Source organism: Budorcas taxicolor, chromosome 12 (assembly GCF_023091745.1).
Source record: "Budorcas taxicolor isolate Tak-1 chromosome 12, Takin1.1, whole genome shotgun sequence".
NCBI lineage: Eukaryota > Metazoa > Chordata > Mammalia > Artiodactyla > Bovidae > Budorcas > Budorcas taxicolor.
The window spans coordinates 20,638,690-20,915,649 of NC_068921.1; the positions used below are offsets into that span (position 1 = coordinate 20,638,690).

The following is a 276,960-nucleotide window of genomic DNA, read 5'->3' on the forward strand; positions in this document are numbered from 1 at the left end:
GGCCCCCCATGGCCCCAGAGCAGGGCCTAGAACCTGAACTTAACTTTGAGGATGCCCCTGGGATCCTGCTAGGAGACCGCCTCCTGGATGAGATTGCCTATTGAGAGGTTTTTTCAGTTCTTCTTTAATTAAACCTCCTTGGATGTGGTCCAGGAAAGGCCAGCCTTGACCTGAACTTGACTCTATAATGTCATAATTTGAAACTCCCTGGTGCCTTAAAGCTTTACTCCTCCACCCCCAACCCCCACCGTCACTGCTCCATTTCAGGCTTCCGCAGCCTATTTGCTAGAAGGTTTTGACATCCTGAGTGTTGTGACCAGAGTTGAGAAACCTGGGCACTAACCGTATCGGTAAAAGTTGCCCTGCAGCAAGACATGCCAAGCTTTGATGTAAAAGCAAGAGTAAAAATAAATTATTATAATAGAAGCAAAGGCTTAAGTAAGCTCTCCGGGCTGCAAGGCTCTGTGGAGAGACAGGACAGTCACAGGGACTCGGGGTCAAGCCAGCATCTTATGAACCTAGTGAAGCCAGAGACGACAGGCATCCCCCTGAAATGAATCCCCAGGCACCTGACACGCCCTCTTGATGGTACAAAACAGCTTTATCTTTGTATCCCCAACATGACAGTAAGCTTCCTAACAACGTTGGAAGATGTCTTCCTTCTCACTGGGTACCACATCCCCGCCCCCTATCAGATTCTCTCCCCTCCTCCTCCCCCGCCCTCCTGCATCTCCCTCTGGGAACCCCCCTTGCTGCCCCATCCTTTCAGCCTTCTGGGCTCCTTGTCTGCTTCCTCTTGTCCTGCTTGTGTTGCTCTCTCCCCAGAGAGACCTAATGCTCAGAGAGGCTGGTGCTTGTTGAAGCTCCCTCTTCTTCCTTTCTGAAACAGAGACTTTCCTTATTCTTGAAAGCTGGCCTCCCCATGGGCTGTTCCTGTGTAGAAGGAACATGTGGTCAGGAGGAGGGGGGGGGGGGGAAACGCTCTGGAATAGGTGATTTCCATAATTATGCTTCCCAAGCCTTTGCCACCACCATTCAGCTGACAGTCTTCTTTCTTCCCTGCCAAGTGGGCTTGCTCTGGCTTGTTCTTATGCAACCCCCCCCAACCAAACCCGGCCCCCAGCCCTGCTTTCTTAAACACACCAGCACTCTCACATTTCACAATAAGTAAATGGTTAAAAAAAAAATCTCCATTTTCTTTCTCATGCAGCAGATGGCAGGTCTCAGGAACTCGGTGGAAATGAGGCTTTCTGATTTTCTAATAAATTTCAGCATCTCACACAAAAGGCACAAGCTCATTCTGATTCTGATGTGAAGTACCATATGGCATATCTTTCTCGAGCTGTGGCAGCTTCATCCTCAGGGTAACAAGGAAGCGGGGAGAGTCTTTCCTAGAACAACAAGATGGAGCTGGTAGGGACCAATTGGCTGTCTCGGTGAATACCATTTGATAATAATATTGTATATGACAATGGAGCAATTATCTCTCTTTTATGGTATGTGTTCATTTTCGCCGCCAGTTTTCCTAATTACAACTGTCATCCGGAGGACTACTTGCTGTAAATACTCTGTAAACATTTGAAAAGACATAGGCCACAGGAGCACCAAGACAAACGTCCTTGGATTTTGAAACTGTCTGGAAAATTGGCTGACATTTTACATATTTTTCCACTGCGTAGACAGCCTGGTGAGAACTTGGATTACGTGGAAATTCCCTGTCTCTTCCATGACATAAGGGCCCTCCTACACCTACAGGGACTGTGGTTCTCGGGCCATTTCTCACTGCTTCCTTCTTGACGTTCAGTGGGCAGTTCCATGAACATTGACAAATATCTACATCCATGTAACTCACACCCTAATAAAAACATAGAATGTCTCCATCGTGACATAAAGGTCCCTCCAACCATTTCTCAGCCCACCCCATCACCCCCAGCCACCCCTGTCCTAATGGATTTCTCTATAGATTAGTTTTGCTTGCTCTTGAATTTTGTATGAATTGAACCATAGAATATGTCTGGATTCTTCACTTTTAACCCATGTTCGGTGCACTGAAGGGTTCAAACCTCATTCCCCACCTTAAACATAAGTCTGTAAACATACAGCCTCATTTGATGCATAATCAATGACACGTGGTGAGAGCTTACAAGATACCGTCTTGTCTTCCGTGGTCTGTGTCCAATGTCAGTGAGAAACGCAAACCTTTCCTTGTGAGGGGGGAGGGTGAGCTGTTAGAGGGATGTTCCTGGGGTGAATCTCTAGAGATAGAGGAAAGAAATGAGAAGGAGAGTGCATGGAAAGAGGATCTGGGGGGAAAAAAAATCTTTCTCTGATAAAATATAACCAGTCTCTAGTTTTATTTGCTTTTGAATTCCTAGAACTGTAGATCTGTGTTCTTGGTGGGGACCCCCAGTCCACCTCCAGCTCCCTATTAGGGCCTAATGCAGCAGGACCACCAAGTGGGATGTAGGCAGACTCCTGGGTTCCCAGAGGCTCTTATGACCAAAATTATCCCCATCCCATGGGCCTGCCCCAGGTATCTGAAATTCTCATTGCTTTTGGCTACAGCTTTGAAAACTCTGCCAAAATGAAAACAGTCTCTATTCCTTAGGCTAGTAAGATCAGCTAGCATTCGCCAGACTTGCTAAAAGGGGATGAGATACAATGTAGGTGTATCAGAGAGAAAAGTCTCAATACCAGCGCCAGGTGCAGAGTGCTCGCTTGGAGAGGCAAGGGAGGCTCTGCAGGAGACAGCAAAGGGGGGCCCTGAACCCCAGAGGTGAGAATTCACCTTTACTCAGAGAACAAGTGGTACCGTGTCAGCCTTGATCTTCATCCTTGCTGGAACCAACCTTGCTGAAGGCAGGCTTTAGCGACAAATGGCTTGACTGATAGCATAGTTGTGATATGTAGATGTCTGTCAGGAATATTTTCCTGTTTGGAACTTGAGTCCATGGAAACAGCAGAGTGTCCTACTAGTAAGAATGTTCAGGAAAAAATTTCCAGAAGACAAAGCAACTCTTCTAAATGTTCATAGTGAGGGCTTGTTGTCCTCTTGTCGTGCTGGCCGTGATAATAACAACTCACTTCTGCCAAGTCTCGCTGTGACTTGGCACAAGACCCTGTAGGATGAACCACACGCAACTGCTGCCCTTGTGGGTCAAAGACTGTTGGACGTCAGCAATTTCACTTGGCTCCACTCAATATTAATTCATCCTTACCACAGTCCTATAAAATAGGACAGAGGCCTTCCCTCGGTTATTGAACCCAGCTCACCTCTGCTCCCCAACAGCCCGTTGCTCTCTGGCAATGGTATCTGTGTTGTTCTGAGAAAGGACACACTGCCTCCCCTTTCTATTTGAATTTCAAATCATCCGTGATAGAGAGAAGCCGCAGAATTGTTAGGCGTGAAGCGCCATCGTGTGGCCAAATGGTCACATACCATCGGCTGCTGGGTAATTGATTCCTCCATCAGAGGTGAGCCCACTGTACGGGGCTTTGAATGACCTCAAACAGCTCCGAGGACTGGACTCGGGTTCGAGTCCACGCTCTGGGATCCAAGATCTGGATTAATCATGAAAAATTCATTCAGTCTTCCCCAACTGGCCGATTTGGGGGCGGGGGGAGGGGACGGGCAGGCTATTCCAGAACTGCAAAGAGAATACACATTTGCCTTTGCACCTTACCTACAGAAACCAGGCACGACTGGAGATGAGGAGTCTAACAATGGCTTGGCACTCCTCTTAAGGTTTGCTTGAGATCAAATTCAGCAACCTTCAAATCTAACCTAATCTATGCATGCGTGCTAAGTCACTTGTCATGTCCGACTCTGTGCGACCTCATGGACTAGAGCCTGCCAGGCTCCTCTGTCCATATTCCAGGAAAGAATACTGGAGTGGGTTGCCATTTCCTCCTCCAGGGGATCTTCCGGACCCAGGGGTCTAACCCATGACTCCCGCATCTTCTGCCTGGGCATTCAGTTTCTTTACTGCTGAGCCACCGGCGAAGGTTGGACAGTTATAATCAAGCTTAAAAGAAAGTTGGGCCAGATTAATAAGAACCAGAATATCTTGTGATGCTATGTTTTTAGGCTGAATAATAGCCTCCCAAACATGTCTCCATCCTAATCTTTGGGCCCTGTGCGTGCTAAGTCGCTTTAGTTGTGTCCGACTCTTTGCGACCCTGTGCACCAGAGCCCACTAGGCTCCTCTGTCCATGGGATTCTCCAGGCAAGAATACATGGGCCTTGTGAACATTTCCTTATTAGGCAAAAGAGAATATGCATATTTAGTTAGATTAAGGGGCCGGCGATAGGGGGATGAGCATGGATCATCCTTATAAGGTGATCCTTATAAGAGGGATCACCTTATAAGAGCCCTATATCCTTATAAGAGGATAAGGAGGTCCTTATAAGAAGGTCCTTCTAAGGGGGAAGCAGAAAATCCTAGTATTAGAGACATGAAGAAATAGGGTGAGGGCAATACGAGGAAGAAGTTACAAGCCAAGGAATGCAGGCAGCCTCTGGGGAGCAAAAGGCAGGAGTATGGATTCTCCTCTCACAACCCCCAGGAGGAACCACCCCTGCCCACACCTTGATTTATCCCAGGGAGACTGATTTTGGTTCTAACTGCCAGACACCAAGAGAATAAACTTGTGGGAAGTCCCTAACTGTGTGGTAGTGTGCAACGGGAAACTAACCCATCACGTAAGGGCCACCTGTGATGAGGGGACCGCAGTGTCCTGTTGGAATCTAGGCTCTAAGTAAGAGTGAGCACCAGGAAGCTCTGTCCTGGCAGCCATGTTCTCAGTTGCCTAGCAACCAACCAAAGAGTTGGATGTATATGATTGGAACTAAAGGCTCCCATGTCTCTTTCTCCCTGAAGGCAAAGACATTGGGGGGTGGGAGCTAGAATCCAGGGCTAAAGAACAAGCCAGATGTCCTGGACTCTCATCCTCTATTTGAACATTCTGTCTGGAGATAGGTAGATTTTCATGCATCAAAATGGACAGTCCTGGGAAAGCTGGCGCTGCTAACATTGTACCCCAGTGACGAACCAACTGAGTAACTAGTCAGCTCCAGGCAGGGAAAGAATCACATGAGTCGATTTTACTGAGTTGACTTTTATTGTCTCAAATGTTACTAATTACAAAATCCCAGCGGACACCATCTCAGGATTCCCCAGGCAGAGCCCAGATCCTGGGGTTCATCACCAATTTCAAAGACCTAAAACCACCCCCAAGACAAGCCAGCCTTATGTTTCTGAAGCATGGAGTTTCTCAGGCAGTCTGTGTATAGTCTCATCAAAGACAAAAAATATACAAAACGTGAGGCAAAAGAGAAAAGCACAGTTTCGTGTCCCATAAGCAATAAATGCTAAAAAATAAAAAATCAAGACTCCAATGATCCCTACCTGCCCTGCTCATTTTTTCTTACCTATACAAGCAAAATACATAAAGTGTGTTCACCATTTGATGTCAGGGTCGATCTATGATCAACCGGAGTTTGATAAGGGCAGATCCTAGAGACCCTCATGCTGAGTCTATCCCGAACAGTGAACTCTCCTTTGTGGGGCTTCAAAATAAGGCCACATTTGGAGAAAATAAAGATACACAGTGATCTGACTTGGCGTGCATTAATGCAGTTCATAAAACAAATGTCCCAAACATTTATTCTTCAGACAAGCCTCTGGCTCTAGTGGGCTTAGGATGAGCAAAAACAAAACAAAACGAAAACTTCCAAACATTGACATTGGCACTCAAAGAATAAGAAAGGCAAGTATTAAAACATTTGCTATACATTTTCATTCTGAAAATGTGTTGATATAAAATTTCTTGCCCACACCCCACGCCAGGTTTTCATCAGGTTTAACATTCAAACCTCTAAGTCATCAATTCTCAAAATATGGACCCCAGAACAGCAGAATCAGCATCAACTGAGAACTTTTTAAACATTTTTATTTAAACTAGAAAAAACATTTAAGAATGTCAGATAATTATTAGTTTTTTTTTTCTTTCTCACAGAAGTTACGAATACTTAAGATTCAGAGTCAAAATAACATAAATAAAAGCTTCTTTCTAATAAAACCTGAACAATAAGAATATCATCCCATGGGCCTGGGAGAAGGAAAGCTTTATTCACTTCACAGAAGGACCCTTAGCCTAAACCAACCTTGGCTTAATTTCAATTATTAATTTTCCCTAGTCCGTTTTCCTCCATTATCACCACTAACACCCCTGCACCTCTCCCCTGCCCTGGGTGTCTTTTTGTTTTTTTCTTATAAGAAAATGCCAGAAGAAATAGGTGAGGCTGGACAAAGCTCAGTATAGTCTCCAATCCAGCGGTTCTCAGACTTGAGGGGGTCAAACCATATGCAAAACGTGCAAAAGAGTAATTCCTTTTTAAAACTATTTCTTAAGAGAACTATTTTCTTTGTCTTTGTTTTTACTTACTGGCCACACCACGCGGCACATGGGATCCTAGTTCCCCAACCAGGGATGGACCCCAGCCCCCTGCAGTGGAAGCATGGAGTCTGAGCCACTGGCCACCAGGAGGGGACTCTCTGTAATCTGGACAGTTAGGGAAATCGAAATCCTTTCTACTCCAGAAGGTTCTGATTGCCCTCGCAACTGGGGGAAGCAAGGGCCCAAGCTTTCATCCACAGGCTGGGTGAGTATCTGTTAGGATTAAGGGACCGAGAATTAGAAACGAAGTATAATTTCATCTTCCTTCTTGCCTAGGCAACTGTCTGTGAGAAGCGGAGCTGAGCTTTGGGGCTGGGGGAGACAGCGTGGTCCCCAGGCAGGGCCCTCACACACCGCGTCCCCCCTCCTGCTGCTAGGACACTGGCCTCATCTTCAGCCTAATCCAGCAGAAATTTCCAGAACACTGTGAAAAGAGGGTGGGGGTGGGGGGCGGAAAGCTGCTTCCCAAATGGCATTCTGCAGAGAAGCAATTTCAGTAGGTGATCAGAGAATTTCTGAGCCCCGTGGACAGAGGAGTCGCATCTCTGAAAACTTTGGCCCAGAGATGAGTGGATGGGTGCGTTTCTTGGTTTCCAGTACCAAGCGGGATGTTCCCCCGTACCAGGGGAGGCCAGGAGTGAGCCTGGACCTTCCGTTCCCTCTGCTCTTAAAGACCAGTAGGGCGGTAACGACTGGCCCACCTACCCATGCAGAGAAAGCAGAGCCCCGCAAGTGCCCTACGGCGGGCCCCCTGAGAGGCCGTGCAGGTGTCTTCGGCACTGACTGGGCACCGGCAGGCCACGTGTTCAAGGACCTGACTTGACCCGTCTTTAACTCTATCACACACCTGCTGCTTCGCTGAAAGCAGACTCCTTCTGGGGGACCCAGCCTGGCCAGGCTGCCAAGCTGAGGCCGTCAGGGCACCGTCCGCTCCCAGAGTTGCTCCCGAAGCAGCCACTGCCCTCGGGGGTTCTCCGTCTCATAGTGGTCCTCTCCCAGGGACGCCGGGGGCTCTGGTGCAAAGAGCTCAGAGTCCCAGTCTGTATCTTCTCCCGAGAAGTTGAAGAGGATCTGTCTGGAGCTCCCGAGGCTGGAAGGGAGGAATGAGGCAGAGGGCTTCGGTTTGGCTTGGCTGGTCGCACAGGGAAAGGATGCTCTGATTTACCCTCCTGATGGAGCCTGTCGGATGCTCCCCTTGTGCTGGGACTCGCGGAGGACAGAGCTGTGTCACTGTAGGGTTGTGGGGGGACCTGACCTTGGAGGGGAAGGTTGGGAGATGAGGGCTGAGTCCTGGCTTAATATGTCCAGCACATGGTCCTTTATTATCGAGGAGGGAAAAGGCCATTTAGAAAACCCCTGAACCCATCAGAGTTGGAGGGCTCTTGCAGAAAAACAAAAGAAGACAGAGGGGTAAGCCGAGACAGGTGCTTCTATTGTGAGAGGAGAGCTCCCTGCAGAGTGGCCCGGGGTGGCCAGAGCAAGTGTGCGTGTATTTCTCTGAAGGAGTGAGTCCCAGGGATTTGGGAGTTAGAGATGGAAACTCGTCTTGGGAGAGGAGTATCTGCAGGGAAAGAGGCCAAGAGATGATGACAAGACGGCCAGCACAGACCTGGCCAGGAAGAAGCCCTTCATCCCAGCCTGGTGCTGCCTGTCTACGGCAGGACCATCTAATTGGTTCAGGGTTCGTTCCCTCGTGGTGCTATGCCTGCTTCAACCCCGAACTGTCATTAAAAATCTGTAGCATACAGAGTATCAGTGGCATCTGGGGGAAACAATGAAACAGGATGGACAAAGCATGAGGGCTAAGTGGCCAGAAAGGGGAGGCAGACCCAGAGCTAAAGGGACAGTTAAGGTTGGGGACAGAGGTGAACCAAGCTAGAATATACCTGTAAGCTATTACAAAAAATTTTAACTAAGACCTCCCTCCCCCTAAATAGGAAGAATTTTTCCATGCAGGATGGGGTTCAGGGCACCTAAAAAGCACCCCGCAAGAGTCTGTTGGACATGACAGCATCTTGGTTACAGTCTGTGGCCCAAGCACTTACTCTTTTTTGCAGGCTTTGGGCTTAAATTTCAAAGTGCTGAAGGCCCCTTCCACAGCCTTGGGCAAGTAAATGGGGTGCCTCTCGAGTCTCCTCTGCGTGCCGATGGTCCGGCGCTCGGTGCTCCTCTGGACCTGGCCGGCTGTTGTGTGCCCCGCGATGTCCTCGGAGCGCCGTCGGGACGCCCTGAGAATCCAGTTGGAGTGCAGACTATGCTCCCGGGAGCTGGTGGCCACTGGAAGAGAGAAGCCGGGCCCTGGGAAAGGAGGACTCACCATGGGGAGGAGAGGGGAGCAGAAGGTCCCAGAGGGGGCAACTCGGGCTGAGAACTCACAATAAATACACACATAAAATAGCAAATGCTTAGGAAGGCCCAGCTTGTGCCAGCGTGCTCATGCTTAGCCACTGAGTCGTGTCCCGTCCTCTGCGACCCCATGGACTGAACCCCTCCAGGCTCCTCTGTCCGTGGAATTCTTCAGGCAAGAATCCTGGAATGGATCACCATTTCCTTCTCCAGGGGATCTTCCCGACCCAGGGATTGAGCCTGGGTCTCCTGCATTGCAGGCGGATTCTATACCATCTGAGCCACCAGGAAGGCCCAGAGAGCCAACCAAAGGCAATGATTCAACTCTGCAACTACCAGGCTGAGAGAAAATGCTCAAGCACATGTCCATTAAAGATAACCGCACAGACCTGTTTTCGGACTTGGAAAGATGCCCTCGATGTATTGTAAATTAAGTGAAAAGAGTGGATGAAAAAAATAGGCAAGAGATCTTATTTTTGTTTAAAAAGAATAATAAAGTGAGTCTATGTTTAAACCTTTTTGAAAGAACATACATGAAAACGTTAACAGTGATTACTATCTCCAAGTGGTAGAATTACAGGCCAAATGCTTTACTTTCTTCCTTATACTTAGGTATGTTGTTTGACTCACTTGATTCACAATGAACATATGTTATTCTTATCAGAGAAAAAAAAACACAAAGTCATTTCCTTTAAAAAAATTTAACTCTGGAGATAACACTTATGTCCTCAACGGATGTGCGTGCTCAGTCACTTCAGTCATGTCCAATTCTTTGCAACCCCATGGACTGTAGCCCACCAGGCCCCTCAGTCCATGGGATTTCCCAGGCAAGAATACCAGAGGGGGTTGCCATGCCCTCTTCTAGGATATCTTCCTGACCCAGGGATTGAACCTGCATCTCCAGCAAGTCTCCTGCATTGTAGGCAGATTCTTTACCACTGAGCCACCAGAGACGCCCCGAGGGCCAATCAAAGACTAAAGAAACCGACAGTTGAATCCTGGATGTGGGCTCAAGTCGTGAAAGTGGTGGAGTCATCTGCTCTCCATCAGGAGGCAGCCAGTGATACACCTTGGCCCGGAGACGAGCATCACCTTCAACCCCACCCCACCCTCTCCGACAATCCAAGCTGGGCTTGAGCAAGCACCCTGGCCCTCTCCCACCCTCCACACCCTTGCAGAGTGGTGGCCGGTGGGGGCCACAGAGGGAGCACTGGGGGGTGGGGTGGGGTGGTTAGGATGCAGAGAGGTGACAAATGGTGACGGATCAGAGTCAGGTCTAGCAAAGAGTGCTGTCCAGGGCCAACCTGCATAATCAAATACATAGGTTAAATATAATATATATAGGTTAAATATAATATATATAGGTTAAGTATAATTTGTCTACTCCCTTTTCCCTTGTGGCTCAGCTGGTGAAGAATCAGCCTGCAATGCAGGAGACCTGGGTTCAATCCTTGGGTTGGGAAGATCCCCTGGAGAAGGGAAAGGCTACCCACTCCAGGATTCTGGCCTGGAGAATTCCATGGACTGTATATGCCATGGGGTTGCAAAGTCAGGTGCAACTGAGCGACTTTCACTTTCACTTTCATTCCCTTTTCTTCTTTTTTCGATTCTGGTAACAGATACATAACATAAAGTGTGCCCTCTGAGGCATCTTGTAGTGTACATTCAGTCGCGTTGAGTATACTCACATCATTGAGTGACAGGTCTCCACAACTTTTTCGTCTTGCAAAACTGATACTCTGTACCCATTTAACAACTCCCCACCTCATCCCTTGCTTGAACTGTTGCCCTATTGCTTTCCCTCATAGAGCCTTAAAAATTCCACCCCACCTCAGCTATGAAAAATGGGCCACAGAGAAAGACTCGGTGGTGCTTGACTCTTTGTGACCTCATGGACTATACCTGTGTGCATCCTCAGTCATGTCCAACTCTTTGCAACCCCAAGGACTATAGCCCACCAGGCTCCTCTACCTATGAAAGAGTTCTCCAGGCCAGAATACTGGAGTGGGTAGCTGTTGCCTTCTCCAGGCGATCTTCTCCACCAAGTGATGGAACCCAGGTCTCCTGCATTGCTGGCCGGTTCTTTACCAGCTGATCCACCAGGGAAGCCCAAGAATACTGGAGTGGGTAGCCGTTCCCTTCTCCAGGGGACCTTCCCAACCCAGGAATTGAACCAGGGAAGTGAAGTCGCTTGGCGACTCTTAGCGACCCCATGGACTGTAGCTCACCAGGCTCCTCCATCCATGGGATTTTCCAGGCAAGAGCGCTGGAGTGGGCTGCCATTGCCTTCTCCGAAGTGACTTAGCAGCAGCTCCTGCACTGCAGGCAGATTCTGTACCCGCTAGCTACCAGGGAAGCCCCACAGAGAAGGAGTTTTTGTCCAAACAGGGCACCGAGGGTTAAAGGGGGTACCCCAGTGTGGGGGAGGCCAAAGCCAGGACCCCAAGGCATAGAGCGAGCTCAGGGCCAGGCTCTGGCTGGCAGATGAGAGTTGCCCCTTTATCAGGGGAAGTCCAGTCACAGACCCCACGCCACCCCTACCTCCCGCCCCCGGGGATGGCACTCACCATCGAAGTCCACGTCTTCATTCTGCAGGTCCACCTCCGCAGCCCGCGGCCGCTTCTCCGTATCCAGCTCTGCGATGACGGAGTCAAAGAAGGCGATGGCCTCCGCCACGTCCGCGCTGAACTGGGAGTACTTCTTGGGGGTGGGTTTCGGCTAGAGGTGAAGGCAGAGGGAAGGGGCAGAGCTGCGTGAGGCAGCCCAGCTCGGAGCGCCCTCCGCAAGGGATGCTGAAAAGGACCAAGAGTTGCTAAAACTAAACGTTTAAGAGATGTTGCGGGTTTGCACGTAAATTTGAAGAAGTCCCCCTGAAAGGAAGGTAGATACTCCAGATGCTACAGTCAGTGGATTTTCCGTTATCTCAAGGGGAGGGGGGTGGTACGAAAGGGCGAGTCGTCTGCCTCTGTCTTGGTCAGGGACTGTTATCCGCCATTAGGCAAAATAATTTGTCTTTCTTTGGCCTGTCCCCTGCAAATAAGCCCAATTAGGAGATTGTCCAGTTCCCCGGGGCAGGTGATGAGATGCTCACAGCAGAAAAGAGGGGATGAGATATGTTGAAAATAAAACACCCCAGAAGACGTGTCAGTAGGAAAAGTGGCCAACACTGAAGACAAATTGGTATGATCGTTTGAAAAGTGAAAGCAATGATATTAATACAATATAAAGTGTTTAAGAAATCTCCTGAAAGTCAGACCAGGTTCCGGGTTCTGTCCTGATTCATTCTCCTTCAGGATATCCTCCTCCTCCTCCTCCTCCCCCTCCTCCCCCTCCTCCCCCTCCTCCCCCTCCTCCTCCTCCCCTTCCTCCCCCTCCTCCTCCCCCCCTCCTCCTCCTCCCCTTCCTCCCCCTCCTCCTCCTCCTCCCCTTCCTCCTCCTCCCCCTCCTCCTCCCCCTCCTCCTCCTCCCCCTCCTCCCCCTCCTCCCCTCCTCCTCCTCCCCCTCCTCCTCCTCCCCTTCCTCCCCCTCCTCCCCCTCCTCCCCTCCTCCTCCTCCCCCTCCTCCTCCTCCCCCTCCTCCTCCTCCCCTTCCTCCCCCTCCTTCTCCTCCCCTTCCTCCCCCTCCTCCCCCTCCTCCTCCCCCTCCTCCCCCTCCTCCCCTCCTCCTCCTCCCCCTCCTCCTCCTCCCCTTCCTCCCCCTCCTCCTCCTCCCCTTCCTCCCCCTCCTCCTCCTCCCCCTCCTCCTCCTCCCCCTCCTCCTCCTCCTCCCCCTCCCCCTCCTCCCCTTCCTCCCCCTCCTCCTCCTCCCCCTCCTCCTCCTCCCCCCCCATTCTCCTCCCCTTCCTCCTCCCCCTCCTCTTCATCATCATCACCATCTTCACAACAGCCCCCAGTCAGTCACCAGTGACTGGCATCATGGAAGTCCAAGGTTCCGGGTTCTGTCCTGATTCATTCTCCTTCAGGATATCCTCCTCCTCCTCCTCCTCCCCCTCCTCCCCCTCCTCCCCCTCCTCCTCCTCCCCTTCCTCCCCCTCCTCCTCCCCCCCCCCCCCTCCCCTCCCCTCCTCCCCCTTCCTCCCCCTCCTCCTCCTCCTCCCCTTCCTCCTCCTCCCCCTCCTCCTCCCCCTCCTCCTCCCCCTCCTCCCCCTCCTCCCCTCCTCCTCCTCCCCCTCCTCCTCCTCCCCTTCCTCCCCCTCCTCCCCTCCTCCTCCTCCCCCTCCTCCTCCTCCCCTTCCTCCCCCTCCTCCCCCTCCTCCCCTCCTCCTCCTCCCCCTCCTCCTCCTCCCCCTCCTCCTCCTCCCCTTCCTCCCCCTCCTTCTCCTCCCCTTCCTCCCCCTCCTCCCCTCCTCCTCCCCCTCCTCCCCCTCCTCCCCTCCTCCTCCTCCCCCTCCTCCTCCTCCCCTTCCTCCCCCTCCTCCTCCTCCCCTTCCTCCCCCTCCCCTCCTCCCCCCTCCTCCTCCTCCCCCTCCTCCTCCTCCTCCCCCTCCTCCTCCTCCCCCCCATTCTCCTCCCCTTCCTCCTCCCCCTCCTCTTCATCATCATCACCATCTTCACAACAGCCCCCAGTCAGTCACCAGTGACTGGCATCATGGAAGTCCAAGCACTGTGGTGGACTTTGGGGGAGAACTCAGGACAAAAGGCACAGAATCAACATGTGAACTAATAAAAAAAAGACTCCCCAAAGAATGTAGGAAGTGAGAGAACTCAGGGAGGAAAAAGAGAGACAATAGGTGTAAACCTGGGCTCTTTGGACCAAGTATAGTGTTCTTTTATTTTTTTCTGTGCATGGTGAAAGTAGTGAAAGTCGATCAGTCGTGTCTGACTCTTTGTGACCCCATGGACTCGTCCATGGAATTCTCCAGGCCAGAATACTGGAGTGGGTAGCCTTTCCCTTCTCCAGGGGATCTTCCTAACCCAGGGACCGAACCCAGGTCTCTTGCATTTCAGGCGGATTCTTTACTAGCTGAGCCACAAGGGAAGCTCAAGAATACTGGAGTGGGTAGCCTATCCTTTCTCCAGGGGATCTTCCCAACCCAGGAATCAAACCGAGGTCTCCCGCATTGCAGGCAGATTCTTTACCAACTGAGCTATCCGGGAAACCATTTTGAAAGTGGGATGGTATTAAAAATGAAAGTGGTTTAATCACAGATTTGCATGTTAGGAAACTAAAGGATGACATCTTTATACACGCATAAGATTTTGGTGATATATATACATTTTTTGAGCAAACTCTGGAAGATAGTGGAGGACAGGGGAGCCTGGCAGGCTGCAGTCCATGGGGTCACAAAGAGTCAGACATGACTGAGTGACCGAACAACAACAAAAATGCGTTTTATACCACTAGGGGACTTTTTTTGGCCATGCCACAGCTTGCAGGATCTTAGCTCCCTGGCCAAGGACCTAACCCATGTCCCCTGCAGTGGAATCACAGAGTCCCAACCACTGGACCACCAGCTGATTCCCAAGAGCATCTTTAAATAGAGGATTTTTTTTTTTCCTTTTATATTTGTGAGCAGCATTCTTGGAGAAAATTTTTGAAGTACCTCAAAATATACTGAACCTTTTCTGTTAAAAGTGGAAAACTGTTCATATGTAGTTATCCTGCCCCGTTCAAAGAGCAAATGAAAGTGAAAGTAGGGAAGCAGTTAAAACTCAAAGACAAAGAGAACAAGAGAGAGGTGGTCAGTGAGAGAGATACCCAAGAGTTCCTGGCAAATGGAAAGCAGTTGAAGAGGAGGAATTGCTGTAACAGAGCAGAGGAACTTGCCTTCCAGAGAGCCACAGGGGGCGGGCACGGGGCGGGGTGAAGGCAGAATCGGAAGCACTTGGAAAGGGGGACAGTCGGACCCTTAAAACCAGAAATGTTCCAGACTTGGCAGCACCAGGGACACCAAGGACGGGGATGGGAAACTAAGGGGCTGGTTGACAGTCTGTATGGACTCAGCCGGCCAGGCCACCCTCCCACAGTCGGATGACCGGAAGGCTTATCTCTGGAGGCGGCTCCCTGTGTTTTCTCTTGCTAGTCCCTCTGCCTTGAACGCCTTATCTGACCATCAGGATGTGGCTGAGACAGCTCTTTCTCCCTCAGATGATGCTAAACGCCTGCATTTTTGAGCAGGCAGAGGCTTGTACCCTAGCTGTGCCTGCACAGAATGATACTTGCTCCTTTTTATCCTTATTTCCAGTCACTTTTCCCCAAGCTCCCAAAGCCCCAGGCCACCCTGCTTCTTTATCCCATAAATACCTGCTGCTGCTGCTGCTGCTGCTAATTTGCTTCAGTCGTGTCCGACTCTGTGCCACCCCATAGACGGCAGCCCACCAGGCTCCGCCGTCCCTGGGATTCTCCAGGCAAGAACACTGGAGTGGGTTGCCACCTCCTTCTCCAATGCATGAAAGTGAAAACTGAAAGTGAAGACACTCAGTCGTGTCCGACTCTTCGCGACCGCATGGACTGCAGCCCACCAGGCTCCTCCGTCCATGGGATTTTCCAGGCCAGAGTACTGGAGTGGGGTGCCATTGCCTTCTCGAGTTACACTATTACAATCATTGGTCATATATTGAACTATACATTTGATCAACTGCTTCAGGTCTAGTCATCATTTCCATTGAAGGCTCCGTCATATACTTGGTGATACAAGAAATAATCTTGTAAACAAGCAAAATACAAATGGTATAGTTAATAACATTAGTGGAATTAAAAGTAAATATTTTAGCCGTGAGCCTCCCACACCAGTTTTTTTTTTAAAGATTGTCAAGACTAGGGAGTGGGTCACTCAGAGCAGATTTTTCATGTGGTTCAGATGTGTTACATTAAAGGATTTATCGGGTACAAAAATACAGCATTCAGTTTGAATTATAGCACAGATATCTCCCTGAGATGCGGTAAGGTGTCAAGGGCCTTGCAGTCGTGCAGCACTGCCTTTCTCGTCATAGAGATCTCAGAATTCAGTAGGCTAATAGCCCGGTTACTGTCATTTAAAGCTTACGAAAGCTGTCAAGGTCAATTACATCCTCCAAACCCACTGAAGGCACGCGCGTGCACGCGTGCACACACACACACGAGCTGCTAAATGGTCATACCAGTAGAATACAGATCTTTGACCCCCTGGGATCATACCAATGGTAGATTGGTTGGGGTTACCTGTAATTTGTCAACATGTATGACCTTAAATTCATGGGAATCCCAGGCTACACCTTCGTATCATCCCTGTAGATGTCAAGGCCATAAATTAGTGCCACAAATCCACTGAGTTCCATACCAGTCACTCTCTCTAAGGGTAATAACTGGCATAGTTCATAAAGCACCCAGCCTTGTCTCATAATTACCAGGTTGATCATTTTTAGTATGATTTAACCATTTCCAGCACAGAGGAGCCTTTAAACTTAAATGACCATAGCCTGGTGTTAACCATGTAGATCCTCCCCATAATTGTAGGAGTTTTCCTTTTAATAAATGAGAAGTTATTTTTTTTTATTGAGACTTAGCTCATCACTCCGATTGAGTTTAAAAGACCCTAAGAGAAAACTTAAATCTATGGCCAGCCTCAGAGCAGGTATTTTTAATTGGCCAGGTGAGAGGATCCCATCTAGAATTATTATGAATAGATAGAACAGGACTGAACACTCATCTAAAACAAATTTCCTAGGGGGTATCCAATCAGAGCCCTAAAGAACAGAAATCCACCAAGGTAACCCAGAAGTAATAGGCACAGGTAATTGGCCACAACCCAGGAATGAAGAAAACATTATAAATACCTGAGCCCCTTTCTTTCCTGGAGGCAGATCTGAATTTGTCCCCCATCTCCTCGTTCGGCTGCCTTGTGGATAAACCTTCTCTTGGCTGCAAACCCTGGCATCTCAGCGTTTGGGTTTCATGAGAATTAGTTTAGACGAGCCTGGCTTGGTGACACCAAGGCTAACCTGCAAGTCCAGGCTCCCTGGGCCTTTTCAAGCTCTTTTTCAAACTCAGGCTGATTCTGACTTTTCCCGCCTTTCCTGCAGCTTCCCTGGGCCTTTCTCGCCTCTATTAAGACAATATCTTGATCTCCAAGTGAGACCGTTAGCACGAGAGCTACATCAGCTGAAGCTCAGGGTTTAGGGCTCAGGCTAAGATCACAGAAAATCTACTTTACAAAGCGACGGTTGGACAAGATGGGACTTCAGTCACCCGCACCGTTGGGTGAGAGCCAAAATAGTTCTCCCTCTCTGAACTCAATACTCTGAAATAAAAGTGGATTGCCTTCCTTCCCATTCTGACTTTTCCTGGCCCAGAGTTTTTCAGCTACTTCTTTGGAAAGACTGCTACACACCTGCTTTCTGGGGCACCTGCTCAAGCCTGAGTGTCACAGGGCTCGTGTTCTTTCAGCCCGCGCAGCCCCAGGGCAACGAGCTTTCTCTGAGAGCATCTGTATAACATTGCCAGCTCCACTCAAATTTGCCTTTCACACTTAACCTTCAGTGGCCTTAAGGTCATCATTTTCCAAGCCTCCCTGTCCGACTCCTTCACAACAAGCCTGGGTCTCAGATTACTTTCCCCAGATGAAACCCGTGCACTTTTCCAGACTCCACTGTATTTCTCACTGTAATGTTTGGGTCCCCCAAGGCAGTGTATTTCTCTGCACTTCACATCTGCTCCCCTCCTGCCTGGTCTCACCTGCCCTTTGGGTCCTTCAGTTTCTCCAAATTGCTTACTTTCTTCTGGGGTCTGTCAGTATTTGTCTCCAAGAGGTTTGGATGCTCCAAAACCAACATGCAGGTGTAAGCAGCAACATTTTGTCAGAGGTTAGGGTAGGTTGGATAGGTTCTAAGCCCACCCAAAGCCAAGAGGACCACCACGAAACATCGCGCCGCCGCCTCCCTTCTCGTGCTTGGGGCCCACCCCCCTCACCTCCCCAGGGGCCGCCTCACGTGGCCCCTCCTCTCTGATGCTTTCCCCCTGCAGCAGAGACACGGACACTGCTTTTCTGTGTTTATGTGGACAGCAGCATTGTATGAAACCCTCACAGCCGCACACCAGGCCCATAATTCTTGTTGTTTTTGAACCTTTCATTTTGTTTTGGGGTATGGCTGATTAATAATGCTGTGATCGTTTCAGGTGAACAGCAAAGGAACTCAGTCATACACATACATGTATCCCTTCTCCCCCAAACTCCCCTCCCATCCAGGCTGCCACAGAACACTGAGCAGAGTTCCATGGGCTATACAATAGGTATAGGCCCTTGCTGGTTATCCATTTTCAATATAGCACATAAATATATATAGTGTGTACCTGACCCTCCTAAACTCCTTACCATTTCCCCCATCCTTCCCCTCAGCAACCACAAGTTTGTTCTCCAAATCTGTGAGTCTCTTTCTGTTTTGTAAGTAAGTTCATTTGCATTATTTTCTTTTAGATACCGCATATAAGGGATATCATACTACAGGCTCGTGATTCTCAACCTTGTCTATGAAATAGCTGTGGCAAATGACACTCACAGATTGTCTTTGGATAGATACTCAATTCCTTCCCTAGTGGTTCAGTTGGTAAAGAATCTGCCTGCAATGCAGGAGACTTGGGTTTGAACCCTCAGTCGGGAAGATCCCCTGGAGAAGGAAATGGCAACCCACTCCAGTACTCTTGCCTGGAGAATTCCATGGACAGAGAAGCTGGGCCGGCTACAGTCCATGGAATCGCAAAGAGTCGGACACGACTGTGCAACTGACTCTCTCTCATTGCCAACCACTACCTACATGACACAGGCTGTAGGATACACCCAGCTTCCAACATTCTTGTTGTTATTCTACCCATTTCTCTTTCAACACAGTGTGGTTGAGGCCAGATGCTGAGATTATGGCGCTTCAGATGATGGGCTGTATCAGGGCAGATGGGCTGTCTTTCCATCTATGAATGTCGGGCACCTATTTCAATGCCTGACACAGAGTAATTTGTTGAATGAATAAATGTATGCTGTATACATGCTATCATCTAGTGTTTATATTCTCCAACTGTTTTTATGTTTTATGCTATAGGTTTTATGCTAACTTGTACATTTGGATTTAACTTGACAAAATTTGAGAACTCTGTACCCCCTATTTTCACGGAGTATTGATAATACAACCTTGAGCTAAAAACATCTGGAAATCAAAATGTCAATGCATTGCGATGAAATTTACAGGATCAAGTGTGGAACTGGTCTGGCTGGCTTGGGGAGATCATTTTCCCTTGGCTCATTCAGCTGGGTGAAATGAAATGCAAAACAGTTTAAATTTTTCCATAAGCAGTGTAATGTTTTCAAAAGAAGCCCTTCAGTATAAGCTTTAGAAGCTCAAATACATCCTCTTTGCTTCTGCCATCCTTGGAATGACTATTTACAATCAAGTCCAGAGTTATACTTTTCCCTTTTATATCACAACACCTAGGGAAATATGTACCCATCATTGAAGAGGAGTTTATGATAAAAAAAAAAAAAAGGGAGCTTAAGAAACAAGAACGGTATATGGCACAAATGAACCTATCTGCAAACCACAAACAGACTCACAGACATAAAGGGCAGACTCGTGGTTGCCAAGGTGGAGGGAGGTGGGGAGGACTGAGAGTTTAGGATTAGCAGATGGAAGCTATTAGATAGAGGCTGGATAAACAGCAAGGCCCTATGGTATAGCACAGGGAACTATATTCAATATCCTGTGATAAACCGTAATGGAAAAGAATATTAAAAAGAATGTATACATGTGTATAACTGAGTCACTTTGCTGTACAGCAGAGATTGGCACAACACTGTATGTCAACTATACTTCAGTTAAAAAAAAAAAATAAGAACTATAGATCTGACAAACAAACAACCTGGGGAAAGGTATAATCATTGAAATTTAAATACATATGTACACGCGTCCACATCCATATTTTCAATAGATAAGCTATTGGTAGACTTGTCAGAGCTGAACAACCAGACAGTGATGTAGACAATAGCGCTGAGAAAATCAGACCAAAAAGGCAAAAGAGAGGGCAGGGTTTGTCGCAAACTATAGTGTAGCTAAGCCTGGGAATCACCTCGTATAGCTGAGCGTTACGATCATTTTGGAAGCACGGCTGTTCCTCTTCTGTGTTTGGTATTAGAGCCTGCAGACTCGCAGTCTGACGAGCTGTCTTTTTTCTCCAGCATTATCAGCTTAAAGCCATTATTTCCTTTGCTAGTACCTGGTACCTTCTCCACTCCTCCCGTTAAAGGTCACCTAAATGACCCTTTCACTTTAGCAAAACAGTAAGTGAATGTTTTTTGCTCACACTTATGAAACTCTTCGAAGCCTAACTAATAGAACTGAATTAATAGCCTTGAAGCATAGTATAAAACTCTTCACACATGATAAGTGAAACATTACAATCCAATGAGAGAAGGGATATTTGTCAATACTTGGTGTTGAATCTTTGCTATCTGGGAAAAATTTCAAATAGGATTCTCACTTCCCACTATGTGCAAAAATAAATTGCTGATAGATAAAAGGGTTGGGGTTTTTATGGAACTACTAAGAAAAAAAAGGAGGAAAATGGCAAACATGTAACTGACCTTGAGACAGACAAGGGATTTCTAAGCATGAAACAAAGAAGTCTCAAAGACAAAAGCTGACACATTTAGCTACATAAAAACTGGTAATATTTTTAATGATAAAATTGTATGTCAAGTAAAATTAAACTAAAATCAAAATATTTTTAACCATGTGGCAGACAACGTGCTCACATTCTTGATGTGAATACATACAAATAAAAAAAAAGTTTGCTAGAGCCAAAATGTATGAAGCCATGAATGGGCAATCCATTAATCAAGAGTGCGTATTGGTTTGATAAAACAAGAGGGTCATTCTTTTCTCAAGCAACAATTCAAAAAAGTACATAAGATAATTCAGTTTATCTATTAAATCAATAGACTTTAAAAATTAATGACACTACTTGGTGTTGATTAAATGCAATAAGAAGAGCCTTCTAATTCACTGTTGATGAAAGCGTAAATTATAAAATATTTCTGGAAAACAATATGTAGAATAACCTTTAAAAATGAATTACTTTTAACCTTTGACCTGTTAACACACTAAGGAATAGCTGTCCAAAAGATGTCTTTATAAACAGTAAGATGAATTCATTCATAATGTTTAACAATTGTTTAAAGGATTGTGAGTTAAATTTTTGCCATTGAAACTTCAGTTTTCAAAAACAAGTTAATGATAGAAAAGAACACAAAATAGAAGTTATTTATAAGTATATGGTATATGCCAAATTTTGTAAATTTATACATATACATACTAAAGTTTGCCAAATTCAGGAACTAAAAAAATTTAATGGCAGTTAAATTTCAATTTTACATAAGCTATAAATTTTTAGTATTAATATATACTAAATATTATATGGGCATAATTATATTTTTTAAATCCATCATTTATCTGAATCCAAATTTAAATAGACATCCTCTATTTTATCTGGCAACACTACCATACATATCTACAACTATACAAGAAATAAATGATTGGAAGAAAATATATTTAAACATTTTAGAGTGATTATTCTGGATGATATGATTCTAAGTTATTTCAATTTTTTTCAACTTTTTTGTGTTTTATAAATTTCATTTAATGAGTAAATATAACTTAGAAAAAACTGTTTACCAAAAAAAGTGTCCTTTTGATGGTAAACTCTGATTCATTACACATGGGATGCCTTAATTATTAGGATATCATTTCATCTGAATACACCCAAATATATTCTACTCTATTAAAAACAAAAGATAATTTTCCACTCACTGAAAACCAAGTCTCCCATAAACCTTTCAGTTTTCTTCTTAAATTGCAACTGGGGTTTCTCAGGTTATTTGTTTATTGAGTTACTGTATGCCTGGAGCTTCACTGGAAGCTGGAGATAAAAAGATAAATAAGACACGGTGACTCCATTCAAGGAGCTCATGGCCAGTAGCAGACAGAGCAAACGAATGACGATTACAGTGCTGCGTGCTGAGTGCTAGGTGCTGGGAGCTAAGTGCTGAGTTAAGGGCCAGACCCCAGGGAAGGGAGAAATCCACCGGGTTAGACTGTGGACATGAGAAATGGCTTCATGGAGCAGTGCTTTCTCTGCTGTCTTAAAAAGACAAGAAGTTAGCCGGGTGAGTGGGGTGTAGTGGAGAGGGAAATGGGAGGAGGAAGTGTTGTCACTAAGCCGAGCAAGCAGCAGGTGTCTGGAAGATAGATTGGGGATGTAATTTCCCATCTTGTGATCTGACTGAGGGGGCTGCAGAAATTGGATACTCTGTTATCAGTCATTATTTTACTGTCTGTCATCTTCTGGGGAACTCTGCCAAGCATCATAGAAATTCTTTGCAGTTCATACTGAATGTTTACTGCCCTTTAACTCTGCCAACCAGATACAGGCCCAGTACTAGAGGCCTCCAGTAACTGACGCTCACAGAAAGGCTGCACTTTCATATCACCATGTTTGCAGAAATTCCCCTCAACAGAACTGAAAAATAATTCCCAGGGGTATATGGGAATCCAGGACCTGCTTCCCCATCCCATATGCCATTTACAGATGGATGATTTAGAATCTTCTTCAGTGAATTGGATTTAGATCTTTCTACTGTAGAGGAGAAAAAATAATCTATTTGCTGTTGACATGGTCTTATTTCATGAACCAGGATTGAACGGCCAATGACAGAAAATTTATTTTGAAAGCTATCTATTATCAGAGCAAAACTACTTTAAATAAGAATCAATCACATTTAGCAGTCATTCTTCAGAAATCCGCTGGCTCTGTTTAAATTAGCCTTGTAGCAGGTGAATTTCTCTAGTTGGGGGGTAGGGGCTGGAAAGGGGATTGGTGCTGGGAGAGATGCACATTGAAGAGCTGGTTCATTCATCCAGGCAGACATATCGGGAATCCAAGCTGCTCGGAGCTAGAAGACACACAGAAATAAAGACATTTCTTCGGACTGGGGTAGGTGACCAGGAACCTTAGCTTTGGAAAATACTTCCTCCCAAACCTTCTGGGCAGAGTTTCTTGAGTGCGTTGCAGCCAACCCCAAACTGCCTCCCTGGTAGCCCAGACACTGTGGTTCACTCAGGTCCCCTTGGGTGGCTGAGTTCTCACAGAGGGATGCCGGCTGTTCACCTGTTCATCTGGCCCTAGAAATGTGGGGAGCAATCCTCAGGGAATTCCCCAAGTGCTGATGAGCACTCTGGACAAAACCCGAGTATAATCTCAAACTTTGCCTCCTCACCTCCTATCAAAACCCAAGCTCCCTGGTGGTTCAGGGGCTAAGACTACACTCTCCCAATTCAGGGGCCCCGGGTTCGCTCCCTGGGCAGGAAACTAGATCCCATGTACTGCAACTGAGAGTCCACAGACCACAACTAAAGATCCTGCATGCTGCAGCGAAGATCTGGTGCAGCCAAATAAATAAATAAAAACAAATATTTGAAAAAGCCCAAGCTCATGGACTGTAAAAAAGGAAGGAGGTTCTGAGAACATGGATGAACCTTGAAAGCACTGTGCTAAGAGAAAGAAGCCAGTCACAGACGGACAAGTACTGTGTGATTACATTTATATGAGGTTCCTAGAATAGGCAAATTCATAGAGACAGAAAGGAGAATACAGAAGTCGAGGGGAAAGGGAAAACGCAGAGTCACTGCTTAATGAGCCCAGACTTTCTGTCTGGGCTGATGAAAATTTTCTGGGAATGGATAGTAGTGGGCTACACAGCATTATGCTTAATGCCAGGGAATTAATTGCACCCTTAAAAATGGTTCAAATGGTAACTTCCAATTTTTGGGGGGTAAATTTTAATTTTTTAAATAATTTTAAAGAGAGTTATATTTTAAGAAATAAAAGATAGTTGTCAAACATTTTCTAGAAATATTCTCCTAATTTCTAAATGAAGTATTTTTAGAGCCTCCACGACCTCTTAAAGGAATGCATTTTCTAGTTTCTACTAATTTACTTTCGAAAAGCATTCTAAAAAGATGTTAATTAGGGCTTACTGTCTTTGGGCTGAATTATCATGGGTCTATATAAATGATCATTTGGAAAAGCTTACAGAAAGCTCTGGGGTAAAGAGATCTGATTTCTGTCTGGCAGTTAACCATTTGACATTACACAGGGTTGCACATTTTTCTTTAAAAGAAATGTATATTATATCAAAGAAAAGCACTTAATTTTGTAATTCAATTAATTAACTGTGATAGACTTCATTACCCATAATCTGAGGACCCTGAAAAGTGCTCACTTAAGGTGCTATGAAATGCCACGGAGAAAATGGTAAATACTGTGTTATGCCTATTTTACCACCCCTCCAAAAAAAAAAAAAAAAAAAGAGCCAAGCTTGAGAGAAAGTGATGTGTTGAGGTGAGGAGGAGTGAAAAGAGAGCAGGGAAGTAACCCAGAGACCTCCCCTCCGGCAGCTTGAAGACATTACCATGGGAACGAGGTGAGGGGAGAAACACGCCAGGGCTGAGGCCAGTCTCGTCCCAGACCAGACCCCAAAGCAGGTTTGAAGGAGAGCAATTCGCTTTCCAAAGTGCTGGGATGACGGGGTGGGGGGGGGGGGGGGGGCGGGAATAGCAAGAAACACAGCAGGACAGCTTTTAACTTCTCACGGGCTTTTTTCTCTCAGAGGGTGCACCACATCTTTAGGGGACTTTGACAGAGATTTTGGAAGGGCGTGCAGTTCCCCCTCTAACCCCCGTGCCTCTGTCATCTGAATCCTCCGCTGGGTCCAAAAGGACCTGCAGGAGTTACACAGCCAGGTCCCTTCCCTAGTTCCTCACTAGGATAAGTGCCTTGTGCGACTTGGTGGCCAACCGCAAGGGCTCTGAGAAATCGCCTCCAGAAATCTGCCTCCTGGGTCACTGCCTGCCTTTCCCACAAGAATGATCACCCATGAGAATAAGAACTTTGGCTCATTTAGCAGCATCTTGGAGAGTTCCTGACACATAGTATGTGCTCAATAAATAGGTGTTGTTAAGTGAAGGAAGGAAAGAAGGAATGATACACTTATCGATGAATTGTTACTAAAATATCAGTGAAAGCATTACAAATGACATCACCCATGGTTCCCGGTATCAGATCCTCTATGAGAAAGCTTAGAATTTAAACCTGGGAAAAATCTGGATTCCCCATAAAACAATAGGTATGGTCCTTCCTCTTAGATAGTCAGAATTTTGAAATAAGTCCTGCTCTTTTTACGTTGTAGCACCCAGGAAGTGCAAAGCCAAACCCAGCTGTAGGATTTGCATGTTTTCTTGAGCTGTCTTGATTTTCTGTGGATTTTTTTTTCTCTCCCAGCTTTCCAATGTCTGTTGCCACCTTATGCTGCTGGTATATGAATCCTCTCAGACCCTCTATAGGATGATTAGGAAGTAAGGAAGTATTTCTGCTGAAATGATTTGAAGACACGGTACCTATTCATTATGAAGATTGTGAATTTATAGCTGTGCTCACACACTCTGTCCCCAGCTTTCTCCCTAGCACACAAGTTGACAGAACAAACTCACTATTTCAAGGCTACAGAGACCACAGGGCTTCTCAGGCAGTGCCAGTGAACCCACCTGCCAATGCAAGAGACCCAAAAGACGTGGCTTCGGTCCCTGGGTCAGAAAGATCCCCTGGAGGAGGGCATGGCAACCCACCCTAGTATTCTTGCCTGGAGAATCCCATGGACAGAGGAGCCTGGCAGACTACAGTCCAGGGGCTTGCAAAGAATCGGACAGGACTGAAGCAGCTTAGCACACACGCATGCACAAAGTGCCTGGAGGGAATCTAACCAGAGCTGAGAACCCCAGGATAGTCAAGCTGGAGAGGAGTCCAGAAGCCACGGTGACCTCCTCTGTCACTGGAGGTGACCACAAAGGAGGAGGTGGCCCCGAAGAAGGGGTGTCAGGCCCCCAAATCTACAACCGGCTGGCTGCAGGATCAGTACCCATACCTGAGAGTAGGATTCTTCATATGGGCCCCAACACTGACCTACTTTGAGAGTTCAAACGGTTATTTACACTGCTCCCACATGGGATAAAGTGCAGACAGTTGAAACCAGTTGGGTGAGGCCAAGCCCCGAGATCTGATAACAGACCAGCTGGTCAGTGTTAACGGGACTTGCAGGCCTGCAGGACACTCTGGGGAGGCAGCCAGGATTGGGTAGGGGGTGAGAGGGCAGAAAGGCCTGCTCTGAACACCTTAGAGCTCAGGAGAACGATTGATGGGGATTTGAAACAGCCTCAAATTTCAGACATTAAAAAAAAGAATTTAGGGAACAAAGGAACAAGGAACAATGAGATTTGGGTCTTAGCAAAATCTGGTCACCGAGCCTCAGCTTGTTCTTCTGTGATCCCAAAGGACTTTCTCCCCTCTTCTCTTCTGGCATTACTGGAATTACCTCCAAAAAACATAATGTGTACAAACACTGTGATAAGTACAAGTGAAAGTGTTAGTCACTCAGTCACGTCTGACTCTTGCAACCCCATGGACTGTTGTCCATCAAGCTCCTCTGTCCATGGAGTTCTCCAGCAAGAACACTGGAATGGGTAGCTATTCCTTTCTCCAGGGGATCTTCCCCACCCAGGTCTTCTTCATTGCAGGCAGATTCTTTACCGTCTGAGCCACCAGGGAAACCATAAGATGCAGGTCCTTCCCTTCACTGATTTCCTGCTTGGTCTGCCTGGGCAGGAAGACTCCAGTGCCCAGCAAAGTTGTCATTCAGTTTCCTGGACTCACAGACTCTCTCCCAGGCTGTGACTGGGTCCCCTGAGTACCTGAGCACCTCACGCAGAGCAAATATTCCCAATGTTCGCTTTTCACTAGGACTTTCAGACGTGACTGTATTAATAAAAGTAACAACAATAACTTGTTAACAAGTAATGTGTCGAAGTGATGTGCTGTTATGCAAATATCATAAAAGCCTCCTCTCACCCAGGAAGTGGGCAGTAAGTGACAGGCAAGCTGTTGGCCTGAAGACGGAGCCCAAGCCCTCCTCCTGGGCTGTTCTGGGGATGCCAGAACTGTCCCTCCCCCGTGGCTTCCATGGGAAAACTCAACATGGGACCAGTCACCCTTCCCAGGCCAGGGAGATGGCCATGGAGACTCTCTGAGGTCTTGGAGCTGGTGCCCAGAACACGCAGATTAATTAAGCTGTGCTTGGAGGAACCAGGATTCCCACTCGCCTCTCAGAAAAATGCTCTTGTCCATAGCATTTCTTGGGGGCACTTGAAAGAAAGTGAAAAGTGTTAGTTGTCCAGCCACGTCTAACTGATCCCATGGACTATAGCCTGCCAGTCACCCCTGTCCATGGGATTCTCCAGGCAAGAATACTGGAGTGGGCTGCCATTTCCTCCTCCAGGGCATCATCCTGACCCAGGGATCGAACCCGGGGCTCCTGCATTGCAGGTAATCTTTTTTACCATCTGAGCCACCAGGGAAGCCCACGGTAGCACTTACCTTCATTTCTTTGGCGGTGGACTTCTTTACGCCCCTGGAGGACTTTGAGGAGGTGGAGGAGACGCCTGGGGCGCGGCTAGGCTTCAGGTCGTTGAGGCTGCTAAGGTACTTCTTGCGCAAGGCCAGCAGCTCCTGTAAGTACTGCAGGCAGTCCTGGGTGCGCGAGAGCATCCACGCGCGGTCCCCCTCCTGCTGCAGATAGTACAGGCTGGGGTCCATGCTGCCAGCGCTCCGGTATTTCTTTAAGGACTCGCTGAACTTCTCGCCGTGGTCCCCGACCACGTACACGGAGCTGCTGCGGATCAGCCTGACGGCGCGGCTGGGGCCGTGGTAGTAAGGGCTCTCCGCCACCTCTGCCTTCCTGTGCGGGCCGGAGTGAAGGATGGAGTGGAGCTTTCTGAGCATGGTGCTGGGTTTCTCTCTGTGGGTGCCTTCCAGCTGCCTGCGCGGCGCCACTTGATCTAGCTGGGGGCGCGGGAGCCAACCTGCCGGACTGCCTCCATCTGCCTTCCCGGGGGCCCCTGAGTCCCGGAATCCCAGCGAGCGAGGGCTCCGTCAGGCGGGCAACCCGGGCATCTCTCATGGGGGGAACTTTCACATCCAATAACCGAGATGCCATAAACCACCTGAGGACATGAGGGAGCGCGCCCAGAGCTTTAAAAGCAAGCTCCCTGGCTGGCTTGAAGCACCCCGCGGGGGCAAATACCTTCCTCGCTGTTCCATCAAAGGTCCCAGCTGGATGGGGAACCTGTGACGCTGCGTTTCCCCGCTCAGCTATTTTCTCTCCTTTTCCTTTTGCATTTCTGGATGTGTTCTCACTCGGTTTGACTGGATCTTGCTGTGGGTTTTTATGTTTCCACTTCTGTTGAGCTGGCCCTGGTCCTGAATTCCCCGTCGCCAAAACTCCTGAAATCCTACTTCGCAGAGACAGCGCTAAGCCAAAAACAGCATGTTGCTGGAGGTAAAACCCAGTCCCCCTGAGGTGCGCCTGGGTGGACGCAGCCAGGACCTTTGGCAGGAGGCTCTCAGATCCCTGATAAGCTGGACTCTGAGTAGCATCCCAGCGACCTGGAGGAGCCTCACCCTGCGGTAAGGAGACCTCGCTGCTGTTACCGGATAGCAGTCTATTGTGGAGACAGGAGGATTCAGATACCTTACCACAACTTTCTGCACAAAAGCCTCAGAGAGCTGAGGGTGGCCACATGTATGGGGCAAATCCCTTGCTTTAGCTTGAACACATTTTCATTTAAATAAGACTCGCTGTGTACGTATGCTCAGACGTGTCTGACTCTTTGCGACCCCATGGACTGTAGCCCAACAGGATCTTCTGTCCATAGAGTTTTCCAGGCAAGAATACTAGAGTGGGTTGCATTTCCTACTCCAGGAGATCTTCCCAACCCAGGAATCAAACCACGTCTCTTGGGTCTCCTGCCCTGGCAGGCAGATTCTTTACCACTGGTGCCAACTGTCTCAGGGAGATTCCCTCTAGAATTTTTCCCAGCCAAATGCTACATATCAGTATTGCATTCATTTTTCTACACAGTCTATTTCTGTACCAAACTTCAGAGAACTGAAGCCTGAAAATCTCCAGCACAGGCATTTTCTTAAGCTGAGATGAGCGTCAGAGGAAACTATGAGCCCCTTGAAATTGTAGTAAATGTTATGGGATATACGCTTTACGCTTTAGCATGGTTTAGTTTGCCGTTGGAGGGGGTGGGGGCGGATTTTTCTTTCTTTCTTTCTTTTTGAGGAAAAAAATGTTCATGGCTTTATCAGATGTTCAAAGAGACCTGTGATACCAAAATATGTTTAATGTTGATATCCTGCTCTAGAAAAAAAAAACAACCATGACTTTTAAAATGTAACCAGAAAAGGACATTATAAATGTACTCTTCTTGAGCGCATCCTCTGATTGTGACATTCTGCCAGGCATGGTGGTGAGATGGTCTCAAATATGTAAGCACATCTACGCTTTACATGTTTGGAGCGTGCTGGGGCTGATGAAACAGTTCCGCAGATGTGTTAATTGATGGCATCCTTGTGGCTTCCTCAAGAAAGAAGCATCCTTTCCACCATCATCATTATGGGTCCTCAATTCACAAATGAGAAGGTGGGCCTGGAGGGGTCAGGAGACTTGGTGAAGGTCTGATCAGGTGAGTGAGAATAGTCCTTAAACCCAGCACCCCAGCTTCGAATGCAGAGTGCTGGTCCCCTGCTCTTTGGTTCTCAGAGCCCTAGGGGCATGCACTCCAAGGTCGCCTGGGTGTGCGTGTTGGGGGTCTCTACCCATCCCCGTCTCTGGCATTGCACAGGCACAGTATCCAAGTATCCAGGATGGACAGGAGCTGACAGAATTCCTTCTCTGAGAAATCCAGGGTCTATGACCCCACTGCCTTTCTCGGTAGCTTGTTCCAGTGGGCTTTATGATGATGCTTACTCCACATGGATTGAGACAAAGTTTAAATAGATAAACAATGAAATCTAGGGACTTCCCTGGTGGTCCAGTGGTTAAGACCCTGTGCTTCAACTGCAGGGGCACAGGTTCAATCTCTGGTCAGAGATCAACCCCAAATGCCGCTCAGCAAGGCCAAAACAATTTTAAAAAAAAGAAAGAAATCTAATCTCTATCATACTCAGAATGTCATAAGACCCTAACCTCTATCTTCATGTATATTCTCCCCCACTCTACCCCTGCCTCCTGGCTGGATTCTTCCTGAAGTCCAGACTTGGGAGGAAAATGGAGAGACTATTAAAGCTACATCACTTGCCAAGCACTTCATGAGTACCAGGGGCAGATGGAAGAAGCAGCATGACCCAGCCAGCTGACTGTCCCACCTCCTGTCCCACACCAGCCACCTGCTCACTAGAGCTCCCACTGAGGGGGTCGAGGCGGGGGGAATGCTCTCTCCTTGCAAAAGCATTTGTCATCTCTGCTCAAGAAAATTCATCCCAAAAGGAAACTGCTTTTACACCATATTAGATTTTCTCATGGCCTCCCTACAAGGAATGGATGGCCTTGTAAAGAGAGTTTTGAGGAAACTACAGATGTCCATCAGATCTGAAACTAGGCATCACAGACTTGATTCTTCCCTTGCAATGGAGAACACTGGGCACGCACCTAGGTGGAGAACGGAGAAGGGCCTGCATCCACACCCCCAGCCCAGCCCCTCCACACCAGCCCCACTGTGGACTGGGAAACAGCCCACTGTTCTTGGAAACCAAACCTACTCTCGGTGTAGCTAGCAAGAGCCTCGAGGCTTGGCCAGGACCCCAGAGACTCAGCATAAGGCAACTTGTTATAAGAAATGTTGCTTTATTCCAAAATTCCTCAAACCCAAAGGGCAGCATCCCAGCACAGGGCAGAGCAGTCCAGAAAGACCTGCTCTGTAGCATTGCTAAGAGATGGCAGCTGTGGGCAGGAATGGTGTAGGAGGGTGACCGAGCTTCTCTCTGCTCCCAGGGGAGCCTCATTTGTGCTGCTGGAGCCCCGGGCGATGCTCACCGCCTGGTGGGCAGGGCAGAGAGGTAGGGAAGAATGCGAGCGTGGGCCTCGCTCGGATGCGACCTGACTCCCAGATCTACCACCGACCAGCTTGGAAACATTACTTCAACTCTGAGCTTCAGTATTCTCATCTTCCTGACACAGGTTAAGTAGACATTACCGATGTCATGGAGTTTTGGGTCATGATTAAATGAGGTAATACAGAAGAGCACTGAACAGGGCATATTTGCTCAAGCAAAAGTAGCAATTAAAACTTTTATAATAAAAGTATGATTACTACTACTTCTATTTTGTAGCACCCAGGTGCCAAACTATTGTTCCAGGGCAAATATTTTGCATTCAGGCCTCTCATCCTTCAATATTTGTAGAGATCAAAGGCCCAGAGGGACCACCCTTAATAATGATGAGCTTAGCAATCAGCAGGTTAGCCTGCTTCCCTGAATGAAGCTGAGCTTCATTTCCTGAGAGGCTAGTTGTCCTGAGCAACCCGCCTGCCCAGGGCCAGGCATCCCATCCCCTCCGAGTGAGCACTTAATCCCTTCCCTCCCCGACAGGGGGCTCCTTGGCTATTGTCAGGGTAGGATCAGGGATGATCCCAGTGGGACTTGCATCTCAAAGTGGTTGCTTCTTCAGCCCCACCAGGCTGCAACTGTGATTTCTCTAAAGAATCCAGGTTCGATGCATGATACTGGATGCTTGGGGCTGGTGCACTGGGACAACCCAGAGGGATGGTACGGGGAGGGAGGAGGGAGGGGGGTTCAGGATGGGGAACACGTGTATACCTGTGGCGGATTCATGTTGATGTACGGCAAAACCATTACAATATTGTAAAGTAATTAACCTCCAATTAAAATAAATACATTTATATTTTTTTAAAAAACAGAATCCAGAGTGAAAGAAAACACTCTATATGCTTGCCCCGCGCCTGGAGATCCCGTTGGCTATATTCTCGACAGGAATGCCATTCTGAATGGGCATTTCCCAAAAGGCAGGCTTAAAAAAAACAAAAGTGGAAAAGAGGCAGGAAGGGAAGGGGATGGAGAGGAAGAAGGGAGAAACTGAGAAAAGGAAGAGATCGAATCATCTGTGCTGAATATTTCATAGAGGGTAAGATTACAAAGTTTGACAACATGTATCCCGTGTCACGCCGGTCCATTTGCACAGCCTGCTGGAACATTCTGCATTCTGGTTGTGCTGTGAATTGTGAGGAAAAGAATTTCCCCAGGAGACCAGCTCCTCTGGCTCATGCAGTGCCTCTGAACCTGTGTCCAGTGGAACACAACCCTCCGGGGGTCAGAGCCACTCCTGTCCTGTGGGCTCGGTCCTCTACATATAGAGACAAACACAGAATGCCAGCAGGTGGCTTCACTGCTCCTTCTTACTTTAACATGCTTGGAAATCCTTTAAAAGTGTGCCGGTAAGTAAAGAGAAATGGCAACCCACTGCAGTATTCTTGCCTGGAGAATTACATAGACAGAGGAGCCTGGCAGGCAACAGTCCATGGGGTCGCGAAGAGTCGGACACGACTTAGCGACAGAGCATGCAAGTAAACATCAGCTCCTCTGAAGTTTACAAGACAAAAGAGAGCGACATGGTGCCTAAGGCCACGAGGGTTGTGGCTGCACTTGTCCCCCACCCTGGAAGGCACAGCCTCAGTTTGGAAACTGCCATTAATGGAAAGCAGAGTGGGCACGTCTGAGGGAGGCCGGAAGGGGGACTCAGCTGGATTAAGACCACGGGCAAGTAATGAGAAACTGGGTTGAAGAAGGCTGGAGTGGGGACTGAAGGTGGCATCAGGCAGTTAAAGGAAACTTGGAGGCCAGGTCAATAATTTGGGGTTTAATTCAACTGAATATTCTTTGTCGGAGTCTCCCTTACATGACTTAGAAAGGCTGCCCTCTCTAGGCCTGGCAAGCAGTCCTCATTGGCTTCCTTGGCCGGATCCCCTGGGGCAGTGCGCAACCCCTACAACTGTATATGACAACCCTGACTGGACAAGAACTTAGAGTGGAAGATGGTGTGGCAAATGGGATTTTCAGAAAATTCCATTTAGAAACCTTAAGTAGGAGCTCTGTCAGATTTAGGAAAAGTGAGGGCTTCACTTCTCTTTTACCATGTATAATCCACCCTGAGGCTTAGTGGTTTAAACTCAGCAATCATTCTATTTGCTCATAATTCTACAATTCATCTGGACTGGTGATGGGCATGGTGGTGGTACTGCCATGCCTGCATTCAGCCGTGGGCAGGCTGGGACTGGGTTCAGCTGGGGAGCTGGGACACACAGGCCTCCCCTCCACAGGGTCCCTCCAGCGGAGTGGCCAGAATTCTGTCTCAGCTGCTCAGGGCTTCCAATAAGCAAAGGCAGAAACTGCCAAGCCTCACGGCTTAAGACTGAAAAGAGCACCATGTTCTCCTGCTTCTTAATACTGTGAATTAAGTCGATCACAGGACCAGCTCAGCAGGTAGTATGAGAACCAGTAGGCACGGCTCCCTGGGGCCACCAGGGGGACAGGCTGCCACAGTCTGCTGGGGAGCTGTGGTGACTATCCTTGTAGAAGGATGAGGTTCTCATCGGAGGGCAGCCAGTGAAAGGGTTCTCTATAAGAATAATCCCCGAATCATTTATATTTGGCTCAGGGTGTATTATATATCCCCAGGGGCCCAACCAGACCCAAGGTCCACAGTGTTTTCTAGGCTTCTTGGCAAATATCAGATTGGGTGAGAGATTTACCAGAGATTCTTGAGAATTGTAGCAACTTCCTACCAACCTTTATAGAGAAACCACCCCTTAGGGGTTTCAGGCTGTCCTTCCAGATCTTTCTGTAACCTCCCACCTGCTTTTCCTCCCGCAGTTTCTTCTCACGGCGTGTAAACCCCCAAACCCTGTATTAAACCTCTATTCCTCTGAACAGAGGCTTCCTTTCTTTTTTCCTAAGAGTTAAATGGAAATTCTTGCTTTTATTCTTACTCCAAAGAAACCTGTTACCTTGGCTCACAGGAAAACCTTCTCTGTGAGATTTGCTATTTTTATCCTCCTCAAGTCTTGGCTGGAAAGGGGGGTGAAGTATTGCTTCAGGCTCTGAAGAGAGCCTGGTCTCTACTCAGTGACAGCCTCTCTCCTGGGCAGAGGTACTGGTCTTTCTTTGTGACAGCTAAAGGAGGAACAGGTGTAGTTAGAGGCAGTCCATCTTTCAAGGTTTGCCAAGACGATGGGCAAATGTGCCAGAGTGCCTGTCCATCCCAACCTGTATTTGCTGACTAAATTCTCAGCTCCCGGACCTACCCCTTCCAGAAAAGCATGTAATTTCCCTCTACGTGGAATCAGAGCGAAACTGCTACTGTGCATCAGATATGGATGCCAGGTTGAATCAAGGTCCCAGGACAGAGACTGCACTGTTCAAGAATGCATGTTTCATCTCTAAACCCTTTAACTCCCTTTGAGTAGAAAATGGCTGTAACCCAAACAGCTGATAGAGAGGAGCCTCGCATCTCTGCCACAGGGCTGGGTGGATTAAGTGATGACAAGAAGTGAATATTGAAAAATGTCCAGATTCAGCAGGATTCTCGGTGTTTGTATGGAACTGGGTCACTTCGGTTGCTGTAACAGAATCCCAGTCTATCTACATATAGCCTTCAGGCTTACCTTTTTAATCAATCAACAAATATTTACTGGAGGCGACTTGGGTACTCATCACTGTCGTAGACTTTGTGGGGGTTTTGCTGTGGCTTCTCCTTCTCTGTGTCCTTCATAATTTCCTCTTTCTCTGTCAGTCATTAAATAAATGCAACCACACAGTGCGAATAACTAACGCTTACTGAGCTCTTGAAAGGTGGAAACTGGGATTCCTTCCATTCGGCTGAGCATGCAAGTCTTAAAAGTTCCACCAGAGGGCAGCACCTATACAGACGCGCCCAGATCTGGGCAGTGCAGACAGCATGTACACTGATGTAATAAAGGTGAGCGTAAGTTAGACGGAAAGGAAACCTGTCTGAATGAGTGAGTGAGTCCAAATTTTGTGTCTGTGCCTGTGTGCATATATGTATGAGTGGATGGAGCTGCTGCTGCTGCTGCTGCTAAGTCGCTTCAGTCATGTCCGACTCTGTGCAACCCCATAGACAGCAGCCCACCAGGCTCTGCCGTCCCTGGGATCCTCCAGGCAAGAACACTGGAGTGGGTTGCCATTTCCTTCTGAGCTACACGTGTTTATTTACATCTTGTAAATTTCAACAAAGTCATAGTCACCTACTTTATGCCAGAAATTGTGCTAAGTCTATTCACAGGTTTGATCCCTAAGTCAGGAAGATCCCCTGAAGGAGAGCATGGCAACCCACTCCAGTATTCTTGCCTGGAGAATCCCCTTGACAGAGGAACTTGGTGGGCTAAAGTCCATAGGATCACAAAGAGTCAGACACAACTGAAGCGACTTAGAACACATAAGCATTTCCCTCTAATTTTGTTAACCCCACTGAATAGTCTAAAGCATCCTTTCTGTTAAAAATAATATTTAAAAAATACAGTAATTGTATTCAGAGAAAAATTTGAATAATCTGGTGATGAGAGAAGGATGAGGAAGAGGATGTTCAAATTACTTATTGAAGTTAAGACATTTCTGAATTGAGCTACAGTTTTTTAAAGCACTAGCTTTTGATCCGTTTGTTAAATTGTCCACATGCACCCAAGATTCTCTGCGGCTTTATTTGTAAAGAGCAATGTATTTGCAAATGGGGCCTGGAGGTGGTGCTGGAAGCCCTTTGCAAGGTTTAAAACCGAGTCTTGTAAGAGGGTTGGCTTCAGTGTCCTGGCCTGGGAAGTGGTCTCTAGCGTGCAGAGGGCCAGGGAGGACAAGAGGAGACTGCCAAGGGGGTTCTGGCCCAAGACTGGGGTGGGCCGTTGCTGGGATTGATAGACAAAGACCAAGGCCATATTGTTGTGACTAAGGAGGAATCTGGTGGGGACAGAGTGCTAGGTGCCTGGGGGGGTGGGAGGGGGTGGTTTACAAGATGAGACGGGGTGGGAAAAGGAGGCAGGAGGGAAATTGTAGACACCTCCTGAAGGAATAACAAGCAACCGCTAGAGAGTTCGAACCCTGTGCCAGGCATCGGTCTAGGAAATGCATGGAGTCCCTTGCTCCTGACAGCAGCGATGAGGTAGATAGGAACTCCTGAAAATGCCACTAGAGGCCTCCACGGTTTGGCCTCTCGATTTTCAGCCCGGTAACCCAAGCAGGAAACCACCCACCTTCCGTCTTGGGGCTCGGCCCCCAGGGCAGCGGAAAGAGAGGCAACGACGCGGAGTGGGTGGGCGGGAAGCCCAGGTCAGCGCCGGGGCCACAGTGGTCCCCGCCCCAGACGACCCACAGACCGAGCCGACCCCACCGTCGAGGGCGCAGGGGAGGGGATGGGAAACGCGCTACTGCCTCGCCCACCTCCCGCCTCCGCGGGTCCAAGTCCGCCCCGCCCCCGACAGTCCCTCTGAGGCTGGATCCCTGGCCCTCGGGACCGCGACCCGGGCTGCAGGAGGCGGGGTCCGCGGTGCCTGCGTGCGGCTGCTCCACCTGAGGCACCGGGACCGTGGCCCCTGGAGGCTGATGGTGGAGCCGCCCCAGCGACTGAGGCAGAGAGCCGCGGAGAGCCTGTGGGGGGGTGTCCCACATCCATACCCTCCGCAGCAGCCTCAGCCAACTCCTTATTTGCAAACCTCTAAGCCCTCCAATGGCACCCCATTCCAGTACTCTTGCCTGGAGAATCCCATGGATGGAGGAGCCTGGTGGGCTGCAGTCCATGGGGTCGCTAAGAGTTGGACATGACTGAGTGACTTCACTTTCACTTTTCACTTTCATGCATTGAAGAAGGAAATGGCAACCCACTCCAGTGTTCTTGCCTGGAGAATCCCAGGGATGTGGGGAGCCTGGTGGGCTGCCGTCTATGGGGTCGCACAGAGTCGGACATGACTGAAGCGACTTAGCAGCAGCACCAGCAAGCCCTTCTTCCTAGAATCCTTCCCTCTCTGCTTGGCTAGGTCCCCAGGTGATGGAAGGGTCCAGAAGTCTAGCCCCTGACTCTGGGGCAAACCAGAGATGAGCTTTAAATGCAGATGCCTCCACTCCCAAGGTGGCCCGAGGTGGGGAGACCTGTGTTCTGGGAACCTGGGCCAGGGTCGCTGGAGGAGATGGGCCCCTGGCCCACCAGTGCCCCCCAGCCAGGGCAAAGGTCTCACTTCCCCTACCCCAGCCCACTGGTGCCCCAAGGCTCTGGCTGGCTCACCCTGCCCCCACCCCCTTGGGGTCAGCTCCATCCATAGGCTCTTTTCTTCCATCTCATGTGATCACACAACTACCCTGGGTGTATTATGTTCCTTCGGCTGATAGGAAGACGTAGATGACACTTCACCGCACTCCCCAGTAAACGGTGAGGGGAATCCAGATCATTTTGAACCCAGACCCCAGGCAGAATGTACCCTCCAGAGACCCAAGTGCTTCTGTCATCTTTGCATTTGCAGACCAGAACCCAGGGCTCGATACACAGGTACTGAACTCCTCAGATTCTGAGGCATAAGCGCTGGGAGTGAAGAATTGGGTCAGTGTTCTTCCTAAGAGCTCTCAGTGTGAAACAGCGATGCCTCTGTCCGGGGGATTCTCCAGGCAAGAATACTGGAGTGGGTTGCCATTTCCTCCTCCAGGGGATCTTCCCCACCCAGGGATCGAACCCAAGTCTCCTGCATCTCCTGCGCTGGCAGGCAGATTCCTGACCACTGAGCCACCTGGGAAGCCCAAGAGCTGTCAACTAAAGCGTAACAGTGAGATGCCGCTTCCCAGAACGCTGCCTGCTGCAGAAGGTGCTGGTGATAAAGTGGGTCCTGGGCCTCACCCGGGGGCCTTTGACAGGCTCCCCAAATCCCCAAGTGAACGTCAGGCAGACCAGAGTTGGTACTCACCAGGGGAGAGGACCACCTCGAGAGTATAGGGCACATAGAGACAGACTCCTCACTGGCCCGGGGGTAGGGGGGATGGTGAGGCCAGGACGGGTGTGAGGCCAAGGGTGACCCACCCAGGGCCCGGATCCCCAGGGCTCAAGAGCGAGGCAGCTGTGCTGAGAGTGCATTCTTGCCATCTTCCTTCACCCAGAAAACATGCAGCAAGCTCCCGCTGCCCAGGTCCTTGCTGCCCCCGCTCCTCCTATGAGGGTGGCCCCGCGCCAAAGACGACCCCTCAGGGACTTGATGGAGGGCGACGGAGGAGAGCAGCAAGAGCCAGGCCCCAGGGCCCGTAAGAGGGAAGATACGAGTGTGTGTGTCTGCATCTGTGTGTCTGTGCATCGCGCAGTACAGCCTTGTTCAAGCATGGCCCTGAAAACTAAATGGCGTGTGTGTGGAAATCAAATGAACCCTTTGTACAAGTTACTTAATGATCAATCATAAATGGTATATGTGCTTATACAGATTGATTAGCCAAAATTATGCCCCAAATTAAACTTCCAGTTACATAGTACTCTGAGCCACAGACGTATCAGGACTTATGCAATCAACAGTGTCCTTGACCCCCCTGTACCCCCAGGATCCCCTCCTCCCTGCTTTCTGCCCCTCATTCTCGGAAAATGTAAGTAGGCCAAGGGCAGGCCCTGGAGGGGAGCAAAGGCAGAGACCCTTGACTCAAACTTCATGTTCACAAAGGGTCTCGGGAAAAAGGCCCCTGATAGGACTCTCAAATGCTGTAAGGCACCCAGTGCTACAGACTGAATTGTGTCTCCCCTCCTCAAATTCATATGCTAAAACCTGAACCCCCAGTGTGAAGGTATTAGGAGGTGGGGCCTTTGGGAGACAATTGGTTCAGAGGTTGGACCTCTCCGGATGGGATGAGGGTCCTCTAAGACACATAAGAGATCTGTCTCTCTCCTTTACGTGAGGACTCAAGTCTGCAAGCCTGGAAGAACACTGTCATCAGGAACCAAGTTCGCCAGCACTTTGTTCCGGAATTTCCAGAACCCTGAGAGTCGAATGTCTGTTGTCTAAGTCCCTCCATCAGCGTTGTTCTGCCTTAGCAGCCCGAGCCAAGAGGCCCACTGATAAAGCGATACCCACACAACAGAAAGATGCTCACTACACAACCCGATGCTTGCGGCCCATTGTCAGACACCGCCTAAATGCCAATACCCCTAAACAGTGTGTTGTGATTCCACACTCTTAGAAACCCTATTATTATCTTGTAAACAGCACGATCATCTTGCATCACACACCTGGGCGTGTGTTTGAAAGCATTCATTTGTTAAATCCAAACATGTAAAACGCACCCTGATTTCTTCATTCGTTTTAGAATCTCTAAATTGTATAAGAGGTGTTCCTCCTTTGACACACGGGGCATCTAACAAGTGAATGTCTGCAGAAGCAAGACCTCTGAGACCCCATCACCACCACCTGAGACAACACAGGACCCTGGTGTGCATCAAAGGATTTCCCACCTTTTTTACAGTTGTGAGCTATATTCCATCTGAACAAAACAAGCCACGTGTGTCCCCGTAGATATAAACTGAAGTGCCCCTTGCCAAGGTTTCTGGGTTTCTCCTTAACCTCAGTAGACGCCTTGCCGTAACCATCACGTGAACAGATCTCTCCACTTGCAGTGGTCCACTCTGACCCTCTGCCCACGTGAAAGGTCATTTGCCTGACTTGTATCCATCTCAGAATGTCTCGCTGGAAGCAGTGAAACCCAGCGGCAGCTGCCACAGGTGGTGGGGGGACCCCGAGGAGCTTTGTCACAGACGTGGACACCCTTTCTTATCTGAAATGCGAGAGAGGGGCCTCAGACTCAGCCCTGCTGTGGGGCAAACTCAGTCCCACTAGGGGGTGTCCATGGCCCGGCTCTGCCCTGTGCCCCGTGAGAGGGAGCAGGGATGCGAGGTCAGTACCGTTATATGCCTGGCCTCTATTTATTCATCTGTAAGCCTGGGGAGGGGGCGGGTGGAAGGCGCCAGGTCCCCAGCCTCAGGTGCACCATGGAATCCCTGGAGAGCTGTCTGCCCCCTCTACCTGCGCCTCCTCTTAGACCAATTAAATCAGAACCTCTGGGGTGAGGTCTGGGCCAAGGCTCCGAACTAAGCAAGCACACAGGCTCGAGGATACGCCACCCCCGCCGCCATCATTGATGACAGTGATCCCTGTGTGGCCCTAAACTCTGGGAGATGCTGTGCCCTCCTCCACCTCCTGCCTCTTCTCTCCTAATAAAGGGATCCCAGAAAGCAGATGGGCTTGCAGTAAATGGAACCAAGCATGGAAATAAACAGCGCTTGAGAACGCTGTGCACTGGCAGAGTGCCTTGGCCCCCTACAATCTCCATAAGCCCCCCGTGGTAGACTTCGCAGCTCTTATGGCTGCTAGTGGGGTGGCCACGCCAGGGGCCCGCAGACAGGAGTCTTCACTGGCCTTTTCCACTGCCCCCTCCCAGCCCTTGGGCTCAGGCCTCTCCCTCCTCAATGCAAAGGTTGGAGATCCTCTTCCAGGGGGACGCCACACCAGACGCCGACCCTGCCCAGCGGGGAGACGACAGACATGGAGACCTACTGCATCAGAGCACATGGGCTGAGCACTGGGAAGCCAGCCTGCAGGCTGCCAGGAAGATAGAGAACAATGCTGTAGGCTGGAGGTAAAGGCTTCTAAAAATCTCAGTACAAGTCAGGGCAGGAGACATTTAAGCTGAGAGCTAGAAGCTAAGAGCGAGCAGGCCCGTGAAGCGCCGGGAAGCTCACAGATGGACAACGGGCTGCGTGGATTCACCACAGATCCTGCTTTGCTGTTGTTCAGGCGCTCAGTCATATCCGACTCTTTGCGAACCCCAGGCACTGCAGCACATCAGACTTCCCTGTCCTTCCCGGAGTTTGCTCGGTATCCCTCGTGAAGAGAGATACAAAACTCCTTAACAAAATATTAGGCAGTAAAACACAATACTATATATGAAAAGATCAGGTAGAGTTTATCCCAGGAACGTAAAGTTCAACATTCAAAAATCAAACATTGTATTTCATGTATTGAAAGATGTTGTTCAGTTGTTAAGTCGTGTCTGACTCTTTGCAACCCCATGGACTGCAGTGCATCAGACTTCCCTGTCCTTCACTGTCTCCCAGAGTTTGCTCAATCTCATGACCATTGGGTCAGTGATGCTATAGAACCATCTCATCCTCTGTTGTCCCCTTCTCCTCCTGCCTTCAATCTTTCCCAGCATCAGAATCTTTTCCAGTGAATCGGCTCTTCGTATCAGGTGGCCAAGGTATTGGAGCTTCAGCTTCAGCATCAGTCTTTCCAACGAATATTAAGGGTTGATCTCCTATAGGACTGACTGTTTTGATCTCCTTGCTGTCCAGTGGATTCTCTCCATGGGCCCCATTAGGGTATAAGATGGCCATACATGGACTTGGTCTGTGGTGTATGCGTGTGTGAACTCAGTCGTGTCCAATTCTGCAACCCTGTGGACTGTAGCACACCAGACTCCTCTGTCCATGGGGTTTTTCCAGGCAAGAATGCAGGAGTGGGTTGCCATTTCCTCCTCTGGGGATCTTCCTGACCCAGGGATAGAACCTGTGTCTCCTGCATTGGCAGGCAGATTCTTTACCACTGAGCCACCCGGGAAGCCCACTGTGGCATATAAGGAAAGGAAGAGTTCTGTCCTGCCGCATGGTGGGGCTTCTGGCTTACTGACAGGAATCCACTCCCACAGGGGAGGACCTGCCTTAGGAAACAGAGTAAAAACCCTTCTCCAGCTGAGAGTACAAATTCCCCGTAGACCTCAGGTGCCAGGGCTCCATTTAAGTGGGCTCCTTCCCTGGCGCTCTGGCCAGACCAGCCCTGACTGTCCCCAGCTGGCACAGCCATGCTATAGCTGTCCAAGGCTGAGGTTCCTGGGTTTCCAGAATCTCCCAGGCTCCTCTGGAGGCTGACTGCTCCTGACTCCTTTTATCTGGGAGAAGGCACAGCGAGCATCTTCCACACCCCACAAAGGAAGCTTCTTTCCTTCCCTTTGACAAAGCAGTTTCTAACTGACTGCTCCTGCCCCCTCTTCCCCCAACCCACACAGACACAGATTTACAGAGAAAGGCCAATATCTTGGAGCTTTTGAATTGAGGCCTCCTTGGGCCCCACAGGAATAACTGGGCAGGAATTTCAACTAGGCTGCAAATTTCATTCAATAGCTGCAGCGGCAGCTTCCTGCTTTCCCACTAGATGGCGCCCTTGGTCTCTACAGCTCAGTTCCCATCATTTCATTTGGCTCTGAAACCTGCTCAGAAATTTTTTTTACCTATCAGAGAGCTTCTTTTATAGGAAGTGGCCATGGGCGAAAATCAGAGAAGCCTTTGGAACACTGGTTTCATCTGTATCTTCCTTAATTATCAAATATGATAAAGGTGAAATGTGCTCAGCCATGTGCAGCTCTTCTGTGACCTCATGGACTGTAGCCCACCAGGCTCCTCTGTCCACAGGATCCTCCAGGCAAGAATACTGGAGTGGGTTGCCATGCCCTCCTCCAGGGGGTCTTCCAGACCCAGGGATCAAATCCGCATCTCTGTGTCTCCTGCATTGCAGGTGGATCCCCTAAGACTAGCGCCACCTGGCAAGCCAAATAATGGTGAAAAAAGAAAGTGAAGTCGCTCAGTCGTGTCCGACTCTTTGCGACCCCGTGGACTGCAGCCTACCAGGCTTCTCCGTCCATGGGGTTTTCCAGGCAAGAGTACTGGAATAGGTTGCCATTTCCTTCTCCAGGAGATCTTCCCGACCCAGGGGTTGAATCTGTGTCTCCTGCATTGCAGGCAGACGCTTTACTGTCTGAACCACCAGGGAAGTCAGGTGTTTGCAAAAAAAAAAAAAAAAAAAACCCTAGCAAATCTGAAATAGAGATACATGTGGATTCAGCTAGAAACCGACTTCTCTAAATAGAAAGCCATTGGGAAAATGCCCCTACCGATTCTGCCCCTCGAGACAGCCCAGAAGCATTAACTCTGGACAATCAGGCTGAAAAAATCCTCTGGGTTGGTCACTGTCCCCATTTTGCTTGGTCAATGGCAGCCTGCTTCTGACTGACCAACCGCAGGCCATAGACACGGAAATCAATAAGAACAGGGAAGAACGAGGTGGTGAATCTTCTCAGATATTTTTGGGCAGAATTGAGGTGGTGTTAGGGCTTCCCTAGTGGCTCAGAGGTTAAAGCATCTGCCTCCAATGCGGGAGACCGGGGTTCGATCCCTGGGTCAGGAAGATCCCCTGGAGAAGGAAATGGTAACCCACTCCAGTATTCTTGCCTGGAGAATCCCATGGACAGAGAAGCCTGGTAGGCTACAGTCCATAGGGTCGCAAAGAGTCAGACACAACTGAGCAACTTCACTTTCACTGAGGCATAACAAGAACAAAAGAGAGTCTGCATCTGGGATTTTTCTATTGGTTCAGTGTTTAAGATTTTGCCATCCAACACAGGAGATACAGGTTCAATCCCTGGTTGGGGAGCTAAGATCCCACATGCCTCGTGGCAACATGCCAAAACATAAAACAGAAACGATATAGTAACAAATTCAATAAAGACTTTAAAATATCTAAAAAAAAAAAAAACTTAAAAAAGTCTACATTTTTGCACAAGAAAGAACTCTCCAGAATACAGTACCATATTGATATTTTAACATCATTTTAGAGCTTTGCCTGTATAAGCAGAGCCCTTGACAAGCAAACTCAAAATTTTCAAGTGTAAAGATTTCCTAGATACACAACAGTTTTAAAGAAACTTTTTTTTTTAAGGAGGCTAATTACTTTACAGTATTGTGGTGGTTTTGCCATACATCGACATGAATCAGCCACGGGTGTGTCCCCCCATCTTGAACCCCCTTCCCACCTCCCTCCCCACCCCATCCTTCTGGGTTGTCCCAGAGCACCAGCTTGGGTGCCCTCCTTCCTGCATCGAACTGGCACTGGTCATCTATTTTATATGGTAATGTACATGAAAGTGAAAGTCAATCAGTCATGTCCGACTCTCTGCGACCCCATGGACTATACAGTCCGTGGAACTCTCTAGGCCAGAATACTGGAGTGGGTAGCCTTTCCGTTTTCCAGGGGATCTTCCCAACCCAGGGACTGAACCCAGGTCTCCTGCATTGTGGGCAGATTTTTTTACCAGCTGAGTTACGAAGAAACCTTTCCCAGGGCGGCAGAAGAGGCGTCATTGGCATGCTTTGAAAAGGATGGCTGGACAAAAGCACAGGCTAAACCTTGACTGATAAGCTTTCTATTTATTGGAAACCTGCTTGCAGGGACCGCTCACATTTCCCCGGGATGCGGGGCATTTTTACTAAGAACAAGTGGCCTTTGGGCACTTGGCCATTGGAACACAAGCTCTTGGGATACTTGATCATCATATTTCACCATTTTTACTCACAGTTTACAGCCACAGGCATCCTGTTGCCTACTGGAAAAGGGGAACAGATATTGGGCTCTGTTTTCACTACATGCTGGGAACAAGCTGAGGATAGTTTCTTAGGAAGTAAAATTAGAACTTCAGCCATTTGGGAAGGGGCCTTTAAGTAATTGTTTGCTGAAAGATCTGGGGATGGATGGTGGTGATGGTGGCAGGACAATTTGAATGTGCTTAACGCTGCCCAACTGTGCATTGAAAAATGGTGACGGTGATCAATGTTATGTGGATTTGCCCACACCTAAAATGTTTCAATTAAATTTCTTAAAGTGTACTTTCTTTAACACATTTCTCTGTCCTGATCACAAAGCGGGCATGTGTGCATGCTAAGTTGCTTTTAGTCGTATCTGGCTCTTTGTGACCCCATGGACTGTAGCCTGCCAGGTTCCTCTGTTCATGGGATTCTCCAGGCAAGAATACTGGAGTGTGTTGCCATTTCCTCCTCCAGGGGATCTTTCTGACCCAGGGATCAAACCCGTGTCTCTTGCATCTCCTGCATTGGTAGGCAGATTCTTATCACTGAGCCAGCTGGGAAGCCCTCTGTGCTGTACAACTTAACTCACAACCCCACAATATATATCTGCCAATACTACCCCCATTTCTGCAGATGGGGAAATTAGGCACAGAGAGGTCGAGGTGCTCACCTAAGGATACACAGGTAGGCAATGCAGAGCTGGAACTGAAAACCCAGTCGCTCGGCAGAGCTTACGCTTCTTGGTCAAAGAGCCAGACAGACCAGGGTTAAAATCTTGCTTCACTACTTACTGTTATAAGATTTCTCTGAAAGTGAAGTGAAAGTTGCTCAGTCGTGTCTGACACTTTGCAACCCCATGGACTATACAGTCCATGGAATTCTCCAGGCCAGAATCCTGGAGTGGATAGCCTTTCCCTTCTCCAGGGGACCTTCCCAACCCAGGGATTGAACCCAGGTCTCCCGCATTGCAGGCGGATTCCTTACCAGCTGAGCCACAAGGGTTTTCTCTAAAAATTCACTTATAAAATGGAACAAAAGATACTCACCTTATAAGGTAGTTGGAAAAGCTAGAGAAAAAAATATACGTATCTATAGTTAGCTCAAAATAGGTACTTAATCAAAGGTAGTTACCACATATGTTTGGGAACAAGAGTGAATCTGAAAGCCATTCAGCTCCTTTGTATGTACATCTGGTGACAGGGTGTGTCCCATTTTCCAGTGTTACTGCCTCCCTGGACCAACTCTCATTCAGACTAGTTCACTCCACTGTGAGGGAATAATTTATCTGTTACCTGGTGCCATAGGTGGGTGAGGGCAGTTTACGGCTTTCTGTGAGTACAAGAGGGGCCTTCTGCACAATTACAATTTCAGTTCTCCTTAACTCTGGTGGAGCCCATGGACAGTACAGGGCACCATCATAGCCATACAGCTCAAATGTCCAGATGCTAGTAGAAAAGATTCCCAGCACCCCAAAGGCTCCCGCTTCTTCTTCCCCATCAATTCCCACCAGCCTCCAAGAAGCAGCCGCTGGTCTGACTTCTGCTGTCGTAAGTTAGTTGTACCTATTCTTGCACTTCATAGCAGTGGGGTTTCCGAGCTTTCACTGTCAGCGTTTTCACGGATCTTCATTGCCTTCTCCAGGCAAGTGAACGAGAAACCTCAGGGCACTTTAAAATGTTGAATGAATAGAGCAGGCTTAGTAGAAGCCTCTGTGGGTCATCTAGTGATAAATATTCACTAAAATTCAGAGGTAGGCAATTAAACATTGACACCCAAACAAAGACCTTGCCAAGGATTTGTTAAGTGGCAAGGACAAGAAAAGAGGAAGGCTTGTAGCCATAATAGGAGTTTAAGAAATCTCAACTCACTACTTTTTAAAATTTTATTTTTGGGGGCCACATCTTCTGACATGTGGGATCTTAGTTCCCTGACCTGGGATCAAAACCGGGTCTCCTACAGTAGAAGTACAGAGTCTTAACCACTGGACCAGCAGGGAAGTCTCTCATATCACTACTTTTAATGATATTACTAAGAATAATGGTTAAGGAAAAAACCCAGCCTTTTCTACATTTATGATATCCCAGGCCTACAAGGGACTTGGTGTATACTTGGCTTCAATGAATAGGTATTATTTCCACCCATGTTGCAGACTGTTGCTGTTCACTTGCAAAGTAGTATCTGACTCTTTGTGACCTCATAAACTGCAGCATGCCAGGCTTCCCTGTCCTTCATTATCTTCCAGAGTTTGCTCAAATTCATGTCCATTGAGTCAGTGATGCCACCCAATCATCTTTTCCTCTGTCACCCCATTCTCTTCTTGCCCTCAATCTTTCCTAGCATCAGAGTCTTTTCCAAAGAGTCGGTTCTTCTCATCAGGTGGCCAGAGTATTGGAGCTACAGCATAAGTCCTTCCAATGAGTATTCAGGGTTGATTTCCTTTAAGATTGACTGGTTCGATCTCCTTGCTGTCAAGAGTCTTCTCCAGCACCACAGTTCAAAAGCATCAATTCTTTGGTGCTCAGCCTTGTTTGTGGTCCAACTCTCACATTGTACATCACTACTGGAAAATCCATAGCTTAGACTATACGGACGTTTGTTCACAAACTGATGTCTCTGCTTTTTAATACACTGTCTATGTTTGTCATAGCTTTTCTTCCAAGGAGCAAGCGTCTTTTAATTTCGTGGCCGCAGTCACCATAAGCAGTGATTTTGGAGCCCCTCAAAATAAAATCTGTCACGGATGGAAAAGCGGAAATTCAGAAAAGTTATGTAAGTTTCACAAGGTCCCCCAGGAAGGGCCAGGATTTGAACCCATCTCTGTCAGGTTCCAGAATCTGTTCTCAGCCACCAAGCTATCCAGAGATAAGAGGCCAGTGGGATCCTGCCAAGAATGTCAGCTTTGACTATGGAAAGGGGTGGGTTTGAAGGCTGCCTCTTCGTCTCACTGCTGGCTAGCCAAGTAAATGACCTCTCCAAAAATCTCATGCAAGAGCAGAGCAGGGAGGGGTGACAATTCCTACCTTGCTAGTTTGTTGAAAGTCAAGTAATAATGTTTGTAAAGGGCCCTCACAGAAGGCATTCTGCAAAGGTGGCTGTTATGGTGATTCCCCATTCACCAGAGGCGATTTGCCCATGGTGATGCTCATTGCTGCATGTGACAGCAAGGTCAGCCCAGCCAAAGAAGCACCCGCTGCCCATGGTGAGCCTGGCTGTCACCTTCTGGGAGGGTCTGCCTTGGCCTGAAGTTCCCATGTGACACTTTGCAGGCACGGCAGCAACTGAGCACACCAGCCAACAGATGGATCTGAAAAGCCTGCAGTAACCCGTCAATCCAATGAAACAACTGCTATTGATTTCTGGCTTTTCTTCCCTCCCCACTGGTTGTTTAACTGAATTGATGGGTGTTGGGTGGAACTGATTGCACCAGCCAGTCCTCATCGTGGTGTGCTAGAGACAAAACGATAGCGCTCCCCAGAAAATGAATGAACCTGCTCATTAAAGAGAATGTTGAAGCAAATGAATTTTGCGTGTGACTGTGGCTTTCCTCCATGGCTCATTCTGCAAAGGGAATTAGGAAGCATTTCAGGGGGCCCTCATTGCAAGTCAATATGCTGATAACCTGACTCCCTTCCCATTTTCTTACTATTCCCAGGGACTGATTAGACGCCAAAATGAATCCACCCATCTCTCTCTCTCCCCACACCCAGACTCTTACCAGTGCTGAGTTCCTGAAACCCTTATGTTTTATATATCCCACCCCTGCCCCTACCCCAAATCATACAGATGAAGGCTGATTTTCAGCATTCAATGAAAAATACAGGTTCTTGTGCAAGTCAACAGCATGCCAGCTCTTGGGGGTGATGATTCACACACCTATGATTGATATTTTCTTCCCCGGAGGTTGCTCTTTGTGGGTTTCAGACAGCACCATGCTTGTTTTCACTGACAGTGATGAAAAAAACAGATGTCAGGACGAGGATTGGAAGGGCGATGGGGGTGGGCTTGGGGGTGTAGAATGACAAGAATGGAAAGAGAGTCGAGTCCAGAGAATTCTGAAACCTTTTTTTGAATCTCTGAGCTCTTAAGCTTCTTCCAGCCTCAGGGAGGAATCAGCTAGGTGACTCCCTCCCCTTTCAGGAAATAGATTATAGTTGCATTTTTATTGACTTTAAAAAAATCGATTTCTCTCTCTCTCTCTTTCTCTCTGAGTCTTTGCTGCTGCCATTAATCCCGTTGTGATGCTGAGATCTCAGGGTTCTTGTAATTAGCAGCACAACTGAAATTCTCACATGTAATGAAAGAGAAAAAGACCCTGAGGACCCAGGGTCTCTCTCTCGGTACAGCTGCATAGTCAGCTTGGAATTTGCAATGTATATTTTGCATTTTTATGGATTTTATACAGCCTGGATATCTCATTCCTGGTAACTCACATGTAATACAGCGTGACAAGAAGACTGGCTCGACACAATGCCAATTTTTAAGAATTTGATTTTCTCCTCCATGTTGACATACTTTACAGTGCACAAAAGATAAGGCAGGAGCTAAGCCCCTCTCACTAATGAGGAATTGTGAATTCAGATGTGAGACACTGGAAAGCAGATTCTTTCTCAGTGGTGTTAGAAGACCATCTCTTAAAATGGCAACTGGAAAATGAATGGGAATATCTGTAAGTGACTTAAAAAGAATAAAAAAGAACCTCTGAGCAAACTATTAATAGAAATAGAAAATTGCTTAATTTTTTAAAGTAGCTACTAAAATCAGAGAAGGCAATGGCACCCCACTCTAGTACTCTTGCCTGGAAAATCCCATGGACGGAGGAGCCTGGTAGGCTGCAGTCCATGGGGTAGCTGAGTCAGACATGACTGAGCGACTTCCCTTTCACTTTTCACTTTCATGCATTGGAGAAGGAAATGGCAGCCCACTCCAGCGTTCTTGCCTGGAGAATCCCAGGGACGGGGGAGCCTGGTGGGCTGCCGTCTATGGGGTCACACAGAGTCGGACAAGACTGACGCAACTTAGCAGCAGCTACTAAAATGCCACAAAGAATGATACTCATATTGGTAGTCAACAAAGGCACTCTTTCTGAAATAAGGCAGAGGCCAAGAAAGGCTGTGGGCAACACTTTTAGGCAACATTGAAGATCCTGCCAGAATAGTAAGATAAAGAAAAGAAAGTCTGCAAGGAAAAAAAAAAAAGTCTGCAAGGACTGGGGATAAAGACACAAACTGGCAGTTTTCTCAGTTAATATGATTGTCCAAAAACAAAACTCAAAAGAGATAACTTAAAAATAAGTGGACTTAAGCAAGTTCAAAGAAACAAAGAACAAACTGCTGTTTTCACAGTTGATATGATTATCCAGAAAGAAAACTCAAGAGACAACTTATAAGTGGACTTAATAACCAAGTTCCACACTGCTATCCAATATCAAAATCCATATGCCAATATCTGTTAGCTTCCTATATCCAATTCATTTAGCCAGCAGATACTTACTGAACACTTACTATGTGCTCCAGTTCCATGAATCAAACACAAAGAGCCCTGCCTTCTTGAACTCACCAGTCACTTAAACAATGAAATTGAAATGAAGACTAGACAGTCAATGAAGATGGGGTGGGGAGCCTTGTAAACATCAGGGTCCTGATCTCTGGGGTTCCCTGCATTCAGTGAAATTTAGCAAGATGTACAAGGCAATGGCACCCCACTCCAGTACTCTTGCCTGAAAAATCCCATGGATGGAGGAGCCTGGTAGGCTGCAGTCCATGGGGTCGCTAAGAGTTGGACATGACTGAGTGACTTCACTTTCACTTTTCACTTTCATGCATTGGAGAAGGAAATGGCAACCCACTCCAGTGTTCTTGCCTGGAGAATCCAAGGATGGGGGAAGCTTGGTGGGCTGCCGTCTATGGGGTCGCACAGAGTCGGACACGACTGAAGCGACTTAGCAGTAGCAGCACACCTGATCTTGGATTAACAGAGACCCAGTGGAGTAGATAGAACTCAGACCAGCACAAGAGCCAAGTGTGACCTTTGTCTAGCAGACAAAATGATTTAAAAAAAAATCACACCCCTAAAACTTAATATGGTCTCTGTAATATTCAACTATTAAGCAATCCATATTTAGGTTTCCCTAAATGTCCTAATAAAAGTTCTTTATAGCTGCTTTTTAAAAATCTAGGCTCCTGTTAACACTCAGTAATTCATTTGTTTGTCTTATTGTCTTAGATGACAGGATGGAGGAATAAATAGGTTCACCTATGGGGACTGCAAGTCTTTGTGACACAAAATGACAGGAAGGTGACAAATGGGCTTTAAATTGTATTTTCACAATTAGAAAAGTCTCAGTGTTCCATTTATTTATTTTTCATCTTGTGGGTGGATATCGATTTTATATAAGCATAAATGCCTGATTGGGCCTCAACTAATCAACTCTGCTACTGCTGCTGCTGCTAAGTCACTTCAGTCGTGTCCGACTCTGTGTGACCCCATAGACGGTAGCCCACCAGGCTCCCCTGTCCCTGGGATTCTCCAGACAAGAACACTGGAGTGGGTTGCCATTTCCTTCTTCAATGCATGAAAGTGAAAAGTGAAAGTGAAGTCGCTCAGTCGTGTCCAACTCTTAGCGACCCCATGGACTGCAGCCTATCAGGCTCCTCCATCCATGGGATTTTCCAGGCAAGAGTACTGCCTAGGGTGTTCTGATTTCACCTGGGTATGTTGGATGAAATCATACTTTTTCTAACTTGATCACTAGGCTTTGGGTGTACTGCACATCCTGATGTCTTATGGCTTTTATTTTTTTGTCTCTGAAAACTGTATGCTCAGAGAAGCTTTCAAAATCATTTATCTTAAGCTCCCCAGCTGCTGCTTCTGAGTATGTGTGTCCAACTAGACGATGAAATTCCTAAGAACAAATCAAATCTGAGTTATAAACCATCACCTGGCTATATAATTCAGCATTCCGATAGAATTTCCAGAGTGAAGTGGGAAAATGGGACCCTTTATTGTGACCACCTGCTACGTATCAGATGCTCTGACACCTTATAAACATTAACTCCCATTTGTTATCTCTATTTCATAAATAGGAAAACACATTTGTGGGAGGTCCAGTTATTGATAGTAGGAGACAAAGATAAGTTGTATTTAGATTATTAGTGACTTAGATGAGCCATTTCTCAACGACTGGTAAACGTTTTATATGCCAGAGATTGCTAATTATCCCCCAGTAATCATTCTCCTTTCTCTCTCAATTTTAGTGAAACAAATGGTTTCCCCAAATCAAGATTACATTTCCCAGCCTTCCTTACAGCACAGTGTAGTCATGTAACAAATTTCTGATGAATAGGAAGTAGAAGTGATGTGAGCTTCTTCTACTTTGCTCCATTGAAAGAAAAGAGCTTTCCGTTGGTCTATAGATCTTTTATTCCTGTTTGGATTACTGTAGCTTATTTAATTTATATGCAGAGTACATCATGAGAAATGCTGAGCTGGAAGAAGCACAAGCTGGAATCAAGATTGCCAGGAGAAATATCAATAACCTCAGATATGCAGATGACACCACCCTTATGGCAGAAAGTGAAGAGGAACTAAAAGCCTCTTGATGAAAGTGAAAGAGGAGAGTAAAAAAACTGGGTTAAAGCTCAACATTCAGAAAATGAAGATCATGGCATCTGGTCCCATCACTTCATGGGAAATAGATGGGGAAACAGTGGAAACAGTGTCAGACTTTATTTTTCTGGGCTCCCAAATCACTGCAGATGGTGACTGCAGCCATGAAATTAAAAGACGCTTACTCCTTGGAAGGAAAGCTATGACCAACCTAGATAGCATATTGAAAAGCAGAGACATTACTTTGTCAACAAAAGTCCATCTAGTCAAGGCTATGGTTTTTCCAGTGGTCATGTATGGATGTGAGAGTTGGACTGTGAAGAAAGCTGAGAGCCGAAGAATTGATGCTTTTGAACTGTGGTGTTGGAGAAGACTCTTGAGAATCCCTTGGACTGCAAGGAGATCCAACCAGTCCATTCTGAAGGAGATCAACCCTGGGATTTCTTTGGAAGGAATGATGCTAAAGCTGAAACTCCAGTACTTTGGCCACCTCATGCGAAGAGTTGACTCATTGGAAAAGACTCTGATGCTGGGAGGGACTGTGGGCAGGAGGAGAAAGAGACGACAGAGGATGAGATGGCTGGATGGCATCACCGACTTGATGGACGTGAATTTGAGTGAACTCCGGGAGTTGGTGATGGACAGGGAGGCCTGGCATGCTGCAATTCATGGGGTTGCAAAGAGTCAGACACGACTGAGCGACTGAACTGAACTTTATAATATATTTTAAAATCAGGAAGTGTTATGCCTCCAACTTTGTTCTTCTTTCTTAGGATTGATTTGGCTATTTATGGTCTTTTGTGGTTCCACATGAGTTGCGGAATTTGTTTTCTATTTCTGTAAAAAAAAAAAAAAAAACCTTTGGAATTTTTGTAGGGATTGCATTGAATTTGTAGATTGCTTTGGGTAGTATGAATATTTAAACAATGCTAAGTCTTCCAATCCATGAACACAGGTGGCTTCCCATTTGTTGCTCTTAATTTTTTTCATCAATGTTTTATAGTGTTTAGTATATAAATTTTTACCTCCTTAGTTTATTCCTAAAGAACAAAACATACAGCCCAGAAATAGATCCACATGTATATGGTCAAATAATTTTCATCAAGAGAGTCCAGAATGCACAATAGGGAAAGGACTGTGTCTTCAATAAATGTTGGAAAAACAGATATCCACATGTAACACAATGAAATTGGACCCATATGTATATAACATAACCCATATCATATACCATAAAATCAACTTGAAATAATTTAAAGACTTAAATGTGAGACCTGAAACTGTAAAATTCCTAGAAGAAAATATGGAAGGGAAGTTTCATGACATTGATTTGGCAATGATTTCATAGATACGATACCAAAAGTACAGGGGAGAAAAAAAGAATATAAACAAGGGTATGAAAGTGAAAGTCGCTCAGATGTGTCTGACTCTTTGCGACCCCATGGACTGTGGAATTCTCCAGGCCAGAATACTGGCGTGGGTAGCCTTTCCCTTCTCCAGGGGATCTTCCCAACCCAGGGATCGAACCCAGGTCTCCCACATTGCAGGCAGATTCTTTACCAGCTGAGCCACAACAAGGGAGATTACATTAACCTAAAAAGCTTTTGCACAGCAAAGGAAACAGTCAACGCGGTGACAAGGCAACCCACAGAATGGGAGAAAATATTTGCAAATTATAAATCAGATAGGAGTTAATACCCAAAATACATAAAGAATCTGTACAGCTCAACAGTAAAGCAAAACCAAACAATCCAGTTTAAAATCATTCCCGTCACTAATCTATATTGTTCATGGTCCTCTCCTGAATTTTGATCAGACTCTACATGTCAGCACCCTCAGAATTCTACAACTCCCACAAAATGATGCTCTACGGCTTTGATTTCTTAATTAGCTTCCAGGTGATCAGCTGAGTCAGAGCGGTTTCCTCCGTCCACTGCTTGCCCCCTTGCTGAAAGCACACAATGCGAGTGTCGTCATAGGGATCGAAGCTTTTGCAGCACGGTTGAAAAAGCAACAAAACATTAGGAACACGTTGCTTCTGATCGAATTACTCTCGCTTTGTCCTGATCGCTTCTTTGTGATATCATCAAAATCCCCCAAGTTATCTCTAGATAGAAACGTGTACCTTTGGCTGAGGCAGCCTGTGATTTACTGAGTTCCTTCACCTGGCCGAGCAGCACACAGACTACAGAGCCCACAGGTTGATTAAAACACAATGGACCCACGCCAGGAATAACTAAGGTACACATCAACATCCTGAAATCACACAGCTGTGTGCTGTGTCTGAAGGCGAGTTGCCTTCTCCATCACTTTTCCAGTGTTCCCTTCACAAGCTGTGAACTTCAGCCCCTAGAACTGAATTCCCATGCCTTGAATAATGGGCTTCCCTGGTGGTTCAACAGCAAAGAATCTGCCTGCGATGCAGAAAATGCGGGTTCGATCCCTGGGTTAGGAAGATCCCCTGGAGGAAGGCATGGCAATCCACTCCAGTATTCTTGCCTGGAGAATCCCTTGGACTGAGGTGCCTGCCAGGCTTCAGTCCACAGTGTTGCGAAGAGTCAGACATGATGGAAGTGACTTTGAAAGCACGCACTCCTTGAATGATGCTGGACTTTCTAAACTCCTTGCAAACTCTGCCTCCACAAGGCCAACCATCTGCCTCGGCTGGTAAATTCTACCTTCACAAGAGATACGTTAAGCTCCGGGCATTCCATTTCCAGGTCCAACTTCCCAACCCAGCGATCAAACCCAGGTCTCCTGCATTGCAGGCGGATTCTTTACCATCTAAGGTACCAGGGAAGCCCAAGAATTCTGGAGTGGGTAGCCTATCCCTTCTCCAGGGGATCTTCCCAACCCAGCAATCAACCCGGGGTCTCCTGCAGGTGGATTCTTTACCAGCTGACCTATCAGAGAAGCTCCACAGTATCTCATACTTGATATAAATTCATAAAATAGAGGTTAGTATTATTTATCCCGACAGAATACAGAAGTGGTTAAAAACTTGAGCTTTTGTATCAGACATGAATTAGTATTCACATCAGTTCTGTGATTTGGGAAAACATGTTTAACTTCCTAAATTTGTTTCTGTGACTAGAAAGTATTAGTGAAAATGCATGCACTTCTTATTGAGAGGATTAGGGTTGATTTTTGTAAAGCACTCAGCACTTGAAATGCACTTAATAAGTGATAACTGTTATTTTCCTTGATGTTACTATTATTATTATTACTGGGCACCTTCCCAAGTACAGGTTCAGAATGCTCCTTCTCTTAGCAGAATTAACGACCACGTCAGTTAGAGAGACAACTCCATGCCTTGGGGCCCATGTTTCCATGTTGCCCATCCTATTGCTGAGTCCTGGATATGAGGATGAGAAAGGGTTTCCATTTCTTGATTTTTGTGGCCTCTGAAAAATGTCTTGGTTGCCACACCCAGTCTTCAGGGTGACTAAGCAAGCTTTCAGCCATGATGATTTTTTCTTCACAAGTGGGAGAGTGGCTGTGAAAACTTTGAGCCTGAGGTTATGGAGGCTTATAGGGCTGAAAGTCCAGAAAAAAAATTCTGTGCTTATCTGCCCTTTTGTGTGTGTGTGTGCTGGGTCTTAATCGTGGTATCCAGGATTTTTATTTGCCACGTGTGAACTCTTAGTTACTACATATGAGGTCTAGTTCCCCAGCCAGGGATTGAACCCAGGCCCCCTGCATTGGGAGCATGGAGTCTTAGCCACTGGGCCACCAGGGACGTCCTCAATGCTAACCGCTTTTAAGGGAGCCAGTAAAGATTATTATTGTCACTCAGGAAATGAGGTCTCTGCCATACAATCCATGCTAACACTCACCGATAAACTGAAGGTTACCAAACGCTCTTCAAGTTTTTCTGTTCTCAGACCAGACAGTTGCACTTTCCTATGAAAATATGGGAGCAATTTTGAGGCTTTTAGCTTCCAGACCTGTCAGAAGTCCCTTAATTTCCCTGCATTTCCACCTGTGTAGCTTCTGCTATCTAGCAGTACAGTCACTGTGTGTCACTCATGCCAGCCCACTTGCACTTGGGGGTTCACGTGAACACTTTTCCACCCGGCTTTTATGGTAGGTATTGTCTGCTCGTGTGGACTTGTATCTCCACTGCCATTCCACCCCATCCCATTCCATTCCTCAGTCACACGGTGTGGATATCCTTGCCAAACGATCTGCAAAATTGGTGACTGAAAAAAATAGAGGTCATCACTCTGCAAGACATACTCAGATGAGTTGTAGATGAATTGAGATGAATGTTAAAATATAAACATAATGAGAAGATAGTATGTAATGATGTGTCATATTTATTAAGAGAATGTTGGTTTTCTAAGATTAAAACTCTAGAATAACAAAGAAAAACATGAAAAATATCCATATAAAAATTCAAAACCTGAAGTAAAAGAGTGACAAATTAAGCAATAAATAACAAGAAAAATATTGACAATTAATATAGCAGGATTAATCTTACTAAAGGATTGATAATAAAGAGGTTATTAGTAAAGGATTAATAATTTTAATATATAAATACCATGGAACAAATCAATATGGATGATACTAAAACCTATGGAAAAATGAGCATAAAGCATGAACATGTAATTTGTTGTAAAAGAAATACAAAGACTAATAAACACATGAGTAATTGTTAACCTCTCTAGTAAGCAAAAATTTGCAAATTAAAACAACAGTATAATATCTTTTCCCAAAAAAATTTCCAATATTCAAAAACCAGGTATTGTCTTTACCTAGAAAGGATGCTGAAGGACTGGCTTATGCAAGTATTGAGAATTAAATTAGTACAGTATTTCTGGATGACAGTTTGTATTAAATGGGGGTGGTAACCATTTTGTAATATGTAAGTATATCAAATAAGCATGTACACCTTAAACTTATACAATGTTATATGGCAAGTATATTTCAATAACCTGGGGTGGACGGGGGGCAAGAACACAGTATCTCTCCATAGTCATGCCAAAAAGATTAAATGTGTGTCTGATCAAGACTTTTGGTTCAACTACCAATTTGCATGCGTGTGTGCTAACCAGTAGCTCAGTGGTAAAGAATCCCCTTGTGATGCAGGAGCTGCAGAAGACTCAGGCTTGATCCCGGGTTGGGAAGATGCTCTGGGTTGAGAAGGGAATGGCAACCCACTCCAGTATTCTTGCCTGGAGAATCCATGGACAAAGGAACCTGGCGGGCTACAGTCCATAGGGTCACAAAGAGTCAGAAGACATGACTAAAACGACGTAACATGGCCGCAAACTGATCAAAACTTGGGTCCAACTATTAAGTTGCAGGACACACAAAAGACAGAGGAGCATGTTGGCTTGGGCCAGTTTTCAGCCTTTTCTCTCTCTTCCTCTTCCTTTCCTCCTTCCCTCCAGCATCCAGGTTAAATACACATCTGATCATGTTTATACATGATCCATAAAACTGTAGGAGCCGTAAAACTGCAGGAACCTTGTGTGTGGGGCTCCCTCACAGTGAGACACTCCCAGGTCTGCACTGATCCACCTGCCAGGCGTGTTCATTCCACGGGGCACAATGGAATGTGGAGGGGGGTCAATGCTGTCTCCGGGTTTGTCCTCTTGCTTATAATATCACAGTAAGTGATGAAAGGCTTTGCTGCTGCTTTCTTGTTTCCTTTTGCTTCAGTCTCCACTGTAACACCCGACAGCTCAGCTGATCTCCTGACAAAACACACAACCATGATAATCACACTTTAAAGATATTTGGCGTTAATTTTAGATCCAAGATCCCATATCATTATGAACTATTTCTGCACTTAGTGATAAATGCTTTCATGCTGGTTTAATCTTCCAAGACCACCCGCTGCAGCTAGACAACTTTATATTCTAATATAGGTAACTATAGTTACCTAAAAATACCTGTTGAAGTCCGCTAGCAATAGATATAAACCTCCCTATACATACATAGGGATGTCTCAAGTGGCCCTAGTGGTACAGAACCCGCCTGCCAATACAGGAGACGTAAGAGAAGCAGGTTCGATTCCTGGGTTGGATCCGAGACCTCCTGGAGGAGGGCATGGCAACCTACTCCACTATTCTTGCCTGGAGAACTGCATGGATAGAGGAGCCTGGTGGACTTCAGTCCATAGGGTCACACAGAGTCGGACATGACTGAAGCAACTTAACACACATACACATACAGATATATGTGTTAACTTGAGACTCCTCTGTTGTCCTATGTCTTGTCCATTAATATTCCCTGAGTTCCTTCCAGATATTTCTCTTCCTGTCCTTGACAGCACTTCCATGAGTCTTACCTTATTTACCATTCAGGATAAACCTGTAATGAAATGGAAATACATTATCAATCTGCCTATCATCCCTTCCTTCAGGGGAAACAGCCTTCTTACAATCAAGGTTGTCAAGGCGGGAACGATGCCAACCATACTTTAGTCCCAGAGTTGGGTATGTGACCCGAGCGTGGCAAGAGGAGGGCTCTAGCCCTGTGGTCATAATAATGGTTTCAGAGACGGGCATGTAAGCCAAGCTGAATTACAATCTTCCCAATGACTTTTTCTTTTTTTTTTGCCATAGATATGGGGAAAGATTCTTCTTCTGGGATCTTTAGTCCTAAAGTCTATAAGTTCAAGCTGCCTTGAGTTTGAAACCTTCCTTGACTAGAAAAAAATTGTCTGCTCTAGGAATGAGTAAGGCCAACACTCAAAAGAAATAGAAGAAGAAACTAAAGAGATTGAAAAGTTGACTCTTTGGGTCCAATTATACCCAAAGTGTACCTCAATTTTATAGTGACATAAATTGGTAAGTTCATTTTCCTTTGTTTTAAATCAGTGTGAGTTGAGTTTGTCACTTGTGAACACAAAAATTCTGATTAATACACACAGGACAGCACAGTTGTATGTTTATTTAACATAACGCTTTCCTGGATAATTGTGTTAATGAGGCAAGATCTGAAATTAAAACTGTAAAGTGAAGATAATAGCATTCAATTAATTCTGTCACATATTCATTTCTTCAATTGTCATTATGGAGGGTAAGATTTGAGAGGGAGGATAAGAAGTCTTTTATAGCAGAAAGCTCTGATAACTGGATTGCAAAATTCTAATCTCTGTAAGATGAATATGGCTATTTCTGCTTGAGAAATGAGTGGTTTCTGCCTAATTTTGAATTTTTGCCTTATTGTGTGCTCTGAATCAGTACTTCTATGAATAGAAAATATTAATTCTCATCAGAACCCATTTGAATTCTGACAATAGTTGTGATTTGTATTTGCATCTAATTACATTTTACTAAAAGGGACAAAATTGAATGTAGCAGAGACTGAATCCTATTGAATTCTGAAGAGATACAGGAGTCTACAAAAATTAGAGGAAGAGTCTGATGGAGTTAGAAGAGAGTAGGTGCTTGAGGGGGGCTTCCCTGGTGGCTCAGACGGTAAAGAATCCGTCTACAATGTGGGAGACCTGAGTTCGATGCCTGGGATGGGAAGATCCCCTGGAGGAGAGCATGGCAACCCACTCCAGTATTCTTGCCTGGAGAATTCCCATGGTAGAGGAGCCTGGCAGGCTATAGTCCACAGGGGCTCAAGAGTTGGACACGACTGAGCAACCAAACACAGCACAGGACAAGTGCTTGAGGAGCATTGAGTTTTCACCACCTGAATATAAGGCAAGATAGGACACTCATGCCAACGTCAGCATTTCTTGGGTTCCCAGTAAATACACACACGTACACACACATGCATGCACATACTTACATGCTGTTAAACACAACATTCACACACATATGTACTCATATACACATGATCTCAGATGCTCTTTGTTTCTTTCTAGCACCTTAAATACCTAGACATTACTGACCACATTTATTATCCAAACACTTAAAAGAATGATTTTAAAAGATACAAAATGTTAACATGCCTACTGATTTACTAATTTCATCTATCCTCTGTGATCCACTCCAGACCTTAAACATCTTTAAAACAAATGCTGTACGACTTATGAAAAACATACCACACCCATCCCAAATATTTGATGGCTGGCTTTCCCTGGTAGCTCAAATGGTAAAGAATCTGCCTGCAATGAGAGAGACCTGGGTTCAGTTCCTGGGTAGGGAAGATTCCCTGGAGAAGGGAACAGCTACCCACTCCAGGATTCTTGCCTGGAGAATCCCATGGATAGAGGAGCCTGGTGGGCTACAGTCCACGGGTCACAAAAAGTCAGACAACACTGAGCAACTAACACTTCAGATATTTCATACAAACATCTATGATATTGTTTCCCACATGCTGCTGGGGGTGGAAATAACTTTATTTGAAGAAGTTTCATGATGGTCCCGATGCCTCTGTTTCTTGCATTCATTTAATCTCAACCAGTTTTTCAACGGTTCCAAAGTCCTGCTGCATATCAGTATTCACTGGGGAGGCTTCTTGGGAATCCAGGTGTGGAAACCTCTACTCTACAGCCCAGTCAATCACAGTGTGGTCTGAGGACCAGCAGCACTGGCATTGCCTGGGAGCTTCTGAGAAATGAGGTCAATGTGGCTCTACTGCAGACATAATGAATCGAACTCTGCAACAAAGATCCCCAGGTGGGTCTATGTGCACATTAGTGTCCAAGAAGCATCTGCAGGACGTGGTCAACAAAACTGGATCCTGTGTTCTCCATTCCTATTATCCAAAATTCTGACTTCTACTCCGTTAAGAATATTAGAGTGCACTTAAATTTGATTTATTCTTCATCTGTACTTTGCTCCAATAAAATTTAAGTCTTTTCTTTGACCGCAGGTAAGAATAAGCCTTCAAACTTGTAAAGGCCTCTTTGATGTCTCATTTTATTTTATTTTCAGAAGCAAATTCCCCATGGGTCTGCACCACCAATGTGTTCTGAGCTTTTGCCTCCGGTATCTCTTGACCTTTGCTTCCCATGTAGGTTTTACTTCCAAGGCTATTTCATCTTAGCCATGACCTTGTCATTCATCTCCTGCTACCTAAATTTTCAAAATCTTTCTTTTGACAGACTTCCCAGCCTCTTACCTGCCTTTCGTCTTTGGGGCCATCTTTAATTTTTGGCTGATACAGAGATCCATTTTCTCTAGGCTCTCAGGCTAGATGTGATGGCCTATTCCAACCTCACATTTCATTTCTAGGAAATTGTCTGCCAATATCCACTTTCTGGATGTTCTATTTGACTTCAAAATGTCTAGACAAAGGTTATTCATCAGTCACCTTGACATTGCATCTTTCCACTGCTGGATACTTGGTGTTACTCCAACCATCTTCTTGAGGATCCTCAATTTTCCACTTTCCATCTGGATCTTTTGATGTCACACAGAAAAGGGAAACTGAAAACACACCTAAACAGTGATTGGCTTGTTATCATGATAGCAGTAGGGAGCAAGCAATGATCATCAGAGTGTGACGATTATTATGAAATCAATTCTGCCTCCGTGTCTTCACTTCCAAAGACCTGCACAGCTACTCCCTTTCAGTCACCCCTCCCCTGGTCGGACCCTGGACTAGGCCAACATCAGGAATCGTTCCATGTTTGACACCCCGAACGCCAGTTTCCCACTGCCTGAGCAAAAATCTGTCTGTCAGGCTTGTATTCCCCCATCCATGCCTGTTGATCTTGATTCAGGCTGAAATCAACCAAAATGTCAACTCAGCCTTTCATCAATTTCCACAGGAAATCAAGTTACCTAAGCATGTCATCGCATCTGAGGTCATTACTGAAGATGTTATGCGGCTCTCTCTGCAGCCCCATGGACTGTAGCCTGCCAGGCTCCTCTGTCCGTGGGAATTCCCTGACTGACCCTCCTCTCCTCCTTGAGACTACACTCAAGTTCTCCCAGCTCTCCTGTAAGGAAACTCCATTCTTCTCCCAGCTCCTACTCCCCCAAAGCCAGAGTATTCTTTGAAACCAAAGTCGAGTATGCTGCAGAATTTCAAGAATCAAGACAGGAAAACATATCAGTAAGGGATGAGACCAAGATTATGAAACAACAAAGGCATTCTGAGGAAAAGGATTTGAGAAAGAAGCCACTAGAAATTAAGCTGTGTATGCACCCCGTGTACCAAATGCTGACCCAAGTTTTTGCATCACTGGTCCTCAGTGTACAAAAACTATATGAATTTACTACAATTGAAGAGGGCAGTTGTCCATCCTGTAGGACTTAACAGCAGAGAGGTTAGACGTAAGAGCTCTGGCATTCCACTGCTTCCAGACTAGCTCTGAACAAGTTACTAACACCCTTTGTGCCTCATCTCTAATATGGAGGTAATAAAATATCTGCCCCCAAGGGTTGTGATGAAGGGTATATGACATCAACTATGTGAAGGGCTTAGTGCAGAGCCTAGCTTCAAGTGAACACCAAATACGTTTTAGTTATAGCAGGGATCAGCATTGGTTATAAACCCTTCTACTGAAGTACTTATCTTAAAAACAGCATTTACTCATCTGTTTGTTTATGCATTTATTTTTATGGAAGTATAGCTGGTTTACAAAGTTGTGTTAGTTTCTACTGCACAGCAGTTATTCAGCTATACATATATACACATTCTTTTGGGCTTCCCTGGTGACTCAGATGGTAAAGAATCTGCCTCCAATGTGGGAGACCTGGATTTTGATCCCTGTGTGGGGATAATCCCCTGGAGAAAGGAATGGTTACCCACTCCAGTGTTCTTGCCTGGAGAATTCCATGGACAGAGGAGCCTGGCAGGCTGTAGTCCCTGGGGTTGCAAAGAGTCGGACACCACTGAGCGACTAACGCTTTCGCTTTCGTGCATTTTTTTACATATTCTTTTCCATCATGGTTTATCACAGGATCTTGACTACAGTTTCCTGTGTACACAGTAGGACCATGTTGTTTATCCATCTCTATATGGATGCCTCTGCTAATCCCAAACTCCGACTCCATCCTTCCCCCAGTCTCCACCCTCTTGGCAACCACAAGTATGTCCTCTATGTCTGTGAATCCAAAACAGCATTTTGTTTTGATAATTTCATGTTTGTCTTTTATTTTGACCTAGCTTCTGTGTGGGTCAAAAGATAAAAGAAACAAAAATATAAACTGAAGTGGAGATAGCCTGGATCATTGAATTTTAAATAAAAGTGATGAAAAGAAATATAATTCCTCTGCCCTGATGAATTATTGCAGAAATATACTCCAAAATTAAATCAATATTGTCCAGGAAAAAAGAAAGGTCATCCGCTTGGCTCTCCTGTCTTCACTCAGGCCCACATCCAACTTATCCTTGGGAGGCAAGAATAAGTTTTATTTTCAAAGGATCTCTTTGCAGAGATTTGCATTCTCCCTGGGTAACCAACTCCTTTTCTTCTGACTGTGAGACAGGAAAATGCAGGTCCTTTTATTCTACAAATGGATGTATGGATAGCACCAAACCTGAGTGGTGAGGGGGCATAGAACTGAGAAAAATTCCTATTTTTATTTATGGTCTGTTTCCTAGTTGCCAAACATGATTTGTAATGAGCAGGAAATAACTGGGTTTCCCTGGTAACCCAGCTGGTAAAAAAAAAAAAAAAAAAAATCCACCTGCAATGCAGGAGACCCTGGTTGGATTCCTGGGCTGGGAAGATCCACTGGAGAAGTGATAGGTTACTCACTCCAGTATTCTTGGGCTTCCCTGGGGGCTCAGATGATAAAGAATCCGCCTGCAATGCAGGAGGCCTGGATTCGATCCCTGGGTTGGGAAGATCCCCTGGAGAAGGGAGCGGCTACCCACTCCAATATTCTGTCCAAAACGCTGTACTTTCACTCATATATTCTTAGCCACATTTGCTTGGCTTCCTCACTTTATGAAACCCTCATCACCTGTATAGTCTTGTTCATCTAAATTGGGAAAAAATGATGTTAATGAATGTTAAACTATGACTGCCACTTCAAAATCAGACAGTCAGCAATCACCCTTGGGTTGCAAGAGCATCATTCTGTTCCTGATGTGAAGGAAACATAAAAAGGGCTAGCATCAGGAAGAGTTGCTCTGAGGCTGTGGGGTAACACAACTGAGAAATGTTGAGAGTCCAGGTTAGTCGGTGTGGTGGGGATGGGAAGAAGACAACAGTAAGGAAGTAGGGTGACAGGACATGGTGACAAATTCCTTCTGTCTAAATTTTTTCGTTTGTTATATTAGTCCGCAGTGAAAAAAAGGAAAACAACTTTCCATGTTTATATCTTGCAATGCATCATACCTGGTGGTCCAGTGGTTAAGACTTTGACTCCCAACACAGGGAGTACTGATTCAATCCCTGGTCAGGGAGCTTAGAATCCACATGCTGCGTGGCCAAAATATCAAAACATAAAGCAGAACAATATTGTAACAAATTCAATAAAGATTTTTAAAATGGTCCACATGAAAAAAAAATCTTAAAAAAAATACATCATGGCTATTGAGGAGGGAAGAGAATTAATATTTCCTAAATGTCTGCAGGGTCTTTGGACCTCCTCTATCTGTATCTACTCCCGTGGTGATTTCAATCAACCTCACAATTTTAAATATACGTATACACTGAGGGATCCAAATCTTCTCTGTCCAGCTTAGCTCTTCCTTGAACTCCAAGGTAATATACTCAGTTGCCTACTCAGTTTTCCTATGTGGGTGCCCATCTGGGGCCTTAACATCCCCCCAAACAAGTTCCTGATCATTTTTCATCTGCTCCCTCTTCAGTCTTTCTCAGTTCAGTTATTGGCTTCTCCATTCTTCAACATTCAGGTCAAAAACCTCCCAGTCATCCTCGACTCCTCTTTTCTGTTACATACTGCTTCCACTCAATTAGAGACCTATTGGGTTTACCTTCAAAATATTTCCAAAAGGACTCCTTCTTTCCAGTAACAATGAGTGATCTTATCAAACCAGCCCTAACAACAAAAAATTATTGGACAAAATATTTTTTTTAATCTAAGAGCTAATAAGATAATAGGGAATTACAAAAACCAAAGAAAAATTATAATTCAGGAATAAAAAGAGGGTGGGGGAGAGAGACATCTTTGACCTGAGAATAGGAGTCTAAGCCAAAACATTTTCCCGGAGAATGTAAACATTATGGGGATATAACAAAAAAACTCTCCGCCACAGAAAGTTGAGAGGTTAAAGGATCTAATGAGATAAGGCTGGCCCAGGAATGAATCAGTCCTCTCATGGAATTACACTTGAACTTTATTTCTGGGTCATCTAGTGAATCTCAAACCTTGAACTTGATTTCAGTTACTCCCAAGCTGGTAGCACCCTGGTGCCAGGCAGAAGCAATGACAAATTTTATCTAGATGAAGTTATCTTAATTCATTAATAAATTAAATTTCATTCCTACATATTTTTCCAAATAAAACATCCAGTATCCAGTCAAAAATAACTAGGCACACAAGGAAGCTAAGAAGAACCAGCAGAAGCAACAGAAAACGCAATTCACAAGGCTTAGATACGGGAACTGTACTGTAACACCAAGGACTGTGGCCTGCCAGGCTCCTCTGTCCATGGGATTTCCCAGGCAAGAACACTGGAGTGGGTAGCCATTTCCTTCTCCAGGGGATCGTCCTGAACCAAGGATCAAACCCATGTCTCCTACACTGGCAGGCAGATTCTTTACCACTGAGCCCAGGGAAGCCCAGGTATGAGAATTACCAGAGTCTTTAAAGTAACTGTGCTTACTACATTTAAATAAATAAAAGACAGACTCCAGGCTCTCTGAAAGAACAGAAACATATAGAAAATGATACAACAGACAAACTAGAATTTTATAAAAAAAAAATTAGTAAGTTTGACTTTATTAGCAGCTTTTCCCCCAAGGCTCCTTTAAGGCACACCTGTGGTGTTCTAAGAGCCACAGGTCAGCTCTCCCTGCTCTAACGTTCTCTTCTAGCATTTCCACGTGGGTCATCCCACCTGGCAGAGGTGGAGCAAGCCCAGATGTTCTGGAAGGGGCTGAGTGCCCTCACAATTGCCTAGGAGAGAGGAGTTTTCCTGACTCGACTTAATTGGTGTCCACAGACAATGCTCCTGCTGGCCGCTAAAAGCACGTCCAGCAGGCTCCACACTGCTCCATTTTCAGACGGAAGGCACAGCAGGCACCCTCAGTTCTCCTGTTCTCTTCGCCGCCTTGGCTGAGGACGGCGCCTGTGACCCAAACACACACAAAAGGATGAAGCAGGCCCAAGAATTGAGCCTTTAATAAAGGCTTGTGAAATTGCATTATTAAGTCAATTCTCCCAGCGCGTAAGCGGTACTTTCTGGAGCTACTTTAATAAATTACATCTCCAGTGTATTTGCATAGCTATTAAGCATCTTCATTATTAGGATAGGAAATTGGGCAGCAAGGGATTGAGGCATCAAGCCCTATGTTGGATGAACACAGTGGGAAATGTTAGAAGTAGGATCAAGTTTTACCTTCATCAAATTTGAGGAAGAAAGACTTTAAACTCTTGGGTCATACAGGCTCATAGCCTCTTATCAGCCATTCTGTTTCTAACAACTTGTCCTACAGGGATAGCTACATGCGGACAAATGAACAAATAAGGTTATAAGGATGTTCACCCAGGTATTGTTTGCATTAATCAATAAGTTACTAAATCGTGGCCATCCTGCAAGGAAGTATTAAAAGAAAGGCTATTTAAAACGGAGGCAGGCCTATAATATATTCCCAAGAAACATCCCTAAAATACATTAAATGAAAAAAAATCAAGCCCGGAATGCCCCAGTGGTTAGGACTGACCACTTTCACAGTCTGGGGCTGGGTTCAGTCTCTGGTAGAAGAGCTAAGATTCCACAGTTGCATAGAGTGGTAAGGGGGAAAAAAGGAAGAAAAAAATCAAGGCAACACGGTCTGTAATATTGAAAATTGGCTAAAAATAATATATTCGTGTATGTGAATCTGTGTATGAAGTGTTAGTTCCTCGGCTGTGCCTGACTCTTTGTGACCCCATGGACTGTAGCCCACCAGGCTCCTCTGTCCATGGAATTTCCCAGGCAAGAATACTGGAGTGGTTGCCATGCATGGAACATGTCTAAAGGAAGCAGAGAAAACCATGGAAGGAAGTTAGGTTAAAAGGACGAGAAATTTCAGTGGAAAAGAGCCTCATTTTTCGTTGTAAATGGTTTGGTTCTATTTGAAATGTTTTACCATATGAATATCTTTTTTTCCCGAGGGTGTCCTTTATTTCATTACATCAGTTAAAAAAATTGAGGTAAGACTGGTTTATAGCATTATATGAGTGGCATGTGTATGAAACCACATCACTAACCCAATAACTTAGAACAACTTAATAAAAACACTCAATTTATGTTAAGACGACTGAAATCCCTTTAGACAATTTTATTCTTCTTTGGTTGTATTGTTCCTGAGAAGATCTTTCAGTTATCTTTTGCTAGTCAACCATGCCTTGTAAATTCATTCTGACCCCCAAGCAGCTCTAAGAAGCGTGTCCGTTTATCACTTTATCTGCAGCCCTGGAGCACAGCGCTAGGACCGGATGCACAGTGGGGGCAAAGAAACGACTAAAATATATGGTTTGTACAGTGATGGCTGGTGCTTGAAAAGAATTCAGCAGAGTGGGAGAGGGGTGAAGTGCAACTTTTAAAAAGGTGATTAGGGAAAGTTTTATTGATAAGTTGGTATTTGAATAAAGATTGAAAGCAAGAGATGAGGCTATTGGTAATAAGATTTTGAGGCAGAAGAGTAGCAAGTACAAAGGTCCTGGGTTGGGAGTATGTTGATCAAATAATATGCTGGATTCTTTTAAGCTTTATATTTTAACTATACATACTCACTTCCTAACTTGACAGAGAATTTGAACATAATAGGTTTGATCTACTTCACTCTTTCTTTAACATCCCAGGTGAAAGACTCTAACCAAGTAAACAGTTTCATTATTTTAAGCAAATGGAGATTACTGTTCGAAGGGCCCTGGAGCTGAGGTTACTACCCAAGAGAATTGAGGCGACCCTTCCAGGAAAGCCTGGGTGATCCCTCTGACAATTGAAGTTGCTTTTCAACAGGTAATAAATACACGGGGCAATTTTGCAAATAACCCTGAGCCATAAGTTTTGAGCCCTTTTGTTTGGACATTATCCCAATAAGAACACTCGGCCAAAAACCTGTCTAATACAGTCATTGCTTAGTTCACACACCTAGGTTCAAATTCATATTGCCTAGTTCCCCAGTCTGCCACCCCTGGACTGAAATCAACAAACCTACCTGTCATCTGATTCTCAGTATCTCCATCACTGTAATGACCCCTTGTTTCACTTTCTACAGTGAGAGCCCTGAATCACGGCTTTCTGATTCTCAGCACCTTCTTCATGGATCTCATCTGGTGTGCCTTCCACATAGTATCTGACACTCTTCTTTATTATTAATTTTTGTTGGAGTATTAAGTTGCTTTACAATGTTGTGTTAGCTCTTAATTCAGTTCAGTTCAGTTCAGTTGCTCAGTCATGTCCGACTCTTTGTGACCCCATGAATCGTAGCACGCCAGGCCTCCCTGTCCATCACCAACTCCCGGAGTTCACTCAGACTCACGTTTTACTATACAGCGAAGTGAATCAGCTATAGATTGTTGTTCAGTTGCTAAGTCACGTCTGACTCTCTGTGACCCATGGACTGCAGCACACCAGACTCCCCTGTCCTTCTCCGGGAAGTTTGCTCAAATTCATGTTCATTTAGTTGGTGATGCTATCTAACCATCTCATCTTCTGCCGCCCCCTTCTCCTCCTGCCCTCAATCTTTCCCAGCCTCAGGGTCTTTTCCAGTGAGTTGGCTCTTCGCATCAGGTGGCCGAAGTACTGGAGCTTTAACTTCAGCATATGTCCTTCCAATGGACATACAGGGTTGATTTCCTTTAGAATTGACAGCTATACATATACCCCTCTTTTCTGGATTTCTTTCCTATTTAGGTCACCATAGAGCACTGAGTAGTTCCCTGTGTTGTACACCAGGTTCTCATCAGTTATCTATTTTATGCCTAGTGTCAATAGTCAATGTTAATCCCAGTCTCCCAGTTCTTCTTACTCCCTTCCCCTTGATACCCATATGTTTGTTCTGTCAGTGTCTCTCTTTCTGCTTTGCAAATAAGATAATCTATACTGTTTTTCTAGATTCCACATATATGCATTATTATATGAATATCCGGACACTCTCAATGACTATACATGTTCCCCAAACTCTCACCTCTGGCTTCCATAGCACAGTCTCCCACTAAGCTACGCTCTTTCCTCGTCCTCTCTTTCCTGAACCTCTCCCTTAAAGCTCCCGAGGCTGCTTTGTTTCCTTTCTCTTTCCCTAGACACTGGCTCTCAGTTAAATGCTCACAACACTCTTCCTACATTAATCCACAGAGAGAAGGGAGGCAATCCACCCCCATCGTCACTGTAATTTATAAGTAATGTCACCTGCTGAGTATTAAACAGAAGAACCAATAGCACAGTATGTTAAACATATACGGAAGAAAATGAGGAGATTGTGTAGAAACATAAAACTGATGCTATTTGCATCTGTCCAAGCCCAGTTACACTGCCTTGGGAGCACCTCCAAGGAGCACAGAGGGGTGAGACTTTTAGCTAAGAAAGCTGAAATCCCAGTGGATAGATGTATACGTATGGCTGAGTCCCTTTGCTGTCCACCTGAAACCAGCACCACATTGTGAATAGGCTAGACTCCAATATAAAATAAAAAAGTTTTTAAAAAGCTGAAATCCAGCCAACTGTATTTTGCTCTCTCCAAAGAAGGACTCTAATAGATGGATGTGGTCAGTAGGAAGAGCAACCAGACGGTGCAGCCCTGCACAGACCAGGGGGAGGGAACCTGTGTGTTCTGACCTGAGAGCTCGTCTCCAAGCTTCACACTCTGTTTCCCCATCACCACCCACAACCCTCCCCTCGGTTTGCCGTCCAGAGCTAGGGTGCTTAAGAAAGAATCCCATCTTTTGGTATGTGGAAGAACGAAAAAATAGAAAAGGCACCAAAGTCCTGCCAACACCTCAGCCCCTCTCCTAGCCTGGTCCTCAGGTGGAAGCCCCCTCCCCACTGACTATGGGTGCAGGCATGAAAGTGAAAGTGAAGTCGCTCAGTCGTCAGACTCTTTGCGACCCCATGGACACCAGGCTCCTCCGCCCATGGGATTTTCTAGGCAAGAGTACTGGAATGGGTTGCCATTTCCTTCTCCAGGGGATCTTCCCGACCCAGGGATTGAACTCAGGTCTCTCACATTGTAGACAGACGCTTTACCATCCGAGCCACCAGGGAAGATCGGGGTGCAGGCATATGTGTCCTCAAACTGATTGTGACTTATTACAGATGTGATGTGATCACCTCTTCTGGGACCATGGGTCATAGACTTCGGACTCTCACTTCAGCATCCTGTGTTCATTTCAGGAATGATCTATGTAGCAAAAGGAAGAGGTGGGGATCTTGAGATGGTGAACTCAGGAATCAAACCAGCTGGGCGAAAATCCCTGCTTAGCCACTTACTGGTTCTGTGCCTTCAGCAAGCCCCCTGCCTCCCTGTACCTCCATTTTCTTACCTGCAGGTTGGGGATACATGGAGCATCCAGCAGGCTTCCCAGGTGGTACTAGTGGTATAGAGCCTGCCTGTCAATGCAGGAGACATACGAAATGCGGTTTCAATCCCTGGGTCAGGAAGATTTCCTGGAGGAGGAAATGGCAACCCGCTCCAGTATTCTTGCCTGGAGAACTCCATGGACAGAGGAGCCTGGCGGCCTACAGTCTGTAGGGTCTCAAAGAGCTGGACATGACTGAAGGGACTTAGCACAAACACACGCAGAGCATCTAGCTTCCAAAGTTTTAAGTAAGTAATGAGTTAATGTACTGAATAAGCCAGGCTCAGAGTTAAATTCTTGACATCATCATAATGGGCAGAAAGGCGCTAGAGGAATACAGATCTCAGGTCTGAGTAAATTCATTGCCTCTCCCAATTTGTGCTCATTAGAACCAAACTTGCTCTGCACAGCTTCTTTTCCCCCAAGGTAGCTCCCTCAGAAGCACTGGTGCTTATCTCTGTTGGGAACTTTTTCCCTAAGACTCAAGCAGAAATGAGGAATCAAATGACTATTCGCTAAACTGCTCTTTCTCAGGGCGAAAGTTTAATATATTAGAGCATCCTTCCGGCTGGCTCCTATGGAGAGTCTAAAGTTACCTTTGAAATTATGACACATTTTGAGCTAAATACTTCTACCTAAATCCTGAACATTTCCAGAGCCTTATGTTTTCTTTTGGTTATTTGCCCCCCAGCCCCCTTTTTTTTTTAACAAGGGAGCAAAAACCATTTATAGAGAATAATTCTTATATATAAATAAAAACAGTTACAGAAACAGACCCACAGACATAGAGAACAGATTTATGGTTGCCAAAGTACGGGGCAAGAGACGGAAGGATTAGGAGTTTGGGACTGGCCGATGTAAAGTAGCTAGTGGTAAAGAACCCACCTACAAATGCAGGAGACTAAGATACGTGAGTTCAGTCCCTGGGTCAGGAAAATCCCCTGGAGGAGGGCATGGTAACCCACTCCAGTATTCAAGCCTAGAGAGTCCCCATGGACAGAGGAGCCTGGCAGGCTATAGTCCATGGGGTTCCAAAGAATCAGACACAACTGAAGCAACTTAGCATGGATGCTAACTTAGCATGGACGCATGCAAACAGGATGCATACACAGCAAGGTCCTGCTGTGCAGCACAGGATATCCAATATCCTGTGATAAACCATTATGCAAACAAATATGAAAAAGAATGTATGTATAACTGAGTCGATTTGCTGTACAGCACAAATTAGCATATGGCACTGTAAATCAGCTATACTTCCATAAAATGAAAAAAAACAAAAACAAAAACAGCGCCACTGTTTTTATCCCAACCTTACCTTTAAGCTATGCACCAACAACTTCAAGACACAGCCTCAACAGTATCTGGAAACATGTACATGAATTTCTGGGCCAACAATTCAGTAAGAACCATTCATCTCACTTCCCTACCTTGGCTTTCATGCTCACCAAGCAGCCTGCTGGTTATAATTTGTCTCATAGTGAGAGAAAGTACTGAGTGGTGAACTTAAGTCTTTGGGAGAATTTTTGGTATTTCTATTTCTCACTCTAAATTAATTAATGAATTGACATCATGATTGTACATCAATCTCTTGTGAGTTGGGTGTATACAAAACAGCCACTAAATCACCAGTTAGTTCTGCGGACCCCAGCGAATTAGAGTTCCCCGCCCTTTACAGCCTCTAGAATGTTATGGTCACACCTAAGTGTGGTTGTCATCTTGTGAGCCCTTACTGGACCTTCTTTCTTGTTGTCAGTCACTAAATTGTATCCGACTCTTTGGGATCCCATGGACAGGCTCCTCTGTGCATGGGGTTTCCCAGGCAAGAATACTGGAGCGGGTTGCCATTCCCTTCTCTAGGGGAATCTTCCCGACCCAGGGATCAAAGCCTCATCTTCTGCATTGGCAGGCAGATTCTTCACCACTGAGTCACCAGGGAAGCCTTCTAGTTTACCTTCATAATGTCTCCATTTGGTTCTTTTTTACAGCAAGCAGCCCCTACCGTAGTTACATCTCCTACTATGACTTCTCCGCATCTGCCCAGCAGACCCCACCTGAGTGCCCCACAGGCATTTCAGGCTTGACACGTCTGAGACATAATTCACTGTCTCTTCCTACAAGCCCACTCTTCCTGCTGCTCCCATGGTGGTAGGGCCTCCTAGAAGAGCTTTGAGCAGAGTAGCAACGTGATCTGATTTGCATTTCTACAGGAGTTCTCCACCTGGTATTGAGAATACATCATTAGAGGGCAGGGGCAAATACTGGGCACCAGTGAGAAGGATATTCCAGTCATCTCGGTCAGCAGGGATGTTGGCCTAGACTGAGGGATGACATCAGAGGGGGAGGGAAGGAACAATCAAGAGATATATTCAGCGTGCATTTGTGATGACTGGAATGTGAAAGGTGGGACAGATGAGGATACAAAGATGACCCTGGTTTCTGGTGGATAGTGGGATCATTAGCTCTGAATAGACAGCAGGTTTGGGGAAGAAGGTCATAGTTTCTCTTTTGGACATGTTGCCTCTGAGACATCACTTCTGAGACATCTGAGTGAAAATTCCACATGGGAAATTCGACTTATTGTTTGAGCTCAGCTGGCAGAAATGGGTCAAAGATACAAATCTGGACACTGTCTGGCTATTGATAGTACTTGTCTTTCTTCATGGGCATGTGTAGAATCATCAAGGAAATTGTTAGAGGATGAGAAGAGAAAAAGAGAGAGAGCTAGACAGAGAGAGAAGAAGTAGCACAGAGTGACTCCAACACAAGAAGTCAGATTGCTCTTAGGATCTGCAGTCATCTGGGCTGCAATGTCCAGAGACATGCAAGGAGAATAGCAGGGCCGCTGTCAGGAGAAGAGGATGCTGTAGGGAGGAGGGCATGGCCACCCGTGTGGGCTGGTGCTGAGAGGTCATGTTGGAGTGTCTATACCCTTTCTCTTGAGAAAAATTCCATAATAGAACTAGAAAATGTTTATTACAAACCTCCCCTCAAACAAACAAAAAACCCAACCCTCTGGGTACCCATAAGTTATGGTTTGAAATGCAATGCAAATCCAAATTACATATAATAAAGAACATTTTCAAAAATGATTTATGCAGCATCAAAATAAGGAATTAAAAAAAAACCCAACCCCACACAACTGTTCATCCAGAAAGTTTGTCAATGCAATATCAGACAGTCACATGTTTCCAAATATCTCTGTGTTTTGCATCATCTAAACCAAATGGGCAGGTGTTTGGCTGTCTCTTTTTCCCATGAATCATCCTGACAGTTAGCACTGTGGGCAAAACAACCTAAAACTTTCCACAGCCCACCGACCCACATTCCCACCTAACATAAAGCGGTGGCTGCACCTTGATCTTCCCGGTGTATGCACTGTTGGTTTCTTAAATCACTTAGCACACCATTTGTCTGTGTTCCCAGACTCACAGATGAAATATCACATGCATTCCCTCCCACCGTGAAGCCAAACCCAGATAAATTTTGAGTCCATAGCATAAGCCCTCCAAGATCCTCACATCGCGCTTTGCTTGTTTCCTAGGAGACGAAGCTGTGCAGCTAGTTACTATTCCAAAGCACACAGCCAGATTCCCATCACTATGATATATTCCATTTTCTATTCAATTTCATCCCCAGGAGGAAACTCAGGGGTTATATGGAATTGCACATCTAGACTTGCCCTCCTGTCAAACATTAATAGGATCATGGAATCATAATGCAGAGAGAGACTGGGGAACTCACGGAATCATTTCACTCCCCATCAGCAGGAGAACGTTTAACCTAACCCTGAGGAACCAACAAATTCCCGTATTTAATAGACAGCTCCTTTCTCCTCCACAAGAGAAGATCCGACAACCTCCGGCAGACAGTTCTCAGTGCTTAGCAACCTCTACCCTGCGAGAATCCTGGGTGACACGCCATCAACACCCATCACAGTAGGAGACTGCTCGTCAAAGACAGACTGGGAAGAAAATGATCTCATTCACTTACAGACAATTCTGGTATAATATTTTGAATTCTGGAAAATACGGTGGAAAAGTGAAAGCATCAAAACACAGCCAGTTCACAACATAATATTTTCCACATTAGATTACTCACACTGGGCAGAATCCAGAGGTTGCTTGAGTCAACTCTTGAGGAGCTGTGGGAATTAACCACTGTCACTCAGTGTACCCTTTTTTTTTTTTTGTCATGCTTTTTCCAGTAAATAAATCTCCCAGTGGGATGAAACAATTATTTGAACTGTGTCTGCTCTGTAACATATTCTGCCTTGTCCATGATGAATGTTTTAATGAAAACTAAGTCAGTTTTAAAAGGAGAGTGAACATCTTTGAAAAGTTTTCTAGTATCCTCCAAGGGATTACAAAAGGTGTCAGGACATCCATCGCTCACGTACTGAGTCACCCTTTCAGTAACATTGGCAGAATACCTACTGTGTGCTAGGCTCAGTGTTAAGTGCTCGGCATAGAGACATCTGTTCTAAGAACATCCTGTGTCAATCACTCCCATCAACAGTGAAGGTACCACGGTGAGAGGAAATCATCTGATCGTCATGAAACTTCTCAGTTAGAGGTAGTTGTTGCTCAGTTGCTAAGTTGTGTCCAGCTCTTTGTGACTCCATGGACTGTAGCACACCAGGCTTCCCTGTCCTTCACTATCTCCTGGAACTTGTTCAAACTCATTTAGAGGTAGAAAGAGAGAATGAGCAAAGTACCATACAAACAAATACAGAATGATTGCTATGTTAAGATCCTCTGAAAGCAGAAATGAGGAATCCATTTAATGAGGCATGAAATAACGACTGAGGCAATCGGATGACCAAGTGAACCAGGTGAGAAGCTTCCCAGATAGAGAAACTGGCATGGCAGGGCCCCTGTGCCTGGAGGGAAAGTCTAGCTGGTCATCAGTAGCAGTAGCATTTGTCACTCAGTTGTGTCCGGCTCCTTGTGAGCCCATGCACAGCAGCCCGCCAGGCTCCTCTGTCCATGGGATTCTCCAGGCAAGAATAGTAGGGTGGGTTGCCACGCCCTTCTCCAGGGGATCTTCTAGACCCAGGATCAAACCCAGCTCTCCTGCTTTGCAGGCAGATTCTTTACCATCTGAGCCACCAGGGAAGCCCAGTTTGATCATTGGAGAAACTAAAAACAGGCCAGTGTAGTCAAGCACAGAGAATGCAGAGAGAATGGCAGCGTTGGGGAACAGTGATGACACATGGGTGGAGGCTTGGTACAATTCTGGTCTCCATCATAAGAGCAACAGGAAGTGTCATGGCAGTCCAAACGCAGGTTGGAGAAGAATTTCCCAACAGAGCATTTCAGAAGGCAATGAGTTTATTAAGAGCAATGGAGCCGAGATAATGTGGGCTTTGCGAGCACAGCAGGGCAACCTCCTGACAGATCAGGAAGAGTTGGCTTTTCCTGGTTAGTGGCCAATTTTTATAGCCTCAAGGCAAAGAAAATTTCTGCTGGAAGGGCAGCATTAGGTGACTGGTTAGGGCACTATAGAGTAAGTACTGGAGTGGGCATTTCTGCCGAATTCAGGGTCAAGAAGCCTGCTGGTGATGATGGCAGGTGGGGCAGGGGGGATGCTTTTGCCAATGGTTACAAAGGGGCTTGGTCAGCTTCAGAGATGACCTTGGTTCTGGGTTCCGTGTCTGTAGCCTTGAGACAGGACTCCACAGGAAGCTCTTCCAGTCCTTCAGAATGTAGGGCAGGTGCTGCAGTCAGACCTGCCTCTCAGGAAGAGCACTCTGGCTACAGTATGGCGACTAAACGAGAGAGGCAGCAAGGGATGTGGGCGCCGTTGGAAGATCAGTGTAATAAGCTAGCCTAGAGAGAAGGGAGGAATGGGCCAGGATGATGGCAGTGGATTTTAAGACGAGAGAAAATGTTAGGGTACATCTAGCAAGCAAGAGGCTGAAGGCCAAAGAATTGATGCTTTTGAATTGTGGTGTTGGAGAAGACTCTTGAGAGCCCCCTGGAGATCAAGTCAGTCCATCCTAAAGGAAATAAATCCTGAATATTCATTGGAAGACCTGATGCTGAAGCTGAAGCTCCAATACTTTGGCCACCTGATGCGAAGAGTCAATTCATTGGAAAGGACTGGTGGGAAAGATGGGAGACAAAAAGGAGAAAGGGGGTGGTAGAGGATGAGATGGTTCGATAGCATCACTGACTCAACGGACATGAATTTGAGCAAACTCTGTGAGATAGTGGAAGACAGAGGAGCCTGGCATGCTACAGTCCATGGGGTTACAAAGAGTCAGACATGACTTAGTGGCTGAAAAACAACAACAGCAAGCAGTAAGCAGAGGGTTCAGGTGTTTGTCTGTATTTTGTAAGTAGAGGGTGGCCATGAACGTTCTTAAAGTTGCAAATCCATCCAGAGCTTCAAGGGTGGCTCAACTCTGAGATACATAAATAGAAATCTTCATGAGGTTAAGGACCAGATGGGGAGACAGAAATGGGAGTTGGAAGGATGGGAACATAAATTTGCATCTTGGAGTTTTAAATGGCCATTGGAACAGCTGTAAAATGATAGCAGTATTGGAAAGGGTGATTGTGAGCCAAATGTCCAAGTCCCCGTTGGACCAGAGGAGGAACCAGCAAGACTTTAATATCAACCCACCAGGAGCAAGGGGACCGGGAATGGTGGGAAGGGGGCAGAAGGAAAGGCAGAACAGCCTAGACTTCAAAGAAGACAGGTCTCTGCCCTTCCCCTTTCTGTCTGGTTGTGACTTCTATGCCCTCCTCAAGTCTCAACTTACACTTTCTATTCTGTGAAACTTCTCTTATCCCTTCCTCATCATCCCCCTCCCGCTGCTCTCTCTCTCAAGATGTATCGTCTCCTCCCTTCCACAGACTCTAATAGCTTCTTGTACAAGTTTTAAAACTGAGTTACACACATACTGATTACATCATATTGAGGTTTGGGGTTTACTTGCCTGAATCCCCCAGTCATGACATCAGGGTTCAAGGGCAGGGGCTCTGTCTTATTTGAACCAGATCCATCAGGATACTCAAGTCAGTGTCTTTGGAGGAGAGAGCGAGTGTGTGGCATTTGCATGAAAGGGGGCGGGTGCATTTGGACAGAAGGTGAGAGAGCGCATGGAGAGAGAAAGACTTGGAAGCTGACTATTGAGCAAAATGATGATTCATGTTAATACCCAAAGTCCCCACATGCCAGACACTACCCCTGTAATAACTCCTCCACCCTCACAAGCCCTTAGAGTGCCTGCAATACAAACAAAGAAACTGATGGTCAGAGAGGTCACAAAACTTGCCCCAGATTATAAACCTAGTTAAGTCATAGACTGTTGAGTTTGAACTCAACGGTCTGGCAGGGATCAAAACTCAAATCTACCCACTACACCTACCATCCCGCCTCCTACATGAGATGTGTTTGAAAGCAGTGTTATGGACTACATTTTGCACCTGCAAATTCACATATTGGCGCCCTAACCCTCAGTGCCCCAGAAGGTGACCAGATTTGGAGTTAAAGTCCTTAGGGAAATAAATTAAAATGAGGCCATTTAGGGTGGGCCCTAGTTGCTCAGATGATAAAGAATCTGTCTGCAATGCAGGAGACCTGGGTTCAATCCCTGGGTCAGGAAGGTCCCCTGAGGAAGGGCATGGCAACCCACTCCAGTGTTCTTGCCTGGAGAATCCCATGGGCAGAGGAGCCTGGTGGGCTACAGTCCATGGATTTCCAAAGAATCAGATATGACTAAGTGACTAATTCAATCTCACTGATGTCTTTACAAAGAGAGGAAATTTGGATACACTCAAAGACGCCAGAGATGTGCACACTGAGGAATGAGCACGTGAGGGTGCAGAGAGAAGGCCAGGGACCTCAGGAGAAACCGCATCTGCCAACACCTGGATCTTGGACTTGCAGCTTCTTCCAGGGCTGTGAGAAAGTAAACTCCTGCTGTTGAAGGCCCCCAGTGTGTGGTATTTTGTTATGGCCGCCCTAAGAAATGAACGCAGGCAGGCAGAATGGTGGATGATCAGGTCACTGAAGGAAAGTGTGAGGACACGAAGACAGAGAGCTAACATCCCACGAGCTAACATCCCACAGTTCCCAAGGGCACAGCCCTCCTCTCAGGGGCCTGGAGGGCAGTGTCCTGAGTCTAATGTTTCCCTATATTTATAAATCTCCACAGCACTTTTCCAGAAGACTTTCAGGTTCCCATCTCATTTTTTGCTCACCACCAGGCAGTTGGAGGGGTAACGGTGGACACAACGTGGGGTGTCTGGCCTTGGACTCTGGGTCTACCCCGTAATGCAAAGGCTGAGAGTTCTTTGGAGGCTCCAAGGCAGGACCACTCTGTCTGTTCTTCCCTATCCAAGCAGAGTCATTTATGTTTTAATAAGATTATTTTCCAACGCTACAGTTTATCTTTAGTTTCATTTATCCCTTTGCCATCTGGTCCCCTTATGCTTGCCTGTAAGGCTAGTGGCTTTCTTTGTCTAAGTAGATTTGTCAATAGTTTATAATTTTTCTTGTCATGATCATAATATTTATTTTTCACATCAGACAAACTCTTCTGGAGTCTTGGAAGAAAGAGAATTTTTTTCCCATGTCTCTCTTTAACCTGAATTTTTATTTCCGGGAAATGTGTTTTGTGTTTTATTTTTTTGCCACATCACACAGCATGTGCGATCCTGACTAGGGATCGAACTTGCACCCTCTGCAGTGGAAGCCCAGGGTCTTAACCACTGGACTCCCAGGGAAGTCCTGAAAATCTATTTTTTAAAAATAAAGAATTAAATAAAAATGAATGAGCAAAACTTCTCAAACCAACATATCTCCCAGTTCAATTTGCTAATAGATACCATAAGCCAGAATTTCACTTAAAGAACAATCTTAGGTCAGGGTGGCCATACAACAAATGATCCAGAAGATTTAGACTCATGCAATGAGATGGCCTAACTTCCCTCTGAACTGAAACTCAAACCCAAGCAAATCCCATGCCTAGATTTTAATTTTTTTTTTTTAATGTTTCAACCTCTAACCCTTAGATTTCTTATCTTAAAGCTTTGTTGTTGCCATTTAGTCACTAAGTCATGTCTAACACTTCTTGCAACCCCATGGGTAGCCTGCAGGCTCCTAAATCCATGGAATTCTCCAGGCAAGAATACTGGAATAAGTTGCCATTTCCTGCTCCAGGGGATCTTCCTGACCCAGGGATCAAATCCATGTCTCCTGCCACCAGGCAACTTTCACTAACTCCTTTGGCACTCTCCCTATTACTTTTTTGATTACTAGTCTATCTCTTTCACTGACAAAATTGATGCTCTTTTCTATCAGATTATTTTGAGTTTCTTCCTTCAGTAAGGGCATTGATATTCCAGTCCTACTCTAATAGACAAAGGCATCAGGTCAGGTGGGGAGGTGGGGGTCGGGGGTGGGGATGGGGGTGGGTGGGAGGGAGGCGGGTTTCCTCTAAGAAAGCTCGGCTTGGTGGAAAGGCCAGCCCTGCTGGTGGGTCTGGAACAAGATGAACTGTCCTCTCCCGACCTCAAAAGCTTCATGAGGCCAGCCACGGCCTCTGACTTGTTCACCAGGGTGTCCCTGGCACTGGGCCACTGCCTGACACACAACAAGTGCCCAACATAGAAATGGATGGATGGTCTTTTTCTAACGCACCACCGTATGCAGCAGCATCCACAGAGGCTGAAAACAGTATCCTGGGTGAAATCCAACAAGAGATTGTGTTCAGATCTCTCTGAGAAAAAGTGATTGAAAAAAAACCAGTGACACCCTGTGATCGTATGCTTCACAGTTTCTAGGGGGCTTCACATCTCTTGTGAGATTTATAACAGCAAGCCCAGCTTTCAGAATTTTTTAAAACTTAATTCATTTATTTTAATTGGAGGATAATTACAACATTGTGATGGACTCTGCCATACATCAACATGAATCGGCCACAGGCATACGTGTGACCCCCTCCCTCCTGAACCCCCTCCCACCTCCCTCTCCCCACCCCTCAGAGCACTGGCTTTGGGTGCCCTGCGTCATCCTTCAAACTCCCACTCACTGTCTGTTTTACACAGGGTAATGTGTATGTTTCAATGCTATTCTCTCGAATCATCCCACCCTCTCCTTCTCCCACTGTGTCCAAAAAGTCTGTTCTATATGTTTGCGTCTCCTTTGCTGCCTGGCATGTACTATCTTTCTAGATTCAGAACTATCTTTCTAGATTCCATATATATGCATCACTACCCAACAACCTCATTTGAAGGACAACGGAAGCCCCACAGTTTCGTGTGAGGATTTAAGAGCTTGTGCGTGGAAGGCCTGTACTTCAATGCCTGATGTGTCGTGAGCGCGTCTAAAACAGCTGATAATCTACACTGCTGCTCTAGTGACTTGATGAATTCTGGTTAGAAATCAGCTTTCAGGTTTCCTGGCCTATGACACCCTGCCTCAGTGTTCCTCCCACACTGGCCTCAGACTCCAGTGGGAACATCTTTAAGGGGTTTGGACAGGACATGCTAAGCAGACCAGGGACACTCCTCTGCCCATATCTTACAGGGGGGAGGGGGAGGGTGTTACACCCCCACAATTAAAGTGATCAACCTTAAATAGCTGGAAGGAGAGCCCAGGAATCACGTAAAGGTTATGGGCAAGATATCCTTTGGTGACCACTACAAGGTCCTCTTACCAAAAAAAATAACAAAGTGAGGCTCCTGAGACCCAAAGACTTAAGGGAGAGCCCAGCTGGATACTCGTGCTCAGAGGGACAGTGAGTACTATTCACAATTTTTCTCTTCCTGATAATAAATGCACCATCACTGAGTCACCATCGGGGGCCGTGCCAATGAAAAATAACACTTGTGTCCCCTGCAATCAAGGGGAGCTGGATCAACCCATCATTTGAGACGTGGTCCAGGTTTTTACCTAATTTGACCTTTCTCTGGATATTTGAGAAATAGGAGAAGAATAGAAATCAGGAGAAGCAGGAGACAAGGGTTCAGTCCCTAGGTTGAGAAGATCCCCTGGAGGAGGGCATGGCAACCCACTCCAGTACTCTTGCCTGGAGAATTCCATGGACAGAGGAGCCTGGCGGGCTACAGTTCGTGGGGTCGCAAAGAGTCCGACACGACTGAAGAGATGCATGAAAATAATTTAAGCAGCATCTCATTTTCTAAGGACCATGCTAATTTCACTGTTTCTGCTCTGCTCTTTTTCTTAGTGTCCTCTTCCTGAGGGTGTGACGGCCGGCCCTTTGGCCTTCCTGGCAGATGACAAGGACTCCATCCACATTCAGTGGGTCACCTGGCTTCTTTGCTCATTCAATGGGTGGCCTGGGCCAAGGCCCTTGAACTCACTGGGATTTAGTTTCCTCAAGTTCCAAGTGAAAAAATAAACCTACTTCAGAGAATTTTGCCCAGGATTAAATGAGGTGACAATATGAATTGCCTCGACACAGAATAGACAAAGGTAGGTGCCCTTTAGGCTGTTAAGGAGAACAAGACGGCTGAATGTTCATTATCTTATGGCTCTTGTTCAGTTCCTCAGTTGTGTCCGACTCTTTGCGACCTCATGGACCGCAGCACACCAGGCTTCCCTGTCCTTCACTGTCCTCCAGAGTTTTCTCAAACTCATGTCCATTGAGTCAGTGATGCCATTTAACCATCTCGTCCTCTGTCGTCCCCCTCTCCTCCTGCCTTCGATCTTTCCCAGCATCAGGGGCTTTTCCAATGAGTCAGTTCTTCTCATCAGGTGGCCAAAGTATTGGAGCTTCAGCTTCAGCATCAGTCCTTCCAGTGAATATTCAAGGTTGATTTCCATTATACTTACTTATTTGGCCCCTTTTATCAGCCCTTAAATCTGGTTTCATGGACAGTCTTTGTTCTACGACTTTTCAAATAGACTACAATTTTTGATTTCCGGGAGATGTCATATTTATACAGAAATGCCTCACTGTCATCTTTCCCATGTGGGGTCCTTCTGGTCCCTCCCGCTTCCCTCCGTCTCTAATCACATGCGCAGTGCTCTGTCCTGCCGCACTCTTGCTGGTCTCTGCACCAGGAGAGCTCTCCTTGCTACCTCCCCTACCCCAGGCTGTGGCTGCTTTCCCTTCATTCACTCAGCAGGTGTCTATTGCTCCAAGGACTATTCCAGGTACTGGGGATACAGCAGTGAACAAAACAGAGACCCTGCTCTCCTGGAGCTGGCGGTCCATGAGTAGGATTAGGTCGGGAAGAAGAGGTCATCAGTCAATAAATCTGTCATATATCAAGCGCTGGTAGGATTATAAGAAGGAACGCAACAGGGTAAGGGAACACTGTGATGCAAGTTTACTAAGGGAGGGCTCTCTGATCAGGGGCCATTTGAATGGAGTTCTTTAAGTTCAATGTTTTCTTAAAGTTTATTTATTTTTAATTAGAGGATAATTGCTTTACAATGTTGTGTTCGTCTTTCTGCCGTACATACAGCAACATGAATCACCTGTAAGCAAACGTATGTTCAGGGCCTCCCAGATGGCTCAGTGGTAAAGAATCTGCCTTCAACGCAGGAGACCCAGGTTTGATCGCTGGGTTGAGAAGATCCCCTCGAGGAGGGCATGGCACCACACTCCAGTATTCTTGCCTGGAGAATCCCATGGACAGAGGAGCCTGGTGGGCTACAGTCCACGGGGTCGCAAAGAGTTGGACATAGCTGAGGCAACTGAGCATGCAGGCACCCATACATATGCTCTTGAGGCTCCCTCCCACCCCCCACCCCAACCCACCCCTCTGAGTTGTCACAGAGCACCAGGTTGAGCTTCCCGTGTTATACAGAAACTTCCCATTAGCTATCTGTTTTGCATATGGTTATGTATATATTTCAATGCTTCTCTCTCAATTCATCCCACCCTCGCCTGTCCCTGCTGTGTCTATAAGTTTGTTCTCTGAACAGAGTCCTGAAAGATAATGTGGCAAGAGCCTTGTAGAAAATTTGGGAGCAATTATTCCAGGGAGCAAAAACAGTAAGTGCAAAGACCCTGAAGCAGAAGAGGGCTGAATATCCCTTCCTGAGAGAGCATTCCCTGACATTCCAACTTGAATTACGTTCTCTCTCAGGACACACTGCTCTTTTTCTTCATAGCATCCATCTTCATTCATGTTTTATATATATATATTTTAATATATACTTATTTCATCACTCATCCTTATAAGGAGAGAGATTATAAGCTCTGTGAGGGCAAGCATAATATCCACTGCTGTTTTCCTTCATTTATATATCCAGAGCTCAGCCTTCTAACTGGTAATTTATTGACTGTACCAATAAATTGAAGCTGGTCATTAATGGCATTGTGCTGTAAATCTCTTACAACAGTTCTTTTGTCTGAGAATTTCCTTTTAGAAATCAGTATATAGGGTGGGGGTGGGGTGGCAGTGAGGGGGATCTCCTTTGAAGAACTGACATGCTCCTTCTTTCAGCTAATGAGTACAAATTGAGTATACTACTTCCATCTCTATTTTGTGTGCAGGGAATTTTATGCTCATCAAGGACAATTCAGTTAAGACTTGGCGTTGGCATATTTACCTATGTTTTTTCTTGCTGAGATTGCATGTCTATTCTTCTTTGGTTTAGTTAGATCTCTGTGTTGTGTAATTTAATTAAGAATCAAAGGGAGTGACATTTAAGTAAGTAGGAAGCAACAACAGAAGGGAGAGGAGAGTTAGAGAGGAAAGAAAAATAGATTCCCCTTCTTGAAACCACTTATCACTGCTTTGCAAATCGAGACTAGGACTGTAGCTAGCTCATGCTTTAGAAGTAACGATGGCTGCCTAGGACTTAGTGCTTATCAGGACCAACACTACATATTCTTACATATGATCTCATTAAATTCACAACATGCTATACAGTAGATGTCAACAGTCCAATCTTCTAAAGAAGTAAATCAAAGCTCAAAGAGGCAAAATAACCTGTCTCAAAAAAGAAGAAACTAAATGAGTGCCTTCCTATGCCTTGGGCAGGGTTGTCAGAATTAAATCCAAGTAGGTTTGCTCCTTCCTGACCCCAAACTCTATCCAGCCTCACCCTAAGGGGAAGAGATCCCCTTCAATAGTGATCATTAACTCACCCCAGGGGCCGAACAGGGTATTTTACAAACATCCATTATCTCCCTACAGCAGCAACCCCTGAATGCAGGTGCCTGCAATTGTCTTCAAGTTATTTTTAAAGGCTTTTTTTTTTTTTTTTAAACTAGCAAAAGATAGCTCAGATGGTAAAGAATCTGCCTGCAATGCAGGAAACGCTGTTCAGTCCCTGGATTGGAAAGATACCCTGGAGAAGGGAATGGCAACCCAGTATCCTTGCCTGGAGGATTCCACAGACAGAGGAGGCCTGCAGTCCATGGGGTTGCAAAGAGCCGGACACGACTGAGCAACCAGCACACAAAATGACATGACACTAGCTGTAAACTGGCAAGTTGGCAGCGGGAAGCCACTCAGACCTGTGCTAAAGGAGGTGATAATGAATTCAGTGTTGGCAGTTCTGAGGGAACTGTGAAGAAAACACCTAGATGCTCTAGAAGTAAAACAGGTTTCTCCTCGCTTTCACCGTGCGCCCTGCTGTTTCTCCGTGGGAATTGCTACGCCGCCGGGGCTCAGGAACCTCCCCGCGATCCCTTGGAATCTGAATTCCAGGACTGTGGGCCCAGGGGAGAGGCGCCGCTCACTCACACGGCTCACTAGCGAGGCACTCATTTCTACTTTCTTCTTTCTTAAGACAAGTTATTTAACCTCTTTGAGCTTTGATTTACTTATCTGTAAGATTGGACTGTTGATATCGATCCTATAGCTTGTTGTGAATTTAATGAGATTATATGTAAGAATATGTAGCGCTGGTCTTTTTAAGCGGTCACAAAGCACAGACAGGAACACGCGCCCAGCAAACACCCAGAGTGTACACCGACCAGTATCACATGCCTCACCCACCCACCCACAATAAACCACAAGTGCACGAGACCGCACAGACCTCACCCACTCTTGCACTCACACCACACACCGGCACGCAACATGCGGGCTCATGCGAGCTCGCGCACACGCTCACATCCGATGCACACACCCTCTCGCGCGCGCACCTACGCTAGCTCACAGGCACATACTTTCTTGCGTGCGCACAGACTCCGCGCAGACACGCGCGCGCGCTCACACCACGTGCACACGCCCTCTTGCGTACGCACACACCCTCTGGCGCGCGCACACGCTCGCTCGGCAACCGCGAGGGGCGGAACGCGAGCAGCCCCGGGGGGCCCGGCTGGGCGCGGCCAGGAGAGGGCGCGGCGCGGGGCGGTGCCGGAGTTGTTTGCCGGAGCTCCGGCCGCCAGACTCTCCGAGAGGGCCCCGCCAGCTCGCGCCGGGCCGGGTTGAGCAGGGCCGCCCGGGTCACGCCGGCGCTCGCGACCGGAGCGCGGCGGGGAGCGCACCATGGACCCCAAGGCGGGTGGCGGCGAGGAGGATGACTGCGTGGACTCGGGCGCCGAGACTGGAGGGTGAGCCGCGCGGTCAGGGCCGGGCAGGGGGCGAGGGGGGGCACTCTCCGAGTTGCGCGGCGGCTCTTCCCGGCCGGGGACCTTCCTGGACCGCGCGCCGGAGCCGCTTGGGTTGGCCTTGGGCCACGAGGGCTGCTCCTGCCTCCGGGTCCCTCGGGGAAGCCGGAGGGGCTGAGGTGAGCCCATCTGGGTGGGCCTTGAGAACAGAACGGCGTGGTTCGTGGCTGCCCGGGTCAGGGCGGTCCCCTCCCTGAGGGGGAGGAAAGTGGACGGACTCTAGGTTCAGAGTAACCCCACACCGCCCCAGCCCCTCCTGCCCTCCGCTATCTCTGAGATGATGCAGCGTGCAGTGCAAATGCAGTGTCCCCCCCGTATCCTTCTTAGACCAGGGATGCGCTTGCACTTGTTTCCACCTTCCGCGAGGACTTTCTTCCTTTAACTCCGGGGCCCCCTGGAGTCCGGGATGGGGGCTTGGGGATGTGAACTAAAGAGGGTAGGACACGTGAGACCTAGAAGTCTTTCAGAAGTCGCCTAAGAGAAAGGCGTTTCTCATTTTATGGCTTGATTGTGCTTGGCGAGACGCTCTGTCTCCCCAACCCCTCCGCTGCCCAGCCGAAACTTCCTCGCCTCTTGCGCACCTGTGCCAGCTGGAAGCACTAGCCTTGAACACAGGTGGGGTGAGGATAGTGCTATGATCTAGCCCTGTTTATTATTATTATTAATATCCTCTTCGCTTCAGCTGACTCAATTAGCCCAAACCTTTGGAGACTCATATAATTAACCCTCTCCCACCAACACTGTTTTCCTGAGTAGGACAAAAGACTGAATGTCTTTTAGGAGACGGAGGTCATTGTAAAGGCTCCCGCCCAGCCCCTATCTCTAGAGGACTTCCCGGTGCAGAGTCAGTGCTACATCCCGGATGCGGGTACCGACCCAGAAGGAAAGGGTGTCTTTTCCTATCAGCGGTAGCCCCGGGGGGAGAGGGCGGTGGGGAGGACCGGAGCTGCCCAGAGCACAGAAAGCCTCATTCCTGGAAAGTTGAGGGGGAGGGGGGCAATTCAGAATAATCTCAGGATTTGGCAACCCTGGGAGGACAGGAAGAGAGTCCAGGTCCAGAATGGACCCAGGGTCTGACCTGACTCCGGGAGAGTCTCCCTAGGCAGCCCCTCCTGCCCGCCCACCCCACCCTCACTTGCAGCCTCCACCCACTCTAGCCCACATCTGAGACTTTACTGCCCCAAAGCATTTACGTGCGATGTGCTTTCCTTGTTACCCACACTTGTGATCACTAAGGGTTCACTACAGAACCCAATTACCTTCCAGTGTTGCAACCTGATTCCAAATACTGAACTCCTGTGCTTCCTCCCACACTCTGTATATGTGACATTTATCCACTTTAATCAGACATTCTTGGCTTCCTGCCCCTCACCATCCCAATCTTTAGTTAGCTAGACTGTGAGTAGAAGGAACAAAGCAAAATTAACCAGCTTATTTTCAGCTGGGTTAAATAAAGCATAAGTTGGTCCATTGGTTTTCAATTTGCAGAACTCACGTAAAACAGGTCTTTTTTGCAAGGGCTGTCTTGAAGTGCAGAGGAAGCCCTGACCCAGAAGTGTCACACACACACACTCCCAAGGAACAGCATGACAGCTGTCAGGGCTCCTGGGAGGGGTTCGCTGAGCATTCTGCCACCTCTCCGCCTCTGTCATAACGTGTATGTTAATAGGACAGAATTGTTTGAAGAATTCTTATTACTTTCATAGCATTCTTAAAGCTAAAGTGGCATACATTTAAGTGAAACAGTTTAGGCTATTTCTGTTAATCTAGTATTTGCCACTTACTCATATATCCTTTAAAGTTGAGTTTACTTATTTAAAAGACTGTCCATAGTTTTCCTGCTTTTCCAGCGCTTACCCCCTCTTACCCTATCCAGCTTTTGTATAGCTGCCTATGGAGACTGTGCAGAAAACATGTAGAAAGCATTCAGTATGTGTTTGCTTCCCAGGTGGCGCTAGTGGTAAAGAACCCACCTGCCAATGCAGGAGACGTAAGAGACTCGGGTTCAATCCCTGGGTCGGGAAGATCCCCTGGAGGAGGGCATGGCAACCCACTCCAGTGTTCTAGCCTGGAGAATCCCATGGACAGAGGAGCCTGGTGGGCTACAGTCCACGGGGGTCACAAAGGGTCGGACACGACTGAGCCGACTTAGCACAGCATATTTTTAAAATGCAAATCTGATCATGTCTCTCTGCCTTGCAAGCTTTTAGTGGTTCTGTTGTCTACAAAGTACAACCCTGGCCCACAAGCCCCAAGGTTGTGCAGTACCCCCCAACCCCCACTCTCTGGCCCTTTCTCTTGACAGGCCCATCCTTGCACCCTGCATCTGACCACATCAGCTGGATTTTCTCCAGTTCCCTCGCCTGTGTCAAGCTGCCCTCTTTGCCTGCTGGGCCCTTCTCCACCTGGCATGCCTGTCTGCCAGGTGAAACTCTACTCTTCTTTCAAGAGTCAGCTCAAGTGACACATCCTCTAAGACAAGGAGTCTTAATTTGGGGTGCATGAATTGCTTTGAGCTGTAAGCAAAATGATGGGCTTTGTGCGGTTTTATGAGAAGACACTATTTTTCATCAGAGTCTCAGAGTAGCCCTTGATCCCCTCCAAACCAAGTTTGGGCAGGGTATGAGAAGTTTCCTCTTCAACATGCTGTTCTTGAAGTATTGGGAGACATCCAAGGAAAGACAGGGAGTCAGCAGTCAGGTAATCTACCTAGAGAGGAGGGCTGTAGGATGGCATTGCATTTGGGAACTGCCAGCCTGAAAATGGCATTTAAAGCCTTCAGAGTGGATTAAATCGACTAAAGGTCATAGCAAACACATGCCTGGCATTTACTATGTGCCAGGTATCATTCTAAGACTTGTGCTGTGTGCTAAGTCACTTCAAGTGTGTCCAACTCTTTGCAACCATATGGGCTATAGCCCGCCAGGCTTCTCTTGTCCGTGGGATTCTCCAGGGAAGAATACTGGTGTGAGTCGCCACTTCCTTCTCCAGGGGATCTTCCCGACCCAGGGATTGAACCCATGTCTCTTATGTCTCCTGCATTGCAGGAGGGTTCTTTACCACTAGGGCCACCTGGGAAGTTTCATTGTTGTTCAGTCGCCCACAGTCACCCAGTTATGTCTGACTCTTTGCGACCCTGTGAACTGCAGCACGCCAGGCCTCCTTGTCCCTCACCATCTCCCAGAGTTTGCCCAAGTTCATGTCCATTGCATCGGTGATGCCATCCAGCCCTCTCATCCTCTGGTGCCCTCTTCTCCTTCTGCCCTCAATCTTTCTCAACATCCCTGTTTCATTAACTCATTTAATCCTTCAACGGCTCTGGGAAGCAGGTGCTATTGAAGCCCAACCTTGCAAAATTACAATATTTAAATGTCAGGTAAAGGAGGATAGAAAAAGGAGGAAAAGGAGGCATAGAGTGAAAAAAAGAAAGGGGTACCCTGGAAGCCAAGGGGAAAAAAAGGAAAGAGATAAGCTATGCTACTGAGAAATGAATCAGGAGGAAGGTGAAGTGTCTTCTCTTTTCTGTACATTTTTGGCTGTGCTGGATCGTTGGCTGTGCTCCACGTGGGCTTTCTCTAGCTGCCGCGAGTCGGGGGCTGTTCTTTAGTTATGGTGTGCAGGCTTCTCACTGTGGTGGCTTCTCTTGCTGTGGAGCACAGGCTCCTGGGCTCAGGCTTCGGTAGTTGCAGCCCGTGAGCTTAGTTGCTCTGCTCCATGTGGAATCTTCCTGGACCTGGTATCGAACCCGTGTCCCCTGCATTGGCAGATGGATTCTCTCACTGGACCGTGACAGAAGTCCGGAAGTGTCTTCTTTGTAAACGGAGATGATGAAGAGAAGGCGGAGTAGTAGTTGATGGAGGAGAAGTGGGTGCAAAAGCCAGGTCGGCGTGAGGGGAGAGGAAAGGCAGTAGCTGGGAGGGGGGAATGGGATGAGGGAAGGAGTCTTCAATATAAGCAATAATCGGTGGTAAATGCTCACAGAAAGGATTCTGTGAATGAGAAAGGCTAACTGTATAGGAGAAAGGTGTATATCTGTAATGTCAGCTTTCTAAAAAGGTGGGGGCAGATGGACCTTGGACCAGCTGGACAGATTGGCTTTGGAAAGAGGGGGGACATCCCTGTTGCAATCAGCAGGAGAGAAGGGAACATGGGTTTCCACTGAGTCCAGATCTAGCCCCCAGGAGAATGGAGACCTGGCGTGGTGGTTCAGGCAAAGATGAGCGAGAAGCCCGCTGAGATCAGTGATTACATCGGAAGGTGCCAGTCTGTCTCTGTTGCAGCAGGGTTCACCTGCCTAGGGGCAGGCCGAGAGAGACAGTGGGCAGCTGGGATCATCAAGGTTGGTGGGGGGACTGTTGCTAGGCTGGTGTGAGCAGAACAGAGGAGCAAGGCATTCTGGGGCTATTGCTTGAGCTGATGACTGATCCTTTTCAGCAGCGCATCTGAAATCCCTCTAAGAACCTCTGCGGGTCCCACTGCCAGGGGGTGGACTGTGCTCATCCCTTTGAAAGTTACAGTCAAAAGAGCCGGCCAGCTGCGGTTTAAATGCTGGCTCCTCCACTTAGGAATTGTGGAACCTTGAGCCGGTTGCTTAACCTCTCTCTGCCCTCTGCTTTCCCTTCTGTAAACTGTGAGTGACAATAATAGTGCTCCCCTATAGCGTGGTTGTGAGGATTAAATGAGTCTATACACTTAAATTCCATGGACAGCGGAGCCTGGCGGGCTACAGTCCTTGGGGTTGCAAAGAGTCAGACACGACTGAGCAACTAACACGATTCACTTAAAGTCCCTAGAATGGTGCCTGGCATAAGTACACCCTCAGTATGAAAAATACTCCAAATGGTAAACCTGAGGATTAAAAAAAAAAATAATATATATATATAGGCTGCACTGGGTCTTCATTGCTGTGTCCAGGTTTCTCTGGTTGCTGCAGGCCTAGTTGTGGTGCTCAGGCTTCTCATTGCAGTGGCTTCTCTTCTTGCGTAGCACAGCCTCTAAGGTGCGTGGACTTCAGTAGTTGCAGTGTTCAGGCTCAGTAGTTGTGGCCCTCCGGGCATGTGGAATCTTCCAGGACCAGGGATCGAACCGGCCTCCCTGGTATTGCAAGGCTGATTCTTAACCACTGGACCATGAGGGAAGCCCCTTAGAGTTTTCTTTTTTAATGCTTTTTTTTTTAAAGTTTATTTTATTTACTTTTATTTTTGGCTGTGCTGGGTCTTCACTGTTTTTGCACAGGCTTTCACTAGTTGCAGCAAGTGGGGGTTACTGTTCATTGCAAGCGCAGGCTTCTCATTGTGGTGGCTTCTCTTGTTGCGCAGGCTCCAGGGCCAGCGGGCTTCAGTAGTTCCAGCTCTCAGACTCTGGGGCGCAGACTCAGTAGTTGTGGCACACGTGCTTAGTTGCTGCATGGCCTGTGGAATCTTCCCAGACCAGGGATCAAACCTGTGTCCCCTGCATTGGCAGGCAGATTCTTATCCATGGTGCCACCAAGGAAGTCCTTAGAGTTTTATATAATAAGAAGGTACACCTCCAGGTGCACTGAGAACCATGTGTTCTGTGTCCTCATCACAGTAGAGGCTCTGATGCTTTTAAATGCCTTACAAATTTGGTCATTGTTCAGAACATCTGAAAGGCTATGGTACATGCCTCGATATGATAATTATTTTTATTTTAAAGATGAGGAAATGAAGGTTTAGAGGGTGCATGGGTTAGATGGAAGCCCAGGTCTCCAGCACACTTTCCACCTGATAAAGTTGTCTTTCAAGGAGCAGCTGGTCTGTAATTAATTCTTATTTTCTGTTCAAATGCTTTCTTTTGCTTGGAATGCTATCAATACCTTTGCAGTCTGACCCCTCAACATGGGCTAAGACTAAAAGCAAACTAGCATTCTGGGGTAATTGATGTTGTTTTGAAACTCGCATTCTCTAGCTCCACTTGAAAACCTGCTTTGTGCGTCCATGTACCTTCTGTTAGAAAAAGATTGGCAAGTCGGCTACTGACTGTAGTCCACTATCGTAAGGAACAGAATCTCTTGAACAGAGAGACAAGCAGAGTTTTGTAAACCAAAACAAAAGACTAAGATGAATGTTTTCCAATTTGTTTCTTTAGTGCTGTCTCCCAGATTTGGCCTTTAAGCCGCTCTTTGAAATATAACAATAGCTGATGGGTTATTTTCATTCAGAGGTTTGACCTGGCATTAATGGCAGTAATGTCAGCTGTCAGTGAGCTTCTGAAAACATAGGGTCATATTATGTCCTTTATCTTTGGGTGACCTCCAACAGATGCATCACTGTGATTTCAGAGATAACCAACAATTCACAGGTCTAGCGTTTATAAACCGGTGGATGGGAAAAAAAATAGGTAGAGCAGATTTTTAAACAAGACGTTTAAAGAACTGTAGATGGGGAAATCTTGCATAGAAGAAAAGGCGGTCTATTAGATACTCTATTATCTTTGTGTTCAAGGTGGAGCTTGATAGCTCTAAATGACTTTGGCATCTAATTCAGTAGACGGAGAGTTCACAGATGAGGTCCATGGGGCATTAAGCTGATGTTTACCAAAATGTCAAGATCAATTTCACTGAAATGTCTAGATCAATTCTTACCCCAAGATTTCCCTGGAAAAGAGAATTTAGGAAGGTATCCATTTTAAATGAATATAAAAATTGGTCAGTAGGCTGTTGACGGTGGTAAACTATCTTAAGTGCTGACCTCTTTCTATTTAACCCCTCTATCTATAATTGTGATTAAAGTCCAGTCAAGGGACCACATCTCACTTTCCGTTTAGTATTACATTACTAAATAAATGTAATGTTTGAAAATGTGTCTACTATATGTGCCAGGTATGTGAATATATATAATTTTTGTATTATCCTGCTTATCTGTATCATGTGTCCATAAATTTTTCATCCTAAAATTTGTGAGAGCATGCTTCATTCTGGGAGAGCTGAATATCTTATGCAGAGCCAGCTAGATAAATTCTTATAAATTCTTCTCACATCTTAGGATGTGAGACCAATAAATAAGATCTCCAAGATAGGGGATCCCCACTTGTTTCCTCTTACCTAAAAAACCTGGGAGTACACACCCCTGCAGAGAACCAGAGTCAGTATCCAAAATTGTTTGATGATATTTATGCACAAAATTGTTTCAAGCTTTACAGTTTGCCTTCCACTGTCCATATTTCTAGTAAATAACCTTCTAAGGTTATTTGGAATGCCTTTTAAGAACTAGAGAAGTCTTCATACCTCAACTCAGTTCCTATTCCCCATCATGATAATTTTTCTAAGGAAATTAAATATATTGATAAGTATCTCATCGCCGTGTGCTTTGCAAAAGTGAACAATCAGAAACAGCCATATAGCCAACAAAAGGGACATGGTTGACTAAATTATAGAATATCACTGTATCTATATAATTACAGGAACTATGTGGCAGCATTTTATGATAGAGTTAGTGAAGAGTAGTTTAAAATTGTACCTCTGTCATTATGGCAACTGGGTACAAATGACATCACCAGGACCAGAGGCTGGAAAGCAATGTGAGGTTGTAAGTGACTTTCCTTTCTGTTTGATTTCTGTTTTGATGGTGGACAGGGGTAGAAATTGGGGTGAGGGATGAGATTGCAGAGCTGAGCAGAGGCCATCAGTCATAGAAAGAGGGGTTTATGTCCAGCTTGAACTTCTTCAGATTTGTGCTTTGCAAAGATTGGCCGCTGTATGAGGGAGGAATTCGAGCAGGGCAAGAGTGACCATAGACTGACCATTTGGCATGCCTGACCCGGGCGGTGCTTTTCATCACAAGAAGCATGGAGAGATTCAAGGCAGAGGCATCCATTCTGCTAGCACCTGCCCTAAAATACCCCCTCTGCACTTTAAGATTCTTAGAAAATGTTTCAAATGTAAATTTTATTCTACATACATACCATCCATATGTAAATCTTTTAAAATGTATGCATGTGTGAAACCCATATGCTTCGAGAGCATTTGGAAAACCCTAGCTGAAAATACTGACAAAATTTTAATGGTAAAAATTAATACGATTGCACATTCTTATACAATGTTTTATTGGACTTGTCATGCAGTTTCTTTGAAGCCTGGCCATCTTAAGATGATCACATTGTCATGGAATTGTTTTGCTATTGCTTCTACCAAGTGGATGCTGGTTGAGTATTCATTGCATTTATATATAGTTACATTTCTAAGTATCGTCCTAAAGTTTATTTATGCCCTGCCTGGTTCCAGAAGGAATTTAATGCACTGACTTACAAATCCTGCATTTCATAATGTTCCTGATCCCTGGCTCTGCTTCTCCTCTCCCTGTTCTTTGAGCTAGCGTGTGTCTCCGGGCTCTACTCTCTCTTCTCCCTTCTAACTCCTTCCTTGCCACCACCCTAGTTCAAGCCTTTATCATATCATTCCTCCCTTCCTGTGTTGCCCTACAACTATTATCACCTTAGTTTCCAAATCTGTGGAATGAAAAATTGGGTGAGATTTCAGTGGCTGCAGTTTGTAATCTGCTGAGGGATATGCAAGTGTTAGTAGTTGTTATTCTTTCCAGTTTTAAAATTCAGTGATTCTGTGACAATTAAAGTACGAGTTGGCCAAAGAATTCGATCGTTTTCCCACGATAGTGTTCTGAAAATTCCTGAACAAATGTTTTGGCCAACCCAGTTTCATTTAGGCTTCCCAGGTGGCGCTAGTGGTAAAGAACCTGCCTGCCAATGCAGGAAACGTAAGAGACAAGAGTTCGATTCCTGGGTCGGAAAGATCCCCTGGAGGAGGGCATAGCCACCCTCTCCAGTATTCTTGCCTGGAGAATCCCATGGACAGAGGGGCCTGGTGGGCTACAGTCCATAGCATCACAAAGAGTTGCACACAACTTAGCACGCACGCGGTATTTCATTTGAAAAGAGAAAGTCACTCTCTGTCTTGCTTCCATTGTGTCCCTCTACCAGTAAGTCGGCACATCATTTTGTGTGAGAGATATAGGTTGTTTTAACTAGTGAGAGAGAGTGCTTTTTATGATCTTAAAAATTTTTTGTATATGCCTTTTTAATGTGGTAAGAAACTCAGTGGAATAAAAAATGATTCAAGAAAGGCCACATGAGGCTTAGTAAATACAGGGAGTGTGTACCTATAAAATTAAACATAATTAACTAGTCTATTTGCATAACTATGTCCCCTAACTACCACCTTGGCAAAATAAACCCCTCCGTGCCTGAGAGGTTAGTTGCCTACTGAGAATGACTTGGGGACCCTGCGGGGAGAAAACCAATAGCTTCTGTACCACGGAAGTTGCCGGAGAGGGACGGCTTAAGAGCCACACAAATAGAGCAGAAACTTAGTAGAGATTAAGCAGGCAAGTTCTTGGCCAGATTCCCATTCTCACAGAGGCCTAATGCCAGCCGCTGATTTTCTGTGTAGAAACTGATGGGTTATTTCACCCTGGCCCTAACCCTGCCTTTGCTGATCATAGCCCACATCCTGTTACTCTAGTATCAGCAGGATTTCTTCCCAGATGGAACTGAAATCAACCACCATTGTGCCTGAATGTTTCCTGATAATCAGCCAGACCTTGAGTATAGGGGCCCTCCCAGCCAGGGTCCCCTCTCACTCACCAGGGGTCCACTTCACCTCTGCTTACATCAGCAAAGAAACACTTCCCCAAGGGGTGGAACTGACCTTTGAAGGGTTTAACCTTTAGCAGCGGTTTAACCTTCGTGGGGGGCGGTGCTGGAGGTTGGGGGTTGGGGAGGGGTTGTGAACCCTTTTGAGAATCTGTTGAAAACACTGAGCCTTCTCCCCAGACAAATAAGCTTCCATTCAAAACTTTGCCAGTAAATTTAGATGGTTCGGAACCCATCTGGTCTCCCATGTGGGAGACTCACAGAGCCCATATGAGGGACCCTGGGTTTCTAGAATGTCTTTATAGTTGAGCTTTCAAATTCAGACATAACTTGATTCTGTGCAAAACAGTCCACAGCATGACGCTTTTTAATTTGTGGCATTTCTTTACCAGTTAAATGCTACTACTGACTGTTTTAAGATTCTAGCTTGAAGAGATCACTTGGATAGAGAAAAATCACGTCTAATCCTACTAATACTGATGTTTTGTGTTTCAGGTCCGACTACAGCCATGTGTCCTCCACCAGCAGTAAGTATGGCTTAAATGCCCTTCCTCTTTGTCTTGAGTACCCTGGAGGGGTGGGCAGTCAGTCCCATTTCTGTATGTAGAGAAGGCTATCCATGCTTTAATAGTAAGAATCACAGAAGGTTTACCAAAGAACGTGACACAGGATCCTGTAAATCTGGGAAGTAGAATTTGATTGTACCTTGACTTTAGGGCTAGACATGCCACTATTTTCCCTATGGAAATTCAGCCTGGAGGAACTAGTCCAGGCTTTATTTACCTGCATGCTTGCAAAATACCTTCTCTGGTAAAGCTGAGGTCATTCATTCACTCAACAAACATGTCAAATACCTACTGTCTGGAGCTCACAGCTCAGAGTGCCTTCATTGGATCCATGCTGCTGCTGCTAAGTCGCTTCAGTCGTGTCCGACTCTGTGCGGCTCCATAGACAGCAGCCCACCAGGCTCCCCCGTCCCTGGGATTCTCCAGGCAAGAACACTGGAGTGGGTTGCCATTTCCTTCTGCATGAGGTGGCCCCAACTCCTCTGTTGGGCAAACTTCCTCCCATGTATGTCTGTACCTCCAGGCAGATGTCATAGGTGACTATTACATATGGTAAAGCCAAACAAAAAAAAGAGGACTGTATTTATAAGTATATCTGAGCATAGAAAAAGGTACCTGTATTAAATATTAACAACTTACAAATCTATTTATGGGAAATTAGGCCTTACATCTAGGAGCAATGTGCAAAGATGAAGATCACTACGAAGCCATTCAGATTAATTAAACACTTATTTTATAAACAAAATAACAGAAAAATTGTCTTACAATAAAAGCCCCCCTCCTTTTTTTTTTAATTTGAATCAGTAAACACTGAATTGTTCTGTCCTAGCTTCATGTTAAACTCTTAATTCTAAATAGTTCCCAAATGGAAAGATACTTAATTGGATTATTCTATTTATTGATGTTCTTACTTAGTTTTTTCTTTGCAATAAGAGACTGGAAAGCTGTATGTCTGGGATGGTAATTTAGTGTCAAATTATATTTAGTTATTTGTATAACCTCGTGAGCAATTTCTGATCATTTCAGCCAACTGGAGACCCAGCATTGCCCCTTAGTTATTAAGAACCATTAGTAATAATGAGATTAATGCTCTAGTGATCTGCATTCCCTCCCTGAAGCTTCTGCATTCTGAAAAGCAGAGAATGTGCTTTCTCTCCCTGCCACCATTTTCAGTTTTGCCCAGAGGCTACATTTCTTTAAGAATGATTTTTCTAAAATACTTGCCTGAAACCTTTGTTCAATTTGTAGCTCTCAAATCAGTCCTCTGGGTCACAACAAAGCACCCCTCTTGTCAGTGAAACCGGTAATTTGGTTTGGGATGTTTTTCTCTCCATTATTTTAATTGCGATCTCTGAGTTGGAATTTTTCTTGGTGCAGTTGGGATCAATAACCTTTTATTGTTTCTTTTCTCTTTAAATATTTGGCGATTACTGCCTCATTCTTCAGTGTTGGGGCCTCTTGGTGAGTGAGGGTGTATACATGCGTTTTGTATTTCAATTAGTAAATGTATTTGACTACCAGTAATAGAGAAAAATAAAGACTTAAGTGTGGTTTTCTTTTCCTCTGTTGTTGTTGATCAGTTGCTAAGTCATGTTTGACTCTTTGTGACCCCATGAACTGCAGCACACCAAGCTTCCCTGCCCTTCACTGTCTCCTGGAGTTTGCGCAAACTCATGTCCATTGAGTCAGTGATGCCATCCAACCGTCTCATCTTCTGTCGCCCCCTTTTCCTCCTGCCCTCAATCTTTCCCAGTATTAGGGTCTTTTCCAATAAGTTGGCTCTTCACATCAGGTGGCCAAAGTATTGGAAATTCAGCTTCAGCATCAGTCCTTCCAAAGAATATTCAGGGTTGATTTCCTTTAGAATTGACTGGAGTGACCTCCTCCAAGCTACTCTCAAGAGTCTTCTCCAGCACCACAGTTAGAAAGCACCAATTCTTTGGACCTACTTTATGGTCCAACTCTTATATTCATCCATGACTATTGGAAAATCACAGCTTTGACTACATGGACCTTTGTCAGCAAAGTGTTTTCCTCTAATTAAGAAAGCAAGTCTGGAGGAAGCAATGCAGGTCTGTTATGCAGTCCTTGGATTTTGACTTCCATCCTCAGAATTGCCTCAGAGTTACAAAATAGCTGCCTCTGCCACAGCCATCACATCATTGTTCTGGGCAGCAAGAAGAGGTGAGGGGATACTGGTGGGCCTCTGGATGTGTTTGTCCTGTATGTTGCCTGAACTGCCTTTCCTCCCAGCTAGGAGCATCAGTCCTGGGCACACCTATACACAGAAGGCCCCTTATGCATCAAGTCAAAGGTAACAGGCTGGACCCTTTCTGAAAAGTAAAAAATCATGTTAAATCTAGAGTCTTAAGTCTATCCTTTAAAACATAGGTTCAATTGTGCTGCAATTGTAAAAAGTATTTTTCAAATTGATGTTAAAAATAGCATTTCCTCACAAACTGGAGGAAGGTTAATGATTTTCCCCTTCCTCCTGAATGGCTCAGTAGCAGGGTCACTCCCCCTCTCACAGCCAGCTTGGTGGCAGCATCCTCTGTGTGACCCAGAGGGCTCACCAGTCAGTCCCAGTTCCCGCATGTTGGTCGTGGAAGCACCTCCTGCCTGTCGGCCATTCTGCTGCTGTTCGTCAGCCTCTGTCCACTGGATGGCTTGTTTCTGAATGATTGCTGATTCCTGATCAGGGTTGGAGCACTGGTGCTAACTGGTCACTTTTAGGAAATGGATTTCTTTGCATCTGCAGGTGGTTCTTAACCAAATATCCACGTGATGTGCCTTTAGCTGTTTGATTCTGAGTTCACAGAGGTGTAAATGCTTCCTTGGGATGAGCTGGGGTTGGACTGTGTCTGTCCAGGGTTGGGTTTTGTCATTACTGGGGTGGTTGGGAGAGCTTCCTCCAAGAATACCACTCTGTTTGGCCGCCAGTTTTCTTCTTAGAATGCAGAGGCTGCTTCCTCACGCTGCCTGCCCTGATGGTGGTAGAAGAAAGGTCGGCCCCAAGAAAAAGGACCAAAGCGGTGATATGGGGTCCCGGTGTCCTAGTCCTGGTTCTGCCACGAATTAGCTGTGTGCTCTCGGGAAAGTCATCTCCCCTCTCTGAGCCTCGGTTTCCCCTTCTGTAGAATGAGGCGGTTGGGCTGAATGGCCCCTAAGGACCTCCCCAAGAGCTCTGGGATGCTCGGATGCGCCTGTCTTAGAAACTCCACTAAAGAGAGAGAAGAAGGGAGGGAGGAAAGACAGTGTTAAGACTCAAGGACTCTGTACCCTTTTTCTTCGTCCTGGAATAAGAGCCCAGAGGGTGGGCATCCTCTCTCGTGGATGATATCACTAACCCTGAAGTGAGGGCTGTTCAGGCCAGTTTGAGCTTCCGTGAGCTGCCTCTCAGTCACTAGAGACATTGTGGTGAAGGGCAGTTGCTTCTTTTTATCTCCCTCCCCTCAAATAAGTGGATAGGGGAGGGGAAAAGGAGAGGACATATCATGGGGCATCTTCTTTTTTTTTATCTTTTAAAAAATGTCATTGAAATATAGTTGATTTATAGTGTTGTGTTAATTTCTGCTGTACAATAAAGTGATTCAGATACATTCATATATACATTATTCTTTTTAAATATTTTCCATTATGATTTGTCACAGAATATTGAATATAGTTCCCTGTGCTATAGAGTTGTTGTTTAGCTACTAAGTCATGTCTGACGGTTTGAAAATCAGAGTCCGATTTTCAGAAAGAGTCCGCCAGGCTCCTCTGTCCGCAGGGTTCTCCTGGCAAGAATACTGGAGTGGGTTGCCATTCCCTTCTCCATGCTGGGCGTCTTGTTTTTCCGCCATGTCCGGGATTAAAGGATTGCCTTTCCTTTGACTGTGTCCAGTCTCACTTTCAACTCAGGAGAGTGGCTCAGGGGCTTCTTTAGCGGATGTTTCGGTTTTGTGTAGATGAATTTTGTCCTTGTTGCATCTGGTCCATTTGCCCTTTTCAGACTGATGGCCAAAAAGGCTTTTCATTTGTCTCTGCAAAAACTGTACACATGCTGAGCATTCAGGAGATCTCAATAAATCATGATGCTTCCTTAGGAAGTTGAATTTAATTTATACTCTCAGAATTTTGGGCTTCCCTGGTGACTCAGGAGGTAAAGAATCTGCTTGCAATGCAGGGAACGTGGGTTGGGAAAATCTCCTGGAGGTGGGAATGCACCCCACTCCACTATTCTTGCCTGGAGAATCCCATGGACAGAGGAGCCTGGCAGGCTACAGTCCATGGGGTCGCAGAGTTGGACATGTTCGAGCAACTAACACTTTCACTTTCTCAGAATTTTAGGTTGTTTTTTTTCCAGCAGCCTGGCTAGAAGATCATCAAGCCACTCTGTACAGTTTGCATTCTTAAGCGATTTAAATAAAAAGAGGAAATTTTATAAATGGGATAAAATAAAAACAATCATTTTGCCAAGGGGAAAAAAAATCAACTGCACTTCCCGTGACGTGTGATTGAATATTTCCATTCCAATAAAGATTATAACCATACTTGGAGAATTCCTCTTAGAAGATGCTGGGAGTTGGAAAATGATATTTTCAGGACAGTATAACATTTCTTGGGGACTTCGAGCTACAGGATAATGCCGGTAGGAGGTAGCCAAAGAATTCATGAGTTCTCTCTGTTTAAGACTCTTCTTCACAATCCTTCTCTCTTTGCCCTCCTAATTGTGCCTAAGACTGTTTTTTCTTGAAACTCAAGTAGAGTCATTAACTCTTCACCTGGCTCTTATCAACTGCCTGTGACAGCAGGAATGCCTGGCAGTTTTATGCTCTTTCAGACTTTCCAAAGTACACATGGCAAAAGATCAGTTGAAGTGATCAAGAAGGTGCTTGGCAGTGCCCGGAGGAATCCTCTGTGTCTGAAATTATGGAGAAATGGCCTTGAGCAGTGCGTTCTGCTCATCTGAGCCCAGGAGCGTGTAGTAAGCTGTGCAAAAAAGGCACATGTATGGGTGGGCGGGAGCCACTGAACCTGTTTTCACCCGTTTCCCCCCCATCTTCCCTGGCCCCTGCCTGTGCCCCTCGATTCCTGCCCGCCAGTTTCTCTCCGCTCTCTGTCCCTTGCTTCCTGCCCTGCGCTTCTAGTGAGTCAGGTAGCTTCCCTGTTTCCCACCCACATTCTCCCTGATGGTCCTGAGCTCCTGTCCCCTCGGTTTTCCTGGGGCCACGGTGTCTGTGACTGGCCGTTGAGGGCAGCCTCAAAGAGGCCCAGCTGCTGCTGAGGGCCTCTGGACACATTCTCATCTCAAGGAAAAATGGTCAGTAGATTGCAGGTGTTTGCTTGGGGTTTTGTTTTGATAGGTAAGAAGTAAATTTAGAGAGAAACGCACTCCACAGAGTATGGGCCATCTCAGAAGGCAAGAGAGACCTCAAACTATGGTGGGGTTAGCTTTTATGTTGTGGTTTAATCTCTAAGTTGTGTCTTATTCTTGCGACCTCATGGACTGTAGCCCACGAGGCTCTTCTATCCGTGGTATTTCCAGGCAAGAATACTGGAGTGGGTTTCCATGTCCTTCTCCAAGGGATCTTCCAGACCCAGGGATCAAACCTGGGTCTCCTATGCTCCAGGCAGTGTCCTGCATTACATTTGAATTCTTTACCAGCTGAGCTACCAGGGAAGCCCCTAAGCTATTATAGACTGGGCAATTTTCATAGGCTAATGAGTGGGGCAGATTATTCCAACTATTTGGGAGAAGGGGTGGGATTTCCAGGAATTGGGCCACTGCCCACTTTTTGGTCTTTGATGGTCAGCCTTGAAACTGTCATGGTGCCTGAGTGTGTCACTTAGCTTGCTGGTGTGTTACGATGAGCATTTACTGAGGCTCAAGGTCTAGTGGAAGTCAACTTGTCCGCCCATCTTGGACCCATTTGGTTCTCATCAGTTTATGTCATGTCCTCGAGCTCTGTCATCCTTTCGAAGGCTGTGCCCTGCCCCCGCAGGTGCTTTTTAAATGGAAAAAATCAGGCTATCTTGATTAAATGGCAACCCACTCCAGTACTCTTGCCTGGAGCATCCCATGGACGGAGGAGCCTGGTGGGCTACAGTACATGGGGTCAAAAACAGTTGGACACGACTGAGCAACTTCACTTTCACTTTCTTTCAATTCACTTGGTTAATTGCAAGGCACTGTAGCTGGTTGAGAGCCACCTTGGGGCTTGTCAAGCCTGCCTCGCTGTTCTGATGGGAGGACATCCCATCCCTTCCCAAGGCTGCCTTTGTTCACAGACTCATCTTTCTAAATGCTGTCTTTTTCTTTTCATTTCTCAGTGGTGTCATCATTTCCATGCTATTTCAGGATACGGAAGCATAATACATTTTGATTTTGTCTCTGGCTACATCTGTGCCTCCCCTCAGCATGGAGGGAAAGATAAGCCCATTGTGATTTAATTAATGAAAGAATGTAAGGAGCTTTTAAAGCAGCAGCACCTAGAAAATTATGGTTTTGTCCTGTAGGACTCACCAATGGTGGGGAATATTTGTGTATATGATTTGTGTCCCTATATCCAGAGCTAAATTCAGACTTGGGATATGAAATATTCATTATTTTCTTTCTGTTTTTATTAGAAGAGAAGATAACTTATTGACAGAGTTTGTTCATTTTACAGCCAGTTTTTATCACACACATCCAGAAACAGGAAGATCAGTGTTTTGGAAGAGGTGATGGGAGTCAGTTTCAGTTTGATCCATTTGTAAGTGTCTTAATTTTGTTTTCTGTGTACAGTTCTTTCCCCATTATGATTTCAGAACAAATATCTTCCAGAATCTTATTCCATAAGATCTAAGCAGAACTCCAACCTATGTATTAATCCTTATGAAGAACAATTTCAGCCATTGAAGTTGCTTAATTCTGTGATCAGTGTGGAATCAGCAATATACACAGGCTTGCCAAAAGACTAAAAAATCCACCTATTCCATCCCCAGCTTCACATTCCTAATGCAGTAAAAGCACCAAAAGAAAAGTCACAAATTTTCTCTAATTTAGAATATTGCCTTTCAGACAAAGTTAGTTAAAGACCGTAACACGGTCTTTAAAAACCAACCTGACAGGTATCTTAAGTATCTCAGTTCACGTCCACCACTACTTTCTTTCATTTTCTACTTCTCGGATTCCAAAGGGCTTATTGATGTTAATACTAGTGATGCTGTCCGACATACTGTTGTATACATACAGTTGATATACAGTTGACATAAAACAAATGAATGCATTGGGGACATGTGTATATATTTTCAGTGCAGAACAGTCAGGGTTTGTGTGCCAGGAAGGCTTGAGTGTGCAACTTCCAGCAAATGAACCCCAAACAAGAACTCCTTCCATTTTTATTCTGCGTGAGAACCTGTTCTGGCCTAACAGTTAGGTTCACATGCAGAGCTGCCCTCATGGAGGTTGCGGTGAGCTACTGCACAACTGGAATGATGCCTCAGCCCTGGACAGGCTCTGTGACGTTACCACTGATGATGCAGCCCTTCCTCATCTGTGCTCATGGTCACAGAGACCAATCAGAAGCCATTAAGATGTTGTGCATGTAGACAGATCAGTCTGATTTTCTTGTCCAGTCTGTCCTGCCTTGTGGCTCTGCCTTCCAAAGAGTAGGATTACTGCTTTTACTCAGAAATACCTATTGGATTCCCTAGCATGGGGCATCTGGGCCACCCACTGCCAGCTCCTGCAGCCGTGTGGGAAAGAGCCCTCAAGACGTCCTCTCTCCTCCTGGGGATGCACTGGTCTCACTCCAGTTAGGAACTGGCTCTCCTGCGTATGGAGAAGGGCCCTGGTGCTTGTGGCCTCTTCCCAGGGCCCCCGACACTGAGGCTTTCCCTGGGGCATCTGTGGCTTCGTGTTTGAGACAGCTGCTGTGCTCCTGGGCCTTCCTCGTAGGGCCAGAGCCATTTAGCACGTAGCTTGTAGGGAACACTAATATAGATGCCTCAGCCCTGTGAGTGTCATTTTTGACAGGTCTGGGCCTTGCAGCCACACAGGTGGAGCTGAGCAGAGGCTGAGAGCTATAAAATGCAGCTGGTGCAGGTATTTGCCCATTCCACATTTTGTCAGCTGCCCAGACAAGGTATTCTTGGCTTGGCATAGCACATTAAATCACCAAACAGGAAAACTTGCTACTCAGAGTGTAGTCCACAGACCCCTGCATCAGCATCACTCTGTTAGAAATGTAGACTCCCAGGCCCCACCCCTGAACTCCTAAGCCAAGTGAGTTTGCACTTATATTTTACAGAGCACTGATCTAGCTCTTCCCCCCAATAAATAAGATTGCTCTTAATCGTCCCTGATTGCTCCAAGTTTCTTACTTTCAGAGGCTAACTTTTAATGATACAGTCAAGGAAATGGCAACCCACTCCAGTACTCTTGCCTGGAAAATCCCGTGGACAGAGGAGCATGGTAGGCTCCTACAATCTATGGGGTCACAAAGAGTCGGACACGACTGAGTGACTTCACTCACTCTGTGGGCCCTAGGATTTGTATAACTATAACATCTAGATAAAATTATCCACTTAATATTTAAGTTATTTTATGGATAGTGTAAAAGAAGAGAATTGTATTCCTCCTCCAAGAATAGCTTTTTTTAATTAATGTGTTTTATTTTTTGCCTGTGCGGGGTTTTTGTTGCTGCGGGTGGGCTTTCTCTAGTTGTGGGGAACAGTGGCTACTCTCTTCTTGTAGAGCACCAACTCTGAAGCGCTGGTTTTGGTAGTTGTGGCACACAGGCTTAGTTGCCCCGCGGCACGTGGGATCTTTCCAGACTAGGGATTAAACCCATGTCCCCTGCATTAGCAGGCAGATTCTTAACCACTGGACCACCAAGGGAAGTTCTAAGCGTAGTTTATTTTAAAACATAGGACCTGTTCTTTATCAGGCTAGCTAGAGGTATTTGTCTGGGGTTCTTTTGAGAAGCAAGCAGCAGCTTTATCTATATGATCATGGAATTAGCAAATGAAACCTGAGGTGAATGAACCTATTGGAGCTGAAATTGTGAATGCACTTTGAATGTTAGTTAGTTGATGGTGTGGAATCTATATATTCAGAGTCCTCTGAGTGGGAACCTGAGAAACTAGACAGTATTACTGTTTGACAGTTGATAAGAGAAAAGCAATAGCCAAAGATACTCATCAGGGAATCAGAGTCTGAGTTCAGTATCCCATATGGATAATTCCTCTGATGGTCTGTTACATGGACATCCGTTTCCAAAAAATTGTCGTGTAGTCCTTCTGGCTTCAAAGATAAGTTTTAATTGTGTGATTTCAACTATATAAAGGGTGTCCATTTCTAGCCAGGATGTGAAAGAAAAATGGAGGCAGGGTTCTCATGATCAGATTTTCCCTGAAGGGCTGAAGTGACACTTCAGGGACATCTGGTCTACCACGGTTGTCGGGACCCCACCCCCATCCCAAGAGAGGGAACAAAAGTGAATAGCTGCCATTACACATTCCCCTAGCATGCCAGGTGCTTTTCTCACCAAAAGAAGAAAACTCAGAATGCTGCCATCCAGAAACAAGTCATAATTTGGTGTCTGCCTTTACAGATTTTTTTCTGGGCATCTATATTCCTACATATATGTATATTATTACCAAAAGTAGTATTGGAGAGTTTTATAGTCTGATTTTCTCACTAAGCATATTGCGAACTTTCTTTATATACCAAACTTACTTCTGTAATAGTTTAACTGTACAGTATTCCATTGTATTTCTTTCTGTACCAAACTTCATTCACTGGTACCCTATTGTTGGTCCTCTTCTCGTTTTCACTATTATAAGCATTGGCAGGAATATTTTTATACCACAAGTTTATGCATATCCTTCATTATTTCCTTAGGATAAATTCCTAGAAGTGAAATTGTCAAATATTTACTTTTTAAAGCTTCTGATCGCTCTTGCCTGGTTATTCTCCAGAAGAACTATTTCACTGTCCTGTGGGCATGGATTTGAGTGCCAGGGTCTTATAAAAATTGAGATTTTATGCACAAAAAACTGTATAGATGGCTACTCACACACACTATACTCACATGTACACAGTAAGAATGGGCAAAAGTGCTCTAAAGAGTAGATTGTAAACAGGGAGACCCAGCTTTTGGAGGCCCATAAGTTGGAGTCTGTTCTCTGGTTCTCATTAAATGAATGATATTGATTATACACCCGCTCCAACCTCAGGCATTATTAACAATACCCAAACACCATCAGTACCCTGCACAGGCTTCATGAAAAGTAATTTCCCTCCAGTAGCCAATTTCTATCTTTATTCAACATCAAAATTGTTGCCATTAACTTTTGAGGGGATAACAGGTTGGGAATATTCGGGGAACAGTATGTAAAAAGCCAGGTCATAGCCACTGAAGGTTATAATCAGAATTGACCAAGAAAGCAAAGAGGATCCCATTAGTCCTTCTTTCTTTCTTCTTTGTAAACCTTCTCTCCTTCCTCCAGATTTGTTGTGAAAGCATTAGTCACTCAGGTATGTCCAACTCTTTGTAACCCTGTGGACTGTGGCCCACCAGGCTCCTCTGTCCATGGGATTCTCCAGGTAAGAATACTGGAGCAGGTTGCCATTCCCTTCTCCAGGGCATCTACCTGACCCAGGGATCGAACCTGGAACTCCTGCATTATAGGCAGATTCTTTTCCATTTGAGCCACCAGGGAAGCCCCCCACATTTGTTAAACTTTCAAATTTTGTACAATACACTGGTTATGGAAGAGAAGAAACATTTTACCTGCTCTCACTCCCCCCTTTTTTTTATCTCACTCTGACATCTGACATTATTATTGATATCAAAAGGGAGTGAAGCTGAGCTGTGCAACCAATGCTTGAAGGACTTCTCTTTCCTTCTGTGTAACAAGAATAATTGTGAGAGGTCTTTCTTTTGTCTGTTGCTGGGACAATGGGCTTCCTCTGTGATTCCATTTTTAATATTCCACTGCCTCAGGCTTGAACCTAGTGAGGCTAAAATGTGTGAGTCATAGATAACCTAGACTTAGAAGCTGGAGGTCTTTCTGTAGGCTGGCATGTTTAGAGGAGGTCCCTATCAGTTGGATTGTAACACTTTCTGCTGTCTGTTGAGAACTCTCTATGAACCTCCTGTTACAGTGAGTAGGAGTTTTTCACAGTCACCTGCTCAGGTATAAAGGTGGAACTGCCCTATATCTCTGTAATAGAGCTGAACTTCGTTCCTGAGCCTCTGCCCTCACCCCCTGGCAAGGGAAGGCACAGGTCTGCGCTGGGGGCCCCACCCCGCAGGGCTCAGCCTGGGAGTTCAGTACGTGATCCATCGTGAGAAACCTTCTGACATCCAGGCTTCGGTCCTGTCCCTTCCGGTCTTCTCCTTCCCCCCAGGAGCCCAAACATGACATCATCTGAGCGAGAAAAGCCACGCCCACAGCACCACACGTTCTTCTTGGCTTCCAGTTCACAAGGTGAACCCCCTGCTCTAGGTTCTTAGCCCTTTTTGGCTCAGAAAGCCTCTTCCGTCTCCAACCCCCCTATCCTCACAGTAGAGAGCTTTGTGCTTCCAGGCTTTTTGCTCTGCTGTGATTGGAAAACAACCTAAACTCAGAAGCGTGATGAATGAGTCCGTCAGCCCCCACACTCCCTGAAGCAAGGAACAGCCCGGACTCTGCAGGTGGAGGGAAACAGGCACTAAGAAAACGGGGAAAGAGGAGAACTTCGGTTATTATCTCTGCAATTCATCTTCTAGAGCATCCTAAACCTGCCACCTCCCAGTTTGTGTTTTTCTTATATTGCTCACGTGTGAGCGTCTTGCTTTCTTAATTAGGTTGTGAGCTCGGGAAGGGACTCTGTCTCTGCCTGCTTTGCAGTCCTTGGGCGCATCAGTAGGAAAGGGAACTTCAGAACCGGGCAGAACCGCAGACTAGGAGTTGGGATGTGTTTCTTCTCTTTCTCGACCTGCCATTGACTAACTGGTCAACCTGGGTGAATCGTCTGACGTCATCTGAAACATGCCGGTGGGTGGCGGTGGGTGGGAGCAGACCTAAATGCCTCCCCCATCTTTTTTTTTTTTTTTTTTTTGGCCAATCCGCATGGCCTGTGGGATCATAGGCTAACCCGCCCCCTATGCATTGGGAACATGGAGTCTTAACCACTGGACCACCAAGGATGTCCCTCCCCCATCTTTAATTTTTGAGTTGCCCCCAGGAAGCTTGTTCTTCCAATGGGCTGTAACATACATATTTTTCTAAGGAAACTTGGAAACAAGGACCGGGGGTACATCAATATCCTATTCAAATTGGCAACGCTTTTGAATGTTTCACTGAATTTTAGGCAAAAAATAAATAAATAAGAGTCCACAGGCTCTATTTCCCGTATTGCTAGTTTGACCATGAGCAAAACCAGATTTAATCAATGATTTTCCTAAGACCATCCACTATGTCTTTTATATGCATGGCCGTAGTATTTTTTTTCCTAGACTTGTAACGGCTAATCATGGCCCGTCTCATTTCTCAACATCCTGCCAGACAAATCCCTTTTTAAAATAAATCTTAATTACAGTAATTATGAGGGTTCCTCCTGCTAGCTCCATTGTAAGGCTGAGCGGTCTTGGTGAACAAATCCTGGGGATAGGTTTGGTTAACATCTTCCTCTTTTGTCTGTTTGGCTTTGATGGATACACCTTACTTCTTAAAACAAGATTAACCCTCCAGTCGTGTTGTTGGCAAGCCCTGCTGCCTCACCTCCAAATCTTCAGAATTTTATTGAGGTCCTGGCACTCTCAGGGGAACTGTGCCACTGATGGAAATGACAAGATACAATGTGTTCTAGAAAAAATGGCAGTTACTGAGTAGAGTGATCGTGTGTAGAATACTAGAGACTCTGCGGTCATTCTGAACAGTATAATTTTTATACATAAATGGTCTAGTACGTTTTAAAACAATTTCTTTATTGTTAGAGTTGCTTGAACACTCCTTTGTTTGTTTGTTTGTTTGTTTTAATATTTATTTGGCTGCACTGGGTCTTCGTTGTGTGATGTGGAATTTAGTTCCCTGACTAGGGATTGAACCTAGGCCCCCTGCATTGGGAGTGCAGAGTCTTAGTCCCTAGACCACCAGGGAAGCCCCCCGAGTACTATTGCTAAGCATTGAATGTTAGTGTGCATCAGGCCTGTCTTACCTTCTCATAAACTTGCAAAATCATTAAGTCCTCAGGACTTGAATAACTATGCCAGATATGCTTAAGTGTTTTTAGCTGAATTAAAGCTTCTCAGACTAATCACATATCAACTTCCTGGCCCTCTTCCAGAATGGCAGTCAAGCAGTGTCGGAATTTAAAGTGACTTGGTCCTTCCTGGCTGGTTGGTGTCTGGCCTTTGATTCCCCCTTTTCTCCCCATCTGGAGGTTTGTCTCACAGCAAAGCTTAGAAATACCTTTAAAGTCAAGTGGACATCACAGTTCCACATGAAAAAAAAACATGCAATGTGTCTAAAGCATCTGCCTTGCTTTCTATATTATTTCTCTCTTAATAGTTTTAGAATGAGCTTAAGAATACGAATCACATGTTCAGATTCCTGACATTGTTTCTGCAATAGATGAGGAAAATTGAGAGACTGGTCAAATACAGTAACAGCAAAGCCGTACCTCTTACAAAAGCCCAAGGATCAGAAAGATGCCCTAGTGTTTTCCTCTGTCAAAGGAAAACAGAGGGTTTTTTTTTTTTGCTTCAGTCTATATGCGTACATGCTGAGTCATGTTCGACTCTTTGCGACCCTATGGACAGTAGTCAGGCTCCTCTGTCCATTGAATTTCCCAGGCAAGAATACTGGAGTGGGTTGCCATTTCCTTCTCCAAGGGACCTTCCCAACCCAGGGATCGAACTCGAGTCTCCTGTATTGGTAGGTGGATTCTTTACCACTGTGCTATCCTCCTGCTTTCTGACTTCACCCATTAGCCTATGCTCTGGGTGTGTGCGTCCTACACACCCGATGCGCCATTTTCCATGGGTTTCCATGTGCGTCTGGTTGATAGACTAGGTATTCTAGCCTGTATTCCATTCTTCAATCACAGGAAAGTCCGTGGTACTAGTGGTAAAGAATCTGCCTGCCAACGCAGGAGACTTAAGAGATGCAGGTTCGATCCCTGGGTCTGGGAGATCCCTTGGACGAGGGCATAGCAAACCACTCCAGTATTCTTGCCTAGAGAATCTCATGGACAGAGGAGACTGCTGGGCTATAGTCCATAGGATCTCAGAGAGTCAGACACCACTGAAACGACTTAGCACGCACGCATGCTCTGTGAATTCAGGCTGAGAGGAGAAGCATTTTGGATCCCCTATGTTAAATATTCTATATGTACCTCACTGCCACCAGATTGCCACTATTGCCAACCCTGTGTCTCGTTTTGACTGTATTTTGGGGCTGGCACTGGGACCGGTCTTATTCTCTTCACAGCTCAAAATTTCAGGCCAATCAAAGGCCTTGTCAAAATCATAAAAGTACTAAGAATTGAGAATGTCTGGGGCTTTAAGTGTTGTCAGAGACAAAGGGGTTTGCTTCAATTTTTAATTAGTTCAGAGGTTCGAAGAACTGGCTTTAAGAAAAACTGAAAGAAAAAAACAGAGCTGAAGGCAGGTTATTCATTACATTTCGGATGAATAGATTCTCCCAGGAAGGAATTTGGAAGCCCCTTTCTGGCAGCTTTTATTTCTGGCATTCAGGAAAGACCAGGCAGCTTAATGGTGAGAGGTTGGCCCCCTGTGGCACTTTAACGCAGCGGGTTTTGTGTTCCTTGTCATTCTGGGGTCTCTTTCCCTCCTGCTTTCTGACCCAGTCTTACTTCACACGTCAGTCTATGCCCTGGGTGTGTGGATCCTACATACCTGATCCACCGTTGTCTGTGGGTTTTCTGCCACTTGGTCATGTGCATCTGGTCAGTAGATTAGGTATCCAAGCCGCTGAACTGTTGGGTGCCTCAGAATGGGGCTTTAGAAATGTAAATAAGTTTATTCAACCTCCTGCATTTGAGGTTGGAGGGACTCTAGCTAAACTCTGGAGCCAGGTTCCCTGAAGCAAGCAGCCTGCAGCAGCTGGAGGGGCCCTTGTTCAGACTCTGTTGGCCTTCTGAGCTGTGTGGGGGCCCTGTGGGTCTTAGGGCCCTGGAATGGTCTAGGACAGTTTATTTAGGTGATGGTCGGGGTTATGGCTGTTGCCTTGGAAACCCTTGCAGTACCCACATTGAACATGAGTTTGTACAGTGAAGTGTCTATTGCACTTAGGTACCTGACTTCATCTTAATTTGTTTATTGTCTATCTCCCTCACTAACTAGATGATAAGTTCTATGAAGGCAGAGACTGTTTTATTCACCACTGTATCTGACACTTCTGGCAGATAGTAGGTGCTCCATAAACATTCCTTGATTAAATAAGTCAGTGCCGTGCATGCACGCATGCTCAGTCGCTTCAGTCATGTCTGGCTGATTGTGACACTATGCACTGTAGCCCACCAGGCTCCTCTGTCCATGGGGGTTCTCCAGGCAACAGTACTGGAGAAGGTTGCCATGCCTTCCTCCAGGGGATCTTCCTCCCAGGGATCGAGCCCACGTCTCCTGTGGCTCATGCATCACAGGCGGATTCTTTACCGCTGAGCCACCAGGGAAGCCCAAGTCATTGTCACAGAATTGCAGACTGTCCGTGATAAATGGTGGATAAAGTGACAAGAGACATTAATCATTGCCCAGAAATTCTAGAAAGGGGTGTCTGACCTTGTCATGTCCTTAGACTTGGCCAGGCATTCATTCCCTTTGGAACAGGTGATCTGGACCTTCACTTGGACATACCTGCTATTAGGAAGTCAGTGTCTTGAGGACACAGCAGTTTGTCAGTTCTGCAAGGAGGGCTAGGCTGGCGGACACCAGACAGCAGGGGACAGTGCAGGCAAGGCTGGCGTGAAGCCTTGGGATGCAGAGAGTGGCAGTGAGGGGTCCTGCCACAGGCAGCACTGAGATGACCCAGTGGGAGGCCCAGCATCAGGTCATCTGTCAACAAGCAGGAGGACTCAGCCCCCTCCCTGTGCCTCCACCAGACTCAGGACCCCCACACAGGTCAGAGATTGCCAGAAGCTGCCCAGACACATCGGTCAGTCCATTCACAGCAAAAGTACCCAACCACATCTCCTGATGGAGCCTGGCCAAGCAGGCTGCGGTTCAGGGCAGGATGATCATAAGGTTGGTGGGCTCAAGAGGCAAGAAAAAGTGGGACTTCCCTGGCAGTCCAGTGGTTAGGACTCTGCGCTTCCACTGCAGGGGGCCCAGGTTCGATCCCTGGTCAGGGAGCCAAGGTCCCACCAGCTGTGTGGTGTGGGAAAATAAGTAAATTTACTTAAAAATAAAAGCGGCAAGGTGACTTCCCTAGCAGTCCTGTTAAGACTGCTCTTCCATGGTAGGGGCTGTGGATTTGATCCCTGGATGGGGAACTAAGATCCCACAAGCCATATGGCATGCAACCCCCCAAAAAAGAAAAAGCACATGTTGAGGAACATAGAGACCCAGTTCTTCCTCAGCCTAATGGCCTTTGGCAAGTCAGTTAACATTTCACCTGCAAGATGGAGAGAAACGATATACCTTTGATCTTGGGGCTTGGGTTCCCAGCCAGAGATTGAGGCTAGTTCGCAGTGGTGACGGCACCTCATCCTAGCCACTAGACCAATGATCAATGCCAAGGGCCCTGGCCCTTTGGCCTTGCAGGAAAGAACTCCCACAAAGACAGAAAGTAGTGAAGCTAGTAAAGTATTAAGAGGGAAAAGAGTACAGTACATGTGAACAGACACACAGGCAGACTCAGGGAGAGAGAGTCGCTGAACTCGTGGCAGTTTGAATTACTTTTATGGGGTATTTCTTCTGGGTTTCCTTTGGCCGGTCATTTTGATTTGCCTGGTTCACAGTTCATATTTGGTATATCTCAGGATCCCCCCATGTGTGCACACACATCTCTTAGCCAAAATGGATTTTACTGAAGAGGCGTATGGGTGGAGAACATCCCCTGGCATCACTCGCCTTTGGCCTCCAGGGAGCCTTTTCTGTTCATGTGTGGTCAGGGAAGTCCCCTGACTTCAAGAAAAGAAACATATGGTCCGGGCAGGGCCCAGCCTCCTCCCTTAAAGGTCCTGCTCTTGTCTTTGAGTTTTGATCCACAGGGAATGAATCTCCAATCGCTTTACCCCAGGGCTGGGAGGTGGGGTTTGGGGAGCCTCTACCTCCTGCCTCACCTTTATCATGGTGGTGTTTTAAAAATTGGTTGGTTGGTTTAGTTGCTAAGTTGTGTGGCACTCTTGCAACCCCCTATAGCCTGCCAGGCTCCTCTGTCCATGGGATTTCCCAGGCAAGAAAACTGGAGTGGGTGCCTTCTCCAGGGAATCTTCCTGACCCAGGGATCAAAGCCAAGTAAACCTTAAATGAGATATTTGAGGCTTTTAAGATAGTGTCTGACAAACAATAAGAACACAATACATTATTGTTATCGTGTAAGTTATTTTCTGTTACACTTAACAAGACAGAAACAGGGGAATATACAAAAGAGTAAAATATTGGTGTAAAGGGAACAAATCCTCAAGCTAATAATACTCTTTCTGCCTCATAAAAGGCCTGACCTGGTGCAGCGCTTTACTTACAGCTGCTTACAGTGTTATCCATTCTCCAAAGAAAATCTAATTGTATAGAATCACACAGGAAGCAATCTTCCTCGTCCTCTTGGGAAGCACAAGCCAGTTGGAAAGCTTGGTGAACAGCTCCGCTCTCTCTCCAGCCCTGGCAGGGGGCGGGGGGTCCGCCCGTTGGCCTCTTGGGTCTGCGTCCTTCCCTCACTGAACAGGTGTTCTCTGAGGGCCTTTGAGAGGCCGTGTAATAGATATGATAAAGGCATATCCTACAGTGACGCTGTCCCTGCTCCTCCAGGGAGGCGGAGAGGCCTTTCATAGCAATTAATTATTCACATTTTCTTTCCTGCCCCTCTAATACTTGGTTTTCTATCTACCTCCATGGAGGCAGGTTTTCTCTGGGGCGTCTGTAACCCCAGTGCCCAATGGTGGTTTGGAGCTGTGTTCTGTCCCCCTTGGAGCCTGCTTATTTCAGGGTCACGGGCAGTGGGCACAGGCTGGCAACAGCCAGAGTGTCCTAACATCAGCACTCATTCCCCCGACTCTTCTTGGGGACAGGATACTGGCTGCTGATGTCTCTGTGGTTCACGGGAGCACAGGGGTCAGTTCTTCATCCTCATTGCTTGGTCGATCAGGGTTGCATCCTGCGCTGCCTGGGCGAGCCAGGCTTGGTGGAATGCCTTTCAGCCCCGTTCCGAGGCCGGGCATCTTGCCCTTTTTGCAGAGCTGTAAACAGTCACTCAGGCATGCAGGCTTCAGCCTGGCCTTTGTTACTGCTCCCTGGGAAACCTTTGTGCTGCTGTTAGAGGTGGCCCGACGCTGGGCACCCTGACAACTCTGTCTTGGAGACTCAGAAGTTACCTTCCCCCTCTCATACCGGCTGCTTCCCCAGTGTTGCTCTTCTGCTCTTATGTGCCTGTCATGCCCACCTGCAATGCTGGCTTGATCCAGTTCCCCTTGAAGACAGTGCTCAGATGTAGAGACCGGGGCATGCACCCTCAGGGAGGTGGTTTCTGGGGCATTCTCCCTCAGAGACCCAGGGCCAGAAGGAAGAGATGTAAATGTGTGGCCACAAAATACAGCTAGGACTGGGGCCGAGGAGCAGGCAGGCGAGCAGAAGAGGGAAGTGGCAGCAGTGTGGCCAGAAAGGGCTGGAGAGTGACAGCTGCCCCTTCAGCTGGGAAGCGAGTCCTTTTGCAGAACCTCAGGGGGATGGCACCCACAGACCTCAGATGCCACGGCCAAGTGCCTGCCCTCTCACTCCCTGCCTCTGTGCCCTTGGCAGTTTCCTCCACCTCTTCGTGCCTCAGCTTCCTGCTCTAGGACTGTTGGTGGGAATTCAAATTGATAATAACCACTATGGAAAACAGTATGGAGATTCCTTAAAAAAAAAACTAGAAATAAAACTACCATGTGACCCAGCAATCCCACTACTGGGCATATATACCCTGAGGAAATCATAATTGAAAAAGACACACCTACCCCAATGTTCATTGCAGCACTGTTTATAATAACTAGGTTATGGAAGAGCTTCCCAGGTGGCACAGTGGTAAAGAATCCACCTGCCAGTGCAGGAGATGCAGGAGACACAGTCAATCCCTGGGTTGGGAAGATCCCCTGGAGAAGGGAACGGCAACCCACTCCAGTATTCTTCCTGGACAATTCCATGGACAGAGGAGCCTGGTGGGCTATAGTCCATGGGGTTGCAGAGTCAGACACGACTGAATGTACATGTACGCACACACACAGGACGTGGAAACCACCTAGACGCCTATCAACAGATGACTGGATAAAGAAGTTGTGGTTACATATACACAGTGGAATATTACTCAGCTATAAAAAGGAACGCATTTGAGTCAGTTCTAATGAGGTGGACAGACCTAGAGCCCATATACAGAGTGAAGTAGATCAGAAGGAAAAAGGCAAATATATATTAACGCATGTAAATAGAATCTAGAAATATGTTACTTACGAACTTATTTGCAGGGCAGCAGTGGAGATGCAGACATACAGAACAGACTTGTGGACCCAGTGAGGAAAGGGGTGGGTGGGGTGAATTGAGAGAGTAGCATGGGAACATATACACTGGCGTATGTAAAATAGATCACCAGTGGGAATTTGCTGTTTGACTCAGCTCAAACCAGTGCTCTGTGACAACCTAGAGGGATGGGATGGATTGGGAGGTGGGAATGGAGGCTTAAGAGAGAGTGGACATATGTATACCTATGGCTGACTCATGTTGATATATGGCAGAAACCAACACATTATAGTAAAGCAATTATCCTTCAATTAAAAATAAATTTTAAAAAATAATATTAAAAAATGCCTACTCTCACCACTGCTATTCAGCATAGTTTTGGAAGTCCTAGCCACAGCAATCAGAAAAAAAAAAAGAAAAAGAATCCATATTGGAAAAGAAGAAGTAAAACTCACTGTTTGCAGATGACATGATCCTCTACATAGAAAACCCTAAAGACACCACTAGAAAATTACTACAGCTAATCAATGAATATAGTAAAGTTGCAGGATATAAAATTAAAACACAGAAATCCTTTGCATTCCTATACACTAACAATGAGAAAACAGAGAAATTACAGAAACAATCCCATTCACCATTGCAACAAAAAGAATAAGATACTTAGGAATAAATTTACCTAAAGAAACAAAAGACCTATATATAGAAAACTATAAAACTGTTGAAAGGAATTAAAGATGACACAAATAGATCGAGAAATATACCGTGTTTGTGGATTGGAAGAATCAATATAGTTAAAATGAATATACTACCCAAAGCAGTCCATAGATCCAACACAATACCTGTCAAGCTACCAATGGTACTTTTCACAGAACTAGAACAAATAATTTCACAATTTGTATGGAAATACAAAAAACCTTGAATAGCCAAAGCAATCTTGAGAAAGTACAACGGAACTGGAGGAATTAACCTGCCTGACTTCAGGCTCTACTACAAAGCCACAGTCATCAGACAGTATGGTACTGGCACAAAGACAGAAATATAGATCAATGGAACAAAATAGAAAGCCCAGAGATAAATCCATGCACCTATGGACACCTTATCTTTGATAAAAGAGGCAAAAATATACAATAGAGAAAAGACAATCTATTTAACAAATGTTGCTAGGAAAACTGGTCAACCACCTGTAAAAGAATGAAACTAGATCTAACTTTCTAACACCATACACAAAAGTAATCTCAAAATGGATTAAAGATCTAAACATAAGACCAGAAACTATAAAACTCTTAGAGGAAAACATAGGCAGAACACTCTAACATAAATCACAGCAAGATCCTCTATGACCCACCTCCCAGAGTAATGGAAATAAAAACAAACAAATGGGACCTAATTAAACTTAAAAGCTGTTGCACAATGAAGGAAACTATAAGCAACATGAAAAGGCAGCCTTCAGAATGGGAGAAAATAATAGCAAATAAAACAACTGACAAGGAATTAATCTCCAAAATACACAAGCAGCTCATGTAGCTCAATACCAGAAAAATAAATGACCCAATCAAAAAATGGGCCAATGAACTAAACAGACATTTCTCCAAAGAAGACATATAGATGGCTAACAAACACATGAAAAGGTGTCAGTTCAGTTCAGTCGCTCACTCGTGTCCGACTCTTTGCGACCCCATGAATTGCATCACGCCAGGCCTCCCTGTCCATCACCATCTCCTGGAGTTCTCTCAGACTCATGTCCATCTAGTCCATGATGCCATCCAGCCATCTCATCCTCGGTTGTCCCCTTCTCCTCCTGCCCCCAATCCCTCCCAGCATCAGTCTTTTCCAATGAGTCAGCTCTTCACATGAGGTGGCCAAAGTACTGGAGTTTCAGCTTTAGCATCATTCCTTCCAAAGAACACCCAGGGCTGATCTCCTTCAGAAAGGACTGGTTGGATCTCCTTGCAGTCCAAGGGACCCTCAAGAGTCTTCTCCAACACCACAGTTCAAAAGCATCAGTTCTTCGGCACTCAGCCTTCTTCACAGTCCAACTTTCGCATTCATACATGACCGCAGGAAAAACCATAGCCTTGACCAGATGAACCTTAGTCGGCAAAGTAATGTCTCTGCTTTTGAATATGCTATCTAGGTTGGTCATAACTTTTCTTCCAAGGAGTAAGCGTCTTTTAATTTCATGGCTGAAATCACCATCTGCAGTGATTTTGGAGCCCCCAAAAATAAAGTCTGACACTGTTTCTGCTGTTTCCCCATCTACTTGCCATGACGTGATGGGACCAGATGCCATGATCTTCGTTTTCTGAATGTTGAACTTTAAGCCAACTTTTTCACACTCCTCTTGCACTTTCATCAAGAGGCTCTTTGGTTCTTCTTCGGTTTCTGCCATAAGGGTGGTGTCACTGCATTTCTGAGGTTATTGATATTTCTTCTGGCAATCTTGATTCCAGCTTGTGCTTCTTCCAGCCCAGCATTTCGCATGATGTACTCTGCATATAAGTTAAATAAGCAGGGTGACAGTATACAGCCTTGACATACTCCTTTCCCTATTTGGAACCAATTTGTTGTTCCATGTCCAGTTCTAATTGTTGCCTCCTGAGCTGATCACAGGTTTCTCAAGAGGCAGGTCAGGTGGTCTGGTATTCCTATGTCTCTCAGAATTTCCCACAGTTTGTTGTGATCCACACAGTCTAGGTACATATACACAATGGAATATTTCTCAGCTTAAAAAAAGAATGCATTTGACTCAGTTCTAATGAGGTGGATGAAACTGGAACCTATTATACAGAGTGAAGTAAGTCAGAAAGAGAAACACCAATACAGTATATTAATGCATATATATGGAATTTAGAAAGACAGTAACCATGACCGTATATGTAAGATAGCAAAAAAGAGACAGATGTAAAGAACAGACTTTTGGCCTATGTGGGAAAAGGTGAGGCTGGGATGATATGAGAGAATAGCATTGAAACATGTATATTATGATATGTAAAACAGATGACCAGTCAAGTTCAATGCATGAAGCAGGGCACTCAAAGCTGGTGCTCTGGGACAACCTAGAGGGATGGGATGGGGAGGGAGGTGGGAAGGGAGGGAGGTGGGAGGGGGATTCAGGATGGGGAGCACATGTACCCATGGCTGATTCATGTCAATGTATGGCAAAACCATCACAATATTGTAAAGTAATTAGCTTCCCATTAAAATAAATACATTTTTTAAATAATAATAAAATGAGGACTAGAGTCACACCTCCTCCTTTTGGGGTTGTTTATGAGGATTCCGTGAGTTCATACATATAGAATGTTGAGAAGGTGCCAGCCCATGCTGAATGTCACTTGTGTGTTAGCCAACAACTTCACCCCACATCCATGGCCGCGTGCACACCCTGAGTATGATGGGGTCAGGATCTTATTGGGACAGTCTGATACTCTGACCACTTCTTTTCCCAAACATTCTTCCTACCCCATCTGTTCTTTCCCTCATAGAAACCATTAATAATCTTCTCAAGTGAGTGTCTTCATCCCCAAATTATTCAAAGCCCTTCTTTTCCGTTTATAGTGAGCATCCATTACTGTTTAGTGAATCATGTATCTCCACTGGTGGGTGATGAGGACACCGTGGAAAAGTGAAATAGGCATTGCCGGTGACCGTGGTGTCTCCTCCTGCCACCACTGAAGCTCCTGACCGGTGGGAAATGTCACTGGTCTGTGTTTTCACTACTTTTGCGTCAAGTACACTTCTGTTGATAGTGGTGCTCATGTTCAGTGAAACAGAAAGTAGCCAGGTGAGCAGAAGGAGCATGCACAGAAAAGACCAGAATCACCCGTGAATTCTGATTGTTTTTAAAGCTGTCCAGGTGAATTTTCATCAGTTCAAATCAATATGTTGGTGTTTGGTCACTAAGTCACGTCCGATTCTTTCAATATGGGCACACACTTAAGAGGTAACTGCATGAAAGGGAATGTGGCCCAAAGGTAACTGGTACATCCTTGAGTTCAGCCCATCACCTCAGCAACATGCAGGTCCACTGCCAACAACACATCCCTCCTGGAAGTCACTGGGGCATCTCAAGCCAGCCTGGCCAAAGGAGCGCTCATCTTTCCCCACAAACCTGCCATTCTTCCTGTTTTCTACCTCAGTTAAACATCAATATCAGACAAGTTGCTTATGCCGGAAACATCAAGGTCAGCTCCTCTCCTGCTTTTCCTGCCCCCATCCCCAGGCCCTGGACTCCCTGTGCTTCCTAAATAGCCTAAGACTATGCCTCTTCTGTATACCCACTGACTCTGCCTGCAGCTGTAAGTATCGCTGTGTAACAACAATCCCCAAACAGTGGCTTGGGTCAGCTGATCCAGACCAAGCTCAGTTGGGTGGCTCTTACCACATGTCTTTGGGTGTCCGGTCCTGGCTGATGGAGGCCAGGCTCAGCTAGGCTGGGTCTGCTCCACATACCTCTCATCCTCCCTTCTGGCTCCAGTGGGCTGGGCCAAGCGTGTTCTTCTCGTGGAAATGTCAGAAGCACAGGAAGACAAGCCAAAACACATGCCACTGTTGTGTGTTTCTATTGGCCAAAGCTAGCCATATGGTCTCATTCAAAGTCAAAGGGTAGGGGAATGCACTTTAACCATTTAGTGGAAGGAAGTATAAAGCCACATGGCAGAAAGAAAGGTGACAAGACAAGAGAGAATAAAGAACCAGGGCCCATAATGTAATTTCCCACATCTTTGTTATCTCTTACTAGACTCATCACTCATTTTCTAACTTCTTACTTTGCCTGCAGCCAACCTCCCCTGACTTGATTCCAACATCCCTTTATTAAAACTTTCACTGCCCCCTTATCACTCCCAAATTGAGCTGAAGCCCTGTACAACTTGGCTCCCATCCATTTTTCCTTCTGCATCTGTTGCCGTGTTTCAGAGTTACTCACCACCCACTTCCAAATGTGCTTGTTTTTCATACTGATCTGTGCCTTCATAAACAGTCTTCCCTCTTCCTGCAGTGATCTCCCCCGCATTTGGGGTTATTGTGAGATGTTGTTGACCTATCAAAACCCAATTCACCTGGAGCCTCTTCCAGAAAGCCTTCTCAGAGGCCCTGTGGAGAAAAAAATTGCTCCTTCCTTTGTGGCATGATAGTAAATTAAAATCACATCATGCTCATACTTAACTCATATCAGTTTGGGAATACATGTTCAACCACAGAGAGAGAGAGAGAGAGAGAGCGTGAATAATTCCACCCACCATTCAACTCCATGATCGTGGGAGTACCGAGACTTCACTTTGCTGTTACATTAGTCATCATTACATTAGTTCCAGAAGCCTCCTGTAGATGAAAGACACAGCCTACTGAGCAGGGGTCTAGTGTTTAAATGATACAAGACTCTTATAACAGCCGTGCCGCAAGCCTTTATTTCATTTACTAGTCAACCAAAGGAACATCTATCTGGCTGTGTGGTCTTGTTGCAAGTCAGGACCTTCCAGTTCCATCTTGGAAATTCAAGGGACTTTCAGTGGTAGGTCGTCTATAGTAAATGTTTATGTGATTGTGACTTTAGAATCCTCCCGCATCAAAGATGCTCCTGTACCGCATTTCCTATAGACTTATGTCAGATGGAATTTTAATCTTTTATGTCTGTGTTTCCCAGCTAAGTTATGAGGTTCTTATTTGTGGCTCTTGGTTCTTTATGGCTGCTGCCTGTGGCTGTGCAGGTCATATACTCTAAGGGGGCACTAGTCATGCCAGAGTCTATATTAATGGACTGTGTAGCAGTCATGGTGCCAGCTTCCTTGTCTCCCAGTGCCTGGTACATTGCGATTGCTCAAGAAACATGTGGATGAATGAGTGAAGGACAAAGAGGAAACAACAGACTGAGCTAAATGTTCCCGAAATGGGTTTCCCAAGTGGTGCAGTGGTAAAGAATCCACCTGCCAATGCAGGAGAAGCAGGTTCAATCCCTGGGCTGGGAACATCCCCTGAAGAAGGAAATGGCAACCCATTCCAGTATTCTTGCCTGGAAAATTCCATGGACAGAGTAGCCTGGCAGGTTACAGCCCATGGGGTCACAAAGAGTTGGACATGACTGAGCTCACACACACAAATGTTCCCAAGTGAGAAATTTAAGAGTCAGGGTTCCAATGAAAATTCAGACAGGTTTTGCTCCAGCAAAATTAAGTTCATGTTATCATAGGTGCCTGTGATAAAATGTACCTGTCAACCCACTTGAAACATCTTAACTACCAAAAAAATCACCTTTCATCATGTGAACCGATTGAAACAGTGGTTCCTACAAAAACATCATTCTTCTCAAATGTTACCGACGGCATGATGGCCATGTGCCTAACACCCTAGTGGACATTGTGAGAGGCATGTATGTGGAGACAGGTCTAGATGCTAGATGAATCTTGCCCTCCAAGTCACAGTAGACTTAAATTTTCCTTGAGTTCCCTTGGATCGTCATACAACTTAAATGAAAAGAGAGCCATTATGAGTAAGAATAGGGTTTTTATCAGGTTATCTGATAAAATATGCAGAACATTCCTTAAGTAGTGTGGCCGGCAAACTTTTCACCCCATGGGAGAAGGTTGCGAAGATAGTCAACTTCACACTTGGAATCCGATGTTCTGCCAGAGGATATGGGGAGGGGAACTGACCCACTCGGGGTGTGTGGGCTTCTGGGTGGATGTGGCCCAAGGAGGGGTCCAAAAGGCAGCATGACACCGGCAGTGATGGTCCAACTATGTGCCTCACCCCACCCCAAACCACAGGCCTAGGAAGCTCTGACAGAACATGGGGTTCACCCCTCCCCCCGAATTGTTCTTCCCTCTGTCTCCAGCAGCAAGACAATCGCCTCCTGGCCACCCCACCAGCGCAACAGTTAGCAGGATGCCTCACCAGCCAGGGCTTGATGTGTCCATTAGAGGAAGTACATGGTGAAGAAAGGGTTCCATAAATGTTAAATGAATGAACCAAGTGATGAATAAGCCAATGAAATAAGCAAACCAAAGGAGTGTTTATAGGAAACCTTTGTGGGGGAAGGCACTACAGTAACCCTGGGAAATTCTAAATGGTGTAAGTGGATCTTCTCAACCCAGGGATCGAACCCATGTCTCTTACGTCTCCTGCATTGGCAGGCAGGTTCTTTACTGCTAGTGCCCCCTGGGAAGCAAATGTTGTACACCTAATGCTTAGTGCTCTGGTATCCTTTCCAAACGCATGGAGACTTGGCTGTATTGTTCAATGGAAGAAACGTTCAACCTGCTGCAGTACCACGCCAAGGTCGTCCTAATACCACGCAGCTTGGGAACCAGGGTAATAGTTTTTGAGTTTGAGGCTGCTGTTGTGTATGCCCAGCTATGTCCCTTCAGTCGTGTGTCCAACTCTTTGCCACTGTATGGACTGTAGCCCACCAGGCACCTCTGTCCATGGGAGTCTTCAGGCAAGAATACTGGAGTGGGTTGCCGTTCCCTCCTCCAGGGATCTTCCCGACCTGGGGATGGAACCTCAGTCTCTTATGTCTCCTGCATTGGCAGGCAGCTGGGTGCCCCAACACTCCTATTTGCACGTGAACTTGGGTTCAGAATTTCATAAGATCAAGGAGTCAGTTCAAATGGAGCTTCTGTTTCTGCCAAGACCTTGCATGTCATTGCGGGCCACCTTCATGAAGTAGTCACCCTGTGTTCTTTGGGATTTCTTTTTGTGTGTCGCTAGGTGAGTACTCCACGGAGGAGGCGCAGGACCCTTTCCTGGTCAGCATCCACATCATCGCGGACCCAGGGGAATCCCGCCCCCTGCAGGAGGCCATCGACAAGGTCTTGGCGTGGATCCACCCGGACCTCCCGCTGTTCAGGGTCTCGGAAAGGCGGGCGTGCCGCCGGCGGAGGAGGGTCCCCAAGGCGGCACAGCCGGCGCTGGCGGTGGTGCTCTTCCTGCAGGAGGAATACGGCGAGGAGCCAATCCTGCAGCTGCACCGAACGCTGCAGCGGCCACCCTGGCGCCACCACCACACCGAGCGCGTGCCCGGCAAGTTCCTGCCCTACCTGCCCTGCAGCCAGGACTTCTTCACGCTGGCCCCGGGGACGCCGCTCTGGGCCATCCGGCCGGTGCACTACGGCAAGGAGATCGTGCGCTTCACCATCTACTGTCGCCATGACAACTACGCCGACATCCTCAAGTTCTATGAGCTGATCCTCAGGCGGAGCCCCAGCCAGAAGAAAGCGGACTTCTGCATCTTCCCCATTTTCTCCAATCTGGACGTGGACATCCAGTTTTCCCTCAAGAGACTGCCCTGTGACCAGACTCCGGTCCCCACCGATTCCTCCGTGCTGGAGTTCCGGGTCAGGGACATCGGGGAGCTGGTGCCGCTCTTGCCCAACCCTTGCAGCCCCATCAGTGAGGGACGCTGGCAGACAGAGGACCATGACGGCAACAAGATCCTTCTGCAGGTACCTGGGGGAATGTCCGTCTGTCTGCCTGTGGCTGTCTCCCTTTGATGATAATGGAGAAACAAGTGAAATGGCTTTTCCTGAAACCCTAGCAAGTACCTGTTACAAAACAAGGAGTTAAGAAAAAGGAGGGATCAGTGACCCTCTTTCTGGCTAGAAGAGCAAGTCAAGGTGTCCATACTCTAATTAAACAGTTTTCACTTTGCTGCCTAGGTCATGTGCCCCAGGCCAGCAATAGCTGATCCCTCTAGTGCCACTGCCTGTGACAAGCATCCATCCACTAAATGCTTGGGGTTCCAGGGGATCTTGAATGAGCTGATACCCCAGGGAATTTGCTATTAAAGATTGTTTAGTCTACTTCCTCACAAGTAGGCAGTTTTTACCAATGAATTCTTCATTTCCACAAAGGAACTTAAGGAAAAGCCATCCGTGACAACTGTAAAATATGTTGACATTCAGTAGAGATGTGTTTTCTTCTTTGCTCTGGTGCCTCCCCTTCACCCTTCTGCTACGGGGCATTACATTGTTGAAATTCAGTAATTACTGGGAAATGCCTTCTGGGCGTTTTAAGGAGTACTGCCATGTCTTTGGGGCTTCTGGTTTCATTAAGCATGGGAAGAGGGGAGTAAACACATAGAAGGAAATGGATGCAGTAGGCTCTTCTGTTGCTTCTGTGGTTAATGTCTTGGTTCAATTACTGGACCCCTTTCTCCTCCCATCCTTCCAGCAATCATCCCAACTCGTTAGAAGTCATCAAGTTCCACTCTTGAATTCAAAATTGAGCATATAGATTTAAAAATGTCCTTTGTATGCCCTACCTGATACATGCTTTCAAGACCCTGGCTTTCTAGAATTACTAATAACAGGTAAATCAGCTCCAGGCATATACAATTTTGTCTTTCTGAAATGCCTCTGCCTTTGGCATCTTGGTTTTCACAAACGGCTACCTGAGAGGAGAAAGCTGATAGCAAGTTAGGCGACGTCTTGAAAGATGCTGGCTGATTGTATTTACTTGAATCACAGATAAAGTTTCATAGTTTCTGTTGCTTTTAGCGTTAAACATCAGAGGTATAATCCACATATTGCAAAATGAAGTGAGAATTTGGCACATGTCAGATACCTGGTTCAAACTATAGCTGGGCCACATTGCTCAAGTCAAAAAAGTCACCTTGACATATTTATGATTTAAAGGAAAGAGGTAATTTTCAGATTTCTCTTTGAATTATGCAAATAAAATAGAATATTGCTTTATTACTCACTGAACTAAACGCTATTTGTGTTCATTTTTATTCTATATTGGAGTGTAGTTGATTTACAATGTTGTGGTCGTTTCAGGCATACAGCCGAGTGTTTCAGTCATGCATATATCTGTTCTTTTTCAGATTCTTTTTCCATAAGGTTATTACAGAGTCTTAAGTGGAGTTCCTTGTGCTATACAAGACCTTGTTGATTGTCTATTTTATATATAGTTTATGTATATGTTAATCCCAACCTTCTAGTTTATCCTCTGCCCTCCACCTTTCCTCCTCTGATAACCATGTTTGTTTTTGAAGTCTGTACATCTGCTTCTGTTTTGTAAAGAAGTTTATTTCTATAATTTTTTAGATTCCACATATAAGTGACATTATATTTGTCTTTGACTTACTTCACTTGGAATGTTAATCTCTAGGTCCATCCATATTGCTGCAAGTGGCGTTATTTTAATCTTTTTTATGGCTGAGTGATATTCCATTGTATATACGTGCCATATCTTCTTTATCCATTTATTTGTCAGTGGACTCTTAGGTTGCTTCCATGTCTAGGCTATTGTAAGGAGTGCTGCAGTGAACACTGGGGTATATGTTTGCTTTTTTAATTATGGTTTTCTCCAGACATGTGCTTAGGAATGGGATTGCTGGATCACACGGTATTTCTGTTTGTTTTTTAAGGAACCTCAGTGCGGTTCTCCTTGCCTGGAAAATCCCATGGACGGAGGAGCCTGGTAGGCTGCAGTCCATGGAGTCGTGAAGAGTCGGACACCACTGAGTGACTTCCCTTTCACTTTCCACTGTCATGCATTGGAGAAGGCATGGCAGCCCACTCCAGTGTTCTTGCCTGGAGAATCCCAGGGACAGGGGAGCCTGGTGGGCTGCCATCTATGGGGTCACACAGAGTCGGACACGACTGAAGTGATTTAGCAGCAGCAGCAGCAATGCGGCTCTCCATAGTGGTTGTACCAATTTACATTCCTACCAAGAGTGTAGGAGAGTTCCTTTTTCTCCACACCCTCTCCAGCATTTATTGTTTGTAGATTTTTTGATGCTGGCTGTTCTAGCCAATGTGAAGTGATACTTTTGTAGTTTTGATTTGCATTTCTCTAATAATTAGTGGTGTTAAACATCTTTTCATGAGTTTTTGTTTTGTTTTGTTTTTTTTGGCTGTTTCTATGCTGAAGAATTGATGCTTTTGAACTGTGATTTTGGAGAAGACTCTTGAGAGTCCCTTGGACTGCAAGGAGATCCAACCAGTCCATTCTAAAAGAGATCAGTCCTGGGTGTTCATTGGAAGGACTGATGCTAAAGCTGAAACTCCAGTACTTGGGCCACCTCCTGCAAAGAGTTGACTCATTGGAAAAGACTCTGATGCTGGGAGGGATTAGGGGCAGGAGGAAAAGGGGATGACAGAGGATGAGATGGTTGGATGGCATCACCGACTCAATGGACATGAGTTTGGGTGAACTCCGGGAGTTGGTGATGGACAGGGAGGCCTGGTGTGCTGCGATTCATGGGGTCGCAAAGAGTCAGACACGACCAAGCGACTGAAGTGAACTGACTGATGTTGTCTTTGGAGAAATGTCTATTTAGATCTTGTGCCTATTTTTTGATTGGGTTGTTTGTGTTTTTGATATTGAACTACATGTGCTGTTTGTATATTTTAGAGATAATCTTTTGTTGGTTGCACCATTTGCAAATAGTTTCTCCCATTCTTTGGGCTGTCTTTTTGTTTATGGTTTCCTTTGCTGTGCAAGAGCGTTTAAGTTTCATTAGGTCCCTTTGTTTATTTTTTATTTTCATTTCTATAGGCTATGGATAGAAGAAGATCCTGCTGCGATTTATGTCAAAGAGTATTCTGCCTATGTTTTTCTCTAAGGGTTTTATAGAATGTGGTCTTACATTTAGGTCTTTAATCCATTTTGAGACTTTTTGTGTGTGTGTGGTGCTAGTGTTCTACTTTTATTCCTTTACATGTGACTGTTCTCCCAGCACCACTTATTGAAGACGGTCTTTTCTCCAGTGTACGTTCTTCTTTGTTACAGATTAATTGACCAAAGGTGCGGGGATTTAATTCTAGGCTTTCTGTCCTGTTCTGTTGATCTATAAGTCTGTCTTTGCACTGGTACCACAATGTCCATAGCTTGGTAGTATAGTCTGAAGTCAGGGAGCCTGATTCCTCCAGCTCTGGTTTTCTTTCTCAAGATTACTTTGGCTCCTTGAGTCTTTTGTGTTTCCATACAAAAAAGATTTTATTATTCTAGAGCTGCAAAAAACTGCCTTTGGTAATTTGATAGGGATTGCATTGAATCTGTAGACTACCTTGGGCAGTATAGTGATTTTGACAATATTGATTCTTCCAATGTAAGAACACGGTATAGCTTTCTGTCTTTCTGTGTCATCTTCCATTTCTTTCATCAGCATCTTGTAGTTTCTGGAGTACAGGTCTTTTGCCTCTGTAACTAGGTTTATTCCTGGGTGTTTTATTCTTTTTGATGCAATGGTAAATTGGGATTGTTTCCTTAATTTCTCTTCCTGCTCTTTTGTTGTTGGTGTATGGGAATGCAAGAGATTTCTGTGTATTAATTTTGCATCCTACAACTCTACCAAATTCATATATCAGCTCCAGTAGTTTTCTGGTAGCATTTTTAGGATTTTTTTGTGTGTCGTATCAAGTCATCTGCAAACAGTGACAATTTTACTTCTTTTTTCCAGTTTGGATTCCTTTTATTTCTTTTTCTTCTCTGACTGCCAAAACTACGTTGAATAAAAGTGGTGAGAGTGGTCATCCTCATCTTGTTCCTGAACTTAGAGGAAATACTTTAAGTTTTTTCATGTTTGAGTATGATGTTAGCTGTGGGTTTGTCACACACACAGTTTTTGTCTTTATTATATTGACATAGTTTTCCTCTATGCCCACTTTCTGGAGAGGTTTTAAAATAAATGGGTGTTGAATTTTTTCAGGAACTTTTTCTGCATCTGTTGAGATGATCATATGTTTTTATTCTTCAGGCTGTTAATGTGGTGTATCATACTGATTTGTGAATATTGAAAACTTGCATCCTTGGGATAAATCCCAGTTTTTCATGGTGTGTTACCCTTTTAATATATTGTTGGATTCATTTTGCTAGTTATCTTGTTGAGTTTTGTGTCGATGTTCATCGGTAATATTGGCCTATAATTTTCTTTTTTGTGATATCTGTGTTTGGTTTTGGTATCAGGGTGATGGTGGCCTCACAGAATAAGTTTGGGAGTGTTCCTTCCTCTGCAATTTTTCAGAATAGGATGGGTGTTAACTGTTCTCTAAATGTTTGATAGAATCTGCCTGTGAAACCATCTGGTCCTGGACTTTTATTCACTGGGAGTTTTTTAATCACAGTTTCAATTTCTGTAGTTGTGGTTTATATTTTTAATTTTTTCCTGTTCAGTTTTGGGAAATTTGCTAAGAATTTGTCCATTTACTCTAGGTTGTCCATTTTATTGGCATATAGTTGCTTATACTAGTCTTTTATGATCCTTCATATTTCTGTATCAGTTTTATAATCTCTTTTGAAATGTGAGAAAAGTTTTCTTCTGTCTTTGAAGACTGCCAATTCTTTATGCAAAATGTAATGCATTTGCATAAGTAAAAATTAATGAAAGGACTTTGTTTATACTAAAAGTCCAAAATGAATGTGATTGTTTCTGAGGGAATTTTTCCTTTTTGTGTTATTTAGAATACTTTTTTTCCCCCTCAATCCGTGTAATAATATAAATGAAAGAATGTAAGAAAGCTTGGCCTGAAACCCACTCGAAGGAACCATTGAAAGAATATTTCAAAGAAAAGTCACAGATTTAAATAGCTATGCAATCTGTATGGGTACAGGCTTTTGAATTTAGAGCATCCAAGTATGCAAAGAGTAAGAGAAAAAGATTTGTATCATGGGGGTTTCAGGAATTTGGGCTTTTGTCCAAAATGGCAATATGTCAAAGAGTTAAATTAATGTGGGCAGAAATGAATAATGGTTCCCTCTCACAGTTCTTGATTATGGCTGTTTGAATAGGTTACTGTTACTGCATCACTGTAGAAAGAAGCTGTCTGCTCTAGCTTGATACACCTGCCCACCTGTGCGTGTGTGTGTTAGTCGCTCCATCGTGTCCAACTCTTTGTGACTTCATTGGACTATAGCCCATCAGGCTCCTCTGTACATGGAATTCTCCAGACAAGAATAATGAAGTGGGTGGCCATTCCCTTCTCCAGGGGGTCTTCCCAACCCAGGGATCGAACCCAGGTCTCCCACATTGCAGGCAGATTCTTTACTATCTGAGCCACCAGGGAAGTCAGTCCAACTCTTTTAAGTTCATTTTAAAAGTAAAAATTTATATGCTTCAGTCTTTAGCAAATTAAGATGTTTTGGTTGTGGGAGGAGGGACCCAGTGGAGAGAGCACCTTTCTTTTTTCATTCTCCTTAGCAGTGTGGTTCCCAAGTTTCGTTTTCAAGACACATGCTTTTGTTCACTTGAGTGCAGTTATTCATTGAAGACAATCTTGGTTGGGTAGTTTTTAGTTGCTTTCTTAAAATATAGGTTGCGTTTCATTTCTTCATCCTGCCCCATTGACTTGACAATCCATATTTCAAAGATCTCCTTCAGTGTTTAATTCCTCTGATGGAGAAAAGCTGAGAGGTTTGTTTCTGGGAGCTACTCAACTCTTTTAAGAATTTGGAATTATTTTTTTGTAAAACGCACTCTTTTATCTTTTTATAGTTTCTTTACACTGTTGCATTAGTTTCTGCTGAACAGCAAAGTGAATCAGTCATTCATTTATATATATCCACTTTGCTTTTGGATTCCCCTTTCACTTAGGTCACCACAGAGCACTGAGTGGGCTTCCCAGGTGGCACTAGTGGTAAAGAACATGCCTGCCAATGCAGGAGACAAAAAAGATGTGGGTTCAACCCCTGGGCCGGGAAGATCCCGTGGAGGAGGGCATGGTGACCCACTCCAGTATTCTTGCCTGGAGAGTCCCATGGACTGCGGAGCCTGGTGGGCTGCAGTCCATGGGGTTGCAAAGAGTCGGACACAACCAAAGCAACAGCACACACGCAGAGTGTTGAGTTCCCTGTCCTATACAGGAGGCTCTCGTTAGTTATCTATTTTATATATAGTAGTGTATATAAGTCAATCCCAATCTCCCAATTCATTCCACCCCGTCCCTCACCCTGGTAACCTGTAGGTTTGTTTCCTGCATTTCTGACTCTGTTTCTGGTTTGCAGATAAATTCATCTGTACTGTTTTTCTAGATCCCACATAGAAGTAATATTATATGATATTTGACTTTCTCTTTCTGCCTTCCCTCTCTATGACAATCTCTAGGTCCATCTAGGAAGTGAATCCCAGAAGGTCTTGCTGCAATTCCTGTCAAAGAGTGTCTCTGTTTTCCTCTAAGGCTTTTATATTTAGGTCTTACATTTAGGTCTTTAATCCATTTTGTGTTTATTTTTCTCTATAGTGTTAGGAAGTGTTCTAGTTTTATTCCTTTACATGTAGCTGCCTGGTTTTCCCAGCGCCACTTGTTGAAGAGACTGTCTTTTCTCCATTGTATATTCTTGCCTTCTTTGTCACAGATTAGGTGGCCATAGGTGTGTGGGTTTATCTCTGGACTTTCTGCCCTGCTCCATTGATCAGTATTTCTGTTTTTATGCCAGGACCAAACTGTCTTCGTTACTGTAGCTTTGTAATATAGTCTGAAGTCAGGGAGCCTGATTCCTCTAGCTCTGTTCTTCTTTGTCAAGATTGCTTTGATTATTTGGAGTCTTTTGTGTTTTTGTACAAATTGTGAAATTTTTTGTTCTAATTCTGTGAAAAACGCCCCTGGTAATTTGATAGGGATTGCACTGAATCTGTAGATTGCTTTGGATATTATAGTGATTTTCACAATATTGATTCTTGCAATCCAAGGATATGGTGTATCTTTGATTTCTTTCCAGATAGTTTTCTGACTTTGTCTTTTGCCTCCTTCAGTCAGTTCAGTTCAGTTGCTCAGTTGTGTCTTTTTGCCACCCCATGGACTGCAGCACGCCAGGCCTCCCTGTCCATCACCAACTCCCAGAGCTTGCTCAAACTCATGCCCATCGAGTTGGTGATGCCATCCAACCATCTCATCCTCTGTCGTCCCTTTCTCCTCCTACCTTCAATCTTTCCCAGCATCAGGGTCTTTTCCAATGAGTCAGTTCTTTGCATCAGGTGACCAAAGTATTGGGAGTTTCAGCTTCAGCATCAGTCCTTCCAAAGACTATTCCAGTGAATATTCAGGACTGATTTCCTCTAGGATTGACTGGTTTGATCTCCTTGAAGTCCAAGGGACTCTCAAGAGTCCTCTCCAACAACACAGTTCAAAAGCATCAATTTTTTCCAACAACACAGTTCAAAAGCATCAATTTTCTCCAACACCACAGTTCAAAAGCATCGATTCCTCAGTGCTCAGCTTTCTTTGTAGTCCAGCTTTCACATCCACACATGACTACTGGAAAAACCATAGCTTTGACTCAATGGACCTTTGTTGGCAAAGTAATGTCTCTGCTTTTGAATATGCTGTCTAGGTTGGTCATAGCTTTTCTTCCAAGGAGCAAGCGTCTTTTAATTTCATGCCTCCTTAGGTAGGTTTTTTCCTAGGTACTTTAATCTATTTTATGTGGTAGTAAATGGGATTGTTTCCTTAATATGTCTTTCTGATCTTTGGTTGTTAGTGTATAGAAAGTGTATATTAATTTTGTATCCCACAACTTTATTAAATTCATTGATGAACTCTAGTAATTTTCTGATGGCAACCTTAGGATTTTCTATTTATAGTATGTCATCTGCAAACAGTGACAGTTTTACTTATCCTTTCACAATTTGGATTCCTTTTGCTTCTTTTTCTTCTCTAATAGCTGTGACAAGGACTTCCAAAACTATGTTGAATGAAAGTGGCAAGAGTGGACATCCTGATTTTATAGAAAATACTTTCCGCTTTCACCATGGAGTATGATGTTGGCTGTAGATCTGAAGTATATGACCTTAATTATATTGAGGCAGGTTCCCTCTTATCCCACTTTTTAGAGAGTTTTTATCATAAGTGGGTATTGAACTTTGTCATAAAACCTTTTTTGCAGCTATTGAGATGATCATATGGTTTTTCTTCTTCAGTTTGTTGATGTGGTGTATCACACTGATTGATTTGAATATACTGAAGAGTCCTTGAATATCTGGAATAAATCCCACTTGATCAGGGTGTACAGTCCTTTTTATTTGTTGTTAGATTTGGTTTGCTAGTATTTTGTTGAGGATTTTAGTGTCTGATTAGATGGAAAGAAAGCCTTCCACCTCCTGAAGCTCACCTCTCCTTTCTTGGCATTGCCTGACTCAGTGGGGAGAGGCAGAAAGGTAGGTGGGTGGGGAGTTTCCAGCCTCTGAAGTTGCCCAAGATATCTCTCTATAAAATATATCTCAGAAATTTGCGTTAATGCTTGATGATCGAAATTACAGCTTTCTGAGGCCAAGACCTGTGTTATACACACTAGAACTAACATGGTACTTTGAACATAGTAGGTTCTCTTTATACATTTTCCTTACTTTTTCTTGAAGAATCATATAAATGATATATACAAGGAAAAGTGCAAATCATAAATACGTGCTCGGTGAATTTTCACAAGTTACACCTTTGCCTGAGCAACACCCAGATGAAGAAACAAAGCATAGAAAGAGGAGAGGTGGCTTCTCTTTCCCCGCTCTTGGGACTCCCTTCCCTCAAATGAACATATTGATTACTCTAGATTGCACAAAGGAGTGGGGGCATATGTGAGCAGAAAGGGGGGAATATGGCCATGTTATCTGTGTTTTTTGTCTTTATAAGGAGATCCCACATTTTTTTTGAAAAGACTGAGGTTGATTGACAAAGAGATAGGCCACACCAGAAGATTAATAAAGATAATTAAATAATAATAATTAAATACCAAAGAAACTTGAAATGGAGGAGAAATTTGGATAATGTTAGGAAAGTAAGGTAAACCATCTGTGAGATCCAAGATTCATGTCATTCCCTATTTGAGAACTCTGCCGTGGAATCTGTAGCCACTAGCCCCACGTGGCCATTTAAATTTAACATTGAAGTTAATTAAAATAAAAAAATTCAGTTCCGCAGTCTCACTCATTTCAAGTACTCAGTAGCCCCATGGGGCTGGTGGCTACCATGCTGGGCCACACACATACAGAACACTGCCATCATTGCAGAAAGTTCTGTTGCACAGCATTCTTCCAGAAATAGGACCCCAATTTGATTTTGAGTTCCCCAGCAGCAAAACCAGAATGGAACATCACCCGTGATGCAGTTTAGAGTCCACAAGGCAGAAATAGATTGCACTTCAGACTGCTGACTCTGAGTCCTGGGAGCAGCATTGCCCACGCCTTCTCACGTCCATCCAGGTGTCGGTAGCCTGCCTTCAACTGTGCGTCTAGAATAACCACACAGAGGCCTCCCAAGGCTTCCTTACATGGCACCTGCAGGGCGGGCAGCGTGCCCAGTCAGTGTAGTGCAACAAAGACACCCCGCAGAGGGAGGCTGGGCAAAACCAGGTGGTCCCCACCTGCAACTCCTGGGGACTTAACCCCAAAGGAAGGGATACACCTTCAGTCTTCCCAGAGTTGTTTCTCACAGCCAAGTTTTTGGTAGATTGTAAGTGACAGTGAATTTGGCTTGCTTATTCCCAGCCCAGTCCCTGGAGTACACCTGTTCCCATGTAGCTGGTAAAGGATGGAGTCGTTTGTCCTGTGACTCACCTGAGCTGGGTTGTGTGTTGACATCTTCTTGAGATGCTCTGAGGAGCCTGCAAAGGACACAGGCCTGAATAGTAGCCTACCACCTCCCTTAGAGGCCTACCGTGGGAGTGCCATGGGCTGGTCCACACCTTAAGAAGCAATTTGGGGTCCATCCAGACACTTAGAGGCACAGCTGAGGACTCAAAGGTCAGTTTCACCAAGAGAATGTGGCTGCAGTTTTAGGCTCGACGATGTGGAAAGGAGATCACTCCATGTCTTTGGAGAGGCAAGGGAATTTAACAGTGGTGTCCAAGTTCTTTGGAGGACTTCTTCCATAGATGGTCACTGGCTGTTCTTTGCATTCTCAGAAGGCAGAGGAGGGAACTGGCTTAAACAGAAGGTTTTGTGTATGCTAAGTCACTTCAGTCGTGTCTGACTCTGTGTGACCCCATGGACTGTAGCCCACCAGGCTCCTCTGTCCACGGGATTCTCCAGGCAAGGATACTGGAGTGGGTTGCCATGCCCTCCTCCAGGGGATCCTCCCGACCCAGGGATTGAACCTGCATCTCTTACATCTCCTGCGTTGGCAGGCAGGTTCTTTACCACTGAGCCACCAAGATTTAAGTAACATTTGAGTGAGTGAGTGAAAGTTGCTCAGTTGTGTCCGACTCTTTGTGACCCCATAGTAGCCTACCAGGCTTCTCTGTCCATGGAATTCTCTAGGCAAGAATACTGTAGTGGATTGCCGTGCCTTCCTCCAGGGGATCTTCCCAACCCGGGGATCAAACCTAGGTCTCCTGCATTGCAGGCAGATTCTTTACCAGCTGAGCTACCAGGAAGTAAGGTTTAAAAGGCAAGAAATCCTGGCAAGCGGAATTGTTACCTTTTGAAAGAGCAGCCAGGTTCAGTCTTGGGGATTGTCTTCACTGGAGAGCTTTTAAGATTGCATCCCTGCCAGTTCATTGTATCTGTCGTCTTTACGCAGAGAGGAGATTATCTAGACCATCAGTCCCTAAGTGCTGGGGTCATCATTGCCCTGAGGACAGGGAGATGGGTGCTGATGAGGATGCAAATGAGAGAAAAAGTGGCCTCCAGAGACTTTAAAAAAATTTTTAACTGTAGTAAAATACACATAACAATACACACAACAGTGAAGTTGACCATCTGAATCCTTTTTAAATGTATGGTCCAGTAGTGTTACCGCACCCACGTTGTAAAACCATCACCCCTGCCCATCTCCCGAACTCTTCTCATCCTGCAGAGCTGAAGCTCTGTCCTAGTTACACAGTAACCCCTCATCCCCAGCTCTCTCTGGCTCCTGCCAACTATCATTCTACTTCCTGTCTCTATGCGCTTGACTGCTCTAGGAATCTCATATAAGTGGGATAGGACTGTGTTTTGTCTTTTCGTGCCGGGCTTATTTCACTTTGCATAATGTCCTCAAGGGCTTTCCTGGTGGCTCAGAGGTTAAAGCGTCTGCCTGCAATGCGGGAGACCTGGGTTCGATCCCTGGGTCGGGAAGATCCCCTGGAGAAGGAAATGGCAACCCACTCCAGTATTCTTGCCTGGAGAATCCCATGGAGGGAGGAGCCTGGTGGACTACAGTCCCTGGGGTCGCAAAGAGTCGGGCACAACTGAGCTACTTCACTTTCTTTCTTTCATTTTCTAATGTCCTCACGGTTCATCCAAATTGTAGCCTGTATCAGATTCCCTTCCTTTTTAAATCTGAATACTATTCTATCATGAACATGCCACATTTAGTTTATCCATTCATCCCCTGATGGACACGTGAAATGCGTCCACCTTTGGACTATTGTGAGTAATGCTGCTGTGAACGTGTGTGTGTGCAAATATCTTCTTGGGTCCCAGCTTTTACTTCTTTGGGGTTTATACCCAGACATGCAATTGCTGAGTCACATGGTGAGTCTGTGTTTAATTTTTGGAAGAAAGTAGCTTTCACATTGTTTTCTGTAGTGGCTGCACCATTTTACGCTTCCACCAGCAACACAGGAGGGTGAGACTTGTTTTTTAAGAAAGTAGAGAGGGACTGCTCTGGTGGTCCAGTGGTTAAGACTTCACCTCCCAATGCAGGGGGTGTGGGTTCGATCCCTGGTCAGGGAGCTAAAAGCCCACGGTGCCTTGCAACCCAAAAAGGAAAACATAAAATGGAAGCAATATTGTTACAAATGCAATGAAGACTTTAAAAAATGGTCCACATTAAAAAAAAAAATCTTAAGAAAAAAAAGCAGAGAAAGACTTTGCTCTTTGTTTGTGGGGTTCAGTGGTTACTTCAGTTGTGTCCAACTCTTTGTGAGCCCGCCAGGCTCCTCTGTCCATGAGATTCTCCAGGCAAGAATACTGGAGTGGGTTGCCATGCTCTCCAAAGCTTCCCATGGCCCGTTGACAGCCTTTCCAGATGTTCACCAAGGCCCTTTTGTCAGCTGCTCGTCTCTCAGGCTTTACCTCTTGCTTCTTACTCCCTCTCTGCCTTCCACATTGGCCTGCTTTGTCTTCCTCAGATGCAACAAACGCTTTCCTGCCTCAGGACCTTTGTACCTACCGCCTGGGATGGTCTCCTCCAAGATCATCACCCGGTGGATTCCTTCTCATGACTCAGGTTTCAGAGAGTCTTTCCCTGCCCGCCCCACCCATACAGCCTCCTGACCAGTCACCTTACCTCCGCCCTCCCTTGCCCACTGGACAGTGAGAAGGTCCCTTTGGAGCATGAGCCAGATCAGGTCACTCCTGTGCTCGGAACCGCTGCCTGTCCCCTCCCTCGTGGAGCCGGTCTCCTCCCAGTGGCCCTTCCTGCTCTCCTCCCCTCACTGTGCCTCAGCCACCCTGCTGTCACTCTTGACCCTTCGGAACATCCTGCGTCGGTTTTGTCCCTCTGCCTGGACCCCTGCCGCCCAGCCGGCCACGTGGCTGTTCCCTCTCCCCCACCCCACCCCCGAATCAGGGCTCTGTTCGTGTGCCCACCAGCGAGCCCTTCCCTCGCCACGATGTTGAAGGGCATCTCTCTCTCCCATTCTTACGCGTGGACCCCTGACCTGCCAGCCTTTCCCCACAGCGCCATCCCGTTACAGATGTGCAGTGATCCAATAGAGGCTTGTCTGTCTCCCTCACCAGAACCCAGGCACCCGGAGGCAGGGACTTTCCCTGTTGTGGCCACTGCTGGCTCCCTACTGCCTCTGACAGTGCCCAGCACACATCAGACACTCACGGTTGAACAGATAAACAAAGAAAAGGAGACAGAAGGGGAGAGAGGTGGGAACTTGGGCTGTTCTGGGCAGGCCCCCTGGAGGCAGCCTGAGCAGGGGAGATCCCTGGCTAGTGGTTAGAAACAGGGAGGGGAGTGACCAGGACCCAGAAGGGAGACCAGGACAGGAGGCACCCGTGGAGGAGCCCTGGGGCCATGGTGTCTGCTGGCGAGCGGGCCTCTAGCACTGAATGCAGGGTCGGGGGCAAAGGACACGCGTGGATGGCCCCCTACCCCCCTAACCCCTACATCGGGTGAGAACAGTGGCTAGGCCAATAGAAGCCCCTCTTCCCTAGAGCCCCTCAGCTCCCAGGGGAGGTGGGAGAGTAAGGCGTGGGCTTAGCCAGCATCTCTAGGAGGGTTAGACAACACAGGTGACGACGTAACACTATCTACCCTACAGACCGGGCGCCTCTGCTTCCAGCTGCCAGAGATGGACACAGACCACCTCCAGTTGGTCAGCTTCTTGCCTGGGGAGGCGCCTATGCAGGGAAGAGTTTCCCCGAGAGATATTGGGTTGGCCGAAAAGTTCACTCGAGCTTTTGTACATTTTTATGGAAAACCCAAATTTGTTTGGCCAACCCAATAATAGTGGTGTGATGGTGAATATCAATTGGTTGCTTGGGAGTTGCCACGCCGTGGGCTTAGTGCATTCTAGTACCTTCCTTACTGCACCCTCTCAGCGTGTCTACCAGTGAGGGGACCACTCGCACCCCTGCCCTGCAGACACACCCCAGACATTGAGGTCAATACCTGCCATGCCCAGAATCACCAACAGCAGAGGAGACTGGGAGCGCACTTGGGGACTCAGGAACCCACACCGGCTGTCTTGCTTCCTGTTCTTTTCCAAGGAAGCCAGCTGGGACCTGGGCACTGCATCTGCCAGCACCCCTCCAGCTTCAGCAACCCTGAAAATCAGATTCCCTGGGTGCCCCCTCCAGAAACTCGGATCCAGGAGGTGTCGGGAGAAGGGCCTGAGATCTGCACTTCTAAGCAGCTCCCAGGTGCTGAGGACCTTAGCATGGACCTCTCTACATGGCCCCTCACTCAGGATATTCTCAGCAGGACTGCCCAGTTGTCACTGCATGTTTGATTAGCACTGCCTGGGGCACATTCCTTCTAAAAAAGGTATTTTAACTGTACTTAGTAGCAGGCTCAGGACAGACCATCAAGAGTACAAGTCATAATATTGTGATCACTCACAATATAATCACATGTATTGAATCACTGTACACCTGAAAACCTAATACAAAGCCGTGTGTCAGTTATAAAACTGATCATATCCTGTTCCCAGCCCCAGGCCTGAAGTGCAATGCACAGCGACTACTTGGAATGTGTTAGCTTGTCCCTCCTCCCCCTTGGTCTCTGGGCAGGCCTGCAATGACCCAAGGAGCAGAGCATCCACAGATGGAGCAAGGAGGGGTGTGAATGAATGGGAGGCTACTGGGCTCGGTACACTTGGTCAGGGTTTCTGGCTCCCACTGCAGACTCTAAAGAAGACTGCTGTTTCCAGCCAACCACGTTGCCTGTACTGGGTTAGTTTATCACTGCACATTGCCCAGGGTGGCTGAAAGTCACCCCTAGAATATCATTTCCCAGAGCATCTTCCGAGTTTGATATTCCTGCAGAATGTGTAAGTGACATCAGAGCTCTTTCAGGCCTGGAAGGAAGAGTAATTTTCTTTCAGGTTAAAAAAAAAAAAAAAGTGAACTGGGCTTCTAGGCTTTTGTAGGACTTAGAATCAGATCTTTGAGGGAGAGGAAGGAAAATGAGGGATTCTAAGCAGTGTTTTCTGCTCTCAGTCCTTAGAGCAGCTTTCCCCTGTGGCCTGCCTGCCTCACTTCGCTTATTTAGTTTGGTCTGTCCTTGGCTCTGCTTCCAAAGGGGTTTGGTTTGGCGGTGGACCTGGAACAAAGGGCTGCTGATTCTGCCCGTGGCAGGTGGCTCCCAGTAGGTAGGGCCGATCCACTGTAGGCCACATTGTGCCTCTAGTAACTAACTGCCCGGGAAGGGGCAGTCCAGCGCCAAGGCTGGGAGCTGTTCAAGTCGGCAGACACTGTCTCCACTCAGTCAGATGTGGGACTGGAGATGGACCAAGATGAACAAGAGAGGCCCGTGCTCCAAGTTCACGGCTGGTCCAGACCATCCCATGGAGTGTGACAGGTGCGAGCTGTGGTATAGGAAAGTGGGGGGCCGTGGGTTTGCTCCAGGGAAGCATCTCCTTCCAGGGCAGGGAAAACAGGAAGACCATAGCAGAAGGCTTCTGGGAGCCAGCAGTTAGGAGTTGGGGGGGGGTCTCGAGCCCACCGATCTAGACTAGATCCTGTTGGGACAGTGCTTAGGGTTTGGCTGAACCTTCAAACCCCGGGCTGAAAGACCTACTTTAATTTTCCTTCTGTGTTAATGTATTCTTCGTTAGCTCCCAAGTAGGTATCCTTTCTATTGAAGTATAGTTGATAACACAATATTATATAAGTCACAGGTGTGTGATATAGTGATTCACAGTTTTAAAGGTTATACTTCATTAATACTTATTATAAAGTATTGGCTGTATTTCCCGTGGTATATATCTTGTAGCCCGTTTTATACTTAACAGTTTGCACCTCTTAACTCCCTGCCCATTATGGCCCCTCCCCACTTCCCTCTCCCCCTTGGTACCCACCAGTTCTCTGCATCTGTGAGTCTGCTGCTTTTTTTGTTATATTCTCTAGTTTGTTTCTTAGATTCCACAGGTTAGTGACATCGTACAGTGTTTGTCTTCCTCTGTCTGCCTTCTTTCACTTAGCAGGATGCCCTCCAGCTCCATCCATGCTGCTGCGAATGGCAAATTTTCATCCTTTTTATGACTGATTAGTATTCCATTGTGTATATATACTACATCTTCTTTATCCATTCATCTGTTGATGGGCACTTTCATTGCTTTTATATCTGGAAAATTGTGAATTTTGCTGCTATGGACATTGGGGTCCATATCTTTTTGAATTTTGGAGGGTGCCTATCTTTTTGAATTAGTGTCTTTGTGTTTTTTTTTCAAACATATACTCAGGAGTGGAACTGCTGGGTCACATGGTAGTTCTGTTTTTAGTTTTTCAGTTTGATATTTTCATTTAAAATATTTTTTATTACGTTTTTAAAAGATTTTTTTGATGTGGACTGTTTTTAACGTCTTTATTGAATTTGTTACAATATCGTTTCTGTTCTACGGTTTGGTTTTCTGGTCGTGAGGCATGTGGTATCCTAGCTCCCTGCTGCTGCTGCTGCTGCTGCTAAGTCGCTTCAGTCGTGTCCGACTCTGTGCAACCCCATAGACGGCAGCCCACTAGGCTCCTCTGTCTCTGGGATTCTCCAGGCAAGAACACTGGAGTGGGTTGCCATTTCCTTCTCCAGTGCATGAAAAGCGAAACTGAAGTCACTCAGTCGTGCCCAACTCTTAGTGACCTCATGGACTGCAGCCTACCAGGCTCCTCCATCCATGGGATTTTCCAGGCAAGAGTACTGGAGTGGGGTGCCATTGCCTGGCTCCCTGACCAGGGATCAAACCCATGCACCCTGCATTGGAAGGCAAAGTCTTAACCAGTGGACTACCAGGGAAGTCTCTATTATATTTTTATTAGAAAACAATCAAACCACATTACCCAAAATATTTTGGGGAATTAGAGATTAAAAAGAAAATTACTACCACCATAACAGAGCACTATGCTATATTTTCTGCCAGGTTTTTTGGTCATGTAAGCAGGGACGGGGGAGCCTGATGGGCTGCCGTCTATGGGGTTGCACAGAGTCGGACACGACTGAAGCGACTTAGCAGCAGCAGCAAGCTGTATATGTTATGCCAGCTTTCTGACAAACATGAGAGAAATATACATATACACATACAAAGGGAAACTGTGTATTTCTCACTTATCCCCAAGAAAGTTAGGAAAATAATCTCTTGCTAAAGGGCTTCAGACCTTTGGGTTAGACTCTCCCACCACCAACCTTCCAAACACCCAGATGGAAGGTCAAACATTGTTTAGACTTTAAGGAACTTTCCACTGGATTCTTGGCTTTATGCTGGGAGAATGAGCCCCGGGATCCTCTGGAATTTTATGCTCAAAGAATTTCTGTGCTCAGATACAGGGTTCCACGAGTCAGGATTTTGTCACCTCAAAGGAGTCACCTTCTTCCCGGGGTAGTCTGGAAGGGGGTGTGTGTGAGGATCCACTTAATATGCATCAGTGCGGCTGTCACAGCGTCTGCCCAGAGCAGGTGCCCAGTAAACACCTGCTTCTGGGGAAAAAAAACCCCGCGTGTCAAGCACAACTGGCCTCAGAGTTTTAGAACCACTCAGCAGGCCGCATGAGAGGGGTGGGGACCCACTGTCGCCCGTGCTGCAGTCAGTGGCAGCGGGGAGATCTGCAGGCCCTCCGCCGGGAACCTGCCCTTCCCACTGAGCGACCTCTAGCTATGACCTCTCTCTCCCTCTCTCTGCTATCTGGACCAAGGGTGGGGGGCGGTAAACAGTGGGCCTTGAAGGGAGGCAGGAAGGAATAAAGGAAGGACTAAAGGGCCTCAGTCATGGGAGGCAGAGCCTGGACCGCCTCCAGGGCAGGCCTGCAGGGCACTCTGTCCATCTGCTGCTGAAAGCTGTGTGCCACCAAGCTGCCCCTGCTCCCAGGAGACCAGCTGGGACTCTAGATCAAGCAGAGAGCACTTTCTGTCTGTGCACAGGAAGGAAACGGCTGGGTTTGACCATCCTGCTCTGCCTGTAAGGGGCCTGAATGGTTTCCTGCCCCTGGACCTCACTGTGTCCCTGGAGATGCCTGTTCTCTGAGTCCTTGCCTGGACGAACACGAGGGTGCTCCCCCTGGCACACAGTTACCATAGTTACCAAGCGATGGCGCCACATCTCCATGGTGTCGCACAGAGGGGATTGCCCTTGGTCACGTCAGCCTTTTCTAATGGGCTTCAGACCCAGTGACCTATAAGTAGGGGAAATGTGGTTAAAACAGGAATAAATTTCACCTGGACACCCAGACATCTCCAGTCCACCTTGGGGTGGAAGCAAGTCAGTGGTATCCCTCATTTCACAGCTACTTATTGAGAATATTATATAATGCTATTTTTTCCCAATACTTCTTAATGTTTGCATATGGCATTTGTAAATTACATACTGCTAAAATATCTGAAGTATATACACACACACACACACACACACACACACACATACACACATACAGTCTTCCTCTCTGGTCAGTTGTTAGTTGACTGTGTATATGTGCGTGCATGCATGCTCAGTTGCTTCAGTGGCTTCCGACTCTTTGCGACCCCATGGACTGTAGCCCACCAGCCTCCTCTGTCCATGGGATTCTCCAGGCAGGGATACTGGAGTGGGTTGCCATGCCCTCCTCCAGGGGAATCTTCCCAACCCAGGAATCAAACTCTCATCTCCTGCATTGCAGGCAGACTCTTTACCGCTGAGCCACCAAGAAAGCCTGACTGTATATATGCAAGGATTTATTTCTGGGCTGTCGAGTGTGCCCCACTCATCTATGCATGTATTTTTATGCCAGTACCATACTGTTTTGATTACTATGGCTTCATAATACAGCTTGAAATCAAGAAATGTGATGTGCCCAGATCGGTTATTCTTTCTCAGGATTGCTTTGGGTATTCTGGGTCTTTTATGGTCCCATATAGATGCTAGAATGGTTTCTTCTATTTCTGTGGGGAAAAAAATGCCATTGGGATCTTAATAGGGATTGGATTGAATCTATACGTGTCTTTGGGTTATGAATAGTTTTAACAATAATAGTTTTTATAATCCATGAACATATAGGATATATTTCCATTCATTTGTGCCTTGAATCTTCAGTTTCTTTTATCAATGTCTTGCAGTTTTCAGTGCAGAGAGCTTACACTTCTTTGGTTAAATTTATTACTAAGTATCATATCATTTTTGATGCTATTGTGAATGAGATCATTTTCTTTATTTCCTATTCAGATAAATTACTAGTAGTTTATAGAACAATTACTGATTTTTATATGTTAATTTTGAATCTTGCAACTTATCTGAATTCATTGGTTAGCTCTAACAGTTTTTTTGGTGAAGTTTTCACAACTTTTTATATATTTGCAAATAGAGACTATTTTACTTCTTCCCTTCCAGTGTTGATGCCTCTTATCTTTTTCTTGCCTGATTGTTCTAAGAGTCCACGCTGTGTGGAATAGAATTGGTGAGAGTGGGCACCACGGTCTTGTTTCCAATCTTAGAGGGAAAGTTTTCAGCCTTTCACCAGTGAGTATGATATTAGCTGTGGCATGTTATATAAGCCTTTGAGTATCATGAAGTATATTCCCTCTGTATCTAATTTGTTAAGAATTTTTAACATGAATAGATGTTGAATTTTGTCAAATGCTTTTTCTGCATCTCTTATCATTTGATTTTTTTCTTTCATTCTATTAATGTGGTATATCATATTGATTGACTTGCATGTATTGAACCATCCTTGTATTGTGGGACAGTCTTACTTGATCATTGTGAGTGATCCTTTTAATATACTACTGAATTTGGTTTGCTACTGTTTTATTGAGATGTCTACATCAATATTCATTAAGGATATGGCTTCTAGTTTTCTTGTAGTGTCTTTTTCTGGCTTTGGTGTCAGGGTAATACTGTCCTTATAAAATGAATTTAAGAGTGTTCCCTTTTCACTTTTTTTTGGAAGAGGTTGAGAAGGATTTAATTCTTCTTTAAATGTTTGTTAAAATACATCAGTGAAGCTGTCTGATTCTGGGGTTTTCTTTGTTGAGAGATTTTAAGTTAATCTGCCTACCAGTAATTAGTCTGTTCAGATTTTCTATTTATGATTCATTCTTGATAGGTTGTATGTTTCTAACAATTTTTCCATTCCTTCTAAATTGTATCATTTATTGACACTTTTTTATAGCATTTCTCATAATCCTTTGTATTTCTGTGATATTAGTTACAATGTCTCCTCTTTCATTTAAAACTTTTACATTTGGGTTCTCTATTTTTCCTTGGTTTGTTTAGCTAAAGTCTTGTCACTTTTGTTTATATTTTCAAAGAACCAACACTTAATTTGGTTACTGCTTTCTGTTGTTTTCCTGTTCTCTATTTATTTCTGTTCTGATCTTTATTACTACCTTCCTTTGGCTAAACTGGGGTTAGTCTTTTTTCTAATTCTTTGAGGCATAGATTTAGGTTGTTTATTTGACGTGTTTCTTGTTGCTTATGTAGGTGTTTTGGTTTTTTTTTTTATCATTATGAACTTTCCTCTTACAACTGCTTTTTCTGTATCCCATAAGTTTTAATATCTTGTTTTCATTTTCATTCACCTAAAGGTACTTTTCGGTTTCTTCTTTGTTATTTGACCCATTGATATTTCAGAAGAGTGTTGTTTAATTTCTGTGTGTTTGTGGTTTTTCCGGTTTTCCTCCTGTCACTGATTTCTAATTTCATGCCATTGTGGTCAGAGAAGATACTTGGTATGACTTCAGTTTTCTTGAATTTGCTAAGACTTATTTTATGGCCTAACACACAGTCATTATCTTAGAGAATGTTCCATGTGCATTTAAGAAGAAAGTGTGCTCTGCTGTTGTTGGTTAGAGTGTTCCGCACATGTCTGTTAGGGCTGCTGATTTGCTGTTTACTTGTTGATTCTCTGTCTGAATGGTCTATCCATTGTTGAGAGTGTTTTACCAAAAAATTCAACTATTATTTATTGTTTCTTCTTTTGCCACGTTAATTTTGCTTTACATATATATGTGCTCCAATACTGGGAGCAGAAATTTTAAACCTGCTGTATCTTTTAGAAGGGTTGACCTCTTTGTTATTATATGATGACCTGCTTTGTATTTTCATTTAAAGTTCTATTTTGTCTAATATAAATATAGCTACTCCTGGTTTCCTTCTTTTTTTTTTTGGTTACCATTTGCTTTAAATATCTTTATCCTTTTCTGAAAGTCTATATCCATTTTTAAAGCTATAGTCAGTCTCTCTAGGTAGTATCTAGTAGTATCATTGGACCTTGTGTTTTTTCTAATCCATTCTTCGTCTTTTGATCATAGTGCAATCCATTTATGCTTAGAGTAATTATTGATACTTAAGGGCTTAATTGTGCCATTTTGTTCATTGTTTTCTGGCTGATTTTTAGATCCATCATTCCTTCTTATTCTGCAGTCTTGTTTTGATATTTTTTGGTATCAGCATGCCTTCTTTATCATATTCCTTTGTGTAATTACTACAAGTTTTTCCCTTGTGGCTACCATGAGGCTTATATAAAGTATCTTAGAATTAACACCCTATTTTAAACTGATACCAAGTTAACTTTAATAGCATTCCTAAAATTTTGCACTTTTACTTCTTTCCTTACATTTTAGGTTTTGATGTTACACATTACATATTTTTATCTTGTGTATCTCATAACAGATCATTGTAGTCATAATTTTTACTCACAGTTTTTAACTTTTAAATTAGAGATGTAAATGAATTACACACCACCATTACCATATTACTGAGTTTGCCTATATATTCACCATTACCAGTGAATTTCACACTACCTTACTATGCTTTAATAATTTTAAATGGCATCCTTTTACTTCCACTCAAATAACTCCCTTTAGCATTTCTTGTAAAGTGGGGTTAGTGGTTGATTTTCCTTATACAAGCATTTGTTTGTTTGGCAAAGTCTTTATCTCTACTTCATTTTGAAGGAAAGTTGTGCTGGGTACAGAATTATTGGTTGACACTTTTTCTTTCAGTATTTTGAATATTATCATCCCATTTTCTCCTCACCTTAAATCTTTTCTGTTGAGGCTCGCATCCCTCGGATAGCGGTGTGGTGCACCCAGCCACACGATGGAGCCAGGGTCCAGTGTGGAGAGCCCTTCCTCCTGGGACATGGGGTGTGGCTGGAAAGGTGGCTGCCCCCTTGCCCGTCACACACTGCACATTCTTGGGGAACCTGGTGCTAAAACATTCGTAGACAACCTGCTTCTGGGTGGAGGTTTCATACCTAGCAGAGCAGCTCCCTCACTGCGGTCTATTAAAAGTCAGTCCTCAACAAAGGGGTTTGAAACTAAAAAAAAAAAAAGAAAAATAAATAGATAAAATAAATTAATTAAAAAATTTTTTTCTGTTTAGAAACCCACCAGTAGTCTGTGGGAGTAACTTTGTATATAATGTGTTTCTTCTCTATTGTTGCTTTCATAATTCTTTGTCTTTTGACATTTTCATTATAATGTGTCTCAGTGCTGTCTATTCAGGTTCAACCTGTCTGGGGTCCTTTAGGCTTCATGGATCAGCATGTCCATTTATCTTCATAGGTTTGGGAAGTTTTCAGCCATTACATTTTAAATATACTTTCTGTCCCTGTCTTACTGTCCTTCAGGAATTCTCATAATGTAGATACTATTTGCTTTTATTGTGTTCCATTAGTCCAATAGGCTTTCTTCACTATTTTTCATTAGCTTTTATTTTTGCTCCTTTGACTGGGTAATTTCAGATATCCTGTCTGCTAGTTCATTGATTTTTTTTTTTCCTGCATTGTTGAGACCATTTTTGAAGCTCTGTATGAAATCACTGCAGATGATGATTGCAGCCATGAAATTAAAAGACACTTACTCCTTGGAAGGAAAGTTATGACCTACCTAGATAGCATATTCAATAGCAGAGACATTACTTTGCCAACAAAGGTCTGTCTAGTCAAGGCTATGGTTTTTCCAGTGGTGATGTATGGATGTGAGAGTTGGACTGTGAAGAAAGCTGAGCGCTAAAGAATTGATGCTTTTGAACTGTGGTGTTGGAGAAGACTCTTGAGGGTCCCTTGGACTGCAAGGAGATCCAACCAGTCCATTCTAAAGGAGATCAGTCCTGGGTGTTCTTTGGAAGGAATGATGCTAAAGCTGAAACCCCAGTACTTTGGCCACCTCATGCGAAGAGTTGACTCACTGGAAAAGACTCTGATGCTGGGAGGGATTAGGGGCAGGAGGAGAAGGGGACGACAGAGGATGAGATGGCTGGATGGCATCACGGACTCGATGGACGTGAGTCTGAGTGAACTCCGGGAGTTGGTGATGGACAGGGAGGCCTAGCGTGCTGCGATTCATGGGGTCGCAAAGAGTCCGATATGACTGAGCGACTGAACTGAACTGATGAATTATTCAGTCATCATATATTTCAGCTCTAGGATTTCTATTTGTTTTATGCCTTCTGTTTCTTTGTTGAACTTCCTGTTTTTCATGCATTGTTTTCCTAATTTCACATAGTTCTCTGTGTGTTCCTGTGGTTCCTTAAACTTCTTTAAGAGGGTTATTCTGAATTTTTATCCAGCTCTTGATAGATCTCCATTTCTGGGATTAGTTATTAGAATTTTATTCATTTCCTTTAGTGATTCATATTTACCTGATTTTTTTTTTTTTTTTTTTTTTTGACCCTTGATACATTGGTATCTATGCATTTGAGTGTTTTCTTTTCTAGAACATTGCAGGCTCACTTTGGAAGGGGCAGTTCTTTACTAGTTTGCTCAGCTTAGTGTTCTGGACATGTTGGCTGGTAAGATACTTGGGCAGGTAGGGCTTGCTATCAGTGTCTGTTTTGGACAAAGCTCCTGCCCAGGCTTTGAGGTCATGGGGAGGGAGGCATACCACTGGCTGAGGATATTGCATGGGACTGCTGGTTTGGTTCCCTGCCCGGAAAGACCATAGGATGGGCTCCATGGTTACCTGGCCTCTTGGTTACCTGGCCTCCCTAGATGGTGGGGACTAGGTGTTATATTCTGTAGTCAGCTGGGCTATGAATTGGCTTCTCTGCTCAAGGGAGGCAGCAGAGCAGGGCCCAAGGCACTATACTGCTCATTGTTTGGGGACCCAAATCAAGCTAGACTGTGCACTGAATATCCTGACCAGACTGGGCCATTGGTTTTTCTCTGCCTACAGGGAATCTTTCCATGTGGTACTTAAACCAAGGCTGTACATAGCTTCTTGTGTTCTGATTAGGTCCCCTGGGCGGGTAGGCTGATAGCTATATTCAGCCGTGGGTGGAGCTATGAGTTAGTGCTCCTGCCCAGGCAGGGCCCCATACAAGCCCCAGGGCTGGCAAGCCTCTTGTTTGCAGATCCAATCGGGCAGCTTCCCTGGACTAATGGGCCAGCATCCTAGCTCTCCTGATGGGCTGGGCCACTGGCCAGGTTCTCCACTCAGAGCTGCTATAATTCGAGTTGCAAGATGGGCTACACTGATTCTCAGGAGCTCTGGTTAGGTTCACAGGCTGGAAGCTGGATTCAGCTCTGGTTATGGCAATAAGTGACCTTCCCTGCATGGTGGAGGCCGCATGCAGAACAGTCTCCAGGGACAGTGAGGCTCTTCGGGAATCAAACCAGACAGACTTCTTCACTAAGCTCCCTGGACAGCTGGGACTCGCTTCAGGTGCAGAGCTGCTGGTCAGGTTCTCCACTCAAATGCTGTTGGAACCAGGGCTGCCAGGGTGAACTACTGAGATTCCTGGGAGCTCTGTTTAGGTTTCCTGGTTAGCAGAGCTGGTGGCTGCATTCGGCACTGGGCAGGGGTACAGGTTAGCTTCTCTGCTCAGGAGCTAGGGGTGCGGAGTCAGGATGCAGAACACCTCAAAACAGGGGTCCCTAACCTCCAGGGTCTAATGCCTGATGATCTCAGGTGGAGCTGATGTTATAATAGAAATGAAGTAGACAATAAATGTAACGTGCTTAAATCATCCTGAAACCCCCCAGTCCATGGTAAAATTGTCCTCCACAAAACCTGTCCCAGGTGCCAAAAAGGTTGAAGATTGCTGGTTTAGGGAGCTAACCAGGCAGATTTGTTCACCAAACTGCTCTGACGGGGTCACTGGCTTGTCTCTGCAGACCGGCGGAGCTTCTGGCGAGGCCCTCTACTCGAGTGATGCTGGTCCACGCTGTCTCCCAGGTGCTCAGGCCCTGCTTCTTGGTCAGGGAGAGCCCAAAGCTCCCTCAGCAGTAGGCAGAGCCATGAATTAGCTGCACTTCTTGGTGGCTCAGATGGTCAAGAATTTGCCTGGAATGTAGGGAATCTGGGTTCAATCTCTGGGTTGGGAAGGTCCCCTGGAGAAGGGAATGGCAACCCACTCCAGTATTCTTGCCTGGAGAACCTGCATGGACAGAGGAGCCTGGTGGGGTACAGCTCATGAGGTTGCAAAGAGTCTGACAGGACTGAGCGAGTAACACTTTCACTTCCCTGGACAGAGCAGGAGAGCTCTCTGCAAACAGCTTTCCAGGTGTTCTGGAAGGTTTCTGGTTGGGCACGGCAAGCAGTAATCTGTGCTGTGAACCATCTCTCCTGCCTGGGAGGAGCAGAGGACCACTTCCCAGTCTGGCAAGGCTCTTTGTTGTTGGTCTTGACTCAGCCCCCCAATCCCCACCATACCCCAAGTTCCTGGGCTGAGCCATGCTGCTGGCTTTGCTGCGCCGATGATCAGCTCTGCCTGCTGGCCTCTTTCCTCAGCGATGCTGGGCTTCACGGCTTCGAAGTGTTCCCACCTGGCTCTCTGGTTGGCAGGGCCAGGAGCTAAAACTCAGCAGTAGGTGGGTTAAGACTCAGGGTGGAGGAGGAGAGACAGACCTGGTTACAGAGCTGCAAAGGTTCTTCACTTGAGGTCCCAAGTCAGGCAGACCTGCGCCCCACTGACTTCCCTGCTCAGACTGCATTGCTGGTTGGGATCACTGCTTGGGGGCGGCAGGTAGGAACTCAGGCTGCCAAGGTGCCAGCACTGGTTGTTGCAAGCCCCTCGTACCTTTTCCATCACAGTCAGATTCCCAGATTCCAACCCCATGGGTTCCCCTTGCAATTCTCGTGAGGCACGATCAGAGCGAGGGCCCCCACAAAATGACCCAGCATGCTGGGGGGGGATGTCCAGCTGGCTCTTGTTTCCCACTGGGGGACTTTGGGGCCCATGGGGTGGTGGGCTGACCTGGGGGAGGGGCAAGGCTGACAGCGTGTAGCTGCTCTTCTTAGCCTTCCGGTGCAGCCTGTCGTGGTCTCTGGTGGTGGGGTGAAGCTGAAGCACCCCCAGTGTGTCCTAGAGTTTCCTCGGTGCTGCTTTGTTCATGAAGAGGTCACTGTCCTTGTTGTTGTTCAGTCACTAAGTCGTGTCCGACTCTTTGCGACCACGTGGACTATAGCATGGCAGGCTTCTCTGGCCCATCACTATCTCCTTGAGCTTGCTCAAACCCATGTCCATTGAGTCAGTGATGCCATCCAACCATCGCATCCTCCGTCATGCCCTTCTCCTTTTGCCTTCAATCTTTCCCAGCATCAGGGTCTTTTCCAATGAGTCAGCTCTTCGCATCAGGTGGCCAAAGTATTGGAGCTTCAGCATCAGTCCTTCCAGTGAGCACTCAGGGTTGATTTCCTTTAGGATCGATTGGTTTGATCTCCCTTGCTGTCCAAGGGACTCTCTCCTTGTTAGGAGGGGGGGCAAAGTCAGGCATGACCTGTGCTGCCATCTCGGTGACGTCACCCCTAGGAAAGAGCCTCGGATAGTAAACCCTGGCGCACAGGGAGGTCTGTTAAGCATTTGCTAAGCTCTTGTATCATTTTCGTTATCACCACCACACCATTATCACCAGAGCTAGTAGGACACTTGCCTCAGGCCACAGAGCTAATAAGTGGCCCAGCAAGGATTCAAAGGGCTTCCCAACTTCAGGGGTCTCTGTGCAGACCACAGCAAATCACCTTCCTGCCTGAGTCAAGAATGCAGGATGCTTGCTTGATACGAGTGAACATCTCAGCCACCGTACATGGGATTTACATAAATTAGTCCTAGCAGGCTGAGATATTTAGGGATAAACTGTTTAAAAAGCCACAAACTGCTTTCAAGTGGTTCAGCGAAGAGCTGTGTATAGATTTTACTATATATATGTATTCTCATTCATATATGTATACATGTAGATAAATGATAAAATGTTATATACACATAAAATGAATCTGTACAATGGAGATAAAGGAGGCAAGACAAAATCATTGTATCTCGGGTTTCTTCTACTGTTCTTTCGGTATTTCTTATATATTTGAAAAGCTTCATAATAAGCACTGTTGAAAAGTACATGCAATTTTTCACCATTGTTAAGGTGTAGTTTTGAGGGTCTTTCATCTGTACAGCCCACTACATGGACATTGTCACATTTTTATTTAGAATGTATGCAAGCTATAATATGACGGGTAAAGTATCAAATAAATACAGTGCTTCTCTACTGCTACATTGGATAGCTAAATCTGTATTTCAATATGCAGCAGTGTGACCAGGAATCTTCCCATTCGACCACAAAGTCAGTTGAATTAGCAGGGCTCAGGAATGCTGTGAGGAAACATACGCAGTTCTTTGTTTATGGCAGAATTTGGCAATTAAACTTTGTGATGAGGCCCATTATGAGTGAATGTGTATTCATCATTTGCAATACTGCAAGTTTATGACTCATTGGAAAAGACTTTGATGCTGGAAGGGATTGGGGGCAGGAGAAGAAGGGGATGACCGAGGATGAGATGGCTGGATGGCATCACTGACTCGGTGAACGCGAGTCTGAGTGAACTCTGGGAGTTGGTGATGGACAGGGAGGCCTGGCGTGCTGCGATTCATGGGGTCGCAAAGAGTCCGACACGACTGAGCGACTGAACTGAACTGAAGTTTATGTTGTTGTTGTTCAGTCACTAAGTTGTATTCAACTCTGGGACCCCATGGACTGCAGCATGCCAGGCTTCCTTGTCCTTCACCATCTCTTGGAGTTTGCTTAGTCCGTTGAGTCAGTGATGCCATCTAACCATCTCATCCTCCGCCTCCCCCTTCTGCTTTTGCCTTTGGTCTTTCCCAGCATCAGGGTCTTTTCCAGTGAGTCGGCTCTTTGCATCAGGTGCCCAAAGAATCGGAGCTTCAGTTTTAGCACCAGTCCTTCCAGTGAATATTCAGGGTTTATTTCCTTTAGGATTGACTAGTTTGCTCTCCTTGCAGTCCAAGGGATTCTGGAGAGCCTTCTCCAACACCACAGTTCAAAAGCATCAATTCTTCAGTTTTCAGCCTTCTTTATGGTCCAGCTCTCACATCGTACATGACTACTAGAAAAACCAGAGCTTTGACTACATGGACCTTTGTTGGCAAAGTGATGTCTCTGCTTTTTAATATGCTGTCTAGGTTTGTCATAGCTTTTCTTCCAAGAAGCAAGTGTCTTTTAATTTCATGGCTGCAGTCATCATCTGTGGTGATTTTGGAGCCCAATAAATTAAAATCTTGTCACTGCTTCACTTTTCCCCCTTCTATTTGCCATGAAATGATGGGACAGGATGCCATGATCTCAGTTTTTTGAATGTTGAGTTTTAAGCCAGCTTCTTCACTCTCCTCTTTCACCCTCATCAAGAGGCTCTTTAGTTCCTCTTTGCTTTCTGCCATTAGAGTGGTATCATCTGCATATCTGAGATTGTCAATATTTCTCCTGGCAATCTTGATCCCAGCTTGTGCTTCATCCAGCCTGGCATTTTGCATGATGTACTCTGCATATAAGTTAAATAAGTAGGGTGACAGTATACAGCCTTGACATACTTCTTTCCCAATTTGGAACCAGTCCATTGTTCCATGTCTGGTTCCACTGTTGCTTCCTGACCTGCATACAGGTTTCTCAGGAGACAGGTAAGGTGGTCTGGTATTTCCATCTCTTGAAGAATTTTCCAGTTTGTTATGTTCCACACAGTCAAAGCCTTTGTGGTTTAGTTGCTAAGTTGTGTCCAACTCTTGTGACCCATGGACTGTAGTCTGCCAAACTCCTCTGTCCATGGGATTCTCCAGGCAAGAATACTGGAGTGCGTTGCCATTTCCTTCTCCAGGGGATCTTCCCAACCCAGGAATCGAACCTGGGTCTCCTGCATTGCAGAGAGATTCTTTACCGACTGAGCTATGAGGGAAGTCCAAAGTCTTTAGTGTAGTCAATGAAGCAGAAGTAGATGTTTTTCTGGAATTCCCTTGCTTTCTCTATGATCCAGTGTGTGTTGGCAATTTGATCTTTGGTTCCTCTGCCTTTTTTAAAACCCAGCTTGTACATCTGGAGGTTCTGGGTTCACATACTGTTGAAGCCTAGCCTGAAGGATTTTGAACATTACCCTGCTAGCATGTGAAATGAGCTCAGTTGTCTATAGCTTGAGCATTCTTTGGCATCGCCTTTCTTTGGGATTGTAATGAAAACTGACTTTTCCAGTCCTGTGCTCACTGCTTAGTTTTCCAAATTTGTTGGCATATTGAGTGCAGCACTTTAACAGCATCATCTTTTTATCTTCAAAACACTAGGTCTTAGTTTCATTGATCTTTTCTTTATTGTCTTTTTAGTCTATTTATTTCTGTTCTGACCTTTGTTATTTCCTCTTTGTGCTAACTTTGGGCTTCACTTGTTCTTGTTTTTCTACTTCCTATAAGTGTAAGTGAATGTGTTTGAGATTTTTCTTATTTCTCAATTAGGCATTTACCACTTGAACTTCCCTCTTAGAACTTTTTTATTGTATTCCATAAGTTTTGGTATGTTGTATTTTTATCTGTCCCAAGTAACTTTAGTTTTTCTTCTGATTTCTTTTTTGACCCATTGGTTATTGAATAGCATGATGGTTAATTCCACATATTTGTGAATTATCCTGCTTTCTTCTTGTAATTGATATCTAATTTCATACCGTTGTGGTTGGAAAAGATGGCTGATGTGATTTCTGTCTCCTTAATTTATTAAGACTTTTTGTGTGCCCTAATACATGATTTACCCTGGACAATGTTCCATCTACACATAACAATATATGTATATGATTTTTAAAATTATAAAATGAATGTCATTTTAGTTTGAAATCAGTGCATGACTGAACTAAAATACTGCTAGAAACTGCAAATAGATTTTTCTTCCTTGGACCTCGAAAGAGAAGGCTATCTTCCTAAAAATGAGCAGCAAAGAAAATACTTAAAACTGTTAGGCTGAAATCACACCTAAATCATAGGCTATTGGCCTATTTCCTAAAAAATTTCAGGAAATAAATCTTTGCAACCTTACTTGTCATCTAGGTTTCATATAAATAAGATTTTTTAATGTCCTCCTTTTTTGATACAAAAGACATTCAAACAGTGTAAAGAAGAAATATAATCTGTTTAAGAGAAAGCCCAGTGTTAGACCATCTCAGCAGTGATCTGAAGTGTAGGGTTGGGATGCCTTTCTGTTAATGCTTAGCCTAGTCATCTCCATACGGTTGCCATGTAAGGTATTCTCTTCCCAGTGGTCCTTGTTGAAAGCCCCCTTCCCCGCCTCACTCAGGTACAGCCAGAGCACCAGGTTAGACTAACCTAGTCCTGCCTTCCATCCATAGTTGATGTATGTCAACTATCTGTGCAGTATCATTTTGGCATTGCAGAACTGGTACTGATTGAGAAAGGAAGTGAATCTCTGTCCAGATGACTGAAGCTCTAACATGAAGCCCGGGAATGGTCAATAGCTGTGTTTTCTAGCATGCAGAGAAAGCCACCTGGCCATGAATGGTGGCTGACCGACAAGAAAAGTCCTGGAAGGGAAAGAAAGGGCCTTAGGAATCCTCAGCTCTGCTTGTGTCCATGGCTTGCCGCGCTTCTGTCTTTATGGGTGTCTGTCTCCTCAGTATTCTTGCATTAAATTTCCCTTTTAAATAGTGTGAGACGAATTTCTGTCCTTGACAACTGAAAGAGTAAAATACATTCAGTCTTAGAGGGCAAAATTCAGTTTTGATGGCCATCTTTTGAAGGGCTACAGAAAGGATCCATGGGCACAGCCGTAGAAAGGGTAAACAGCATCAAGGAGGAAGCTTCCAGGGCTTGGGTATTGTTGAATAAAGAAACAATTTTTAAAAACCTTTTCCTAATGCTACACAAAGAAGGTCCTTAAGTTCCTTTCACTAGAGAAAATGGGGTTTGGTCAGAACTAATACTACTTCTGTTACACAAAGCTCCGCACTCCTGGGGTGCTGTCGGCGTGGCCGCCCGGGGCTGTGTGTCTTTATTCAGCAGAGAATCCGGTCGGGCAGCCCAGTGTGTTGCTTGTTTCCCTTTGGTCAAGGGTCCGCTCTTGGCTCAGTCCCTTAGGGAGCTGGAGCAGGATCATGCGTGCATGGAACCTCGGAGGAGGTAGTCTGAAGCCTGTGAGTCCATGGGCGGCCACAAGAGGGCGCCACGTTGAAGGGCCCTGGGAGCCGGTACGTGATTTGTTTTCCGATCTCTGAAATCTAACGATGTTGATAGTTGAGTTATGAGCAGCACCTTTCTTTCCCAAACCTACCTCTTTCTTCAGTTGGCCCAGCTGCTTTGGGGGTCACTTCTTTAACATCCCATCGTGTGGGACATATCAAACAGCTGGGCTTCCCTGATTCAACTGGTTCATCTCTTCCCTGACACCAAGAACACCTGGTTATCAGCAGACTGCAGAGGAGCAAGGCTTTGAGAGAGAGAGAGTCCAGTGGGGTAACATGTCAGTATTTTAAGGGAAGCAGAGGCTTGCAGAGCTAATGAAGCAGTGATGGAAGCTGTCACAGTCTGAGGGGAAGATGCAGAAGTCTGTTCATAGAGAGAAATCAGATAATGATTTGACTTAAATCCAGTGACATGGACCATGTGAATAACCTCTTTAAGTCCTGGAATCTCTGTTTAGCAACCATAAAAGGAAATGGCAACGCACTCCAGTATTCTTGCCTGGAAAATCCCATGGACAGAGGAGTTTGGTGGTCTATAGTCCATGGGGTCACGAAGAGTCAGACACGACTGAGCATGCATGCGTAGAACCAACCGTAAAAGAGGACCCTGTTTGTCCCTCCTTGTTGGGACGCCTCTTGGCCAAAATAGCTGTCTGCACACAACCTCCATCAGCTAGAAAAGCAGTGGCAGATTGTTTGGGGTGATATAGTTTCTTCTTAGTGGATATTATATTTTAATCCCAGAAAAAAATAGGATTAAACACAGAAATAATGAAATAAACAAAACCTATATATTAAAAATTTTGTGTTAGGGGTTTAGAAATAATTTGTTCATGTCTGGTATTTTAAGCGTTTGTTGTGTTTTTGAGAATTTGGTCTATTAGAACAAGAGACCAAAATTATGACTCCAATTTAAAATAGAACTTAGAATTGATTTATATTTGCTGTTTTAAGTTAAGGGATATAAGAGTAAGGGTAGCAAATTTCTAACACTGAAACATTTAAGAGGATTTAATAGTCAACATTTCTATGTTTAATTGATTAGATTTATTAGTTCTTTAAGGACTTAAAAAGTTTTGCTTATTAATCAGACCGCTAAACTACTTCAAAAGAAGATCAAAACATTAAATGTATAAATGCAGTTTAAAATGTTAAAGGAAATTAGTTATTTAAGCTGCAAGAGCTCTTTTAAAAATATGTGTTAATTATTAACATTTGCTAGACTTGTTAGTGGAGTAATAAGATTTGGGAATTGAACTCAAATTAGTAAATTTAAGGGAAATTTGGACTTGACATGGATAACTGTAATTAATTGGATATTAATTTTTCAAAAGTAGATTTTAGATATTTCTCTATGCACAAAAGCAGATCAGAAAGCCTACGTTGCTAGTCCAGAATTTTAACTGAGTGACCCATGGAACATTAATTTAATCCCAGCCAGAGCTAGTCTAAGTACAGCCAGGGCTGGTCCCCAAGAAAGCAGGAAGATGCAAGGATCCCTCTACTGGACTAGGTCAGCGTGGGACCAGTGAGACGGTTCTGGGGGCCACTCTCACTCGCGGGATTCTGGGAGTGCCGTGCTTCGTCACTGTTGTGTCCAGCTTTTTGCAACCCCATGGACTATAGCCCACCAGGCTCCTCTGTCCAGGTGGATTCTCCAGGTCAGAATACTGGAGTGGGTTGCCATTCTCTTCTCCAGAGGATCTTCCCAACCCAGGGATCAAACCCAGGTCTTCCGCATTGCAAGCAGATTCTTTACCATCTGATCCACCAGGGAAGTCCAATTCTGGGAGAGGTCCTATTTATGCTGGGTTTTACTAGGACTTCCCTCATAGCTCAGTTGGTAAGGAAACCACCTTCAGTGCAGGAGACCCTGGTTTGATTCCTGGGTTGGGAAGATCCACTGGAGAAGGGATAGGCTACCCACTCCAGTATTCTCGGGCTTCCCTTGTAGCTCAGCTGGTAAAGAATCCACCTGCAATATGGGAGTCCTGGGTTCGATCCCTGGGTTGGGAAGAAGGGAAGGGCTGGAGAAGGGAAAGGCTACCCACTCCAGTATTCTGGCCTGGCAAATTCCATGGTCTGTATACTCCGTGGGATCGCAAAGAGTTGGACACAGTGACTCTCACTTTAACTACCAGATCCCATGCAAATCTGGCCCATTCTCTTAATGGCCCTCTGCATCTTTAGGGTGGGCCCAGCCCAGATCAGTGACCCCAGGCCCCCACATTCATCCTGCAGTCCTGACATCCCAGCGGGTTGGAGTGGCTGGTGCTTCCAATAGGCAAATGGCCAATGACTTCATGTCCGGTTGTTGATGTATCTGAATATTCAAGCCAGAAATGAGTCATCCTTTTCAACATATGAAGATACTTGCTGCATCCTCTCTTGCCTTGAGTGAAAATGCTTATTTAATTGACATATTCATTGACCATCTATCAAACTGTCCAATCTTTAGATCCTTATGTTTCTACATCTGTGTTTTGAATAGTAAGCACTTCAAAGACCAGATTATTTTTTAATTTAGTATTTTTAGTTTCACCACCCAAGAAAGCCCACACAAAATTCTGGTTGGGAAAGCTCCTAAGGACATAATGAGTACTACGGCTCTGTGAATAACAGTCACAGTGAGTTCCTGACATATTCCTGGCATGCTTCTTATTAACTCGCGAAACTTGGAGACGCTGTCCTAAATTCTGTTTGCTGAGTAGAGGCATTGTTATTACAGGACTAATCTCAACAATCAACATTTTTCCCCAGTGAGGCAGATTTATGGAAAAGATTAGATCCATCTTTGCTCTTTCGAATCTACAATGACAGTGACGTCTGTGTATTCTAGGGGAAGGCTAGATGGAGCTTTTGTTCAGCCCGGGTCTTTGTTCTGTGGGACAGTTAGCTGATCTCGTCTGATATGGGCAGCCTTGTGTTCCTGACCTAAGCATTAAAACTATATTCAATAGTTCTCTGTTTTAAGTGAGCTAACAGATAATACTGCAAGAGGAAGCCTAGGTGAGCCACAGCAATGGCTGGAACTGATGAGGTTTCAAGGCTTGAAAAGCAAGTTTTGTTTTTAAAACAGATTGGCAGATAAGAACAAAGTAGAAAATTATTGAAAGGGGAACGCAGCAGTGGAAAACTCATTCTTCAGAATTTCCATTATCCGTATCATTTTCCAGACAAAGGTTAATTGAGAGGACAAGTTCAGGGTACTTTAGCCAAAATAATTGTATAAAATGAGGGGGAAAGTGAATGCTAGTCTAATTAACACAGCAGGGGTAAGACAAAGAGAAAAGAATATTCCTGTGTGCTCGCACTGCCTCTCCCACCAGCTTCCATCATGAACGTTAAGCAAGGCACAGTTTTCTGGGTCTCAGTTTTCAGAATCACAGATTTTTGGAGCTGAATGGTGATAAAAGTTTACTTCACAGAAAGTGAAAAAGAAGGTTTTTCCAATCTGAAGAGTATACAGTCACAAAAATATATACTATCAAGGCTTTCAGAATACTGGCTTGACCAAAATATTCATTCAGGTTTTTCCATAACATCTTACAGAAAACCCCGAACGAACATTTTTGGTCAACCCTAAGCGTTTACGTGACGCAGGGAACGAGAGAAATAAAGGTAGGCACAAGGGAAAATCAGGAAATTGGCATAAAAGAGCAGTTCCAGTTCTAGCTGGATGTTAAACATCACCTGGGAGGTTTTTCAACTGATGCCTGGGACCCGCCCCAGAGATGTAGTTTCAGTTGCTCTAGGGTCGGGTAGGTCTTCAAGCTTCCCTGGTGATTCTTATGTGCAGCCAGATGGCAAACTGCTGGGCTGCCTAATACAATCCATTCACTCTCAGTTGTCTTGGCATGACTTCATGACAGCCTCGGTCCCGAGGCTTTGCCAGTCTCTCTCCTGGCACCTGTGTGTGTTCACTGCCCTGAGGACAGTGTGGGGGGCTGCAGTTGAGAGTGGCCGGGAGGTGGACCAGTAGTCTGGCAGTAATGCAGCCTTGGCCAGGGCCCCTGGAAGGTTTTGAAGCTGTTCATTAGACATGGCTCGCGGGCGTTGCCTTAAGTGTGGGTCCTTTTCTGATATGAGCAGTTAGCTCAGCTTTGCAACAGCACTGCCTTTGAGTTTTGAGAATTCATTTTTATTTATGCCAGACAGTGGAGGTGGTGGTGGTGTTTAGCCACTAAGTTGTGACCAACTCTTTGTGACCTTTGAGCCCACCAGGCTCCTCTGTCCATGGGATTTTCCAGGCAGGAATACTGGAGTGGGTTGTCATTTCCTTCTCCAGGGGATCTTCCTGACCTAGGGATTGAACCCACATCTCCTGCACATCTGCAGGCAGATTCTTTACCACTGTGCCACCAGGGAAACCCAGACAGTGGTAAGGGGTGCCCAATTATCCCTAGACTAGTGATTGTAAGCCAGGCAGAAAAACAAAGGTGTTTAGCACCCTACACTGGAAATTGTGAGATGCTCCAATTGTGATATCAGTCATTTGCCTCTCCAAGGCACGCTGGGTGACCCAGTTCAGCAGAACTGGAACTTCTTCCACCCCCATCTCCATAAAACATGACTGGAGTCATGTCAAGTCAATAGGTTATCTTTGGGAGGACACAGTCCCTCAGCTTACTGTAAGATTGAGTGTCCCCAAAACCACACTCCCTCTCTGCATTCATGAACAAGGGGACCAGTGACTGTCTCTTGTCTTTATCATGCCGAGCCACTGAATGCCCGAGACTTGATGACCCGGGTCCTTTGTTGTTGGAGCCTGGAGGAAAGGCAGGAGGGAGGTGGTCAAGCCCAGGGAGACGGGGCGGAGTTCATGCATGGTGTCTGTGCCTTGGAGAGTGGGTGGTAAAATTGGAAAATTGGTTTACAATTAGTTTAAAGGGCAGCTGACAGGCAGCAACAGACCAAAGACCACAAGCCAAAAGTGGCCTGCTATTTTTGTACATAAAGTTGTACTGGAACCCACACATAGCAACTGAACCCCAAATCAGCCACCTCTCCCTCATTGCATCAGAACTGAAGCTTATTCTCTGAAGAAGGTGGCCAGTGACTTAGACCCGAGGATGGCAAACGTAGCTGAGGGTGAGAGTGCTGGAGTGAACCCAGGAGGGGGAGATCCGGGTCTGTATTCTCAACAGTCCCTCAGCCCAGCACACTCCCTGACTGGCCTCGGGAACACGGGCTGCTGGGTTTCCAGCACTTGTTCAGGTAGGAGACTGGAGGGAGCGGACAGACTGGTGGCTTACACACCAGACTGTGTCATTGCAGAAGGTTTTACAGAACCTTCTTTTTTTCTCCCATAAGCTTTGTAGAACTACAGAGTGGACCCTTGATCAATGTGGTGATTCATCTAAACATAGCTTAAGAGTTGGCCTCTGTAGCCGTTCGTGCCATATAGTACTGAAGTTCTCAACTATGGAAAATATCCATGTATAAGCGGACCCATGCAGTTCAACCCCATATTGTTTAAGGGTAGGCTGTACTTTGTTTTTAAAACTGTCCACCTATCAGTTTATAAGAACAAAATGATGATGAGGCATTTAAAATTTTGACTGCTGAATTTATTGAAAGGCATTATGTTTCCATAATACAAAAGCAGTGGTTCTCAACTGGGCGCATTTTTATAGCCCGTTGTGTCTGAAAACATTGGGCAATGTCTGGAGACATTTGTGGCTGTCTTCATGTGGTGGAGAGAACAGGGGTTCTGCTGACATCTGCTGGGCAGCATCTAATGCGTAAGACACCCCCCCCACACACACACAGCAAGGAACTATCCAGCCAAAAATCAGTTGTGCTGAATTGAGAAACCTTGAGTTAAATTAAATGTCTAAGATCCCAGTTAGGCTTCCAGGTGTGTGTGTGTGTGTGTACTTAAATGAATAATCCTTCCAAATGTGTGTGTTAAATGAATAATCCTCTCGCCTACAATATAGTAATGGGTTAAAGTTCAGTCCCACAGGCTAGCGTTATACCCTCAGAAACAATTATCCGGATAATTCAAAACTAGATTCTCTTGATTAATGCTCAAAATAAAAATGGGATTTAAAAAAATTATTATTGAGATATAATTGATAAATAACGTTGTGTAATTTTCAGGCACACAATGTGTTGCTTTGATAACATTTATATATTGCAATACAATTACTTCAGTAGTTAAAGTTTGTTGTTGTTCTGTTGCCAAGTCATGTCCAACTATTTGCAACCACATGGACTGCCGCATGCCAGGCTTTCCTGTCCTTCGCTGTCTCCTGGAGTTTGCTCAAACTCAGGTCCATTGAGTCAGTGATGCTAACTAGCCATCTCATCCTCAGCTGCCCAGTAGTTAGCTAAAAGCTTTATCATGTCTTGTATTATTTTTTTGTGTGTACACTGTACAAAGAATGATTAAAATCTAAGCTCTCAGCAACTTTGAAGTTTATAATATAGTATTGATGACTAGAAATATCTAATTGTGCATTAGATCTTCAGAACTTACTTATCTACTAGTTACAAGTTTGTACCTTGAGATAACTACTCTCTGATTCCCCTACCCTAGCTCCTGATAACCACCATCTTATTGTTTTTACAAGTTCAGTGTTTTTAGATTCCACATATAAGTTGTATCTGTCTTTATCTGACAAAGGCATTAAGGTAGTAAAGTAAGTCAGATTGGGAAGATCCCCTGCGGGCGGCATGGCAACCCACTCCAGTATTCTTGCCAGGAGAATCTCCATGGACAGAGGAGCCTGGCAGGCTACAGTCCAAAGTACAGCTGACCCTTAAACAATATGGGTTTGAACTGCATGGGTTCACTTATACTTATATTGGTGGGCTACAGTCATAGGGTCACAAACAGTCGGATGTAACTGAAGCAACTTGGCATGTATACACGCACCTGTTGTCACAAATGGCAAGGTTTCCTTTCTTGAGGCTGAATAGTATTCCATGGGGATATATAACATATTTTCGTTATCTGTTGAGGGACACTTAGGTTGCTTCCATGTCTTGGGTGTTACAAACAGCGCTACCATTTATTGTTTTAGGACTTCCTTGGTGGCTCAGGTGGTAAAGCATCTGCCTACAATGCAGGAGACCTGGGTTTGATCCCTGGGTTGGGAAGATCTCCCTGGAGAAGGCAATGGCACCCCACTCCAGTGCTCTTGCCTGGAAAATCCCATGGATGGAGGAGTGTGGTAGGCTACAGTCCATGGGGTTGTAAATAGTCGGGCACCACTGACCGACTTCACTTTCACTTTCTCCATGAACATGAAGAGTCCAGATACTTCTATGACATAGTGAATTCATTTCCTTTGGATATATTCCCAGCAGTAGAATTGCTAGATCATATGGTAGTTCTGTTTTCAATATTTTGAGGAAATTTCATACTGTTTTTCATAGTGGCTACAACAGTTCATCAGAGAAGGCAATGGCACCCCACTCCAGTACTCTTGCCTGGAAAATCCCATGTACAGAGGAGCCTGATAGGCTGCAGTCCATGGGGTCGTGAAGAGTCAGACATGACTGAGCGACTTCCCTTTCACTTTCATGCATTGGAGAAGGAAATGGCAACCCACTCCAGTGTTCTTGCCTGGAGAATCCCAGGGACAGGGGAGCCTGGTGGGCTGCCGTCTATGGGGTCGCACAGAGTTGGACACGACTGAAGCAACTTAGCAGCAGCAGCATCAGTTCATATTCTCACCAACAATGCACAAGGATTCTCTTTTCTCCACACCCTCATCAGCATTCATTATCTCTTGTCTTTTTGATGACAGTCTTTGCAACAAATAAGATGTAATATTTCATTGTGGTTTCAATTTGCATTTCCCAATGATTAGTGATGTTGAAAACCTTTTCATATACCTGTTGGCCATTCATATATTTTCTTTGAAAAAATTGTCTGTTCAGGTCCTTTATGCATTTTGTTTGGGTCATTTTTTGTTTTTGCTATTAGGTTGTGTGAGCTCTTTGTTTATGTTAACCCCTTATCAATATGCAGTGTACAAATATCTTCTTCCATTCCATAGGCTGTCTTTTCACTTTGTTGATTCTTTCTTTTGCTATGTAGAAGCTTTTTATTTGATCTAGTCCCACTTGTATATTTTTTTATTTTGCTGTTTATGGTTTAAATGTCATATTCAAAAAATTATTACCAAGACCCATATCAAGGAGCTTTTTTCCTGTGTTTCTTCTAGGAGTTTTATAGTTTCAGGCTTACTTTAAGTCTTTAATCCACTTCAAGTTAATATTTGTGAGTGGTATAAAACAGGGGCCTAGTTTCATTCTTTTCCAAGTGTGAATATTCAGTTTTCCAACCACCATTTATTAAACAGATGGGTCTTTTCTCTAGAGTATTCTTGACTTCTTTGTCAAATATCAGTTGACTATATATGCATAGATTTATTTCTGGGATCTAAATTTTGTTCCATTGGTCCGTGTGTCTGTTTTTATGCCATACCATAAAAACATACAGTTTTGATCACTATCCCTTTGAAATCAGATAATGTGGTGTCTCCGGCTTTGTTCTTCTTTCTCAGGATTACTTTTGCTATCTGAAGTGTTTTATGGTTCCAAAAACACTTTGCTGTTGTTGTTCGGTCACTAAGTTGTGTCCAACCCTTTGCAACCCATGAATTGCAGCATGCCAGGCTTTCCTGTCCTTCACTATCTCTCGGAGTTTACTCAAACTCATGTCCATTGAGTCAGTGATGCCATCCAACCATCTCATCCTCTGCCACCCCCATCTCCTCTTGCCCTCAATCTTTCCCAGTATCAGGATATTTTCCAATGAGCCATCTCTTCATGTCAGGTGGCCAAAGTATTGAAGTTTAGCATCATTTCCTTCCAATGAATATTCAGGATTGATTTCCTTTAGGATTGACTGGTTTGATCTCCTTGATGTTCAAGGGACTATCAAGAATCTTCTCCAGCACCACAATTCAAAAGCATTGGTTCTTTGGCACTCAGCCTTCTTTATGGTCCAGCTCTCACATCTGTACATGACTACTGGAAAAACCACAGCTTTGACTATATGCACCTTTGTCAGCAAAGTGGTATCTCTGCTTTTTAATATGCTATGTTTCTCATAACTTTCCTTCCAAGGAGCAAGCATCTTTTAATTTCATAGCTACAGTCACCATCTACAGTGATTTTGGAGCGTAAGAAGATAAAATCTGTCATTGCTTCCACTTTTCTGCTTTCTGTTTGCTGTGAAGTGATGGGACCAGATGCCATGATCTTCATCTTTTGAATGTTGAGTTTTAAGCCAGCTTTTTCACTCTCCTCTTTCACCTTCATCAGAAGGCTCTTTAGTTCCTCTTTGCTTTCTGCCATTAGAGTGGTATCATATCTGAGGTTGTTGATAGTTCTCCCGGCAATCTTGATTCCAGCTTGTGCTTCATCCAGCCCAGCATTTTGCATAATGTACTCTACATATAAGTTAAATAAGCAGGGTGACAAAATACAACTTTGATGTACTCCTTTCCCATTTTAGGGTAATTTTTTCTGTTTCTGTAAAAAATGTCATTGGAATTTTTATTTTGATTCCACTAAGTCTATAGATCACTTTGGGTGCTATGGACTGTTCATTATATTAATTCTTCCAATCTAGAAGTGAGATTTTTTTCAATTTATTTGAGTTTTCTTCAATATTTTAGTTTTGAGTGTGCAGATCTTTCACCTCCTTGGTTAAATTTATTGCTAAGTATTTTGTTGTTTATAGTACTACTGTAAATGAAATTATTAATCTCTCAGATAATTCATTGTTAGTGTATAGAAATGCACATGATATTGATTTTGTATCCCACAACTTTACTGTATTCATTTATTCTAATAGTTTTTATTGGAGTCTTTAGGGTTTTCTTTTTATTGAGGTCTAATTGACTTATCACATTATATTTGTTTCAGGTATACAACCTAATGATTCAGTATTTATATATATTGCAAAATCATCATGAGTCTAATTAACATTTATCATCAAACATAGAAAAATTTTTTCTTCTGAAGAGAACTTTTAAGATATACTCTTTGCAACTTTTTTATATATAATAAACTATTATTAATATAGTCACCATGTTGTATATTACATTCCTAGGACTTATTTTATAACTAGGATTTTATATGTTTGTGTCCACTTTACCTATTTTACTGACCCTTCCAACAATTATTAATAATACCCTGTTCTCTGTATCGGAGAAGGCAATGGCACCCCACTCCAGTACTCTTGCCTGGAAAATCCTATGAACGAAGGAGCCTTGTAGGCTGCAGTCCATGGGGTCGCTAAGAGTCGGATATGACTGAGCAACTTCCCTTTCACTTTTCACTTTCATGCATTGGAGAAGGAAATGGCAACACACTCCAGTGTTCTTGCCTGGAGAATCCCAGGGACGAGGGAGCCTGGTGTGCTGCCGTCTATGGGGTTGCACAGAGTCGGACACGACTAAAGCGACTTAGCAGCAGCAGCAGCAGTTCTCTGTATCAGTGAGCTCATTTTGTTTCCTTTTTTGATTCCACGTGTAACCAAGATCTTATAATATTTGTCTTTGTCTGACTTGTTTCACTTAGCAAAATGACCACAAGGTCTATCCATGTTGTCCAGAATAGCAAGATTTCCTTTGTATGACTAATATTCCAGTGTGTGTGTACACACACACACACACACACACACATATACACCTGCATTTTGTTTACCCATTCATCTGTTAATAATACTTAGGTTGCTTCTGTGTCTTGGCTATTGTAAATAATGCCACAATGAACATGGGGGTGAAGATATGCTTGAGTTAGTGTTTAATTTTTTGAGAAGCTCCTTATTATTTTCCATAGTGGCTATACCAATTTACATTCTCAATAACAGTGCACAAAGGGTTCCCATTTTTCTATACCTTCCCCAACACTGTTATTTCTTGTCTGTCTAACAGTAGTCATTTTAATAGGTGTGAGATGATATCTCATTGTGGCTTAATTTGCATTTCCAAGATATTAGTGACCTTGAGCACCATTTTGTGTACCTGTTGGCCACTGATATGTCTTCTTAAGAAAAATGTCTGTTCAGATCCTTTGACTGCTACTAAATTGGATTTTTTTTTTTTTTGCTATTGAGTATATGAGTTCTTTTTATATTTTGGATAATTAACCCTTTATCAGATATATGATTTTCAAATATTCTCTCCCATTTGGTAGATTGCATTTTCACTTTGTTAATGGTTTCTTTTGCTGTGCAGAAGATTTTAGTTTGATGTATTCTCTTCTCACTTTTTTGATTTTTGCTTCTGTTGCCTTTGCTTTTGGTGTCAAATTCAAGTTACCATCATTAAGATCAATCTCAAGAGCTTACTGTTTTTTCTAGAAGTTTTATGGTTTCAAGTTTTATATTCAGGTCTTTAATCCATTTTGAGTTCATTTTTGTGTATGGAGTGAATGGTTTAATTTCATTCTTTTGCAAGTGGCTATCCAGTTTCCTGACATCTTTTACTGAAGAGACTCTCTTTTCCCATTGTATATACTTGGGTCCTTTGTCATAAATTAACCATATATGCATGGGTTTATTTCTGGGCTCTCTATTCTGTTCCAATGATTGATGTGTCTGTTTTTATTCCAATAGCATACTATTATGATTGCCATTCAGTTCAGTTACTCAGTCGTGTGCGATTCTTTGCAACCCCATGGACTGCAGCACGCCAAGTTTCCCTGTCCTTCACCAAATCCCAGAGCTTACTCAAACTCATGTCCTTCGAGTTGGTGATGCCATCCTCTGTTGTCCCCTTCTCCTCCTGCCTTCAATCCTTCCCAACATCAGGGTCTTTTCTAATCAATCAGCTCTTTGCAACAGGTGGCCAAAGTATTGGAGCTTCAGCATCAGTCCTTCCAATGAATATTCAGGACTGATTTCCTTTAGAATGGACAGGTTTGATCTCCTTGCAGTCCAAGGGACTCTCAAGAGTCTTCTCCAACACCACAGTTGATTACCATTCAGTTCAGTTCAGTTCAGTCGCTGAGTTGTGTCCAACTCTTTGCGACCCCATGAATCGCAGCACGCCAGGCCTCCCTGTCCATCACCAACTCCCAGAGTTCACCCAGACTCGCGTCCATCGAGTCAGTGATGCCATCCAGCCATCTCATCCTCTGTCGTCCCCTTCTCCTCCTGCCCCCAATCCCTCCCAGCATCACAGTCTTTTCCAATGAGTTAACTCTTCACATGAGGTGGCCAAAGTACTGGAGCTTCAGCTTTAGCATCATTCCTTCCAAAGAAATCCCAGGGTTGATCTCCTTCAGAATGGACTGGTTGGATCTCCTTGCAGTCCAAGGGACTCTCAAGAGTCTTCTCCAACACTACAGTTCAAAAGCATCAATTCTTTGGCACTCAGCCTTCTTCACAGTCCAACTCTCATATCCATACATAACCACAGGAAGAACCATAGCCTTAACTAGATGGACCTTAGTCGGCAAAGTAATGTCTCTGCTTTTGAATATCCTATCTAGGTTGGTCATAACTTTTCTTCCAAGGAGTAAGCGTCTTTTAATTTCATGGCTGCAATCATCATCTGCAGTGATCTTGGAGCCCAAAAAAATAAAGTCTGACACTGTTTCCCCATCTATTTCCCATGAAGTGATGGGACCAGATGCCATGATCTTCATTTTCTGAATGTTGAGCTTTAAGCCAACTTTTTCACTCTCCTCTTTTACTTTCATCAAGAGGCTTTTTAGTTCCTCTTCACTTTCTGCCATAAGGGTGGTGTCATCTGCATATCTGAGGTTATTGATATTTCTTCCGGCAATCTTGATTCCAGCTTGTGTTTCTTCGAGTCCAGCGTTTCTCATGATGTACTCTACATGTAAGTTAAATAAGCAGGGTGACAATATACAGCCTTGACGTACTCCTTTTCCTATTTGGAACCAGTCTGTTGTTCCATGTCCAGTTCTAACTGTTGCTTCCTGACCTGCATATAGGTTTCTCAAGAGGCAGATTAGGTGGTGTGGTATTCCCATCTCTTTGAGAATTTTCCACAGTTTATTGTGATCCACACAGTCAAAGGCTTTGGCATAGTCAATAAAGCAGAAATAGACGTTTTTCTGGAACTCTCTTGCTTTTTCCATGATCCAGCGGATGTTGGCAATTTGATCTCTGGTTCCTCTGCCTTTTCTAAAACCAGCTTGAACATCAGGGAGTTCATGGTTCACGTATTGCTGAAGCCTGGCTTGGAGAATTTTGAGCATTACTTTACTAGCATGTGAGATGAGTGCAATTGTGCAGTAGTTTGAGCATTCTTTGGCATTGCCTTTCTTTGGGATTGGAATGAAAACTGACCTTTTGGCAAGAGTGAACGTCAACATTCTAGGAATCAGTGAACTAAAATGGACTAGGATGGATGAATTTAACTCAGATGACCGTTATATCTACTACTGCGGGCAGGAATCCCTCAGAAGAAATGGAGTAGCCCTCATGGTCAACAGAAGAGTCCAAAATGCAGTACTTAGATGCAGTCTCAAAAACGACAGAATGATCTCTGTTTGTTTCCAAGGCAAACCAATATCACAGTAATCCAAGTCTATGCCCCAACCAGTAATGCTGAAGAAGCTGAAGTTGAACGGTTCTATGAAGATCTACAAGACCTTTTAGAGCCAACACCCAAAAAAGATGTCCTTTTCATTATAGGGGACTGGAATGCAAAAGTAGGAAGTCAAGAAACACCTGGAGTAACAGGCAAATTTGGCCTTGGAATATGGAATGAAGCGGGGCAAAGACTAATAGAGTTTTGCCAAGAAAATGCACTGGTCATAGCAAACACCCTCTTCCAACAACACAAGAGAAGACTACACATGGACATCACCAGATGGTCAACACCAAAATCAGATTGATTATATTCTCTGCCGCAAAAGATGGAGAAGCTCTATACAGTCAACAAAAACAAGACCAGGAGCTGACTGTGGCTCAGATCATGAACTCCTTATTGCCAAATTCAGACTGAAATTGAAGAAAGCAGGGAAAACCGCTAGACCATTCAGGTATGACCTAAATCAAATTCCTTATGATTATACAGTGGAAGTGAGAAATAGATTTAAGGGCCTAGATCTGATAGATAGAGTGCCTGATGAACTATGGAATGAGGTTCGTGACATTGTACAGAAGACAGGGATCAAGACCATCCCCATAGAAAAGAAATGCAAAAAAGCAAAATGGCTGTCTGGGGAAGCCTTACAAATAGCTGTGAAAAGAAGAGAAGTGAAAAGCCAAGGAGAAAAGGAAAGATATAAGCATCTGAATGCAGAGTTCCAAAGAATAGCCAAGAAGAGATAAGAAAGCCTTCTTCAGCAATCAATGCAAAGAAATAGAAGCAAACAACAGAATGGGAAAGACTAGAGATCTCTTCAAGAAAATTAGAGATACCAAGGGAACATTTCATGCAAAGATGGGCTCGATAAAGGACAGAAATGGTATGGACCTAAGAGAAGCAGAAGATATTAAGAAGATGTGGCAAGAATACACAGAAGAACTGTACAAAAAGGATCTTCACGACCCGGATAATAACGATGGTGTGATCACTCACCTAGAGCCAGACATCCTGGAACGTGAAGTCAAGTGGGCCTTAGAAAGCATCACTATGAACAAAGCTAGTACTATTCTGTAATATAGTTTGAAATCAGGAGGCTTAATGCTTCTGTGTTCTCATTTCTCAAGATTGCTTTGGATATTCAAGGTCTTTTGTGGTTCTACAACAAATTTTAGGGTTGTTCTATTTCTGATAAATGTCTCTGGAATTTTGATAGGGATTGCATTGAATCTGTAGCTGGCTTTGGGTAACATGGACATTTTCACAATATTCTTCCAATCTCGGACCCAGAATATATTTCCACTTATTTGTGTCTTAATTTTTTCCTCCATGTCTTATGGTTTTCAGTGTACAGGTCTTTGATGTCCTTGGTTAAATTTATTCCTCAGTACTTTGATACAATTTCAAGTTGGATGGTTTTAACTTTTCTTAGTGATAGTTCATTATTACTATACAGAAATGCAATAGGTTTTTGTATATTGATTTTGTATCCTGCAACTTACTGAATTTATTATTCAGTAAATCTCTTCTATTATCTTTTCAATCTCTATTTCGTTTATTACTGCTCTGATCTTTGTTATTGCCTTTCTGCTAAATTTGGGCTTAGTTTCTTCTTCTCTTTCTAGTTCTTTGAGATGTTTATCACTCTAAACTTCCCTCTCAGAACTGCCTTTGCAGCATCCCATGGGTTTTTATATGTTGTGCTATTATTTTCATTTGTTTTAGGCTGTTTTTTATTTTATTTTTGATTGCTTCTTTGATCCATTTGTTTTTCATGAGCGTGTTTTTTAATCCCCATATACTTGGGAACATTTCAGCTCTCCTCCTGGTACTGATTTCTAGCTTTATACCATTGTGGTTGGGAAAGATACTTGGTATAATTTTGACCTTCTTAAATTTGCTAAGACATTGTGATTTATTCTGGAGAATGTTTTGTCCTGTATGTGTCTGTCAGTCCATGTGTTCTAGAGCATCATCTATGCCTATTATTTCCTTCTTGACTTTCTACCTGGATAGTCTACCCACTGTTTCAAGTGGTGTATTGTTGTCTGTATAATATTTTAAAATAATTGTTTAATATTTTAGACACTCTAATATTGGGTGTGCATATCTTTCAGTTTATGTATCTGATAAATTGCACCTTCATCATTATATAATGACCTTGTCTCCTGTTAAGTTTTTGACTAAATATCTATTTTGTCTGATATGAGTATAACCACCTCTGCTTTCTTTAGGTTTCTATTTGCTTCAGATATCTTTTCCAATCCCTTCACATTCTGCTTGTGGGTATCTATACTGCTTAAGTGATATTCTTGTAGGCAGATACAGATGGGTCTTATTTTTAATCCATTTAACCAGTTTTAATGGCACCCCACTCCAGTACTCTTGCCTGGAAAATCCCATGGACGGAGGAGCCTGGTAGGCTGCAGTCCATGGGGTCCTGAAGAGTAGGACACGACTGACCGATTTCACTTTCACTTTTCACTTTCATGCATTGGAGAAGGAAATGGCAACTCACTCCAGTGTTCTTGCCTGGAGAATCCCAGGGACGGAGGAGCCTGGTGGTCTGCCGTCTATGGCGTCGCACAGAGTCGGACACGACTGAAGCGACTTAGCAGCAGCAACCAATTTTTAGCCCATTAACACTAATTATTGATAGCTAAAGACTTACTATCACCAATGTTAATTTATTTCTGATTGTTTTGTCATTGCTTGGTTCCTTTTGCTGTCTTTCTTTGTGAATTGGATTATCTTTTTGTAGTAGTTTGCTTTGATTCTTTTATTCCTTATCATTTTGTATCTATTATCTGGTTTTGGTCTATGGTTACATGAGGCTTTCATAATATATTTTATAGTTATCAGCTAAAAATAGATGATTATGACACCTTCCATTACTTAAGAAAGATCCACATATTTACCTGCCCCCTCAGATTATGTTGATGTCCCAACTTATAAATGTTACATTAAAATAATATTGGATGGGTTGCCATTCCCTTCTCCAGGGGATCTTCCTGACCCAAGAATCGAACCTGTGTCTCTCACATCTCCTGCATTAGTAGGCAGGTTCTTTACCACTGGCACCACCTGGGAAGCCCCATATATTAAACATCTATATTGTTATATTTATAAAAGTTATATTAACATAATGTTTCAGCTACAGTTACTTTCATTCAACACTGTTGTCTTTAACCTATATGCTAGATATCAAAGTGATTTATACACCACCGCTGAAATATTGAGTATTTTGAATATGACTATACGTATTCACCTTTACCAGTATTATATTTCAGTATGTTTTCATTTTAATTTGTTTCAGTTTGAAGAACTTTCTTTAGCATTTCTTGTAGGGCAGGTCTGTGTTCTCAGATACTCAGTTGTGTCTGACTCTTTGCAACCCCATGAACTTTTAGCCTGCCAGGCTCCTCTGTACAAGGGATTTCCCAGATAAGAACACTCATGTGGGTTGCCATTTCTTCCTCCAGGGGGTGTTCCTGACCCAGGGATCAAACCCATGTCTCTTAGGTTTCCTGCATTGGCGGGCAGATTTTTTATCTGTGAGCCACCTGGGAAGCAGGTCTAATGGTGATTAAATTCCCTCATGCTTTGGTTTGGTCTTTATCTTGCCTTCACTTCTGGGTGACAGATTTGGTTTGCTTAAGTGCTCTGAATATATTCCCACTGTCTCTAGGCCTGCAAGGTCTCTGCTGAAAGCTTTGCAGTTCTATCAGAATTCCCTGGATATGATTTTCTCTCGCTGCTTTCACTGTCCTGACTTTGATTCTTGAGAGGTTGATTATAATGTGTCTTAGCGAGCATCTCTTTGGGTGTTATCTCTGCGCTTCCCTTAGCTAGATGGCCATCTCGTCCCCCAGATTTGGGACTTTTTCAGCCAATATTTCTCTGAATAAGATTTCGTCCCTTTATCCCTTCTCTGTTCTAAGACTCCAAAGTGAAGATGTTCTTTTGATCATGTCCCACATAGTTCGTGTCTGTATTCTTCACTTATTTATTTTAATTGGAGGTTAATTACTTTACAATATTGTATTGGTTTTGCCATACATCAACATGAGTCTGCCACAGGTATACACGTGCCCGTCCTGAACCCCCCCCTCCCCGTACCATCCCTCTGGGTCGTCTCAGTGCACCAGCCCCAAGTATCCAGTATCATGCATCGAACCTGGACTGGCGATTCATTTCATATATGATATTATACATGTTTCAATGCCATTCTCCCAAATCAGTTCTTTCATTCTAATTTCAAAAATGGGATTCTTGCTTAAGTTGTTAATCATTTCGGCTACTTTTAAGATCTCCTCATTAAACTGTAGCAAGGACTATTTCTATAATGCTTACCACTTATGATCAAGGGAATTTTAAGGTGCTTTTATACATATAAATATTATAAATCATAAAGTTATATTTGGTTTTGATGGGGAAAAATGAGGACTGTAGTATTATTGGATAGTGGTAGCAATAACTAATGATGAAAAAATTTTAAGTCAAGAAATATCTGAGGGGCTGCCTCAGGGACCACCTTTGTTTAATATCATTATCAGATCTTGGGAAAGTGTGGTAAGCATTACAGAAGATACTAAATAGAGAGACTGAACACCAAGAAAATGTGTGAGATAAAAATACATATCTTATAAATGTATCTGTATATTTTTCAGTAGTAATTTGAGTGCCTGTTTTGTACAAATATGAATGTATTAATATTAAAAAAAAATACTTACATAAAGGATAGGTGTTAGAGGTCAATCAACCCAGCTCCTAAATGCCTTACTGCACTAAGTAAAAATTTTACAATTAAACCCAGTTCCTTTAAATACATAAATGTACTTCTATGCAAAATGTTTGTTGTGGTGATTTGTAAGCTCAGGTTCAACTGAAAAAGAGGCTTGAAAAAAAAACAAAAGCTTAATAATGATGGATGCTTGCTTCTCTCTCCTATTTTTGGCAGCCCATAGTCCTCAGAGATCGAAGCCTCTTTTCACTGTCTTTCGCCCTCTGATTCAGAATGGCTGCTGGGTGGAATAGCAAATGTTTATCTTATTTTTCTTTATAAAGTTATGACTAGTCTTAAAAGAACTCCTGCCCATCAAGAGACACCAAAAAGAGAGTAAGATGACAAGCCACAGGCTGGATAATGATACTTAGAATGCATACATCCAAGAAAAGAATTGAATCTAGAACATACTGTATACAAAGAGCAGGTGCTTCACTAAAGAGGATATTCAAATGGCCAATAAACATAAAAAGATAATATTATTAGTCATCTGGAAAATGCCAGTTAATAGCATGATGAAACACCATCACCTACCAAAATGACTGAAATGAAAAAGAGTGCTAACCATAAAGGTTGGCGACGATATAAAGCAGTTGGAATACTTGTAAACTCCTGGTAGAACCATACATTGGGACAATTGGTTTGATGTCGATTTCTTCGGAAGTGCCCGCTGAAACTAACAGTTGCTCACCTTGTGCCCCAGCAATTCCACTCCTCCTTACATGGCCAAGAGAAATGAGTGCATTTTGTTCACAAAAGAAGGGAAGTGGTCGGATAAGGCTTCACAGCATCACCTTAGGCTTGGTCTCTGAAGATGGGCAGATGTTCTCCAGGCAGACAGGCATCAGGAGTAGCATGGCTTGTCTGGGAATGACGGCAGTTCCAAATGACTAGAGCATACAGATGGCAATTCTAGGAAGACCCAAGGCTCGACGGAGTAGACAGGTTCTTGTAGTGCTTGCCGGTGAGTCTCTTAGAAAGGTCATTCGGAGAGGTGTGTGGGGTGAAGCTGGGAAGGCTATGTAACCATTGGCAGGAAGCCTGTCCAGGTGGATAGCTATCACTTTGCTGCCTTTTTGCCAGTTCGGTAAAATGGTATACGTTATCTTGTCTTTCATTTTATAAAGAAAAGAATTAGTATGTTGCCCTGACAGTCTGAAAACCTTACAGTTCCATAATAACAGAGAGAATAAAAACAGACAAGTAACTGTCCAGCAAAGACTTGGTTAAACCACCATCCTATATGGCCTGCTGCTGCTGAGTCGCTTCAGTCGTGTCCGACTCTGTGCGACCCCATAGACGGCAGCCCACCAGGCTCCGCTGTCCCTGGGATTCTCCAGGCAAGAACACTGGAGTGCGTTGCCATTTCCTTCTCCAATGCATGAAAGTCAAAGTGAAGTCGCTCAGTCGTGTCCGACCCTCAGCGACCCCATGGACTGCAACCTTCCAGGCTCCTCTGTCCATGGGATTTTCCAGGCAAGAGTACTGGAGTGGGTTGCCATTGCCTTCTCCCCTATATGGCGTAGAATCTCTGAACATTTTCAAACTTTCAACCTAGAAATGTCACTGATTTGACAAAATGTACACAGATTAGGCTTCCCTGGTGGTTCAGTTGGTAAAGAGTCTGCCTGCAGTGCCAGAGGCCCGGGTTCAATCTCTAGGTCAGGAAGATCCCCTGGAGAAGGAAATGGCAAAAGACTCCAGTATTCCTGCTTGGGCACTCTCATGGACAGAGGAGTCTGGAGGGCTACAGTCCGTGGGGTTGCAAGAGTCAGACACGACTGAGCGACTAACCTACACAGATTACTTTGAGAGTGAATCTTGCCTGAGTCCTCCCCTTCTCTTTCTACTAACCATTCGAAAAAGACAACCCAGGGTTCTGGTTCAAGATGGTGACACAGGAGGAGCCTCAACTCCCCTCCTGCCATGGACACAGCAAACCTCCAGCTACAGATGGAACAACCTCTTCTAAAACTAGCAGGGCAATTCCTGCAAAGTAGGTAGGAGAGGCTGAGACAGTATCCCCAGGACCCACAGTCAGAGGGGCTCTTACAGCTCCCAGCCTGTCCCCGAGGAGCAAAGGGTTTGAAGCTCAGCTTTTAAGGCCCCCACCTGAAAGTGAAGTCGCTCAGTTGTGTCCAACTCTGCAACCCCATGGACTGTAGCCTACCAGGCTCCTTTGTCCATGGGGTTCTCCAGGCAAGAACACTGGAGTGGGTTGCCATTTCCTTCTCCTGGCTCCCACCTGAGAGACAAGTTATCCCTAACTCTGAGAACCTCTAGCTTTGAAAGCCACTGGGACTTGTGTCCAAGAAACCCAGAAGGTGATAGAATTCTTAAAGGGCTGAGGCAGAATCACCCATTCTAGGGCCCAGAGCAGAGGCAGCCAACTAAAATATACCAAGGCTTTCTGTGCAACAGGTCAATTTGTTTATCTTAAAGCTTCAGCCCAAGAGGCAGGCATCTAATTTAACACATGTGCAGGGGCTTACTCTCCAAAACAGAGGCGGGAAGGTGCTATCTTTCACGCCAAGTCACTGGCATCTCCTAGAAAGAGCTTGAGCACTCGTCTTATGCCCTGCTTTTTGCAGTTGCCACCCAGAGGAATCCCTTGGTTGCCTGGCTCTGGTAGACAGCAGAGCTTACACTCACAGGTCCCACAGGACTGTCACAAGTCAAGACGTCTTAACTATCTAACCTCAGGTAACAGCAGAGAAGCAAGAGAATCAAAAGCCCCAATCCTCCTATACAGGAAGCCTCTTAACTTACCTTCATAGCTGTGGCCTGTGAGCCAGGCTTCTCTCTCACACACACACACAGGATGACTGCAGTCCTCTGCAAAGACCCGGGAAGCTGGCAACTGTCATCTTCATGCTTTCTGTCTTCCCAGCTCCAAATCGCCAGTCTCTGAGAAAGGAGCTCTTATAAATATCTGGTGACCCAGCTTTTGTGGCTACCACCCTGAGGATACATCCTCTGATAGCCTGGCTCTTGTGGCCAGTGAGGCTTATGTTCACAGGCTCAGTGGGACAGTAGCAAAGAAATAGTTCCTAACACATTATTGACACATATTAATACATCTTTGTTACCCAAACATTATCAAATGGAGATGTAGCAATACATTTTCAGAGGGTGATACAATTAATGTCACCATGTGACATCAGCAAGGGTCCAGTTCATTTGCAACTTATGACTGCTGTGTTATTCACATTTTGCTCTGTTAGGTCTTTGTTCCAACCATGTGTATATTATAAACATGAATTTATCAGTGAGTTTCATGCAGATACTTTCTCTAATTTCCGAGGAACATATATAGTAGTATGCTAGAAGATGGTAGTTCTACAGAATATAGTTCTAACTGTCTGAATATTAGACCAACAAAAAGATGAAAAAACCTTAGTGACTGATACTGATATGGAAAGTGAAAATGAAACTCACCATGCTGGAGAATACTCCTTTGCTTCTACAAAAGAGTGCGTTGAAGACTACAGTTCACAAAAATTAGAAGGATTTACAGGTATGTCAGGTGTAACTAGTGAATGTAATAACCCCCGAAGTGTTAGTTAAGTAACAGAATTAGTTTTAAAGAGGCCAAAATAAAAATTGCTGGCCACAGGCATTAGTTTCTGCAAAAATCCCCTGGTCAATAAGGACTTAACTAGCTATCACCCCAGAGCTCAGTACAGAGGGAGCAGACAGATTATCCCCTCTGGGACACTGACAGGTCTAGGAACACCCTCCCTTCTTGGAACCACTAAGAATAAAATAGGCTCCGTAAACAAACACAACCAACTAGGGCAGGGTTGAACAATAATTTTATCTTTGACATGAGGTTGCTACTTCAGACTAGGAGCAGTGGCTGTTTTCTCTAGTGCATACACACACCAACATAGGAAGTCAAAGAAAATAAACAGAAGAATATGCTGCCAATGGAAGAAGATAAAAATCTCAGAAAAAGACCTTAATGATACAGAGATAAGTTATTTACCTCATGATGAGTTCAAAACAATGGTCATAAAGATGCTCATGAGTTCAGAACACGGGATGCACAAAGTGAGACCTGCAACAAAAGAAAGAAAATATAAGAAAGTGGCAATAAAAGTCACAGAGCTGAAAAATGTAATAACTGCAGAGAAAAATACACTAGAGGGGTTTAGCAAGGGGCTGGTGGTAAAGAACCTGCCTGCCAATGCAGGAGATGTAAGAGACGCAGGTTCAATCCCTGGGTTGGGAAGATCCCCTGGAGGAGGGCACGGCAACCCATTCCAGTATTCTTGCCTGGAGAATCCCATGGACAGAGGAGCCTGGCAGGAGGCAGTCCATCGGGTAATGCAGTCAGGCACGACTGAAGCAACTGGACAACAAGAACTTCAGAATGCTTTCAAACTTAGCAATTTAAAACAGACTTATAAGTTGTTTTTTTGTAAGCCTCATGGTACCTTAAAGCAAAAACCCATTAAAAAACACACACACACACAAAATATAAAGAGAAGAAAATCTAAGCATGCTAATGCAAGATGTCATCAAATTTCAAAGGAGGAGCAAGAAAAGAAGAGAAATTACAAAACAGCCAGAAAACAATGAACAGAATGACAATAAGACTAAATGGACTGAATGCGCCAATCAGAAGAGTAGCTGAATAGATATAAAAAAACAAGATACGTCTATATGTTGCCTATAAGATACTTACTTCAGATGTAAGGATACACACAGATCCAAAGTGAAGGAATGGTAAAAGATAGACTAATTAGAGACAAGGTTATTTTATAGTGATAAAGGGACTACGAAAGGATACAACATTTGAGACGAGCTATGCAACCCAACATTGCTTGTTTGGTCACTAACTCATGTCTGACTGGGACCCCATGGACTGTAGCCCACCAGGCTCCTCTGTCCATGGGAGTTCCCAGGCAAGAATACTGGAGTGGGTATCCAGTTCCTTCTCCAGGGGATCTTCATGATCCAGGGATCGAACTCGCATCCCCTATGTTGGCAGGCTGGATCTTTACCACTGAGCCAGCAGGGAAGCCCACAACCCAACATAGGCGCACCTAAATATATAAAGCAAATATTAACAAACGTAAAGAAATAACATTACAGTATTAATAGGGGACTTTAGTACTCCACATTCATCAATGGATAGATCAGACAGAAAACAGAATACACATTCTTCTCAAGCACACATGGAATTATTCTCCAAGATAGATCATGCTACTGCTGCTGGTGCTAAGTTGCTTCAGTCGTGTCTGACTGTGCAGCTCCACAGACGGCAGCCCATTGGGCTCTGCCGTCCCTGGGATTCTCCAGGCAAGAACACTGGAGTGGGTTGCCATTTCCTTTTCCAGTGCATGAAAGTGAAAAGTAAGTGAAAGTGAAGTCGCTCAGTCGAGTCCAACTCTTAGCAACCCCATGGACTGCAGCCTACCAGGCTCCTCCATCCATGGAGTTTCCAGACAAGAGTACTGGAGTGCATATGTTAGGTCAAAAAAAGGTCTATGTAAATTTAAGATGATTTAAAACGTATCTTTTCCATTCACAATATTCTGAACCTAGAAATTAATTATAAGAAAACCAGAAAATTCACAAGTATGTGAAGACTAAGCAACATGCTGCTGAACAACCAATGGGTCAAAGAAGTAAGCAAAAGAGAAATAAATACCTTCAGTTCAGTTGCTCAGTCATGTCCGACTCTGAGACCCCATGAATTGCAGCACGCCAGGCCTCCCTGTCCATCACCAACTCCCAGAGTTCACTCAAACTCACATCCATCGAGTCCATGATGCCATCCAGCCATCTCATCCTCGGTCGTCCCCTTGTCCTCCTGCCCCCAATCCCTCCCATTATCAAAGTCTTTTCCAAAGAGTCAACTCTTCGCATGAGGTGGCCAAAGTATTGGAATTTCAGCTTTAGCATCAGTCCTTCCAAAGAAATCCCAGGGCTGATCTCCTTCAGAATGGACTGGTTGGATCTCCTTGCAGTCCCAGGGACTCTCAAGAGTCTTCTCCAACACCACAGCTCAAAAGCATCAATTCTTCGGCACTCAGCTTTCTTCACAGTCCAACTCTCACATCCATACATGATCACTGGAAAAACCATAGCCTTGACTAGACGGAACTTTGTTGGCAATGCCTCTGCTTTTGAATATGCTATCTAGGTTGGTCATAACTTTCCTTCCACGGAGTAAGTGTCTTTTAATTTCATGGCTGCAATCACCATCTGCAGTGATTTTGGAGCCCCAAAAAATAAAGTCTGACACTGTCTCCCCGTCTATTTCCCATGAAGTGATGGGACCAGATGCCATGATCTTAGTTGAGTTTAGTTGAATGTTGAGCTTTAAGCCAACTTTTTAACTCATCAAGAGGCTTTTTAGCTCCTCTTCACTTTCTGCCATAAGGGTGGTGTCATCTGCATATCTGAGGTTATTGATATTTCTCCCGTCAATCTTAATTCCAGCTTGTGCTTCTTCCAGCCCAGCATTTCTTATGATGTACTCTGCATAGAAGTTAAATAAGGGTGACAATACATCACACAGCCTGGAGTACATCAAGGCTGTATATTGTCACCCTGCTTATTTAACTTCTATGCAGAGTACATCATAAGAAACGCTGGGCTGGAAGAAGCACAAGCTGGAATCAAGAATCAGTCTGTTGTTCCATGTCCAGTTCTAACTGTTGCCTCCAGACCTGCATATAGGTTTCTCAAGAGGCAGGTCAGGTGGTCTGGTATTGCCATCTCTTTCAGAATTTTCCACAGTTATAAATAAAAATGGAAATACAACATGCCAGACTTCTGGGATATAGCAAAAGAAGTCCTAACAAAAAAGATCTTAAAAAAAAAAAACAAACCTATGTTTATACCTCAAGTAGTTAGTAGAAGAACAAAGAAGCTCAAATTTAATGGAAAGAAGAAGATAAAGATCACAGTGGATATAAATAAAAAGACAAAAATAGAAAAGATCAGTAAATCTAAGAGCCAGTTCACTGAAAAGAGAACAAAATTGACAAACCTTTGCCAGACTCACTAAGAAAAGGACAGGACTCAAATCAGAAAGGAAAGAAGAACGGTTAAAATGGATAACACAGAAACACAAAGTCTCATGAAACAGAACTATGAACAATTAGATGCCAACAAATTCAATAGCCTAGAAGAAATGGATATATTCCAAGGCACATTCAATCTACCAAGGCTGAATCACAAGACAAAATCTGTGGCTGATTACTAGTAAGGAGATTGAATTGGTAACCAAAAACCTCCAAACAAAAAGAAGTCCAGGGTCAGATAGCTTCCCTGGTGAATTCTATAAAACATTTAAAGAAAAAATTAATACCAGTCCTTTCCAAGCTCTTGCCTCAAAAAAGAGGGGAGGGGACTCTTCCAAAACCATTTTATAAGGCCAGCATTACCCTGACACCAATCATCTAGATAAGAAACCATAAGAAAATTACAGGTCAATATCCCTGATGCACAGAGATGCAAAAATCCTCAATAAAATATGAGCAAACTAATAATATTAGCAAACTATAATTCAACAATATTAGCAAACTATAATTCAACAATACATTAAAAGAATTGTACAACATATTCAAGTGGGATTTATTCCAGAGGTGCAAGAGTGGTTTAACATCTGCAGATCAATTAGTGTGATATACCACATTATCAGAATGAAAGATAAAACCATAATTAATCAGTAGATGCAGAAAAAGCATTTGACAAAATTCAACATTTATGGAAAACTTTCAACATATTGGGTATACAGGGAACATATCTCAACAAAAAAAACACATATGACAAACCAACAGCTAACATCACACTCGGTGGTGAAAAGCTGAAAGCTTTACCTCTATGATTAGAAACAAAATAAGGATTCCAACTTTCATCACTTTTATTCAATGTAGTATTGCAAGTTCTAGACAGGGCAATTGGGCAAGAAAAAGGTATAAAAGCCATCCAAATTAAAAAGAAGTAAGTATTCCAGGAACTCATTTATGGCCAAAGGAGATTAACGTTTGTCATGCAATGTCAATGAAATACCATATTTTGTTGCCATCAATTTACTATGGTGTTTTTTTTTTTTAATTTTAAAATCTTTAATTCTTACATGTGTTCCCAAACATGAACCCCCCTCCCACCTCCCTCCCCATAACATCTCTGTGGGTCATCCCATGCACCAGCCCCAAGCAAGCTGTATCCTGCGTCAGACATAGACTAGCGATTCAATTCTAATTTTATTAAAATATAATCATGTTGTGTTTTTATGAAAAGGAAGTAAAACCTGTCACTACTTGCAGATGAAATGCTGTTTTATAGAGAAAAATCCAAAACCCTGTGCTAGAAAACTATTTGAACTAAAAACTTCAGTAAAGTTGCAGGATACAAAAATATTAAAAAATCTGTTGTGTTTCTACACACTAATGGCAAACTATCAGACAAAGAAATTTAAAAAAAAAAAACACAGTTGACAACTGCATCAAAAGAATAAAATAATTAGGAGTAAATTTATAAAAGAAGGCCAATGACATGTGTACATTGAAAACTGTAAGACTTTGGAGGGAGGATTCAACATGATGGAGAAGCAGGACATGGAGCTTATCTCTTCCCACAAATTCATCAAAAACACATCTACAAGTGGAATGATTCACACAGAACATCTATTGAACACTGGTAGAAAACCTCAGACTTCTGCAAGGCCAAGATAACCTCCACATAACCAGGCAAGGCAAAAGAAAAGAGAGGGGGTGGCAAGGAAGGAGGAGGATGTAGAGCTCATCTCTCCCTGCAACAGTTCTAGTGGGCCATCTGTGGAATGCTAGCAGAGGACCTCAGACACCTAAAAGGACAAGAGAGATCCCCTTGTAACCAGATAAGACAAAAGAAGGAAGAAGGGGAAAGGAAGAGGAAAGAAAGCAGGACAGGACCTGAACTCTTGATAGGGAGCTGAAGGTGAGGCGAGGGTCTCGCATCTGGGGAAGCCCCATCCCAGGCAGGGAGATAATCTGGGGCAGAAGGGGAGCTTCAGGGGCCCAGAGGAGGACTCAGCAACAGGTTTGTGACAGGCAGGACAGGGGGACCACCAGAAAGAAATAGAAAATGTGAATACCAATCACAAGTACTGAAACTGTGATTTTAAAAATTTCTTCCAACAAATACAAGTCCAGAACCAGATGGCTTCACAGGTGAATCCTATCAAACATTTAGAGATGAGCTAACACCTATCTTTCTGAAACTCTTCCAAAAAACTGCAGAGGGAGGAATACTCCCAAGCTCATTCTATGAGGCCACCATCATCCTGATACCAAAAGCAGACAGAGATACAACCATAAAAGAAAATTACAGAGAAATATTATAATGATTATAGACACAAAAATCTTTAACAAAATAAGAGTAAGTAGAATCCAGAAACACATTAAAAGGATCATACACCATGATCAAGTGGGATTTATCCCAGGGATGAAAGAAATCAGTATATGCAAAATCAGCTAATGTGACACACCACATTACAAATTGAAGAATAAAAACCACACGATCATCTCATTAGATTCATAAAAAGCTTTTGACAAAATTCAACACCCATTTATGATTTTAAAAATTCTTCAGAAAGTGGGCTTAGAGGGAACAATGGCAACCCACTCCAGTACTCTTGCCTGGAAAATCCCATGGACGAAGGAGCCTGGTAGGCTGCAGTCCATTTGGTCGCTAAGAGTCGGGCACAACTGAGTGACTTTACTTTCACTTTCATTCATTGGAGAAGGAAATGGCAACCCACTCCAGTGTTCTTGCCTGGAGAATCCCAGGGACGGCGGAGCCTGGTGGGCTGTGGTCTGTGGGGTCACACAGAGTCGGACACGACTGAAGCGACTTAGCAGCAGCAACAGGGAATATACAACAAACTCATAACAAAATTATTCTCAAGGTGAATATCTGGAAGCATTTTCTCTAAAATCAGGAACAAGACAAGGATGTTCACTCTCACCACAGTTATTCAACATAGTTTTTGGAATCATAGCCATGGCAATCAGAGAAGAAAAGAAAGAAAAGAACTCTATGTTGGTAAAGAAGTGCAGATGACATGATACTATACATAGAAAATCCTAAAAATGCCAACAGAAAAACCACTCAGAAGGCTCCTCTGTCCAGGGAATTCTCTAGGCAAGAATACTGGAGTGAGTAGCCACTGGAGTCTACCCACTCCAAATTAGCAATGGAGTGGGTAGCCACTCCCTTCTCTAGGGGATCTTTCCAATCCAGGGATTGACCCTGGGTCTCCTACATTTTTGGCAGTTTCTTTATCATCTGAGCCTCTAGGGAAGCCCTGAAAAAGACTAGAGCTCATCACTGAATTTAGTAAAGCTGAAGGATTAAAAATTAATTCACAGAAATCTCTTAACATTCCTATACACTAACAGCAAAAGATTGGAAAGAGAAATTAAGGAAACAATCCCATTTACCTTTGCAACAAAAAGAATTAAATATCTAGGAATAAACCTCCCTGGATCAGGAAGATCCCCTGGAGAAGGAAATGGCAACCACTCCAGTATTCTTGCCTAGAGAGTCCCATGGACAGAGGAGCCTGTCAGGCTAGTCTATGGGGTCACAAAAAGACACAGTTGAGCCACTAACACGTTCACTTTCAAGGAGGCAAGAGACCTGCATTCAGAGAACTATAAGACAGTATGAAAGAAATCGAAGGTGAAACAAATAAATGGAGAGATTCCCATGTTCTTGGATTGGAAGAATCAATATAGTGAAAATGGCTATACTACCCAAAGCAATCTAGAGATCTGATGCAAATTCTGTCAAATTACCAATGGCATTTTTCACAGAATTGGGACAAAAAAATTTACAATATGTATGGAAACACAAGCTGAAGAAGCTCCAATACTTCTGCTCATTGGAAAAGACCCTGATGCTGGGCAAGATGGAAGGCAGGAGGAGAAGGGAGCAACAAAGGATGAGATGGTTGGATGGCATCATCAACTCAATGGACATATGTTTGAACAAACTCTGGGAGATAGTGAAGGACAGGGAAGCCTGGCGTGCTGCAGTCCATGGGGTCACAAAGAGTTGACACAGCTGAGCAACTGAACAGCAACAACAAATGGAAACACAAATGACCCTGAATAGCCTAAGCTATCTCGAGAAAGAAAAAGGAACTGGAGGAATCAGGCTCCCTGACTTCCTATATTACAAAGCTACGATAAGACGGTAAAGCATCTGCCTGCAATGCGGGAGACCTGGGTTCGATTCTTGGGTCGGGAAGATCCCCTGGAGAAGGAAATGGCAATCCACTCCAGCACTCTTGCCTGGAAAATCCCATGGACAGAGGAGCCTGATAGGCTACAGTCCATGGGGTTGCAAAGAGTTGGACACGACTGAGCTACTTCACTCACTCACGATAATACAGTATGGGTTTGTACCGGCACAAAAACAGAAATATAGATCAATGGGACAGGATAGAAAGTGTATAAATAAACCCATGCCTCCAGCTATGAGAAAAGGGAAGACTATACAGTGGAGGAAAAATAGTCTCTTCAATAAGTGTTGCTGGAAAAACTGGACCACTATATGTAAAAGAGTTAAATTAAAACACTCCCTAATACCACACACAAAACTCAACTCAGAATGGATTAAAGACCTAAATGTAAGGCCAGGTACTATTAAACTCTTTGAGGAAAGCATAGGCAGAACGCTCTTTGACATAAATTGCAGCAAGATCTTTTTTGATCCACCTCCTAGAATAATGAAAATAAAAACAAACATAAACAAATGGGACCTAATTAAACATAAAAACCTTGCACAAAAAAGGAAACCATAAACATAAATGAAAAGACAAGCCTCAGAATGGGAAAAAATATCTGCTAATGAAGCAACCAACAAGAGATTAATCTTCAGAAATATAGAGGGAGCACATACAACTCAATGCCAAAATACAAAAAAATGGGCAGAAGGTCTAAATAGACATGTTTCCAAAGAAGACATACAGATGGCCAAAGAGCACATGAAAAGATGCTCAACATCACTAATTATTAGAGAAATGCAAGTCAGACCTACAATGAGGTATCACTTGACACTGGTCAGAATAGCCATCATCAAAATGTCTACAAACAATAAATGCTGGAGAAAGTGGGGAGAAAAGGAAACCCTTCTACATTGTTAGTGAGTATATATTAATAAGTTGGTACAACCATTATAGAACAGTATGGAGTTTCCTTAAAAAAAACTGAAATTTGATCCAGCAAACCCACTCTTGAGCATATACCCAGAGAATACCATAGTTCAAAAAGATACATATGCCCTAATGTTCATTGCAGCACTATTTACAATATCCAAGACATGGAAGCCACCTAAATGTCCATCAACAGATGAATAAAGAAGTTATGGTAGCCTCTTCCCTGGCTGGAACCATGAAGGGTGCAGAAGAGAAAAAGAAGGTTCCTGCTGTGCCAGAAACTCTAAAGAAAAAGTGAAAGAATTTCGCAGAGCTTAAGATCAAGTGCCTGGGAAAGAAGTTTGCCCAAAAGATGCTTCGAAAGGGAAGGAGGAAGCATATCTATGAAAAAGTTAAGCATTACCACAAGGAATACAGGCAGGTGTACAGAACTGAAATTCAAATGGCTAGGATGGCACGAAAAGCTGGCAACTTTTATGTACCTGCAGAACCTAAATTGGCATTTGTCATCAGGATCAAAGGTATCAAAGGTGTGAGCCCAGAGGTTCAAAAAGTGCTACAGTTCCTTCATCTCCAGCAGATCTTCAATGGGACCTTCGTGAAGCTCAAAAAGGCTTCAATTAATATGTTGAGAACTGTGGAGCCATACATTGCATGAAGTGAAGTGAAGTGAAGTTGCTCAGTCATGTCTGACTCTTTGCGACCCCATGGACTATAGCCTACTGGGCTTCTCCATCCATGGGATTTTCCAGGCAAGAATACTGGAGTGGGTTGCCATTTCCTTCTCAGGGTACCCAAATCTGAAGTCCATAAATGAATTGATCTATAAGTGTGGTTATGGCAAAATCAACAGGGAGCAAATTGCCCTGAAAGATAACACATTGATTGCTCGATCTCTTGGGAAATACGACATCATCTGCATGGAGGATCTGATTCATGAGATCTATACTGTTGGAAAACTTTTCAAAGAAGCAAACAACTTCCTGTGGCCCTTTAAATTGTCTTCTCCACAAGGTGGAATGAAGAAAAAGACCATCCATTTTGTAGAAGGAGGAGATGCTGGCAACAGGGAAGACCAGACCAACAGGCTTATTAGAAGGATGAACTAAGGTATCTACCAGGATCATTTTTGTAATATGGTCAGTTAATAAACAATTGGGAAAATAAAGAAGTTACGGTACATACATACAATGGAATATTATTCAGCTGTAAGAAAAAAATGACATAATTCCATGTGAAGCATAATACTAAATGAAGTCAGAGAAAGACAAATATCATATGATACCACTGACATATGGAATCTAAAAAACAAAAAGATACAAATGAAACTATTTATAATACAGAAACAGACGCACAGACTTTGAAAGCAGCCTCATGATTGCAGGGGAGGGGGGCGTGGGGGGGTCAGTAGGAGGACGTTGGAAGGAAAAATAAAATAGGAGTTTGGGATTAACATATACACACTACTATATATTAATATAAAATAGATAACCAGCAAGAATGCTGAATAGTACAGGGAACTCTACTTAATATTCTGTAATAACCTATGTGGGAACAGAATCTGAAAAAGAATGAATATATGTATAACTGAATCACTTTGCTGTACACCTTAAACTAACACAACATTGTAAATCAACTCTACTTCAGTATAAAATAAAAATTAAAGAAAAAAGAAAAACAAAAGAGGAAACTATAATACATTGATGAAGGAAATTAAAGACACAAATGATTGGAAAGATATTGCATACTCAGTTTTTCCAGTAGTCATGTGTGGATGTGAGAGTTGGACTGTGAAGAAAGCTGAGCACCGAAGAATTGATGCTTTTGAACTGTGGTGTTGGAGAAGACTCTTGAGAGTCCCTTGGACTGCAAGGAGATCCAACCAGTCCATTCTGAAGGAGATCATTCCTGGGTGTTCTTTGGAAGGACTGATGCTAAAGCTGAAACTCCAGTACTTTGGCCACCTCATGCGAAGAGTTGACTCACTGGAAAAGACTCTGATGCTGGGAGGGATTGGGGGCAGGAGTTGAAGGGGATGACCGAGGATGAGATGGCTGGATGGCATCACTGACTCGATGGACGTGAGTCTGAGTGAACTCCGGGAGTTGGTGATGGACAGGGAGGCCTGGCGTGCTGCGATTCATGGGGTCGCAAAGAGTCGGACACGACTGAGTGATTGAACTGAACTAAACTGGAAGAATCAATATTAAAAAAAAAAAAAGTCCATACTACCCAAAGTAATCCTCAGAATCAATGTAATCCTATCAAAATCTCAATGGTGTTTTTCACAGAAATAGAATAAACAATCCTAAAATTTGTATGGCACCATGAAAGACCTCGAATAGCCAAAGCAATCTTGATAAATAAGAACAAAGCTGGAGACATCATGCCTCCTGATTTCAAACTATCACTACAAAACTACGCAAATCAAAACAGTATGATATTGGCATAAAAACAGACATATTGATCAATGGAGTAGCATAGCAATCCCAGAAATAAACCCATGCACATATGGTCAATTAATTCATGACAAAGGACCCAATAATATACAATGGGGAAAGGACAGTCTCTTCAATAAAAGATTCTGGGAAAAATTGGACAGCCACTTGCAAAATAATTTAACTGAACCACTGTCTTCCACCATACACAAAAATGAACTCAAAATGGATAAAAAGAATTGAACCTAAGACCTGAAACCATAAAACTCCTAGAAGTAAACGTAGGCAGTAAGCTCCTTCAGATTGATCTTGGTGATGATAATTTGCATTTGACACCAAAATGAAAGGCAACAAAAGCAAAAAATAAACAAATGGGGCTACATCAAGCTAAAAATCTTCTGTACAGCAAAGGAACCATCAACAAAATGAAAAGGTCACTTTCCAAATGGAAGAAAACATTTGCAAATCATATATCTCATAAGGGGTTAATATCTTAAAAAACTATAAAGAATTCATACAACTCAATAGTAAAAAAGCAAACAGTTCAATTAAACATTGGGCTGAAAGTCCGAAAGATGTTTTTCCATGGAATACATACAGATGGCCAAACAAGTATGAAAGGTTATTCAACATCACCAATAATCAGGGAAATGCAAGTCTAAACCAGAAAGTGAGACCGCCTCCTAACTATTAGAATGCCTGTTGGCAAACATAGGAAATACTAAGTGTTGTCGGGAATGTGGAGAGGAGGGAACTCTCGTGCACTGTGTGTGTGCTGTGTGGTCGCTCAGTCGCGTCCGACTCTTTGCGACCCCATGGACTGCAGCCCGCCAGGCTCCTCTGTCTATGGGATTCTCCAGGCAAGAATACTGGAGTGGGGTGCCATGCCCTCCTCCAGGGGATCTTCCCCACCCAGGAACTGAATCCAGGTCTCCCGCATTGTAGGTGGATTCTTTACCATCTGAGCCACCAGGGAAACCCATGCACTGTTGGTGGGAATGTAAATTGGTGTGGCCACTATGGAAAATGGTATGGAGGATCCTCAGAAAATACAAATAGAACTCCCATATGATCCAGCAGTTTTAATTGTGTGTGTTTATCTGAATGGAAGGAAAACACTAACGTGAAAAGATATTTGGGGACTTTCCTGAGCACACACGCACTGCCCTTCTAATGGTTAAGACTTCACCTACCAATGCAGGTGGTGATCCCTGGGTCAAGAAGATACTCTGGGTCAAGAAGATACTCTGAAATAGGAAATGGCAACCCACTCCAGGATTCTTACCTGGAAAATTCCATGGACAGAAGAACTCGGGGGGCTACAGTCCATGGGGTCTCAAAGAGTCAGATACGGCTGAGCACATGCACACACAGGTTGAAAAAAGCATTATTTACAATAGTCTACCCATGGAAGCAACCTACCTGTCCATCAGTGGATGAATGGAGAAAATGTGGTGTGTGTATCTATCAGTTCAGTTCAATCGCTCAGTCTTCTACAACTCTGTGTGACCCCATGGACTGCAGCACACCAGGCCTCCCTGTCCATCCCCAACTCCCAGAGTTTACTCAAACTCATGTCCATTGAGTCAGTGATGTCATCCAGCCATCTCATCCTCTGTCGTCCCCTTCTCCTCCCACCTTCAATCTTTCCCAGCAACAGGGTCTTTTCCAATGAGTCATTCTTTGCATCAGGTGGTCAAAGTATTGGAGTTTCAGCTTCAACATCAGTCCTTCCAATGACCACCCAGGACTGATCTCCTTTAGCATGAACTTGTTGGATCTCCTTGCAGTCCAAGGGACTCTCAAGAGTCTTCTCCAACACCACAGTTCAAAAGCATCAATTCTTCAGCGCTCAGCTTTCTTTGTAGTCCAACTCTCACATCCATACATGACCACTGAAAAAACCATAGCCTTGACCAGATGGACGTTTGTTGACAAAGTAATGTCTCTGCTTTTTAATATGCTGTCTAGGTTGGTCATAACTTTTCTTCCAAGGAGTAAGCGTCTTTTAATTTCATGGCTGCAATCACCATCTGCAGTGATTCTGGAGCCCCCAAAAATAAAGTCTGCCACTATTTCTCCATCTGTTTGCCATGAAGTGATGGGACCAGATGCCATGATCTTTGTTTTCTAAATGTTTAGCTTTAAGCCAACTTTTTCACTCTCCTCTTTCACTTTCATCAAGAGGCTCTTTAGTTCTTCTTCACTTTCTGCCATAAGGGTGATGTCATCTGCATATCTGAGGTTATTGATATTTCTTCTGGCAATCTTGATTCCAGCTTGTGCTTCTTCCAGTCCAGCGTTTCTCATAATGTACTCTGCATGTAAGTTAAATGAGCAGGGTGACAATATACAGCCTTCACGTACTCCTTTTCCTATTTGGAACCAGTCTGTTGTTCCATGTCCAGTTCTAATTGTTGCTTCCTGACCTGCATACAGATTTCTCAAGAGGCAGGTGGTCTGGTATTCCCATCTTTCAGAATTTTCCACAGTTTATTGTGATCCACACAGTCAAAGGCTTTGGCATAGTCAATAAAGCAGAAGTAGATGTTTGTCTGGAACTCTCTTGCTTTTTTTGATGATCCAGTGGATGTTAGCAATTTGATCTCTGGTTCCTCTGCCTTTTCTAAATCCAGCTTGAACATCTGGAAGTTCACAGTTCACGTATTGCTGAAGCCTGGCTTGGAGAATTTTGAGCATTACTTTACTAGTGTGTGAGATGAGTGCAACTGTGTGGTAGTTTCAGCATTCTTTGGCATTGCCTTTCTTAGGGTTTAGAATGAAAACTGACCTTTTCCAGTCCTGTGGCCACTGCTGAGTTTTCCAAATTTGCTGGCATATTGAGTGCAGCACTTTCACAGCATCATCTTTCAGGATTTGAAATAGCTCAACTGGAATTCCATCACCTCCACTAGCTTTGTACATAGTGATGCTTCCTAAGGCCCACTTGACTTCACATTCCAGGATGTCTGGCTCTAGGTGAGTGATCACACCATCGTGATTATCTGGGTCATGAAGATCTTTTTTGTACAGTTCTTCAGTGTATTCTTGCCACCTCTTCTTAATATCTTCTGCTTCTGTTCGGTCCTTACCATTTCTGCCCTTTATTGAGTCCATCTTTGCATGAAATGTTCCCTTGGTATCTCTAATTTTCTTGAAGAGATCTCTAGTCTTTCCCATTCTGTTGTTTTCCTCTATTTCTTTGCACTGATCACTGAGGAAAGCTTTCTTATCTCTCCTTGCTATTCTTTGGAACTCTGCATTCAAATGGGTATATCTTTCCTTTTCTCCTTTGCTTTTCACTTCTCTTCTTTTCACAGCTATTTGTAAGGCCTCCTCAGAGAGCCATTTACTTTTTTGCATATCTTTTTCTTGGGGATGGTCCTGATCCCTGCCTCCTGTGCAGTGTCATGAACCTCCACCCATAGTGCATCAGACACTCTATCAGATCTAGTCCCTTAAATCTATTTCTCACTTCAAATCATTAGGGATTTGATTTAGGTCATACCTGTACAATGTCATGAACCTCCATCCATAGTGTATCAGACACTCTATCAGATCACTTCAAATCATCAGGGATTTGATTTAGGTCATACCTGAATGGTCTAGTGGTTTTCCCTACTTTCTTCAATTTAAGTCTGAATTTGGCTTCACACATACAGAGTATTATTCAATCATAAAAAAATGAATAAAATCCTGTTTATTTGTGACAATATGGATGTACCTTGAGGGCATTAAGCAAAATAAATCAGAGAAAGACAAAATACCACATGATCTCACTTATATGTGGAATTAAAAAAAAAAAAAAAACCTAACTCACAAATACAGATTGGTGGTTGTTACAGGTACGTGATCAAAAGGTACAGACTTCCAATTATAGAATTAATAAGTCTGGTGATGTCATGTACAGCTTGGTAACTAGTTAACAATACTGTATTGTATATTGAAAGTTGCTAGGAAAGTAGATTTAAAATTATCATTACGAGGAAAAAAACATAAATGTGTGTGGTAGTGCATTAACTAGACTTACGGTGATCATTTCACAACATACACAAATAATGAAACAATATGTTGTACACCTGAGATTAATATAATGTTATATGTCAATTATATTTCAATAATTTTAATCAAATTTAAAATAATTTTTAAAGACAACATAGCCTTTTCCAGGAATAGTACTCTTGGTGGATATATGAAAACTACCCAGAGGACAGTGAAAGGAGACGCAAAATATGATGTTTTTATTTAGAACCAAAATCTGATTTCTCATGTGAACCCACTGCCCAGTGTTTTTGAGACTGCCCCTAACTTTTATGAGTCCCTAGGTTAAAAGGTCTTTGGCTCATTACATAACAGACAGTGCCACACTGATTGTGTTCCTGGCAAGGACAGAACAAGAGGAAATGACCTTTCTCAGAATGAGGAGGTTTGAGGATGAGAGAGAATTTCCTGACTGTGATGGATCCATGAGACACCACCCAGGCTTACTGGGTCAGGGGCAGAATCGCCCTTCCTAGGGATTCTGTCCATGGGTCTGTTGACACAAGATCCCTTGAAGAAGACCTCTTTACACTTCTTGCATTGCAAACTGCCCAGGTTCCATGCAAAGTTCATGGGTCACTTACTGCATGTCAGCTTTTTGGTGATTTCAGGGACACAAGAGATCTCCCTGGCTGGTTGCCTTAGGCAGTCATTGATGTAATGCTGAGTACCTTAGAGAAAGTTCCATAAATAGCAGAGAGGGAAATACTGGGTCCCGGTGAGTCAGCAAGCCTGCACTGCCTCATAGAGAAGCAGAGGAAGCTGTTCTGCAGGTACCATGCTGCAGTCACTTGGAGAAGCTCCAGAGGGCAGCCCTCAGAGCCGAAAGCAGGGGGCTGGGGAGTGCAGGGGAGTGGGGAGGCTTCCCTGGACAGAAGGCACAGGGTTTCATTTCACCTTGAAAAAGTCCACTGAGAGAAACAGAAAATAGACTTATGGACATGGGGAGAGGGGAGGAGAGGGTGAGATGTATGAAGAGAGTAACATGGAAATTTACATGGGACCTAATTAAAAGCTTTTGCACAGCAAAGGAAACTATAAGCAAGGTGAAAAGGCAGCCTTCAGAATGGGAGAAAATAATAGCAAATGAAGCAACTGACAAAGAATTAATCTCAAAAATATACAAGCAACTCCTGCAGCTCAATTCCAGAAACATAAACGACCCAATCAAAACATGGGCCAAAGAACTAAACAGACATTTCTCCAAAGAAGACATACGGATGGCTAACAAACACATGAAAAGATGCTCAACATCACTCATTATCAGAGAAATGCAAATCAAAACCACAATGAGGTACCATTCACACCAGTCAGAATGGCTGTGATCCAAAAGTCTACAAGCAATAAATGCTGGAGAGGGTGTGGAGAAAAGGGAACCCTCTTACACTGTTGGTGGGAATGCAAACTAGTACAGCCACTATGGAGAACAGTGTGGAGATTCCTTAAAAAACTGCAAATAGAACTGCCATATGACCCAGCAACCCCACTGCTGGGCATACACACCAAGGAAACCAGAATTGAAAGAGACATGTGTACCCCAGTGTTCATCACAGCACTGTTTATAATAACCAGGACATGGAAGAAACCTAGATGTCCATCAGCAGATGAATGGATAAGAAAGCTGTGGTACATATACACAACGGAATATTACTCAGCTATTAAAAAGAGTACATTTGAATCAGTTCTAATGAGTTGGATGAAACTGGAGCCGATTATACAGAGTGAAGTAAGCCAGAAAGAAAAAGACCAATACAATATACTAATGCATATATATGGAATTTAGAATGATGGTAACGATAACCCTGTATGCAAGACAGCAAAAGAGACACAGATGTATAGAACAGTCTTTTGGACTCTGTGGGAGAGGGCGAGGGTGGGATAGTTTGGGAGAATGGCATTGAAACATGTATAATATATGTGAAACGGATCACCAGTCCAGGTTTGATGCATGATACAGTGTGCTTGGGGCTGGTGCAGTGGGATGATACTGAGGGATGGGATGGGGAGGGAGGTGGGAGGGGGTTCAGGATGGGGAACACGTGTACACCCGTGGCGGATTCATATCAATGTATGGCAAAACCAATACAATGCTGTAAAGTAATTAGCCTCCAAAAAATAATAATAAATTAAAAAAAAACACTTATATTACCATATGTAAAATAGATGGCTCAGGAAACTCAAACAGGGGCTCTGTATCAACCTAGAGGGGTGTGATCGGGCGAGAGATGGGAAGGAGGTTCAAAAGGGAGGGATATATGTATACCCCTGATTCATGTTGAGGTTTGACAGAAAACAACAAAATTCTGTAAAGCAATTATCCTTCAATAAAAAAATAAGTTAAAATAAAAAGAAAGTTGGAGTAGGAAATGGCAACCCACTCCAGTATTCTTGCCTGGAAAATCTCATGGCCTGAGGAGCCTGGCCAACTACAGTCCATGGGGTCACAAAGAGTCGGACATGGCTGAGCGACTGAGCATATGTAAATTGTCAAGATTAACTTTCTACCTTTTTATTGAAATTTGTCCTGAATGAACTACTTGGTGCCATAGTTAGTGACAAGGATTTGCCATTTCCCACTAAAATGTGGGAACTCTTGTCTTAGTTCTCTCTACCTTAAATGGAGGGTAAGGAAATGCAATTATGATTGGTGTTCTAAAGATGAGATACTGTGTTGAGATACTTTTTTTTTGTCAATTGACAGGTCTGATAAGGTTGTAATCATCCTCCCCTTCCACATGAGCGTTTATGAGAACTGTGGAGTGTTTAAAACAAACTTGAAATCCATGGGAAGGGAAGGAGAAAGCCTTTCTAAAACCTACAGTTCTGCATTTGGACTCCTGACTTTCTCAGTCTACAGAGAGATTATAAGAAGACATTCATGCATGCTGGGTGAATGGAAGGAAAGGAATTTTTAACTTACACATGGAATTTCTCCATTTCAGAGATGATTCTATGACAGTGCCTCGGAAAGTGGATGCAGCAATTTTGCCTTTCCAAAAAATATTTTTCATCACGGCTTTTTGCAGTACTTGTATTATCAGAGATGGATTATCTGGGATAATTTTCTTCAAAGGGAGTTTGTTATACACAAGCTACAATGTATTACCGAGTAGAAAAGTAAAGCTCTAAAAGTTCCAGAAACATTTGATGAATGGATAAGGAGCTGAACATCCCCTCTCACTCCCACGACCGACCAGTTACTCAGTGGAATGTAGTGACTCAGTGTAGTGTAGTAAATGTAATGTTACAATCAGCACACCCTCTCATCCAGGCAGTTTCTCAGAAGAAAATGAAGTCTTACTAGTAAAGTTAATGTAATTTCTAGATTCTAGAAAATGCTGACCTAATCAGTTGGGGCCACCAACTGTTTTGTTGCTTGGATTTCCCTCAGATTTCTCTATTTGTAGGAGAGGTATTTTCTTATGAGGAATATGATAAATATCATTGGTTACTGTCTGGTGATGAAAATTACCTGGTGTGTATGATACACAGGTGGTAGCCAGGGAACCTTCAAGTTGGGAAAAGAAACTTTTTCTTTCAGTTGTTTGGTTTAAATTTTATTCTAGATCTTCACAGTCAATGTTATCAGTTGTATTATGGTGTTCAGGGCTTGCCTTGGATGCAATATTTCTTTTGAAAATGAATTTTCTTTTTATTTTGTGATCTTTTAAATGTTGCACCAATTATGCTTCATGCATTGTTACATCTTCATTTGGTTAATGTAATGTCTAGTTCATTTCCAATAAATACATTGCTGCCTGTTAAAAAAAAAATAAAAATAAAAAATAAAAAAATAAAAAGAAAGAAAAGTCCACTGGGGAAGAGCTTCGTGAAGCATCTGTGATGCTTCATTCTCAGCTTCTAGTGCTTCTGGTCAAGTCAGACCGGCAGACAAGAGTGACCGGAAAGAGAGTCCTCACTGGGGGAAGGACACAGAATGAAGGGCATCCTTTGGACAAGTGAGTTGTCATTAGACAGACAAGACCCTGCTTTTAGAAGCTGCCTTCTCTGCCCCCAGGTGGAGCTGGAGGAAACCACCATATCTCCTGGACCCACCCAGGGGGAGGGAAGCCCCGCAGCTCCCCACCCCAGGGTCCTGCAGCCCACCAGCCAGCGCTGTGCCACCTGGAATCCCACCCACCCAGCAGGCACCCCTCCAGTGGAAAATACTGGATGCCACCTCTCCTTAAAGCAGAAATCAGGGTTGATCTGGACTCCAGCCTTCATGATACAGGGGAAATAAGAGCACAGACAGGTTTCCGTTAAATAAGCACAGTGACGACAACCTCTGCAAAACCCACCAAGCTTTCAGCCTCTGCCAGCTGTTCCTGATTTAAAGTCAAACTTAATCCCACTCTGTCTGTAATAGTGGAAAGTTCAGATGTCCCCAGGCAGTTCCCCACACAGGAATCTTGGCCTTTTGCTTCTCATGGAGCAATATTCGCAGAGGCTTCCTTTTTCAGGCAAATTTAGATTGCAGACAGCCTCACCCAGAGCATGCCCCTTGAATAAGACCCTGAAGATGCAAGTTACTGGGTAGTACATACTTATTAGAGGAATCAGCCCTTGGGGAAAATAAGATAGATGTCTTTTTTTTTTTTTAATAAATAAAAAAACTTACTTTTACTTTCATTTTTTAAAAAAAATTTTGGCCTCACCATGCAGCATGTGGGAACCTTAGTTCTCCAACCAGGGATCGAACCCATTGTCTCCTGCATTGGAAACATGGAGTTTTAACCACTGGACAGCCAGGAAAACCCCTCAGCATCTTAATTAATAAACACTGCCTCTCCATTGAAAGCAGCCTCCATTATTTGAGGACTTTCTTGTCTAAAGAATCTCACAACTTACTTTCACTCTGATTTAGCCAAACTCAAATGATTGAGAAAATCAGTTTCTCTTTTCAACAGCTACCCAGCTGTGACACCTCTCAGGCACACGTGGGCCTTCTGGGGCCATTCCTTACCCGCTCCCCAAGCTGCAACTCTTCACTCACGCTTAAGCTCCTGTTACGTACTTCAGCTCCTGTTACCTCACTCATGCTTAAGCTCCTGTCGGATACTTGGGTAGGGCGTGTGCTGAGCAAGCTCTCCCACGTGAGGCATAGAGCTTTGCAGAGAAGATGATCACTAACCAGAGCAGCACAGCAAGTCAGATTGGCTGAGTTAGGGGTCCCAGGGATGCTGAGCACAGAGCAACCAGCCCTGGAGAGTGGATCACATCCCCAGGAGGAACCAGCTCGGCTCAGCACCTTCCTCACCAAATTCAGCAAGGTCCCCATGCACATAAAATGCTCATAGAGGGTGTCCCCAGTGGCTCAGTGATAAAGAATCCACCTGCCAGTGCAGGGGCCATGGGTTTGATCCCTGATCTGGAAAGACCCCACATGCCGTGGAGCAGCTAAGCCCACGTGCCACAACTACTGCGCCTGTGCTCTAGAGCTATGGGCCACGCTGCTGAGCCCCTGTGCGCCCTACAGACCATGCTCCGCGAGAGAAGCCACCACCATGAGAAGCCTGCTCACCCCAACTAGACGCACAGCCCCCCGCTCACCACAACTAGAGAAAAGCCCACGCAGCAATGAAGACCCACCACGCCCCCCCAAAAAACAACGCACATAGAATGGTCTAGGGGAGTGTGATCTTTAGGAGTACCATACCTTACAACCTGGACTAAAAGCTTTTTGCATTGTATCCTTTAAAAATCTGTAATTTAGACCATCAGAAATCTCTACAACTGCTGCACTTGACTTTCAGCTCCCTAGGCCACCCTCAGCAGAACAGCTTGAGAATTTCAATATGCTGTACAGAGCCTGATCGGCGGGAAGAGAACCAGCAGGTCATGGGTTTAAACACACACATACACCCCAACACACGCACAGAATTAGAGACTGAGGATGAAAAGGATCAGTAATCCTCCCAGATTTCAGACAATACTACAAAGCTACAATAATCAAAACACCGCAGGACTGGCACAAAAACAGACGTATAGATCAATGGAATAGAATAGAGAGCCCAGATTAAACCCACACACCTACAGTCAATTAATCTTCGACACAGGAGGCAAGAATATACAATGGAGGAAAGTGGTACTGGGAAAGCTAGACAGGCGCTTGTAAACCAGTGAAGTTTGGACACTCAGTCACACCATACCAAAAAAAAACTCAAAATGGCTTAAAGTGAAAGTCACTCAGTCGTGTCCGACTCTTTGTGACCCCATGGACTCTACAGTCCATGGAATTCTCCAGGCCAGAATACTGGAGTGGGTAGCCTTTCCTTTCTCCAGGGGATCTTCCCTGGATTGAACCCAGGTCTCCTGCATTGCAGGCCGATTCTTTACCAGCTGAACCATGAGGGAAGCCCAAGAATACTGAAGTGGGTGGCCTACCCCTTCTCCAGTGGATCTTCGCGACCCAGGAATTAAACTGGGGTCTCCTGCATTGCAGGCGGATTCTTTACCAACTGAGCTATCAGGGAAACCCTAAAATGGCTTAAAGACTTATTAATAAATATAAGACATGACACCATAAAACTCCTAGAAGAGAACATAGGCAAAACATTCTCTGACATAAATCAAAGTAGTATTTTCTTAGGTCAGTCTCCCAAGGCAGAAGAAATAAAAATAAACAGGACCTAATCAAACTTACAAGTTTTTGCACAGCAAAGGAAAACTGTAAACAAAACGAAAACACAGCCTATAGAGTGGGAGAAAATATTTGCTAACAATGTGACCGACAAGTGCTTAATTTCCAGAATATACAGACAGCTCATACAGTTCAATATAGAAAAATAAAAAACAATCAAAGCCTTCCCTGGTGGCTCCGTGGTAAAGAATCTGCCTGCCAATGCAGGAGACACGAGTTCAGTCTCTGATCCGGGAAGATCCCACATGCCACGGCGCAACTAAACCCATGTGCCACAATTACTGAGCCTGTGTCCTAGAGCCCAGGAGCCCCAACTACAGAAGCCCATGTGCCCAAGAGCCCGTGATCCACAGGAGAAGCCACCCCAGTGAAAAAACCTGGGCCCTGCAATTAGAGAGTAGCACCCAGTCTCCGCAACTAAAGAAAAAAAGCCCACGCAGCAAGACCCAGCACAGCCAAAAATAAATAAGTACAGTTATTTACAAAACCAATCAGAAATGGGCAAAAGATGTACATAGACATTTCTCCAAAGACAACGTACCGATGGCCAAAAAGCTCATGAAAAGATGCTCAGCGTTGCTAGTTATTAGAGAAATGCAAGTCAAAACGACAATGAGGTATCACCTCACACCGGTCAGAACAGCCGTCATCAAATAATAAATGCTCAAGAGGGCATGGAGGAAAAGGAATTCTCCTACAATGTTGGTGGGAGTGTACGTTGGTACAGCCACTATGGAAAACATTATGGAGGTTCCTAAAAAAAAAAAAAAAAAAAAATCACCTTACCTATGACCCCTCGATCTTACTCCTGGGCAATCTTATATCAGGAAAAGATGAAGACTCTAATTCAAAAAGATACATTCATTCCAGTGTGCACTCTGCACTGTTTACAATAGCCAAGTCATGGAAGCAGTGTAAATGTCCATCAGCAGATGAATGGATAAAGAAGATTTGGTACATGGAGTATCACTCAGTCACAAGAATGAAATAACGCCATTTGCAGAAACACGTATCGACCTAGAGATTATTATACTACATGAAGTCAGTCTGTTGTATGGTATCACTTGTATGTGGAATCTACAATATGATACAAATGAACTTATTCATAAAACGGAAACAGACCCCTTGACATAGAAAACAAATTTACCGTTATCAAAGGGGAAGGCACGAGGGAGGGATAAATTAGGAGTCTGGGATTAGCAGATGCACCCTCCCATCTATAAAATAACAAAAAAGTGTCAGTCACTCAGTCGTGTCTGACTCTTTGTGACCCATGGACTGTAGCCCACCAGATCCTCTGTCCACGGAATTCTCCAGGCAAGAATACTGGAGTGGGTTGCCATTTCCTTCTCCAGGGGATCCTCCCGATCCAGGGATCAAACGTGGGTCTCCTGCATTGCAGGCAGATTCTTTGCCATCTGAGCCATCAGGGAAGCCCCATAAAATAACAAAGGTTTATTGTATGGCATGGTGAATTATATTCAATTGTCTTACAATAACAAAAATGGAAAAGAACCTGAAAAAGGATATATATATATATATATATATATATATATATGCATCCCCTGGCGAGGCTCCTCTAAGTTCTCAGGGCTCACCTCTGCTTCAATGAGCCAGCCTCCATGCAGGCTGCTTCTGTGCCTATGTGCTCTTCCATGCCTTGCCCGCTGCCTTCCAGTTGGCAGATCCCTCCTCCACTTTCCAAGGTTTTGTCCAAACGTGACTTCTTAAGGCAAGCTTTTCCTACCCTCTCCCCATGCTGCCTCACCCCTCTATAAAATCAACCCCCCTCCTCCTTTTCATTCCAATAGAGCTCACATATTGCCACTCTATCATCATGAGAAACGCTGGGCTGGATGAAGCACAGTCTAGAATCAAGATTGCTGGGAGAAATAACCTCAGATATGCAGATGACACCACCCTTATGGCTAAAAGCAAAGAAGAACTAAAGAGCCTCTTGATGAAAGCGAAAGAGGAGAGTGAAAATGTTGGCTTAAAACTCTATGTTCAGAAAACTAATCATGGCATCCAGTCCCATCACTTCATGGCAAATAGATGGGGAAACAATGGAAACAGTGAAAGACTTTATTTTCTTGGGCTCCACAATCACTGCAGATGGTGACTGCAGCCATGAAATTAAAAGACACTTGCTCCCTGGAAGAAAAGCTATGACCAACCTAGACAGCATATTAAAAAGCAGAGCCATCACTTTACCAACAAAGGTCCATCTAGTCAAAGCTATGGTTTTTCCAGTAGTCATGTATGGATGTGAGATTTGGACTGTAAAGAAAGCTGAGTGCCAAAGAATTGATGCTTTTGAACTGTGGTGTTAGAGAAGACTCTTGAGAGTCTCTTGGACTGCAAGGAGATCCAACCAGTCCATCCTAAAGGAAATCAGTCCTGAATTTTCACTGGAAGGACTGATGCTGAAGCTGAAACTCCAATATGTTGGCCACCTGATGTGAAGAACTGACTCATTTGAAAAGACCCTGATGCTGGGAAAGATTGAAGGCAGGAGGAGAAGGGGACAATAGAGGATGAGATGGTTGGATGGCATCACCGACTCAAAGGACATAAGTCTGAGTAAACTCCAGGAGTTGGTGATGGACAGGGAGGCCTGGCATGCTGCAGTCCATGGTGTCGCAGAGTCGGACACAACTGAGCGACTGAACTGAACTTATCATCGTGGCTTACTTCAATACATTTGAATGTTGTGTTGTTACTTGTGGGCATTCAATATCTTGTCTTATTCAAAATTATCTCTGCCTAGTCCTCCAGACCTTTTCCACATCATAGAAAATGATAATATTTACATGGCAAGAGGCTGCCGCTCAAAGAGACCCATATGTCAGCACACTTTTAATAACCCAGTCAAAGCTTAAGCAGTCCAGATGAAAAGCTCTGCAGGAAAGACCCTCATTTAATATTGACTGAAAACAAAAATGAGTCAATAGGTCTGTTTATAGGATTAAGAAATACCTGAAGTTAAGCGAAGATCTTAGGAATGAAAGGAATGACCCTCTGGTGGGGCGGTGGACATAATCAAGACTGAATATGACCCCAGCAAAAGGATAAGATTGTGGCTTTCTTACCCAGGTGGTCAGGGCCTCCTTGGCCACTACTAGACTCCAGCTCCAAGCTGACCCACAGCACTGCCTTCCTCGCGCCTAGTCTCTAATCATTCAAACTGCTGGCTTCCGGCCCCTCACACTCCCTCGCTTACCTGCCAAGCGTCAGCCTCTGTCTTGGCCTCCCTCTCCCACCCAGCCTCCTCTCTACCTGTGCCTCCCGCTAGCAGCACAGCTGCCCATCTCCACGCCCGCCCCCACGGACACTCCTCTGTTCCACGGACAGGCATGGCCTCTCCCCTCTCCACCCCGGCACTGTGCCTGTCATCACAGGCTCCTGTCTGAGTTCTTTTTGTCTCCTGTCCTTTCAATGAAATGTACTTCTTGCGGTTGAAAACAGTCCTTCACATTGTAGTTTCCCCTCCTTTACCTGTAACAGGCACAAGTAAGTGTACAGGACGTTGAACTAAACTTCCCAAGTAGTTGTGGGAAGACCAGGTTCCTGTGTAACAGGGAGATGGGGATGTGTGCTGTCCAAGGTAGGGCCAGGGTCTCGTAGTCTTGCAGAGAGCCGGGAAATATCCCTTAGAGTAAACTGCACTCGGGTGTTTAAAAAAAAAAAAAAAAATTCTTTCCTTATTTGGAAATTCATAAATGAAAGTTATTGAGGGCAGAAGGAGGGGGGTGACAGAGGATGAGATGGTTGGATGGCATCACTGACTCAACGGACATGAGTTTGAGCAAGCTCCGGGAGATGGTGAAGGACAGGGGAGCCTGACGTGCTGCAGTCCATGGGGTCCCAAAGTCAGACACGGAAGAGCGACTGAACAATAAATGAAAAGATCCTGTACTAAACAGAACCAGAGTCACTGTCTCCACATCCATTATTTAACTGAAATTTTGCATAGGAAGTTTGGCTGGAAGCCTGGGGAGCAGACCAGGGGGAAAACCTGAGCGCAGCAGCCCCAGGTGGGAACATTCGTTGGAAGAAAGGTTCCCAATTAATTCTGTGCAACAGAAGCTCCCGCAGAGCTGCAGGGAAGGTGGGGGAGAGAACAGGAGGTCAGGGCTGAGCTGCTGAAGGAAGAAACTGTCTTGAGCCCTGGGGACTTGCCCTTGCCCCTGTGGGGCATCCATGGGACTGGTCAGTAGTTAGCTGCCCCCGTCCCCTTACAGTTTCTGAAAGGGGACACAGAGGAGTCAGTGGTTCCTAAAGCAAGTCAATACATGCTGATTTCCTGATAGCCCCTCACTCACCAAAGGTTTACCACCCTGAACCAAGGGCCGCCCCTGGGATGTGTCCCCATGGCCACACGCGCACTAGGCTCAAGCCCCATCCTGACATTTCCACCCTGTCGTCGGAGGGGAGCACGTCCAAATGCTGGGGCTTCGGCCAGAGGGAAGCAGACCCTTCGAGCATCCTTTGTACACTAAATGGTAATCCCTGTGTCCTCTGTCCCGCTCAGCCAGGCCTCAGGCCTGTGGCTAATCCACGGAGCATCCTTGTGTGTGCTCTGGAAGAGGTCCTATTTCTTGTCGTGACAAGGGCCTGCCTCTCCTCCTGGGTTCGGGGACGTCTGCTCAGACTGAGAAGTCCGATCTGCCTTCCCCCAAGCTCTGCAATCTCTGTCTTCACTTTAGAATTTGGAGAATGAAATTTATGTATGTGTGTGTGTGTGTCCGACTCTTTGTGACCCCACTGACTGGGTCCCCACCGGGCTCCTCTGTCCATGGGATTCTCCAGGCAAGAATACTAGAGTGGGTTGCCATTTCCTCCTCCAGGGGATCTTCCCCACGCAGGGATCAAACTCCTGTCTCTTGTCTCCTGCATTGGCAGACGTGTTCTTTACCACCAGGGCACCTGGGAAGCCCCAGTGACATTTCTGGTGGTGCTTTATTGCCAAGACAGTTCTGGAAGTTTCCAATCAACAGAAAGTGTGTTTCATGTTCTATTTAGCAATGAGACCCTGTTGCCCCCAGCTCGGCACTGATAACGATGTCCCCTCTTGCCCCTGCAGGCACAGAAGGGGCACAAGAAGCGCCCTAAACCCGGCAGGGCTCACCAGGCCTCAGAGCAGAAACCGGCCTCCACGTCTTCCCCGCGCGCCACCGCGCAGAGCCGGACCCCAGGCCGCCGCCCTCAGCCGCCACTGGACGCGTCACACCCGGGGCTCGGCCAGGCAGGTCCATCTACCAGGCACCCGCAGGAATTTGCCAGACGAGCCACCAGCCCTCCCAGCCTCCCGTGGTCTTTCCAGCGAAGCAAGTCCTTGTTTTGTCTGCCCACCGAAGACCCCTTCCCGGCCTCCGCGGCGGAAGCGCAGCCGTCTGCAAGCATAGGCGTCCGGAGGCAGAGGGCCCCGGAGCGGGGGCAGGGCCACCTCCTCTCCATCGACGACCTGGAGGGGGCCCAGGAGACGGACGTGGACACTGGGCTGCGGCTCTCCTCCTCCGACCTGTCTGTGGTCTCTGCCTACTCGGCACCCAGCAGGTTCTGCAGCCCCGAGGAAGCGCCGCGCCCCCCGGAACGAAGCAGCAGCCTCTGGTCAGAGCGCAGGGGCTTCAGAGAAGGACCCCTGCCCACTGGGGGCAGCGAGACCGCGGGGGCCTCCTGGGCCACCCTCCCTCTCTTCAAAGGGACTTCAGGCTCCTCGGCCACAGCCGTCACCATTCCCCCAGCTTCGGACACCTCCTCGCTCACAGAGTCACCCCCGGAACTCCCTTCCAATGCCCCCCAGGCCCGGCAGACTGGCAGAGATGTCCCGGCACCCTCAGTGCCGGCCGGATGCGGGGACAATGACACGGAGGAGTTCTACATCTGAGCACGCTCTACTCATGCCTTTCCGAGCCACAGGCTCAGCTCCCAGCTGGCCCTTCTGGGGTCTGCGTGCCATCCGTGTTCTCAGCCCGGCTTCCCAAGGTCCATTGGAAGTCTGATGATCTGTCTCATGGGTCATTTAACACCCTTGCCCGGCACCCTTTCTCACTTGTGAGGTGGTGTATTTCTAGGGGCTCAATGGCATTTTAAAAGTCGATAAAGATACTGGGATTTTTATGCAAATAAATTCTCAATGAGCTTTTAGGTCATAAAATATATTTTTTAAAAACTCAATTCCATTTGGGATACGGTTTAATGCACTTATATAATTTAAATGCTTCCTATAATTATTTGAAAAGAAAACCTAGTCAGCTGGAGCTGATTGCACAATTTTTCATGACGTGAAGGAAAAACAACCAAAGCCAAAATGCTGAGTGTGAGAAAGATAGCAAGCGGCTTGGAGGAGAGGTCAGTGCTCGTGATGTCCACCTCAGTGGATTCTCCGTTTCTGTTTACGCTACCAGGGAGCAGTGGCCCTGAGGATTTCCAGGAACTGTTACAGTGAAGAGAGTCACCTTAGTAAAACAGCAGATATATATCAGACTGCAGTAATGCCTCACTTCAGCACTCCTATCACTACAGTGATGCCACACACCATCCAAAAATCAGCATTTACGCAAAAGTGGCTAATAAGCTTTATACAGATTGAGCCCGAATAACAGACTCTTGGTGCATTTAAAATACGATTTGAGCTCCAAGAACTAGATTCGAATGCACTTTTCAAACACATTCACTATAACAAGTCGGAGTCTACAGAAGACCACTACCTGGATTTATTTGGACTACTGAGGAAAAATCATTCATTGGGGTTACAGGATAGTAGGATATTAGACTTAGTGGGAAGGTATTCGTAAGATGCTTCCATTTTTAAATCTACAATCTATCTAGACAGATATATGTAAATGGGCCACTTTTTATACTGCTTTCTCCAGTAAACATGCATTGTCATTTTTTCCTTTTGAAACAATTTGTAACTATTTTAACTGGCGTTTTCATTGCACTGAGTAATAAATGCCCTCCCCTGTTCTCCATGTGGGAAGCTTTACACAAGATGCTGTCCTGAACCAACACTGCCGCACGAGTGCAGAGGAGCCTTAGTTAAAGCTGGAGCTCTGACCTGACCTTGGTCTTGTCTGTGGTTGCCTGCTTCTGTCGCAGCGCGAATGGTATTCAAATCTCGCGTCTCTCCCACTCCAGCAAGGGAATGTTTACAGTCCCCACCTCGGCAGTGCCAAGTGCTGGCATCAGGAGCCACACCAAGCTGTCCCTGGTTGCCGTGCACCTTTGGAGAAGAAGAGTGTGGACCTGCCATGCTCCCATCCCTCCCTGGTGCTCCTCGCCTGGATGACTCATGGCCCAGGTTACACCTTCCTGGAAGTGCCCACACCAGCCCAGACGGGGCTTCAGAATCCTCCTTGACACAATCCGCCCAGCAGCCCTCACTAGTCATCACACTTGAGCCAAAATCTTTGCCGTCCCTGTAGTGAGAACCTTCTCTCCTACCCCGAACAGCCCGGATTCTCCAGCACTGTTGTTTAGTCACTAAGTTGTGTCTGACTCTTTGTGACCCTATGGACTATAGCCCGCCAGGTTCCTCTGTCCATGGGATTCTCCAGGCAAGAATACTGGAGCAGGTTGCCATGCCCCCCCCTCCAGGGGATCTTCCCAACCCAGGGATCGAACCTGTGTCTTCTCTGTCTCCTGCATTGGCAGGTAGATTCTTTACCACTGAGCCACCAGGGAAGCCCTTCCAGGACTACAGATTACAGTACTGTACTCTGATTTAAGTTCATAAAATTATGGTCTTTTATAATTCAACACCAGGAGTGGGCAAACTTTTTATAAAGGGCTAAATAATAAATATGTCAGGCTTTGCCAGTCATACGGTCTCGGTTGAAACTACTGAACTCTGTCATGATAGAGTGAAAGCAGCCAAGGATATGTAAATAAAGGGAAGTGGCTGAGTTCCAAGAAAATTTATTTTACAAGAACAGGTGGAGGGTCAGATTTGGCCCGAGAGTCATAGCTGGCCAGCCCTTGTGTTCGACTGAGGTTGACTTAAGACTTGAGATCTCGGCCACGGTCAGTGATGAAGAACAGAGGTCTGCATCCCTCTGCAGCTGTGATGCCCAAGACCAAGAAAACACGCTCCTGGGACCACGCTGATGACTACAGAACCACAGGGCTCAGAGCAGTGCGGGGCTTCTTTCTGCAGAGATGATGCCTAGAAAGTCACTGGCTGTCTACCTGCTGCTCAGAAACGGGACTCACAGCCTGTAGCTGAGGATGCAAAGCAACATGCTAACCATTCAGGTGTTGACGTAGCCTCCAAGGACCAGGAGGCAAGCTCAGGACAGCAAAGTCACCGGGGCATCCATGAGTGGACTGAGCCAGGCAACGGCTCCTCCAGTCTTCACCCTTCAGCAGCACCCTTAGCTCTGAGCACTCATATACGCCCGCTGCGGATGCTTCGGAGCCAACTCGGATGCGATCTGCCTTCACCCCTTTTCTCACTGACCCCCCCGACCCCAGCACGGTGCAGTCTACCAAACTGAGCGAAGGATGTCAGCAAACCTCTTCCGTAACAGGAAAGGCAAGATGCCCGCATAACATGAGAAGGGGAAAGAAGCCCAGCACAGACCACGCTCAGACACTCCCCTCCCTGCAGACAGCAGTCTCTCTGGGGAGGAGGAGCCCCGGAGGCACTGCTGGGGCTCAGTTCCCTTTGCTGACCTGCCTCTAGCGCTGTCCTCATCCGGGAGGGCTCCTGTTACTCCCTGGTGGATCCTGACCCTTTCAGATTATTATTGTGATAGATGCTGGCTGGCATACAGTAGGTGCTCAATAAATTTGTTCAATTTTTAAAAGCTGCAGTCATCTCATAAATTATTTTTCTCCTGGAAAAGAAAATTCTTGATGGAGGATCTGTATTTTAGCTGTTGTTTCTTGTTATTAAACGGTTAAAATGTGTCCTTGACCTTGCATTTCTCTCCCCAACATTGCCCCAGGGGTTGTGTTAATAAGTGCCCTGGTCTAGCTCACAGGCCATCCCTCACTTGCGCCTTTTCCAAATAAGACTCCCCAAATTACTGCTCACGGCCCCACCATGGTCTCTCACCTGTGGTGTAGTAGTGTTAGTCACTCAGTGCTGTCTGACTCTGCAACCCCATGGACCAGGCTCCTCTGTCCATGGAATTCTCCAGGTAAGAGTCTTCCTAACCCAGGGATTGAACCCAGGTCTCCTGCATTGCAGGCGGATTCTTTACCATCTGAGCCACCAGGAAGATCCACCTAGTATCACTACTTGGTATCTGCTTTAAAGAGCAAATGTTTCTCGGGGGTCCCTAATGGACCAAGCCCTACAGAAACCATCCTGGGTCACCCCGGTTGGGTCTCCCGTGCAGCAGGGTGGTGAGCCCCTGAAGAGACTTTTGTGATGATGGAGGGGTTGATGTGTGGTGAACACAGTGGTGGGAGCACTGGGGGCTGCTTGATCCCTGAGACCCAAGGACAGGGGGGCAGTCACGTGGAAGCCTGCTGAGCTGCACCGTCCAGCCCCTTCCAGGTGAGGCCAAGTGTTTACTTGTATCCGGAAGACCCTGGAGCCCATGGCTGGTCTCTTTAGCCCCTCGTCAAACAGGAGAAATCCAAGTACTTCCTGTTCCCCTACTGGGCCTTCTGTAGATGAATTCTCCAATCCACCAGGTAAGAGGCACCTGAGTAGACTCATAGAATTTCTAGAAGAGATTTTTTTTAAGAGCAAATAAAAACTGTTGAGAGCTTCTCCCTCGCAAGGCCTCAGAACACTAATCAGAGCCACTTCTGGCCAGTGATCCCAAGTCCAAATTTCAGAACAGTGGGAATGGCTGGATGGCTGCCTCCCCGCGCCCCCCACCCTCACGACGCCCACCCTGCCCAGGGTCACATTGCTCCACATTCCTGGTCTGGACATAAATACTCCCCTCAATGATCTGCAGTATTCCACTCCTCTCTAGTTCTCTGGAAACACAACAGATCAGATACTATTAGATGCTGGAAGAAACAAGAAATTGACATGAATAAAAATGGCTTCTCAAAGGAAACATCTTTTGTCACAGTTATAACACATGGATTCAAGAAGAGTCAAGAACCTGAATTTAAAGGTTTTTTTTTTTTTTTTTTTAATAGAATTACATTCTTCCAACTTCCACGGAAGGCTTTTTTACAAAATGGCTTTGAATAACTGCTCTGAGTGAATAATGGAAACAAACATTAATGGTAATTAATGTTGGCACCCTCGGGTCTTTTTAGAAGTCAGTTTCTATTTCACAGGTGTGATAACTATTGTCCAGTTATGTGCCCAACATTAGCAGTATGTTCATTTCAGACGGAAGTCACCAGGCACCGGGGAAGCTGAAAAGCCCCTTCCCCGTGCCCCCATAACACACCCCCTAAACTCTCCATTTGTGAGGAGGGTCCCACCTCCTGCTCTCCTAGATGGTCACTAATGGAGCTGCTCCATGGGGGACACACGGCCCCCAGTTGACCTGATCTGGTTCAGACTCACCTCCCCTTATTTAAAACACTGATTTTGTAAGTTGAACACCTGAAAGAAGCCAACCAGGCTCCCCTAGGTTAAATTTGTTTGCCCAGGCCCTCGAACCATACCCAGAGCATTGTGGAGAGGAGCAACTCGAAACGTGGTTAGCACTATCCAAGAAGTACCCCGTTATACAGAAACACTTGTAGGCCAGATCGCCTGGCTAAGGATGGCTGCAGGAAAGCTTTGGTGCCACCTAGTGGCCGCCATGCCCAGGAGGACCAGTGACTGCCCTTCCCTTTGCAGAAGACTCCGCCCCGATGAACACCGGAGGCGCTTCACTTCCATTTATTTTTCTGCATTTAATCATTTTATTTCCACAAGGTAGTGAAGTCACTGAAATTGCAGTGACATAAGACGATGGCAAAGAGAATTAGGAAATCGGGGCTAAGGGAAAGAAAGAGTAGAAATATGCCAACGGTAAAGAAAACTGCTGCAGATGAATTTCCTAGAAGCCAAAGCAAAAAGGGAAATGTGAGCAGCTTAGTGGTTCATGTTTATTAATATAATGAGAAACTCTGGTGACACTGCCTTATGTCATTGTAATTTAAGTTGCCTCAAGACTATGTCTCCACAGAAACCAAGTTTTTCTTAGCAAAGAGGTACACTATCACTTTCTCCTCACAGACTGAGAATGAACTTACGGTTACCAGGGCAGAAGGGATGGGGAGGAGGGATAGATTGGGATTTGGGGACTGACATGTACACACTGATGTATGTAAAATGAATAACCGGGCTTCCTGGTGGTCCAGTGGTTAAGAATCCACCTTGCAATGCAAGGGACACCGGTTTGATCTCTGGTCCCAGAAGATGCCTCAGAGCAGCTAAACCCGTGTGCCACAATTATGAAGCCTGTGCTCTAGAGCTTAAGTCTGTGAGTCCTGGAGTCTATGGTCTGCAACAAGAGAAGCCACTGTAACGGGAAGCCCATGTGGCACAACCAGATAATAGCCCCTGCTCGCTGCAACTAGAGAAAACCCTCCTGCAGCAACAAAGACCTAGAACAGCCAAAAATAAATGAATATTTTAAGGGAACAAAAAAAAGGAATAACAAGGACCTAGCACGGGTGAGCTCTGGTTAATATTCTATAATAACCTAAATGGAAAAAGAATTTGAAAAAGAACAGATAACATGTATGTGCATAACTGAATCACTGCTGTACATCTGAAATGAATACAACACTGTCAATCAGCTATACGCCAATATAAAAATAAACTCACTTTCTCAGAAGGGGGTTTTCATGAGGGAGTTTCTCTGCAGGGTGATGACTTTGGTCCAAGTTGGCAGCTTTCTTTGACTGAAGGATGGAGTTTACAAAGGCTGGAGGAGTGGACACAACCTCACGCTTTGGGTGAGCCTCCCTGGACATCTCCAGTCACACTGTGGGAAGAGGGCAACTTGGCCCTGGGCAGGAAGCCTGGAAGCTGGACTCCGTTGGTCTCTTGAGACCAGATCTGTTTGGCAAATGGAGAGTCACTGGTGAGACTGACATCCTCCTGGGAGAGTGCAGGCTCTACCCGTGGTTCTAGCCTGTGTGGTAGAGAGCCCTTGTCTAGCCCCCTGCACCCTCATCCACATTCTGCCCTTCCAAAGTCACCGCCGAGTCTCTAACAGCGCCCCCTCGTGGTTAAAAGGCCTTCTAGCACTTTGAAAAGTGTGAGTTGCTGAGCCCTCTCTGACTCTTTGAGACCCCATGGACTGTAGCCCGCCAGGCTCCTCTGTCCATGGGATTCTCCAGGCAAGAATACTGGAGTGGGTTGCCATTCCCTTCCCCAGGGGATCTTCCTGATGCAGGGACTAAAGAGTCTCCTGCATTGCAGGCAGATTCTTTACCATCTGAGTCACCTGGGAAGCCCTTTCATAAATCCCCTCAACCCACCCTCCACTGAGACTCCTGAAAAGTGAGAAGAATTCCATTCCCTGCACCTCCTTCTTCATTGATCTGAGTGGATTTACTTATTCATTCAACAAGTATTTACTATGTCCCACTATGTGTTGAGGCTTCCCAGGTGGTGCAGTGGTAAAGAATCCGCCCACCAATGCAGGAGATGCAAGAGATGTGGGTTTAATCCGAGTCAAGAAGATCCCCTGGAGTTGGAAATGGCAACCAACTCCAGTATTCTTGCCTGGAAAATTGCATGGACAGAGGAGCCTGGTGGGCTACAGTCCACTGGGTCGGAGAGAATTGGACACAGCTGAACACACACACATGCACACTATGTGTCAGGCAGTGGACTATTTGTGCCTTTTTTTAAAAAATTGGAGTGGCCAAAAAGTTGGTTCAGGTTCTTCTTTAGGAGCTTGTGAAACCCAAATGAACTTTTGGCCAATCCAGTAATTTCTAGGAGAGATTTATTAGAAGAAATATTACAACATATAAAAGCTACATAGACAATTTCCACTCATATGCTGGTAAATTCGGTATAACAATAAAAATAAATAAAAACCTTTTATGATCCAGGATGCACAAGGTACTGCAGAGTTTGATCACTAAGTCAAATCAGGGTGCAAGCAAACCACACAGGACAGTTTTGTATCAGCCCAAAGGGCCTGGGATTGAATGGGAGAGACATAGTCTCATCCTACTCCCATCATTACTAGTTACTCCTCCCTGTAGATTTTATCCAAGTGGTCAGACGGTAAAGAATCCGCCTACAATGCAGGAGACCTGCTCAGGTTCAATCCATGGGTCAGGAAAATTCCCTGGAGAAAGGAATGGCCACCCACTCCAGTATTCTTACCTGGAAAATTCCAAGGAGAGAAGCCTGGTGGGCTACAGTCCATGGGTCCGCAAAGAGTCAGACATGACTGAGTGACTAACACTTTGCTTCATAGATTTTATAATCCTCCTAAAGGATCTAATACAGTTACATATACAGAGCCTCGGGTTTTGGCATCAGGTTAACCTGGCTTCCCATTCTGACCCCGCCACTCTGACCACCCCTTCCCACTCTGACCCCATCACTTTGGGAACCCAGGGCAAAGTTAATTAACTTCTCTGAGCCTCAGTTTTATCATCTGTAAAATATGGATGCTAATACCTACCCTGGAGGGTCACTATGAGAATTAAGTTACATAATTTGTGTGGAGGGCTTCCCTGGTAGCTCAGCTGATAAAGAATCTGCCTGCCATGCAGGAGACCCTGGTTTGATTCCTGGGTGGGGAAGATCCCCTGGAGAAGGGAGAGGCTACCCACTCCAGTATTCTTGGGCTTCCTTGGTGGGTTGGATGGTAAAGAATCCACCTGCAATGCTGGAGACCTGGGTTTGATCCCTGGGTTGGGAAGATCCCCTGGAGGAGGAAATGGCAACCCACTCCAGTATTCTTGCCTAGAAAATCTCATGGACAGAGGAGCCTGGTGAACTACAGTCCATGGGGTTGCAAACAGTCGGACACAACTGAGTGACTAAGCATAGCACAGTTTGTGAGGAAATCGCTGTACTGCCTGCAACACAGCAGGCATTTCGTAAAGAAAGATGCTCTTTCCCTTCCCTCGGGCTTCACAGCGGCCCCGTGCTCTGCTCAGCTGACATCCGCCTCCTTCACAGACTGCCCAGTGCCAGGAGGACAGACAGGGTTTGGTTTCAACATACTCTTCACAATCCACGATTCCACCATCACCTTTCCACCATCTCTCTGGACAGATTCCACCAGATTGTCATCTTTCAGATCCCATCGGAAAGTCATCTTTCCATCGTCACACCCTCCATCCACCTCCCTGGCTTGTCTCTCTTCTGCATCTCAAGCCACTGCCAGCAAAACCAAACCCTGGTGCTTGTTACCACTCAGCAAGAAAGCTGTTCTTTCTCCTGGCTCCCCAGTTCTCAGCTGCCCTTCCCTAAACACCCTCTCTCCCCACAGCTCCCCACCCGATCCCCCAAGCCTACAAAACCTGTGCTCCTTTCTCTTGGCCAGTTCCCCGTCTCTACACGCCCCTCCTCCCCCGTGGGTCCCAGGCCCACCGACCCCACCCGGAGCCCAGGGCTGACTAGCTCACTGTGGCCCCCGTGGCATCTGCACCCCCTGCCCCCACCCTCTTGCCTCACCTGCCGAGCCCCCAAGTCGAGCTATCCTGCGCTTTTGCTGTTTCCACTCCGAAACTGCCAGACCACAGGCAGTCCACCCACCCACGGCTACTCGGCCAACTTTCACAGCACGCTTACAGGCCTCAGTTGTTCCAACCTGTTCCAACCTCCTGAATGCTCTCTAAACTCTGCCTGCATGACTCCCAGACTAACCTTGGCCCAGAACCATGCATCACCCCTGCAGGCCCCCACCTGACCCCGTAAGGTGGGAGGGAGTCCCACGAGGTCAGCAGCAACGAGAGACTGACGCGTAGAAGAGACCTGCCGCCTGCCCCTCTGCCCTCGAAGTGGTCTGAAGACTGAAACGCAGCCGGGGCGATGGAGGAAAAACGGGTGTGCGGAGCAAGGAGACCACTCATCCTCTTGCCGCACCAAGAGTCAGTCCCACTTCCTGCAAAACGAGCCTCCGGTGCCCAGTGCAAGTCAACCAGCCCAGGCCAGCGGCTCTGCCACTCTCCTTGGCCAGAAAGCTCGAGGCGGTCTGGGCCTGTTTACCCCAAGCTGGTTCTGCAGACCCACAGTGGCCCCTTGCCCCTTTGGTGGATGTCAGAGCTCACAGCCGTGCCCAGGCTTCCGGGAGTGTCCCCAGGCATGGCTGTGCCCCACTGGGATGCTCTGAACTGCTGCTGCGGTGTGGGGGGCACTTCCGGGTGTCTGTAGCCCAACCACGTGCAACTGTGGCCCTCCCCAGGGACTCTGCCTGGTCACAGCTCCGTTCTGGGTCTAACCCAGCCTTTGCACTCAGATTAGGTAAGCACTAGACCCTACACACTCAGGCACACCCAGTCCTGTGCGTCAGGCCTGAGCTTTCAACTACCTGCTGTATAAGCCCCTTGTGGGCGTGTCTGGTTCCTCCATGTCCCCAAATCAACAAGGCCCACGTTAAACTACTGCCACACCTTCACATGCCTGAAAGGACCAGCTCCTTCTTCTCCAGGATTCCTCAGTTCTGTGTAATGGTTTTGTCTCTCTCCTCATCATTCATTCACATTCGAAAACCCAGAGCGAAGCGCCCAAACAGGTTAGTAGGAAGAAACGGGATTTTGGAGTCAACCTACCCAAATCTGAATGTCATCACTTACTGCCTGAGGACCCCAGGTGGCGCAAGTGGTAAAGAACTTACCTGCCAATGCAGGAGACAGAGGAGACACAGGTTCCAGCCCTGGGTCGGGGAGATCCCCTGGACGAGAGCCTGGCAACAACCCACTCCAGTATTCTTGCCTGAGAATCCCATGGACAGAGGAGCTTGGCAGGCTACAGTCCATGGGGTCGCAAAGAGCAGAGATGACTGAAGCGACTTAGCACATTCATTTACTGCCTCTGTGACCCAAATCAAAGGAACTTCACTTCTCGCCCTTGGTTTCCTCCTTTGCAAAGTGGCGTGAATCAGAGCTGGTCCAGGGTAGGCAAGGGAGCAACTCACCTCAGAGGCAAAATTTAAGAGGGTGCCAAAAAACTCACCCAGCAAGACTAAGAATATTTTAACGAAAAAGCCTTTGTCTAGGGTCATTCTGAGCAATCAGTGAAAAGAGGCAAAGCCTGGCACAACAAGAGGTCATGTTTCAAATCAGCCAAAGTTTTAAAATTAATACACAATTTATGTTTATACATGGCTGTTAGCAGTAACTGGTACAATATTTTTGGAAAGAAGTATGGCAATGGATACGTCAGTAGCTGCAAAACTGCTCAAGAATTATAATTTACTTTCCAGGACTCAATCTTAAGAAAATTATCTAAAACAGAGGTAAAAACATGCATCTGTTTATCATGTAGAATTTATAATAGTAAATCATTGGGGAACAACCTGAATGTGTATGTGTGCTGCTGCTGCTAAGTCGCTTCAGTCGTGTCTGACTCTGTGCGACCCCATAGACGGCAGCCCACCAGGCTCTGCCGTCCCTGGGATTCTCCAGGCAAGAACACTGGAGTGGGTTGCCATTAATACATAAATATAAGTACATATATAGATATATATACATTTTTCTTGATCATGTAAAACAACCCAGAGAAAAACAGATTGTAAACAAGCATGTCAAACATTTTTCCAAAGAGGAAATGCAGGTGGCCAGCAGGCACATGAAGTGGCTGGTTCAAGTTGATGTATAGCAAAAACCATCACAATACTGTAAGGTAATTACCCTCCAATTAAAATTAATTAAAAAGAAAAGATGCTCAACGTTGCTAATCATCAGAGAAATGCAAATCAAAACCACAAGAAGGAATCACCTCACACACATCAGAATAGCTACCACCACAAAGACCACAAATAACAAATGTTGGCCAGGATGTAGAGAAAGGGCGTTGGCGGAAAAGTGGAAAATACACTCTTGGTGGAAAAGTAAATTGGTGCAGCCACTGTGGAAAACAGTATGGAGGTTTCTCGAAAAACCTGAAACTAGAACTACCACATGACTCAGCAGGTTCACTCCTGGGTCTCTGTTTGAGGAAAACAAAAACGCTAACTTGACGAGATACACGCACTCCAATGTTCATCGCAGCATTATTTACAACTCCAAGGTACGGCCGCAACCTAAGTGCCCATCAACAGGTGGATGGATAAAGACGATGTGGTCCATACATACCAAGGAGTATTACTCATCCATTAGAAAGAGTGAAATAATGCCATGGCAGTGACATGGATGGACCTGGCGAGTGTCATACTGAGTGAAGTAAGACAGAGACGGAGAAAGAGCATGACCCCCGCATAAGTGGAATCTAAAAAGAAATGACACGGATGAACTTATTTACAGAACAGAGACTCACAGACAGAAAATGAACTTATGGTTGCTGAAGGGGAAGGGATAGTTAGGGACTCTGGGAAGATCATATACAAGCTGCTATATTTAAAATGTATAACCAACAAAGACCTATTATATAGCACATGGAACTCCACTCAATGTTATGTGCCAGCTTGGATGGGAGGAGGATTGGGGAGAATATATACACGTACACGTATGGCTGAGGTCCTCTGCTGTTCACCTGAAATGACCACAACATTATTAATGGGCTATACCCTAATACACAAGTAAAAGTTTATTAAAGTTACAAAAAGAAAAAAGATGTGGTATGCACACCCAACAGAATACTGCTGCTGCTGCTAAGTCGCTTCAGTCGTGTCCGACTCTGTGCGACCCCACAGACGGCAGCCCTCCAGGCTCCCCCGTCCCTGGGATTCTCCAGGCAAGAACACTGGAGTGGGTTGCCATTTCCTTCTCCAATGCATGAAAGTGAACAGTGAAAGTGAAGTCACTCAGTTGTGTCCGACTCTTTGCGACCCCATGGACTGCAGCCTACCAGGCTCCTCCGTCCATGGGATTTTCCAGGCAAGAGTACTGGAGTGGGGTGCCATTGCCTTCTCCGAACGGAATACTACTCAACCATAAAAAAAGAGAGTGAAATTTTGCCATTTGCAACAATGTGGATAGCCGTAGAGGGTATTATGCTAAGCAAGATAAGTTAGACAAAGAACGACAAATACTGTATGATATCACTCATGTGTGGGGTCTAAAAAATCCAATCCCAAAGAAAGGCAATACCAAAGAATGCTCAAACTACCGCACAATTGCACTCATCTCACATGCTAGCAAAGTAATACTCAAAATTCTCCAAGCCAGGCTTCAGCAATACGTGAACCGTGAACTCCTTGATGTTCAAGCTGGTTTTAGAAAAGGCAGAGGAACCAGAGATCAAATTGCCAACATCCGCTGGATCATGGAAAAAGCAAGAGAGTTCCAGAAAAACATCTATTTCTGCTTTATTGACTATGCCAAAACCTTTGACTGTGTGGATCACAATAAACTGTGGAAAATTCTGAAAGAGATGGGAATAACAGACCACCTGACCTGTCTCTTGAGAAACCTATATGCAGGTCAAGAAGCAACAGTTAGAACTGGACATGGAACAACAGACTGGTTCCAAATAGGAAAAGGAGCATGTCAAGGCTGTATATTGTCACCATGCTTATTTAACTTACATGTAGAGTACATCATGAGAAACGCTGGACTGGAAGAAACACAAGCTGGAATCAAGATTGCCAGGAGAAATATCAATCACCTCAGATATGCAGATGACACCACCCTTATGGCAGAAAGTGAAGAAGAACTAAAAAGCCTCCCGATGAAAGTGAAAGAGGAGAGTGAAAAAGTTGGCTTAAAGCTCACCATTCAGAAAACGAAGATCATGGCATCTGGTCCCATCACTTCATGGGAAATAGATGGGGAAACAGTGTCAGACTTTATTTTTGGGGGCTCCAAAATCAGATGGTGATTGCAGCCATGAAATTAAAAGACACTTACTCCTTGGAAGAAAAGTTATGACCTACCTAGATAGGATATTGAAAAGCAGAGACATTACTTTGCCAACTAAGGTCCATCTAGTCAAGGCTATGGTTTTTCCAGTGGTCATGTATGGATGTGAGAGTTGGACTGTGAAGAAGGCTGAGCACCGAAGAAGTGATGTGTTTGAACTGTGGTGTTGTAGAAGACTCTTGAGAGTCCCTTGGACTGCAAGGAGATCCAACCAGTCCATTCTGAAGGAGATCAGCGCTGGGATTTCTTTGGAAGGAATGATGCTAAAGCTGAAACTCCAGTACTTTGGCCACCTCATGCAAAGAGTTGACTCACTGGAAAAGACTCTGATGCTGGGAGGGATTGGGGGCAGGAGGAGAAGGGGACGACCGAGGATGAGATGGCTGGACGGCATCACTGACTCGATGGACGTGAGTCTGAGTGAACTCTGGGAGTTGGTGATGGACAGGGAGGCCTGGCGTGCTGCGATTCATGGGGTCGCAAAGAGTCGGACACGACTGAGCGACTGAACTGAACTGAACTGAGTGAATATAACAAAAATAAAGTGTGCCAAAGCACAATAGCTTTTGTTTCTGAGTGGGAAAATCATGGGTGATTTCTTATTTCATTTTCCTTTTTGTACATGGTATGTTTTCTATGGTGTTTATTAATTTTATAATTAAAAAATAAAGATACTAAAACTATGAAAACACAGCCACCTTTGATTATTCTCAACCTGCACATCTAATCCGTCCCCTTCCAGCTTACTCATTCTGTCAGGTTTTACGTGCTTCTGCTCCTTCCTTCCCCTCCAGCCCTAACTACATAATGCTGTAGGCTAGTGATGGGGGAGACTGGTCGTCTAGTCCCGGCCCCTGCCTTACTAGCTGTGAAACTCTGAACAAGCTCTGTAACCTTCTGTGACTCAGGTTCCTCATCTGCAAAGCATGTGTGTGCAATCACTCAGTTATGTGCAACTCTTTGTGACCCCATGGACTGTAGCACACCAGGCTCCTCTGTCCATGAGATTCTCCAAGCAAGATACTGGAGGGGGTTGCCATGGCCTCCTGCAGGGGATCTTCCCAACCCAGGGATCAAACCTGGGTCTCCTGCATCTCCCGCATTGCCAGGCAGAGTCTTTACTATTGTGCCACCTGGGAAGCCCCATCTGTAAAGTGAGCGCATCCAAATACCTCACCTGGGGGTGTTTGTCTTCATGGTACAGAAGCTGGCTTCATGGACCACTGTGGGACGGAAAAGCGAGGATGGCAGCAGGACCACGAAAGACCGAGGCCCCTTCCCCTGCCATGTCGTCCTCCCAGACTCTGACGGGTCCCTATTCCAGCCCTCAGCTGTCACTCAGTGGGATTTCCCCATGACACATAGGATGATGGTTTTGAGTCAAAATTCGTTTGATTTAAAAGAAAACGAAGGGGCTTCCCTGGTGGTCCAGTGGCTTAGACTCCACACCCCCAATGCACGGGGCCTGAGTTCGATCCCTGGCCAGGGATCTAGATCCCACATGCTGCAACTAGTTCACATGCTGCCACTAAAAGCAGTCCCGCATTCTGCACCTAAAATATCCCATGTGCCACAACTAAGACCTGATGCAGCCAAATAAATAAATATTCAAAAAGAAAAAAGAAAAGGAAATATTTTTGCACCTCTGATTTGGTTGCCTGAGAGTCATGCCCACTATCCGGTGTCTTTGTGCAAGCCTCACCCAGTCTATAGCCATACACTCCCCACTGGTCTCCACGGCCCCGACATCTGTCCACTCCTGTCCATCCATACACAACTGCTCATTTTTATCAGGCTCTGCACATCCTCCTGCTCCCGTGGTTCCCTCTTGCCAACCATGCAAAAATGCCCTCTCCTAAAACACACTCTCAAGGGCTTCTGCACGGTCTCATCACCTCTTCCATCGTCGCCCTTACCATTCTTCACTCCAAACAAATAGGCTCTTAACTCTCCACTAAACACACCTAGTTCCCACCCACGTGCCAACATCCATTTATTCCTCTGCAACTCCCCGCCCTTCAGAATCCCGCCATCCACCAAAGCCTAGTGCAAACACCACCTCCGGAAGCCAGGGCGCCCTCCCCACTGCTGTCATGTGGGGGTCCTAGGTTGTCCCTGACTCGGGACAGATCACAGGATACTCAGCCCTGCAGTTGTTTAGATACAAGTTTTATCCACCCAGGCAAATTATAAACTAGTCCTCAGTCCAAGCGGTACCACAATAAATAAGATTGGAAGGAGTGAACGTATGAGTGATGTATCTGTGTGTGGCTGACCTGGCCAGAGCTCCTCTCATGATAAATCCCCATTTTCACATTCTCGAGTCAAGGCCCCTGACCCTGATCAGGCTGCTTACTTCATAATTAATTCAATCCAAATGTCCTGGAAGGCTGAGAGGGGGAAATTGTGCACAAGGAGGAAAATTCACGAGGCCGTGGCTGAGCAAGGCTGTATTTACTGGAACCTCAGCCTTTACCGTATTTACCCAAACCTCAGCCACTTACTGCACTTTTCAGTTTTAATTCCGTCTGCCTTCATGCTTCCAGACTGAAAAACCCTAACTTCTCTAGCCTACCTATATGGAAGTTTTTCTCCCTGTTTCCCCCCTGCACCTCTTTTTAAATTTTAATTCTTTATTCTGGGCCTTTAATTTCACTCCCCCACCCCCATTACATATTTCTGAGTCACTCTATTCACTCCCACATTTGGATCCAGGGGCATTGTGGTTTGGACTAAGGGCAAAACACGATTGTTACTCTGATCTCCAAAATATTTGTCTTTGCAAACATTTAGGGCTAAACATTGAGGGCACTTGCTCACAGAACCTTTTCCCAACCTAAAATTTACCCACATTTCCCCACAGACATCCTATGTGTACGTAGCTATTTTTAAACTTTACACCCACGAAACTCCTGGCAAAATCACAAACTGAATGGATTCCAAACCCAACTGGCTTTAATCCACATGTTTGGAAAAGAACGCTGAAGTGACGTGAGTGGACTTACTTGCTCTTTTTACTGTTTGTCAGGATAGAATTAGAGCCTTTGACGGTAAGGGCTGGGAGTTTAGGTACCTGACCAGCTTCTTTCCCTTGGAATGAAAATCATTTCCATCACCACTTTCCAAAATGTCCCTCGGGGTTGGCCTCCTGAACCTCCAAAGCCACACATACAACATAAAACAGCCACACGTGCCCTCAGACACAGATGGGCTCTGAAAATCCCTCAGAGTCGCAGCCGCTCCCTGGAGCTGCAATGCCCAAATTCTGTCACTTCCTTTGCATTTTTTCGACGTCTGTGTGTTGCCTGCAATTATTTACTCATTTTTAAAATCAAATGGAAAACCAGCAGACTCTCCAATGTCAGGTGGCAAGTCAACGTGGTGCCATAACCCACAGGTCAGAGGTCAGAGGATGATGGGAGTGGGGGAAGGGCAGCTCACCCGTTTCGAGGATGCTGCTGCCACCAATCTGTGCTGAAAGCTCTGGTGTTTCTTCTCAATGCATCCGCGGCTTTGAGGCCATTCAAGAAAGCATGCAGTGAGCACGCTCCTTGCAAAAAGGCAACTCTGCAGGAGCCAGCAGTGCATTCACAGTCTAGTAGGAAAAAAAAGGAAGAGGTGCAGGAGATGGAGCCTGTGCACTGGACCATCCCTCTTAAAGCTCAAAGCGGCTTCCCTCTGCCTTTGGACTGAAAATCCAATTGCCGGTGCACCGGTCGAAAGCCCTACGTGATCCAGCCCTCCATCTCTACCCAGCCTCATCTTCCCCACCCCCCGCTCACTGTGTTTCAATCCCGCCACACTTCTCGGGGCTGCTCCATGATGGGGACCACTGTGACCAGAGGACCTGCACTCTGGTCCCGAGGGTGACAGGCACTGTGTCCCAGGCAGGCTCACCGAAGGCCTCGTAGCTGCCCACCCTGCTGTCCCCAAACCTTCCTGTTACAATCTCATGACATAAAAATGACCAAGAATAGATCCAAACCTTCAGTGGCTCATAACCAACCCACAGAAGCAAGCCTTTACACATACACTTGCCCTACGATTACGGTCACGATAGTGATACAAATAAGAACCATCCTGAGGGGTGGACTGGGGGCAGGAGGAGAAGGGGACGACAGAGGATGAGATGGCTGGATGGCATCACCGACTCGATGGACGTGAGTCTGAGTGAACTCCGGGAGTTGGTGATGGACAGGGAGGCCTGGCGTGCTGCGATTCATGGGGTCGCAAAGGGTCAGACACGACTGAGCGACTGAACTGAACTGCATTACCCAGAGGCAGGGAGGTCTGGAGAGAAACAGTGCACTCTTCCTGGGGAGTCAGAAAAAGCACCGTGGAGGAGGTAAATGCTTCTGCAGGTCTAGGAAGATGAGCGATGCCAGAGAAAAGGGACATAGAATAGCTCTGGTGAAACTGGAGACGTTGGAGAACACAAAGGGAAGAAACGCTAGATCCAGCTCTCACCTTGGAGAAAAGAATCTCTAGGACTTCCTTGGTGGTCCAGGGGTTAAGAATCTGCCTGTCAGTGCAGGGGAGGCAGGTTTTGATCCCTGGTCCAGGAAGATTCCACATGCCACAGAGCAACTAAACCCACACGCCACAACTACTGAGCCCTGGCTCTGGAGCCGCTGCTTTACCCTGCATCACAGCTACTGAACCCACACGCTCTAGAGCCCGAGCTTCACAAGAGAAGCCACTGCGATGAGAAGCCCCCACGCCGCACCTAGAGAGTAGCTCCAGTTCACCGCAACCAGAGAAGGCCCACATAGCCATGAAGACACAGCACAGACAAAAACCAATATCGCTTTACAAAACAAAAAGGGAGAAAAAAGAATCTCTGGTGAAAACAACTGCCTCAACGTCACCGTCAATAGATACTGGCCAGACCTACCAAAGCTGTTGACCTTTGGCCTCTGTAACTCTAGGAAAATAAATGCAGAGAGAAATAAGGCATGAATTTAACCTTCCTTGGGGAGTCCTTTTAAAAGAGCAGGCTACCCAAAGTACCACCTGCATTGGAGGGAGACCAGCACAATATGCATTCACTTGATAATGGACATAATTCCTTGGCTGTAGATCAAATTTATGATGAGGATTGTAGTTTTATGTGCTGAATGCACGCTTGAGAGTACATCGGGTCCTTCTGGAAACCTGCCCATTATTGCATATGGAGCTGAGCATCATTTTCCCAGTTGAAACCACTCTTCTTTATTGCTGTTACTTTGCTTTTATGAAATACCATCACTCCTATTACCCCTTCATTTACCACTATGCCCTTGGTCAGCAAAGAAACCACCCTGCTTCAAAGGACCTACTGAAAACGACATCACATGTTAATAATGGTGAAATAAAGATCTGACATTTATTGAGAATTCAGTGTGCCAGGCCTTACGTTAAGTATTTTATATACGTGATCTCATTTCATCTTAAATGTATGAGGTTGTCGTTATCACCATTATACACAGGAGGAAACAAAGAGACGATAAGAAATGGCCATGATCACACAACTAGCGAAGAGCAGACACTCATCATGCGTTTGTTCTTTCTTTAAATAAATATACTGAGTACTGATAAGTTGTGTCAGAACATGTAAAGTTGTATCTGCAGTAACATTTCCCTAAGGAGTTTCTGATGCAGCAGGCATGGTAAAACAGCACACAAATATCTAAAAGGAAGAGCGAGGTGTGTGACTAGTGTTGTGAGCACTCTTTTCTTACAGAGAAGTGAGGAATCAGCCCTGTGAAAGCAAGTGACAAATGTGCTGGGCTCTGAAGATGAGTAAAGTCTTAAGAATAAAATGTGAGAATGTCCTTCTAAGCAGAAACATTTAAGTTGAGCTCCCCCAAAACAGGAATAATTAAACCAGCAACATCCAGTACAATCCATTTCACTATTATTTTACCATTGATAGTTTTGTTAATGCTGATGTATTATATTTACTTATTTGCATATGTAATTGTCTGCACAATTCACAAGACTGTTGTTCTCAGACACAACACCTTAGTAAATCTGACAGTCAAAATCTGGTAGGCGTAGCACATAGCTGTTTGAGATTAAATCCAGGTTCCAGAAGTTATTAGCAGATTCTATTAAAATTCTATCCCTATGACTTAATTATGGTCTTTATTAAGACCAGTGATAGTGAAAACTGTCTCCTTTTAAATAGGAAGGTCCCAGGACTTCCCTGGTGGTCCAGTGGCTAAGACTCCACACTCCTGATGCAAGGAGCCTAGATTCAATTCCTGGTCAGGGAGCTAGATTCCACATGCTGCCAATATTGAGAGTTCACTTGCCACAACTAAAGATCCAAGATCCCACATACTGCCACTAAGACCTGGTGCAGTCAAATAAACAAATATTATTTTTTTAAAAATAGGAGGGTCCTGCTTACATCAGATGGAAGCAGGAGGTTGCCTGGCTGAGAGTCTGACTCTGTCTTTGGAAGGCAGTTGGGAGTATCCATAGATGACATGGGAAAGACCTGGTTCTCTGAAAGTCAAACATACAAAACTATAGGCCCATCCACGGCCAGTCTGCACGCCGAGGGCCATGAGGCCCACTTGAAGTGTCCTTGTTGCACCTGTAATTTGACAGGGGAGCAACTTCTTCCCTCTGCAACCAGAGGGAGCTGGGCAAGGGGATGAGCCTCTGCCTTCCCTCCACCTCCAATCAAGAGCCGGATTCTTCCCACCACTTTGATGTTTGGAGCAAAAGAAAAGAAACGAAAATATCTAGAGGCAAAAAGAGGAGCAAGAAAGATGGAAAAAATCATACATGCCCCCCCCAGGAGCTCCTGACTGCTGGGGTCCCCAGAGAGTTGGGGGAAAGCCTTGGTGGGGAAGCCAGTGCTCCTGGGAGACCTTGACTCAATCCTGTGGCTTCAGCACCATTAAAGCACTTGGCACCCTCTTTGGTTTAAGAAGAAGGATTTACTTGTCCACAGTTCCCCATGGAGGACATCAAGCAGTTTTAAAATTCTAATAAAAATAAGGACAACCAGGCACAGACAGGAATAATAAGGTATGAACATCAGACAGCTGACAAAAAGTCAGATTTGTGACATTTTCAATGAGATCAAAGAATGTCATGAGATGTCCAAAGTTAATTTGCTCTCTTCAGGAAAAAATAATGTTACCTCTGGAAAAGAGGGAGTGGGGTAGAGCCTGGGAGGATGTAGTTGAGCCCAGGGGTCATCAGAACAAATGAAGCAACAAGGATGAAGCATCTGGAGCATGCAGGCAAATGGGTCCCTGGGCCCCACGCGTGGATTTCACACTCAGATGAGGGCCATTTGCATAGTCAGTGCTTGTCACAGGGGTCCCTCAAGTCATCAGAGTTTGTCCAGCTTTTCTTTCCAGCTAAGTACAATCAATCTGGGAATGTGTTTGATTTTTATACAGCAAATATGGGTTCTTAAGCAAGCACCCCGCCTGTCTGGATTTTTGTCTGTTCACTTAATTACACTGTCTGAGATTCCTTCCTGCGTCATATCAACTCTAGACAGCACAGAGATGGCACCATAGTTAAGACCATTCTGCTGAACTGCAAACATCTTCCACTGTGTTTGGCAGCTCACTCCCCCACAGATCGCCAGCAGAGCACCATAAATCAGCATGTTCTAAACAGTTGAACCAGAAATAACCGAAGAGGATATTTAGACCAAATGGAGTGGGAGGCCAGGGTGAAAGATTTAAACATAAGAAAAGAAGTATGATAAAAGAACAAAGAGAAATGAATTAGGCAGAGCCCATTTTTATATTGCGTGGGGAAAAGGTGATATTGCTGCAGAAAGCCTTGCTAAAATCATGCTTGATATTAACTTTTTTATTCGTCCACCCCTGTCCCATCAAATTACTATCTTCAGGGTCACTGTAGCATTAACCCAATTAGAGGCAGTGACAGAGCCAATGTCCAGTGACAACCAACAGAATGGGAAAAAATATTTGCAAATCGTTATCAACTCGGGTTTCCTGCCTTGCAGGTGGACTGTCTGAGCCACCAGGGAAGACTCAATATATCTGATAAGCAATTAATATACAAAATATATAAAGAATTCATACAACTCAATTAAAATAAATAATTCAATTAAAAATGCCCCAAGGAGCTGAATAGACATTTTGCCAAAAAGGATATACAAATGGCTAACAGGTATACAAAAAGATATTCAATATCACTAATCATTAGGGAAACACACAACAAAACAATGAGATATCACAGCATGACTGTCAGAATGGCCATTAGCAAAAAGACAAGCACTAATAAATGCTGGTGAGGATATAGAGAAAAGGGAACCCTAGGCACTATTGGTACGAATGTAACTTGGTACAGCCACTATATAAAACAGTAGAGAGGTTCCTCAAAAAATTAAAAATAGAACTACCACATGATTCCACAATTCCACTTCTAGGTATATATCCAAAGTGAAGTGTTAGTTGCTCAGCCGCACCGGACTCTTTGCAGCCCCACAGACTGCAGCCCGCCAGGCTCCTCTGTCCGTGGGATTTCCCGGGCAAGAATACTGGAGCAGGTAGTCATTCCTTTCTCCAGGGGATCTTCCCAACCCAGGTCTCTTGCACTGCAGGCAGATTCTTTACCATCTGAGCCACCATGGATGAGCCACCATGGAAGCCCCATATATCCAAAGGAAATGAAATCACTATATCACAGAGATACCTACCTGAACCCCCAAGTTCACAGCAGCATAGTTACAACAGCTAAGACATGGAAATAACCTAAATGTCCATCAACAGATGTATGGATTTTTTTTTTAAAAAGTGATATGGAAAATTCCAGCAATCCAGTGGTTAGGGCTCCATTCCACCACAGAGGGCATGGGTTTGATCCCTGGTTAGGGAACTAAGATCCTGCATGCTATGTACTGTGGCCAAACAAAAAGAAAGAAAATGTGGTGTCTGTATATATACAACGGAAAACTATTCAGCCATTTATAACAATATGAATGGAATTTGAGCACATTGTGCTAAGTGAAGGAAGTCAAACAGAGAAAGACAAATACTGTATGATCTCACTCATATGTGAAACATTAAAAAAAATTTTAACCACTAAGGAAGAGATCAGATTCGTGGTTACCAGAAGTGTGAAGTGAAGGATGGGGAAATTGGATGAAGCTGGTCCAAAGGTACAAACTCCCAGTTATAAGACAAATCTCTACAGAGTATATAATGTACAACATGATGCATATAGTTAACAATGTAAAACAGTACATTTAAAAGTTACCAAGAGTAATTCTTAAAGTTCTTACCACAAGGGGAAAAAAATTGATTTTTTTGGGTAACTATTTGAGAGATGGATGTTAACTAAACCTACCATGCTAATCATGTCACAATATATATGTGCCAAGTCCTTATGCTGTAGACCTTGAACTTATACATATATCAATTATATCTCAACAAAACTGAGGGAAAAGTACCTCCAAAAAAATAAATAAATAATAGTCACTCCTGCGCAGCCTGGGGACTAAGTCATATGACCCCCCTTTCGGCCAATGAGGTATAAGCAGAATATACTGTGTGGAACTTCTATGGAAGCTGTTATTTCGTTGATGAAAACGGATAGATTCAGTTGGCCCATCACTTTTTAAAATATTTTTTGAGAGAAAGAGAAATTTGAGGTTCACAGCAAAGTTGAGCAGAAAGTACAGAGTTGTCAGAAGCCTCCTGCCCCTACACATGGACATCCTCCCACTTTGAACACTCCACCCTACAGGGGTGCATTTGTTACGCTGATGAACGCATACTGACGCATCCTTATCACCCGAAGTCTACAGCTTAGAGTTCATTCTTGCTATTGTACATCCTATGGGTTTTGACAAGTATACAACGGCATGGATCCACCGTTAGAGATTCATACATAGTAGTTTCCCAGCCATAGACATCCCCTGTGTTCCCTCTATCCTTCCCTCCCTTACCTCTGTCTCCTGCAACCACTGACATTTCTACTGTCTTCACAGCTTTGTCTTTTCCAGGATGTCTGATAGTCGGAATCATACAGCATGTAGCCTTTTCAGATTGGCTTTGTTCACTTAGTAATAAGTTTCCTCCATGCCATTTCATGGCATGGTAGTTCATTTCCTTTTAGAGCCAAGCAGTATTCTGTTGACTGGATATATTTCGGTTTATTTATCCATTCACTTACGGAAGGACATCTTGGTTGCGCCTGATTGGTGATTATGAATAAAGCTCCCATAAAATTCTGTGTGCAGGTTTTTGTGTGGATAAAAGTTTTCAACTCATCTGGGTAAAAAGCAAGGAGTGGAAACCCTATCTCATGGCCCATCACCTCTGCACTTTTGCCTAGTGCCCTCCCTCCTGCATGCAACTGAAGGGTGATGCCGGGAGGAAGGGCGGCCATCCTGTCCCCCAGAGCAGAGGTGCTCCAGGCGAAGGAAGGATCTCGAAGCTGGAGGGGACCAGGGTCCACAGTAGCTCCATCGAGTAGCTACACCAGCCCTGGATAATCCACATGACTCTTTCATTACATGAGAGAAAAAAAAATTGTTTTTTAAGATCCTATGTTACTGAAACTACTGTTCAGCCAAACACAGTCTGAACTGGTACAGAAGGCTTCTCCATGTTCCTGAAACTACCTGGAATGGGAATTTGATGGACAACAGGCTTGGTCCACAAAGTAGTATCAGCCTGGAAATAACTGTACAGGTCCCTTTTTTTCCCCTTGATTTAAATTCCACCTAAATCTCAAATCTAATCCCTTGAATCTATTTCTCACTTCCACTATATAATCATAAGGGATTTGATTTAGGTCATACCTGAAGGACTGTTGCTGAAGCTGAAACTCCAATAATTTGGTCTCCTGATGTGAAGAACTGACTCATTTGAGAAGACCTTGATGCTGGGAAAGATTGAAGGCAGGAGGAGAAGGGGATGACAGAGGATGAGATGGTTGGATGGCAGCACCAACTCAATGGACATGAGTTTGAGTAAACCCCGGGCGTTGATGAAGGACGGGGAAGCCTGGCATGCTGCGGTCCATGGGGTCGCAAAGAGTCAGACATGACTGAGCATCTGAACTGAACTGAAACTTCAAATCTCTTACCTTTGTTTAAAATAGATTTCCCTCCACTCAGAGTGAATCTCAGTGAACAGAGAAAAGGGCATCATCAGTGTTGGGGGTGGGAAGAGGCGAGTGGGCCCCTTTTCCTTCTTTATTAAACACACAGTTGGGAGCACCATCTGCAATTCAGTACCTGCTGGGCAGAGGATGTGCATTTAGAGGAGAGAATCCTTTTGCTTTTATGCGAGAGGGTTTTTTTCTTTGCCTGTGAAAGTCCTATTACAAAACAATTAGTCTCGTTAGAGGATTCTGTTTTGCAAAAGAACCCACTCTCTGCACAGCTGCTCATCCTTAGAAACGGCCTAGAGTTCTGGAGGGTGGGTAACTGACATTTCTGTAAAATCTGCTTCTGGAGCCAGAACCAGCCTGGCTGAGGCAGGGGTCCACCCCGCAGGAGGCAAAACCAGACCTCCAACCCTATCAGCACTGCTTTGTGGCCCAGGGGTCCCAGGGGCAAAACCCAAGGGGATGAAAAGGCTTGAGACCAGCTGGCTCATGTCGGGGAACAACTCTTAAAAACCCCAACACTTTCATTGTGTTCAGCAACTCTGGATTAATATGGGCCCCTTTCCAATATTTTCAGCTGTGTGAAGGTGGGCAGTTTGACTGGGGAGATTTCATTTATAAAATATAGACACGAGACAGATTATTTTTCTCCCATACCGTCATGCTCTGCCAAATTTAACTCTTCTGCTGGGTCACAGGCCCCCTTAAAGGACGTTTTGGGACTTCCCTGGTGGGTCCAGTGGTTAAGAATCGGCCTGCCAATGCAGGGAACGTGGGTACGATCCCTGGGCTGGGAAGATCCCACATACTGCAAGGCAGCTAAGTCCGAGCGCCACAGCTACTGACACCCACATGCCTAGAGCCCGAGCTCCTCAACAAGAGCAGCCACCGCGACGAGAAGCCTGCGCACCACAATGAGGAGTAGCCTCTGCTCGCCGCAGCTAGAGAAAAGCCCACAGAGCAACCAAGACCAGCACAGCCAAAAACACATCAATAAAATCTCAAAAATAAAAAAGATGCTTTAATCCCATTTAACAGCTCTTCAATCACTTAATCACATCGTGGCCTGTAAGACTTGTCCAGTTTGAAATCTCAGTCTCACACCTGACTCACATCCTTCCCCAGCACCACGTGCTCAGCTCCCGGTTCCAGGGACCAGGAGTCAGGGGCGTGCTGAGAAAGGTGAGGCACCCTGACCCTTCTCAACTCGGAAAGGAGGGGGACACAGGGATTTGTAGAGTCTGCTGCCTCGTGCTGTCAATACTCCCACCAGGTGGACTTCAAGAGACTAAGGCGGTGTCAGTGAACATGGAGTTGCTCTCCAGATGATTAGCCCCCCAGCAGCACTGCGTGGAGTGGACGGAGGGGTGAGCCTGGCCCACTTTCCCATCCCCTCTCCTGGGCCTGCTCTTCTGGCATCAGAGCAAGAGAAACAAGAAAGCCAAGAGACCTCTCCAACTTCAGCAACTACACAGTGCGGGAGGCATTGTAGTTCTATCCCTGGGCTGGCAAGATGCCCTGGAGCAGGGCACAGCCACCCACTCCAGTATTCTTGCCTGGAGAATCTCCATGGACAGAGGAGCTTGGTGGGCTGCAGTCCATGGAGTCACAAAGAGTCGGACACAATTAAAGCCACTTAGCACACACAACTACACAGAAGGTGCTCCCCCCTTTTATTGGTCACTATCACCAACCTAACCTGTGGTCCCCAAGCCCTGCTGGCACAGACCACATCCCCAGGCAGCTTCCCCAACCACTGAGGGTGACCCTGTGACCTCGCTGCCCCTAGCTGGCGACTTCTTACCATCAGGCCTGTCCTTACAGACCCCAGAACTGTCTGGCCTCCTGGGCCTGAGCACCTGGATGGATTACACCTTCTGTTTGTCTTAAAATGGGGACCTCAAAAGTGTCCTTCCAGGGTTCCTCCCTTTATTCACACAGACCAGACCTGCTCAGCACACACTGTGGAAGGGCAGACATCCATCCAGGGGACAGGAGGACACCCTCTCCTACACACCCACTCCAACCATCCCCGCCTTCTCCAGCCCCAGTCAACACTCCCCAGAAAAAGGGTCCCTTCTCACTCTCTCCCTTCAGTCTTCTTCCTTCATCCTGGGGGAACGTTCTCAGCAAGCCTAGCAGGACCTGCCTTGCATGTTAGCGGACAGCTTTCAGGACTCATAACATGAAATCCTTAGAGCCCCTGTGGGCTGTCGTCACAATTTTGGAAAAACAAAACATATTATTAACATCACCTGTAACATTCTTCACATCACACAAAAGGCTTTCACGTACATTATCTCACTTGATCCTCACAACCAGGGTCTTTAAAGTGGGCTACAGGTATCACTGCAGGTCTCCAAGAGGAAACTGTGCATGAAAGGGTTTAAGGGAATCAATTTTCAGCTCTCAGCTTTCCTCTCCCCTCTCCCTACATCTGATCTGCTGAATACACCCTCTGACATAGCTATTATGAGGGTCCCCTTTCCCATGTCTCCTCCTCCTCCTTTACAAGAGAAAGAAATGCCTCTCGCTCATTCCAAACCTTATATTTAGTTTTTATTATAGATCACTATCTATGAAATTAAAAGATGCTTGCTCCTTGGAAGAAAAGCTTCAACAAACATAACGTAATAATAAGCAGAGAAAACATCACTTTGCCGACAAAGGTCTGTATAGTCAAAGCTATGGTTTTACCAGTAGTCATGTACCGATGTGAGAGTTGGACCATAAAAGAAGGCAGAACACTGGACTATTAAAGCTTTTCAACTGTGGCACTGGAGAAGACTCTTCAGAATCTCTTGGACTGCAAGGAGACCAAACCAGTCAATCCTAAAGAAAATCAATCTTGACTATTCATTGAAAGGACTGAAGCTGAGGCTCCAATACTTTGGCCACCTGATGTGAAGAACTGACTCATTTGAAAAGACCCTGATACTGGGGAAGATTGAAGGCAGGAGGAGAAGGGGATGACAGAGGATGAGATGGTTGGATGGCAGCACCAACTCAATGGACATGAATTTGAGTAAACTCCAGGAGTTGGTGATGGACAGGAAAGCCTGGTGTGCTGCAGTCCATGGGGTCACAAAGAGTTGGACACGACTGAGCGACTGAACTGAGCGACTGAACTGTGTGACTGAACAACGATAGACCACCACGTGCGTTTCAGTATATAACTCACAGAGTCCAAAGACACGATTAATTTTGCAGTTTATAAAATGCCTTCCATTTCCATCAGCTTATTTTTGAGAGTAAGGTTACTCAACACCTCAATCCACACACGTGAAATTAGAATGCAGTTGAAGCGAGACCCTACAGCATTCAGCAATAATATTATTCCACTTTACACATGCTTTAGTAGCATTAAGAAATATATTTCCAGTAAAATCTGATTTGTTTCATTATTCACCAAAATGTGCACCTCATGTTGTTTTGGTCAGTTGTATTCTGACCAATAAATCATAACAATAACAATTCAAAAGAAATGTTTGCGATGGGCCTTATGGTTACAGGAAATACATTTTTTATATTTCAACTTAAAGTCATAGTTTTTGCTTCAGGGAAGTACATGAGGCTCTTGGGGTACATGCTCAACTGCCTGCCCTACAGCCATGCCTGCTCCCCTGTGTATCATACGCAGAGTTTCCCTTCCACAAGAGACTCTCACTTTCCCAGCCAACTTGCAGCTAAGGCATAGGCATATGAATCAGTCTGGCCAAAGACAGATGAGGAAAAGTTTGCCAGGGGGTTCTGGAAAATAGCTTCCTCCCTGATAAAGACAGGGCCTTTTCCCTTCCTGCATTTGAATACATAAGAAGATGTGAAGCCTGGAGCTGCTGCAGCCACCATATAACTGTGAGGTAAAATCTATAAGAACTGAAGCAAATTCAAGCAGAGACCTGATGTTCCTGAGCTTCTAAACCAATTCTGGTAACACTTTCCTCCAGATTCTCTATTAAAAGACCAAAGCTTTGATGTTTACATTACTTTTGCTCAGGAATGTTTTTCAGCCCAAATTCTGTCATTGCTACTCTATGCTAAGGGTTTGGGGTTTTAGGTACCTTGGGAGCCAGCAGAAGATTTTAGGATTTTTAGGACTGTCTTTGACAGTCATTTGGAGAACGACTTAGAGAAAGGAGAGAACGAAAGCAGGGGGCCAGTCACAATCTCTAGGCCCTACTACTCCTACCTTCACATAGAGAGCTTTCACTGAAATGTATTCTCTAATTTAAGTGCTCAATTTTTAACATTTATATTAAAGAACAGAAAGTCGCTCTGCCAAACACTTCAGTCTGCAGTTGAATGGAGACATGAAGAGAGGACACAGGACAACCCCATAGCCTATATATGGTTTGCAAGGTTGCTGCATTTTCTGCCTTTTCCCAGGTGCAGGAAAGGGAGAAGCCAAAACAAGAATCATATAGTAGAAACCATGAAGTTGCATACATCACTCCCACTCACGTCCTATTGGGCAAACTCAGTCACGTGGCCATACACAGCTGCAAAGGAGGCTGGGAATTGTAGTTTAGAGCTGGAGGCCATGTGTCTGACTAAAACAGAGCTCTGTTACTAAAAGGAAGAAAGAAAAATGGGTATCAGGAAATTTTGCTTCAAAATCATCCACAAATATAAAGTGTTTGAGCATCAGACTTCCTCAAAATTAGTCAATTATTTTAAGAATAGAACAGATGATGTAAGACTCTGAGAGGAATATACTTGAAATAATTCTCATTTCATTAAATAAATATTATCACAGATTCAGTAACATGTAGTTGAACTGGCCTCTGAATGTAGAGCAGATGTTAGAAAGAGAAAAAAAAAAAACACCCCAATCAGCACCCCTAGAAAGCTACAGAAGGGGGCAAGGAATGTGAGCAGATTCACATATAAGGATATTCCTGATTCCTATCAAAGCTAGAAACACAAACAAGAAATGCCTGGAAAAGATGTTCCCAAAACATGACAGTTTAAAACTGGTGCCTGTAGGTATGAAGTGAAGTGAAGCGAAGTCGCTCAGTCGTGTCCGACTCTCTGCGACCCCATGGACTGTACCCTACCAGGCTCCTCCGTCTGTAGGAATAAGAGCGCCTAAAAGACAGGCATGTTCCTCCACCAGACTCTCTGACATCTGAAGTGGACAGTCATCTGCCTGTAGCTTAAAAATGAAAAAAAAAAAAAAATTAAGCAGGAAACCCAGGCACAGGAATGACAGGTTGCTCAAGAGCTTTTGCTCTACTTTCTGTTCTCCCAGCTGCAAGACAGCATCAAGGGAAAGCTTTGCAAGAGCTAAGGAGTTGTCTTATAATAGCAGAAAAATGCCGTCTTTCCTGGCACGAATCAGTGGTCCTCAGCGAAGCTGCAAGTCTGCTGGTGTCCAAGTTTTAAGTAAAGGATCTAACTTAACAGAGGAAGCAATCCTGGTGCTATTAAGCCCACTTTAATATTTATTTATACCCCAGGAAGCAGAGGCGTTCAGAAGTTTCCCCTCCCTGAGAGGATATACTTCTAAGTGTTTTGTAAATTATAAATCACCATGCAAATACTATAGCGATGTATGCATACAGCCTACATACATATTAATATGTATTAATACTCCCCAGGAGCACGGAGGAGTTTCCTCCACTTGAAGGGTCTCTGAGATATTATATATAATGATGTTCTGTAAATGCTGAAGCACAGCACACATGTAACAAGCTGGTAGTATTTGATGTTTTTTCAATCGAGGCAGGCAGCAGGACCTACACAGCACCGCTGAACCCAGACCTGCCCATTAGAGGCATCAGCTGAGAAAGCGGCAGACACACCAACGAAGCAACGCCCACCCAGCAAGGACCCTAAAAGCCTAATGGAAGCAACAGTCTTGCCATTTGGATAAATAAGACTCTTAAAACCAGCCTGAGCAGCTATGATTTGCTCCTTTTTGTGCTCTAACAGGCTGAAGGAAAGGATAATAAGGCTCTCCTTGCTCCTCTGTTTAATGAGGTATTACATTTACCCCCAAATTTAAATGGACAATTAATAAAACATCAAGCGTCTTGCAGACTCCTGGAGATCAAAGGCAAATTGAACCATCCATGATAATCAAGTTTAGCAACATCCTGACTATTACCATTCATTTTCACATAGAGGCCAGAGGCCTCCCTCCCCTACCACCAAAGCTGTGAAATAAAAGAGAAGTCAGTCCAGAAGACAGGTAATAAAGCACTTAAAGCACTCTGTTACCAGAAGTGACAGAGATATCGAGATAAAAAAAGGAGTGCAGGTTCGAAGCATTGCCATAAACAGTCTTTTCCACAAAAACAATTACAATAAAAATCTTCAAGTAGCAAAAGCAAAAAAAAAAAAAAAAAGAATCTACCCCAGCCAGCAGTCCATTCATCTCAGGCAATATTAAAGGCAATCAAATTCAGGTGCAACCAAGACTACAAAGCATTCATTGGAGCTGCCCCGACAGCACTTGACCCTGAACTCTGTCACGCTTTACTGCTGCTCGCTCCATTCTCAAGGACTCCACAAAGGCAGCTGCCGTGGGAGGCTCACTGAAGCCAGCTGGCCCCTCACGTTGCCTGCCTACACGCAGCCAAACTGCTGGAGAGTCTGGCCTCCACTGCCTTCCATTTGCGATCATCAAGACCTGGCCAAGCCCTCAACATCTACATGTTTGATTTTCCTCCAATCCAAACTCTTACACTCTACCCTGGGACTCCTAAACCCTTCCCAGGCCTGACTTGGCCTTCGAGTTATACTTGGAGCTTGTACCAGCAGTGCTAAGCCACAAGCGTTCAGTTCAGCCCAGAATGTCATCTTGGCTCATGAATAACCATGCAGTTATCTGACATGTTGTTGCATTCGCCCTTTCTCTTCTGCAAACTACTGGTAAGTAGGAACTTAAATGTGGGTAATAGTGTCATAGGAATGAGCTTCACCAGCATCAATGTTGGGACTTTTCCTTTCCTTCAATTACGAAGGAAGGATCCATCCTTCTCTTTAAGGGCCCTGACAAGTGTCCTGGGCCACCAGAAAACAGGTGGCCACATACAGACCAATAGGATTGGCATCTCAGGGTCAGAGCCCTGTGCACCCCACCCCAAACACTGATAGAAAGAACTATTACTCCTCCCCCAGCAGAAGGCGCATGTGGGGATCCCTCAAAGTCAGGGTACGCTGCACGGGGAGGAATGCGGCATGTGCAAATTCTCTGCAATTTCTGCTCAATTTTGCTGTGAAAGATGCTGTAAAGAAATGAAGTTGATTCATCTTTTAAAAGTCAGTGGAAGGTCTATAGACATCAGCTTGGATTCCCCCATGGCTTCCTGGTGTCCCTAGCACAGCAGGGCTGGGTCACCCCCTCCACTGTTGGTCCCTTCCTCTCCTCTTTGCCTGTTCCCTAGGTTTGCTTCCCTTTACTAAGATGCCACGGACCCTCCTAAATTTATGCCAGTTGTGGTAGGCAGGCAATGACAACCCACTCCAGAATTCTTGCCTGGAAAATCCCACGGGCAGAGGAACCTGGCAGGCTAGAGTCCATAGGGTCTCAAAGAATCAGACACGGCTGAGGGACTAACACTTTTGGTAGGCAGAAAAACGGTTCCCAAGATGTCCTCATCCCTGGACTCTGTGAAGACATCAGGTCACAATCACAGGGGAACTTGGGCTCCAAATCAACTGATCTTCACATTGGGGTAAGCCCAGTGTAATCATAAAAGTTCTTACTAGTGGAAGAAGAAGGCAGAAGAGAGTCAGAGAAAGATTTGACAATGAAAGCTGCATTAGAGAGACGCTACCTTGCTGGCTTTGAAGATGGAGGAAGTGGCTGTAAGTGAAAAAATAAAAAACAGGGACAGTATCTAAAAGCTGGAAAGAAAACAGATTCTCCCTGAGAGTCTTCAGAAAAGAATGTAGCCTGCCCTGCCAACATCTTAATTCCAGCCCAGTGAGAGCCATTTCAGGCTTCTGAATTACAGAACTGTAAGATAATAGATTTGCATTGTTTCGAGCCACTAAACTGGTGGTTATCTGTTACAGCAGCAACAGGCAACTGGGATATCATCTTCCAGCTATTTCATCCCCCTTTGCTCTCCAATGACAATAATCCTTTCACCTGGGCATCCTTCTCACAGACTGGGTGGGGGAGGCAGGCGGGGCACAGTGAGTCACACTTCAGGGCATTTTCTTGGCTCTCTAGAGACACCAAGTACAAGCATCATCCATTGTACATGCTTGGAAGCTTTGGCATGCCACAACCAGCCAGTAAAGATTCACTTCAAACCAGGTGTCTCAGTGAAATGCTTATACAATCAAATACCCAGCCAGGCTATGTATTTCATCAATGCTTATTACTGACATAAACTCTTAAAGAATAGATACCTACTTTTTAAAGATAATAAGATAGTTCGCTCTCTCTCAATCTAAAAGCTGACTTAAAGAGAACATGCTAGAAGCATTCTCATGAAGGTCAGAAACAAGATGACAAGGTCATCCATTATCACCTCAATTATTTATTTAACATTGTTCTGGGGGTACTAGCCAGGGCAATCAACCAGTAGGGAAAAAAAAATTGGAGGTATAAAAATTGGAATGGGAAAGACAAAATTATTATTATTTGCAGATTATAAGACTGTTCACAAGAAAAAAAAAGAGAGAGAGATAACTATTATAAACAAACAAAACGAATCCAAGGGTTTTGGTGAAAGATGGCAACACAGGAAACTCCTGACCTCTCTTCTGACAAACACACCAAATCTACACCTACACATTGACTAATTCTCTCTGAAAGAAATCCAGATACTAGCTGAGTGACTCCCACACACTGGGCAAATGAGAAAAACAAAACAAAACAAAACGAAAACCCACATCAAAGAGTAAGAAAGGCTGAGATACTCTCTCACCATAAGCCCCACCCTGACAGAGAAACATACACTTGGGAAGAAACTCACAATCTCAGATTTTTCCCTGGGGAGTGAAGGGTTTGAATCCAACATCCAGTGCCCCAACTTCTACCTGATTCTCACCTGAGTGACGGGCCCCCAAAACACCTCACTCTGAAAGCCCGTGAAGAATGTATCCATGACAACTGCGAGACATGCAGACGAAGATGCAGTTCTTAAAAGGCTCATTGGAATCACCATGGCTCTCCCCCCAGGGATCAGTCCAGACGCAGCAGACAGATATGCCTGTCTTTAAGTCGTTCCCTGAAAGAGGTCTATTTGCAGACTTTAGAAGCTGCTGTCTAAGAGTCAGGTCTCTAATTTAGCACATGTCTAGGAAGAGACTGCAGTTCTTCCTGCAGATCAGAGAGGACAGCAGGTGATATCTCTGCACCTTCCCTCTGCCCTGCTCCAGGTCTTTGGTGCCTCCTTGAAAGGGACCTGTACGCGTCTGGAGCCCTGGCTTTCGGAGATCCTGCCCTGAGGACACAAATCTTTATAATCTCAGTCTTGTGATCAGAAGGGCTTGAGTTCCAGGTCCCACAGAATTATAACAAGCAATAACACTTACTGTTAACCTCAATACACAGCAGAGAGGAAGCAGAGAGAAAAGCTCAGCTTCACGCCTTCCATGAGAGGAGCTCACCTGCATACTTCAGAAGCTGCTGCCTGAGGGCCCAGCATCCAAGGAGCCTTTATCAAGGTGCTGACTAAGATCCTTCCTTCTGGGATACTGACAGGTCTTGGCACACTCTCAACTACTGGGGCCACTAAGAACAAAGAGATGGCTTGAACAAACACAGAGATTTGAGAAACAACCAAGAGTTAGGGCCAGGCTAAACAATAAGGTTCAACTTCCCCACAAAACCCCATCAAGACTGGGAAAGGTGGCTGCTCATCAAAGGCACAGAAACCAACACTGAGAGTCAAAATCAAAGAAACAGGACTGCGTACAGATGGCACAGTGGTGAAAAAAAATCTGCGTGCCAGTGCAAGAGACACAAGAGGCGTGGGTTTGACCCCTGCGTTGGGAAAATCCCCTGGAGGAGGAAATGGCAACCTACTCCAGTAGCCTGGTGTGGAAAATTCCACGGACAGAGGAGCCTGGTGGGCTACAGTCCACGGGGTCGCAAAGAGCTGGACACGACTGAGCACAGACACACACATGTAACAAACAAAAAAACCAGATAAAATCTCAGAAAAAGACCTTAATGAAATGAGGGTATGTGATTTATCTGATAAAGAGTTCCAAATAATGGTCATAAAGATATTCACCAAGGTCAAGAGAACAATCAATGAATGAAGTGAGAATTTCAACAGAGAGGCGGAAAATATAAAAGTACTGAACAGAGATCACAGAACTAAGGGATATATCAATAATAGCTGAACTAAAAAATTCAACAATAGAGGGGCTCAGCATCAGAGTAGATCGAGTGAAAGAAAGAACCAAGAAAACTTTAAGATAGGGCAATGAAATCCATTTAATCAGAGGAACAAACAGAAAAAAGAATGAAAAAAAGTACAGTTGCTTGAGACTTATGGGGCACCTTCAAATGGATCAATATTTGTATTATGGGGGTTCCAGAAGGAGAAGAGAAAGGGGAGCAGAAAGCTTATTCAGAGGAATAATGGCTCAAAACATTCATAACATGGACAAAGAAACAGACATCCAGATTCAGGAAAACCTACAGAGACTTTTAAATAAGATGAATCTAAACACTCAAAGGCACAGTGTAATTAAAGTATCAAGAGTTACAGACAAAGAGAGAATCTTAAAAGTACCAAGAGAAAACAACTTGTTATGTAAAAGGGAACCCCAGTAAGACTGAGATTTCTTCAGCAGAAACTTTATAGGCCAGGAGAGAATAGCAATATACTCAAAGTTATGAAAGAAAAAACTGAACCAAGAATACTCTATCCAATAAATCTGTCCTTGAGCAGTTGAAAGAGAAATCAAGTTTTCTAAAAAAAAAAAAAAAAAAAAAGCAAAAGCTGAAGGAATTCATCACCACTAGACCAGCCTTACAAGCAATATTAAAGGGCCTTCTTCATGCTGAAACAAAGGATACTAATTACTCATAGGAAAACATGTAAGAGTATAATCTTACCGGTAAAGAAAAATATATAAATTCAGAATACTCTAATGTTGTAATGATGGTAGGTAAATCGCTTTTAAATCTAGTATGAAGGTTAAAAGACAAAAGAAGCAAAACCAACTATAACTTCAGTAATTTGTTAAAGGATACCCAAAGTGTGAAGATGCAAACTGTTACGCCAAGAACATAAATGTAAGTGTTGGGGCAAGAGTAAAAATAAAGAGCTTAGTACACATTTGAACTTAATTTGTTACAACTTAAAATAGTCATAATAAGACATTTTATAAAAGCCTCATAGTAACCAGAAAGCAAGAGCCTACAATAGTTACACAAGAGAGAAAAAGAAAGGAATCTAAGCACACCACCACAGAAAACCAGCAAATCACAAGTAAGTGTTAGTCGCTCAATCATGTCTGACTTTTTGCGACCCCATGGACTGTAGCCTACCAGGTGCCTCTGTCCATGGCATTTTCCAGGCAAGAATACTGGAGTAGGTTTCCATTCCCTTCTCCAGGGGATGTTCCTGACCCAGGGATTGAACCTGGGTCTGATGCCTTGCAGGCGGCTTCTTTACCATCTGAGCCACCATCAAATCATAAAGGAAGAGATAAAGAAGGAAAGAACAAAGAAGTCACAAATTCCCAGAAAAAAAAAATTTTTAATAGCAATAGTAAGTCCATTCCTACCAATTATTAAATGTAAATGAACGAAATACTCCCATCAAAAGATATAGTGGCTAATGTATTAAAAAAAAAAGCAAGATCCAACTACCTGCCATCAACCAAGTGATTCGTCTCAGCTTTCAGGACACACAGACTGAAAGTGAAGGAACGGAAAAGAAGATTCCAAGCAAATGGGAACTAAAAGGAAGCTGGGGATGTTATACACATGTCAGACAAAACAGACATTTAAGAAAGACTGTAAAAAGAGATAATAAAAGGTGATTCTGTAACGATAAACAGGTCAATCCAACAAGAGGCTACCACATTTATATTTATGTACCCAACATGCTGCTGCTGCTGCTGCTAAGTCGCTTCAGTCGTGTCCGACTCTGTGCGACCCCATAGACGGCAGCCCACCAGGCTCCGCCGTCCCTGGGATTCTCCAGGCAAGAACACTGGAGTGGGTTGCCATTTCCTTCTCCAACAGGAGTGCCTAAATACATACAGCACACACTAACAGCACTAAGGGAATAAACAGTTACACATAGTAGGAGGGGAATTCAATACCCCGCTTTCAAAAACAGATAGATCACCCAGGCAGACATTAAGCAAACACTGGACTTAAACTACATGTGTCAGACCAGATGCATTTAACACATTTACGAGCATTTCATCCAAAGTAGCAGAATACACATTCTTCTTAAGCACACGTGGAACACTCTCTGGGATAGATCACATGTTTCAGGATACCAAGAAAAAAAAAAAATCAATATACAGTTGCATTCCTATATACTAATATCAGAAGAATTGAGAAAACAGTTCTATTTACAATTGCATCAGAAAGAATAAAATACTTAAAAATAAATTTCACCACGGAGATGAAGAGTTTGCACACTGAAAAACTGTAAGTCACTGCTAAAGGAAATTGAGGAATACACAAATAAATGGAAAGATACTCTGAACTCATGGACTGGAAGAATTAATTTGTTAAAGTGTCTATATTAACCAAAGCAATCTATATATTCAATACAATCTCTGTCAAAATTCTAATAGTGTTTTTCACAGAAATAGAAAAAACCATTCTAAAAATTTATATGGAACAACAAAGGCACCCAAACAGCTGAGAAATCTTTAGAAAAGATGACAAAGCCAACAGCTCTCACTTCCTGACTTGAAACTATATTACACAGCTATAGTGATCAAACTACCATGGTACTGGCATAAAAATAAAGGATCAAAGAAACAGTCCAAAGAAAACCCCACACGTATGTGATCAATTAATTTGCAACAAAGGAGATAAGAATATATGATGAAGAAAGGATAATCTCTTCAGTAAATGGTGCAGGGAGAACTGGACACCCACATGCAAAAGAATGAAACTGGACCTCCTATCTTACACCATACACAAAAGTCAACTCAAAATGGATTTAGAGACATGAATATCAGACCTGAAATCATAAAACTCTGGGGTATGCGCCTTGACAGTCATGATTTCTTTTAAATTAAACACCATAACTACAAGCAACAAGAGCAAAAATAAGCAAATGGGACTACACCAAACTAAAAAGCTTCTGCATAGCTAAAGAAATCAACAAGATGAAAACGCAGTCTACTGAATGGGAGAAAATATTTACAAATTATATATCTGATAAAAGGTTAATATCCAAAATAAAGAAGTCAATAGCAAAAAAAAATCTGATTTTAAAATGGGCAGAGAAACTTTAGAGATATTTTTTCAAAGAAGACATACCAATGGCCAACAAATGCATGAAAAGATGCTTAACACCACTAATCACCTGGAAAATGCAAATCAAAACAATCAAAATGCAAATCACCTCACACCTGTTAGAATGGCTGTTATTAAAAAGACACGAACAAGTGGTGGTTACAATAGAGATCAAAGGGAACCTAGATACACCGTAAGTAAGAATGTGTGTTATATAGCCACAGAGGAAAACAATATGCTGGCTCCTCAAAAAGGTAAAAACAGAGCTACCATATGATCCAGCAATTCCATCTCTGGGTATTTACCCAAAGGAAGCAAAATTGCTCTCTCAAAAAGATATCTGCACCCCCATGTTCACTGCATCAGTTCAGTTCAGTTGCTCAGTCATGTCCAACTCTTTGCGACCCCATGAACCGCAGCACGCCAGGCCTCCCTGTCCACCACCCACTCCCGGAGTTCACTCAGACTCATGTCCATCGAGTCAGTGATGCCATCCAGCCATCTCATCCTCTGTCGTCCCCTTCTCCTCCTGCCCCCAATCCCTCCCAGCATCACAGTCTTTTCAAATGAGTCAGCTCTTTGCATGAGGTGGCCGAAGTATTGGAGTTTCAGCTTCATCATCAGTCCTTCCAATGAACAACCAGGACTGATCTCCTTTAGGGTGGACTGGTTGGTTCACTGCATCATTATATATAATAGCCAAGACATGAAACAGTCTAATTGTCCATGAGGAGATGAATGGGTATAGAAAATCTGGTATATACAAATATATGTGGATATGTTTGGAAATATATATGGAATATATACAATGGAATATTAATGCTGTTCAGCCATAAAATGAATAAATCTTGCCATGTGCAATAACATGGGTAGAACTTGAGGGCATTATGGTCAGTGAAATAAGTCAGAGAAAGACAAATACTGTCTGATGTCACTTCTTTGTGGAATCAAAAAAAAAAAACCAAAGCAAATGCAGAAACAGAACAGATTGGTGGTTGCCAGAGTGAGGAATGGGGGGTAGGGGAAATGGGTAAAGGGGGTTAAGAGGTACAAACTCCCAGTTATAAGGTTAATAAATTATGTAGTAGTAATATTTAGCATGGTGACTGAAATAAACAAAAACATATATTTGAAAGTTGCCAATAAAATAGATCTTAAAACCTCATCACAGGGAAAAAAATTGTAACTGTGATATTGTGAATCATAAGAAATACATATTTGGTCATTCAAATGACCAAAGTATATTTCTCATATACATTTGGTCTTTTTCCTTGGCTCACAGCTCCTAAAACCCTTAAAATTTCCTGAAATAAGAGCAATGGGGCGTCTTTTATTACAGTGTTTGGTCTCTTTTCCTCAGTTCCTGAAATCACTTCAGAGCCACAAGGGTGAAATGGGTGTCATGCTATTCATAACAATCCCCTTTCCACAATGGGGTTTATGGTAATGAGGTGACTTTTGGAAAGCACCTAAGGATGGGGCTTGTTGCCAGGGAAACCCACCTTTGAATACAGAGATAGAACTTTCAGTCCCACCTCCTTGATTTTCAGGAATGCAAGAAAGACTAAAGATTGAATGAATCACCAAACACGAGCAGTGATTTTATCAATCATGTTGTGCTTAGTCACCCAGTCATGTCCGACTCTTTGCTACCCCATGGACTGTAGCCCACCAGGCTCCTCTGTCCATGGGGATTCTCCAGGCAAGAACACTGGAGTGGGTTGCCATGCCCTCCTCCAGGGGATTTTCCCAACCCAGGGATCGAACCCAGGTCCCCTGTATTGCAGGTGGATTCTTTACCATCTGAGACATCAGGGAAGTCTTTATCAATCATACCTATGTCATAACTCCTCCAGGAAAAAAAAAAAATAAAAAAGAAGAAGGGGGTTCCAAGAGCTTCCAGTACCGGCACCAAAACTTCATCAAGACAGAACCTCATTTGTTCAGGGCTTCACTCATATATATTTCTTCATTTGGCTGTTGATCATTCCTTTAACAGCCTTTGTAATGAATCAGTAATCTAGTGAGTAAACAGGTTTCCTGCGTTCTATAAGCTGCTCTAGCAAATTAATTGAACCCGGGGCAGTGGGGGCAATGGCAACCTCCAACCTGTAGCTGGTCGATCAGAAGCACAGGTGACAACCTAGTGTTGTAAGTGGCATCTGAAGAGGGGGGCAGTCCTGAGAGACTGGGCCCTCAACCTGTAGAATCTCATTCCATCTCCAGGTAGTGTCAGAATTGTGTTAAACTAGAGGATACCCAGCTGATGTCAGAGAACAGCTTGCTTGGTGGTGGTGTGGAAATACCTGCCCTGCTCAACACACACGTGTTGGAAATTAGGTGCAAAACCTTTCACTAACTATGTGAGGTAATAGATGTTAACTAAACTATGGTGATCATTTCACAATATATGTATATATCTAATCATTATGTTGTCCATCTTAAAGTATTTAATGTTCTATGTCTGCTGTATCTCAATAAAACCGGAAAAAAGAATTCAGTATGGTCGTTGGCTACAATATTAAAATATAGAAATCAATAGCCCTCATGTATACAAACCACCAATAATTAAAGAGAAAAAAAATGGAAGAAAACATCCTATTTCCCATGCCAACAATTTTTAAATCCCTAAGAATAAACTTAAGGGGCAAACTACAAGATACATAAAAAGAAAACTTTAAATCATTGCTTAGGGACAGAAAAGACTTGGACAAATAGAAATACTATGTTCTTGGATAGGAAGTCTCTATAAGATAAAGACATCATCAGTTCTTCTCATATGTGTGTGTACGTGTGTACACACGTGTGTTCAGTCATGCCTGACTTTGTCACTCTGTGAACTGTAGCCTGCCAGGCTCCTCTGTCAATGGAATTTTCTAGGTAAGAATACTGGATTGGGTTGCCATTTCCTCATTCAGGGAATCTTTCCAATCCAGGGATTGAATCTCATCTCTTGCATCTCCTACGCTGGCATGCAGGTTCTTCACCACTGGGAAGCCTGTGTTACTGCATAAATTTAATGTGCTTTCATTTAAATAAAAATAGGATTTTTTAATGGGCCAGTTGGTTCTAAGTTTATATAGAAAAACAAAGGAAAAGAGAAATCAGGAAAACAATGAGAAGGAACCATTCCTATCAGATATTTAAATACAAACCAAGTAATGAAAATAAAAACAAAAATAAACAGATGGGACTTAATTAAATTTAAAAGCTTTTGCACAGCAAAGGAAACCATAAACAAAATGAAAAGGCAACACACAAAATAGGGGAAAATTTTTACAAATGGCGTGACCAACAAAGGATTAATCTCCAAAATATACAAACAGCTCATACAGCTCTGGGCTTCCCTTGTGGCTCAGCTGGTAAAGAATCCGCCTGCAATGGGGGAGACCTGGATTCGACCCCTGGGTTGGAAAGATCCCCTGGAGAAGAGAAAGGCTACCCTCTCCAGTATTCTGGTCTGAAGAATTCTATGGACTATATAGTCCATGGGGTCGCAAAGAGTCGGACAAGACTGAGCAACTTTCATTATCATCATACAGCTCTCTATCAAAAAAATAAACAATCCAATAAAAAAAAGTTGGCAGAATACCTAAATAGACCTTTCTTCAAAGAAGACATACAAATGGCCAACAAGCACATGAAAAGATGCTCAACATCATTAATTGTTAGAGAAATGCAAATCAAAACCACAATGTGGTATCACCTCACACAGGTCAGAATGGCCATTATCAAAAAGTCTACAAACAGCAATGCTGGAGAGGGTGTGGAGAAAAGGGAATTTCTCCACAGTGTTGGTGGGAATGTAAATTGGTACAGCCACTATGAAGAATAGTGTATCTTCCTTAAAACACTAAAAATAAAAGTAACATATGATCCAGCAATTTCACTTCTGGGCATATATCCAGAGAAAGCTGTAATTTGAAAAGATACATGCACCCCAGTGTTCACTGCAGCACTCCTTACAATAGCCAAGACCTGGAAGGTGCCAAAGTGTCCACTGACAGATGAATGGATAAAGACAATGTGGTACATTTGTACAATGGAATGGTACTCAGTCATAACAAAGAATGAAATCATGCCATTTGCATGGATAGACCTAGAGTAGAGAAAGACAAATATGATATCACTTAGATTTGGAATCTAAAAAAAAAAATGATAGAAATTAAATTATTTACAGAACAAACACTCAGAGACTTTGAAAACAAACTTATGGTTACTAAAGGGGAAAGGTGGTGGGGAGAGATAAATTAGGAGGTTGAAATTAACATATACACACTCCTACATACAAATAGATAACCAACAAGGACTTGTGTATAGCACAGAGAACTCTACTCAATATTCCATAGTAAGCCTATATGGAAAAAGAATCTGAAAAAGAATGGATATGTGTATAACTGAATCATGTAGCTATACATCTGAAACTAACACAACATTGTAAATCATAATATGAAATAAAAATTAAATTAAAAAATAAGAATAGGGAATTCCCTGGTGGTCCAGTGGTTAGGTCTCTGCACTTCCACTACAAGGGGCATAGGTTCTATCTCTGGTCAAGGAATTAAGATTCCACATGCCATGCTGTGCAATCAAAAAAGAAAAATAAACATAAACTTACTAAACAGTGTGCATCTAGTACATAAATAACCAGACAGATCAAAGATAGAGCTGATATGAACCTAGATACCAAGAGGAACTTGTTGTGCAGTTGCTAACTCATGTCCAACTCTTTCACAATCCCATGGACTGTAGTCCATCAGCCCCCTCTGTCCATGGAATTTCTCAGGCAAGAATACTGGAGTGGGTTTCCATTTCTATATTTGTTTGAAATTATTTTATATAATTATGTTTTATATGTACTTTATAAAAATTATATTTTTATATAAATTACTTTATATAATTATATTTTATATATTTATATATAAGATAATGATATTATTATAAAATAGTTATTTGAATTATTTTATATAAGAATTTCAAATCAGTGTGGGAAAGATAACAATAAATTAACCAGGTAACCACCCATATGTTTTACCTTACACCAAAAAAAGATTCCAAGTGGTTAAAATATTTAAATGTAAAAAATAAAATTATAAAGCAGAAGAAATCACAAGAGAATTATTTGACAGGTGCAGAGCAAAGAAGGCCCAACTATAGCACCAAAAAGGAAAAGCAGACAAATTTTGTTACATAAAACCTAAGATTTTTCAAGATAAGAATCATCATAAGCAATGTCAAACTGTGGGGAGGGTTAGAAAACGTGTAATTTATGTCTCAAACAAAGAGCTGATTTTCCTCATATACAAAGAACTCCTACATATCAATAAGAAAAATCAACAGAGCAAAAGAATGCAATGAGACGTGTGAAAAGGTGCCAATTGGATGGGTAATAAATGCTGCCCATCAACTGGCCTTAGAATTGGAGTGGACCCAGTTCATTTAAGGGTCTTCAAATGGAGAAGGAGGTGGCAGAGAGGGTCAGAGAAAAAGGTGTAGTAACACAAACAAGGCCAGAAAGGTACATTCATAAGAAAAGAGATGCATTCATAAGAAAAGAAATCCATATTTAAAACCACACTTAGATCCCATTGTTGTTTTTATCTATTATATGGGAAAAGATCAAAAAGCTTTAGGACAAACTATCAGTAAGAGTGTGAGGAGAGAGGCATTGTCACGCACAGCAGGTGAGAGGGCGCTAGCACAACCTCTATAGGATGCCAGTTTGGCAGTATCTAATAAAACTCACTTGTATTTGATGCTATCAAATAGCAATTCCAATCAAATAATTTATCCTATAGACACACTTGCACACATGAGAAATTATGTATGCACTGAAGCACTGTTTACAGTAAAAGGAAAAAAATCACAAATGAGCCAAATGTCCATTAATAGAGTACTAGCTAAATGAGCTCTGACAATGGAATATTATGCAGCTGTAAAAAGGGAAGGTCTTTACTGGTATGAACGATTTCTGAGATGTATCATTAAATGAGAAAATCAAGGAGCAGAATGTTGCCTATTGTAAGCTTTTTTTTTTAAGAGAAAAGGATATACATATATAGTAAAAATTTCTAAATGCAAATATGAATATTATTTTATATCCATATACACACATGTATACTTGCACATATACATAACTGTTGGCAGGAAGAGAAATGAAACAAGAGACCAGTACTACTGGCTGCCTCAGAAGAGCAGTCTTGTGAGTTAAGGACACAGACTGAGAGAATATTTTCAATGTATGCTGTCTTGTGCCTCTTTAATTTTGCAACCTTCTAATTATAATACCTTTTCTAAAAAATAAAATATAAATGAAAGATTGTGCCTTAAAAGAGAAGGTATAACTTGGGGACTTTCCTGGAGGTCATAAGAAGCTGCCTGCCAATGCAGGGGACACAGGTTTGCTCCCTGGTCAGGAGATCCCACATATGCCGCCGGACAACTAAGCCTGTGCAGCTCCTGAGCCCGCCACCCTAGAGCCTCCACAACCAACGAAGCCGCCACAGTCAGAAGCCCATGCACAGCCAGGAGTGGTCCCGGCTCATGGCCATGAGGGCCCAGCGCAGTCACAAAGAAATAAATAAGTAAACAAAATTTAAAGGAGAATGTATAACTTGGGATTTTATTATTTTTGAGCCCTCTGAAACTGGAATGCCTCCTCGACCCATAGGTCTCATGTCGTACTTTTACTGCTCAGTTCAGTCGCTCAGTCGTGTCCGACTCTTTGTGACCCCATGGACGGCAGCACACCAGGCCTCCCTGTCCATCACCAACTCCCGGAGTGTATTCAAACTCATCTCCACTGAGTCAGTGATGCCATCCAACCATCTCATCCTCTGTCATCCCCCTCAATCTTTCCCAGCATCAGGGTCTTTTCAAATGAGTCAGTTCTTCACATCAGGTAGCCAAAGTATTGGAGTTTCAGCTTCAGCATCAGTCCTTCCAATGAATACTCAGGACTGATTTCCTTTAGGCTGGACTGGTTGGATCTCTTTTCAGTCCAAGGGACTCTCAAGAGTCTTCTCCAAAAAAAAAAGAAAAAAGAAGAAGAAGAAGAGTCTTCTCCAACACCACAGTCCAAAAGCATCAGTTCTTCAGCACTCAGCTTTCTTTATAGTCCAATAAAGAAATATAGTCTCACATCCATACATGACTACTGGAAAAACCATAGCCTTCAGTAGACGGACCTTTGTTGACAAAGTAATGTCTCTGCTTTTTAATATGCCGCCTAGGTTGGTCATAACTTTCCTGCCAAGGAGTAAGCGTCTTTTAATTTCACGCCTGCAGTCAACATCTGCAGTGATTTTGGAGCCCCCCAAAATAAAGTCTTTCTCTGTTCCCATTGTTTCCCCATCTATTTGCCATGAAGTGATGAGACCGGATGCCATGATCTTAGTTTTCTGAATGCTGAGTTTTAAGCCAACTTTTTCACTCTCCTCTTTTACTTTCATTGAGAGGCTCTTTAGTTCTTCTTCATTTATTGCTCAGTAGATATCAACTAAGTGGGAGTTAAGCTGAGGATACACTGCGTTTGAGTCTAGTGGGATATACTTATGTGTTGTTTTACAGTCTCTTGACTGTAAGCCCTGGTTGGTATTATAGGCTGAGCAGTTTCCAGAAAGGTCCCCATCAGCCCACAGGGCCAGGGGTCATACTGGCATCAGAACATGCCCTTTTGGGCACCTGACATTACAAATACTTGTGTAGTCAGAGAAAAAAAGGATGGAAATGTCCTAGGCCCAAAGCTTGTCTCAGAAAATCCTTCCCATCCCCAGACATGTAAAAATGTGAGCAGAGAAGTCCGTTCTCACAGGTGCCTAGTCAAAACAGAAGTCCTCTTGTCAAGAATATGCTCAATAATACAATTACAAACATGCCATGCGTTATTTTTTTATTTCCCTGGGAACTGCACAGAAGTTATTAGTATGGTTGCGTCCATTAAACACAAACCTATGGTAATTTAACACAAATATCTTATACTTCAGGAAACGAAGTCACATGTTTTATGTATTAACTCATTTAAACTTAAAATCAATTTAAAATATTTTGATCTTATGAAACTCTGAAAACCATTGTGATCAATCATGCTACAGAAAGTCTGAATTATCTTTCTAGTCTCTCTATACAAAGATAATATGATCTTGGTATAATATTACAAAAATCACAGTCCTAAGAAGGGGTGGACAAAAAAAGTATGGGAAGCATAAAGGTGGGACAAGTATTTGAGTTCATTAACATATCAGACTATTTTTCTGGGTTTTGTGATTTGTGTGATACTTGTTGGGTATTTCCAATTTGTAATTTGTTGGGCTTTCTTTCTTCATTCTTCTAATTCTTCATTCACCTAATTTTGTTTCAAATATGTCCTTTTTCTAAAACAGGTCCCCACAAATTCTGTAAACTTCAGCCCCCAGACTCACACGTGGTATTCAGGATCAATTTAAAATCTGCGTTTGCCAGTTTCCCACGAGATTAGAATCGGCAGCATAGGGCAACTCCCATTTTATACTAAAGACTGACACCCAGATCAGCTAAGCAATGTGAACCAGTGAAAAAGAGAGAAACAAAGTCCCTGGGTCTCTAAACCGCCTGTTAACTCTCCTCTGAACCTTTGTCTCCTCGGGGCACAGAAAACAAAAAGATGTTTCCCCAAACCTGCTTCCACCCCAGTCTGCAAGCCCTCAAGTGCTACCTCTCCTGACTTGCGGAAGGCCTAGGGGCACGTCTCATTTTATACCTTACAAGTGGAGGATTAATCATAAGACATGATTCTCTGTGATGGAACCTCCGTGACACACCACAGGCTCATCTGTAGGACCTGATGGGAGCCCAGCTTGTGACAGGCAGCCCCAAATTCCCAGGCTGCCAGACCGCTTTGAATTTTGTTACATGGGGGCCTCTTTCTGCCTATGAGCTATTCCACCAAAATCTAAGCTTTCTTAGTGGGACTTTGCACTAGTTTGTTCTTCTCAGCTACTGGAGGTTTGTGTCTGCCTCTTTGTGACCCCAGGGACTGTAGCCCATCAAGCTCCTCTGTCCATGGGATTCTCCAGGCAAGAATACTGGAGTGGGTTTGCCATTTACTTCTCCAGGGGATCTTCCTGACCCAGGGACTGAACCCACGTCTCCCGCATTCACAGGCTGATTTTCTACTGCTGAGCCACCAGGGAAGCCCTGTTGAAGGTTTAGTTACACTCTAACGTGAAATCTAAGAGAAACCCTCAATTGAGATTTTTTGGTTGTTGGGTTTTTTTCTGTGCATTTGTTGAGGGGATTCCCCATTATACCTAGTAATTACAAGACTGCACCATTCAATTCTTTCCCCCAAAGAGAAGCTGCTGCAGGGGATATAGTGGGCTGTCAGGATGGTGCCTGGGCCCAGCGGGGACACCAGGGACAGGCCACTCCTCCCAAAGCACCATCCTCCAACAGGCAATCTTTGCTTGGACTCCCTGTTGTCTGGCCAAGAGCATCTCAAACCTGCACCAAACTCTCAAGCTCTTCCTCCCCAACCCTTTCTCCTCTCCCAGATGGCAGGCCAGCATCTCAGTCTGAAGGCTATCTTCTCTCCTGTTCTCCCCTTCTAGTTTTCTAGTGAATCACCTGCACATCTAATTTCATCTGCCTCTCAAGGACTCAGATGGATTCACTACCATAGAACATTTGAATGTTAGTAATAGGAGAGGAAAATGTCATTTTTGTAAGGGGAAAAGGGGGGAAGGAAAGGTTTACAAGGCATCTACTAAGTGTCAGGAATCGCTAGGTGTTTTACTTATTTTGTCTTTTTTTAACTTTTTATTTTGTATTGCGGTAAATCCAATTAACAAACAATGTTTGGATAGTTTCAGGTGAACAGCAAAGGGATTCAGCCATACATACAGATATATCTCACAGAATTTTCAGGCAAAAATACTGGAGTGAGGTGCCATTCCCTCCTCCAGGGAATCTAGATCAAACCCATGTCTCTTGCATCTCCTGCACTGGCAGACAAATTCTTTACCACTAGCACCACCCTGGAAGCCCACACATGAATCCATTCTCCCCCAAGCTCCCCTCCCCATCCAGGCTGCCACATAACACTGCACAGAGTTTCCTGTTCTACACAGTAGGTCCTTGTTGGTTATCCATTTTGAATCTTGCTAGGTATTTTAAAATACATTGTTTCATTTAATTCATAAAGGTAAGCACTATTATTCCCAGATTTAAAAAAAAAAAAAATCTAAGGGGAATTCTGGTTAGTAAAGTGGTTGCTGATACCCTGAGTATTTACAGAGCTGCCAGCCCTTCTAAGCTTTCTTAGAGAAGCTATATTTGGAGTCAAGATGCAGTTTTCATGAGCCTCAGATAAGGGATAATGAATGTATTAGGTTGTAGGTTGAATGGAATGAAGACTATTACCTGCAGTAATCTCATATCCTTCCTTCACCCCAGGCCCTCTGAAATGAGCAATCTGCCAGTAGGCCTTTCCTCACTGATACACCTGCCACTCTTGTTCTGAGAATCCTCCAGTTTTGGCCAAAGCCCAGACTGAGTCTGAGAACACACTGGGGAGTTTCAGCCTTTAAACTTGTCCGCGAAAGTCATATCAAATGGCGCCTGTACAACATCGTGCTTAGTCACTCAGTCATGTCCGGCTCTTTGGGGCCCCATGGATGTAAGGTTGCTCTGCGCAATTTCCTGGCAAGAATACTGGAGTGGGTTGCCATTTCCTTCTCCAGAAGATCTCCCTGACCCAGGGATCAAACCCATGTCTCCTGAAGTGGTAGGTGAATTCTTAACCACTGGGAAGCCCCACAGAATATCATGAACTGTTAAAAAAAAAATTTGTATGGTAAAACTCCCTAGTCTTTTAAAAATTTTAAAAAGAATATACAATCAAATGGTCAAAAAAATAGCTTAAAAGGTTGGACAGCTACATTAATTATAATAGCATTGCCTGCTGGAACACTGATTCCTCACTTCTGACACCCAATAGAAGCTTGTATCCAGTTTGCCCCACAGCAGTGGAGACACGGTGAGTGGTGGGGCCCCTTGGCCACATGCAGTTGTTATGCCCAAGTCGCAAAATCTCCCAATGACCAGCAGGGAGCCGTATCCAATGCAAAAGCAAGAGAGTTTTTATTACCAAGCTCGAGCTGGGGCTCCCACCGTTACTGACGCAGCAGCTAAGGAGAGGAGCCTCGAACTCTGGGTTACATTGCTTATACAGGGTATTCTCCCGCGAAAAATTGAAAAAATGGGAGTTTCCAGGTTGGGAGACGTCTAATTAGGTACCTTCTGTGGAAGGGTTAGGTGTTGGTTTCTGATTGGTTTGTTTTTTTTTTTTTTTAATTTTAAAATCTTTAATTCTTACATGTGTTCCCAAACATGAACCCCCCTCCCACCTCCCTCCCCATAACATCTCTGTGGGTCATCCCCATGCACCAGCCCCAAGCATGCTGTATCCTGCGTCAGACATAGACTAGCGATTCAATTCTTACATGATAGTATACATGATAGAATGCCATTCTCCCATATCATCCCACCCTCTCCCTCTCCCTCTGAGTCCAAAAGTCCGTTATACACAGCTGCGTCTTTTTTCCTGTCTTGCATACAGGGTCGTCATTGCCATCTTTCTAAATTCCATATATATGTGTTAGTATACTGTATTGGTGTTTTTCTTTCTGGCTTACTTCACTCTGTATAATCGGCTCCAGTTTCATCTATCTCATCAGAACTGATTCAAATGAATTCTTTTTAACGGCTGAGTAATACTCCATTGTGTATATGTACCACAGCTTTCTTATCCATTCATCTGCTGATGGACATCTAGGTTGTTTCCACGTCCTGGCTATTATAAACAGTGCTGCGATGAACATTGGGGTACATGTGTCTCTTTCAATTCTGGTTTCCTTGGTGTGTATGCCCAGCAGTGGGATTGCTGGGTCATAAGGGAGTTCTATTTGCAATATTTTAAGGAATCTCCACACTGTTCTCCATAGTGGCTGTACTAGTTTGCATTCCCACCAACAGTGTAGGAGGGTTCCCTTTTCTCCACACCCTCTCCAGCATTTATTGCTTGCAGATTTTTGGATCGCAGCCATTCTGACTGGTGTGAAGTGGTACCTCATTGTGGTTTTGATTTGCATTTCTCTGATAATGAGTGATGTTGAGCATCTTTTCATGTGTTTGTTAGCCATCCGTATGTCTTCTTTGGAGAAATGTCTATTTAGTTCTTTGGCCCATTTTTTGATTGGGTCGTTTATTTTTCTGGAATTGAGCTGCATAAGTTGCTTGTATATTTTTGAGATTAGTTGTTTGTCAGTTGCTTCATTTGCTATTATTTTCTCCCATTCAGAAGGCTGTCTTTTCACCTTGCTGATATTTTCCTTTGTTGTGCAGAAGCTTTTAATTTTAATTAGATCCCATTTGTTTATTTTTGCTTTTATTTCCAGAATTCTGGGAGGTGGATCATAGAGGATCCTGCTGTGATTTATGTCTGAGAGTGTTTTGCCTATGTTCTCCTCTAGGAGTTTTATAGTTTCTGGTCGTACATTTAGATCTTTAATCCATTTTGAGTTTATTTTTGTGTGCAGTGTTAGAAAGTGATCTGGTTTCATTCTTTTACAAGTGGTTGACCAGTTTTCCCAGCACCACTTGTTAAAGAGATTGTCTTTACTCCATTGTATATTCTTGCCTCCTTTGTCAAAGATAAGGTGTCCATATGTGTGTGGATTTATCTCTGGGCTTTCTATTTTGTTCCATTGATCTATATGTCTGTCTTTGTGCCAGTACCATACTGTTTTGATGACTGTGGCTTTGTAGTAGAGCCTGAAGTCAGGCAAGTTGATTCCTCCAGTTCCATTCTTCTTTCTCAAGATTGCTTTGGCAATTCGAGGTTTTTTGTATTTCCATACAAATCTTGAAATTATTTGTTCTAGTTCTGTGAAAAATATGGCTGGTAGCTTGATAGGGATTGCACTGAATTTGTATATTGCTTTGGGTAGTATACTCATTTTCACTATATTGATTCTTCCGATCCATGAACATGGTATATTTCTCCATCTATTAGTGTCCTCTTTGATTTCTTTCATCAGTGTTTTATAGTTACCCAGCAAGGATCTCATTCAAATATGAAGGAGAAATCAAAAGCTTTACAGACAAGCAAAAGCTGAGAGAATTCAGCACCACCAAACCAGCTCTCCAACAAATTCTAAAGGATATTCTCTAGACAGGAAACACGAAAAGGGTGTATAAACCCGAACCCAAAACAATAAAGTAAATGATAACGGGATCATACTTATCAATAATTACCTTAAACGTAAATGGGTTGAACGCCCCAACCAAAAGGCAAAGACTGGCCGAATGGATACAAAAACAAGACCCCTCTATATGCTGCTTACAAGAGACCCACCTCAAAACAAGGGACACATACAGACTGAAAGTGAAGGGCTGGAAAAAGATATACCACGCAAATAGAGACCAAAAGAAAGCAGGAGTAGCAATACTCATCTCCGATAAAATAGACTTTAAAACAAAGGCTGTGAAAAGAGACAAAGAAGGCCACTACATAATGATCAAAGGATCAATCCAAGAAGAAGATATAACAATTATAAATATATATGCACCCAACATAGGAGCACCGCAATATGTAAGACAAATGCTAACAAGTATGAAAGGGGAAATCAACAATAACACAATAATAGTGGGAGACTTTAATACCCCACTCACACCTATGGACAGATCAACTAAACAGAAAATTAACAAAGAAACGCAAACTTTAAATGATACATTAGATCAATTAGACCTAATTGATATCTATAGGACATTTCACCCCAAAACAATGAATTTCACCTTTTTTTCAAGTGCTCATGGAACCTTCTCCAGGATAGATCACATCCTGGGCCATAAATCTAAACTTGATAAATTCAAAAAAATCGAAATCATTCCAAGCATCTTTTCTGACCATAATGCATTAAGATTAGATCTCAATTACAGGAGAAAAACTACTAAAAATTCCAACATATGGAGGTTGAACAACACACTTCTGAATAACCAACAAATCACAGAAGAAATCAAAAAAGAAATCAAAATATGCATAGAAACTAATGAAAATGAAAACACAACAACCCAAAACCTGTGGGACACTATAAAAGCAGTGCTAAGAGGAAAGTTCATAGCAATACAGGCATACCTCAAGAAACAAGAAAAAAGTCAAATAAATAACCTAACTCTACAACTAAAGCAACTAGAAAAGGAAGAATTGGAGAACCCCAGAGTTAGTAGAAGGAAAGAAATCTTAAAAATTAGGGCAGAAATAAATGCAAAAGAAACAAAAGAGACCATAGCAAAAATCAACAAAGCCAAAAGCTGGTTCTTTGAAAGGATAAATAAGATTGGTTTTCATTTCTCGGGCTGGCCACGGGTTCTGATTGGTTCCCATTTCCTGGGCTTAATTCCAAAGTCCTGAACGTAAAGTCAGGAGATCCTGATCTGGGGTCTGATTGGCTCACAGGTGGTGGGGTGAGGTCAGGGAATTTGCAAAGACTCTTTCCTCAGAACTCTAAAATGGAGTCTTTTTTTTTTTTTTGCAAACTGGAGTGGCTTAGGCTCTTCACAGTCAGTGCTAACCCAGGTCCACAGCAGCTCCTCCATTTGCAGTGCATGGCATTCCCAAGGCTACTTAGGTGTCAACACCCAGGTGATAGAGAAGCCAGCAGAGACGCACCTGCTTCTGAATCACCTTTGCTAACATGACAGCCTTTGATGAGAACCAGTCATGTGGCCACACCTGGCCACAAAGGAGGCTGAGAAATGTGTCCCTGGCTGGACAAAAATGTGACACCATGAAAGAAAAATGTGAGTGTTTGGGGTAGAGCTGGCAATCTCTGCCCAGTAGGCATGGCCACCTGGGATGGCTACCATCTCCTGTTGCCCTGGACACTTGCGGTTTCAGCACTCAAAGTTCCACTGGAAACCCCTCAGTCCCAGGCACACTGGGACAGCTGTCACCCCATAACCAAAAGAGAATTAACAATTTAAAATAATAACTTTGAAAATGGACTCAACTGCTTTCACATGCATTCAGGATGGCAGGAAAAAACCTGAGCTGGTGATTACAAAGATTCGTTTTTAACCATTTTTTCCCAGATGGTGAATTTGCTAACAGCCAAAGGCAAAATTTTAAGAATTCATGAACACATTGATTAGCAACTAAAGGAGTCACAAATGCCTGAAAGTAAATTGGGAATTAAAATACAAAAGCAGTAAAAATCCAAAACCATGAATACCATTTGATATGCTAGAAAATGAGCAGAAATGCTTACTCAGATATAAAGTGCTGCTGAACTGCCTCTCTGGCAAAACAAAATGATCAATATCTGAAAAAATTGGGGTGATACTCATATTTACCAGTTCACCATTTCAGCCAATGCATTATTTTAAATGACGAGTTTCAACCTGCATTTCCGTTCATTTGACTTTTATCACGTCATGACTCTATGCCGAGAAGCCCTCTCAAATACAGGTGATCCCTGCCTTATCTCATCCCCAGCTCCTTTTGTTTTAGTATCTTTCTGCAGGTCTGTCTTGGAGAAGGCGATGGCACCCCACTCCAGTACTCCTGCCTGGAAAATCCCATGGGCGGAGGAGCCTGGTGGGCTGCAGTCCATGGGGTCGCTAAGAGTCAGACACGACTGAGCGACTTCACTTTACTTTTCACTTCCATGCATTGGAGAAGGAAATGGCAACCCACTCCAGTGTTCTTGCCTGGAGAATCCCAGGGACGGCGGAGCATGGTGGGCTGCCGTCTATGGGGTCACACAGAGTCGGACACGACTGAAGTGACTTAGCAGCAGCAGCAGCTCTGTCTCACTTGTGTTCTCCTTGCTTGTACTGCCATTCCTCTCAAATTCACAGGCTAAGTGTTTCCTTTCTGTGCACTCTTCCCTACCCACCTCCACAACCTCTTGGTCCAAAGAGTAATTCAAATCAATGGGGGAAAGAAAGCCTATTCTCTCCAGAAGGAAATGATGCTTCATTTTTCACCCACCCTACACATGCACACACACATCAGAAGTGTCACCCTCTCTCCACAAGCTCACATCATATTTATTAGATCCAGCCGTGTCTGTGAGCGCCTTTCGTGGGCTGCTGAGAACATGCGACATTTGCCACTCTGTGACTTCCCTAAGGAATTCCTGGAATTTCACATTGCACCTTACTCTCCTTCAAAAAATGCAAAGTGCTGAACTGAATTTTGATTCAAAAACATTAGATGAGGAAGAGATCCACAAACTTAGTCTCATGACAAAGGGAAAGTCCCTAGGGAGACTGGAACACTATCGCATTTGCATTTAAACCCTCCTGAACAGCAATTACTGTGAGAAACCTGAGCTCTAGAGGGCTACTCGGACAAATCAATAAATCCTGGCTTTTCACTAGAGTTTGGAGAACCATAAACTTTTCATTGTTCTCCGGTGCCTTTTGAGTTGTCCGTGAACTGACTCCAGCTAGATTTCCTGGGCCTTGGAGTTACTTTGTTTAGATAATTAAAGAAAGGGAGTCAGGCTGAACCGACTTGTCACAGCTGTGAATCCCAGCTGTGTATCCCCAGGGTGCTGAGATAACAGTCCCCTGCACTAATCTAATCTGGGCTTTTCCTGGGGGCTGTCATTACTGCAAAATGAGGTGAACTTGGTGGATGAAAAGTAGCAAGGCTGGGGAGTTAGTAGTGATGCAGAACCGTGCCTAGGACATGAGGGGTTGTGATCAGAGAAGAAGGTAATCACAGAGATCCAGTGGCCAAACTACCTTAGCCACTGTACATACGGCATTATATACTATATACTACACATTTGATATATGTATATACAATATATACACACATATTACTTATATGTAAATACCATAGTCATTATGCACATTACTATATATATCAATAGATCTACTATAAATAGGGGCTATATGTATATAATATATATACATACATATTATATAGTATATAGAATGATATATAGAAATACATTAAATATATGATATATATTATAATGTGCATATATTACCTAATATTTTGGCCATCTGATGTGAAGAGCTGCCTCATTGGAAAAGACCCTGATGCTGGAAAGATTGAAGGCAAAAGGAGAAGGGGATGACAGAGGATGAGATGGTTGGATGGTATCGCTGACTCAATGGACATGAATTTGAACAAACTCCAGGAGATAGTGAAGGACTGGGGAGCCTGGCATGCTGCAGTCACGACCCACGGGGTCACAAAGAGTTGGACACAACTTAGCAACTGAACAACAGCAAATATATGCAATATGTATGTATGTATGTGCATGTACACACACACAGTGACCACGACATCCACTACCATGTGGCTCCCTGCTCCGCTGCCCATCAGTCCAGCGCCCCTCCTCCCACCACACTGGCCTCGCAGCACCTTGAGAGTCGTGCCGTCGCCCAGTGCACAACCTGCATGCCTGCCCTCCCCACATCTGAATCTCTCTCTTCTTCCACAAACGCCCCTCACCTACTAACTCGTACTAATCTTAAGGTCCCAGCTCCAAGGTCACTTCCTTGGAGCAGGCTGTGCTTTCAAATGAAGTCAGCTTCCCCATCATAAGCTAATTTTTCCCGCACAGCAGGTTTCACCATTTATCATGTAATTAGGCTATTGTTTTGAAATAATATCTGTCCTCCCCAATGGACTTATGAGCAAGGACCTTGTCTAACTAGCCCACCTTTGCATCTCCAGAGCCTAGAATAGTCCCAGCTGTTGTAGAGGTTTGCCTAGAATAGTCCCAGCTGTTGTAGAGGTTTGGTTAATACCGGTTGCATGGGTGGATTTGGGTCTGATAATGAACAGTTAAGACAGTATAGGTGGAGGGGAGCAGACGCCCACGGGGCAGACTTCCTCCAGGTTCCATGGATGTACCCTAAAGCAGCAGTTCTCAAATTTGAGTCTGCAGTAGAATCACCTGGAGGGCTTGTTAAACTGAAGATTACTAAACTTTATTCCCAGAGTCTTTGCTTCAGTGGGTCTGGACTGGGACAAGAAACTTGCATTTCCTACAGGTTTCCAGGTTATACTGAAGTTCCATTCCCTGGGACCCCATTTTAAGAACCACTGTTCTAAGACATCAGGCAGTTTCCAAACGGCCTGCTAGAAGTAACCCGACCACTCCCAGGCTTTTCTATAAGATGAAAATCTGGTGTTTCCGAGACACCAGATTTTGTCTATCTCACACTTATATATATAGCTCTCAGTGGGCTGCAGAATCACCTGCAAAGATCCCCAAGGCTAAAACCCCGGGCATTATGTTTCCATTAATCTGCACAGGAACCCAACATCTACAGTTAAAAACCCTCCTCAGGTGATTTTAAAGTACAACCAGGATGAAGAATGACTGAGATCACAGCTCATAAATTCAACCAAAATTTATCGTTGTTCCAGATGTCTAACCTGGAATTACTGAGGTTTATCCCAGAACCCTGCTGTGTCCTTTATTGGACCAAAGTCTAGTACCACACAGCATCATTACAGGTAAAACAGAAGCCTGTCTCTTACCCCCAAATAACCATGTTAAAGGAAACTGTGCTTGGAGTCAGAACTAGAGAACAAAGGATAGGAGACCATTCATTCCTTCAGTTCTTCAGCGCCAGGTACAGTATTTAAGTGCAAGGGACACAGTGATGGCTCGGATACAGTTTCTACACGGATGGAACCAGCAGTCTCAGGCTATGTTGCTGGAAAATTTCAGGTAAGGATCCAGAAGGCAGAGGACTGGGAGCATCAGAAGAACATGGAGATGAGGGGCAACAAGACCCCGCTTGGTCCAGAGACGCAGTCAGAACTGAGAGGACCTACCTGGCGTCCTCTAGGGGTTGGGGTATTCACTGTGGTCCCAGCAAAGCCAAGATGCTGAATGCAGGAGCGAGGCATCCAAGACCTGCTTGCAAAGCAGGAAAACAACTTGATTTCCACCACCTGAGCAGGCTGGCTTTGGCAGTCTGAGATCCTGCATGTAGGGTTGTGGGAGGGGGAGCAGGGTTTGATATATTACCATTGGATTATATCTTGGCAGGGAACCAGTTATGCCCAGGGATCCCACCCAGCTGCACCCCTTCAACTGGGGGATTGGGGGATTCTGGCCATCAGAGAAAACGCACGCACACATGCAAACATCACACTAGCAAAATGGGAACCATAACCACTTATGTCTGAGTAAGTTCCATACCTTTGAAATGCATGGCCCTCCAGAAGTAGCTGGCTAGGGACTAAAGCCAACCCGAAGGCTCCTGCTTCGCTGCCATATTATACTTTGGAGCAGATGTAGATCCCAGCCATATCCCCTGGAAGCCAGTGGAACCCAGCCAAGCAGGATCCTGCAGGTCAACCAGTGCCCCACCTGGCATCTTGAGGGCCCTGGGTATCCCCTGTGGTCCCAGCAAAGCTGAGATGCTGAATGCAGGAGCAGAGGGGATTGCGAGCTGCAGAAATTGAAGGCCTCCCCTCTGCCCACTTCTCCAGCTCAGCCCATCTGAGAAGCACCAGAGGAGCTGTTTTCACCACTAGGGATGCCCAGGCCCCACCCAGACCAGTTAACCCGGAACCGGAAGCTGGAGCCAGACAGAGCTTGCTTGTTTTTTCCCTGAACCCACCAGCCTGTGAGGAGTGCTTACTGTGCAGAAAAAGCCTCCTGATAGGGCCACTGCTAGGGAGAGGGCACGGGAGGGCTGGCCCTTCCTCCTCGCCTGGGGGCAGTCAGCCTTGTGCATCCTGGGGTCCTGGAATCAGCCAACTCATGCTCACTTCAACGGGGTAGAGAAGGGAGTGTTTGACCCCCCAGCCCTGCCTCGGGACACACAAACTCCCCTCCCCTGCTTCCTCTCTGCTGAATCTACCCCTTCCCTATTTGTCCAGCAAACATTTGTAGACGAAAAGGCCCAGCATTTACTGAGCACTGACCTGGGCCGGGCAGGGCCTGGGGCTGAGGAGAGAGCAGGGAACAGCAGCGGCGCTTAGAGAAAACAGTCGAGAGTCCAGACACAGACCCCAACGTGCAAGCAAAAAAGTGGACAACGTTTCAGACAAGGGCGGCGATAACCCAGCGTGCTATTAGCATGACTGGAGTCATTCGGAGGGAACGGTTTCTGTGGACCGCGTGGTCAGAAAAGGCGTCTGTTCTGAGAACATGGCATTTAAGTAAAAACCTGAATCAAAAGCAGGAACTGGCTCCCCTGGGGCATAGGGCCCCAGGCAGAGGGCACAGCAGCCATGCAAAGGCACCGAGGTGGGAAGAGCTTGCGACTAAGGAACGCAGAAGGCAAGGGCAGGGAGAGGAGGGCCAGAAGAAGCCACCCAGTCTGCAGTCCACGCCTCATGGGAGGACCGGAGGAGAGAGGTGACGTGACTGGCAGTTTTCAAAGATCGCTTTGGCTGCCACGCAGAGAATGGGATGGAATACAAGGAGCAAAGGAGGAAACTAAGCGACAGGCTCAACTGTCCAGACCAGAGGCCACGCCCAGCATCCAGGACACGTGGTATCAAAGCCCAGGCTGCTGTGTGCGCCCAGCGAGGCCTCACTGGACAGTTCTGAGCGTCGTTTCTGACTCCGCCACGCAGTCTTGTTCCTCGGCCCTCCCAGAGATGTGAGCCACCAACATCATTTATAAAAATTCTACTTCTGCTCAAAGCAGAGTCGGGCTCTGTTCCTTGCCACTAAGAACTTTAACACGGTTAAGCATATCTTGAAATCAAGAACAAAAAAAATCAAAGGTTCTTGTATGTTCAATGCAAGTGATACACTGACCTAGCTCAGTGTAGGACTGGAGAGCAGAAATGTATGGTAACATGATTTATTAATTAAAAGACTAATGACTCCAGTTTGCCAGACCTTCCTAAGTCTTTATCTGCTGACCCCATACACTTATTAACAGCTCTCTCTTTCACACTTCAAAGCTTCCTGATTTGGAGGATATGAATCACCTCTCCTTATTAATTCCTGGAGCATAGCTTTGATTCTGGGTCCTTAAGTTAAAACTTCCTGACACACATCTTATGGCCCAGCCAGCCACAACAGGAAACAATTCCTTTTACAATATCAAATGGCATAGCAACTGCAGGGGTGTGGGGCATCCATCTACAATAAGCCTTCTTGGTGACCATATCAATGATCTCATTGTTAGAGGGGCTAAACTGTATCCCCTCTCCAAATGAATGTGCTGAAGCCCTAACTTGCAGGACTTAGAACGTCACTGCCTTTAAAGATAGAATCTTTAAAGGGTTAATGAAGTTAGGGTGGCTTCCCTCATAGCTTAGATGGTAAAGAATCTGCCAGCAGTGCAGGAGACCCGGGTTCAATCCCTGGGTTGGGAAGACCCCATGGAGAAGGAAATGGCAACCCACTCCAGTATTCTTGCCTGGAAAATCCCATGGACAGAGGAGCCTGGTGGGCTGCAGTCCATGGGGTTGCAAAGAGTCAGGCATGACTGAGTGACTAACACTTGTGACTTGTGAAGTTAGGGTGGCCACTAGTCTAACCTGATTGGTATCCTTATAAGAAGTGGAGATTAGGGGACGTCCCTGGTGGTCCGGGGGTTAAGAAACCACCTTGCAATGCAAGAGATGAAGGTTTGGTGGAGGAAACTAAGATCCCACCTGCCATGGAGCAACTAAGCCCGGGCACTGCAACTCCTGAGCCTGAGCGCCTTAACTAGAGAGTCTGCGCACTGCAAAAAAAGCTCCCACGTGCCGTGCTAAGACTTGATGCAGCCAAATAAAAAAAATGTTTTTAAAAAATTAATAAGTGTTAGTTGCTCAATCGTGTCCAACTCTTTGCAACCCCACAGACTGTAGCCCGCCAGGCTCCTCCATCCATGGGATTTTCCAGGCAAGAATACTGGAGTGGGTTGCCATTCCCTTCTCCTGGGGATCTTCCCAATCCAGGGATTGAAGCTGGGTCTCCTGCACTGCAGGTGGATTCTTCACCATCTGAGCCACCAGGAAAGCCTGCAATTAATGAATACTATTATTTTTAAATTATTTTAATTGGAGGATGATTACTTGACAATATTTCAATGGGTTTTGTCATACATCAACATGAATCGGCCATAGGGACATATGTGTCCCCCCTACATCCAGAGAGATTAGGACGCAGACACATACAGAGGAAACATCATTTGAAGACACAGGGAGAAGGCACCCATCAACAGGCCAAGGACAGAGGCCACAGGAGAAACCAACCCTGCCAGTACCTTGATCTGACTTCCAGCCTCAAGAATTCAAAAAAAAAAAAAAATTCTGTTGTTGAAACCACCCAGTCTGTAGGACTTGCCATGGCAGCTCTAGCAACTAATACACTCACATAACACAACGCAGACCGGCATTCTCGCAAACCCTCCACCTTGCAAGAACTTTCCATTGCCCCGACCTACATACAATTCATGCCGCTCAGCTGAGAGACCTTCAGCTGCTGCAACGTGGGCAAACTAATGTGCCCAGGCTGATAATCCAGACCAGTTAATCTTCAGTACCTGGCGGCCCACTTCTGTGCAGTGACCAGCTATGGTTAGGGGTTTACTGGGGCTTCTTTAATCCATGCTGACTGCCTGTCTCTGTGTCACAGGCCACAGAAGGTTATAAAATATTAAGAACCTTAACCATGAACTTGACTCATGCCCACTGCTCCTGGCAAGGCAGGTTCTCCTGTCCTCAAACATAATACTTTGCTTTCACCCCTGCGTCCCGGAGCCAGTTCGTGGGTCTGAAGGTTCTCAAAGAGAAAGGTTTGTCATGAGACTGGTCAGCTGTCTGCTATCAAGGCCTTTTATAGGGATCAATCAACAAGTCTTTATCAGGTACTCCTGACCCTGTGGGAGTTTCACAGAAATTTGACAGTCGGTTCCTGCCCTCAAAACCACGTGACTGTACTGTTGAAATGGATATGGTTCAAGAGCTTCAAAAGTTAAATACAAATAAAAGAGCTGAGTAACTAAGCAAAGACCAAGGCCGACTCCTTGTTCTGTGTCTGTTCAGCTGCGTGAGCAAAGCTAACTCTCCCACCGCTGAGTCTCAGGGGCCTCCTTTGCCAAATGAGGCTAAGAATACCTTCCTCACAAGGTCCTTGTATGAAAAGGGAGCTAAACATTACAGGGAGGGACTTCTCCAGCAGTCCAGTGGTTAAGACTTTACCTGCTAATGCAGGGGGTGCAGTTTCGATCGCTGTCTGGGGAGCTAAGATTCCACATGCCTTGCACCCAAAAAACCAAAACATAAAACAGCAGAAATATTATAACAAATTCAGTGAAAGTGTAACAGTGAAAGTGCTAGTCACTCAGTCGTGTCCAACTCTTGCAACCCCATGGACCGTAGCCCACCAGGCTCCTCTGTCCATGAGATTCTCCAGGTAAGAATACTGGAGTGGGTAGCCATTCCCTTCTCCAGAGGATCTTCCCGACCCAGGGATCAAACCTGGGTCTCCTGCGTTACAGGCAGATACTTTACCACCTGAGCCACCAGGGAAGCCCAACAAGTTCAATAAAGACTTTAAAAAATGGTACACATTGGAAAAAACAAAAACAAAAAAAAACAGTATATGGAAAAAGTGTTCAGTAAGTATCGAGCACCCAGGAGGCGCTTCTTTTTAAAGAGAAGAAATTGACACGCGTAGGCCACGCTTGAAATTGCCATGAGTGAGGATAGGCTCAGGAAGCTGACACTGTAGGACCTAGTTTTCACCTTTGTCCAGTGTTTACTGAGCACCTACTATGTGCCAGAAACCCAGCTCTGTCGAGAATATAAGACTAGATCCTGAGGTGCTCCCAGTTGGCTGGAAGCAGACAGATGAACCAGACAGGTGTGGGGCAGGAAGCAGGAAGCACTTTCAACTGAGGGCTGAGTCTGTGCAAGGCTGACTTGGCTGGCCCTTCCCTGAAGAGATCTATCTGAACAAGCGTCATTCTCTCTCTCTTTCTCTCTCGTACACACACACACAGACCCATGTTTTACTGAGGTTCTCACTTTCCTTTGTAATGCAATGTTTTGCCTATAACAGCATCAAGAGACCCACACAGATCTGCATCCGTTTTCGGGTTTCTGTAATGAGATGGGGTTTTGCTTTCTATTTCCTCTTCTACAGAGAATGAAAAGACAGACAAATGTCTGTGATAATTCGAAATACAAATCCTCACAAATGTTTATCACATGCCAAGGTCCCAAGGCAGGCAGTTTGGTCCCATGGTCTGCTGATGCCTCAGTAGCTGACCTGTGAGACGATGATAGTGGGACAGAACAAGGCTGGGCTGGAGGCTGAGCTGACCCCTCCTGCACTAACCAAGAGGGATGAACAATTGTGTTCCGTCCGCTCCTGTCATTCTTTCAGGGGTTGCGGTCTGGGTGGAGGTGATACCTAAAGTCCAGTGGGCGGGGAGGGGGGTGACATCATAGTTCTCTGTGGTCCACCTGAATTCAGGGAGGGCCCCAAGCAGATGCAAGGTAAGGGGTCATCAGTCAGACCAAAAAAGACCCTGGGAGGAGCAGTGGTCTCAGAGGGAGCCTGAGCCGGAAGCCATAGGCACAGGGGTGCATAACAGGAGGAAATGGGGTGTTACAGGAACAGGAGCTCCTGTTAGTGCAAGTGGACTTAACCTGCATCAAGTGTTTCTGCGAAACGTCTGCCGCGACCTCGCAACAACCTTAGCGAGGAGTTCTTCGTGAACTTCATTTTACGGAAGAGAGAGCAGGAGCCTGGAGAGGTTACAGAGCAGCCCAAGATGGCAGGGCCAGTGAGCAGCAACCCACCCAGCTCTGACTCCCAGGTTCTGTTCTTTAACCGCTACATCCTACTGCACCTAGGTAAAGCCTCTGTGCTTTCAGTAAACACGGGCTCACGCTCACAGCACCGCCAGGCTCTCAGGAGCAAGATGAACTTCAGGCCTCACCCACTCAGGGAGACAGAGTCTGCCTACATTTACTGACCTGAATCAGGCACCCAGCCTCAGTTGCTGCAGCTGAGGAAGGCTGGGGGGAGGTGGGAGTTAAGAGCTCAGGCAAAAACAAGTAAGAACTGAAACACTCAGGTCCTCCATTTCTTCTATCCCAGATACATAAAATAAACGTTTGGATGGCAAACTGAGTTTTCTACTTTCTACCTGGATGTTTTGACAAATAAACTAGAGATCATCACATCTGCCTCATGTTCAGGAATTTTCTGAAATGATATTCTGGAATGAGTCTGGTAGACCCAGAGTAGAAATGGCTGGTGTTTCACCCAGCATGTCATCTGTATGTTAACAGTTTTCATGAAGAGTTTTACTCGGCAGAAGCAAGCCGGGGATGTTCCTCGCAGTACCAGTCACTAGGAATGTTTATTTCATAGGAAGAACGTTGCTATGTTCAGATCCAAGTTGAAATGGACTTCCAGCCAGGGGACAGCAGGTGACACCAACATGGTAGATGTGAGGATGTCCCTGAAGTCTTTGGGGGCCACAGAGAGAGCCCCAGGCATCTCAGGAGTCTATCCAACCTCTAGCATGTGGGAAAGGATGGCTCAACCCCTGCTGGGGCTTCAGGAAAAGGAAAGAAAGTGGGTATAGGGAGGACCAGCCAAAGGGTCACTGGCGTCAGCAGCCAGAGCAGGGATCCTGGAAAGAAGCAAAGCATCACCTCCTCAGGAATGTTTTGCCTGATCAGCAGAGAGTGGACAGGACTGACTGAGCCCGAGCAGACATGATGGGGATGGGCCTTTGAAGCCTGTCCTCGTAGCCCTCAGATGCGGCCCTGGGCTGGAGGAGGGGGTCTATGAGAGATGCTGCCTGGTTCAGACACATTTAAACGTGAACTGGAAGTCCCAGAAGGCAAGGGCTACCTCCACCTGTAGGATCACAAGCCCCTGCACTGGATGCCTGGGGCTGCTGTCACAAAGTACCACTGGTGGCTGAGAACAACAGAAATTTAGTATCTCACAATTCCGGAGGCCAAAAGATGATCAGGGTGTAGGCAGGGTTGGTTTCTCCTGAGGACTGTGAGGCAAGTCTGTTTCATGCCTCCCACCCCACTTCTGCAGGTTTGCCAGCTACCCTCGGCATTCCAAGGCTTATAGAAACATCAGCATGGTTTCCACCTTCATCACCTCTTGGCTCTCACCCTGTGTGCTATCCCTAAGTTTCCCCTTTTTAAAAGGGCAGGATTAGGGTCCATCCGAACAGCCTCATTTTTACTTGACCACTTCTGCAAAAACCCTATCTCCAAATAAAGTCACATTCTAAGGAATTAGGGCACTAGAACTTCAGTGTACCTTTTTCAGTCAGTTCAGTTCACTTGCTCAGTCATGTCCGACTCTTTGTGACCCCATGAATCGCAGCACGCCAGGCCTCCCTGTCCATCACCAACTCCCAGAGTTCACTCAGACTCACGTCCATCCAGTCAGTGATGCCATCCAGCCATCTCATCCTCTGTCGTCCCCTTCTCCTCCTGCCCCCAATCCCTCCCAGCATCAGAGTCTTTTCCAACAAGTCAACTCTTCACATGAGGTAGCCAAAGTACTGGAGTTTCAGCTTTAGCATCATTCCTTCCAAAGAAATCCCAGGGTTGATATCCTTCAGAATGGACTGGTTGGATCTCCTTGCAGTCCAAGGGACTCTCAAGAGTCTTCTCCACCACCACACTTCAAACGCATCACTTCTTCGGCGCTCAGCCTTCTTCACAGTCCAACTCTCACATCCATACATGACCACTGGAAAAACCATAGCCTTGACTAGATGGACCTTTGTTGGCAAAGTAATGTCTCTGCTTTTCAATATGCTATCTAGGTTGGTCATAACTTTTCTTCCAAGGAGTAAGCGTCTTTTAATTTCATGGCTGCAATCACCATCTGCAGTGATTTTGGAGCCCCCCAAAATAAAGTCTGACACTGTTTCTACAGTTTCCCCATCTATTTCCCATGAAGTGATGGGACTGGATGCCATGATCTTAGTTTTCTGAATGTTGAGCTTTAAGCCAACTTTTTCACTTTCCACTTTCACTTTCATCAAGAGGCTCTTTAGTTCTTCACTTTCTGCCGCAAGGGTGGTGTCATCTGCATATCTGAGATTATTGATATTTCTCCCAGCAATCCTGATTCCAGCCTGTGCTTCTTCCAGCCCCGCATTTCTCATGATGTACTCTGCATAGAAGTTAAATAAGCAGGGTGACAATATACAGCCTTGACGCACTCCTTTTCCTATTTGGAACCAGTCTGTTGTTCCATGTCCAGTTCTAACTGTTGCTTCCTGACCTGCATATAGGTTTCTCAAGAGGCAGGTCAGGTGGTCTGGTATTCCCATCTCTTTCAGAATTTTCATAGCAAACACCCTTTTCCAACAACACAAGAGAAGACTCTACACATGGACATCACCAGATGGCCAACACCAAAATCAGATTGATTATATTCTTTGCAGCCAAAGATGGAGAAGCTCTATACAGTCAACAAAAACAAGACCAGGAGCTGATTGTGGCTCAGATCATAAACTCCTTATTGCCAAATTCAGACTTAAATTGAAGAAAGTAGGGAAAACCACTGGACCATTCAGGTATGACCTAAATCAAATCCCTTATGATTATACAGTGGAAGTGAGAAATAGATTTAAGGGACTAGATCTGATAGATAGAGTGCCTGATGAACTATGGACGGAGGTTCGTGACATTGTACAGGAGACAGGGATCAAGACCATCCCCATGGAAAAGAAATGCAAAAAAGCAAAATGGCTGTCTAAGGAGACCTTACAAATAGCTGTGAAAAGAAGAAAAGCAAAAAGCAAGGGAGAAAAGGAAAGATATAAGCATCTGAATGCAGAGTTCTAAAGAATAGCAAGGAGAGATAAGAAAGCCTTCCTCAGCGATCCATGCAAAGAAATAGAAGCAAACAACAGAATGGGAAAGACTAGAGATCTCTTCAAGAAAATTAGAGATACCAAGGGAACATTTCATGCAAAGATGGGCTTGATAAAGGACAGAAATGGTATGGTCCTAACAGAAGCAGAAGATATTAAGAAGAGGTGGCAAGAATACACAGAAGAACTGTACAAAAAAGATCTTCACGACCAAGATAATCACGATGGTGTGATCACTCAACCTAGAGCCAGACATCCTGGAATGTGAAGTCAAGTGGGCCTTAGAAAGCTTCACTAGGAACAAAGCTAGTGGAGGTGATGGAATTCCAGTTGAGCTATTTCAAATCCTGAAAGATGATGCTGTGAAAGTGCTGCCCTCAATATGCCAGCAAATTTGGAAAACTCAGCAGTGGCCACAGGACTGGATAAGGTCAGTTTTCATTCCAATCCCAAAGAAAGGCAATACCAAAGAATGCTCCAAGTACCACACAATTGCACTCATCTCACACACTAGTAACGTAATGCTCAAAATTCTGCAACCCAGGCTTCAGCAATACATGAACCATGAACTTCCTGATGTTCAGGCTGGTTTTAGAAAAGGCAGAGGAACCAGAGACCAAATTGCCAACATCTGCTGGATCATTGAAAAAGCAAGAGTTCCAGAAAAACATCTATTTCTGCTTTATTGACTATGTCAAAGCCTTTGACTGTGCGGATCACAATAAACTGTGGAAAATTCTGAATGTACCTTTTTGGGGTGATGCAATTTGGTGCTCATCACCCCATTCTTACCAGGCCCTCAGTCAGTGCTCGTCTAATCTGGCTGTCTATTAGGTATCAAAAATACCAGGTTGGGACTACCTGCTAAGACTGCACTTCCAATGCAAGGGGTCTGGGTTCAATCCCTGGTCAGGGAAATAGACACCTCCCCCACACCCCCACCACGCCACGAATAAAGATCCTGAAGATCCCACATGCTACAGCTAAGACCCAGTGCAGCCAAGTAAGTAATAAATAAACAACAACAACAGAAAAATACCAGGCTCTAGGGTTTGTGGGAGAATGGACGTATGTATGTGTACATGTATATGAATGGATACATGTATGAGTCCCTTCCCTGTTCACCTAAAACTATCACAACATCATTAATCTGCTATACTCCAATACAAAATAAAAGATTAAGAATAGAAATATACTAGGCTTTACCCAAATTCTGATTCACTTGGGCTGGATGGGCCCAGGCACCTGGATTTTCTACAGTTTTCCCCCAAGCAATCCAAAAGTATGGCCATGTCTGAGCACTGCTGTCCTGGGAGTAAAATAAGGTGAAGAACCAGAGACACAGGGCCGCCACCTCTGCCCGAGTGAGTCAGGTACCCACTGCTGTCACCCGGGCTGTGGCCAAGCAGCCTGGAGGAAGGCACTTGGATTGAAAACATCAGCCTTTTGGAACAGCATCAAATGATGGCTCCCAGTGTCTTAGGATGAGGGAACCTGCAGTTTCCATGCTTTTCAACACTAAATTAAAAAGGCACAACTAATCTTCCTCTCCATGAAGATATATTTACTGAGGCCTACCCTAAGGACAGTCTTGATGGTTTCCAGAGCAGGGGACAGCGTGGTGGGTCAAGAGCCATGGATTTTTAAGTGACACTAAATATTTATAGAGAAAACTGGGACTGACTCACCTTGCTGCAAGGTGAGACAGGAGATTACAGTCACATCTCCAGCCCAGGAAAAGAGAAAAGCAATGAAAATCTGGATGCCTGTGACAAACCCCTTAAATACCTACAGGCCTGATTATATGCTACTCAAAATAATTTTTGCTCTATTTTTAAACACTGTGGAAATCAAAACTAAATTAATATGGGCTCAACTTTGAAGGGGGGGAGGCAATATCCATAATGAACTGACAAGCTAATTAATGTTTTTGAACAGAGCAAGAAAAACCATAGAAACTGATTGGAAATCATGGGGATTTCATTCGTATGAGAGAGAAAGCAATTGAAGTATTCTCAGGCAAATTAATTAAATCTACAACGCACCCAGAATGCATGTTGTTCCAGCTTCCTGCTGAGTTCTGTGGGAGAGGCTCACCTTGCCTTCTCACCAGGAAGAATTTCTCAAATGCACTGTGAAAATTTGCTTTCGACGCAGGGCTGGAAAGACAGGCATGCTGTCGGATGTGTGTTTGGGGGCCTGTGTAATGGTCACCCTGTGAGGATCGAGCCCACCTCTGGCCTCTTTCTTCTCTTTGTCCTCGACCCACCCCCCAACAGGTTCATCTAAACTCAGAATAACCGCGCACCACTGACGCTGAAGACAGGATGCCCAGCTGCTGCTACTTCAGCCCCTTGGCTAGCGCCAGTGAGGAGCGGCCTACAATCTAGTATTAAAATCATGCCGCTTTTCAGCTGGGAGTTTTTCCTAAGGCCATCGTCACAGGTCCAGGAAAGTGTGACCTCTGCAAGTACCTGATGGCGACTTAGCTTGGGGTGGGGGGTGGGGTGTTGTTTACTCTCTTCCTTACCCTATCACAGGCAGGACCGAAGGCTCGGGAGTCAGGACTTGCCTGCTGGTCCAGCAGTTAAGAATCCACCTGTCAATGCAGGGGACACAGGTTTGATCCTTCGTCTGGGAAGACCCCTCATGCTGTGGAGCAAGTAAGCCCACGCACCGCAACTGCCGAGCCCATGCGCTGCAGATCCTGAGCCCGCATATCTAGAGCCTGTGCTCCACGGCAAGGGAAGCCCGAGCACCGCAGCTGGAGGGTAGCCCCCACTCCCCCCAAGTAGAGAAAGCCCGCACGGCCAAAAGACTCAGCACAGCCAGAAATAATTAGTGAAAGGCAGGAGATGGAGCCCTGATTCCCACCAGCTGTGTGAATCCAGTCACCCTTCGACACAGCCCCAGTTCATGCTCTCGCTGTGCCCATTACTTTCCATACCATAATAATAATTATTTTGCTTTTCAATCTATTTATATTCTGACTATCTTCCCACGAGATTGTGAATCCCTATGTGGACAGGAGTGTGTGTAATTCACTGCTCACTCCTGTACCCCACACAGTGCTATCTCCAAAGGTCACATTCATTTTTAGCCCTAATCCCAGGTGGTTAGTTGCACAGAGTAGGACCTCAGAATGCACTTGTTGAATCAGTGACCGCATTCCTTCACAATGAAGTGAAAGCCATGGATAAGACAGTGCACCCCTTTCTACCTGGAATGTTTCTGTCTCAAGACCTGACAATGCAGCCACAGAAATGAACGCACCTCGGCATCTGAAAGAATTACAAAGCTAACTCCTCGACAGAGGAAAAGGGCTGAGAAGAATGAACTAAAAATGAAAGACTCTCCAGCATAAAGAGGTGGGTCTTAAGGGATGAATTATGTGCCCCAAAAGGATGCTGCTGCTGCTACTGCTAAGTCGCTTCAGTCGTGTCTGACTCTGTGTGACCCCATAGATGGTAGCCCACCAGGCTCCCCTGTCCCTGGGATTCTCCAGGCAAGAACACTGGAGTGGGTTGCCATTTCCTTCTCCAATGAATGAAAGTGAAAAGTGAAAGGGAAGTCACTCAGTCGTGTCCGACTCTTAGCGACCCCATGGACTGCAGCCTACCAGGCTCCTCCGTCCATAGGATTTTCCAGGCAAGAGTACTGGAGTGGGGTGCCATTGCCTTCTCTGAAAAGGATGCTGAAGTCATGCTAATCAAAGGTGCCTGTGAAGGCGACCTTTGGAAATAGGGTCCTGGAGACTTAATGAAGTTCAGATGAGGCCCCACTAAATTAGGGGAAGCCCTGAATCCAGCATGACCGGTCTGTTTATGAGAAAGCCACGTGGTGACAGAGATCACAGTGACATGTCCACAGGCCAAGGAAGGCCAAGGACTGTTGCCAGCCCCCAGAGGCTGGGAGAGCAGCAGGAAGCCAGGTTCTTCTGCAGAGCCCCTCAGAGGAGCCAAAGCCACTGGCTGCTTGATCTTCAGCTTCTGGCCTCCAGGACTGGGAGACAATATTTCTGTTGTTATAAACCACCCAATTTGTGGTACTTTGTCACACGAACCCTAGGAAGCTAGCTCAGTGTGGGTGGTCACATGCACATGGGAGAAGGGTAGACTGATGATCTGTCCATATCTCAAAACTATTACTATTATTATATGCTGCTATATAAGATATAATACATATTTAATATAAATAATATTAAGCATAATATAATTTCTGCTAAATATGTTATACAATGTATATGTATTACATATATTCTATAAAATAGTAATGTATAATATTATATATAATTATATGCATGTCATATATAATACATATATGAGCATGGGTGTGTGTGCTTAGTCGCTCAGTCGTGTCCGACTCTCTGCAACCCCATGCTCTGTAGCCCACCCAGCTCCTCTGTCCATGGAGATTCTTCAGGTAAGAATACTGGAGTGGGTTGCCATGCCCTCCTCCAGAGAATCTTCCCAAACCCAGGGATCAAACCCAGGTCTCCCGCATTGCAGGCAGATTCTTTACCACCTGAGCCACCAGGGAAGCCGAAGAATACTGGAGTGGGCAGTCCATCCCTTCTCCAGGGGATCTTCCTGACCCAGGAATTGAACTGGGGTCTCCTGCATTGCAGGTGGATTCTTTACCCTCTGAGCTACCAGGGAAGCCCATATACAGTATAAATATATATAATTATTGTGATCATATATAATTATTATAATATATACTAATTATTGATATTATTACATATTATGCAGTGTACACGTATAACTTTATAATTACAATAATAACTATTACTATGACTAGTCCTTTTTGAGCACATTCTCTGTGCTAAGCACTAGATATACATGACTTCATGGAGTCCTCCATTCCTTCTCCCCATCCATCTGAGAGGCGGGTAATATTATCATTCCTGCTGTACAGATAGAGGAAACTAAGGCTTTGCAAGGTGAGCAATTTGTCCACAATTGGAATTCAGGGCTTGCCTATTCCAGCACCTGTATTTCACACCCCCTCTCCAAATTTTCCAAAGTATCTGTGCAGTTGACTGCCTTCTCCAGCAGCCAGCCCTGGAAGACATCTTGCAGGACTGCCTGTCCTTTTTAACTTATGGGCTGGGATAAAATGAGAGAAAGAACGACCAAGGCCACTGGCCCCGTAGCCCGGGGCCCTGCACCTGCCCCAGGGGATTCACTCAGTTCTCAAACCCCTTGTGGACAAAAGTACCCAAACTCATACAACCCCACAAACAGGACTCCCTGGGCAGACACAGCAGGCAAGTGAGCAAATGTATTTTATTTCCCCGCTCCGGCTGCACCACATGGCCTGAGGGACTTTCAGTTCAGTTCAGTTCATTCGCTCAGTCATGTCTGACTCTTTGCAACCCCATGGACTGCAGCATGCCAGGCTTCCTCGTCCATCACCAACTCCTGGAGCTTGCTCAAACTCATGTGCCTCATGTCAGTGATGCCATCCAACCATCTCATCCTCTGTCGTCCACTTCTCCCGCCTTCAATCTTTCCCAGGATCAGTGTCTTTTTGAATGAGTCGGTTCTTCCATCAGGTAGCCAAAGTATTGGAGTTTCAGCTCCAGTATAGTCCTTCCAATGAATATTCAGGACTGATCTCCTTTAGAATGGACTGGTTGGATCTCCTTGCAGTCCAAGGGACTCTCAACAGTCATCTCCAACACCACAGTTCAAAAGCATTAATTCTTCGGTGTTCAGCTTTCTTTATAGTCCGACTCTTACACCCACATGACCACGGGAAAAACCAGCTTTGACTACTTTTGTTGGCAAAGTAATATCTCTGCTTTTTAATATGCTCTCTAGATTGGTCATAGCTTTCTTCCAAGGAGCGAGCGTCTTTTAATTTCATGGCTGCAATCACCATCTGCAGTGATTTTGGAGCCCAGAAAAATAAAGTCAGCCACTATTTCCACTGTTTCCCCATCTATTTGCCATGAATTGACAGGACCAGATGCCATGATCTTAGTTTTCTGAATGTTGAGCTTAAAGCCAACTTTTTCACTCTCCACTTTCACTTTCATCAAGAGGCTCTTTAGTTCTTCACTTTCTGCCGCAAGGGTGGTGTCATCTGCATTTCTGAGGTTATTGATATTTCTCCCGGCAATCTTGATTCCAGCTTGTGCTTCCTCCAGCCCAGCGTTTCTCATGATATACTCTGCATATAAGTTAAATAAGCAGGGTGACAATATACAGCCTTAATGTACTCATTTTCCTGTTTGGAACCAGTCACAGTTGCATCTAATTGGCTGCTGAGAGAATAGCAATCCACCAGCAGTGTTAAAGACATGCTCTTTCCTTTTACCTGGGGACAAATCCCTTTAGGCTGGACCTCCCTCAAAAAGAGAGAGATTTCAGCAGACAAGTGGCAAGACAGGTCAATGGGCCCCACTCTTCTTGGAAGACCGAGGGGCTTCCAGGG

The 276,960-nt window shown here is 44.8% G+C and overlaps 2 protein-coding genes, 2 non-coding genes and 1 pseudogene across 4 annotated transcripts; 3 read left to right on the top strand and 2 right to left on the bottom strand.

The window, feature by feature from the left end:
- Window positions 1–7,374: 7,374 nt before the first annotated feature.
- Window positions 7,375–27,651, bottom strand: C12H13orf42 (chromosome 12 C13orf42 homolog). Its single transcript, XM_052649888.1, has 6 exons — window positions 27,269–27,651; window positions 25,325–25,340; window positions 24,440–24,454; window positions 11,373–11,523; window positions 8,505–8,736; window positions 7,375–7,549 (listed from the first exon to the last, which is right to left on the bottom strand). The coding sequence occupies exons 1-6, from the start codon at window positions 27,649–27,651 to the stop codon at window positions 7,375–7,377; spliced, it is 972 nt and encodes a 323-aa protein (XP_052505848.1).
- A 58,100-nt stretch (window positions 27,652–85,751) lies between these two features.
- Window positions 85,752–205,379, top strand: FAM124A (family with sequence similarity 124 member A). Its single transcript, XM_052650140.1, has 4 exons — window positions 85,752–85,816; window positions 95,996–96,027; window positions 123,396–124,129; window positions 204,325–205,379. Exons 1-4 carry the CDS (start codon window positions 85,752–85,754, stop codon window positions 205,126–205,128), a joined length of 1,635 nt encoding a protein of 544 aa, XP_052506100.1. The 3' UTR covers window positions 205,129–205,379.
- TRNAG-CCC (transfer RNA glycine (anticodon CCC)) lies at window positions 109,107–109,179 on the bottom strand. The gene has a single exon. It is a non-coding gene; the product is annotated as a tRNA-Gly (tRNA).
- On the top strand, window positions 112,319–112,391 carry TRNAG-UCC (transfer RNA glycine (anticodon UCC)). Its single transcript has one exon. It is a non-coding gene; the product is annotated as a tRNA-Gly (tRNA).
- On the top strand, window positions 186,352–187,225 carry LOC128057673 (60S ribosomal protein L7-like; annotated as a pseudogene).
- Window positions 205,380–276,960: the final 71,581 nt, after the last annotated feature.

Excerpts from the sequence above, each read along its gene's own strand:
- C12H13orf42 (XM_052649888.1), bottom strand. The coding sequence starts at position 27,651 with ATGCTCAGAAAGCTCCACTCCATCCTTCACTCCGGCCCGCACAGGAAG. Across the intron at positions 8,737-11,372 it reads TGAAGACGTGGACTTCGATG|TGGCCACCAGCTCCCGGGAG; the intron begins GTGAGTGCCATC and ends TCTCTCTTCCAG. Across the intron at positions 7,550-8,504 it reads CCCAAAGCCTGCAAAAAAGA|CCTCGGGAGCTCCAGACAGA; the intron begins GTAAGTGCTTGG and ends CCTCCCTTCCAG.
- FAM124A (XM_052650140.1), top strand. The coding sequence starts at position 85,752 with ATGGACCCCAAGGCGGGTGGCGGCGAGGAGGATGACTGCGTGGACTCG. Across the intron at positions 85,817-95,995 it reads TCGGGCGCCGAGACTGGAGG|GTCCGACTACAGCCATGTGT; the intron begins GTGAGCCGCGCG and ends TTTGTGTTTCAG. Across the intron at positions 124,130-204,324 it reads GCAACAAGATCCTTCTGCAG|GCACAGAAGGGGCACAAGAA; the intron begins GTACCTGGGGGA and ends TTGCCCCTGCAG.